The 224,220-nt window shown below is 38.2% G+C and overlaps 2 protein-coding genes and 1 long non-coding RNA gene across 8 annotated transcripts; 1 reads left to right on the forward strand and 2 right to left on the reverse strand.

Annotated features, from left to right (window-relative positions):
* Positions 1-8,557: 8,557 nt before the first annotated feature.
* On the reverse strand, positions 8,558-13,297 carry LOC141958727 (uncharacterized). Its single transcript, XR_012633319.1, has 3 exons — positions 12,438-13,297; positions 11,790-11,886; positions 8,558-10,034 (listed from the first exon to the last, which is right to left on the reverse strand). It is a non-coding gene; the product is annotated as an uncharacterized LOC141958727 (long non-coding RNA).
* A 97-nt stretch (positions 13,298-13,394) lies between these two features.
* Positions 13,395-160,430, forward strand: SRPK2 (SRSF protein kinase 2). 4 transcript variants are annotated; one of them, XM_074903355.1, is made up of 18 exons: positions 13,501-13,516; positions 13,618-13,702; positions 59,776-59,839; positions 107,750-107,901; positions 115,952-116,060; positions 116,600-116,687; positions 116,933-117,020; positions 123,124-123,230; positions 130,144-130,309; positions 132,276-132,301; positions 133,724-133,970; positions 134,881-135,369; positions 140,180-140,280; positions 140,380-140,487; positions 151,199-151,268; positions 151,976-152,068; positions 152,503-152,595; positions 158,773-160,430. In XM_074903355.1, exons 3-18 carry the CDS (start codon positions 59,802-59,804, stop codon positions 158,955-158,957), a joined length of 2,160 nt encoding a protein of 719 aa, XP_074759456.1. In that variant the 5' UTR covers positions 13,501-13,516; positions 13,618-13,702; positions 59,776-59,801; the 3' UTR covers positions 158,958-160,430. The 4 variants fall into 4 exon arrangements, with proteins under 4 accessions (XP_074759455.1, XP_074759457.1, XP_074759458.1 ...); XM_074903354.1 differs by lacking the exon at positions 59,776-59,839 and having other exon boundaries at positions 13,395-13,516; XM_074903356.1 differs by lacking the exons at positions 59,776-59,839; positions 152,503-152,595 and having other exon boundaries at positions 13,395-13,516.
* A 1,785-nt stretch (positions 160,431-162,215) lies between these two features.
* Positions 162,216-223,673, reverse strand: KMT2E (lysine methyltransferase 2E (inactive)). 3 transcript variants are annotated; one of them, XM_074903359.1, is made up of 27 exons: positions 223,367-223,673; positions 216,161-216,220; positions 205,989-206,173; positions 197,280-197,391; positions 196,700-196,929; positions 194,861-194,941; positions 193,771-193,829; positions 189,610-189,782; positions 188,571-188,609; positions 186,761-186,973; positions 185,238-185,368; positions 184,037-184,154; positions 183,763-183,872; positions 181,935-182,196; positions 179,762-179,860; positions 177,736-177,900; positions 176,485-176,793; positions 174,393-174,647; positions 174,074-174,218; positions 173,100-173,353; positions 172,899-172,955; positions 170,814-171,377; positions 167,721-168,022; positions 165,721-165,809; positions 165,503-165,619; positions 165,252-165,343; positions 162,216-164,498 (listed from the first exon to the last, which is right to left on the reverse strand). In XM_074903359.1, the coding sequence occupies exons 3-27, from the start codon at positions 206,057-206,059 to the stop codon at positions 162,984-162,986; spliced, it is 5,562 nt and encodes a 1,853-aa protein (XP_074759460.1). In that variant the 5' UTR covers positions 206,060-206,173; positions 216,161-216,220; positions 223,367-223,673; the 3' UTR covers positions 162,216-162,983. The 3 variants fall into 3 exon arrangements, with proteins under 3 accessions (XP_074759460.1, XP_074759461.1, XP_074759462.1); XM_074903360.1 differs by lacking the exon at positions 216,161-216,220; XM_074903361.1 differs by lacking the exon at positions 165,503-165,619.
* Between the last annotated feature and the right edge of the window lie 547 nt (positions 223,674-224,220).

Here is a 224,220-nt window from a genome sequence, read left to right on the forward strand (position 1 = left end):
AAGAAGCTCATTTCCACATCTTGAAACATCCCTCTACACAGCTGTTGAATCATATACTCATTTAGGATACACTCAGAAGAGATCCCTTCAAAACAAGTCCATAGTAAGTGTGTATTTCTACAAAATGAATTTATGTAGCGTGTGGGCAGCAGCTGCATCCTCTAGCAGTGTACAGTATTTGCCATTGGTATGATACTTGAGAAAAAATGCCCTACAACACACTGCAGACAGATTTTTAGAAGTGTTCTGCTCCCGGTATGTTGAGGAAAACTGAATCTGCTCCAGATAGTTCAAGGTAACCAGCTCACGGTGCTGTACCCAAGTTAAAAGAATATAGGTTCAGGATTTTTCATAACTTTTACAAAAACTGCAGACATGACAAAGGCAAGTCACATGAATACCACCATGCTCAATAACTGCTTATTGATAAGGGCATGTTCAGTTTTTCTCAGCAAGACCTGCCATATAAACACACACTCAACATGCAGGCAGCCTGACAGACCGCATGGCTGCAACTGAAAACAGTGTGCCTTGAAGTTGCAGCTCAGACTAACAAACCCATGATTTGCTTTAAAGAGCTAGATGACAAACTCTGATTTTTTATTGTAAGAATAGAGAGTTCATATAACTGACACAGAGACAGCTGTGCTTTCTGAGCTAAGAATACCCACAAAAGATCTGTATTTATTTGACTTCAAATATATTTGAGACATACTGTTAAAAATGTGAACAGAATATAGACATTGGGAAGAATGCAGTTCAACTGTCCACAAAAGAATAAATGCAAAGATCTGAACTTTGTGCAAATGAGAAAGTATTATCTTAGAATCATAATTCTGCAATTTCTCTTGCATCCCTCAATCAGAATCAAGGTGTAAGATTCAATGCCAATTTAAAAACTTCTGTTACTTATAAATCACAATAGGTTCATTAACTGAGAATAAATGTGATGACAATTGAACCAATTTCTGATTACTCAACGTATCAAATTTGTGAAGCCAGAACTCTCTGATTTGCAAATCATGTTTTCTCAACCTTGAAAAAGATATGGAAATCCCAAAACAGTGTCAAAATTACACAATCATTTATACCAATCTCTTCTAATTTTAAATATTGATTCAAGTTCAAACTGGAAAAGGTTCTTCAATGAGAGGGTGGTCAGTCACTGGAGCAGGTTCCCCAGGGAAGTGGTCACTGCACCAACCCTGTCAGAGTTCAAGCAGCTCTTAGTCACATGGTTTAGTTTTAGGTAGTCCTGCAAGGAGCAGGGAGTTGGACTTGGTAATCCTTATGGGTCCCTTCCAACTTGAGATATTCTATGATTCTAAGTTCTACAGTTACATTTTAAAGAAAAGATGTAGAAACTCCAGCCAGAAGTCCCATTTTCAAACAACTTTGGCAATTAAGATGCAGGTAGGTTCCATTAAAAAGTACTAAGAAGATGCCACCAATGACACCACTACTTTGTTTCATGAGTAGTAAAACCAATGAAGGCTGTTTTTTGATAAATTTGTATTCTGTGTTCCCCACATCTTTCCACCGTGAGGCCATCAAAATATTCCCCCAGTCTTTCTCTTTGTCTCCTGCTCTTCCTTCCAATATCCTCAGCTCCGTTCTAGAACTCAAATGCCTCCCCCGACCCTGTAATATTTCTGGTTCATTTGTACATCATTCTAGATGCTACCTTTGCCCTCTGCTTGCCCTTTTCCAGCTTGTTGTCTGGATTGCAGGAAGATAATAGGTTGAGTCATTGGTGAGGATGCAGCAATTCCTGCTAAATAGAGTAGAAGGCTCCTGAGTTCTCCATCCCTTGCTGTCTATCCTTAGTATACTCATAGTAACTTTGCAACTTCTAACCTTCTGCCACCTTCATTTGAAATTGGACAATGAAAAAAAAATCAGATGGGGACCAACCCTTCATCAAACATTATTTTCATTATTTTCTTAGAAAATATGCTAAGAAAATATTAATAAAAATCCCATAAAAAATTAAATCACGAGTAAAATAGCAATTAAAATAGCTTTAGGGATGATCCACTTAGATATTTTAAATAGAATATTAGATTGCTTGCACTCTGTACAAATAAATAATTTTCCACTTCAGAAGAAAAAAGCTTATCATTTAGAAAGAAGTTAAATAAGTTATGAGATGAAAAAGTTATTTAGAGTTAAAACTAACCTAACTAAAAAATTCTAACATTTGCAAATGTTGTGGTGCTAGAATTTCTCGGCATTTTAAAATGACTGTGTTGCGAGCTGTGTTTTTGTTTATACTCCACACTTTTGGCCCCACAAAAGGATGATTTTCCAATTTAATTAAATACTGCTTGAATAAAAAACTGTCTGTGGTTAACTGAGTGTCTGGTCTTCATGAATAGATGTCTTTGTTTTATTGCTTAGAAAGCAAACAGAAATGCAACATGATAACAAACTCATATGAAACTTTTGAGATAGCTGTTTTGCAAACTTTTCAGACATTGCAAACAGAAATTGAGAGTTGGGGTACCGTGACCTCATTAATTAAATTAAACCTTCATTAAAGGATGCATGTAGTAAAAATAGAGATGTTTTTAAATTCTAAGTGCTTAAATATACAGAGTGAATTGTTGCAACATACAAATAGACATTATTCCTTCAGCCAGAGGTCAAACCTCAAAAGCCCCCACAGAAGTAGATCTTAAGAAACAGGAAATTAATAATATGCTACTTTAAGAAAAACAGGGAAAGAATCTGAAATATCTATGCTCTTTACTTTCTGCTGGGGAGGCATGATTAAGCAGTGATTAAATTAAGAAAAAATGAGTTTTTATTCACACAGTATTCAACAAACTCATTATTAATCTAAAATGGTCTAAACTTTCTCAAGTCCTGTCTGAACTGCAGAAGTGTTGTGCTGTGCAATACACTCTAACCCTGGTCCCTTAGTCCCTCCAGATCGGACACCAGACCAGGGTGCTGTACGGCTGCTTTCTGACCTTGTGCCCAATTCTTATTCCACCCATCAAAACCAGGTGGTGGAGAGGGCTGAGTGTGGCTGGATTTCATGTCAATGTAAGGCTGAGAAATAGCTGGGGATTCTGGGTCCTGAATTTCAGATTGACTCAGTGGTCTACTGGCCTATGAGACAGATCCTGTGTAACTACAGCTTGTGTTAACAAATTTAAGATAACTTTAACTAGTTAGCTTGCCTTTATCCAGCAGTGTAGCCTGCTAATTTTCTAGGTTACTAATTCATTAATTCAATAATTTAGTGTTAAGGGTAACCACAGGTCACCAATAACAGGCTGCTGCTATAATACCCAAGTTGACTCATTTAAAGCTAACACTGACCTTCTTATGCAAGTTACACCTGTATCGGTCTGCAGGGGGTGTTTAAAAAAATTTCAGGAAGGCATGTTTGATCCTGACAGCAAAAAAGTAAAATGACTAGGCTATGATGAAAAGCTGAATCATTTCATCTGAGAGAGGAAAAGTTAAGAGTTACACAAGGCCACTGATGTCCAAAAATAGGACAGTGGAGGAAACATGGCTTATACTTTTATACCTTGTGATCTCTTCCTGAAAAAGTTGTGTTAGGAAATGTTCTTTAAGTCTTCTGAATTTAGGCTTATCTGCATAGCTAAGGGGATAAATTAAAGTCATGTTCTGCTTACTTGGTATCCATCCTACCTATTTTGCTATGTGAATATGCATTATGGCATGTGCACTGTGATATTATTCTGGGGGCCTGCACAGTTCAATATAACTTCTCTTTTTGTCTGTCTACTTATTCGTTTTCCATTTACCTCTGGAGTACAAAGGACCACACAGTAGTTTAAGTCATGGTTTTCACATGACTTTCTTCATTTCTGTACAGCTATTTCATTCAAGCAATGCAAAAAGAGACTCTGGGACAGCTGTGTTCCAGCATGTTGTGAGCTGGCTGGAGACTTGTACAACCTCCAAGTGGTCCCCTGGGGTGACCACAGCAAAGAAAATAATTCCGCATGGCACACTCTTACAGATGATTACTTTTTGTAAGTTTGAGGAGGAAAGGATCAAGCAGGGAGTAATTCAATGCCAGAAAAAGAAAAATCTACTGGCATTTTCACAATGGACAGCTTTTGAGGCAGAACAGTTTCTCAGATTTTAGATTGGGGCAAAAAGGGCTGTACTGTAGGAAATTCCTTCAGAGAGGTAGTGAACTGGTAATCTAGATATGGAGCAGACCTCAAAACCAATCAAATGGACAGAGACCATGGATTTTCAAAGGACTGGCTCACGTAGAAACAGAACTGATGACAGAGCCACCACATAAAAGGTCTGTTCTTTGTTATGGATAGAATTAAAGCATCACCACAGTATAACCTATGCAGGTATTAGGGTGGGGGACAGCATAGTGTGACCCTTCCTGTCATCAGGGACAGAAGCTGCATCACTCCCCTGTCTCCTTTTCCCCCTTGGGCCCCTTATTCTAGTGGGTATGTGCACATATGTTCCAATACAAATTCTAACTGAGGAAAATTTACCTATGCAATTAACAATTTACTCTAGCCATGGTTTAACTGGTAACTATTAAATTTATTCAAAACTGGGATTAGAGGCTTAACAAGAACCAAGTGGCTATCTTTTTAACTATACCTACTGAATTCTGTGAGTGTTATACAGGTACTAGCATTAAAGCACTGTTCCAAAGAGTGCGCATGGTTAAGTCCCACTTGTATTAAGTGAAGAAATAATTTTGTGCTTGCAGTGTTTGGTCTTCTGTCACTTTTAGTTCACAGTTTCCAGCCAAAAAGATAAGAATGAGATTTATTTTTAGCTAGCCTTGGCATCCTAATTCAGTATATTTTTAATGTTCAACTGTATAATTTCCCTGTTCCTGCTTGATGAGTCTTACAAATGATTGAAACATGAGAAAATCACAGTGGTCAGTGCAATTGCTGGAGAGCGCTAACTTCCCGATTCTGCTCTACAGCTATTGGCTCTCTCCATTCAGTCGTTTGCTAATTGGTCACCAGATTATAATAGTCTTCTTCCAAATGCCAGGAAAAATTCCAATCTGGGACCTCCAACTGATTAATGTATTCTCAGGGCACCGCTGTTTGAAACCATAACTGGTAAACATCCCTTTTATCTGAGAGTCCCAGTCCCTCAGCAAGGGCCTCCTAACCATCACAATTTCTGTGTAAGTGCATTAATATGAAATACTATAGGCTCTGTAGACTGGCAGCTTGGGATATAACTGTTTCTAAACAGAAAAGAGAGATGACATGAAAGCACAGTAAGCACATAAAATATTAATTTAAGGCTTCGTATGATACAAAGTGTTACGGGGTGATACTTTTTTTTCCTTTTCTTCTCTCTGTGAGCAAAATCAGATGCATATTTGGTGAAAACAACCCTGATCCAGCAAAAATTTTAAAACCCCAACAAAAACAAAAAGAAAACAACAAAGATTCAAGGATAACCTGCTGCAAGTAAGCCTTAGACACAGACCTAATGTGCATCTTGAGTTCTACCAAAAAAGGAGCTGGGAAGAAGGAAGAAGTGATTGACAATAATTTAGAGAACAACTGGAAAGTTAGAATACACAAGCTACAAAACCAAGTACAGTTTCTTGAGTTGCTCTTTCCCCTCATGTCCAATAAGCTGCAGCCCCCACATCTTTACCAGGATGTAAGTGATATACAGGGAAAACATATTTTACATCATCTGGTTCTTCAGCTGTCTAAACAATTCCAGATTTTAAAGGCTAATAGCAAACTATAAACTCCTGAAATGGAAGATCACCTGGACAGATGTACTTCTTTTACATGAAGTCCAGGCTGGCTCTAGAGAAAAGGAGAACAGTATGCTAGCAATGCAGATTTCCATTACAACTGAGATTATTGTTAATTTCACTGCAAATAAGATTTTTGCATATTTTTCTTATTTGCAGGTACATTCCCAGTACTACTTCATATGGTACTTGGTCTGTAACAGAATACTTGATCTTGAACTATGTATTATTTTGGGGAAAGAAAGAAGAGACTGGGAACCTTATTCAAAGTTTTGAACAGGGCAGACAAAGATCCTATAACCAGAACAATGTTGGATAAATTGGTATGTAGACAAAACCCTCAACAGCATCACATTTCCAATGGTTTTCAACTACAGTTCAAATTAAGAGACAGAAAAAGCACACGCTGTTCTCCTGGATTTTCAGTGCTAAGAGGCATGCTGTGAGTGTATGCGCTGGATCTAGTTGTATATTGAGTTCATGGTATCATTTCTTGCTTCTGTCCCCATAGAAAAGGTATAGTGCATTCAGAAATGGTACAGCATATTGTTCCATTGAATGCAAATAGCGCCAAGCATATTGGCAAACAAATAGATTTGGACGTATCCTACCATCAACTAATTGGATGTGCATTCTATTACCATTTTCAATTGGTTCTTGCCATTCTGCTTTTTCTGCAACTGTGTTCTTACTTAAAGAATAATACATAAATTAGGACAGAGAAGATTTTAGGAAATGGATTTACATGCCTATTGTAACTAGCATTTGAAGGGAATAAAATCCCTTATTTTCAAAACAGGTTAAAGTCAGGTATCTGGACAAAGAAGAAATCATTGTCCTATGTTGGATTTCTTCCTGACTAGGAATTGAAATAGCTGTAAACCTTTAGTTTTGTGCTTAATCCCTCTCTGTATCAGGGCAGCCCAGCTAGTAAAGTACCAAGTGCTCTGGAAGGTGGGTAAAAATCTTGATACTTAGAAGTTACTGTAAATAGATGGACATATTGTGTGAATGAGGTTTTACAGTGTAGCGATTTTAAAGGCCTGGCTTCAGTAAATACTGCAATGAAGACATACTCTTTGGTGACAGTATTTACATTCTTAATATTTATTATATTTTGCAGCTCTGAAGGCAAAAGCATGGAGCACATGTCCTACGAGGAGCTGCTGAGGGAACTGTTTAGTTGGGGTTGTTTAGTCTGGAGAAGAGGAGGCTGAGGGGAGACCTCATCGCCCTCTACAGCTCCCTGAAAGGAGGGTGCAGAGAGATGGGGATGGGTCCCTTCACCAAGTAATAAGCGATAGGACAAGAGGGAATGGCCTCAAGTTGCACCAGGGAAGGTTTAGACTGGATATTAGGAAGTATTTCCTTAGACAACGGGTTGTTAGGTTGGAATGGGCTGCCCAGGGAGGTGGTGGTGTCCTCATCCCTGGAGGTGTTTAAGAGTCGAGTCAACATAGCGCTGAGGGATCTGGTGTAGCTGGGAGCTGTTAATATTAAGTTGATGGTTGGACTGGATCATCTTCAAGGTCCTTTCCAACCTAGTTGATTCTGTGATTCTGTGAATATTTCCTACCACAGCCATTTGTGTTACTACAATGATTAGCAAAGTGGGTGTAAAACATGATTAAATCAAACCCAAGGAATCAAGCCCACTGAATTAATTTCTAAGAAATGATGCACAAGGCCAAACAGCAATGGATTAATTATCTGTGTTTTGAATGAACATAGCTGACTGTTTACAATATTTTCACTGTTATTTGATGTCATGCATGTGATAGTAGGAGCACAGGGAATTTCATGGGCCTAGAGGTGGATAATCAGTCTTTATTCAGTTCTTTGAAAGTAACAAAGTTTATTTATGAGTGTTCTTTGTGAAGGCTGGAAATAATTGCTGGTTGGCTAACAAGTCAAGCCAGTTCTGCTTTTTTTTTAATGATTAGCTGTAATATTTTCTGCTTTTAAAAAATTAATTTTGCTGTTTTACATGGTATTCATATGGTATAGACATATCCAGATAGAACAAAAATGAATGGCTAGTTCACACGTTATGAACCAGGCTGGTAATGCCTATGACTATTGAAGCTGTCTGATATTTCACTTTGTAAGATCCAGTTACTGTTAACTTCGTAAAATTTTAATCGTATGGGATGAAATATCCCATGCTAAGTAATGAAATAATTCATACTTTTTAAAGAATGTTGTTTTGATCATATTAAAAGCATACTGAAATACTTCTTGGAAATGCCCTTTTAGCACAGTAGCTCTCTGGATCAAGCATGTAATCAAGACTAATTAAGCAAAAGTGGCACTGTTCTGTGACTTAATGGTAAACAATAGTGTACTAATAACTGTAGCTGCAAATGCATGTTGTCTGTGTAACTGAGCCATTGTTTACCAACTTGTTACTTCCTACAAAACAGGATGAGCTTACTCTGCTGTGAAGATGAAGTTCTTGAACTGTACCCAGACAGTTTGGCCAGTGCTTTTTTACTGGCCATTCCACCAACAGAAATTTATTTCAGAATGCATTGTAACCAGGAAGTTTGTAAAGGAACACTGGTCCTTGCTGAGATGCTGTAGGGTAATGGCTGTTAATTTCCCAGAAGGTGTTGACGAGGGCGTTGTAGCGATGTCACACTGAAGGATGTGTGAAAAAAGGACATCTGGGGCACTACTGACATAACATGGCATCATCCTACTAGTCAGCTGGTGTCTGATATTTCTGAAGGCTGTGAAAACATCTTGTATCAAGTAAAAGTACAGAGGAGGTTATGGAGAAGAAAGAGGCTTTATTCTTCAAGAGAAAATTCATCAATATCTTCCTCTTACATTAAGCTTGAGTTTACAGTTTGTCCCTTGTTGTTTTCATTGTGACTATTGTTTGTGCGGTCCAAGACAAGAGAAAAGGAAACAGGGTAAGCCCTGCATCCGATTTCTAATGGATTTTCATCCCATTGGTTGGCAATCCCTACTTTCAAGTAGGAAGCTGAGGTTTCATAGAAAGAGGCATTAATATTAAAGATGTGCTTTTGCAATCCCTGGGAAAATCTTCTCAAATTTGGCCAAATTACGAGACTTTGTAAAACAGTATTTAGCACATGTTGGATAGAGACATGTGTGAGTTTAATACTTATATCTCAAAATATTCCACTCTCACTTAGCAGATAAATCTCTCACACACATGACCAGACTGCATAGCTGCCATTCAGAGAGAAATAGTAGGCATGAGTCCAAACCACTGCTGCATCACTGCTGAAGAACTTTCCCTATAATTGCTTGTGTTGTGTTTGATGAGGAAACAGAGCAGTCACTAATTGTTCAGTGATCCTCTCTTCCCTTGCTGACCTTTAATCAGCATGAAGGAAGAAACCATCCAATTTAAATAGAGAAAAAAAAAGGCAATAGATTGGAACAAGGAGATGAGGGAGGTTGAGATGAGAAGGGCAAGCTGGGTAAAGAGCTGGAAACCACAAAAAAGGGGGCTAATGAAGAAATTTAAGACAAGAACCCAAGAAACTGGAGAAAGTTTAACTGAAGGGGTGTTTGGGAACCTGCTGGAAGTAATGGGAGAAGATAGAATGACTCATTCTGGAAATGTAGGTACTTCAACACTGGAAGAAATATTATCATAGAAATATTGCCACAGTCTGTTTTAATCCTATTTCAGATCTAAGGCATGCCACTTCATGCCCTATTTTAGACTATCTACAATACGTATCTGGGTTGATGCAGCTATTTCTAGGCATAGGCAACTCTCTAATCTCACATCAAATTAGCGTTAACGTGGTCTGCTTTGTCCTTTATATCTTTCTTCTTTTATTAGTAATCCCAATTAACTTGATAAACAAGAATTCTCTACCAATATTAAGTGTGTGCAACTGGCATACACTGTACCATTTTACAGATGAAGAAAATGAGTCAGGTGAGTCACGTAATTTGCTTTAGGAAGAGCACAGTGAATCAGTGAATGAGCCAGCCATCTAAATTCAGGAATTTCTGACCCCCTGTTTTTCTGGAAATCCCAACTCATGCTTCCTGCTATTTTTTCTCATTACACTTCTGAGATAACAAGCCTACTTGTTTAACATGTGCATTGCTCCTATTAATGTTAACTGGTTATACTCAAGCAGTGATGAGCCAACAGTCCTCCTGACTTTAAAAGCAAGCCCATCTTATTAGTTACTGTTGCTTAATACTTCCTATGTGTAAGTTTGTTGTCTGTGTTGCTCAAAACCAAGCTGAGAATTGTCCTCTTCTCTTTGTTTACATACTAGAAGGGGGAAAAAAAGCACATTATTAGTCAGAAAATTCTTTAAGTGAACAAGAGACGGACAGACTCATTGTTTGTATGCCTACACAAGTGTATCATGCTTAAAGACAGGCGGAATGGGGGTGGGAATTGAAGGAACAAGAGACAACCATGAAAGGCGAGAGGATGAGAAGGCTGGACTTGCATATTAATGAGAACTCTCCTTTAATTGGGAATTTCCTTTCACTACTTTGTTCTTTTTCCTTTTTCCACCACCTTTTTTTTTTTTTCCTTCCTCTGCCTTATGTGTTATTTCTCATTTGTTCCATTCTGTGCAAGAGCAGCATGAAGTTGGCTCATATCCTGATTTCTGAGAAACTGCAGTTCAGAAAGCATTCTACCACACACTGGGAAAAGCAGTTCTGAAAGGAACTGGTACAGAAATCAGGGCAAAAGCTTCTAACATCCTTCTGCTGAAGGAAGAATTTTGTATTATTCTCAGAAAGATGACAATATCATGTTTACAGGGTTGCTGTTAGGTAACTTCTTATTCTGTACAAATGTATTCTATTAATGTCTGAAAAGTTAATGTCTTCTTGTGTAATTGGAATGTTTCAAAGCTAGGTGAAAAGGAAACAAACCGATATGTGGGGTGTCAGGGGACTGATCCAAAGCATATTATAAACAGATAAAAATATAATTCCATAATTTGATATTTTCTCCTTCTTCTGCCCTGCTGTTGTCCCTCCTTTCTGGGTAAGTCACATCACCTAAATCTCATCGTGCTCTTCCCTAGAGAAAATGAGCTCTATCCTTGTAATCCTTGTAATAAAACAGACACCTGTTCCTAGATTGGGTTCAAAGAGACACAGCCAGAAACAGATACATTCTGACCCAGACCCCAGTTCTTTGTTGTATGCTGATTTTACAAATGCCTTCTTTTGCTATTTAGTCTGTCTTCTCTCGTCTTATAATTAATTTTGAAAAAGCGAAGTTGCACACAATAAGACATGTATTGAAATAAGAATGGAGAATTTCACTGAAATGAATGGATTTAAATAAACATAATCCAGGGTAGATCCATTCTTAACAGCAATACGCCTTGAATTATTTATGTAATTTAAAAAATTGTCATTTACTGTTATGTTCTCAGGAAGGGAATTACACTCTCAAGAGTCTGAGAAATAAGGTGTTGGGGTTTTTTTTAATTTTCTGAAATACATCTATCCCCTACTGACCTTAATTTACTCTCCAGTTAGTTAACTGTACATGGTAATCCTCTATACACACATATAGAGTCTCTGATTTTTTTTTGCATGAATATCCTCTGAATGGCTCTTCAGTGGGGGTGGGATGGGGAGGAAACAACAAAACCCGGGAAGAATTCAGTCCCAAAATATGTGCCCATTAGAACAGAAAGAAATTGTGTAGCATACACCCACCTGGTCCTAACATAATTCCTTCTCTGTACTCTTAACAGATTGTTCCCTTGCCCTGATTATGTTGCTGACATTATGCTCGTGAGAGAAATTCCTTTCTGACTCCAGATGTGACAAATTTATAATCCTCTTGATGTAAGCAAAGCTCACTGTACTTATCTAAGATCCAATTGTCCAATCAGTTCTACATATAGACCTCCTACTGAAGTAAAAAGAATTTCATGTAAGTAGCTGAAAAGATGACCAGGATCCTGATATGGTTTCTGCTCTATAGCCATAGCTACAAGGTTGACTTTAAGCCAGCAGTGTCCCGGACAAACAAAAAAACCAGTCTCACCATTTTCACCATCATCAGCAGCTTGTTTCAACAATTCTCGGTATAGGCACAAGTATTCATACAGGAGCACAACTGAACCAGTGAAGTTAAAATTAGCCTGGAAACAAAGGGTAAATATATGATCTGCTTTTAAACATTTAAATATTATTTTCATGCCTCTAAACTTTCTCAGCAGAAAACCTTCAAAATTGAGTACAGCATTCTGTTGCCTGACCTGTCACAATGAACTATCCCTAAAAGACTAACCACAACAAGGGAGACATGTAACATATCAACATTGCACGTTACCCCAGTAGTAGTTTACACTGGAAATGTTTTTTTCTGTGTTCTTTTATGATGGAGGATGGGACACAGAAAATGCTGTGATTTAGAAGCACAGCTGCAGTGCCTCATGAGAGCTGTAGTTCAGGAACTTCATGGTCCTATTGTTTTCTGTTCACCAGGCTCTCTAGTCAGACAAAAAAGTATTATACACTGTGGTACCTCCTCTTTGAGTAGTCTAGCTCTCTGTTTCTGTTCCTGTTCCTGTCCAGCTCCTAAGCTGAACTAACCATAACTGGGGATTCAATTTTCTGTCTAGTTGAAATCTCAGTAACCCAATTGCTTAAGATCTGTGATTACTGCTAGCTCCCTTCACTCTCACAGTACCTTGATCACAACTGCTTTTCGATCTTCATCCTTATGGATTCTTTGTCATTTAGGGAGGCAGTTCTGCCTCACAGTTTAATGAATGTCCCCCGTTACCTTTCAGTTACTATGCCTTTGAACTCCAGTCCCATGTGAAGATAAGGCAGACAAGCCCCACAATCACACTAGAGTTTTTTACATGACCCAGATGATCTTCTGCACCAGGCATAAGTTACAGATGACACAAAATTTCAGTCATAATGCTGTCAAAAATTGAACCACGCTATGCACAGCACAAGCAAGAAGTAACAGTTTTCAACTGGTCTAGTAATGGCCAAATCGCCATAGTGCCTGGTATCACAGACGACAAGATGTCATCGTCAGGATACAAACAATTGCCAAGGGTTGTCCATCCTGACAATCAAATAACTTAGTGAGAAACAGAATTAAGGAAATCCGATCTCCCTGGATTTGTGTCGTGAGGTTAATTGGTTCTGGCACGTAACCCCACGCAGGTCTTGGGGCAAGCTAAAGCTGATCTCGCCCCGGCTGCTGCCGGGGAGGCAGATCGCCACCTCCACCCCAGCCGCTCCTCCTTCTACTCTTCTCACAGGTCCCAGCGCTTCGCGGCCGCAGGGTGGATCACCTCGCTCCTGTGACACGAACCCAGGCGCCCGGGGAGCGAAGCGCTGTTTACCAAAATCAGTTCCCGATCCGTTCGGCGACCCGACGAAGCCCACCTCGGCGGCAGCCCCCGACAGATTCGGGCCTGTGAAAAGGGCAGCGGCCGCTCAGCGGGCAAAGCCGCCCCTCCGCCAGCGGTACAGCCTGGCGCCGGGCGGCCCCGCGCTCAGGTGCGCTCCCGCCGCGCCCGCGCCGCCACCTGCCGCCGCCCCGCCCCCGCCTTTCCGGCCGCGGCCCCGCCGGCAGGGCCGCGCCTGCGCGGTTGGCGGCGGCGGCGCGGGGCGGGCGGGGGGAGCCGCTGCTGCCGGCCGGTGCCCGGTCGCGACTGGCGGCGGCGGGGCCGGGGCAGCCGGGGAGTCGCGGAGCTGCGGGCCCGCCGAGGAGCGTGCGGCGCGGGGCGATGAACTCGCGCAAAGGTACGGTGCGGTGCGGTGCGGTGCCGGGCGGCGGGGCGGGAGCGGGAGCGGGGGTGCTGCGCGGCCGCCGCTCACGCCGGCTGTTCTCTTCTCCCCGGCAGTGCTGGCCCTGCAGGCCCGCAGGCGGCGGCCCAAGCAGTCCACGGCGGCCGGCAGGAGGGATAAGCACCCGCCGCCCCACAAAAAGTGAGTACGGGGACCTGCCGGGACGGAGCCTCTTCCCCCGCGACAGCTTCGTTGTCCGTCTTTCCCTCGCGCTTTCCCCGCTCGCTGCCTCGGTAGCGTCTGTCAGGGCAGTCCCGCGGCCCGGCCCCTCTGCCCCCGCGCAGTCCCGAGGGAGCTCCCGCCGCCGCCGGGGCAGACGGCAGCTCCCCCGCCGCCCCCCGTTCGCCCCGCGCCAGGGCCGGGCCCTCCCATGGGGGGCTGCCCCCACGACCCCCCGGACCGTCCCTAGCCCTGGCCCCGGGCTCGGCCCCGTGCCGCACGGGCCGACCTTCCTCCGCCCCCCCCCGGGAAGCCCGCGCCGGGCTCTCCGGCCTCGCCCGGGGGTCGCTGCGGCCCTCGTCTCTGAGAAACAAACCCCCGATTGTCGGGGATCGGCGCAGACTTGGTTTTCGCAGCCCTCGTGTCCTTTTTGAATCGCCCTCCAATTCTCTCATCTGCACGGTCTCCTTTCTCTCCTTGTGCTCGCCGTGCTGAGGTTTCTCTCTGGTAGCATCGTCCCCTCTATAGGCAGTCCTTTGCCCGTCCTGCTGACAGCTCGGTAGATCCGTCCCGCCGCCTCTTGCTCGGTACCGTCATAGTATTTCCCGTTCCCAGATATGTCTGATTGCCAGCATTGCCAATACCAGTATTTTGTTGTTGTTGTTTAAATCTCTCTTGGTCTTGCAGAAATGGCCAAAAGTCATAGTCTGTTCCCCACCCCACTCCCTTCTGATAACCCTTCATGTTCTTGTCACTGTCCAGTTCATCTTTTCTTATTCTTACAATACGTGTTTTCACTGAACCTTGTAGGAACATTCTTCCATCCCTATAGTGTTCCCACTTTACTCTCTCCTAGGATAATGTGGCTTTGGACTCCTCCCTGTTTTGTTTTTTTTCCCTCATAGGATTATGTGTATTTTGTTCAGTGAGACTTTTACTGTGTTTTGTTCAGTGAGACTGTATTGGTGACTCATTAAGTCACCAATAGACTGGTGTCTTTGGTTTTTTTGCTTGGGGTTCCAGTCTACCTGCTTTGTTCTGACAGAGAAACATATGTCCTGATGTTCCTCATCCCCCTTTCCTTCTAGCTGGCCAGTCTTTAGAACTGGGAAGCAGGGTATGGTGGATGGTTGGATATATATGTGATGGGGTAAAGATGTTGCTGTGTGCTATGGCAAATGATTCAAGGGGCAAGGTCTTTTTCTTTATGATTTTTATAGAAAGAAATGATAATACATCCCTGGCCCTGGAAGTTGGTGGTTTTTGGTGGTTTTTTTAGCTATGATGAATGGGCTGCTTTTTTTCCCCATTGAGATGGGTAAAAATAATGTAGGAAGAAATGCTGGTGTAGTGGTTGTCAGGCTTTGACAGCTAACTTGTTCACATCCTGTTCTGCTACTGTTGTTTCCTCCAGCATTGTATGAAATCTGCATTATGCTTTCAGTTGTGTGAATTTGGAGTTATTGCAATGGGAACAAATTTTATGTGCAAGATACACAGTCTGATTGGATTGGTCCTCTTGTTTCCAAAAACCTCTTGGAAAGTCGGTTTGTAATATTACATGGATTTGTTTTGTCACTTTTAAAACAGAAATAGGTTAAATTTTATTGTAACTCTAGCTTCAGAATTGTTTTTGTAGCTTTCAGTTAAGTCTTAACCACAAGGTTATTAATAAACTTGTGTTCTACTTAAAGGATACAGTGTTTAATACACTTCTTAGTGGGGATGCCTTGAGATGCCTTGCTGAATGACTTTGTCAAAAGTTTGCTTTTCTCAGATACTTAGTAAGTGCAGAACTGGTACTTTTGTTTCATGTTTGCTGAAGAAACTGGCTACTGTTAAGTCAGGGTGCACAGTCAGTAGCTGGCCATTTGCCATACTGAGTCGGCATTTCCAGATGCAATGGCCCAATCCGTTCAGTTGCCTCGGGAAACAGTGGTTTTGCTGCGGTTGACAACAGAGCCATCATTTCTTTTCTGCTACGTATGTTTTCTTTTCAAACCACTTCTATGCTATGGAGACCTCCTACTCTGTTATATGCTTCTTTATGAAAGGGCAACTCCTTTCAAGTTTTTAAGTCCCTTTGCATATGGCTAAATAGTTTAGGCCCCCAAAGTAAAGCCCACATTGGACATTATTTCAGAAGACAATCTCAACAGAAGTACCTCTTCTGTCCTGTTCCTAGCCTTGCTTTTAAATTCAATTTAAATTTTAAATAACTGCTACAGTGTGTACAGCATACAGTGTGTTAGAGCTGTACAGTATCTGTGATACACATCAAATGCACAGTAGCTGCAAATGAAAATGTTGATTTGAGGGGTGGAAATTTTATACTATAAGTTCCCTCTGGTGAACTTGTTCACTACGTGAAAGTTGTGACTTGGTTTTGAATCCAAAGCTGTTTTTTTTTTTTTTTTTTTCAACTGTGGTTCTTAGGAAGAGTATTCTCTGCTGGGTCATAGCTTTGTGGAGCAACTTCCATTGTTGCTGGTAACAATGTGCTTTAAAGGAACTGCAGGATTCCTCTTCTAGAATTGGCTAGGAGAGTTATATCACATTGTAGCTTACTTGTAGGCTTTTGTTTGAAGAGTATTAAGATGATGACACAAGAAGAAGAAAAAATTACTGTGCTCTTTAACGCTGAATAGTTTTTTGTCTGTTGGGACCTTAATTGCCATAGAAGGCTGTCAGTGCAGTCCTGTAACTGCTCAGTGTTGACCCCTTAAGTAAATGATGAAAACTGGTGGAGATAAATCCCTATTTTTTTATGTAATAGAGTGGATAAATAAGAAAGTAGAAGTTAAGTTTCTCTGAAGAGAAAGCACTTTGTCTTGAATCAAGATTGTATCTAAAATTGCATGTGATAATAAAATCTACTTGGTATGGGCTTACTTTGAATTCAGTCATCCAGGCTATGGAAAAAGAATAATATTCCACTATTTTAAGATAACAGCTAGAATTTGGTTTTGGTTGTAATAGATGAATGATGCGCTGTGTACAAACTGCTTATATATTTTTTTGAGTAGGACAAAAGATTAATCCAAGTGGTTAACTGAGGTCCTCTGTGAATTATTTCTCCTTGAAATGGAGATCTGCATTGAGAGAGGTCTGTGAAATAGCATTTTCAACAGATGCCCAAGTCTGTTCAGAGATAAACTTGCATAAAGATAGACAAGCCTGTTTACTGTTCTTTACTTAGCAATAACAGAACCCAGTTATGTAAGATGGCCTCAGGTATGTCTGCCTTTCACATTCAGCAGAATGGTAGGATCTCCTTATATTTGGACTAGTACTGGCTTCAACTGGAAGAAACTTGTCTTGCATATTTTATTTTGCTTGACTTTATTTCTAAATTAATATGACAAAACCCAAGTGAATACCCAATCAGAGATCTGTCATCTTTAACACATTCACTATGAATTTTTATCTAAAGGATAGAGTTTTGTATGTAAAAAACCCCAGATGATGTGTGGATGTACAGAGAGAGGATTTAAGTGTGTTGAATACTTCAATACAAATGCATAAATCCAGATATCAAGAGTGACTTTTCAAAATTCAGTTTTCTTGCAGAGTAGGTTTTTTGGTTTTGTCTTTAAGCAATAATTTAGAACAGGTGATAGAGACCATGTGATAACTGCTTTATAGTGATGAAGAATATGCATGCTGGATAACATGGGAAGTGCCAAAATTCTGTACTGTGCACTTCCAGATGACTAATTTCTTGGACCTACAGGTATCGTACGGGAATCAAAGTTTTGGACATATGACAATACTGTGGAATCTTAAATTTCTGAAAATCATTCACTGCTTTTGTTTCTCCATCACAGTGTTTTTCAGTGTCTTTCAGTAACTCTTTGAGGAGAATAAAAATACCCATCTTGCACAGTGTTACAGTTGCTTTCATTAGCTTTTTTTTTTTTTGGTTGCAGAAGTTTTGCAAACCCTCCCCAAGTGTTTTCACTACCTTTTTTGCAAGAGTGAGAGGGTGAGGATTGAAGTGTATATATGTGAAATGTGTAAAATGCTCTTTTTTTTTGACCACCAGTGGTCTGAGGCCACAATATGTGGATATCCTAGAGTGAATGTATATCCTAGAGTGGATCGGCTTAGGAAGTCAACTCAGTGTTATTTTGTATTTACTCAAAATGGGATGTTGTTGGGAATTGCTATTCTTGCCTTTTTTCTTAATAGCCTTTCATCTTTTTGATAAGTATATTTTAATTGGAGCGTTACCTTCCTGTTCCTGTCAGATTTTAAGATTTCATTAAGTATTTCAGGGCTGTAACTTTCTATCTTGGTTATTTGCTCACTTAGTGTATTTAGGCTTCAGGTGCTTAACACTGTGCCTTCTTTAAGAGTGTAATATACAGAAAGATTTAGCTAAAAGAAACAAAGTTGATTTTGGTCGTCTAGGTATAATACTAATAATTCTTTTGTGAAGAAGTAAATGCACTGGAATTACAGAAATTTAATATAAAAAGGTATTGTGACATATTTGATCTGGAATGCCTGAGTCAGTTCAGTGTTCACCTTTGTAATGTGGTAATAAAACACATATCAAAGACTTTTTGTGGGATCCAGTGGAATCTAGAGTAAATTTGAAAGTAGGACTTGTATCACAAAGTGTGTTCATCTTTCTGTTTTGTACTCTGTCATGTAGTAAGAAAACATCCTGCAGCTGTAATAAACTTAATTTCTAAAATGGAAATGGCTCCAGAATTTCTAATAGTCTGTAGAGGTCTACCTGCAGATTTGTATAATGAGACTAGTTATTGTCATTTTAAGTGTCAGGACATCTGTTATCAAAGAATTATCTCATCATATAATTTTTCCTAGATTCATGCCTTTTTCACAGAATGGCCTAGATTGGAAGTGGGTGCAAAGGATCATCTGATCCAGTCTTCTGTGGGAAAGGGAGCCTAGATGAGATTGTCCAGCAACTTGTCCAGCCATGCCTTGAAAACCTCCAGTGTGTGGACTACACCATGTTCCTGGGGATGTTGCTGCAGTGAATGATTGATCTCACTACAAAAAAACTCTTTCTTATATCAAGATGAAACCTATCGCGGTGCAATTTGTGCCTGTTGCCCCTCGTCCTTTCTGTGTGTCTCCTTGTGAAAAGAGAAACTCATCCTCTTTGTAGCCACCCTTTAAGTACTGGAATATTGTGATTAAGTCCCCCCCAGCCTCGTTTTCTCCAGGGAGAAGAGGCCTAATTCCTTCAGTCTTCCCTCAGAGGGTTCTCCAGCCATGAGATCATCTTCATGGCTCTCCTTTGAACCCTCTCCAGTCTATCCATGTATTGTGGGGACCAGAACTGGACACAGTATTCCAGGTGTGACCTGGGAAGTGCTGAGTAGAGTGGGATGATTGCATCTCTACCTCTGCTAGTAATGCCCCTGCAGATGCAGCCCAGGATTGGATTTGCCTTCATTGCAACAGTGTAGTGCTGACTTGTGTTCAGCTTTGTTGTCTACCAGGACCACCAGGTCCCTGTCAGCAAGGCGGGTCCCCAGCCATGCACATCCTAGCCTGTACTGGACTGCTTGGTTATGTCTGGTTTTGAGCAGGCAATGAATAGAGATGCCATCTTGGGACTGTAATTTCATTTGTAATAGTTTTATTTGAGGCAATGACATTGTTTTTACTATAATGGTGGTTTTATTAAGGAAAATACCCTGGTTTGGCACAGTTACGTTAAGAGTGCCTTAGTGAGGGAGGGAAAATGCAGTCACACTTCATGTTTCAGATCATAGTGAGATGAGCTTTTGGGTTGTAATGTTTGTGATGTTCTGCAGTGCATTTTTATATTTTTTTAACTGTTATTTACTGTAACTACAAAGTAGGATGATAATAAATTTTGTGGATAAGGCCTGGACATGGATTTTTGAAATATAAAAATCTCTCTTTTGTTCTCAAGGTGATGACAGACTGTAGAAACTATTGACTTTTCTTTATTTTTTAAACTACAATTTGAAGATGTATATGACAATCTTTACTAAGAATGTCAGGTTGTATAAAAAATGTAATCTGGTTTGATAAAAACTTTGGTTTGATAGAGACAAGGCTTTTGTATTTAAAACCCGATTTTTGCTTTCAATTTTGTTCATGTTTTTCAAGATTGCAATCTTTAAGTGTTGTCTTCCTTTCACCAAGATGGCTAGTGGCAAAGGTGAACTACTTCTGCATTAACTAGTGAACTGTAGGGCATTAGTGGAAACTGCATGTGCTTCTTGTAAGCATACTTGTACTTCAAGTGAATTCACTGATCGCTGATCTGTTTGTCTTTCTAGTGTCTGTAGGAAAAGAGTAAATCTATACTGCTACTGAAAATCCATTTTCATTTGATCTCTGACTGTGATTGCATAAGACAATAAGGTTTAGATATTATAGTAAGCCTTATCTAGCTTCCTTTTCCTGTCGTCTTGTGTGAAAATGCTGCTGATTTGCTACAATGCACAAAAACATGTACACACACACATACTTATACATGATAATGTATATAGAATTTAACAATTATTTTAATTCTTATTTAAAGGAAGCCTGGATCTATGTGTGGAAGTATAAGGAAAACGAGAAAATTAGTTCCAGGAAATTACAAAAGTGCTTCAGTGCTTCCTCAAATGTCTGTGTTATGCTTAGTCAAAATAATTTTGTATTGTGATAGCTAAGTTGTTCCTAAAAGCAGTGTCTATTAGGTAGTTGCTGTGCCCATGGGTATTTGCTGAATGGATTCTGTGCACTGATCAAGTATACCTCTTGGGCTTCCTATATGAGAATGACCATGAACTCTTACAGTCTGAAGTGGTCTGTATCTGCCCCTCAAGTGTAACCTGTGCAAGGCTGTTGGTTGGGTTTTTTTGTTTAGTTTTGTTCTTGGGATGAATTACTGAAGAATGTCAGAGAAGCCAATATTTATTTTTTAAAAGCTTTTGAAGAGGAAGACTAGGAAAGATTCAGGAGGGTTAATACCCAAAGTTATGCCTGTATCTAATGAAAGCAAATGAGGTGACCTCAGTTCTCTACAGAAGAAAGATAGGACTGTTAAAAATGTAAACATAACTATATAGCAATTCTATTCATAATTGTTCCCTTTTCTTACTGATCGCTCCTGTTGTAATTCTCTATAATGGATTTTAATAATCAGTACCTAATTGTGTTCTAATTGCCTTTGGGGACTTTGGGAATGGGCACCATTTTTTTGCTAGGCTGTTTTAAAAAATAAAAAAATTTTAATATTTGAAGGAACGAAAAAAAGTCTGTCTACCTGTCTTTACAATTCCCAGTGTTCATATCTTTAAAATACTCTTGGTCTCAGCCTTTGTATATTTGAAGTGATAACCCTTGCTTCCTGGTTTGGCTGTCGACACTTTTCTTTCCTTTAAGACCCTTACTCTCGTGTTTTCATTTTTCACTTTTATTCTGTTAACAAGTTACAGCACATTGTAAGAGGGATGGTTCTATTTAAAGCTGGCAGAGCTTTTGTAGTAATCTTCCTCCTGTGCCCCCCTTTCTACCCCAGTAATACACCTTTTAGGATGAGCTCTGCTTCTGGGAACTATTGTGTCTGAATGGATCTCTGACAATGTGCAGAATGTGTATGGAGAAATGACTGGAAAAATGAGCATAGTGTAATAAAGCACATGTTACAGAGCAGAATTGCAGCGGTCTGTATCTGAGCCTAAGAACCATAGAAAATGTGTTTCTATTTAACAGAAGACATTATGAACAGGCTTTTTGGCTGACAAAGGTGGTCTACTAAGTTTCTAAGTGAACCTCTGTAAAGGTGTTAACTTTTTTGCATTATATGTGTACTGTTTTTAATTTAGCCTATGCATTTGGAAATCCCATGATTAAAACAATGCATATGTTTAAATACAACATATTCTGGTTTTGTCCAGTAAAGCAACTGGTAGACTTTTGATTTCCATATCAGGGTCCTCCATAATGAAGTAATTTTATGCTAAGGAGTCTCTTTGAGTAGTATTGCTAAAGGTATCTTGTCTTGAACTTGTTGGTAAAAGGCAAACGACAGAATAGGCTGATGAAAGAATGCTTCTTGACAGTATTGGTGCCTTACTTTTTTTTCTTCATCTGAAGTTAGTCAATGAAAAGTCAATAATTTGAATGCAGGAGGCTAAAAGAACCAAGGGCTTCAGTTGCCTTGAGCTATGGTCAATGCTTAGTTTGCAGTTTTCTAAAACAGGAGTATTCCATAGTTAGAGGTCAATTATATTTTCCTATCCTTGAGGAAAAAAATTAATATCTCTGTTGTTCTTCTTGCAGTGATAAAGGTCGTTGCTGTCTAGGTACAATATCTGTACCTTAAATTCTGATATTAAACCCAATTGTTTACTAATTTTCAAACTATTAAAATTATACTGTTCTGTTCTAAAGAAACCTCTTTCTTGAGACATTGTTTTCTTCTTCGCATTGATTTGCTTCTTTCAGTCTCTCCTCTCACCCCAGGAATTTCACTGTTTAATAGTTGGGCTTGTCTCCCTCTCACTACTCAACTATATGTGACATTATTCTTTCTTCATAGACTGAGACATATATGTTTGTATAAAATCATTATAGAAGAGGTTCTTAGGTAGTTGCATGGAGCCTGGAGATGGGTATGATGGACGTGCTGCTTCTGTGACCAAAAGGTTGCTGTAAGGGGAGCAAATGCATGACTGAGCTGTATCTTCAAGAGAGAGGGTGCAGTCAGTAGAGCAGGGTGACTCCTCCCTCTTCCAGAGTGCTTAGGAAAGAAACAGCTCCGGATACCTTTCCAGGACCTTCAGAAGGTTGGGGTTTGGTTGGGGTTGGTCCTGCTGAGCGGTGGGCAGTTACGCTGGCCAGGCCTGCTCTGTGGGGCTGTGCGGGACTGCGGAAGTGCCTTAAGGCATCCGGTTTTATTCCTTTCTCCTGACGGAGTCTGAGCAGGTGGTCATTTAGCACCTTTGGCAAGGGACTGGTGTTACATGGTTCACATCTTAACCATCTTAAAAAAAAATGATGTAGAACTAGATATTTGTCAAAGGAGGAGGTAGTAAAGGTAATTGAGGATATTGGACAGCTTCATTTATGACTAGTGCTTTTCAGATATGTAAAAGGTGGTTAAGGAACATTTTGACATGCCTGAAAAATCATTACTGTTATAGAAAGGGAAGAAGGAAAAACTTGCCTTACAAAACAATGGTATCCAAAGAGTGACTTTAATGCAAAAAAGAGTTACTTTTTATATGGTACAAATAGCAGAATGTAGCTTTGCAATATGTTGTAGAGGCCAAATTAGAGATGGGTTTAAGAAGGATAAGACTGGACACTAGAGCCATCAGTAGTTTTTAAGTATACTACTGTCAGTGCAGTTTGACTTTCCAAGCCACTCTTTGCTTAAGCCCTGCTATGTAAGTTTGCTCTCATATAGTGATCCACTTGTATACTCATCTATAAATATGTTTCTGGCACCTAGTGGTATAATAAAGGCCTAGGTATGTATTTGATCTAAATTAGTGTGGCAGCTCTTAGATTTTTAAGGCCATCTCAGTAGATCCCTTGCAACACCTGATAGTTTGTTTAAGCCTGACAGCATGTCTGAGCCTAGATCCAAATGGGGCTTGAGTGATCTAATGTGTGGCACTCCTGTACCTGGCTCAGGAAGGAGCTGTGAAACTCGAGTTAGGTACTAAACCCGAGTCTACAGTGAATCAGTAGATATGTGTGCTTGAGCTTTCATAAACACAAGAACACTGAGGTAATGATGAAGGGGTGGAGAGGCATGCCAAGGAGTGCAAAATACTGAAGGGTGTGTCTGAAATGCTACTTTTCCTGTAGGCTTTGATGCCATCTGCAGGTCTGAGTTTGATGCCAAAATGAGCCCAGCTGGGATGTAAAGTCTGGAATCTAAGAATGTGTTGCTGTGAACAACTAGTTTTGTTTTAAAGTTTCAGTTCTTGTGCTTACGTAGTAGCTCAATAATTCACTTGCTTGTGAAATAGGAGTTAGATGCCTGAGGAATTTCAGCTTTATTATTTCAACCTGCCATGTGCAAGTGCAATCACAGGATTATAGCCTGTGGTAGGTTTTGGTGTGTAAGGGACAGCCAGTAACTTTACATCTCTTCTGCAAAATGATCAAGAGCAACAGAATGATGGAGTTGGAAGACAAGTGATTAGAAGGAAAGTGTTGCTGTCAAGTTTCACTAATACACAGGTGTCAGCATGCCAGTTAACTGTGGCCAAGTAACTCTGGGTTACAAAACATATGTGGTGATTTGGTCAGAATGAGACTGTTTGGGTTAACTGATTTTTCTTTTTAGCATAGCAGTCACAATTCAGCATTTTTGTGAAAGAGGGAGCCCTGAGGAGATCAAAGGCTTAAACTTTCTTTCAAGTTCCCTTTACTGGTGTCACAAGGCACAGTATGACAGATCCATGTTGCCAGAATCTGTTCCCAGGTGAATGTTCTAAAATTTTAGCAGTGTCAGGGAAATGTGGAAAAGACCAGGAACTTCATTTATATTTCATATTATGAGTTCTAGCTCAAAAGAATAGGAATAATCTTTAAAGATAATAGTATCTAAAAAAAATGTTACTTTTTTTTTTTAAGGTAGTCTTGCTTGGGGTGACCTGTTTTGTATATTAGTAACAGTGTTCCAGCACATGTTGGTGTCCAAGTCCATGATACTGGTCCTAGAGACTTAATCAAATTCTACTCAAATGCTATTAGAGCATTGCCTCTATTTTTTATGTCAGTTAGAGATTTTTTTTTTTGTGTATTTCCCAGAAATGTTTGTTATACAGCAATTTTTAAGTCTTGGATTGTGTCAACAGTGTTGAGGTGACGACACAGCAATTGTGTAGTTGCTTCCAGCACTGTGCGTTTTATCCCTCTTTAATCAGGGATGAGCAGTCCTGGGAACTGGGAGTTTTGTGATGAATTCTGTATGCTGTTGTGGGCAGACATAATCTGGGCACACCTGCCTATCAAGGCTTTTGGAGAAACTGGATGTAAAAACACAATGTGTGAATCTCAAATTGACTTAAAATGTGAGACAGAGCTATAAAGAACTAGGCTGAGGCTGCTGCTGTATTTTATATCACCAGATAGCTGTTGGATAACTACTTTGGTCTTTAGTATGGATCAGTTTCTTTTAAATATTACATTCTCAATGCTAATCCACGTTGTGTAGTAAATCCAACATCTAGAAACTAGGTTAAAGCTATTTATTCAATAGATAATATCTATTTTTCCCCAGTTGTCTAAAACAAGTATTGCTGAGAATTGATTAGTTTATCTGAAAATGTTGCAACAAAGCTGGCAAACTTTCTGCATATTCTATAGGAAACATGGTGCAGAAAATCAAATTCTCCTGTTACTATTGAGAAATAGAATAACTGTATTCTCTAATGTTTATTTCTGAAGCCAGAAAAATCATTTTGTGTAATGAGAATATTTGGCTTGGGAATAAAAATGTTATTCTTTTAAAGTGATCATTTTGATCTATTTTTCTGTTTCCAAAATAGCTCTCACTAGCTTGTCTCTCATAGGGTGCCATATCTTATCCTAATTGTAGCATTACAAAAACTTTTGTAAGTAGACCAGACTCCCTTCTTGTCTGCTTGTACCTTGTCTGTCATAGCTACTAGTCTTAACCCTTGCCCTGCTCTTTGCCAGGCTGGTGAAAACAGTATTTTTAATAGCTGCAACAAAAAGGAACATTAAATCTGAAATTGTTTTTGCTTCAATATACATATTCAGCTGTGGTTTATTTTATTCTGAGACTTTTGCTGTTTTCATTATAGTTTTTTTCATATATCAGTGCCTGGTGTGCAGAATTCACAGTGATTATAGATCACTGGTGATTGACTGAGCATGTAATTTGGACAGTAGGATTGGGAAAGATCTATGGTTTTAATTTATTTTGGGGATAATATTTCATTCAACCAAATGCTTTGTTTTAATTTTCATTTGTTGTGTTTGAAATAAACACCCTTTTATGGAAAGCTTCATCTGTCTCAGGAGGATGCATAGGAGAGAATATGGCAATCTAAGACTAATCAGATGCAATGGTAAATCTATTTTTAAAACACACATTGCTGACCACTATGGCCACAAGTGATAAGTTGTAAACTCAGTATGGTTTGAAACCAGCAGGTGGATTTGATAGAGAAATTTTGGTGGGTAATTTGATCCATCCTTCTTTCTGGTAAATTAGATGTTCTCTATAGTCCATGGGCAGGCTTGACCAGCAGTCGCACATCTGGCTTGTGGGTTTTGCCACTTCTGGTTTGCTACTATTTCAATGTCACAGTCCTCGGATGTTGCTGACTTGTTTTTGAGAAAATGTATATGCTATACTTAATATTTTGTTAGTTGAGCGGTATAGGTAATAAATAATGATTATGTATGTAGATAAAATACTGCCTTTACATAAAGAGACTTAATTTGAGAGTCTTTAAATACCGTTTAAACTCAGTACATAAAGTTTCTTAATATTCTACAAAGGTCATAGTCTAATAGCAGGGATGAAGTGTGTAATCTCTTTGTATTTTGGGAGAGTTTTAAAACACCAAAGTAGAAAAATTGGTCCCCTCTCACTTTTTTGCCTGGTAGTATCACCTTTATTCATGCATTTGCTGCTTGTGGTGTTCTCACCAAAGCATGACAATGTTATAAGCAAGTGAATTAAAGAGTAGCAAGCTGCCTTATTTCTGCTTAAGATGATATGGTTTCCTTCAAACTGAATTACCACAGATAATGTAGAATTAAAACTTAATCAAGAATCAAAAGCATCTTCACCCCATTTCCCAGAATAGAGTTTAATTTCTGCTTTTATCAGGAGCAGTGGAAATTAACAAAGCCCAAATTTGTTACCAATAAATGTATACTTAGAATATCAGAATGAGAACTGAGTTAGCGTATAATGACGTTTCCTTATCTAAGCAGATATACATTAATATAGTGGGTTGTATTTGGTGGAAGGAAATACAAGACAGGGCAGAGGTGCTCACTAAGGGGACCACTACTTCAGCAGAAAAAGGGAAAGTCTGATTTACAATGGAGGGTTTCACTGATGGGGAGAAAAAAAATGTGTGCGCACTCCAGTTGGTGTGAGCATCCACCCCAAATGCTAAAATAAGTCTGAGAAAACTGGAAACTTGAGACTTAGTGAGGTGAAGAAAGGATATCTCTGTGTGTGTGTGTGTATGTGTGCATATATATATATATATAAATAAAATTGCTTGCTACTTCCCTTCCTTGTGACGCTTTGTCTTATTTAGGGGATGATAAATTAACTTCATTCTGAACTCACTGTTTTCTTTATGGAGCCTGGGAGGGAGGGAATACAGTGAAAGCTGTATGCTTTCTCAGACTGAAGTTCTTCACTGCTAATCTCCCATGTTAGCAGCATGATCCTCACCCACTAGCTGCTGCGCTATTGTACTGATGCAGCTTGGACCTGTGTGTTTCTCCTCAAGCTGAATAGCTACCTAATGGATCCATCTGTACCCACTCTCCTTCCAAATCTTAGAGGCTCTTCTCACTGCTTTGTTGCATCCACATTTCAGATAAGTTGTTGGAATTTGTTACACTCAAAATCTTGATATAAGCAAAAGAAATGATTGCTGTTTGCAGAGTTAAGAATTTGGAGTTAGTCTAGTGAAAGTCTTAATGATCCAATCAAAGAATTACTGATAGTTGAGTTACAGTGATACTAGTATTTGTTTCAAATTGTGTACGGTTAAAATGATACTGCAGACTTTGTAGGATCTGCTCTTTCTCTGGTACTATGCCCATCCTTCTAAGGTGTATGGTTTCATTTGGGAGGAGGGAGGAATATGGCCAGCCATCAGCCTCCTGATCCCCCACTGGGAGGTCTATGAGGTTGATGTTTTTATCTTCTTTCACCTCATTCTGAAATCCACTTGGGTAATTTTTATATGTTTCTACAAGTTGTTCTTTCTGTGCTGCCATGTAAATCCATGTTACAAGCCGTGTCAATCCATCCAGATTTACTATATAACGGTGCATTTTACAAACATTTGATACCTGTTCTTTGTTTCCCCTGTGAGTGTCTTTGACCAGCTCCCACGTTGTAGTCCTGCAGTCAGCAACTGACCATTGGTGGGGTGTTTGTAACCCTGGGCCTCTATCATCCTGTGACTTTTTAGTCCTCTATACTTGTTCCATGTCTTTACCTCCCTATGCTACTTTTTATTATAGCATATTAAGGAGTTTACACAGAATAAATATTATTGCTATGTTAGTTCCAGATACATGTATAACATTAGGTCCTACACTGCACCTCTATACAAAGCTAAGTAATAGCTAAAACAAAGTAGGTAGTAGTAATTTGATCAGTAGACTGTTTCTGTTCAATGCTAAAACAATTCTCCAGGCAGGCCAAGACATGTCCAGATAGAGCCTGGTAAGTCCCAAGGCTTGTGTTATGAACTTAACACAAAGCCTGTGGCCCATTACAAACAATGGCAACACCATATTTATGGGCTACGTGGTCTTGCTTTGCGTGGTCTGTGGTGAGGAGCAATCACTGCTCTTCGTTCAATGTAACTGGATGCAAATATGCTGAATTGGTAAAATTGCTGTCATGCTCTGAGCCTTGCAAGAGGCAACTAGGAAGTGACAAGACATAAATTTAGTCCTGATCTGGTGATGCCTAAGTAAAGTGGCATTTTGGACCGTTTTTCAGGAAAATGGATGACCTTGGAATACAAAAGATGGTAATTAGATCAGCACATCTGAGGGAATATTTGCAAGGAGCTCACCTACTGTAAGCAGAAATTGTATCAAAGAAAGGGGCTCTTTCTGTACAGTTGAAAAATTTTTACAGGGATTAGCTTCAAGTTATAATTCAGATACAGTCTGCATTGTTTTTTACAGAAAGTCTACAAGGTCTTTAACTATGTTATTAAGATTTTAAAATTATTTCTTTGCTGGGAACTGCAGTAGTAGATAGTGGGGAAAATCCTGGCTGGTGGGAAAGTTCTCATTTGCAAATTGGCTTTGTAAAGACCTCTGAAGGTTGAATCTTGTTAAAATAGTATCTTAAGATATTGGTGGTTTGGTTTTGGTTTTATTTACATTTGACATGTAGTTCCTCAACATTTCATAAGAAAACTTAATTCTTCTCTCAAAAGAATCTTGATACCTGCCATTATGGAGGAAGCTCTCGGGGCTTTTATGTATAAGTGGACAAAGCTATGTAGCATTGTGTTGAATAGACATTTTAGCTAAAATAGTTGAAAGGGCTTGAATGCATTTTCAAGGTATGATCTTCCTTCATTATAGAAATACTCTTTGTATCCTAAAGTAGATCAAAAATGTGTCGGGAAATAATGGAGAGATCTTTTGAGTATTTTAGAGAAAGATGTTATAAGCAAAAGACCTTCTGGTCCATATATCTCTTAAAGGTTGAGAAAAATAATTATTTTTTCCTTCCCTGACTATGACATCAGTAGCATTTTTATATGAAATGTACTTTAAAAAAAGCAGTGATAATACCCAATCACTATATTATATATGTGTGTGTAAATTTAGCTATGTATATGAGATGTGCTATAATAATACCAGTTAGGTAAAGTTTAAAGCAAATAATACAGACAAAGAAAAGTGAATGTAAAGCAGATAATTCAGCCTGTTACATATTTCAGAGTGCTGTGTAAGTCAGAGAAACTGTATTAAAAACTTTGGTTCCATGTGCATTTATAGCCAACACCACCTGTATCTCACCACCACAATAGCCTTGGCTCTTCTGCATGTGTTGTGGCTACTCTACTCTCCACAAGTCCCGAAGGTGTTTTGCTTCTCACGCCCACTAAATGCTGTTTCAGTACATTTGCTCTCTCCCATTCTTTAGTGAGCCCCCTTCAATAAACATAGCTGTTTCTTGTCTCTAAAGCCTGCCTAGTGCTGTACTGAACCTCCCTTGCTGAAATCTGTGGCCACCTGCGTGAGGATCTGAGCTTCCCTTGTAGCCACTACCCATCTTTGTGTGATGTGCTAGCTGGGCAAGAAGTGTAGTGCTTGTGGTGACTGATGTGGAGTTTGGTATGGGCTGGTTGATCAGCTAGCAGCAAACCCTCAGCAGCTAGACAAGCCAGATGGAAAATGAGAGCTGGGAAACCCTGACTTTCCCTCTGTGAGGTACTGATAGGGTTGTGTTTTGGTTTTTCGGGTTTGTTTTGTTTGGTTGGTTGTTTTTTTTTTTTTTTCCCAGCTGCCACAAAACTTGTAGAAACTTAATAAGTTCAGAGGTCTCCATCCACTTTTTCAAATGTTAGAACTGGCAAATATGTTTTAAAAAAAAATAGTTGGGTAGACACAGGAAAATCACATAAGCTCTGTTTTTTAAGCAGCAAGGTAAAAAGAAAGATGGGAGTTATATTTGTTTGCTAGAAGAAAATCAGATTTAAAAGCAAATTACTGGTTGAAAATAACGGTGTTTGTACAAATATGATCAGTTTAGTTTCCTGCATGCATGTTTTATTTCCGAGAATACTGAAATCACTACTGCTGAACTGTTTGGACACAGTGTTGCTAACTGTTTGAAAGTTTTAATTTTTCATTGAACTTCATTGCTTTTTTTCGTCTATTAGAAATAGATACATAGAAGCAGAAGGATGAGAGTGACATACATTCTTGTCAAGGAGCTGTTCCTAATGCTGCATAAGTGTCTGGGTTTCCACAAGATAATAAAGATAGCTGTAATCTGAACAAAGAACAGGGCTCTCTAACTGTAGGACTGTTATGTGTGTATGCTAGTTTGGAACAGAATGAAATAGCAATGGAAAAGCTGCATAAATACTAAGAACTTACCGTCTAGTTTCTTTTCTTTTACAACTAAGCTGAACTTGCTAGCAGAAGTGTTTTTAAAGTTGTTTTCTCTTAAGTAAACCAGAACTTGTTCTGTACTTTATTTCCTGTATTTAGGGTGCTTAGATTGTCTTGCTGTTAAACATACATAAAAACCCCTACAGTAAACCAAAGATCAGACAGATGGGAAATATGTTCCTTTTCTCTTTTGTATTAAAAAAAATGAAAGAAATAAGCTTTAAAAATAGATTTTTAGTAATGGTACTTTTCCTCTGAAATTATATGTTTGGAAAATTATTCAATATTGGGTTATTACATAACATAAAGCAATTATTTGATGATACTGTTTTATTCTGCCCATAGAAGTAATTTTATTTTAAGAGCATGTACTACCTTAGGCTTAATTCTGTAAGTAGTCCTTGGCCACTTCCTTTGTTTTGGGTGGAGAGCAGTATTAGATTTTTCTATATTGGTGAAAAAAATATCTGATGGGTTTTCTCAAATTTACTGTGGATGTTCTCATGCTGGCTTTTATGCTTATTTAATATTGTTGAAACAAACCACTAGGTGGCAATATCAATTAAAAAAAATTCAAAAAAGTGCTATTAAAGTTGTCATTTAAAATGGGACACTAAACGGTAGGTTTGATTAAAGTGAAAACATTAAGCTTTCTTGTATGTAAAATTGTCCTGATCTAGAGAGGAGGTGTTCTGCAGAAGCACTTGGCTTGTGTGATTGGTGACTGAAGACAGCTGGTGTATCTGCTTGGATACAGAGGAAGTGTTTTCACTTTCATGTGTTTGCAGTATATATTACACATTTGAAAAGGTGAATTATTATCATACTACTTCTTAATGAAACTTGTTATCTTGCCAGTTAGAAAGAATTAATTGGGGTTATATCAGTGCTACTTGAGAAACAAATCCTCACTGGCATGAATGTAATACATTTTAAACTAGTTAATGTAAAATCAGTATGAATTTACTTATGTCTGTGGATGAACTTACGAAATATTGAATGTGTCTGCTACAGATAGACACTTGTTAATGGATGTGCTGATTTTATCTTTGGTGTAGGTGCCACTGCACAGCACACAGACTGGGTTTGTAGGTGAGATAATGACAAGTGTCTTCAGTCTTCTAAATAGCTTGTGAATACAGTCTGCTTCCTCCACAGCTTAGCACATACAGAAACCATGTCCTTACCTCACAGGACTTGTCTTGGCAGAGATATCTTATCCTTTTATCTAGATATGTATATTATTTTTCTTATTGAAGATGCTGTTGCTAATGTTCCTGCTTAGGAACTGTTTAAGTTTGTATCACATTCCTCTTTGGGTTATTACTTTGGGAATACATGTAATGAAGTTGCTGGCATGCAGCAACAGTGGCATTTCTACTTGAGTGTGGTTTTTCTGGAGCACTGGCCTGCCTGCTCCTCCATCCTGCCTGTACTGCTCCATATGCATTTTTAAAATGTCTGTGTAGTATGCTGTTCTCTTGTTAGATTTAATTGGAGTGTGATAGCCTGTCCTCCTTCCTGAGAACTGTAGCTCTTGGGCTTTATTCCCAATGCTTTGTGCTCTCACTAATGGGTAAGTCACTAACCCTGCTGTGGTTCCTGGGTATTTTTGAGAAGGTCTTGCTTTAACTTTATTTTGCAAGGTTTTATAGTCATTTTATCAGGTAGTGGCTAGAGGACCTAATTTATCTTGGAGTGATTTGTATTTTGCCTCTGTCTGCTGTGTGTTAGGGTGTTGCAGTGACTCTGCTTCTCAGTCCTTATGTCATGCAATTTCTCATAAGCTATTTCTGGTGTGGATGATACAGCAGAAGCATTCCCTTGAAGTATTACTTTTCAAGTGGAATTGAAAATGTTTAATTTGATGGTCTTCATGCCCAGTCGACTCTGTCATAGGCCAGACTGGACTGCTTGTTAGAGAGGTTTTGAGTGGTGCTTCTTAAAATAAGTGGTAATTTTCCCATAAATTGCTATGTCGAGGTATGTGAGGTCTAGGCAAATAAGGATCATACCTGTTTAGGGTGGGGAGTTTCTGTTTGTTTTTTTACAGGTTTGATTTAACTTCAGGTCCTTCTCCATGTTTTTTAAAGATAAGTAATTACATCATACATAGTGGTTTTGTCACTGTCACTCCATTCTGTGCATGCACTACCTCTGTAAGTGTAGATAGTTTAATCTTGCTGTATTACAGTACACATTTAAGCACTACTGGGACAAAAGGAAAAGATTTTCAGAACTTTCTGCGGCAAAACCTATGTCTGTGGAGTCTGCTGCTATTAAGATTTTTAAGTTCAATAATTTATAGTTTATGTACTTATACTCTCAGAGAATGTGTAGAAAGTGTTTCACTGGTATGGGCTATTTTAGGCATAAGGAGCAATAAAGCTACATTAATACTGGATCTGGGATAATTGAGCAGGCAATGTAAACACTAGAGTTCACTTAGGAGGGCGGCGTGAGGTAAAATGAGTTGGGAAATGCTGTTAAAGGTTTTTAGACCCTGACCCAGAGTACAGCGCTGACTTTCTTGCTATGTTTTTCCTCTTAGTGGTATTCACTGTTGCATGTTCCTGTAGGTGAAGTACCCTGCTCATGTTTGAGGTGGTCTATGTTAGTGTAAGGCAGAAACTTGCCTATGTTATATATTAGGATGTATTTTCAGTGATCATTTTTGAAGCAATTTTGAATCCTGGTGGTATTTCTTCTTCTGTTATACAGAGACACCTGTAGTTGTCTTAGCTATCCTTTTTCTCAGGGTGTATTGTAGCCAAAAATAATGCTGTGTCATTTCTGCTTATGAGCTTTTCTTCCAGGTGCAGCATGTACTTTGCACAGTGGGTGTCCGAGACCTTGTGTCATTCTTGTTCTGAATGTTTTGCTTTCTATGATAACATGGTGTCTGTGTTACCACAGGCTTACTGTATCTGAGCATTTCCAGACGATTCTTCTTTAAGGCTTTTCTAACCCTTTTCTGTAATTTCCACTTTGCTGTTGCTCCCTTGCCTCTTTAGGCAGCTCCTGGTTCTGCAGGGAGCAGGATAGACATGACACAAGCTGAACCATTCCTTCAGTGTCCATTGTGCTTTGGTTGTTCTCAGTTTTTCCTGATGTTTGAATGGTCCTTCATTAGAATTTTTTTTTTCTAAGGGATCCCATTAAGAATGAGTTCTGAATGCCACTTTTCCCATAAAAGCTGAGTCTTCTGTTACTGACTTCAGCTGGATTAGTCACTAAGCAGGTCCCTGATATCACATTCATGTCTGGGAGAGCTTTTTTTTTCCTTTGGAAACAAGAATCCTTGGATAGGTTAAAGAAATCCCACAATAACAAACCAACAGATGGACTGCTTGAACTACCTGCCTCATCAAGTATCCTATCAGGATTGATTCTCTGTAGATAGCCCTGCATTTTTGTTCAGGGCACATCAGAAAGTAGGAGGTTTTGTGTGTTGTCTTTTTTTTGTCTGCCTTGCATGCTGCAAGTTGTTAGCTCTGTTTATGCCTTTCATTCAATCTGATTTTAATTTTGTGCTTTCCAGTTTAAAGCTTATAGATTGCACATACTTTGTATTTTATTTCCCACGCAAATAACAATTTTGTTGTTTTCCCTTCTGCTTCTTGAAGATAGAGTAAATTCTTTTGGTATGCACTTTGTTTATGCCTCCTAGTGATCCAGCAAAACAGTACCTGGTTTCATGTCTGTAGGGAGCAGGGATTGCAGGCTGCTTCTGTTTTAAGGGAGATGGGAGCTTCTGAAGAGAGACCTTAAGGATAAGATCCTCTAAAGCAGTAGAGATTGAGATTGTATATTCAGTACCCGAGCTAATCGATCCATTGTTTCTTTAAAATCACCAGAATTGCTTAAAATTGTTTGCTTCTCCTCAGGAGATGCTACCAGTATGTGTGTGTTTGTAGACCCTGGTAAATAAATAGTATGGTTCATCTGTGTTCCAGTGGCTCCTTAAGTGTGACCTGACAGGCAGAGAAAAACAATTTGCAGTGACTTTGCAGAACTATAAGAAACACAAGTGTTAGTGGTCTGAGAAATTTTGAGGGATAGCAGTGGTCTTGGCTTCAAAATCTCCTGAGTCCATCTGCTGCCTGTGTGGATTTTCATTCTTCTTTGGTACTGCATGCTTTTGAGAAATGGGATCAGCAAAGCCCAGATCTATTTTTGGTAGCTGCAGTACAAAAACATTCCTTTGTGTGTAGTAGAGCTATTTTCCTTACTTCTTTTTTCTTTGAAAAAGAAGAGCAAATGCAATGTAGTTTGGCTGCAGGGAATTATATGACTCATTTAGTAAATACTGAATACAAAGAAAAATAGTGTTTCTATTGTATTGCAGTTTCTGCTGTATGTTTCTGTTGTTTCAGATTTTAACAGGGAAAATATCCAAGTAGCCTAGGTCCAAGATATTGTTCTGAAAAGTAACTAAGTTATACACTACAAAATCTAGATGTTCCCATTAAATTAAAAGTTCTTTCCATTTGTGTTAAAGTATAGGTTTGTTTACAGGATATGGGTTGAATTTTACTTTTCTACTGCAATAAAAGGTGACTACTCTGTAAAAATGAAGTTTGAAATAGGAAAAGCTGTGTAAATGATGGGCAGTGTCTACAGGGTTAAAATTTATCTGGCAAAACAGCCAATTATCTGTATGCTATGAATAATTTGATCATAAAGACAAACTCAAGCAGTAAAGGGGAGTTGGTTCCAACAAGAACAACAAAAAAATCTGCTTCTTTTAGTACTCTTCAGAACATTTTTTAAAGTTGCAGGGTTTTTTTTCCTGTTTAATCTTTCCACAAAGGTTTTGGGAGTCCTCTGCGAACAAGTGGGACGCTGCCCATCAGTTAGTATTACAACTCAGCTGCATGCTTGGGTTGACTTTTTTTCCTACTTCTGTTTGTATTGCATCATCAATAAAATCAGTCAAAAATGCATGATTTAAAATGCTTCACAGAAGTAGATATTTAGTAGTTTGTTATTAGGATTATGGGGAGAATATATATAAAAAAAAGCAGCTGTCCTTGTAACTGTTGCGATATATCCAGCATGATGTTCTCACTTGAAGAGTGAGAAACTCCTGAGATGAGTGAAGGGTCCCAACTGTTGTCCTATTCAGGTTTTCTGTGAGCACTGTCATCTTCTACAGTGTTGTTTTATTTGAACAAAACTTTTTATTGCTTAGTATAGGAATTAAATTCTGTTTTGGTGGATATAAGAGCTGAGAGCACACTGACATGTTTTTGTCTAAAATAGTCTATTATGTAGAAGAGATCTCATTTCTTCATGCTGTGATATGTTTAAAATTCTAATTTGCTTTAAATTGTATTGGCTAATGAAACAGATGTCCATGTTAGCATGTTGAAGAGCTAAGATGAACTTTACGTATTAATAAATCCCTTGACGTACATATGAATCAGGCATAGACTGAAAATAGTAGTGAGCGCTAAAATATATCTTTTTGTAACTAGTAAATACAGGTAGTGTTCTAGAGAAGTCAAGAGAGCTTCAAGATATTCCAGGGACCTAATAGGGTTTGCAAGCAGCTACGTTTTTTAGACTAGTCCTTAAACTGAATCAGAAAGATGTGGGTCTCAAACCTTCATTAAAATGTGTCATAATTGCCTGCTGGACTGCACACTCCTGGTTTTGGGCAGATGAATGAGTTTTGCTCTCCAGTGTCAGAAGAGAGCTGGAGAAGCTTGTAATAACAGGACTAAGAAAGCAGTGGGGGAAAAAAGGTTCAAATCGTAGGAAGTCAGGATCTGTTAATTATGCAATTCATTTATGACAACTTTCTTGTGATTACTTTTGCAAGTACTCATTTCAATTTATTTTGTGAACATACTTGAATTCTTCATAATAATTAAAGAACTTAATTGACAATGATTACATTATCTTAATAAATGCTACTAACTGTGAAGAGTAGCATGGGAAGGAAAGGGAAAAGGGGTACTTCTGTCTCCTTATTTAAATTCTGGGCATGGTTAAATAAAATTTTTTCCTAAAATCAGCATAAATACTAACCAGAATTGTCATTAAGGAAAAAAGCGCTCCTGGATGACCATGTCATCTGTTTTCCTGATGAAAGTGTGCTTTCTGCGTAACACTTTGTGCTTCCTTGTACTTCTGAAGAAATGAGGAAAATTGTGGAATTATCTTTTACAGCAAGAGTAAGTTCACTGTATTACAATGCTCCTTATAGATCCGGTGTTGAATTTTTACATTTTGGTGAGGAAGTGTGGAAGCTATTGCATAGCTTAAATATATAGCTTGAGTATTTGACTTTTCTTGCAATATGAGATTTTTATGGTTTTCATGTTCCTCTAAGTTGTGCCTGCTTTTTATGTTTGCTTTGTGCTTAGCTTATGTGACTTCAGTTAATATTGTCTGGAGAAATTCTCAGCCTTTTTTCCTTCAGTTTTCAATTGGAAGGGATTTTAGGTGGTGGCTCCATTGGGCTGCAAGACTTTTTGCTAAAATTAGTGCCGACTCGTCAGACTTGAGATGCTGACATTTGGTTTGTATTTGTATTTTCATAAATGGAAGCATTTTTTAGTAATACACCTATACTAATATGCATTTTTTTGAATGGAGAATTTGAATTTAACTTCTACACAACCCTGGAAAAGAGCTGATTTCGATCAATAGCAGTGGATCTGTTTGTCACAGTGCCCATTTGGTGAGTTTTGCTGACTGGTTGCAGTACAGCTTTGATCCAACTGTGCTGTAGATTTGCCTCGTGCTTGAGAGGGAGCTGTGCTCCTGTGAAGATTATTCTTATGCTGTTCTTGAGATGTGCTGCTTTGGAAAATGTTGGTTTGTGTTCTGCAAACTTGGAACTTCTGTCTAACAGGGATTTGTGACTTGTGACTATTCGTGACTTACTGCCAGGCTGTGGTGGGATGGCTGTAGAAAACAAAGCTTATGGAAGCTCTCATCACTGTGGTTTTAAAACTAAAACTTAAACCAAGTATTCGTTATTCATTTACTGCTTTATTTTTGGCTTTGGACTGTGGGTCTATCTGAATATTATAACTGCAATGATCAGCAGTGTGGATTTGGCTTTATAGACATGGTGTTTCAGGACTGCAATACATAACAGTTTTTGTCCGCTGACATTATAATCTCAAAGAGAGAATTATAGGTATCAATTCTATTCTGTTCTTTAGCTTCTGTGGTATTATTTAACAATGCATAGAGAAATGAGTAGTGTGAGTGAAGCTAATATTGTTATTTAAATTTTTGAATACTATTATGATAATGTCATTGCCTTAGATGTGGCATTTTGCACTTGCACTGAGGTATAAAGTACGGAGTGGGCAGAAGTGGTTGAAAGGCTCATATTCAGTTGTGTGTGAAGAGCAATCAAAGTGTTAGTTTTTACTATATCAAATTAAAACACCAAAAAATACAATGGGATACAGCTTAATTTTAATACCAGAAGAACAAGGAGAGAAAACTAATTTTACTTTAAATAAATTAGATCACTGAGGAGGCTGCTTGGGAATTATTTAAAAAAAGTAATCATAGAAATCAGCATATTACGTTTTTCTGGGTCAGATTTGGAAATGAAGTTTTAAACCAGGCATTAGGGCACTTATTCATATTATTTGTGAAGACTTCCATGCAGATATAAACCTAAAGCAACTAGGAATACTTAGCTACTTATTTAGGCAATGATGGGGGGGAAAAATAATCTGACTTGTAAGGTTTTACTTTTCAGTGACTTATAGCGGGCTGAAACATGCATAATTAAAATATTAAGTCATGGTGGATTATTCTAGCATGAGCCTACTTCTGAAATTGCTTCATTACTTGGTTGTGATGCTGCTGGTGATGAACTGAAATCAAGACCTCTGGTAATTTAATAAATCCAGTATAAGGAGAGGAATATGATTAGATTTATAATCTGAATGTTGTTGTACTGATTTTTAGGTACTTGCAGCATTGCATGTATTTGAATCAAGTGGTCTCAAATCACTATTATAAAGACATCAGTAAGAAAGACACTTATTTTGCATGGGACTTACATTTAATTTGGTTTTGGACACTTCATGTTGCACGTTTTTGATGTTGATTGATGTTCTAAATTGAACAAACTTTTTTTTGTAATAACTTATTCTGGGTGAATTCAAAGCCTTTAGTGAAGGTCATGTAGGAATACAACCTCAGATTCATGTAAGCTTTAGCCTCCTGCTTTCAATTTAAGTGACATGTCAGAAGTCACTTAGAAAAACATCTTTTGCATAGGCAAAGGAGACTTTTCATTCCCATCTTGGACATCAGGTGGTGGGCCTCTTCAAACAAATTCTTTGTTTATGTGCATCTCATTTACAGTTACTAAATTACCAAATGAAAGTTAAATGCTGTCTTAAACACTCAGAATATTTTTACAGTCAGATTCTCTGTCAGAGCAGGAATTACTTGTCAGATCTAAAGCAGATCAAATTTAAGAGGGTGGGTTTAACACTTGCGATGTTTTAAACAGGACATACATATTTTTATCCCTTCAAGTGATGTGTCTGTATACTACATAGTTGTGTACCACAGAATTTTGATGTGTAATTGTTTGTCAGACTCATTGTGGACTGAAATATTTTACATATCTTTTACTATATGTGTTTTCAAAATTACTTGCTCATTTTACCAACTCTCGATACTTGTGTTAGAGATGACTGAAGATGTTAGAAGTTTTTCTATATAGCAGTTTCTTTATCTTAACTGTGTAGTTACAAACCTAGAGCCCTAACACATTGTAAGTGAAAGCAAGCTTTTCCAGTGCTTCGGTAAAAAAATAATTAGCAAACTTAATAGCCTATAAGTAAAGGGAGAAGATAAATTCCTATAAATACTCTCAAGATGTATAGCTTTGGAGGAGTATTTGATGTTTAGACTGCCTTCTCAGAGGAAAAAAAATGTTTTGAGCCTCATTACTTTCAGGTTTTTGTCTGAAAGATTGCCCTGTTGGCATTGATTCCAGCTTTCAGAAGACAAGCCACTAGTATAAGAAAGACTCAGTTGTGCAAGGATTGAATAGTATTACACATGCATCCAAAATTGCTTTGGCAAATGGTTGTGATATGTTTTAGAGCAGCTGCACTTTTATCTGCCCGTAGCTTCCTCCTGCCTCTTAATATTACTCTGCAAAGGCAAAAAAATCTGAAAACCAAACCCAAAACAAACTCTTAACTGAATCAGCAGTTAGCAGTGCAGTCATGCGCAGTCTTAGAAATTCTTCATCCTGTTTGTAAATTGTTCACACTGTGACATTACTGAACGGCATCCGCAGATCAGTATTGACTCGTCACTTCCTAAACACTGTTGTGATTTGAGACTCAGTGTCTTATCTAGGGACATTTCTTTCTGCTTCAATCCTGACGTTTCCAGCTTTGTCAAAATCTGTATTGTCGTCTTAATTTATTTATTTTTTTTTTTTTTTAAGCTCGTTGCCAGTTAAGAGACGCTTTAAGCTATTGTATGTGCGTTGTATATATGTTCTTTGTTTTAGCTTTGAGGGTGATGGGGTTTTTGTTTCATTTTTTGTCCTATACATGTATTGCATTTTGCAGGAGTTCAAACCTGATGCAGTGACTTACTGTTTAGATCTTGATAAGCTCTGTAATTGTTTTCTGTAAATAATACTGAACATTGTGGTAGCTCACCATCTGCCAGCTCTCCAACAGAAAAAAATGCTTTGCGTGCTCTTAAATTAACCTCTTAGTAGATTTGATATTCTTTCATTTGCCACCTCCTAGAAAGTAACTTTGAGCTGAGGGCTCTGGAGGCCCTGTTGAAGATTCCTCACTCAGGCTAACTCATGAACTCCCTTATCATAACTGCGGCTCTGAATTTTGAGGTGTCTCTCCCATGTGGAAAAAATACCTCAAGCACAAACCTAAGTCTGGGGATTGCCTGTGATGTCTGTCTTCAGAGAATTATAATTGTTCTACATTACTGCATTCTTTGATAGTAATGATTAAATGTACAATAGTTTACTTATTTTAAGTAATTGCAATAGGTGTTACTTTAAAAATGAATGCCCTTAAGTGTGGCCCTGAATGTTTTGATTAGTGATCTACAAATATTAAAGCATTGTCCTCCAAAACCCTGGCCCATTAGGTTTCAGAAGTTGTATTTCTGCCTTTTTAGTTACCTTCTTTATTTTTAATGGGTTCTAGATTAAATATACTGTTCAGTTAGAGCTCATTGAAGGGGTAAGACATTCTAAGACTGTAATATTGCAGATGTCCCTAAAACTTGGATATCTCTGACAGCCACCCTTAAAACTCAGTGGTCTGAGTAATTTCATTCTACATCATTTTTATCACTTCTAGATTTAGTTTCATGGAACTTGCTTTAATTGATTGCTGTGATGCTAGAAAAGCAAGGAATTTGAACTGTATCATCCTGATGATGAGGAGAGTTGGAGCAGTCTCATCCTTGTGTTGATGACTTTTGAAGTCTTTGGAGACACTTCTCAGTGAGCAGGTAGTGGCTATGACAGTGATAATGCTAGAAGATCATTACACTTAATTAACATAATTTAATTTTATTTAAAAGGCCTTTCTGCCCAAAAATGAGAAGAGAAATTAATAGACAAAAAAAGTTTTGGTCTTTGTTGTTTATTAGCTGGTGTTTGTTTATAGAAAATCATTAGGTGTATGCCCTTTGATTTTTATACATATATACATAAAGCTGTTGTTAAACCTTTCTCTCACATGAATTGGCAAGCCACATGCCGTTAGAAATTCTGCATGCTGAGTTTGTACTTGAAGTGGTGCTTAGAGGCCTCATCTCTTAGGTAGAGGAGTTTCTTGTAACATTGTATGTTGAGAGTAGATACAGAGTGAAAGCTCTAGTGGGCAAAGGCAACTTTGATTTCTCTAGTGTCATCAAAGAATTTAGAGAAAAGACCCGTGACCATCTTTTGGAGAGCTAGTTGAGTAATGTAGTATCTTTTGTGGTTTGGGGTCAACTGTAGAAAGGAAATGTTGACTGGTTGTGTGACGTTGATAATTAGTATCAGTCAGTGACACTGTGCAGTTACCCATTTCATGAAATAAATGCATGATTCGAGAAAGACAGTAGAATATAAACATGCTGTAGCAGTCTCTCAGTATTGCTGCATACTTAGAGGCATAAAGCAGATACAGATAGCGTTAAAGGTATGCACCAGCGTTTTAAAGGTTAAAAGATGTTACTGAGATATAGCTAGTACCTACTATTCAGGCATATAACTCAGTAAATAGAGAATTCGCGTGAGAGTCAGAAGAAATATACATTTATTTAAGAGACTGATGTAGTTTTGTCATCCTAACAATGTCCTACAACAGCTAAGAGGAAGGTATTTTAAACTATATGGTTCTGGAAGACACAATCATTTAATTAGTGATACTTTCATATTCCCGCTCTTTGAGGCAAGGAGATGACCTATCCCTTCTCTTTCAAGATTCTGTATTTTGCATAATAATCCCATATGTTAAAGAATACTATGCTGCTAGAGATACAATTTCATCTGCAAGATGGTGTTAGACTACCATTTTGCTTTATGTGAAGTTGGTATGGAACCATGAATGCTGCTTTTTAAAAAAAGAAAAAACACTAGAGTGCTGATGTTGTGCTATCAAGATACAAAATGCAGAAGAGCATCTTAATTGAGGCTGGGAGCAATAAAATATATTTATATGCTAAAAGTCAGGTTCTTAAATAGGTAGAACCAATAATTTATGTGAGAAAGGAAATGTGTATGCCTTATCCATCAACTTGGTTACTGCGGGATCATCCCTTTGAGTCCTTCCAAGAAGCATGTGGAATGTATTCTATTTCTTTGACCAAAGTACCCTTTTAAAATTTCTTCATCAACATTCATTGTTAAGCTGATCCAGCAATTTTTTTTCCTTATTATCTGCACTTGCCCACTGTATTCCTCCCTCGTGTGCAAATCTGATTACATCGTCTGTCTTTTCATATCTGTCAACATTGTAAACCTTGCCCACTCATTCCCTATCTCCTGTAAATACTCCATTCTTCCTACCGTGGTATGCCTTTTCCTATAAATATCCTTCATCACCAACATTTGTAGCTGCTGCACTCTTCTTTTTCAATGTCCTTAACCATTTCTGCCATCATACCCATAAGGAGTTGAGGGGATGATGGATGTGGTTGGCAATTGCATTACTCTAGTTACAAATACTGTGTAGATACATTTATAAATGCTTTTATCTCCCCATGCCTGCCGCCTTTTCCTCCATGGTATACTCCTTGTATTCTTGTTATGTAAACTTAATTCAGGAAGCAGTCTTGTCTCTGTGTTTTTATAGGCAACAGTATGTTCTAACCCTAACCGAGGCTAATGTAATGTAAACACTGTATAGGAATCCTTTGTTATTATGTAAGATGTTCTGACTGGTGTAATAGGAGCCTCAGCATTTGCTGTGAACTCTGTGTCTGATGACAGTGTTGGAGCTAGAATATGGAAAACTTGGAGTCTTAGGAGGCCTTAAGGTCTGTCACAAATGCTCCATGGCTATTATGCTGAAGGACATGAAGATAAGGACTTAGCATGAAAGTACCTTGAACAGCTTTAATAAATATGGATATGTGTATGGAGCACACTTATCCTAGCGTTTTGTTATAAATGTACAAAAAATAGTTACAAATGTGTAAAGGAAAAAAAACCTACATGATTTTAATTGGAAGGCAGTGTAACAGTCCTCAAAAGGGAGACTTGTCTGGGGAGATCCCTGACAGTTGGCACTCTCTGCAGTCACTGGAAAAATACATTTTGTATTTTGAATGAACCTTTGCTACAATGCTATGTCAATAAAACACAAAGGTATTTTCATACTTACTGGGCATGGTTGTAGTTTTTTTAGGAAGTGCATACAGTACAGCCATCTCTTGAGATGAGAGAAGAGCAGTGCTTCAACAGCATCCTCACTGCCAAGTGTCCTCTACAGCATTTTGCTTACAAAGAGAGAGAAGGCAGTATTATAATCAGTCTGCCTTGAGGAATGCTGAATGAAAATGATGATTAATGATTTTTATTTAAACAATAAAGCTAACTGTTAAGTAACAGGGATTAGTAGAAGGATTTAGTGTTAAACATGGACTGCAATAAAATATTGATTGCAACCCTTTTTCTGCTCAACCATACTGCTGAAAGTTTTCATTAAGGGTTAATATGTACTTTGTCAAAATGAGTATTACAGAGCAGAACTTAGGTCAGCGATAAATATAACCTTGTCTTTCAGAGAGATGGTCTATCTCTATTGGTATAGCAAGGCTTAAATGGTTCTTATCTCAGCATAGGAGACCTGTGATGAAACCTGCTGTGAGATCTTCAAAGCTGCCAAACACTGAACTCACCGAGAGGGTCGGATGAATTGAAGTGAATAATAATCAGTAGCAATCTTGTCAGTGGGTATCTAGCTTTGTGTTTAAAAACAGAAAACGCAACTATTCACCATGTTTGTTTTCCTAGTTACTACATAACCATTTATTTATATATATTTTCAAATATATATATTTATATTATAAATATAATTTATATATTATATAATATTTATATATTATATAATATTTATATATTATTTTCAAATTCAGTAGAAGATTGCAGGGTTTTGAGCCAGTTACAGCAATGCCACAGCGTATGAATGAACTCAGCCTGATAGAAGTTGCCATCTGGGGGGGGAAAAAAAAAAAAAAAAAATTGGTTTATTTTTAATCCATATTTATGATTTTTCTCCAGACTTTACTAAAGGGTTGATCTTCATCTCCAGTGTTCATATTCAGATTTTGGCAGAAGTGTCTCTAACTTTATACTGCTGTTGCTACGTAATCTGTACTGTCTTTGAGAAAAGAAAACATCCTTTAAAAATTCTCTTATTAATGTTCCCACACAATATAAAGGAGACTAGTAGTCTAAAACATGTTTTCTATGACCATGTTCTCTATGAGTGGATCTCAAGAGGTTAACATGCAGCTTAATGTATAGATAGTCTATTTGGTGCACAAAAATAGTCTAAGGACAAAGAAAAAAAAAGGAATCCTTGAAATTATTTAAGAACATGTCCTCATGGTTGAGTAAGAAAAGATGAGAAAAGGCCTGCTGGAGAGCTTAAACTGGGATTCTGTCTAACAATACCACATGTGAGTAATACACGCAGATCACAGGTTTGCTTTTGGCATGTATTAGCAGCTAATGATGCGCAGGGTTTTATCTGTCCTCGTACAGCCTACGTGCAGTTACATTTTATAGTCTCTTGCTTGTGTCAGTTTTAGCCTCCTGACAAAGCATTTAACTGGCAAAGAGGGCCAAATCTTGGTTGTAAACTTTCAAACCTTTAAGGCAAAATTTGTTAAATTAACAGTAATCTGCAATTTTTGATTGTGATGGGTGTTCGAAGGACAAGATGGAGGAGGAAGGTCCTCTTCAAAGCACACCAACGAAAGCAGGAGCTTTGCTTGTCAAGCAGTATTGAAAAAACAGTTTAAGCCAAAAGCTCTTGCTTGAGGAAGCCTTAAGAACAAAGAAATATAACTCTAAGCAGTTACAGAAAACATGCCAATATTGCCCTGCCTTTCAAACAAAGTAATCAATAAAGGAAACCTTCTTGACAGAGGCAAAAATAGGCTCTGCCCCAGTTGCTTGTACATGGAGACTGTGCAAGTAGGATGAAATGGGCAAGGCTAATACCTAAGTTAGGCACTTCTGGTGTTTTGTAACCTTGTAATCACTAACAATCCCACACCCCTGTGAGCCTTCTGCCATTTCAGGCTGTTTTGCGGAACACTGATGTCCCCATCTCAGAAGAGAAGTTAAAAGAAAGGAAAAAAAGGTGGAGGGAAACAAATCATTCTCCATTTGACTGTTTTTTGTGTGTGCTGTGCCAGAAGTGCACAGAATGTAGTTGGAGTATGGTTGTATTTCATGTGTTTATTTAAAAAAAATCTGATTAACATTACCTCATACAATTATACTTGCTTGGACACTCAGTATGCATATACTGTTGTCAGGAGGGTAATGTCTGCTGTGTAGCCATCTACATCTGATGTGGTTACCCAGACTTCTTTATTATTGGTGGAGAGACGCCTGGCACTTAGGGTGATTCATTTTGTTTGGGATTAGATTAACCACTTAATGAGATGAGCTCTGTCCTGAACTTCCGATTTCCCCATCTATGGCAAAAGGAGCCTATGGTTAACTCGGAGGTAAACACTAACCGGTAGAATTCTTCTAAGCTGTCTGAAAGTTAGTGGTCAAAAATTGTCATTGTGCCTTTTCAGTCAGTGGAACAAGTTATTGTAGGAAAGCAGTTTCTTCTCTGTTTAAAAATAATGCTGATATCCTCAGTGGTCTTCATAGTACACTAGGGATTTATACACTACAAATGCTGGGTTTGGTAGCTTTTGAAACCATCTCAGCTAGATTTTTAAAAGAACCCGTGGACATAGCTAAGTGTAATGTACAATAATTTATTTTACACTTTCTTATATACTCCTACTGGATCTGGCCTTTTCTTTATCTTGTCACCTTATGTGCTTTCTTAAGCAGATTAACAAAGGAACAAAATAATTGTAATAATTATCCTTGGGGGTTAAAGCAAGTCTGAATCTTTTATCACTTTCAGTCACTTTTCCTGTTGATATTTCTAAGTGAAAATAAATCAGGGCAATGTTAAGTCTTGCTGTCTTTTTATTCTTGTTGGAGGAGTGGTTTTATGACTCATGTTGATTGGGAGTTTTTCCAATTTTAACAGAGCAATTGGAGGTGTTGTGTATTTAAAAAAAAATAAAAATAAAAAAGCAGACTCTTCTCCCCAGTCTTCTAGTAAAATAAGCATGAAAAATAATAGCACAAATAGAAGTCTGGAAAAGATCCTATTTTTAAATGCACATTTTACGTTTTGTGTCTGATGTCATTCTACTGCCTCGTTCACAAGTTTTTCAATGACAAAAGCTGAATTTCTACTATAATAAAGCAGATGCTACAGGTTCTCTGAATATACTTTGGACTCTCTTAAAATAGGTATAAATTGTACTCAACATATCATATTTCCCAGTTTATAGGAATCTCCGAAACATACTTTTAAATTAAGGTGATGGGTATAACTTGCAAACCTGCCACTTCCTCAGCTTCTCTTGTCATTGCTTAGCTGCTTGTTGGAGTAGAAGGAGGCAGGGCAGGGGCAGGAGTAACCTGCTTAGTGTCATGTCCCTTTTTTTGGGGGGAAAGGGAGCATGTGTTATTTTCCAGTACATATTCTGGTGTATTGTGTAGATGGTGCATAGAAGAGCACGCAATCTTCCTCAAAATATTCAAAATGCTCTTGCTTTCCTTCTCCTAAACAGCCACAGATTGGCTCACTTAAGTTGAACACATTTGCTACATTCAGTGTTTTCCCTTACAAGATTGTCCTTGTCTTTTTTTAGTCTGCTTTTCTTCCTACACTCTCCTGAGCTTTCTCATCCTTCTTTGTCTCCTGTCTTCAGCTATCTATTTTTGCCTTGGCAACATACCTTTTCTCCCTCAACGTTCTTCCTTTCTCCTAGAATTTTTGCTTTATTCTTTTTCTCCTTGATTCTTCTCTGCTCTCAGTGATTTCTGCTGATTTTATTTTGCTCCCTTTGTCTCCCAACAGTCTCTACTCTTTCTCATCTGTTTTCCTTCATCTAGTTCTTAATTAACATTTGAAGGTAAACTGTTGATTCTTACAAATTAACAAAATTACATTACTTAGAATCAACTTGCAAGGTTGGTTCTTCTGTTGCTTATTACTTTTTTTTTTTTTTTTTTACTTTTATATATGTATAAGAAGGAACCTCATTATGGGTGTTAAATACCAGAAGCAAATGAAGTATAAATCTATTTATATTCTAGGTTTCCTACAAGTAGCATGAAGTAGTAGTGGCATTTAAAAATACATACAATCTTTGAAGTGTGCTTCCTTCACTGTCAGGGAGCCAGGATGATCACTGGTAGGCTTTGTCTGGGCTAGACTTACCAGTCCTGTTGAAACTTGAATGATCTGATTTTCAAGCATGTATCTTCTATGACTGTAAACTTAGATACTTTAGGGAATGGTGAACAGGATAATGAAACTGGAAACGAATTCAGATAATTTAACTTCCAGTGCTCTTTCATGAGGCTTTTTATTTAACACAGTTTTCAATTTTTTCCTGTGTTTATAAAAAAGGGAAATGTTCTATGGATGGACCCTTTCTCTGAGCCCTCAGCGAAACCTAAAGTAGTAGGTAGGGTATTACCTGCCAATCTGGTTTATTCTTCGTATTTTCTTTTTCCTTTTGCTGTCTTTATCTGCATTGGTCTATTTTTTAAACAAAGTTTCTTTTAGTTCCAGTAGGGCTTCGTTTTTATGAAAGACATAACTGACACTTGGCAATCTGTTCAACATTGTATATTGTTTAAGTGTTGCTCTAACAGCTGCCAAAATTAGGACTGTGTTGTTGAAAACCTAAATTTGTAGATGCTTCTTGCCAACAGTGAAGTCAGGGTGTTTTGCTCTGCTCATGTATGCAGGAAAAGACTGAAATGTATAGGAGCTCTAACTTTATGGTTCGAAGAAGAAACTGGCTGAGTATGGACATGTGTAAATGACATCATTTGCTGACTCATTAGATGCTAGCCACCAGGGCTGAGACCTGGAGAGGAACTGTTATGGTTGCAGGGGAGGAGAAGGCTGAGTGACGTATTTGTACACTTTTAGCAGCATTGCTCTACAAAATCTGCTTCATACAATGTAGGAGAAGATTGGAGATAATGAAGGACCATGCCTAGCTACTGAATGATGTCACCACACATTTGCAGAGTGGATGGTGGTGACTTGCCACTGACATCACTGTGTCTTCACTGCAGAAGAAACTATTTGTAGCCAGCTCTTTGACAAGGCAATACCAGGTTTCTTATGTGATTGCTGAATAAGTGATGGGGAAGTCAGATGGAGAAGGGGAGAGGGTGTGAAAAGAAAAAAGGTAGAACTAAAAAAAAAATATCTTTAAAGTCTTAATGTTCAAGAGGTGGGTTTGCAGACCAGCAAACCACACTCTGAATTTTTCATGAGCAATAGCTGATTATGATATAATTTAGGTGAGACATTAATTAAAAAAAAAAAAAAGCAACGGAGATGTAAATAGCTTTACTGATAGGAAGATCAGATCTCATGTCTGGACAGACCTCTGCTTTGTATAAGTACCTCCGTTATTGTGGTTACTTTTAACTCTCTTCTTTCCTATGGAAATATTTTGTCTCTTAGCAGCCGGAATTTTTTCTGACAAGACTTTTAAAAGTTCTTATATTTATTCCTTTTTTTCAAATCTTGTAGTAAAAGTATGTAGATATTTCTCCAGATTGTTTTTTAATCATTTATTGTTGTTGCATATGTATAATGTTGCTTTAAAAAAAAAAATCTGCATCTTATTTCTTTGAAGAACAGAGCAAAAGCAAAGGAAGGGGATATTCTGACATGTATTTGCATGTGTGTGTTTGTATGTTTTATCTATAAAATTAAAAATAGTCCTGATGAAAGTCCTCGGAATTAGAAGGCGTTCATAGCACTCCCTTAACTAGAAGCACCTCATATTTTTCTTTCCATTTTTGTGAGTATAGTATCTTCTTTTCCTACATATTCAATGATATATATTCAACACATGTCTGTATTATACTGTAATTGCATTCAGACTATACAAAGACAGGCATCTGAAGAATTAAAGGTATTTCTGTTCTTCAGAAAAAAGAATGTGCAAACAGAAGGCCCTTTACTTGAAGATTTCGGCTGAGTGCCAAGTTATCAGTGTTCAGGTGTTTAACATTTGTATGAGTTTAAATAAATAATTTCCTGTGTTACTTCTATGTCCATTCTCAGCTAGGGATAAGCCCAACAGAGAAATCCCCAGTGTCCTTTCATGTTGCTATGTAAATCCAAGGCATTGGCAATTAAAGAGTGAAAATGGTATATGAGAAACACACTTGAAATATAATTAGAATGTTCCTCCTTTCGTGGGCATTGCATGCATGTTTAAAATTTGTCATCAGTACAATTTTATCTCCAGTAATAATTTTCAATTTTAATTTTTCTGTATTACAGCTTTACTAAAAATACTGTTTTTAAAGGTTTAAACTTGATCAAGATGTAATTTAAGAATAGGTGGATCTATTTAGTTAATTAAAATAGTATTTTAAAATAATAAAAAGATGCTGTATTAATGGAGAATTGTACATGGTCTTAGGTATGATTGTTACAGATTTATTGTTGCTGCTAGTTGTCCATTACAATAATTTCCTTCAGTGCAACGTATCAAGTTTTCTTGGCTTCATTGGCAGTGGTTATGGTAGCAGAAAGGCAGATCAACACGAGAGAAGCAAGCATGATTACAGTTAGCGCATGTGCATTTTGGATGACTGGAAAGTGGTGATGGTTTCATGTTAAGTTTCTTCTGCCAGCTGTGTGCTTCGCCTCAGAGATAGCAAAGGCGTTGTGTGCAGGTGCTACAGTCCAAAGCCTTTTCCTTGCAGTAAGTGATGTTGATCTGACAGGCTTTAACAAAGAGAGCTGAGAATTCAAGGATTATAAGATCCTCATGATCTGCTGGATAGAGGAAATACTGAAAACCTTTCAAGAATATTTGGGAAAGCCAGTTACGTAGATACTGTGGTGATGATTACAAAATAAAAACTTTGACAGAATATACTGAAAAACATCCTGTGAATAGCCTGTCAAAATACCTCAGTTGAAAATATTTTTACTACAAGTATTTCTAACTGTACAATATGTAATAAAAAGTAAAAACACAAGGCTTTTTAGAACAGTGAATGATAATAAGAAGTAAGGCTAAAGAGAAATTCTAACGTGGAGTTTAAGTTTATAACATGTATTCAATAATTGTGACCCAGTTTAATCCTTTTGGGTAAATCATGTAGCTTCATCTCCTAGGAGAGGCAGGAGTCAGAATGTGTGCAGGATTTTATGAGTCATTGCTTTAGACTTTAGAAGGTAACATACGCTTGACTCAGTTTGGGTGAATAGAAACCTGTTTTTTCTTTAGACTGGAATTTAATTTGTCATTCTGTAACATTAGAGCAATTTTTTTCCTGAATTTTGAAAAAAGGAACATAGCAAATGAGTGGAAAAATAATAGTATTTGAATAGCACTTAAGGCATTTAGGCAAGTTGTAGACCTGAAAGAAAACGCTTTTATTGAAAGAATCCTAACACAGCAACAATTGTACACTAGATTGTAAAAGGAATAAATTAGAAATATTTCAGACTAGAAATCAGTAATTATCCATACTGTCTAGTGTGTTAAGACAGTAAAGATGCTAGAAGTGATATATTTTGAGGGTGTGAAAAAAATTAATATATCCATTATAATCTGGAGACTGAATTTCTTTCAGCTTGGCAGAATAGCTGACCATAACACACTCAGCAAACCATTTGCCTTGTTGTAGACAAGGTTTGCAAAGAACAGCTAATCATTTATTGTGTTTTAACTAACAGAGTAATAACTTCTTACATCACTCTGTCTCTAGCTACTTATATACAACTGTTCCCATATGAAGATGTTTTTTTGCCTAATAATAGGAAACAATTGGCAGCTGATATTAAAGGACAAGAGGATACATTTTAACATACTTAATGAATATTTCAGATTTCTTTTTCCTAGAATGGATGAACTTGTAAGAATAAGCTTTTTGTTTTCCAGCAGCTCTTAAGAAATGTTCTCAACAGTGTTCTAGTCCCCTCCAAACAAAACCTTTCTCATGGAGGTTAAATACATATAAATAATAGTTAATACAGTATAAATAATATAACATTATAATGTTTATTACATATAAATACTACAGTTGAAGACAAGTAATTAGAAAATAATCAGCGCAGTCATATTTGGCGTTAACATTTTCTTTGGTGTGCTTTACTGGTGTTTAGTCTGACAAATAGTAATGCAAAAAGAAGTTTAGATTTTGTATTTTTTTTCTTTGAAGAATGACTTTTTGTACAACCACAGATTTTCAGATGCACATTGGGCAGAGTTGGTTATTGGACTGACATGGGAGGAGGGAGGGAAAAGCAACTTGGTGCTGGGTGTGCATCTGGTACAGCAAATGCTGCCAGACCCAGGAGAACTACCAGAATGAAGAACTCTTAATGTCACTTTTGTGTTTCAGTAAGTACTTTATTATTGAATACTACAGCCTGGCAAAAGATAAAGTGACAAATTATGTCAACAAGCCTTAGTTAAAGTTACAGAGGTGACTTAAAAAAACCTCAAATGCATAGTTACGTTTAACTGTAATTCTGTTTCCCTGGTTTTATAACGGGCCATTTTTAGAGTAATCATAGTGTATCTTAATGCTTTTCTTCTTAAACACCTAATGCTTCCTCAAGTTTATCTACAAACTTCCTTCAAAAATTTCCATATATAAACATAAAGAAGAAACTCAAGAATTTGACTGTATTAAAAATTCTTCAGAGATATTAAGTATGTGACTTAGGCTGTATATTTGTGTATTTGGAAATTAAATATTTAAACAAGTAAAAGGCAAATTAATCTGTGTATTTTGAATGCTTTTTTCTCTTTTGTAGAAGCAGAAACAAACTTGACTGTATGGTGGATATTCTCAAGCTTCTTGTTTCCTCTCTGAGGTCTCTGGCAGTGCATGTTTCCTTTCTGTATCCCATGCTTTTCTGCATCCTCCTTCTTATGAAGATTCTATGAAATTAAGTTTTAAAATGATAATACTAGTGTCGCTATTTTTTCTTTAATAAAATACCATTGTTCAGTAAGTTCTTAATGAATGGTCTTCTATTTTCCTCTGCAAAAACAAGGCAGCAGCTACCACTAAAGGTGTGTACTGTCTTTCAGTTTGGCTTTGGCCTTCATTTGTGTTAATGAGAACAGCGCTAAACAGCTAGCAGTGTTATCTGAATGAAAGATGTCAATCTTTAAGAATTAGGCTAGGCTTCTCTCTCGAGTACTAACAGGGGGTGGTAGCCATTTTGAAGGAAGACAGATTTTCCTCAGAATATTTTGTAAAACTATTATTTTTCAACCTCAGCTCAGGTATGGAAAGCTCAGTTTGGAAGAATAATGGTGATATTACTGTGAACATATTCTTTAAAAGTACCTGAGCAGATTATTCCAGTAGAGTTTTAAGTATATCAGCAATGTGAAAAATCAGTGTTTCTGTATCTCTGAGATCACTAGAAGATCAGATGCAACCTATAGTTTCTTAACAAGTATTGTTACAGTATTGTTAACATTAATGTACCTGTAAATATTGAGTAAACTTATCTTCCTCTGTATGCAAGTGAAAATGAAATACTTGTAATCAGATTTTTTTTTCTCTTGATTTCTTTTTTCTTTTTTCTTTTTTTCCTGGGCAGATATCAACTCCTATTATGTATACCTGCTGAGCTGAGCATGAGTGGGACCCAGCTTTAGCTGGTGCTTGTGTCTGGACTTGTGCAGTGTATACAAATAAAGGATCTGTGCTTCCCTTTGTATCTTTTATCCAGTCCCTAAATGTTTAAAATACTGTCCATTTTGATACTACTGACTTTTTTTATATGCCCCTTTAGGAAAGGAGAGGGTTAGCTTTATCAATTTGAAGTGTTTTTTAAAATGGTAACTTTAATATTTCAAGTATGGCATAACCTTAAAAGTTCTATTGTAATTTCCTCATACCCTGAGCAGAAATATTTAGGATACTGAAGAGGAATGATACTAAAAATATTAATGTAATCTCCCCAACAGGAGATTGCAAACAGCTGTTTTTCTGTCACTCTTCAGTGAGGCAGTCACTGGCTTCTGTATCAGCATTGCTGTGAGTGCTTTGTGTGAGACACCTGAAGAAGTTCATAAAACTTCTATTTTTTTTCTTACTTCAAAGCTTAGTGACATCTGGAAAAATGATTTATTTTAGGGTAATTTTACCATTTGTGCTTCAGTGCTACCCCATTTAGCATTCATATGTTGATCAAATTTAGGCTTGCCCTGTGTTTGTGCCATTTTGAAATCCCTGGTGCCAGAGCATGTGATTCCAGCAGTTTACTGTGTGGAACTATTTCTTCTTTTAAAAGTACATTATCTAAAAGAGATGAAGGAGTTAACCCCTCAAATTGTGTGTAAATCTGCCTGGTTTTGTCCTGACCTGGTGCCTCATCAAGAGAACTTTAACTTATTGCCTTCTTTTTTTACTGTTTATTATGCCACTTGTACAACAACTACCCACAGCTCAAAACATAGAGTTGTCTGCCTGAAAAAACATAGTTTTGTCCACATGAAATCATGTTAGTAATACTGAAGTCCACAATTCATTCCATGGTTTTAAGGCTGAAAATTTACTTGGCATGGGTTTTTTGGTTAAATTACTTAGCGTGATATTTTCAGGTCTGTATAGGTTTTGGGTAGTAGAATTATTTATTTTAACAGTAATACTGGAAGTACAGCCAACTTACAGCAAGATGAGAGTTTTAATAGGCAAAATGTAAGATACAAGCACCTGTAACAGTAATGGGATGTAAAGAAGGAAAAGACAATGGGGAATAGACTAGGATGGATATTGATGGGGAAGGGTGTTCAAAGATACTGTAGAAGAAAGGCTAAAAGCATCTTGGGCTTCTGTCCTAACATATACGCTGCACAGAAAATGGAAGAAAAGCACTGAACCTTTATTTTAAAAGGGATGTGTGGAATTTTGTATGGCAGAGATTTACACTGCAACAAATTGAAGATAGCGTGTTGAGCCGGGGGAAAGCACGCTCCGTTAGAGTTCTACAACAGTGGTTCTCTGCCCCGGATAAACTTAATAGGTGCAGTCAGTAAGATATTTTTGTCTTGACTGATGAATGTGTTGTAGACTATCAAGATAATCTGTTTGCAATAGACAATTAAGTTTTTAGTGAAACAGTGATTTCTGTCAGTTGGCTTTGAAATAGTGGTGACCCTGATATCTACCCATATGTCATGGGGAACGGTTTATGCAGTGTCGTATACCTTGTCCGCACTTTTCCATCTGTACGTAAGCAGCAGCTAGGGTTGGTTTTTTCTTTTGTTGTGGAGAATTCTTGGGTTTTTTTCTTGCTGGTAAAAACAAATAAAACTCCAGGCTAGACCTGTTCCCCTGTTCTTTTTTCCTGATTATATATATATTACTCAGAGGTTTCCAATTCCTGTATCATTTTTTTTTCTTCTTTCACATTACAGAAATAAAAGAGCTTCTCTTTGTCTTGTCTGGAGACTTTCTTCCCTTATCCTTTCTGAGGTGGTTTGTTCTAGTTTTGCTGTGAAAACTTCAGGCTTCTTGGAGCCACCGGCATGATGGTCTCCTACGAATCTCCTTTGAGTTTAGAAACTGCCAACATCTTTTTGTAGGGTTCTGCTCTCCATTTTTCCAAGCTTCTGGTCTCCTGTTTTTTGGCAGAGCAAATTATCTCTCTAAAAGGACATCCCTTCCCATTTTAACTTTATCTGATGCCTTTTTCTCTGATCTAATCTGCAACCTACACCTAAACATCTCAGAGGAAGCAAACAACTGGGCTAAAAAAAAAAGTCTGAGCACAGATTCCTCTAAATGGTTAGTCTCTGCTTTGCTTTGTTTTAAAAAAATAAAAATCATGATGATTATGAAGCCATTTTGGCAGTGCAGAGCCTTTCCGAACTTGCTTTTTTGTTTTCATTCAATCATAGCTTGAATAGTAAGGCTTTAGAGGCTTAGTGTATCTGCTTTGCTCAGGTCTTGGATGAGAGCCAGTTGTCTGCCACTCGACCTGTACACAACGTAAAATTACTCAAAAATGGGCTGATAAAGTGCATGGAATGACTGAGAAGTTGGTGACAATGATATCACTGCCCATATACCTAAATTTATTGTTACATTGTAGTTTGAGAAATTCATTTGCTGCTGCTTTGGGATCTGCAGGCACTAATTTTCCTTCATTTTCATCTTTTTTCAGCCACAATGTTATGATCTATTCCTCTGGATATGGTTCTACTTACAGTGCCGTCTTTTTGTTACCTCTGAAATTAGGACACTCCAAAAATCTTCAGTGAGAACATGTGCATGCTCTCTAAGCAGAGATTCACTGTACATCTGTGCACTGATCAATACAGTTATCTAATTAACTCATAAAAGCTGTTAAAGATACTGTCCTTTGAATCTGTAAATGAGTGTTGGTCCTGAATAGCCTAGTGTTTACCTCTGTGCCACAGCACTTGAAGTTAACCAGAAGTTGAAGTGTTACTTCTCTGCGTCAAGTTGGAGGGGCTTGAACCAAGAGGCCTTCAGGAAGAGCTGCTCAGTTGTAAATTTTTTTTTTTTTTACTTGGAGTTTAACAAATATTACTGTAACTTGCATTCTTCTGGGCTGCGAAGGCTGGTTGAGTGGGTGGTAGAGTAACCACAATTTGGAGGGTTTTTTCTTTTTTTATTTGAACTTGGGATGCAGTTTATATGTTCTAAAGAATTCTGTAAATGAGCCCAGATTTCTGGATGTGTAATTTATAAATAATCAAAATAAACAAGTGATATCATTGCTGTTTCTGCAGCCGTTTTTCTCTTATGCCCTAAAAGGCACTTAGTGTAAAATTAATCTGCTTTTATTTTGGTGATATTATTTCCATGATCAGTTTTGTATCAGGAGGGATAATGGTGGTATCAGCCTGACCTTGGGAGTGCAGTATAGATGTGTAAAGGTACAGATTTGCTTTTAAAAATGAATGAAATGGGTCCAGTTGCAAAATTCTCAGATAGAGACAAAAGATAGGTAAATCCCAAATAAGAAAATGCTTCAAATTGACAGGAGAGAAGCAGAGAGGGGAAAGGAAGAAAACTTCCCCCTAAACCTCATCATGGAGGTTTTACCAACTTGTGGAATGGAATGTTCATTAATGATGCTAGAATTTTATATTTTTTTCCCCGTGAATTGTCATTTTATTTCAATTCTTACTGCGATAAAGTCTTTGTTGCCAAAAGTAAAACTAAATTATGTGCTGGAATACCATCAGAGATAAATGTGCTTGTACGTCTCTTGGAGCGTCCAGGGGCTTTAAGTTTGCAGTGACGTAACTAACATGTTGGATTTGATTTTTAACATCTTGTAGTGTGTTGCTAGCCATAAAGGTAAGTGTGATAATCTCTAGGCATCCATTGAAAAGCTTATCTGGAGGCTTGCTTATGGAATGGATTGGTTGATCACTTTATTCCAAGCTCTGTGAATTTTGTTTTGCCATAAAATCCTGCCTGGTTTGTATCTGTTTATATAATTCATTTTAAATTTTAACAGGGTTAAGCGTGTTCAGAAGGAATTTTAAAAATTGTTGGATTATGATATTGAGGACATATTTAGGCACTCAGTGTCAAAGATCTGTGGTAGGGGAAATGAACTTTAGTTTGTACTTCCAAATTGTCTGTCCAAAAGTGAGGATAAGCAGCTAAGAGAGCTGTGTCCTAACATTGCTTTGTACAGAACGGGGTGGGGAAGTAGAGTACTAGAAGGATAAGCTTTCTCAACAAATCTGTCCATACCTTTAGTCTCCTCCATCCCACAAAAATTTCTGTGATGTAGCATTTAGTACTGACCACACAAATGTGTTATCACAATGTGTAACAAAGTAACCTGCTCTTGTTGAACCATATTGGGTTAGAGTATGAAGAGATAATCCCTCGTAAGGAATTGTAGGTGTGCTGGTCTTTAAGAAGTACACATACTTTCTTTTAACCTGTGTAATATGAAGTAGTCTGTATTCAGAGAAAGTAATTTTTTTTCCTGAATTTTCTTAAAGGTAGTCTCAGAGAAATATTTTTGCAGTGTTCTGAATACCTCAACCAGTCCTGCAGTAGATGTTTCTGATCACACTGTGCCACTGTTCTTTGGTCTGTTTGATCTTTTGCACTGCTTTTATACAGTTTAAACATAAATGTGTTAGGGTTATCATAACACAGTATTTTCTATTATTACAAAGTTAGCCTTCCTCCACTTAATTAAAACAATCTTTAAAATAAGTAACAATATATCCAGTGCATTGCATAATTTGTATGATCAACACCAATGTCCTGTGTTGCACTAAAAATCTTAAAATTTTAAATAACGGTGTATAGTTGAAAATGAAGAGGTATTAAAGCTGTTCATGGGGCCTTTGTGCAGTACAGCATAGTTCTTAATGTCATGTCAGAATTTTTTTTACTGTAACGTGAGTGGGTCTTTCAGTGATTGGGTGGACATTTAGTGTTTTCAGTTCTTAGCCACTGTGCAGTTCTAAGCTGTACTGAATAGCCATTTTTCTATGTCTTAATAGCCATTTTTGAGCCTGCACTGAGCACAAAATTAGATAATTTGGTACTTGGGGGTGCTCACTGGTGTTTTGTCATAGGTTTTTAGGTTGGTTTTTAACTGGAAAAAAACCCAAAACAACAGTATCCCAGGGAGTTGATGCTGTCATCCTCTCTTGATAGCTGGAAAACTGAGGCACAGAGGGAAAGATGGACATGGCCTAAACAAGAACTGCTATGGACTTTCAGTAATGGGGTCCAAGAGACTAGATCAGCAAGCTTATTCTCCAGCCCGCTGCAGCTCTGGAGCTGCCCAGAACCTGGGAGGTTTCCCAGCCACCAGCCTGGACTTTCCTGTAGTAGTTGAACTTCTGCCTGAGTTGGGACATGAGTCTGGGTGGGCAGAGAAGTCTGTGACCAGAGGAGTAGTTGCTGCCTGGGATGGGCAATGGTAAAGGAAGTTTTGCATGGTCCTTTCAGTCACGCAGTGGAGCCAGTTGTGGACATACAGACATTTCAAAGGCATGTCTTGAAAGCTCTGGGAAACATCTACTTTGGATGCGAGAACTGAGATTCTTCTTGGAGGTTTCTCCAGTCATCATGTTTTGGGAAGAGCAAGTGGCATACGCTTACCCAGGTGACAATTGCTGCTAACTTGCAACCCATCCACCATAGCACAAGGGTGATAAACTCATTCAAGTAGTAATAACAGTATTTAAACATTGATTAAAAAAATACCCAACACCAAACCCCCCTAGTTTCTCTTCATTCTTCTGTTTTCTGACATTCTGAGGCTTTGTGTCTGAAATATGAGTAAAGAAAGAAGAATATCAGGTTGAAGCTCTGTGGTCATAGAATGGTTAATCCCTAATAGTTTGAAGTTTACTCTGGTTGTAAACAAGTGGACATAATCTTAATGTTGCACAGGTTTTACCAGTATTTCCATAGGTGGCACTACGGTCTCCTGCAAGGATAGCATCTTAAAATGATGCTCACGTCCTTGGCATTATTCTTTGGGTTTTTTGCGTGACAAACCTCTTGACTCCCAAGCTCCTGGTGACTTCATTTTTCAGTAATCTCTCTGTTCTGCTTTGACAGGACCTTGTGAGACAAGTGACAGACGGCACAAGGGTGCATCTCCCCCGTAGTAACAGTTGGTCGGGGTGTCTGTGCTGGGGTGCGCTGCCAGGCGGTTTCTGTGACGACAGTGATGAGGTATCAGCCCAGTTTAGCCTGGTGGGTGTTTCCGCTTAGTCGTTACAAGTGCTAGATTGGTAATTAATAGATACTAAAAAAAAATGGAGGAAAATGAAATATTACTTTTCGAAGTACATTTGGAGGAAATTAGAGGCAGGGCACTAAAAAAATAAAATGCAGGTATGCGTAGCGTTTTCGCTGTCTTGATTTCTAGCCCCTGTATGAAAGTAGTGATTTAATACTTCATTCTTTGTGACAGAAATGATTCAAAGAGCCATATTTTTCAGGGCTTTTGATCTGAACGTTTTCGAGGGTGTCCGGTGGAGCTTAGAGAAGCGACCGGGAAGACGATCCGTGCCACAAACACTTTGTTTCGGTTTCTCCCCCCTCAGACCCTGGCCCCGCGCACCCGCGGGCAGCGGCGCGGGTCGGGGCGGCGCGGCGGCCCCGCGGGCTGGTGCGGAGCAGAGGCGCCCCCCCGCCCGCGGAATGGTTCCGCCCGCCGCCGTGCCCAGTCATGTGCGCGGGCCGCCCGGCCCGCCGCCTCCCGCCTCGTCCCTCAGAGCGCGGCTGGGCCGGCCCTCGCACAGGCACCGTGGCTCCTGCGGCCTCCTTCCGAACAAAAGGGCTTAGCCAAATACAATCCTTTGGTTGATAAGACTTTGGAAAGCGAGGGCAGGCGGTCTCGGTGGTGAATATTTTCTGATTTTTCCAGAAATCAAGCAGAAGATTGAGCTGCTGATGTCAGTTAACTCTGAGAAGTCGTCCTCTTCAGAAAGGTACAGCTGCATCTTTTGCATGAACGATTCATGGTGTAGCATTGCCAAGCAGCGGCGCAGGGCTTTTTTCCTTTTCCTTGTCAAGTTCGCTAGCATTGTGTACGTATTGCATGCCGGTTATTGTACCGTATCCATCGAACCTCTCTTTTTGGTTGCGCTTTGTGCATTTTTTTCAGAGATTTATTTATTTCTTTATTTTATTTATTTTTTTTTTTTAATGAAGCCTACTGGGCTGCAGCATGCAAATCGTACTACAGCAGGCTGCTGGTTTGTGTGTGCTGGTGTTGCAGACCTTGCTCCTTTTCACTGTCATGCGAACAGCATCTCGATTTCTAAATTCTTTTTTAAAGACCTCGCGTTTTTGTTGTGTTGCAGGAAACCGTTCCACGGTTGCAAAGGGTTCCTTTCGATTTAGGTGCATAGGAAATATAACTTGGTGAAGCGTTTCTTTCGTGTCCTGTTATGTGGAAAGGGAGTGTCCTTTGCAAAGTAGCTCAGGAATCGCAAATCCTCCAATTAGTCACATTCTGTAAGATAGATGTGATCCTTGTTCAAGTCTGTGCTAGGAAATGGAGCAGTCGCTGCATGCAGTAATGGTTCATGCCTGCAGGTAAGGACAAAATGACTCAGAAGTGTTTTTAAAGCAATTATTTTATCTGTCAATCAGATTATTACAATTTCAAGTAGCTGTTTTCATTTTAAAGAAATAGTTCGAGATACTAAATGCACATTAAGTTTTCTGATGTGAAATAACCTCCTGGTGATCATTTTCTTGATTTTTAAATGATCCAACCCTGCTTACTTCTGTTTTGCTTGCAACTGAATTTTAGGAGATATTTTTATTTTCAAAATTGCTTAAATACAGAGCAACATAATATATTTTTTTCACAAATTATTTACAGTAATCATTTCAGCTGTATGCAGAAGACCATCTGAACGTTTTCTATTTTGCCATTGTAATATTGGACGTTGGCAACAAAATACGATTATTAATTTTAAGCACTCAAACTGCATGCTGAAATTATTATCTAAAGTACATTTTATTAAATGGCTCAGCATAGAAAGATATAATGCATTGAAAGCTATCTTAAGGAGACAGGCTAAAAGACATCTTTGAAAATGAACAACTGCTCAACTGCTGTGTGGCATGCATGGTTTTAAAAAACAAAATGAGTGGTTTAGTTTGATTTATAAGTATATTTGTGTAAGATATGTAGAAGCAAACTGCATTGCCTTTCACCAGCTGTAGTATAGCAAAATATCAGCAATGAGAGATATAGAAAATGGTGGGGGGGAATGAGTTGTTAAGTCACCTTTCCAAAATGGAGAAATATAAGAATAGCTTTGAGAGATATTTTATTTATTTATTTATTAGAAATTAAGAATTATGAAAGAAAATGTTAATGTTTGTTTGTTTGTCTCTATCCCACCCTGATGCCTAAAATTTTTAAATACAAGGCTAATAAAATGGTGGTGATAACAGAGGATGATGGGGTGAATATAGTATAGGAAACAGGTGTTAACTTGATTTTTAGAAAGGCTTTTGTTGGCACTGCTGTGGGGGAATTCAGTATATACTATAGATGTTTATTTTATTAATATGAATGTTATGCAGTACCCTAATACTGAGCAGTCTGTTTTTGAGCGAAACATGCTCATAGTTGAACTAATGGTAGTCTTAGATGAATAGGTCTCTGTGAAGGTTTATAACACATAATTAGAAAAAGATGCACTTGTCTGGGATCCATTTAAATGCCATTCATTAAAAAGTAAGCTTTTATAAGCATGATGCATTATCTTGCAATAAAGATTAAAATGTGAATGTTGTATATGCACATAGATTTCTTTTGAGGATTTAAATATGTGGTACTGTTCACCTGGAGCTTGATTTGACACATCAGCTGCACAATTTATGTGGTCAGTTATAAATGAAAACAATTTTATATATTATCTGAGATTTTTTTTAAATAACCACATTCTTTTCACCTATCTAAAAATAGACTGATTTTTTTTTTTCCCCCAAGCTGTTATGAAACAGTGCTGTCTATCCTATTAGCTGCCAGTTCCTTTCCAGGCCCTTTCAAAATTACCGTATAAGATGTTTTAAGAAAAACAAAATTATAGCAATGAGAATTTGAGCTGCTGAACTGTCCTCAATCTGCTGTATAGCAAAATTGCAGTGTGTGTTCATACTGTACAGACATGAAAATATATATGTTTTTGACAAACACGGGAAGGGAATTCATACTTGCATTTTTTCAATTATTATTATTAGTTTTTACCCTTCCTCCTAGTGGTTGGACTTCAAGAAGCTTGAGTTCTCTGGGTGGAAATGCCAGGTGGAAGATCTGAAAGAGTCCATGGCTTGTTTTTTGTTTTCCACATTAGCAGAGGCTGCTAGACAGTGCTTGCATAGCAGGAGGGGAGGGGAGAGGAGAGGAGGTGCTCTGTGCATTTACAGAAACTGATGAAATGAGAATAGAGAAGGAATGAGAGAGAAGCCCATTACTTGCCTCTTTCTTTTGTTGGTCTTTGCTTTTACAAGACAGTTTAGCGTTCGTAGGTTTTCCTGCTCACTTGGCAAGTTCAACATGTAATCCTATCATAGAGGGAAAAAATGATGAGAAGGAAGCCAGAATATAATAGATGGTTTGTCTGTTATGGAAGCTCAGCATGTTAAAAATCCTGCAGCATTCTCTTAGAATAGTTGGTTGTTATGTTTTTAAGAGGCTTTTAGGAGATAATTAGCAAGAAAGTGAAATGAACCCTTTTGTTGAGGATCCTCTGAGATGTTACAGACATTGCAGCCTTGAAATGTAAATTAATACAAACCTGAGACGTTTTTCCTAGTGAGATTCATCCTTCCTTTCCTTTAACACCCCCACCCCCCCAGTAAAACTCTAATTGCAGGTAGGGGGGATAAGATTGTGTTTTGGTGTGTTACAGGATATTTCATTAAGCAGACATAACCAGACAGCATCTCTAAGTCCTAAATTTCTGAGTAGTGTATGCTGCCTGTGTACGTGTTTAGCAGCCTGTGTCAAAGTCCTCGTTCCTTGTTGATAAGGTAACCCGGGTAACTACGGATGCGAGTGTGCACATGGACGGTTACAGCGGATCAGGTAACCTGCTGTAGCTTGTTACCCTGAATTGATTTGTTTGGATGTCTGAGCTTTAAGTATACTATGGAAATGTCTTCCTACATGCTTACAATGTGACACACACCTGTTTTCTTTATCTAATAAGTAGTAATTCAACTACCGTGTACCCCCGTGTTCTTTATGTTTCAGTGGAGGCTGTGTGAGGTTACTTGTCCAAGCCCTGCAAATGTCATTAGAAAGCAAGTAGCAGCAGCCAGATGGAGGAGGATGGTCTTTCAAGAACCCTCCAAGAAAGCAAAAATAATTTCATCTATGTTGTATGAGTTAAGCAAGTTGTCTCACGTACAGTATAGTTAACCCTTTCAGCTGAACAGATTTTTTTTTCTGGCTTTGTGGAACTCCTTGCAAGTTTCTGTTTTGTTTTTAGATAAGTCAATTTTTCCACCTGCATCACTTTCTACTCTTTAGACTGCAAACCTAATGGATATAGTATTCTTCTTTTTTGTGCTTTAGGACGAAGAACTCAGTGTATTTTTTTTTTTTTTTTTTTTTTTAGCTCTGATTTTGGATTCTAAATTTATGTCATTTTAGCAATGCAGTTTGACCACAGGGTATTTACTGGTAAAGGTTATTAGCAAGGGTGATAAGTCTGAAGTATTTGACCTGCTCTTTTCCAGTCTTTCTGCAAAGGCTGCATATACATGTTTCTTGAAAATGAATTTCTGCTTCAGTGTTTTTCCAAAATATTAATAGCAGCCACTCATGAGCAGTTTTAAAGCCGATAACTGGTGTGTGCATAATTTGATTTTCATTATTTTGAGGGGCTTTATAAATAGCAGTAAAAGGAAAACACTTTCAAATGACAGTAGGACAGCAAAGTTTGTGTTATTTGATGTGTAGAAGTATTTGGGTGGGGTGGTGCAGGCAAGGTTTAAGGTCAACTGTTGGTTTTGGTTTTGTTTTTTAGTCTTGGGCTATGTATACCCCTATCCCTTTGTAATTTATCTTTGCAGAGCAAATTAATGTATTTCTCACTGCTTTTACATGGTTTCTTCATCAGGTCATACCAAAAATGCAGTCAGGGATAAAGTAAAGGGAGGAAGAAATCTGAAATAATGAGGAGGAAGAAAAAAGATGAAGCCTGAGTACTGTCTGCTTCCTTTCCTAAGAGACCTAATGTTAGTTGAAGTAAAAGGCATTGTGAAACAAGTTATGATGCTGAAAGATTCCTTCAGGTTTAGGAACATGTGGGAATGTCTTTGTTCTGCGGTGGGGTTTTTTGGGGGTGTGTGTGTGGGTTTTTTTAGTTTAATTGCGGATACATTACTTTTCCAAAGGCAGAATGTCACTTGTAATGAAGTACAGAAATAAAACACGTCTAAAAGTAGAACCATCAGCTCACAACATTAAGAATGAGCTGACATTGCCGTGTGTCAGATAAATGTTTTGGAATAATTATTAGATAATAGAGCATTATAGTGTAATAATTATTAGATAATAGAGCATTATAGTGTAATAATCAGTGTAATTCTATTGTTATTTATGTAACTAACATTAAAACAAAAAAATTTAGCAGAATAATGCAACTTTTTCTTCAGTTTTACTAACTTCAAACACGTTTCTTTAGCTGTCTTCCTGCTTTACTTTTTTTTTAAAGTGTAGAAGAAATATTGCCTAACTTTCATTTCAGGCCAGTTCAAATTTATTTTAGCAGTCATACAACTTCAGTTTTTCAGTTTTGTTTAAAATAATACATGATAATAAATAGTGTATATTTTCCCTTTTTTTTTTTTTCAAAATTTACAAGCAAATACTGCTATTCGTTGTATTTTATCTCAGAAGTAGGGAGGAAATCGTCCTGTCTTAATGTGGGCCCTAAGCTGTTTGTCCAGAGAGGCACTTCGTTCCACTATCATACTGTAGGTACTTAATTTTAGATTGCTAAAATGGTACCAAAAAAATTCCTATGTTTTGTGTATTTTTCATATTAAAGGTTTCACAAGCTCATTGTTTTAGTGTGCAAGGCTTTTTTGTGAAGTATGAAAGGGATGTACAGACAAGGAATGCTGCAGTGTGCTGTTGTGCTTGTGTAGGGAAAAAAAGGAAATAGCCGATGTAGAAGCAGCTGTGGAGCAGCTTTTTCACTTGAGGTGGTATTTGTAGGGGTTGTTGCACTCTTTAGAGCTGATAGTGCCTGTATCAGTTCATCAGTAGTCTTTGGAAAGAACTAGAATTTGAAGTGTATTTTATTTTTCAGTGATAGATTTTGTTTCTGTGTCTGGAATTTCTGCTTTAGAAAATCATGTACTTTGATATATAATCACAAGTGGAATGTGTCATTTGTATCACTACTATTCAGATGGTCTTTTGTGCACTACTTGATATTTTTTGTTTTCTGTCTTTTTTTCTTTGTTATTTTTAAGTGTTTTTCATCATGCAGTTATTTACAAGATACTTATTGCAGGAAGGTTTCTAATATGCATTCTGAAAACAAAAATCTCAGTTTTGGCACTTGTAACTAGGTGTAACTTGTTGTAACTAAAATGAGAGGACTTTGGGAAAGGGAGATATTGAGGGTGCTACGGTGTTACATGAGATTTTTCCTGTACGAGAACTGTTCATTGGGAACTAATGCAAGCAGTCCAGTGATGATTAGAACACAGTTAGTTAATGGCTAAAAAAAATTTATGTGAAAAATTTGAAAACTATGACTTGAACAATATGCTTTTGAAGGTAAACGTATGTATTACAATTCCACTCCAGGGTTAAGTGTAAATGGAAAAGTAACAGGTCATTTAAAGTAAAACCTTTTCTATTACAAATTCAATCTGTTTCATGACTTTTTTTCCTAATCACTGTCTTAATCATGACTTCACTACTATGTCCACTTCAGGCCCCTAGCCAGATGGTAAGAGAATGTTACCTGATAAATTGCATAAAACAGTGTGTACCTATCCCAGATGACTTGTTGCTGTGCTGTCTTACAGGATAAATTAATTTGTGGTTTTCTGCATCTTCATATTGATTACTTACAAATTAATAATAAAATATTTAGATGTTCATGTAATTCAGTAAATTTACTGGGATGTGATATGTGTATTTTCATTGAGCCACAATTAATGTAGTTATCAAGAGATGCTAAGTGACATGTTAAGCAAAAGTATGCCTATTTAAGCATTCAATTTTATTGCATATTTTGTGTATTATAAGCATATTATCAGGCAATCGTGGCATCTCTTGGTTTGTGAGTTGCTGTGAATTCTGCCATACAGTTCAGAGGATATCCATCAGTCTTTCCATTTGATTGAAGAATACCTTTCCTATCCAAAAGATGTTGTGACCAGAAGGTCTTTCACTAGTTCTGTCTATAGGCATTTTAACACTCTTGAGCCTCTGCCCAGGTTCTTCTGTATTTTCTTCCAAGACTCACCCTCAGGCTTGGGTAAACTCTCTGACATAATCCAGTCACTGTTACCTTACAAACAAATATGGAAGTTATCTCATCTAGGGTGCGTACCAAACTCATTCTGCTGAGTGTGACTAGATGGATATCGAATTGTATTTCCCCTTCTTTTGCTTCACTCTTTTTTTTTTTTTTTCCTCTAAAGTTCCGACTATGAAACAAATGTGTGCAGCTCCAAGGTCTGCCTGTTACATATGCTACAAATGATGTGGTGCCAATTCTTTACCAAGTTTGTCTACGCGGTTTCTTGTCTGATTATAGCTTTAGGTCAGTCAGACTGGTTGACTGCTTCTCGGCCATGGCTGGACACTGTTCAAGGCCAGAACCACATCCCATGTAGATGTTCTGTTTGTATGAAATTTTGGCCACTGTGTTTAGTAGGATGTTCAGAAGGCACTTTAAATAACCTCTCTGTACTGATAAATATGTCCTAATTCTAACTTTATCTTGTCTGCTAAGACAAATGACTGTAAATTGGTGATTTCTGTTTACTAAGAGATCGTATTTTCTTCTCTTGAAAGCTTGTGAAAACATCTATATTTAAATGTGCTGATTAATTTTGAAGACATTTTTTCCAAAACCTGTAGCAGTGTTAATTCTGTGGAAGGGAGGAGAATTTCTGAAAGCTACTTCTTATTTGGCAAAATGTCACTGGAATAACATGAAACGTTTTTAGAATTCAGTGCTTTGCTTTCATGAAGCAATTTCCTATGCCCCACATCTACTGGGATGTTCACAGCCTTCCTAAGAAGGCAGGGACTTGTCCTCACTTCTGTTGCTCACTATTACTGTGTGTGGAGAAGAGCAGTGTATATATTTTTGGAGGGGCAAAGCAGGCCCTATGAATGTGGAAACTCTTCTTAAGCTACGTGTTTGTTCCATGTTGTCAAAGCTTAAATATTAGCAGTAGTTCTGGCAGAAACTGGGAGAATTGTTTTTGTCATTAATGCTACTATAGAGACAGTATTGTTTTCTTTTGTAACCACTGATTTGGAATATTCAGCGGTGATTTTTTAAATTTTTTTATTTTTTGTGGAGGTGGAGAAGGGGTCTGAAATGCCTATGGGTTTCAGCGGACAGCTGTTTTGTTATACTGTATCCAGCATCAGGACCTGCAGATTCTCATTGTGTGTCATCTTCAGCTGCTACGGCCACTGTCCACAGAAGCATTCAGTTCCTGCCATGCCCACATACCAGACAGACGTATCAATCTCTGTTTATTCCATGCCATGGACTAGAATGGAAGATGTTTGGAATTAGCTCTGCTCTTTATGAATCCTTCTATAAAAGGATTACCTTAGCTATAGGAGACCACGTGTGGTGGTTTCCTCAGAGTGGTGCTTTGTCATCCCCAGTATGACAGTGTAAAGCCTTTTTGACAGCTCCTGTTGCGTATGTGATAAGAATCAGGAATTTCCACTGCTGCTTGGTGTTTTAGCTATGAGAAGTGTCTCCTTCCAAGAAGACTAATACAGCTTTGGATCAAGACTTCCCTAAGAGATAATGAAAAAGATGATCAGCCACAGTGATTCTGAAGTACATTTTTATCAATTAAAATGTTTCATTCTAATTTAATATCAGTAAGAGTAAAAATGGTCTTTATATGCTTAGTTTGAAGTCTCACTTGGCTCCTTCCCAAGGAATTAATGTTTCAGAGTATTAGTCTAGAAAGCCAAATAAAAAAAAGATACAGCCTTTCTCAAAATGTTTGTTTCACAACATGAAATAAATGAAAAAATGCAGAACTCACAAAAACGTTATCAGTGATCAAGGAAAAAAGTCTTCCTCTTTCTCACAAGTACTCTTGATATCTGTGGGTGGATTACTGAGACAGTGCGTTAGTGTAGACCCTATTCCTTGGCCACCATGGCTGTAGTGTGCTGCCAGAGAATGCATGATTTTTTGTGTAGATCAATAGTATGTAAAGGTGCTGTTGTTCTTTATGGAAATGTGTTTACAAGTTTCTCCAAGGCAAACTTATTAAATACGATCCTGTAATTTAATTTACATCTACTTTGTTTCATCTGTATTTTTGATTTACTTGTGCTACTCCTCCATATAATGGTGTACAGTTGAGTCCTGACTTGAAAAGAAAACACGTAGGAAAGATCCAGTCAAGATTCCTTTCAAATATGTTTAGCGCATAGGAATTTCAAGGGCTATTAAAAGAATCAGAGGACATCCAGTTGAAGTAGAATGGTGCCTGAGAATGCTAATACATTTTTTTACTATCATTTAAATACTCAGTGGTTTAGAAAATGCCTTAGCAAAACTTCATGGAGTGTGTTCCAGTAGATGCCAGGACAGCTTAAACAGTATGGACCCCTGAACTTGAATCTAAGGCAGATTTATAGACATAGGCTTCAAAGTGTTACTGATAGCTTTCCTAAGAAACTTGATAAAGGTGTGTGTCCTTTCAGCCATGCCAGTTGTCAGAGGTAGCCAAATGTGGAGGGCTTTGAGTTCCAGGGTCGTACCTTCTGTCCCAGCTAAATAGGTGAGTGCAAGACTGCTGCAGTTCTGTGTCCCCAGGGCTAGACAGAAATGAGGCTGAGTGCTTATTCCCAGTAGGTGTGTGTGCATGCACACACGCTCGCATTCAGAAAATGCATACACAGCTGGCCACACTGAGACTCAAACCAGTGCTTTTATTGGCACCCACATAAACATACCCAGAGCATCGAGCAAGAACTGCACAGACAGCCCAGTCCTGTTCCTTCTTTCCAGCTCCTCAGGGTAGAAGTCAATTTGTGGAATTTTCACAGAAGCTCACGCATATGCTGTATGGGTCCCCCGGGTAGCTGGACTTAAATGGTCCATGTAGTTGCTGAAGCCTTGTCCCATTGGTGTCCCCCAGTTGCTGGCTCCTAGACCCATGAGCGCCCACAGTTTGTGTTCTTACTCTAGTTGCTGATACTTAAACCTCTTACCTACTTGCTGGCCAGTCTGGCTTGAAGTTGGCTCGAATTCACACGTATATACTCAGAACAGAAAGTGTATACACAAAGAAGACAGAAGTAGGGTTTAATGACAATATAGACAAAATATGAGCATCATGATGAAGGGTGGAGCTCAGTCAGACAAGTGCACTGATCAGCCACCCATTTGCACTGGACCCACGCCATATATCCTTTTTCCTGCTGTGTTTCCATACTTGTTTTTATCTTATCCACCTTTAAACCTGTCTCTTCTGCCTCTAGGGCCTTCCCCTAAATATTTTATAGCATCTTGCATATTTTCACAATCCCACTGTAAGTTTTATGTAATCCCAAAATGTTCTTCCTCCCTGCACCCCATAAGAAGTCTGGTACCCATTAAGGTAGTAAGCTTTAGTTTGTAAGGTGTTTCTGGGGAGAAAGTTTCCTACTTGACTCATCTTGGTGGGTTTCACACTGGGTGAATATGGTTGAATTGATGGTCTTGGGAGTAGATGATTCAGGTGATCCATTTTCACTGATTAGGCTGTTAAGGTTTCTCTACCTATTGTTTTTCTGCTGATCTTTGCTGGATTGGTTTCTATTATGATTAGCCTTTAATCAGCTAGCCTTAACACTGGTCTCCCAGGGGTCTAGTAACACCTGTCAAAGCTGGATCTTGCTCTGTTTGGATTTTTGGCCATCTGACAGGGGCATCTGAAAGATTGAGATCAGCTGAGGATACAAAATGTGCAATACCTTTGCTCCATTCTCAAGTCTCATGGAAATTTAGTATTGCAGAGTTTTGTCTACTACTTAACTCCTATTCAGTTCCTAGACCTATATTTCTGGAAAGGAAAAGTGAGGTACCTTCTTGCAGCGTGTTAAATATATACTCTATACTTTGGGCTTACACCTGCTGGAGATGTTACTCATGCATCTAATGAAGGCAAAGCTCAGCAATGACCGCAAGCAAGTAGTGCTACTTGCTCTGCTGAACTTGTCCTCTGTGCTTGTTGCAAGGCCCATGTGAGGTAAGCACAGGGATGCATCATAACAATAATGAGTTCTGGGGCATAAACCAACTCAGACTAGCCATCCCACCTCTGTGTTCTGGTCCGGAAAAGAGCTGTCTGATAATAGCAATCAAAAAGTATTTATTGGGCCAGCTTAAAAAAGGAAAAAAGCAATCATATGTTCTTGTTTAGAAGAGGAGTAATGTCTCCAAGGTGGACAGGAAGACCAGTCATTAATTTGACGTGCAAGCATCAAGAGATTGCTCAATTCCTTTGCAGGGTAGCTGAGCAGGCAAAACCACAGACCCACAATGTGTATTAGCCAATATTTGGCTATCTGACATCTGTATTCAGAAAACCTGGCATGTATTATTTCTACTATAAGAGCCTAAGAGCTATCTAATACTTGGGGCTTTGCCAAGTTGCTTCTCTGAGGAAGAGAAATAGATTGTGTGATTTGAGGGTTGTGAGATTTTTGTGTATGTGCAGTTCTATTTATTTACAAAGTGTGTAAACAGAGCTGTTTGCTTGAGCAGAGTAGAAACAAAGTGCAACAAGCAGCTATTTTGCTGATGTTTTCAAGTCTGCCTGTCTAGCAAGTACTATACTAAAAAAACCCTCTAAAACTCAAAAAAACCACCCCAAAAACCCCACACAACACTCTCTCCTGAGATCACAGGCACAGCAGTTTTTGCTGTTTTTTTTTTCCTGCTTAAAACAGGCATATATAACTGCAGCAGTTTCCCCCACCTTCTTTAATGGCATAATTGTTATTTATAATTTATAAAATTCTTAATTCTTCACACACTTTACAGTCTGACTAGATTTGATGTGTGTGTGCTTCGGACAGTTTTTCTTTTTTTTTTTTTTTCCCAGCTGTTGTGTAAAAGACCTAATGTTCCTTTTTCACTTAGACTAAAAGGAGGGTATTCTGCCCAACCATCAGCCTTTTGGTTGCAGCCAAATACAGAATTCTTTAGAGAGCAACTTGATCACAGACTTTATTTTTTTTAGGATAACAATGCTCTACCTAAAACATAACTTTCAGAAAAAGTGTTTATGCATGTTACAGTACCTTTATTCACTTTCTGGACTCTACAGTTTGTTCTCAGGTCACATTGCGTGGCATCTGAAGACTCCTGCCCTTTACTGCAAATAGCTCTAGTCGGGCCTTTCCCGCGGACAGGTGCGAGCTGCTTTAGGATCTGTCTTCCCAGGCTTCTGCCAGGTCTTCACTGGACTTCTCTAGGGAAAGAGTGTTTAGATTTAGTCCATCCTGCTCTGTTTTTATTTTTTTCTCTTTCTAAATGATGGCTTTTCTTCTCTAGAAGGCCTGATCTAGATTATCACATGATGCTTCATCACCCTGCTCTGTTGGTCTAAGCCTGTATGAGTCAGCTGGAGCTCCTGAAAGCCTGAGATTCATGACTTCCTGCCTCTCTAAACTACTTCTAAGATCTCGTTGTTTTGTCCACAACTAGCAGTTCATGTGTGTGCTGTTGACTGCAAAAAGTAATTTGAGATTCAACTGCAGTGGAGTTTTATATGCAAGTAATACGACAGGAGGTTTATCCCAGAGCTTTCCCTTTACCCCCCACCCCAGTCTTCATTCTTGTTGTCCCTCTTTGTGTTTACATACCATCTGCTCACAGTTTTCTGTCATCTGTTTGCTTTGTTATCCCCTGCCTTTGATTTTGTGCTGGTTATTTGAAAATTTATTTTAAAGTACCAGTACATTGAAAGAGATACGGATTATGTGAAGTGAAAGTTAAAGATGTGAAAATACAGTAGTACTTCATTTGCTTCTGCATGTATATATATGCCTGACGAAGGTTTTATAATCAGTTATCAGCTTGTAATGGCTAGAGTTAACAAGTGAAAATAGGATTTATTGTGATGTAGCCAAAAAATGGTCCAAGGATATACCAAAGGATAAAAATATTGGAGGCTTAAGATGTATTTAACACTGATTAAACAACAGCAGTGTTTGTTGTTTATCTTGACTTTAGCATGACTTCTGTCACCATCTGCCATGACACCTTGATTGACAAACTGAGGAAGCCTGGGCTAGATAAACAGAGAGTGAAGTGGATTGAAATCTGGCTGAACTGTTGGGCTTAAAGAGCTGTGGTCAGTGGCACAAACTCCAGCTGGAGTCCAGTCACTTGTGGTGTACTCCAGCTGTCATCCTTTACTGGGGCCAATACTGTTTAGTATCTTAATTAATAACCTGGCTGGGACAGAGTGCAAGCACCCTCAGCAAGTTTGCACAGGATACAAAACCAGGAGGAATGATTAGTGCACCAAAGGGTTGTGCTGCTTTTCAGGGGGACCTCTACAGGCTGGAGAAATGGGCTGACACAAACTTCCTGAAGCTGAAAATGGAAACACGAGATCCTGCGCCTGGGCAAGAGTAGCCCTGTGCACCAGGGCAGTCTGGGCGCCAACCAGCTGGAAAGCAGCTTTGCAGAAAAGGACCTAGTAGACAGCACATTGAATGTGAGCCAGCAAACCATGAGGCAGAGAGTTGCTGACAAGTCAAAGGAGATGATCCTTCCCCTCTACTCAGCCCTGGTGAGACACGCTGGAGTGCTGCATCCAGTGCTGGGCTCCCCAGTACAGGAAAGCTCTGGAGGGACGTACTGAAGCAGTTCCACTGAAGGGCCATGAGGACGCCGTCATACAAGGAAAGGCTGAGAGAGTTGGGGTTGTTCAGTATGGAGAAGAGAAGGTTCAGGGGGATCTTACTAGTGTGCATAAATAAATACGTGATGAGTGGGTGTAAAGAAGACAGACTTCTCAGTGGTGGCACCAATTCTTAATACAGTAAACTCCATTTAGACGTAAGAAAAACTTACTGTGAGGGTAGTTGAACACTGGTACAGGTTGCCCAGAGGGGTTGTGGAATCTCTGTCTCTGGAGATATTCAAAACCAAACTGGACGTGACCCTGAGCAACCTGCTCAAGGTGACCCTGCTCTGAGCAGTCGGGTGGGACCAGGTGACCTCCAGAGGTACCTTCAGACTCAACTGTTCTGTGACTGTGTGGAAACAGTATTTGGACAAAGCTTGCTTTTGGAAATTCAGCTAAAACTGTAACAGGAAAGACACATACTAGAGTTCTTAAAAGGTATTATTTTGTTTTTGAAAATAAAACCTTATATCAGGATTTCTTTTTTCTGATTTCTGTACGTAAACTGTAATCCTAAGACTAGTTGCTTTTTTAGTTGGTGTCATGGTTTGAGCCTAGAGGGCAACTGAGAGTGCTAAGCAACTGTTCACTCACCTCTTCCCCCCCCCCCCCCCCTCCCCCTGCTGGGAAGGAGAAAATGAAGTAAAAGGTTAAGGAATTGAGATAAGGACAGGGAGGGGTGACTTACCTGTTTGGGTCATGGGCAAAAGGCAGGTTCCTTAGGGAAAGCAAAAGAACATCACTTTAATTCAAAACACTAACAACAACACTTAACAGACAGAATAGGACAATGAAAAGTGTTACCACATCTTAAAAACATCTCCCCTGACCCCTCCCTTCTTCACTTGACACACTTTTGTTCCTAATATCTCTACCTCCTTTCCCAGTGGTGCAGGGGATGGGGGGGGGTACAGTCAGTCCTCTGCTTATTCCTCAAAGGACAGGAGGAACATTTTTCTGCATTCTTCCCCCTGCCACATGGCATCCCTCTCATGAAAGACAGTCCTCCACAAGCTCTTCCATGTCAGTCCTCCTGACAGGATGCATTCTTCTTAAGATGCTCCAGCATTGGTCACCCTCACATGTTGCACTTCTCCCAGTGCCGAACTACAACAAGAAGCGGGAGCTTCTTCCCACAGAGTCCCGGCCTTCTTTGGGCACAGCCGCCTGCTCCCGTGTGGGGTCCTCCATGGGCTGCAGGCAAGTCTCTGCTCCACCAGTGACCTCCATGGTGGCAGGTGGGTCGGCCCTGCCATCTCACCGTGGGATACAGGGGGGGCTCTGCTCCAGTACGCCTCTCCCCCTTCTCCTCCTTCCTTCCACTGATCTCCGTGTTCACATAAGTGTCCTTCTCTTACGGTCTCCTCACAAATCCCACCCCCCTCCCAGATTCCCCTTCTTAAATACATTATCACAGAGGCGCAGCCGCCATCACTACTCAGCTCAGCCTTGGCCAGAGGTGGGTCTGACTTGGAGCCGGGGGAGCTTCGAGAAGCTTCTCACAGGGGCCACTGCTGCAGCTTCCTCCCCCACTACTAAAAAACCCGCCACACACACACAAACCCAGCACAGGCGGTCATCTGTTTTTGTTGAAAGCACCTTTTCCAGTAATCAGGTAATTCATATGAGAGCCCATAGCTTTTCTTTGAAACTGTTCTATATATTCTTATTTATTGGCCATAAAGGCAAATTCTGTTTAAAAAAAAAAAAAAAAAAAAAAAGCTTGTCTAAAAGACACCTGCCTGGTTCGATTCTATCTCTTTGGCTATTTGTTTCTCCTTCTACAGTGGGGGTTCATAGCTTTACAATACTGATTCTTTATCTTTTTCCTCAATGTATCCTAGATTTACTTCAGTGTTTGGTGTTCAGCTGTTTTGCATGTAGGCAAGGGATTGGGTCTCAGATGTGTAGGCAGACATTTTACAGTAGACTTCAGACAAAGGTGATTAGTAAGAGAGGTGTTTGACTGTTGTTCATCATCTGTTCTGGATATTTCAGAAGCATATAATATTTCTGCATCTTAAACTCTGATGCTCTGGTTGTTCATAGTTAACTATGCTTTTCACCTATTAAACATTCAGCAGATTCTAAAATAAGATTGAGAGGGGGGTGTTTACTTATTTATTTATGATAAATTAATAGCCCTAATTGTGACAGAGGAAGCTTTTTACTGAATTATATTGATGTTGTGATAATTTAACTCCTTCAACACATGTGCGTAATATACTTGTATGCCAAGTAATACAGAAACTCCCTTTTCTTGGGCAATCTCATCTTTATTCACAGGTAACAAAACCATGATTCTGGTTTCTGTGGAAGCTGCTGTGAGGTAATAACTGGGCAAACTGTAACAATTTCTTCATAGTTACACACCTAGAAAGTGATTTTTACCTGTGACTTGTATCTTTTAAGTTAGTACCAACTCATTCTGAAGTAGTGGTATGCGAACTGCAGATTCTCAAAATTACAGAAAGAACTGAACCCTCAGTTTGTTGAGTAGCTCACTGATAGGAGTTTGGCAGTGGAACTTTTTTATAAAACCAAAGGAGGATATGGAATAAATGTTTAAAGTGTTCCATCTTTAAATGAAACAAGAACTTTTATTGTAAATAGAGATGGGGAAAAACTAATTCTGAGTGTAATGCAGTTGTCAGCATGGATATTGGTGCACAAAGATTTACTTGTAAAATACATGGCACTGCATTTTTCTTAGGAAAGGCACATAATTAGTGGACTACAGCTATTTTTATACAAATGTAAACCTTGGTGATTTATATTGTGTATACTGCAAGTTTTCGGTACTATCAGCCAGAACAGTCTCCTTCCTTTTTAGCCCCACCTGCATGTATTTTGTGTCCCCTGTTGGTTCATTTCTTGCCTTGATTGAATGGGAGGATTACAGGCTACAGTACATCAATTTATGTTACAGCTTTTCAAGTAGTACTGATAGTCTGCTGTATGACCTAGATGTTGAAGAATCATAGGCAACCAAAGAAAAACATTCTTGCTTAAATAAAAGTGATTTTTTTGTAAGTGGGATTATGTGGAATTCTTAGCCAAAGAATCAGCAAGATTTTCATATTCAGTCTGCAGAGTTCAGCCACAGACTGTTTTGGGGATTATGAAAATTATTTCTTATTTCGACTAATAAAATTTATATTGTTTAAAAATAATGTTGAGATGATAAACTAAAAATTATGTTCTGTAGCATGCCTTTGTGCTAAGGTTTTTTTCAGAGCCATATGTAAATGATTCACAGTGAGTAGTTTAATTGATTAGAGGAGGGAAGGTATTGATATATGTACTTTTAGAATTGGGTGTTTTTTCAAGCAGTCAAATCCTTTTTTTAATCAAGTTTTCCCGAGTTTGAAATCAGAGTTTTGTAATTTAAAATGTAAGTGAAGATTGAAAGTCTTAAAGTTTCTTTCTGGTTGTTTTTTTGGCATATTTGTTACGGTTGTTAGCATTCAATCCTATAATTTTACAGCAATTCAGAATTCTGCTTTCAATTACAATGTTATTTCACTGCATGTGATAGAAATTGGTAGAACTTCAGTGAAATACAGGCTGGTTTCCTTGTGCCACATTGGAGGATTTAAAGTGCTGTTGTGTAGAGGTGTGGGTGATGTCAACAAAGTGTCAGTGGAGGTGATTCGTTTGGAGTGAATCACTAACTGGATGGGAAGGTGAAAACTTGAGAGTTTGTAAGTCAGCTTTTATTTTGTATGTTCCTTTGACTTTAAAATGCAAATCTTAAGAGGCAGTTACCAGATACCATGAAATGCACTGTTTATGTTAAATTTAAAGGACAAAAAATGTCATGAAATACAGGGAAGAAAGAATAATATTTATACTATTGTAATAAATCCTTTGTCAGTATCTTTTTTCTTGGTTTTATGGTTAACTTATGCTACTTAAGTTTGGGAAATATGTCTAACTGTTGCTAATTGCTACTCCAGTGTGCTGACACAACTAGTTTATTTTTTCTCTTGAATATGCTCTGTTTTGCGAAGTCATATTGTGCATTGCTTAGGGTTTCTCTGTTATCCTGTAGTTTGTTTTTTTTAAACAGTTTCAGTCAATTGCATGGTGTTGTATTGGTATACTTCAGAACAGTCTCAAGTCCATGATATCAACACAAAAGGGAAATGTTTTATTCACGGGAGATACTGACATCTCTGATTTTATGATTGTGATTTGTCTATTTAAAGTTTTCTTTCAAATGATTTGATTTTGTAAAAGACTGGGATTTTTAGTGTGAAAGATGCATATATGTGTTTCTTCCAAACAAAGATGACTAGTGGAAAGATATGATATTTATACACTCTGAAGAGAAAGATTTTTTTTTTTCCCAGTTTTTGCTTTTTAGAAGGAATGAGACTTCAGTCTTGAGAAATTATGTTTAATGGTTTCCTGTAAAGCATAAGTATAAAGGCACATGTAAATGCAATATATCTTTAAAAATTTGTTATATATTTGACTTTGTTGGGTATTTCTTGCTTTTTTATAACAAAAGGTACTGAATTTAAAAATTCATCTGGGCTTCTATTACACTTGTTTTAAGTCAGTCTTGATACCTCAGCGTTGGTTTGTTGACTTTTTTTATTGTTGTCCCCACTGTTAGACCTGCAGTTTGCAAACATTAAAGCATTAGCAGAAAGAAGCAGATACTGATTGAGGCTGGTAAAACTCTAATTTCAATGAGCTGTATTAGTTTGTACCCACATTGACTGTAAGTACCTGTGTCCATCTTGTACTCCTGTTTCTGGCTGACTTTTACCTAAGTTGATGATTATAACATCCTTGCCCAAGGAAAGCTTCATGTATCTTTCTCCAGGACTCATCAGTAACTGTATTTGAATTGTCCTTAGGGTTTTAGGTAGAGCATCAGGAGTCATTATTCTCCCTGAGGATCTGATTGTGCTGTGTCTGAAATGATGCCAGCCTATGACAATCAAAGCAGAAGCTGTTGTATTCATACTGTTTTAGCTTCTAGGCCATTTTGTTAATTCTTACAACCAGTGTCATTTTTATTTCTCCATGTTGTGTATGAGGTTGTGGATCAGACGGGAGCTAAGGCATGGTTGTGATGATTCTTTAACATACTTTGATATAACTTTTGATGAAGCTTGTGCTCTCTTGGAATTTTTTTATATTACAATGGGAAATAGCAGTTGTTCTCAAGCTTTTAGCAGGTGCTCACTGTGTGTCACTGGATGCCTGTAACAAACTGAGCAGGGGAGTGTGAGGACTGCTCAGTTAATGCGGCAGTGCTGCTGCCCTGCTTGGGTCCACATAGGCTTATTAGGGAATCAGTCTCTGGTAGTACCTGGATTAAAGATGGATTAAGTTTGGGTATAGTATTAGTTGAACATGTTCCTTTTCTGTTCAATTTCGTACAGGAGGGCTGATTTCTGGCACAGAAACAAGTATCTAGAGGGCTAGTGATACCTTACACTGTCCCAGCTGCCTAGGTGGATATTTCCTGGATTTCTGGTTGACAAAGTCTGCAACAGGATTTTGGTACTGGTGATGTGACAAGCTTACCCAGTTTCCTTGTGCTTCTCACAGAACTACAGGTGATAAAAACCTCTTGTGTATATCATTCCGTGAGAAGGGCTGACCTCACCCTAACAGTTTTGCAGCTGAGTGGTCCTACCAAACCTTTTTCACTTGCACCAGTCTTCCTCTTCCCTCTGCCCACCCAAGTTTTCCACCTCAGTGATCTGAGTTAGTTCACTGGGGCATCAGGTAAGTGCCAGAGTCTGCATGCTGGATGGGAGCAGAGAACGTGTGAGCAGGACAGTAACTGCCTATACCATGAGCTATCGAGGTGGGTTTTTTCTTTTTTTCTAGCATAGCATTAAAGTTTAGGTATTAAAAATTCATTTATGATTCTCCTGTGCTTGTTCTAAGTCAGCCTTAACACTTCAGCATTGTTTTGTGGACTTTTTTGTTGTAGTCCCCACTGTTGTAGCTGCAGTTTGCAAACATTCCAAGCATTAGCTAAAAGAAAATGTTGCAATTCAAATTTTAGGATTTAACGCAACTTCTGACAAAAAAGAATATTTTGACCTAGATGGATGCTTATTTGTTTTATACCGTAAGAATGTGGCGTGTATTTCAGTGTATTTAGTAATCAAAGTTTGTGCATAATTCCACATAACTGAGTTCAGTAGTCCTAATGTCTACCTGCTATATAGGGAGACATTTTTTTCATCTTAACGATTAGATAGTGAGATTTTCAGACTAGCATATTGCTTGGGTATTTTGGGTTTAATGTACATTAAAATGAAACAATAGTAAGAAAAATCATCAAGTATTCTTGGCTATATGGTTTCCACTCAGAAATCACAAAGTCAGCCACTACTTCAAGGTCAGTGTGGAAGAAGAGCTCACCTACAAAGCACGGGCTCATTTGTAGAGCCTTATTACCCAACTTCTTCCAGTTTGGGGGGAATGAAAGTTGAAACTTTGGAGGATTTTTTTCTGGATCCTAGATGTCTGTGAGGAACATCATGAGCATGACATTTTATCACCTCTTTCCAAAGTGGCTGGGATAGTTGGCTATCCTTGCATGTTGACGGTTTCTATTTTTACAGTCTCTCTTCAGTGTTACTTAATCCAGCATTTTTCTTATCGTCTGTTTCACAGATCAACAGCAACATCTTTGTGGTATAAGGCATTTAATTTCTTGTCTCAGGAGTTCTTATAAACAGGAGTGGAACTGTTAGGCTTTTAAAGCAATCTAGTTCTGTTTGACAAAGTTTTTAGAATATAGGCATTGATATTTTAAAAAAACCCTGTAATGTGCAGCAGTGCCATCACTGTTTGGGGACATATATTTTGGGTACGCATCGCATATTTGGGGAACAATAATTATAATCCTCCAACAGGAACTTCATTCTTGAAAAGAGAAGGGGAGAAGGCAGCTGATGTTAACATCTATGGTCCCATGTTGGCTGTGGAATTCAAGTGAGATTTCCATTGATAGTTTAGTTTAGCTGTAGGTTATTTACTAGTGTAGCATTTTCACCTGTGAAGGTTGCATGTACAGCACACCTGTGATGCATTGCCTCTGCATTTCTAAACATGAAAACATTGCTAAGACAAGGCATTGGCCATCCTGGTAGAATTCATATCAAGTAACAATGCGTTCACAAAGTAACATCCTCCTTAGTGCATCATGCATGGCAACAACTAGTTATTTGTGGAATGAGAAAAATTGTTCTCATCTGTAATCAATACTATGGTTTTTTTTAGACCAGTCTTGGAGGAGAAAATTCTTCTAAATACTAACCCTGGTTCAACAGTTACATTTTAAGGGAAGTTTTCTGAATTGAAAAGGGAAAAAAACCCACCAAAAAAACGTAGAAAATTCTCTTACCATGTGTGTTTGCCCATTTCAGTGATCTGGGTATATCAGCTAGGAGCTGGACATCTCAATGCCATCAAAGACTCATATGAAACATGAAAGCACCCATTATAGACCTTAACAACTGTTTAAAGTTCACTCTGCCCAAAACCTCTTATGTTTTTGTTTCATTGGATCTAAGTTTTAGTAATCCCAGAAGACAGGGTTGCTCATAGTCCTGTTTGGAGGTAGGAAAAGAATATTTACAATTCACCGAGCCCTTCACAAGGTGACTTAGGGAGGGTGATGGCATTTGCTCTCTCTGGAACAGTTTAAATGAAGGAGGGACCTGAGAAATTACACTTCAAGAATCAGTGACTAAAAATACTGTGCAATTCTGTTTCACTCTGAGTTGTAAGGCAACATCTGGCAAAGGAACCCTGTTAATACAGAAAAACGTAAGAGCTTTCTACCTCTGGCAAACCATCGCAGCTCAAAATAGAGATAAGACCCATCTTTCTAAAATTTTCACTCATTTATAGATTCACTACATTATTAAAGTCAGTATCTGTTAAAAAATGCTTTGTTTCTTCTTTATCATAGTTCACAATACAGAATGTAAAATTAATCAGGTCAATAAGGCTTAGTTAAGATGCTGCTGAAACCTACATAGAATGACAGTGGTTTTTCATTACAAGGCCATCTGCACTGCACAGACTGAGTATAAGAAAATTCGTGTGTGTATATACGTTTCAGTATTGATACAGGAGAAATATTGGGGTGAATCACCCAGACTTCAGAGTAACTTCAGAGTGAGAGTAACCTCAGAGTTTTGTTCTTTGTGAGAAGTCTGTAATGAACCGTGTGTATTTACCCTTTAAGCCATTTGTGCTGTATGCGTTACTGAGTAGTTTTTAAGGTTCTGTGTAAAATTTCGTGGAGGAGATACTTCATATTGAAAATACACATCAAGAGCAGTTTTGCAGTTGACATAAGCCTATGTTCAGTCTTACCTTATCCCCAGCACTTGCTGCTTCTGTTCTTTAGTGCTGACGCTGGTGCTTTTGATGCAGTCAGTTGGATCTGGGTTTGATCAGCCTGAAAATTACCACAGAGGATGGGAGGAGGTTTTCATCTGGATTAGGGAGCTACATAGCATAGTGGTGTGAGCACAAATGCAGGCAGAAGAAATGCCTGGAAATAAGCAGAAGGCAGGACAGTCCCTCTCACTGGAAGCATCAACTTGGATCAGCCTATGTCATTTGAGAAGCTTCACTCTGACAGTTTCTAAAGAGATAATTCTAATAAATATAACTCAGAAGATACACTGAATAACAGCAAATCCAAGATCTTATTACCATTGAAATAACCAATCCACCTTGTGTGCAGTCTTGTCCACATCATCTTATCCCTGTATTTGCACTCACTTTACAACTTGCCTGTTATGCTTCAGCTTGTTAGAACAACCTCCAAAAGAACTGAATAAATGAGTGCCAGAGATGGTGGAAAGGAGAGGGCAGGACTGCATGCCCAGGACTATGAGAGAGGGGAGCAAGAGTAACTCTCTCACAGCAACAGCAAGCGGTTGGGTTGATGATGTATGACTGAACCACAGATCCACTTGCAGCCCCAGGAAAGGAAAAAGTGGGGAGATTAGCTCCCTTGCCACCAAAAATAAGGAAGGGAAGGTGATGATTTATTCCCTTTTCTGCTGTGCTTATTCTTCTGCTGTTGTTTATTCCGTGCCCTGTCTTGCATCAGCTGTACCACTCATGGCTCTTCTGTGCATTAGTTTTAACTTGTGAGACAGAAATGTTAACCAGTTTGATTTACTTTGGGGATTTGTTCCCAGATTGAGCAGGAAAGGAGTGTACATCTGGAGGCAGGTGAAACAAATTGGACCACCTGCTGTTGTCATGTTATACTGATTGTATCGATTTGTTCTGGATAGTAAAATGGGGGCATTGCTGAAAAAATTCAGAAAAAATGTTTCAAGAGGGAGATAATCTACATAAAAGTGTAATAAATGTAAAATGCAGCTCATGGGGGAAAAACATTTACATCTAGTGATGGGATCTAGTGCAGTTGTTATCAATATTGGAGGAGTACTGGCTCCATGGAAGTCACAGCTCAGTACTGTGATAGGACCGTAAATTGGATGTTAGAGACTATTGGGAAAGGAATCGTGATCGGTGGATAAACAAGCAGTGTCACGTTCCTTAAATGTGGCACTTAGTGCCTGCTTGCCATCTCAGAAAGAGAAAAGTGGCATGGAATTAGTAAAATTGTGAGTGACATGAAAAGAGTAAATAAATACTTTTTCACTGTTTCTTCCAATACAGGAAGCTTGCAGGCGGTTTGTGAACAAATAAAAGACAATTATTCTTCAAATATGGGCAGTTAAGCACATGGAAGTCCTTGCCACAGGATGTTAATGTTAAATTTTCATCAGTTTAAGAGGTCACCAAACAAGTTCATAGAAAAATACTTCACTGTTGATTGTTAAATACAAAGATCGCATTTGTGGCCCAAGAAGTCCTTGTGGCAAATTGTTGCAGACTGGGCCAGTGTTTGGCTGTTGTCACATGTTTGATCATTCCTGTACTCCTCCCTGTCAGGAATAGGATAATGCACTAGATTCATCTTTGATCTGACTCACTGTGGTGTTTCTTCTGCTAGCAGAACTCAAAGTAGCGATGTGTATTGTCAAGATAAGTTTTTATTTTTGAGATGATTCAGTTGTAATTGGAAAAAGGCCTAAGTAAATCTAGACTTTTTTTTACTAAGTGCTAGTGGACTATAATTGGCATTGATAATTCTTGAACTGTTCAGGTAAGAAAAACATTTTCTTGAAGACAGCAACATGCAACTGTTCATTATTGTTTCTCTGCAAGTAAAGTAACAGTTGTGCAGTTTTATATTAAATTTGCAGAACTTAGGTTAAATCGCGTATACGTTGAGTGTTGCAATTTCAGGGGAAATTTTTTAAGATCACTGAATAAAGTCTCAGGTCTGTAGATAAGAAAAAATGAATGCGTGTGGGTTTGGAGGCAATCAGTAGTATATAGTAAAAATCACAAACTCTGTGTTCTTTCTCTAGAAAGTAATTCTGTAATAGTCCTTTATTGTGAAGACTGTTTTGAAGTGGTGAATAGTAAGTTGTTGAAGCCATTTCAGGTGCTAAGTAAAATGCCATAACTATTTTCTCCCTAATTATTATTAAATTGAATCTGCCATGTACAGAATAAAGAAGAAATAAATTTGTACCTTATTTTTGAAATGTATACAGAAGTTATGAAGGTGTTCTGGACTGTTCCCCTCCTACTCTCTAAAATGTTTTTGATACTCTCATCCAGCTTTTTACATCTTTTAAATAGAATTTCTAGTCTGGTATCTTCTCTGTTTTGCTGGAGGGTTTTTTGCATGAGTCAGATGTGCATTAGTAGTTCTCGCTGTTTTAATTAAGGTGGCAGAGTTGTTGAATCCTTATCGAAGCAGACTGGTGTGGAGGGGACAAAACAGAATAAAACTTCATACCTCAATTCTTAAATTAATCATCCAGAGTATCTCTAAAGTCAGAATCACATAATTCTTTTAACCACCTACAAAATCTTCTAACATAGATGGTAGTTTAATGTCTAAAAGAACAAATAAGAAAAATATTTAAATCCCAAAATGAAAATTTACAGGTTTTCAGACTTTACTGTAAAGAACTTGTAAAAGGAGGGTATGCAATCTTACATCTCCCTGTTTTTAACAGGGAGTTTGGGGGGTTCTGGTTTGTTGGGGTTTTTTTGGGGTTTTTGGCTTTGTTATTTTAGGCAATAAACTAGTAAGCAGGTACAAGACAATTTTTTGATGGCAGTAGCAAGGTAAGGCAGTATACATGAGATAGATGCAAGGTCATGGGGTTCACACAAAATTGGACAAACATTTTCAGTACTTACCTGGTTTTGTGGTTGGTTTATGTATGCTTGGTATACATTTTATATGTATGTTTATACAAATAGAAGTGAAAGTACATACAGAAACAGTGAAGTCATTACAGTGTTTTGGAGTCCTCCTTTAATGTGTAGAGAACTAGAGCCAGAACTTTTTATTGTGAGGAGAATATTAGTTCTTGGAAAATTTCAGTTCTGTTGTCTTCCTAATTCCAACAGTTACTGAATTAACTTTATGTTAATAAGGCTTAATATTGATGGCTTTAGGTTGCAATCTTGATTTTTAATTGTATTAAAAACTTTAAAAATTTATTAGTCTCTTCTACTCTTTATTCAGTGTTTTGCTTCTGTTACAACTGAGAAGTTTCAAGCTACCATATAACCTGTTCCTACAGATAAATGGGGTCCATTTTTAATTTAAATAAATTCAATATTTACTTTCCTGTTTTCTTAACTGGTGCATAAATACCATTCTTTGGTGCTTACATATGGTAGCTGGTATCACATTCACTTTGTATTTGTGTGTGCTTCAGATCGCTGTGATGATTTCCGAGCTTAGTTTCCATCTCTCTCACAGCAATTTGACTAGAGTCTTGCAAGTTAACTTAAGTCTTCCTTTGCCATAGTACTGCCATAAAATTTTTGGTTGCACCCCCACATTAATTTATTTACTGAAATCAGTGACACTGTGTTTATCCAGAGCTTTAGCAGTATTTTAAAATGCTGAAAATCACCTGTGTATAAAAATAAATTACACCTCTCCCTTTTTTGTAGGAAAACAAGAAGGCACTTCTGAAGGTCAGTGATGAAATTTTGACACTGTTCAGATTAGTGACAATCTAATTATATTTTTCATGGAAAATGCCAGTTTATTCTCATCACCTTTTTTGGAACTACTCAAAAAGTTTATTTAAAAGAAACCAAACACGTGATTGCTGTAAGCTTAAGCAAATAAAAGATTCCTTAAAAATCTTCTTCACAAGTTTTTAATATGCTTGATACTTCCTTTCTTAAAAAAATACAGTATTAATGCAACCCATTTTAGGATCTGTAAAGGCAAAACCAGTATCTCAAAAAATGATGAAGTTGCAACTCCATTAATGCTTTCTCAAACCCAGGGTTGTTTGGGAATCTGGGTTTAAGAGATTTATAAATGAGAAGTAGCATAGCTAACTAAAAGAAGGTCTCTGTGAGGTTGTGTAGAAACCACCATGGGAAGCTTTGCTATTTGGCATGTCCCTGACTTAGGGAATTGTGTGAATGCCAGCTGTGCCTCTTGCACTCTCTCTCCATGCTTAATAGACACATAGATTATGTCCTTCCTTTTTTTCCTTCTCTTTTAGAAAGGGAAGTCAAAGTATAGTAAAAGTGCAAAAATTGGTCATAATTAGAAAATAGAAATAAATATCAAGCAAATCTTTGCCTTGCATGTTACTTCTATTTTTCTCATCTGGATTTATATAGATGTTAATAGTTTCTTATAGTCTGCTAAGAATTAGAATTCCCTTTCACCACTATGTACGTGCAGCACATGCCGCTTGCATATTACACCCACTCGTCAGTCTATTTTTTTTATTTTTTAAAATCTGAATGACAGTTCATGAGCAGTGCTCAAGAGTAAGATTATACTCAGCCAGACCAATTTGTAATTTTGAAGGCAGGTGGTGTAACTTCGGTTTTAGGGTACTGTATAAGTTGTGTAATTCTAGACTGCAGTTTCTTCCTTCTGCCAGAAGGCAGAAAAAAAATCCTCATAAAAATATGGTTTGATTCATTGTGTTTCATTAGACTTTTCCTCACAAAATATTTTTAGCTTGTTTTTTTTTTCACAGGCTTTTCTACAGTGTTGTTACAAAGAGTATCCTCTCTAAGTCAGCCCATGGACTATCAAGCACTGAAAGTGATGCCCTGTTTTAACAAGAACTCTTTGATTTTGGAGAGAGTACAATGTATTGGCAAGTGACTTAAGTACCAGGCTTTGTTGGATATTAGTGTACAGACATTCAGTAACTCTTATTCATGTCCAGAAAATGCAATGATCCTGTTTCTTATGAGAACATTATTTTTATCTAAGTACAAAATGAGAGTCTGAATTGGATGCCTTCACGTTATATTTGAGTCATCATCTTTGCTACAGTAGTTTCTCTCCCCGTGTTTCTTAATTTAAGAAGGGAGAGAATCCATAATGCAAGCAGTAGGTCCTTCAAAAGCCAGTAACTGTAATGCTTTGATCTTACTTCATGGGTGGAGGTATAATGCCAAGACTTTTAAGGGGGCTTTGAGTGTGGTGAGGTGAGCACCCTTTGCTCCGCTTTTGGTGTACGCACCCAGGCAGGCTGTACTGTCACACCTGGGGGTAGCTGTGCCTAGAGCTGGCTGTACTCATCAGCATGTACCTGCTCAGACACTTCCACACATACCACGCTCTTCCAGAGTTCTGGGGACCCAGTGCTGGGGACGAGTGTGGAGATCTCACCTGTGGAAAGCTGGTGGATGTTCTGGTGAGCAGGGTGTGGAGATGAGCCTGAGGGCAGCAACAGAAGCTGGCAGCCAGCCTGCTGGAGTGGTCTGCCAGTAGTGAACATGATGGCATTGTTTTGGGGCAGTTGTCACTGAGGAAGTGCTGAAGGGCACTTAACAGTGAACGGAGATTAAGTCAAATCTGTGAGCCTTTATCTTAAAATTTCTGTGTAGTGTGTGTGCAGAAGGATCGTTGTTAAAACCACACCTAACTGCTCAATCCATAATCTGGGTGGATACAGGGTTATCAAGAGGGTAATTTTTCTGAAATAACTTTGCTATGCAAACGACTAACATTACTGAATACCTTATGTTTTTGTTAGACCAAATTAGTTAAGAGAAAGTGAACATGTCTTTGGACTTAGAGCTTTGGTTCTCTTTAGAGCTGAGGGAAATCTTGATTAAAAACTCTGAGCCTGAAGACTGGTCTCCCTTCCCAATATTAAGAACCGTTTATTAAAAGATTGTTTCTGTTCTTGGTATGTTTTGTTTTCTTCTATCTTTAGATCTTTACAGCTTTGACACCACCATGGTGCACTTGGCAGTGAAGGCTGAGTCCTATAACAAATGCTGGGTGACTTTGTTTTGTGTTTTGAGGTTTGACTATCCATTTAAAGTTTTCAAAAATTGGTTCCTCATCCTACCATTCTGGAAAATTTGTCCTGTTTTAATTAAGTATTTGCATTTCTATATATTAGATGCATATTTGCATCTAAGCTATTCTATTGTAGATTAGGTGGAAAAAGTAAAGGAGATAAAAAGTTAAGAGCTGTTTGTGTTAAGATTTAGATTTAAGTCTTTCTGAAGCATGGCCTACCATGGCCTTTGAAGTTAAATTTGTGGAAGAGTATGCCCACACTTGTAAACTTTAGTGTGGATTAGACCCTGCATTCAGACATGTTTTGGTTTAACTACAATCCTACAAGGATTGGGGTCACATTCTGCTGGGTTGAAAGCAGACTTGCAAAACTGTCACTTGCTGTTCTATTCATACACTCTTGCAGCAGTAGTTTTTAAAATTTACTGTCCTTTTTGCATGCTTATTTTAGGAGGCTAGTTCTGCAAAACATTGCCTCCTTTGGTTTGGACTGGTTATTGAGCTGTACAAATGGGATCTGCAGAGTGTATTTTTAAGAAAATACTTCTTTAAAGTTACTTGCTATTTTCAATTTTAATTTTTTTATATTCCTCCAAAGACCTATGTTCCAGATCTATTTTCAGTATTTTGATTTAGAGGGAATATATGGAAGAACACTTTGTTCGTAGCCACATTCTCTCTTTTTGACCTTAAACATTTGACTTCTTGCCGGGGAGTTTGTCCAATCTTTATAGTCACTTACGCAGCAGTAAACTTAATGACACAATTATTGTATCCTTTTCATTTCCATTATGGTGATTTTTAATTTATAGAACATGAAATTACTAGTTTTACTTAAGCTCATACAAGTGTACAGTACAGGAAAAATGCAATAAAAATTATGTGGAGTTTTAAATTTAACAAATTTATGTGGGTCATTTGGGCATAGTTCCTGATCATTATTTGATCCTAGGTAGAAGAAAGAAGCAGGCAGAAGAACTGTTATTTTACTTTCAGCCATAAGCTGAAGGAAAGTACTGTGTTTCTAGTACCTGCACTTTTTAGATAGGTTGCTTGGTAAATCTGGGATTTTTAGCAAGGGTTTTAACAGTTCAGGCAGTCTGTTCATTTTTAGAATTGATCCTTCCCATGAGTGAATTGCTTCCCATGAGTGAATTGCTTCCAGTCTCTTTCAAAGAGCAGAGTAATTTAATTTAACAAAACCAAAAACAAAACATCAGAGCAGGCGTTGTAGGGATTTCTCTAAGTATATATCCATAAACCTTTTTTAGGCATGGAATCATATGCTCAGTTATTTAGCCTTACAGAACTGTCACAAGCTGAGAAAAAAAGTATTCCAGAAACTCACTTCACGTATGTTGCTACAGCAATATTCTCTTCTGCATTTAGAAAAAAATGCAGCTTTGCAGGCCTTACCCCTTCCCTCTTTTTTTTGTCCTGACTCCTCCATCACGGGTAACGGAGAGATGCACTCTGCACCTGCCTTTCAGGTGGTAACAGTTTACAATGTGTATATGAGTAGGAGAACGCTATAGTTTGAGCCCACTCTGGGGTGTAGTCACATGTAGCACTAAGAGTTCACGCTTCCAAGTTCTTTTTTTCTCTAAAGAATTAAGAAAAAAACCCAACAAACAACTGAAAGAATTAATAAAACTACAGTAAGTGGAGAGCATGGGAAGCAACACAGTACAACACGCAAGTTATGTTTTCCAGTACTTCCAGTTTTTCCAAAAGAACCATTCCTGTACAAATATGCAGCCTGACTGCTGCATTTGAGTTCTAAATTTAAAAGAAAATCTTTCCTAAGCCAGGTATGTATCTACAAATAACAAGTAAGCTGAAGAAAATGGAAAGCTTTGCATTTGCCTTAGACTGTTTTCAGATAATTTTCTGTGGTTTTTAGTGGACATCTGGAATAATGTCTCACACTATGATTCTTAAAGCCCTCTTCCTCAACATTTTTTGGGACCCCAAAAACCTAGATTTGTTTTTTAAGAGCAAATAATACTTTTTTTTCTTCAATGTGGTCTGTCCACATCTGTTTTGCATTGCACATGTAGTTGCAATGCACATTACTGCTGTATTTATTTCTTTAAAATTGTAGCAGCAGTTTTGCTCATGTGGTTTCTGGTTCCTGAGAATTCCCTTGACCTGAATAAAATTCTGTTGAAAAATTTAAGGATGCTCATGTGTCCTGGGTTTGTGTGGAGGGGTTTTTGGTATCGGGGGGGGGGGGGGGGGGGGGGGGCGGGCGGGCTACAGTGGTGGCCCCTGTAAGAAGCTTCTAGAAGCTCCCTTGGCTCCAAGTTGGACCCGCCTCTGGCCAAGGCCGAGCCAGTTAGCAATGACGGCTGTGCCTCTGTGATAGCATATTTAAGAAGGGGAACCTGGGATCAGGAGTTGGAGTTGTGAGGAGTTGCGAGAACACCACTGCGAATGCCAAAGTCAGTGCAAGGAGGAGGAAGGGGGGAAGGTGCACCGGTGCAGAGACTATGTAGGGGTTTTTGCCTCTCAACTGAGGCAAAATCTTTGGACTACTTATTCACTCCTTTTGCTGTGATCTCCACTCATGAACCAAATGCCTTTCTTTGGGCGGAGGCTGTGGTAGCTGCAGTTCTCAGTCACAATTCAAAACCTGGCAAGAAAACATGAGCTAAGTCACATTTCTGACATCTCTGTTTTCCTTTAATTGATCTAAATACTTTCCTCAGCAGAGTCAGAAAATATACAGGAAATAAATGAATGTATCTTCCTGTTTATATCTTATGACTGTTTTCTGCTCTCACTAGGGTAGGTCAGGAAGGTTGTCTGCAGAGGAGCTGGAGTTGTCAGTGAGCAAAGCCTTGAACATGAACAGGGAAGTTTTTCCCTCAGCCATCTTTCTCCTAGCTTAGATTTGTATTTTTCTCTGCAGATTGAAAAAGAAAAAAACCCAAACCTCAAAAAACTACAGAGCTTAAACCCCACTTTACTATAATAATTTTGCTTCTGGTCACTGGTGATCTGATTATTAGGCAGTATCTTTAGAAACCACTTCAAGTACATGCAGTTGAGTGTATGTTACCATATAAGATAGTGAAATGCTATTTCCAGTGGGACCTGACAGTAAGAAAAATCACTTTAAAGCACAGTCAGAGCAAACTGCCTGAGGTTTACCATGAAATTTTAAGTACAAATTAGTATTTTATATTTGAAAAGCAGTTTTCACCTAAGGATTAATTTCTCTTCATTTTGTCCTATTTATGTATTTATTACAGTGATGGTAGTCTTTTGCTCAGTTGATCTTAAAATTCCTAATGTGTGCATTTTCCATGTGCAGTGGAGAATACACCTTTTGTGGAATAGTTGAGAACCCTGCTGAATGTCAGACTACCTGTACAAAGATCACTCTGGTACTGGAGTTGTCATTTGCTCAAAAGAGCAGCTGCTTTCAAACTAGAATTGTTTCATTATTCTTTTTTATAGATCTTAATGATTCATAAAGATATTTTACTTACTTTTTATTTAATGATAGACATAGGTAAATAGCACCCATCTCAGAGTAACAATTTGTCTGTACAGAAATAGCTGAAGGGAAAATTACTTTTTTAATGTTACTGGATTAAGTTGCATCCTGCTACTAGTTTGTAGGGTCTTTATTTGAATGTATTCTTATCAATTGATAAATAATAAATAATATTATAAAGGCCAGGTCTCCTGTACAATCATAATAATGAAATGAAAGTGCAACATACTACACTATAAAATTTAATAGACACTTCAATATATTGTCCTGCTGCAAACATATGGAAGATTTCTACCGATTTATAAATTGCCTGAAGCAACTAGTATCTTCTCTAGATTGCTTAGCCAAAATCTGCTTTAAGCATGGAGCTCTCTGGCCTGCACTCTAAGATGATTCTAGGCTTTTGCAAATAGATAACAATGAAGCCCATGTGACTGATTTTAAAATTATTCTCATTTACTTATTGTCACTACGATATTTTTAGTGCAGCTCTTTCCAGAGAAGTATTTCTCTGATCAAAACTTAATTTTGTAACATATTCAGTTAATTTTATTCGTGTTCTGGCAGTGTAAACATTAGTTATCACTGAAATTTAAATAGCCCCATCTCTCAACTGTAATATTTTCCTCTACTGATAAAAAGCACCTTTATTTTAATAAAGTTTGTTCATTTATTAATACAATAATCATAATTATTTTGAAATTAAATACCTGGTTTTACTACTTACCTAATGTGCGAATTACCCCTTTTTTTCTGCTGCTGTTGTAGAGGGAGTTGAAGTCAACTAGGTTTCTAATAGTCTCCTCACCTTTCTAAATTACGGTTTCAGAATTGTAATGATGAACACCATTCTCCTCTTTTAGTTTAATCTGTAGTATCTAGTATTTTCATGTTGATCTTTCTTCCCATCAATGACAATTATTTCTTCTTTAAACTTGAATTTCTATGCATGTGATCACTGTTTTGAAGTCACGGGTTGTATTAATAAATTACATATGTTCTTTTCAAGAGAAATGACACCTGGGTAGTATCCTTGAGCCAAAGATAAAATTTATCTTAAAAAATATGTCTTTTCTGCATTAGTTTGCAAAATATATGTTTTTATGAGGCTCTCTGATGTTAACTAAAGCAGAGGAAACATCTTTGTGTATGACTTTGGTAAATATTTTTAATTTCAGATCTCTTTACAATTCCAAAATCTCATTTACTAATTTCATGAGATACATAATTATTTTTATGTAAAATGATATTTTAAAAGGAAATGTCATTTCCTTTTAGAGCTACTGATTAATCTACTTCTATTCAAAGATGCAATAACTCATACCATAATCACACTCTCATTAGAAAATAATTAGGCGGTTCTGGGGAGTCACAGTTACAGGAACTAGGCATAGACCTAGGATGTTAAGAAAAAAACTGCAAACAAAACTAGTTCTTTGTTTTCCAGACGATACAAATAAGCCTATTTTGTTATATTATCTGGTGGAAGCATATGCATGTCTTGTTTTCCTTTTTATCTTAGTGGCTCTTGGTCAAAAAACTACATCAAGCCTAGTTCGTTATATTACCAGCATTTTGGATGTCAGAATGGCAAATGAGATTCAGCCTAGATAAATGTTAAAGTGATAAACATTGAAAAATAGTAATAACTACCATTGAAATAGGTGCTTCATAAAAGAATCAGCTTTGTGTTCAATAGTGATTAAAAAAGGCAAGTACATGATTAGGACCGAAGGAGGAGATAGAACAGTAGAAAATACCATTATGCCAGAACATAAGCCCATCATGCATCACCTATGGAATACTGGGTACAAATCATGACAGGCTTTGAGGAGGGTCTTGAATTATGGAGCAGCTTTCCTTTGAGGAAAGACAAAATTGAGTAGGACTCTTAAAGGCTGAAAAACAGATGGCAGAGAGGGATACAGTAGATGCGTATTAAATTGTGTGCCAGGGAGAGGGTGACTGCAGAATGACTGTTCGCAGTCACTTTCAGTACAAGAATCAAAGGATGTCAGTTGAAGTTATGAGATGGCAGATGCAGAACAAACACAAGAAGATGATCCTTTGGAAAAGGTGCCAGTATGCTCTGGAATTTCATGCCATAGTATGTGGATGTTAGAAGTTTCCATATGCTCAAGGGGGAGCTGGATAGATTTGTGGAATAAATACCAGGTGGGAGCTACTAAATACATAGGAATCCCATATGGTGGCCTCTGAGCTGCCATTTGTTGGAGACCAAGGGACTGCTTGGGGGAGGAAGGATCCCTGTGTGCTTAGCTTGCTCTTACGCTTTTCCTTGGACATCTGCACATAGCTGTTTTTCTAAATATAGGATGCTGGCCTGTGTGGATCTTTGATCTGTCCTAGAAGAGCCCTTTTGATACCACTGCACTCAGGTTCTTGGGTCTGCTCCTTTTCCATGGAACTTCTGTCTCAAGAAGGATAATTTGTTCTAGTTCGTTTGTAAATTAAAACATTTTATTTGGAAGAAAGGCTGTATAGGTGAGAAAGAGGGTAAGACTTGCCTCTAGTAATAGGCTTTGGATATTGGTTTATGGCATAGGAAAGAACTACAGATACTTGAAGTAAAAACAATGTCTTAGATCATGCAGATCAGGGATTTGAGAGTCCTTCCCAGACTGTCTACATGTAGAGAGTGTGTGTGTGTCTGTCTTCCATTCTCGTATCTCTAGTCAGAAACGTTACCTTTGAAAAAATATTCTGAGAAAGTCTTAACAGAGGTGAGAGAAATTAGACTTTTTTTTTTTTCTTCTATGTGTAAGAGTCTCTGCAGCATTTATCACCCCTTTAAATAGACTTGAAAGGTACTTTCCATTCTGTCATTTTACAGTAAGCTGTTAAAGTTGTTTAGGTATTGAAAACATTTTTGGGGCATTAACCTGTGGATTGTTTGCCCTTCAGAAGTTTGAATGTATCTCCTGATCCTCATGTGTGGTGGTTAAAGCTGAGCACTGGCATGGTTTGGTTACCCAGAAAGGTGGTGGAGTCTCCATCCCATCAGATAGTCAAAATAAGCCATCTGGACATGTTCCTGGGCAACTGGCTGTAGGTGGCCCTACTGCGCCAGCAAGGGGATTGCACCAGACAACCTTCAGAGGTCCCTTCCAGCCTCAACCCTTCTGTGATTCAGAGAAGGCTGGCTGTGTGGGCATGCACAGCTTGTATTCAGGAAAAAAAAACAACAAACCAAAAAACCACACCAAAACCCGCCAGAATTGTGGGGCAGTATTTTTAGTGCAGTATTTTTACAGGAAATTTGTTTGAAGGGGATGGGGAAAAGAGAAGACGAGACATGCTGTCCTATTAAAAAAGAGAGAAATACTGATGGTTAGGTTGGCTTTCCTTTGTTACAAAAAAGCCTTTACAGTCTTCTGTCATGGCTTTTTGAGAATAAAGCAAAAAGGTGTTGTCTCTCTTAAAGGAATAAATTAAATTCTATTTTTTCACAGTACAATTCAAGAACACGTGATTTTATTTCCTTATCTGTCTTTTTGATTGAAAACAAAAGGGTGAAAAGAATTTAGTGAATTCTACATATGTATGTATTTCCTATGCTATGATTTTTGAGGCTAGCAATATAAATGTACTTTGGATGTCTGATAGAAACAGTCTGAAAATTCTTTAGGCCACTTCAGCCAGTCTGCAGGCCTCCAATGAAATAATAAATGTTGTATATATGTTATCTGTTGCATATTATATAAATATTACTTAAGCTCTTTTCCTGCTTACATGGAACCTATATTGGCAGTGGAAATCAGGGCCAGTTTCCATGGCAACTCAGTGGCACTGGGAAGAAAGGCTGATGCTGTGCTCTGGTTGGTATTTTTATGCAAGGGGAGAGATGCAGACCTACATTTTTAGATAGGAAATGTATTTCAAGGCACAAAAACATTAAAATTTTTTGTGAATCTGTTGAAAAAATAGATGTGTGTAACAATGGAAATTGAAACCTATTGTTTGCTGTTTGCAATAGAATTTTTTTATTTTTATCTAATGTTAGAGAACAGCACTGTTAAATATATACAATTACTGTTGCTATATTTGCATGGAAATAGCAAGGAGTCTTCTGTACTGAGGACAAAGAAAGTTTTGTATTGGGGCAAAACAGGGACAAAACAGACTGAGTTTTGGCTTAGTCTGCTAGCCTTTTCAGTCTTGTTTTCACCTTCTGAACTCTTTTAAAATCATTTTTGTGAAGGTCTTTGAGGACTTCCAGAAAAATCTTGTTCTTTTTTTATGGCAATCCTATCTCTCTGGTTTTCTCTGGGTTTTCTAAAGATATTTCTCACTTGTTTGTTCTTTCAACCCTCTTTTATCTTTCAGTGGTACTTAGTATACCTTTTTCTGTATTTTGTATGATTATAGGACGGGGGAGAGCTCTGACACTGCCTCCTCTATTTTTATTTTTTCCTCCTCTGTCACTGAGAATGGTGAGGAAGCCAAGGCTCCTCATGCCCTTTATTTCTTGAAGACCATCCAGTAGTTCTGCACAACTGCTCCTCCCTGTATATTTTTACTCACCATTTGTGTATTAGGTGCCATCGTTATTTGTTCAAGAAATGGTTGTAGCTGATACACAGATACATAAGGGGAATTCAGATGAAATTGGAAGAATTGTGGGCATTATTTTACAAACTGTCTTCCATGTACTTGTGAAGATAGCTGATAGGGATAGATTGAGACATCGGGTTATGCATGGAGAGGTTGTGCTTAAGATAAGCAAAACCAGACTGCATCCTATGTACTTCCGCAGAAGTTAGATTCCTAGAGAATTAAATCTGCATTGATGAGATCTTCATGTAGTTATTTTATTTTGTTATTAATGAAAAAGCTAGGACTGAGCAAGACGTGATTTACAGGTATTGGGGAGCTTTCTAGAAATGCTGCATTTTCTTTTGGGTACCAGGAGTCATTAAGGGAAAGGATTTCTAAAGCCTGCAGTTTCTCTTTTATCTTTGATGGGAGTAGGGTGAAGCTTTGCATTTCTCTGTGCCTCCTACACTGCGAAGTACTTGGTTCACCTCGATGAAGTGGGATGTTCTGAGAAGTCAAAACCTTGTGAGAAGATGAACCTAGCTGGTAGCAGTATTCTTCAGAAGTGTGAAGGGCTCCGTTCGTCTCAATGAATCATCATCTTTCTTTCCCAACCCTAGCACTATACAGTTAGTCTGTATCTGGTGTTGCCTAGCAGGTATTCATCAAATATCTGAAGGGAACTGATTTATCCCAACTGGGACTCTTGTGGAAATCCAAGTAGATAAAATGTTCACAGAGGAATATTAGCCTCTTCCCTACGTCTGTCACCCACACTATCAATCGGGATTAAGCTCGAAGGCATTTTACAGCTGTCCAAGGCTTGGCTGCCTTGTCATACTGATGATTTAAAGACATCTCACTTAGAGTGGAGTATCTCTATTCCATCCTGCAATCAGCATATGTTTCAGCTATCATCTTTTCAGAGGTTTAGCAAATCAAAGCTTGAAGTGATAGCCCGTGTGCACAGTAGCACTGACTGAATATACACCTCTTTATTCGGGAGTAGAAAACCAACTTTGTTTCTGCAGTAACTGTAGGTACATAAGGTGAGATGAGCCTGGTGCACTTTCAGTTCTCTCAGCTTCATCTCTTGAAACACATTGGTTCAGCTGATTTCCCTTCAGCTCTCTTCCATCCATTATTGTTGATAGTCTACATAGCTTCTCGAAGACTTACTCTGAGACTTGTCAGATAACTGAGCCAATGCCAGAGTAGACTTTAGCTGGCTTTGGCACTGACTCATCTTAGTGAAAGTCAAGGCAATACATTGCAAACATATGTAGTGTGTCTTAGTTTTAGCACCAGTCAGATCAGAAGCTTTGCCACCACCGTAACACCTTAATGTTTCCATTTTCAGCAACAGTAAACTTATAACATTCCTTGGACTTCAGTTCCTGCTTGTAGTACGTCATGGGTTTGAAGTCATGATGTCACTGTCCTTTACTGTCATTCGGACCACAACACCCCTCCTTTACTTGACCTTTACTGTGCCATGCCAATTATCCTGGAGATTTGACTTTCTAAACCTGGAATCCGAAAGTTCTTCAATTTTGCAAACAGCTCTGTGTAGTGGTCAGGTATAAATACCATTGTCCTTCCTTGAGAAACCCTGAGATGGGGTTACTCACTAAAAAGAAGTGAAGTGGAGGTGATAGCCTCCTGGTAGTAATAGTCACTGTTTACTTCCTGTTGTAAACTGGGCTCAGAATTTACCTTTAACAGATGAGCTTCCTCTTCTGAGGTGTACAGTTTACTGAATTGGTAGGGGAAGCTTCAGTCACAGTGTTCTGGTATTAGGGCATAGGATATGGAAAGATCTCATTGTAGGAGGCAAGTGCATCTTTGCAGCTATGTCTTTGCTACAGGGGAGAATGTTCATCTGGGATACCACAACAGCAGGGATTCCTTGAGTGCTTTTCCACCAAGGATGAGACTGTCTCTTGCTGTTAGAAATGGGAATATTCCAATAAGTGAGTCATCCAGCTTCCATGCTGTGAGGTAAAGCATGCCAAGGCTAGGATGAGTCAGATGGTCTGATAACCCTTATTTTCAGACTTGCTGACACAAAGGAGATTCTGAAAACCTCATTAGGAATTGTCACAGTACTTGGTATCCAAAACTGCTTCATCCAAGCCAGCAGAACTAGCTGGACAGGGCTCTAAAATACTCAAGTGACTTCCCTAACTCTCCTGAAATGGCTGCTGCTTATTGAAGATCCAGTCAAATGAAAGGACCCTCACTTGCAAGCTTCAAAAAAACCTGGAGAGCTCCAGAATGGGCTCTACAGCTCATGAGACAAAGAATTGATGGGAATAAGGGATTGAAAGGCATTTCCCTGGGAATGTTGAATAGGCAACACAGCACATGGAGGAATCTTATGAACTGAGGAATAATGACCTCTGCATTGAGGGAACACCTGACAGGAGAGGACACTGAGTGCAGCAGCTTTTGGAAACATGTTGTGAAATGTGTATAAAATAAAAGATGCCATGTTCTATAAGGTGGCTGGGCAAGAGATCAGCTGTAAATTTTGCATTAAAAAGTATGCAAGTGAAGAAAATATTCAGAGATCTAGACACTTAAAGAAAAAAAAAAGGACACTTTTTTCCCTCGGGAATTTAAGTTAACTGTTTTCTTCTGGATCCATTTATCAAACAAGTATCCAAACAAAAAGTGTTTCCATGTGTCTGAATAGTAATAATTGGCTAGTGCCTCTATGAAGACAAGACAAAAAGATCAAAGGGTCATGAATTACATGGTGTATTACCTGAGAAGAAGGCGAGCGAGAAAGGCCTCATTGAGTCAGTCAGTGAAAGTCCTCATACTGCAGATGAAAAGCCAGCCTATTCTGGACTGTAATTCTGAGCTAAAGAGCAACCATGTTCTTGATACCTTTTCATCTCTGTGAAACTACTGCTCCAAAAACTCTCCCAGATGCAGAAAAGCTCGGCAAAGCCAGTGTGCAGATCTAAGCAGACCAGCAAAAATATGCCAGGTTTGTGCTTAATGGCAGCTCATTTTTTGGCCCTGGCTTAGCCATGGTCATTGTCCAGGTTTCAAAATTATGTTCTTGCTTGTGATAATACTAGATATAGAAGAATGGATGCTAAAATTTTGTTTGCTTCCAGGTATAGGTGCAGCCCTCAAAGTATTTGAGGCCGTATTTTAAAATACGCATATTTAAAACTAGCTGCTTGCTATTTATCTGCATTTGGGTGAAAATGAGTTTTGGTGAAAAACACCTGTCTGTAATTTTGCCTTTTTCTCACTTTGGACTGCTGCTGGACTTTGCAATCTCTCTGTGGCTTTTATGTATTTCTGATATGAAAATGGGTGCTTAAATTAACATGAATGAGCAATATATAGGAACTCAAAGCAGATACTTCGTTTATTGTACTTACGGCCACATATACCTAAAATGGAAGAATGTTAGTAAGTTTTGAACACTGGCAAAATGTTTTGGAATGATAGGCATATTTGCAACTTATGTCTAATATTTAATGTAGAAAGTTCTAAGTTGCTCTTGTTTAGCTTGTTTTTATTATTTAGTGATAAGTGCAGTGCAAGCATAAGTACTTTTGTAAAATGCTAATAGGAATTATGAAGAGATTTCTTAAAATTCCTGTAAAGATATATTGAGGAAACATTACTAACATTTGGAAGTTTGGGAGAGGTGTTGTGTGTTTTCAGGATTGAGATCAGTCCTTCAATTAGAAAGAGTCTCTTAGTGAAAAGGAGTTATGATTTACTGTAAAGAGTTCATGAAAAATGCTTATTCCAGCTTGTCAAAAGCAAGGTTAACAAGGTGAAGTTTATTATTATTATAATTTATCGCTGCAGTGGTGCTTTGTATTTGCTGCAGACAGAGAGGTTCCTCTAATTGCTGACTTAGTCATGCAGCCTTGTTCCTCTGGGTTCTTTTTTTTTTCCCTGCCAGTTATGTCCCTCAGAGTTTGTCCTATCCAACATGCTTGTCTGCTTACCCTTTTCTAATTGCCCATAGAATTCAGTTCCCAGACATAATCCAGAGCATGATGCATCTGCACTAACAGGATTAATAGGTCTTCCAAACATTAACTAAGCAAGGACATGAAAACTGCTTTTTTGCATTGAGATGATCTCATGAAGTCAGAATAACATTACACTGGGGTGTTTTTGGGGGAAGAAAAAAGCAAGAGGTACTCTGCTGCTGTCTGCGTTTGATATAAGTGAAGGGTTACAATTTCTGTTAAACAGGTAAAATAGGCTGTTACATAGGTAAAAAGGGGCACAAAACACTGCATTTGTTGATTTACTCCTGCTCATTTTGCTTAAGATTATCACAGTTGTCTTTGTATAGTTTTGAACACATATAAATGGAATATATATTTCCTTGTAGTGTATGTATGTTTATATTAACTCTAAGGGAGTCATTGGCTTGTACTAATAAACAAAGACTAAATCCCTTGTCTCATAATTTAGTTATGAATTCATATTTGAGTCCATTTTTTACTTCAGAGGGTCGTTGACTTAAGGGGGTTTTATGCCAAATTAAGTTAAATGTGGTAACTTTTCCAGGGGCAGATAGGGCTGTTGGGAGAGCAGAGGGTGCTTCTTCCCACTCCCCTTCAAAGCTTGCAAATTTGTCGCTAGTGGCAACTGTAAGATACTGAAGCAACAACAGCATGTTTTCTGATTATATCTTTATTAATAGACTAGAAACGCTGTAATTTAACATGCCAAAGAGAAAGTCAGAAATTAAATACTACAATGTAACACCCCAAAAAGAAAGTAAAAAATTAATTTCCATTTATACCCTTGTGAGTCATTCTGTTAAAAGTAATCCATCACACAGCTTAACCACAGTAAGAGGAAAGAGAAGTCAAAGCCAATCGTGGCGCTTCCATTACTGCGTGCCAGTGTTTCCTGTCAGGTCTTCTGATCGGTCGGAAGTGGAAGCGCGTACACAGGGAGACGGAGGAAGGAGCCCTGCAGCATGGGAAAGGACTCCTGTTGCAAGAGGATTTGGAAAAGGTGAAACTTCATATGTGGCTTATGAGACTGGATTGATTTTTAGCTTAGTTTTTATCACTGCATTGGAACAGTATTCCTTATCTGACTTCAGGTGGAGGTTTCATTTTGGCGTCTTACGATGCATGTATAAGAAACTCTGTATTCTCCATTGATGAGTACACATTCCATGGAATTATGGTAGCTGTGTTTCTCCTCTTTGGCTTTTAGGAATTTGTGCTTTCCCCCCCATAACTTGCTCAGCCTTTACAACACTTTGCTGGTGACTAGAAATATGGGTAAAGTGCAAGCTGCTGAGTGTACATATAGGTATTTCTTTTTGTGTCACCAGCTGGGTCTGCTTTTTGTTTTTTAACTGTTGACTTTTTTTCCCTCTGTAATGGCTGACTGGTCTGGAAAGTAGAACTCTGCAAGAAGAACAGTATTTGAGGAGGAACCTTGGCAAGTTCACTTAAGACTGGGGCTTCATGGATAGATTTGGCTTCTGGTTTGCTGTCTTCAGAGCATTTTAACAGAATTGTATGTGTTTGAGAACAAAATTTCATTTGAGATTGAATTTCAGGGCTTGAAACCAAGTACTTCTGGGAACATGGTGTAACTCCATAAGAGAGAAAGCTCTCTCAGAGCTACCCCCTTTAATATCTACAAAACTGGCAGACCTTACTGCTTCATGTTACATGTGACTTGATATAATGGTAGGCTGCTACTGGTTTCTCCTTAGCTCTGTCCTTGGCAGTGTGCTCCTCCTTGCTCGCCTTGCCTCCGACATGGCTGTAGGCTGAGGGAGCCCAGTTCATGGATTTGTTACCCATCGTGGCTGTGCAATTGCTAGATCCAGCACTGAGGCAAGGGAGAAACTTCATGGTGAGGAGTAGAAAATGAGAAGGATCTCTCTTTGCATCAACACTCTGCTGCTGGGCTGGAGTGGTGGCATGGTAAGACTGCAGTACTAGCTGCCTGAAATGGTATTTATTTATAGTACCTGTTGTTTTGAACAGAAGAAGACATAATTTCTTGGCGTTTGACTTTGGGTATGCATTGGAACCCAAGGTTGCCTTCAAAAGGCTAGTAAGCAAGATGGGAATGAAAAATTAATTCTCTGTCTTGTTTGTTTGAGGTTACAGAAGCTACCATGACTCAGCCTGCTCCATTCCAGGAGGGTTTCCATTGGTCCTTTGATTGATGTTTGACAGTATGATGGTATCTTTCGAAGGAATGATAACAGTTCTAGGAGGAATGATCATTTTGTTTGATAATGACCAGATGTAGAAACTGTTACATGCTTGTGACATGCCAGCAGTGTCTCTTTTTATGCATGGATTTTCTACACTACACTTGATCTTAGCCAAAAGGCTGAGAAGCGATTGGAAATTGTAGTATAGTTTTGCACCAGTGTAAGAACACAGATAATGCTTCTCATGTAAAGCAAAGCTGCCTCTGGAGGTTCATATTAAGAATTTCTTGGTGTTAGTTAAAAGTATGTCTCCTTATGCTCTGTTTCCTTCTGGATTTGTAGACTTTGTTTCTAAAAACAGTTAGATGACCTCTGGCATAATTAAAAATTATTATAATAAATTACAAATAATTTATCATCACTATTAAAATTTAAAATTATTCAGAATTATAACCAATTTTAAGTCTTACTCTAAATATGCAACATAATGTTGTTCCTAAAGCAAAAACTTTGGGGTTGTTTTGATCTTTCTTGTATTTTTGTGGCTTGTGAGAAAGAAATCCAAATAACTGAGTCCTTAAGCAATTAATAACAGCTGGAAGAAACTTATGTATAGAGATTTCAGACTTTAAGCTCTATAGCACCTGAGAGCCTTTGCTGGGAGCATGAAAGATTTTGCTTTCTGGAGCTGGAGGGAAGCATAACTGGTGCTCCTTCCAGATGGACCCACACCCACTCATAGATTTCTTAAAGCTCACATCTCAGCGTTAGGAGGTTTACAGCACATTTCTTCTGATGTTTACCCTCCCCTTGCCTTCTTTTTTTCTTTTTCTTCAATTTGAAATTCCCCGAAGAGCCTCTGTGATCATGCCAGGAGGTTTGTAACATTGTTAGAATACAGTTTATTCTAAATTTTATTTTATTAAACATATGAAGGAGTCGTTTAACTTCCTTTTAATTGCATTGTCTATTAGCAAAAAAATTCTCTGGATGTGTTCATATGAAAATCTTAAGGAGAGTGTTGTTTTCCCCTCAGATTGAGGTAGTTTTTAAGTTAACCCCACCAATTTCTACCTCCCTCCCATTTTTTTTTTCATTTGGTTTATGTCCGTTTTCCTTCTGAGGCAGTGCTCTCTTAAAAGTGGGAGAGTCAGGTGCAGGCTTTAGCTACTTTCAAGGTAAAGTTCTGTTTACCTAAAAGTAGTCTTTAAGTTAATTAATTCAATAGTACAGTTTTCACAGAGAAAGATCATTGCATTGTATGCCTGTTCACCATGGAGAACAATCTGAGGATTCTGCAAGTAATCTTCTTGTATAGCGATCTTGCTGCAATACATTATTATCCATTACCTCCTAATAATAAAAACATATTTTTTGTCTATGAGGGTTTTGAATAAAGAGGCCTGAGGTCTGTTTTGGTTTTTAGTAATGGAAGTAATTAATTTGCTGAAGAAAAGAAAGGAATGTCTGAAGATGAAATGACTGCATGAGGTCAGAGCCAAGGTGCATCTGTGTTCCCTCTGGCCAGGAGCAGTTGCCTGGGGAAGAGTGCAGGGTTGGGTCCCGATGAGCTGAATACTTACCCAAATCCAGCGATCTCAGGCTGATGGGCTTTGTGAGTCAAAGGCAGTTTTATATTGGCTATCAGTCAATTTTTCTTTCATTAATTTTTCTGAGCCATGTTTGCACTTAGCTAACTTCCCTTATCCATGATATCTGAGGAAGAAAGGTGGCTTTAGTTTTTAATATCATGTTGCATGAGTAATTTTTTTCTTTTTTAGTTTTTTTGTCAACTTGTCTCAATTGTGTGGGGAGAGGCAGTGAACAGTCATTTCCTATTCACTTTCTCTGTGCCTCTCAAGATTTTACAGATATCTGCTGTCTGTTTTCCTGGCTGAAGAGTTCTGGTATGTTCAGATGCTTCCCATATGGAAGGCATTTTGTGTTTTTAATCGCTCTTGCTGCTCTTGTTTTACCTTTTTCCAGAACAGAAGAATAGCAAACAACCCTGCAACATCAACAACAAAAAACCCCGAACAGTTCTTCCTGAATTTTTCATGGTATAATTTTCCCAGCATTTTCAGGTCTTAATGTTATGGAGACTGCTTTTATCATTGGCTGTTCCCCAGTTGGAGCATGGAGCAACATGTCCATGATGGAGAACAGTAAAATTAAGTTGTCAGTAATTTTACATTTCTTAAAGTGGGCAATGGATTTTCTCTGAGACTCCATGCAGTGTTTCAGCATGGACTTTTTTGCTTCAAGTTCACTGTAGAGAAGAAATGCTTCCACTTTTCTTGTATATTTTACTAGGCATTCCCTCTAAGAGCTGGTTAAAAATAGAATTTTGTTGTGTTTTTATTGGATTTGGCTGTAAATTTATTTTTGTCCATTTAAAAGTGAGTAATTAAAAGATGAGACATCCCAGCTAGTGTTTGTTAATTGTTTGTAATGCTTGTTTCAGTACAATTACAAGGTTTGTCACTGTAGCCTGCAGAGATGGTCAGTTCTCTGCATACCTACTGACAGAATACTGTGAGTCTGGAAATGGTGTGTCATCGTCTTCTATTAATTAAGAGTTTATGCTTGGATGGTGATGTCCACTACCACCTAGTAGCAGTAGACCACAAAGTACCAAGTGGTTACTTCAGAAAAAAGAAAAACAGATTTAGTATATGTCTCTGCATGTATGCATTACCTAATGCATATCACTACATACAACGTTTTAGGAAATAAGAAAGAGTAATAAAATAATGCAGCTGTTGAATATCTTGTTATGTTATGATAGCTTTTGACAATTATGTTTCTGAAAAGAAAATGGAGGTTAGCATACATGTTTATTACTCACAGCTTTCTTAATGACTAGATTTTTGATGTCAAAGATGTTTTAAAGTCCACTTTGAAGAAAAAATAATTTACATTTTAACAAACTCTGCACTGGAAAAATGAAATCTAAGCTGAATCAAGTATATATTCATGCCATACATTGCAAAGGAGGATACTGTTGAAACATTCATCATAGCTTATCTTTCCAATTCAGTAAAAGGGCTGCTAAGAAATAGCAATACCGGAGTTCTCTCATCAATTGATGTCCTACCTAACACTGTGAAAATGTGTATTGGCAGAAGAGCAAGCATTGGTGATGCCAGGATGAGTTACTCAACTTGTGGGCAGAATTTAAGCAGCCAAGTCAAGTGTTGAAGACTTGATCTTTACATATACCCCAGAAAAGTAAAAGTGAATAAAACAAAAGAACAATGCTAAGAATCCGTTGCTGAAAATTCTAAGCTGAAGCAAAAATAGTCAGACTGATGTAACTTGGCAGCATTTCTTTCCTTCATCCTTCATCATGTACTAATCTTTGATTGCTTCAAAAGGTGCAAGCAAAGCTAAAAGGACAAATCGCAGATCTTCCTCTGTTTAAATCAGTGTTTTGTTATTCTCAGATAAAATCATATATAACTCCAGAAGGAAATAAAGTAGTATCTTATCTTCCTTCCTGATGTCCACAAAGGACAGTAAGAAAGCACTCCTGAATACGAAATACAACTAGGATTGGAGACAGGAAAAAACTAACCCTTTTCAAAACAATATCAAATATAGTAGCTTGAGAGAGACTCAGAAGCAGCTCTATTTTCTTAATCTATTTCCCTAGCAAGAAATTAAAATATTGGCTTTTTTTTTAAATCTTGGGATGTGCACTTCCTCTCATGGAAGGAGATTCTTGGTATTCCTTGACGTTTATTTCAAAATGAGCATCAAAGTGCGTGAATCTCAATTCCAGAAATGCTTCTAATTCTTTTTAAAGTATTATATTTATCATGTGAAGAAATGGAGCAAGTAGTTGTTATCTTAAAAGACAAAATTGGCACATCTTCAGTGGATTCTTGAACTTATGACCCCTGTAGCGCATTGCCCTAACCTACTCTAGGTTCTGCTGTATTTGTACCATCTTAGGTGACCAAAATAATAACATTGAAACTTGTGGTCAGAGTGAGGTAAAGTGATGGTACTGTCCAAAATAAGGACTGCAAGCACTGATGGATGTGCCAGTGTTACCTGGCACACTGCTTTCAGATATATTGATAAAGTGCAGGCTATTTTACTACACTTTATTTTTCTTGCTCATCATTAGCATTATTAATTTTTAAGTGTTCATAGTCTTGATATGTGTATCCAAAATAGTCTTGTGCCCAGTAGGTGAGATTTCAAGGTTTGTAATGTAGATCCGTATACTATGATTTGTTTGATTAAAGCTTCTGCCAAGATCAGACTGGGTATAGGGGCGATCAGCTCGCTGACACCATGAAACCAGGCTATTGGAGGGCCATTAATCTAACGTGTAGTAAGATGAAGTGGTCAGAGAATGTGCTGTACCTTCCATTTGCTGTATCAGTTCACTTTCCTCGCAATGTACAATATAAAGACATCTGTTGGGAACAAAATAGGAAAGATAAAGGAAAAAAAAGGCATAATTTATTTAAGTAGGAGCACAGGCAAGCATATTTATTGTTCACCCTACAAATGGATCCCTTGTCTCTCTTCTATTCTGTCCCAAGCTTTATGTGGTTAAAAAATACATACATTTATTTATTTGGGTAGATTTCTCTTCGTAACTTAAGCCTTTAATATATTAGTTCCAAATATTCCTTTTTAAATTTGACTATTTACTGAACGAACAGAAGAATGTTATATCTGAAAGGGGTAGCAGGCAGATAAATTTGGTATGCATGCAACTTCCAGTAATGTCCTTTAAAGCAAAGGCATAATAGCAGCTGCTGTGCAGGCGGTGCATGTTGCCAGTGGAATTTATTTCTGACCAACTGTGTACTCTTCAACTCCAAATGCTCTGTCTGTCTTGAACAATCGCGGTGTGTAAAAAGAAAAAGTGGTGGTGAGAATTGTAAGGAGGAGGACTATAGGAGTGGAATAAAGATAAATGCAGTTTTTACTCATGTTCAGGGAAGTGTTGAATCTGAATTTTAGGAGCTGAAAAATTAGCAAATTACATATTTCTATTTTTTTATTGTATGAATGATAAAATACTGTTAATATGATGTTTTTCACACAGCTTAGTTTTGAAGTAGATAAAAATGCAAATTATAGCAGCTTTTGATGGCACAAATGCTTTAAGTTGCTTTGCAAATGCATTTTCCAAGTATATTATTTGGCAAGTATATATCCTTTTATTTGTATGAAGTGTGAATACAAAAAATAACATCATCAACTTGTTTGGAGAAGGCTTTCTTAGTTATTTGACAAACAAGTATGCTTCAACCCTGAATTGAATTTATATGTATTGAAAATACTCAGAATTTCAAAATGTGAGTAATTTGTAGGTGTTTAGAAATATCAAGTACAGCCTTTCTTAGAATAGGATATAAAACATATTTCACTTTTTTTTCTTAACTGGAGATGCAAGACAGACAGAAAAACACTTCTTTGTTGGCAGTGTTGGGTTTTGGTGGTTTAGTTTTGTTTTCATTTAGTGCATATTAAAGCATGCTGTGTGTGGCTACCTAGGATGATTAATTTTGTTCTGTTCCAAATAGCTGTTTTTAGTATTTGTTATACTGATACAGCTTTCCATAGTCTTGGCAGCAGCTACAGATGAGTAGTGCATTAAGTCATCTGGTTTGGGTCAGTGTTGCTAGAAGACTGTTTCTTGCTGTATATTTATGAAATCTCTCTTCCTTAAGCTATCAGGCAGGAGCTTTCAAATAACTTGATATTATCTGAAAAATAATTCTTCTCAGTCATGCTCGAGAAGATAGGTCTAACTTCTCATTTGCTCATCAGGAATTCTGAAAGCTTGTCCATATCTGATTATATATTTTATATATATCTTTTGCAGTTCCCATGAGTAAGTCCAGATTCACTTGAAAACTACTTTTGGTCTGGTTGGGTGCATCTCTCTCTGTGCCTCCCTAGGGTCCCATGGGTGATACAAAAGATGACAGTGAGAATATAAGTGAGACACGCTTCACTGGTATTTCCCAAGGTGTTTTTTCCTCCCCTGTGAGGAAACTCTTTACTAACTGTGCACTCTCTTTCGTTTTCAGGCCAGAGCCTCAACAGAAAGCTCCCTCTGCACCTCCACCTCCACCCCCACCCCCACCTCCACCCTTGCCCGAGCCCACCCCGCCAGAGCCAGAGGAGGAGATTTTAGGGTCTGACGATGAGGAGCAAGAGGATCCTGCGGATTACTGTAAAGGTGTGTGCAGTTCTGTGTGCAGTTCAGCAGCGTTGATGAGGGTAAACATTGTCGTGCAAATCCCAGCTCTGGTTCTTGTGAAGTTTTTTAAGACCTGATCTTTAATAATGGAATTTATTTATACAAGATTTATGAACAACTGCTCATTTGGGGTCCAGATGCACAACTGTCTTCAGCTTTACTTTTTCACTTAGCCATACCTTATTTATACATTTTACAGTAAATATACAAATATTGCATTCCTGTTGTCTTCCTGATGTCCTAGTAATAAGAATAGAGAGGAAATTTCTGTTTCTTAGTTCTAAGAGAAACAAAACCACCCAGACCAAAACAAACAACCCCTCCCACACTCCAAAAGGTTCTAAAATGCCTTGATGCCTTTCACGACATCAACTACAGTTATTTTTTAATCTATATCTTTTTTCCCTTTCTCTCACCTGCACCAGCCGAACATTTTATATGCTTCTGTTTCACATGTTGTCCTTCACAGCCCTCAGCATTGTCTGAGGCTCTCCTTATCTTTGTCTTAGCTCTTGATTTCCTTAATTTTTGTAGTTGCTTATATTAATTTTAAAAATATTGCTAAATGCATAAAAACATGTGACTGCAGTACCACAGTTTCAGTACTTTTGTTTTAATGTTACCGCTAAAGTTGCAAGTCTGTTCCCACTAGGGTAAAATGTATACTGTGCTTACATGAAAAATGATGAATAACAGGTCTAACAACTTTGGGTTATCTATTGCAATAGATTTCAAGGATGTGAATTTACTGTAGGAAACATCAAAGTTTTATCACTTCAGATGGATGTTTTTGAACAGCCAAAAAGCACTGTATGCACATTGACTATAGCTGGTATTTGGTATTCCTCATATCAAGAAACACTTTCTGTCAAATATGATGATGTCTTAATGAGAAGTTTCTGTGTAAGCCTGGAGATGTGCTATTTTAAGAATCCCCTCTCCCAGCCTGGAACAAGTTGGTTTGTAATTTCAGATTTAACAATTGAAAGTGACTATTTCATTTTGGTCTAAGAAGTTTTATTACTATTTCAATTTTTAAGGGCTTACAGATACCAATAGTGAAAACCAAACAGTAAACTCAAAATAAATTTTGAAGTCTGTAAAAGGGAAAAGAAAAACATGTCTCTCAAGCTTTTTTTAAAAAAAATTATTTCTGTTACATTTGTTCCTTAGGATAACTCTTTTGGTATCTGTAACATCTTCCATCAGTGAGTAAGGATTTGTTGTTTAAACAACTGTTTATTTGTAAACGTACATAGTTCCTTGAGATTAAGCGTTTCAAGGCCCCCACTTTATTCTTCCTTGAAGCAAGGCATGCATTTGATTTCAAACAATTCATTGTTGTCTGTGTTCCAGTATCTCTTGCTAATTGTCACCATCTGGAGAAGCTGGATCACAAAAACAAAAAATAGTCTAAGTTTATAACCTGCTTATAAGTCACCCATTTAACCCGATAATATTTTATAAGTCTCTGTGACTACAGCAGGTAAGTAGTGAGATCTACATACTTTTAAAATGAACTACATGTTACACTAAGAATACTTTTAAGTTTCCTGAAGAAATAAAGAGAACTTATGTATGCTTAAAGGTTCTTCTGGTCTTGAAGCTCTGAACTGATGGCAGTATGCTAAAGAGGGTTAAGGCTTTGGTTCATTTGAATGTTGTACTGTTTGTCTCTGCAAGAACAGTGCTTTTGATGCTCCAGTAGATGATTTACCTATTTTCTGACCATAATTTCCTGTAAGACTGATCAGTACATTTCCTTCCTTATCTTCTTCATCTACCTGGACTTGTGTGAAGCATTTGACGCTGTCCTGCATGATGTCCTTATTTCTAAATTGGAGAGACTTGGATTTGATGGATGGGCCAGTCGGTGGATAAGGAATTGGCTGGATGGTCACACTAAGAGTTGTGTTCAACAGCTTGATGTCTGTGTGGAGGGTGGTGATGAGCTATGCTCCCCAGGGGTCGGTGTTGAGACCAGTGCTATTCAACATCTTTGCTGGTGACATGGACAGTGGGATTGAGTTCACCCTCAGCATGTTTGCCAATGACACCAAGCTGTGCTGACCAAGTGTGGTCAACACACTGGAGGGAAGGGATGTGCCATCCAGAGGGACCTGGACAGGCTGGAGAGGTGGGCCTGTGCAAACCTCATGAAGTCCAACAAGACCAAGTGCAAGGTCCTGCACATGGGTCAGGGCAATCCCAACGCACAGATACAGGCTGGGCAATGGGTGGATTGAGAGCAGCCCTGTGGAGAAGGACTTGGGGGTCCTTAGTGGATGGAAAACTGATTATGAGCCAGCAAAGTACGCTTGCAGCCCAGAAAGCCAACCATATCCTGGGCTGCATCAAGAGGAGTGTGGCCAGCAGGTCACAGGAGGTGATTCTCCCCCTCTACTCCACTCTCACAAGACTCTACCTGCAGTGCTGTGTCCAGCTCTGGGGCCCCCAACATAAGAAGGGCTCAAGCGGGTCCAGAGGAGGGACACAAAGATGATCAGGGGGCTGGAGCACCTCCCCTGTGAGGACAGGCTGAGAGAGTTGGGGTTGTTCAGCCTGGAGAAGAGAAGGCTCTGGGGAGACCTTAGAGTGGCCTTCCAGTACTTAAAGGGGGCTACAGGAAAGATGGGGAGGGACCCTTTATCAGGGAGTGTAGTGGTAGGGTGATGGTTTTAAACTGAAAGAGGGCAAATTTAGATTAGATATAAGGAAGTTCTTCACTGTGACGGTGGTGAGGCCCTGGCACAGGTTGCCCAGAGAAGCTATGGCTGCCCCCTCCCTGGCAGTGTTCAAGGCCAGGCTGAACGGGGTTTTGAGGAACCTGGGCTAGTGGAAGGGTCCCTGCCCATGGCAGGGGGGTTGGAACTAGATGATCTTTAAGGTCCCTTCCCACCCAAACCATTTTATGATTCTTTTAGTCTACTGGGTTTGAACTTGAAGGGAAGGTTACCATAAGAATCTGAATCAAATGGCCAGATTGGGATGATCTGGGGCCATACAGACTTCCTGTTCGTTTATTTTATATTCAGTAGGGGAATCAGTTATTTGGTAACTTACACCAAGGGATGGCTTTTAGATGCATTATTTCCATTTTTTAAAGAGGTGTTTTATTAGTTTGAATATGTTTTTCTGGTTTTGGTATTTACAGAGTGGAAGATAAATATTTGGAAATTAGCAATTATTATTGGACTGTCTCTTTTCCTCTTAATTTTATCTTCAAAATGGCAATCTCCCAGGATTTTTGAGTGTGGCACAGAGCATACTTCATCCGTTCTCAACCCCAATCTGAAATTTCATAGGAGGGCAATTCTGATGAGGGAGTATCTAGTTAAGTTTTTTAATTAATTCAACATTTTACCTGTTGACTGTACTTCCCATTGCCATGGTATTTTTGTTACTAATTTTATTTTTATTTTTTATTTTAAAGGATATGTTACTATGTGCTGGCCTCACATCTTCAGCACATTACATGGTGGTTAGTAAATAGTCATAACAGTACTTTTAATCAGGAAATTGGATTAGTTTGAATTAGCAAACTCACTCTTAGTAAAGAGACTGGTGACAGCCATGGGTGTAAAGCAGACTAACCTGTTTCCTGGGTGCTTCCTTCAGGCCCTGTTCAGATCTATGAAATTACTTCTGTTGGTGTTGCTGAATTTACATTAAATGCTTTTCAAATCTTTATTTGTTTAAGGAAGGAAAATACCAAAGTCCAGCTACATGATTTTTCAAGGGGTACTTAGACAGTGAACCAGTTTTTCTTCTTTTCTGAAAAGCCTTGAAACACTTTGAGATTTTTTTTTTTCAAGAGCCTGTTGTGTCATGGATGTAACTGGAATTCTTTCCTTCTCTGATCATCATCTTTGCCCCCTGGAGATGTCTCCCATTCATCCAGTTCACAAAGGGAATAATTCCCTATACAAACATAGAACTAGCCGGCTACAATTACCAATACATTCAGGAGACATGTAGGAATAATGATCGCCTTTTTCTGACCCTCTTTCTTGAGTGCATGTAGCTAGCTAGTGAGAGACTTTTTCTGTGTGCTGCAGTAAATAGCACAACAGGGGGTTTTGTTACATTATCAGCAGTGCCACTTATACATTGTATATTTTTCAAATACCAATATTGTTTTTCCAAAAACACATAATTCTTCTCAGCCCATTAATTTTGCATAGATGCTTTCTTGTTACTATTTAAAAATACTTTCTGTATCGAAGAACTTAAATAATTATATTTGTCATTGGATGACACAAGCTTTTAAAATGCATTTATCTAAACGTGTTATTACCTGGCTGTCCACAACCTGTACATGAACATGTTGCTGACATGAATAATCAAGGAGTAATGTGTACAGACGGTAATCTATTTTCAAAACTGTTTCTGTTGTGGCTCTTGGACAGTAGAAAGCATCTTGTGATATGCTGGTGTATTGTTATAATTAATTATGACAGTGCTGTAGGGACCAAAATAACATGACTTTTACATATATAGTATTGTTACTCTTGCAATACGTAGATTTTACTAAAATAATTTACAAACCCCCAGTTTATTAACTTGACTTTGGTGTGTTTGACTGATTTCCTCTGCAGGGTGTTCTCTCTCCTGTCTGTGATGAATATCCCAAGTTTTTGATTATTTTTCAACCTTTGAAGCACAAGTATGCCAAAAGCTATCTGCAGAGAGGCAGTTAACTTAAACTGTTCTTTGAAACATACTTTCACCTGTATTTAAATTATTCATCATTGAGTGTTATGCTGTTAACATGTTAAAAAAGCAAATATTTTGTTTAGTGCAAAAAAATTACTTCTGGACATTGTTTTATATACTTGAAGGCCCACTTACACCTTTCTTGGCAGTGCAAAGAGCTGCATGAATTGTGTTTTCATATACATCTGAAGCCATGTAACTGTTAAGGAATTATTTAATGGGACTAGATACTTAGGAAGATTGTAAAATGTTCCAGAAATATTTATATTTTTGAATTTCAAAATCTGTTTGCAAACCATGGAGAGGTGTTAAAACTAGGTGTTAAATACTTTTCAGTTTTTCTAATTTTATCTGTTTCCAGAGGAATAGTGATTATACAGAGAATAATATTTCATACTTCTCACTGTTTTAATGCAATGATACATTCAGGACAAAACTCAGATTGGAAGAAATGTTACAGTGATAGAGAATTATGTGGAAATGTTTTATGTAATTCTTGCTGCCAGGTCAGCAGACTTGATTAATTTCACAAATGCAAACCTTTTCAGTAATGGAAAGGTAGAATTGCTGTATATTCTCTTAACCTTCCACTCACATGTCACTTCATCATACTGGACAGAGTTTTATGGAAAGAATTTACCAAATTCTGTCCATATTTTAATATGGAAAAAAAGTAATTTTTTTTTTTTGTTTTAAATCAGTCAATAGCTGTCTTAAAATATAATTATATTTATTCAGATTTTAAAATATTTTAATCAGCTGCTACTGCAAGGATGATTAAATAGACAAATCAAAATTTAGTTTTGTTTTAATGTTTCTAGCAGTGTGGATTTGTATATGTGAGTTTATTTCAGCTTCCTTATTATAGAAAATTTGCTGAATAGACTTGGATTTTGTATGTGGCTGATACTGTTGCTTTTTGCAAATGAAGTGGACAGCCTAATAGTCAACACTTAGTAAATCCATGTCCCTCTTCCTTTCTTGGACTCTAAATCCAGTCGGGTATTCCAAATGTGATCTGTTTTTTGTTTGGAAAGTAAGGAATTCCCACTTGGCAGTGTTGCACATTCTTACTGAGGTTGACACAATTCAGCAGTGGAAATGAAAGTATCTTTTTAGGTTGCTAGGTGAGTTGTCCTGGCAGCTTTTCATGAACATTTCCTTCCCAGTGATGGAGGGGAGGCAGTTGGTCTTTCCCCCAAGGGGGACTCCTGGTACTTAGTCCTAGGTTGGGTCTGCATGTCTTGGTCTTCCTGTAATGTCCTGTGCTGCTCCTGAACTAGAGCCTTCTTTTTCCTTTGCTCTTTTTTAACTGAAAATACTGGTGTCTGTATACATAGTGTTTTGTGAAATGCAATATTGTGTGTAAGTATACAGGTCTCATGGGTTAAAAGTTTAAAGGTTGTTCTCAAATCTGGGTCTTCATAGATTTGTGCTAATTTTCATGGAAAAGATGGAACTTCAACACTTTACTGCTAGGTTAGGAGATCTGAGAGTGTGCTCTGTGTGTTTGTCCATCCTTCCTGTACATACCAGACTAATTTGTGTGCCTGGTGAACACACTTGACCCTCTGTGGAGGTATAAAGTGGGAGGCAGGTGGACAGGGAGGTGTGTGAAGTCAGCACTGTATGTAGCTGAGACTTGTGTGGCCCATCTGAAATTGTTTGTTGCTGTCAGTTGGCTGAGACCGGCTCCTGCCGAGACAAATGCTTGTGATTGCTGCTTCCCTGATGCTCTGGCCCGAGCTGTTTGAGTCTCTGCCAGCAGTATTCTGTGCAGGAGTCTGGGCAGCTGCAGCCGTCAGATGGGTCAGCTTTTGGTTGAGGCTGAGCAAACCAACAAGTGTCTGCTGAGCCTGAAGTTACACCTTAACATACAAATATCGAAGCTGTGTGTGCTTTAGAGTTTCAGTTTAGACATACCAACATATGAAGTAATACATTATTTAAGCTTTATTGTTCTGCTGAATATGTAATCTTTGTAGTTCTGTCATACAGTTGTGTTAAATTTATTAATCTGCTCTGGAAGCATTTGAGAAATGTTCAAAAATAGACTCTTGAACTTCTGTTATGGCAAAAGATGTTATTAGCAAAGAAAGGACATGAATATATCCAGATTTGATGTTGCTGTTCCACAGATAAAAAGTTAATAAGAGAGAAGTCCCTGTTCTCAATCCAAGGAATTAAGTGATAAATTCACATTGTTGTCTTCACTGGGCACCGGTTCTAACAAGATTTTCAGGGGTTTTCAAACCAAATATAGTAGTTTAGAGAAAGTAGTCTGAAGTTTTCCTAATTGTAAGTGCAGTAGTCAGTAACTGAGGATCCTGCCGAAGGACAGTTGGGTGTGACATTGTGAAGGATGGTAAGTAGCTGTGGAAGTGATTCCTTGACAACTGCTCACAGTCTGCTGCTGCTGAGGTTCTGGAGGGTTGCATGGTGCAGCTTTATTATTTGTTTGCAATTTAAGCAAAGTTGTGGATGTTATTATTAGTGTGTTAAGGTCTGAATAATAATCTTGTGTGATCACTGTCTTCCCTGTGCTTGACTGGGAGGAAGAATGCCTCTTAAAATACGAAGGAAATAAAAAGCTTCGTTACACCTCCTCACACTGCCTAGAAACCTGAGCTCCGGCCTGCTCTCTACTGTTGGCCTTTCTGCCTAATGGGGCTTCTGGGGACCTGTGTAGTGGTGTAAGTTAGGACTGCAGACTTTGATAATTAAAGAGCAGTTCAGACAAAGCCTGTATCTGCCTTCTCTGTCTTCTTCCTCACTGCAAAAACCTCAGACATAAGAAAAATGCATTGGTGCTATGGGTTCGGAGCCAGGCAGAAGAGCATCAATAAAGTCTGCATTGTTCTTAACATTTTCTCAGGAAGTATTTTATTGCTGCCTTTATTAGTAGAAAGCAAATGGGAATTAAAACAATCTCTATTGAAATTCTGCAATCATTCAAAATATGTTGACTGAGAAGCTTCAAATATGGTAAAGAAATAATGTAGATCTTTCCTGTACTCTCTGTGAAGTGGAAGATAAGCCTGAGGAAACAGAGAACAGATGGTAATATTACCACAAATAAAAGCCATAAGAGAGAAGGATGAATAAACTCTACAGCAGTTACAGGACACGAGTTTTTTCCCTCCAGGCCAAGTAGGGCAAAATTTTTAATATGGGTGAAATTTTCTTAAGATTTCCTATATATAGTACAGGACAATATGAAGAGGAAAATTTATACAGCAAGAATTGATTGAAAACCTGGGAGTTATTGTTGGTTTTCTGAATATTCTTTTTCTACTCATTTTTTTCATGAAAGGAGGCTATCATCCAGTGAAAATCGGTGATCTTTTCAATGGCCGATACCACGTTATTAGAAAGTTAGGATGGGGACACTTCTCTACAGTCTGGCTATGCTGGGATATGCAGTAAGAAAACTATTTCCATTTACTTTTTTCTTAATATGTTACTTTATTTTGTTTGCAGTAATTTTTGTTTTACATGCATGATAAAGTTATGTAAATATTTGCTATCTTTTTATACAGAGAAATATCTGCAGTCTTATTTTGCTCTTGGTTAAGGGTGTAGTTTATAAAAACTCAGAAATAAGTGTAATTATTTTCTTTGACAGATTAGCTTTACTTATTGAATTTGCACGTTGTCTTGGATGTGCAAGAATAAGCTAATGTTTTTATTTCTTTTGTATCCTTATTGAAAAAATATAATTGTACCTTGTTTGAATGATAAAACATGTAACCAAATTCCTCTTTTGAAGACATAGTCATCAAGGAGACAAAATATTCAATAAACCAGACTGTTAACAGAGCTTTGTTAAGTTAGTGTAATTTCAGTGTTTTCTCTCAGAATACATTAGGCTATGAAATATTCTATTTAAAATTTCCCAGCCTTTGAAGTGGTTTTGTTTTACCTCAGAGCACATGTTGAGAATGTTTTTGTTTTTTCCAAGGGGGAAAAGGTTTGTTGCAATGAAAGTTGTAAAAAGTGCCCAGCATTATACAGAGACAGCCTTGGATGAAATAAAGTTGCTCAAATGTGTAAGTATCACTCATGCAATACAGTGCTCAATAACAATAATAGTAGTAATAATGAATTTAAAAAATGTAGTAGAATATTGGTTTTAAACTTTTTAAATTTATTTTTTCTCAATAGCTGGCTTATTATGTGTTTCCGTGATTTCTGAAGCTCCAAAATACTGTTTAACTTCATGTCGAAAGCTAACTAATTAGTGTTTTAAAGTGAATATTTTCCTAAAATGTCAGTGTTTACGTTCTTGGTTTAGGTTCGTGAAAGTGACCCTAACGATCCCAACAAGGATATGGTTGTACAGCTAATTGATGACTTCAAAATTTCTGGAATGAATGGAATTCGTATCCTTTTGAAAACATGGCATCTTCATTTAAAATGATCTACTGAGATAAGTAAGCATTTAGTTCTGGCTTTTTTCTAGTTAGTCTGACTTTAAATATGTAATGTAGAAACACCAAAATATACGTAGATGCAAAGAGTATCCAGTGTGTAATGCACTCACGGGAGTGAAAGTAACTTAGCTTTTCTAACAATGCAAAATAGAAAAAAAAAAAGAATCCCATGAATCCTGTCATGGTCTGCTAGAACTAGTTAGTTTACTTAAAAGCTAGAGTTTTACTGAAAGACTTGTAATTGAGGCTTACAGGAAGTATGTTTTGCTCTAATCAAGTAAAGAGAAAGAAAGTATCAGTGTTGGGAAGAAGCTGATTTCTGTTTTTCTGTAGGAAGTGTGAGGGCATGGAGGTTCTTACCTTGTTTAGGAGATCTTCTTTTGGCCAGGTGTTAACCTCTTTTTCGGCAAAGGTTTTATAGCTTTACCTTCAAATGCTTAGTTTTTAAAAAAAGAAGGAAAAAAAAAGGGAGAGAGACAAAGTAAAATATGACTGCATATTGTTCTCAAGGAAAATTTTGGGGCTATGAATAGATTTGATTTTAGAGTTGAGCTCAAGTGAGTTATCCTTGCTAATTATATTAGAAATTTTAGCAGCTTATTATATTATTGAGCTTTCATTTACTGTTACAGATGGTATTTATGTGTATGTTTGTTGTGTCTTGGAGTCCTTGTAACAGACCTCATTGTTCATGGTGTCGTACTACCAGACAAAGAGATGTTTCCTGCTCTAGAGAGCTTAACACTAAATTCATTTTGGTGATGTGCCATCAGTAGATCAGGTTAAGATGCTCTTCACCAACTCTTGTCCTTTAGGAGAGGAATCTAGGAGGTGACTATCAGTAAATCTGAATACCCACTATAAAGCATCCTTTCAGGGAGAAGTGTGCAAGCAGTTTTCACCCCATCCATCTCTATCTTGACATCAGTTATGAAGCCTTTGGATTTGTGATAAGTGAGAATGAGACTGTAGGGACAAGTATTCTCAGTTACAGAATGGCATCTTAACTGCTTTTGCTTTATCCCATTTTGATTTGTTTCCTGATTGCTTCAATAGTCAGCTACCATGGTAGAAACCTGCTTAAATGTAGGTGAAGTTAGTATAGTCTGCTTTTTTCCCTAGGTTTTATCATCAAATTGAAATTAATCAGAGTAAACCATGCAGTTACCAGTAGTAATTTCAACCTGAATATAAATGGTTTGTGATCAAGGAAACTGCTTAACACATTGAAGCAAAGAACCCTGTCTTGGTGCTGCAGTTGTGCTACAAAAAAAGAGGTTTAATTTATGAGCTGAGATGCTTATTAAGAAGTATTTTATAAATATCTCTATTGCCTGTCTGTGTTCACAAAAATATAATGCGACCAAAGCACTTCAGGTCTTTGGCTGACAGCTGCATCATGGAAGAATAATTAAAGTTATTTTTAGAAATCAGAAATTTTGACTTACTGTTTTCATTGTAAAACACTAGTATGAAATAGGGAATAAGAAAACACATTCATAACTTTACATAGAAATAACTCCTCTCTTTAAAAAAGCAGTTTTCCAATAACGTTCTTAAATTATTGCTAAGATTTGCATGTACCTATACATCAGTATTAAAGGTGAGAGCAATTTCTAAGTGTGAAGAGTGAATTTTGTTGGCAATAATACTTTGAAAGCATATCCAAACTTCTATCTTTTTGAAATGTAGCACTTAAATTAACAAAGCCAAGAGAGACCACGTACTAGTGAAAAATAGGGCTTCAGATAGCTTTGTGATAGCAAACTAAAACTGGACGGCTGATTTTGATCTATTTCAGTTTTACATTCATGTTGAAAACTCTGGCAGGACAGAAGTTATTTTATGTCGAAGGCAAATGTTCCTGCCTTACTGGGAAGTACATTTTTCAGGAAGGCACAGTAGACAAGATGGGGTGATACGGGACTCAAATTCAAATTACAGCTGGAAGTCTGTCAAAGTCCTAATCACCAGTGGAAATGTGATACCAAGTATCTTATGCTTTGAGTTTTCTTTTGAACAGCTTGTGCATTGTGAGTTGCATTGGTTATTTGAACAGTGGTTGGTTCCGTATATTATTTGATAAACTCTTTTTTATCTTCTAGGGAAAATAATCTTTGGTGCAGGTTCTTTTGGGAGGGAGCAGGTAACTGATTTTTACTGCTATTTGTTTCTAAGATGCCATATTAGCTCTATGTTAGTGTTACTGAGTTGAACAGGTTGAGAGAAATGAGAGTTTTTCCATGCTCTGCTGTTTCCAGCTTCCTTTGGGCAAGTCACTAAATATCTCTTCCTTGACTGTAAATTAAAACAACATATGCTTCATAGAGGCTTGATTATTGGTTATGGAATACATTTAAAAGTAAGACAGAAGAGAGGTGGGTGAATTCTTTGGATGGCTAATATCACAAAATGTCATGGAGCTTCCAAACAGGGAAACTTGTCAGGAACCATGTAGCACAGAGCTGGGAATGTGCAGAGCCATTGGCCTGCACTGTATGTCTGAAAACAGTCATCTTTCTCCTAGGAGCTGTAGTGTTTATATGCAGAGGGATTTTACCAATGTGTGTTATAATACACTAGACTGATAAATTTTTAACTACTTGTACATTTAAAAAAGATTGCAATTATGATTTTTTCAGGAAATAACAGAATTCCCAAACTTGGGCACTTTGGTGTTCTCAGTAAGTGTAGATTATGTTTGTCTGCACTGGCTGTTTATTAGAACCTTAATCGATGTTTGACTGTAACATTTTTTTAATAAAAGTTTTAGATAATTATGTAATGAAACAAGTGTTTGGAGAGTGTTTTGCCAATTATCAGGCCTAGCATAAAGGACACAGCCAGCATAAAGATAAAGCAATAACCAAATTGTATTTGATACAAAAGAGTCAGTACATGGGTGAGCACTGGGGGTACGAACAAGTCAGTCAGATTATAGATAAACAACATCAATCCCACTGACCCCAACAACGACACCACATGACCAACAATGGGTGGAATAAACGGTGAAATGCAGTCTCCCATAGAAGGGACAGGAGACAACCGAGTCAACAAGCCAAACACATCAGACCAAGGAAGCCACACACTGAATCTCTACACAGCCCACGTTTACAAAAGCCAGACCTGACTGGAGCCCAGTGCCAGGGAGGCGGGAGGTCCTTCCCCAACAGGGAACTCTGCACAGTGCCTCCACCTCACAGACAGACACTGCCCCTTCTGCCAGGGGTCCCAGCTTTTATCCCTCAGTGGGACACCTGACCTTTGCTTACTGAATGCAGACACCTGGGGCTCCTTTACCTCATGGCTCTCCCTGCCAGGCCGGCCGCTCCCTGGAGGGAAGCCTAAAGGCAAACTCACCCCCCTTTGGGAAGGGCTGTGGGAATCACCCATATGTCAACCTTAATTTGGGGCTTGGGGTTGAAACCCCAGAATTTCAGAGAGACAAGTGAAAAAATAAGGAAACTTTCTCAAAACAATCAGACATTATAATAATTGTAATAAATTCATCTCCAAAGAACACACAGCATGAATTAAATGCCGTAGAGCCTAAATGCTACCAATCCAGAAGTAACTGAGATACGCCCAGAAGTGTTCTGTGTTGGTACCAGAGCTTTATTTCATTTAGCTTAACTAGTCTTTAACCCTCATCAGAGTTCTAAATGCTCCTATAATATGTGTTTGTAGACAGATAGATAGTTACAGGTAGGATTTTAGTCAGGAAAGGACAGATTTAAGTATTTAAGCCTGTCAGCTGATAAATGTTACGTGTGCTCTCACTTTTGCTGCTCTGCTCAGTTCCCCCCTTTCAGACATTCCCCAAACTGCTTCAAAGAGTGTTTCATAAGAGGCATGTCTGCTGTGTGGGCTTCAGGTTTATTTTTGCTGGAGGACTTTTTGGACATACTCACCTGTCAGGTGTTGGTGCTGTGGGAAGATCCTGGGGCTTGCAGGGCTGGTTTTCTAATAGTTAATGCACAGCTTTTCTCAAACTCTTTGTTGGGAGCAGTCTGGCTTACAGTTAATGTTTTTCAGGTCAGGATAGCAAATCAGACAACAGTAACATTTTTGCATTCCTACTCCAAACACTGAGCCTCATGTATGTCTTCTTCCCATCCCAGTTGCCTCCCCAGTATTGACCATGCCTTGCGTTTGTCTGAGTTCTCCCAGGAAAACATTACAATCTTTTTTTCATATAGATATAATTTCTCTTTCTTGTGGCCCTCCCTCTCTTTGTCTGGTTCTGCTGTTCCTCCTTGCATCTTCCTTTGCAGTGCTCTCCCCTTGCCTCTCAGCTATTCACTTCCCTGCACTCCTTTTTCTTCTGGTTACTAGCACTTCTGTAGGTAAAAGGAATGGCAGGAATGTACATTGAAGAGTCTGCAGCAGCAGTGGTCTGAAGGACTGTGGGCGGGTGTCCTAAATTTCATTTCTGAATGCTGCAGTGTCTTGCCTTTCTGAAATCTGTGTTGCTGTAACATTGCAACTTCACTGTGTGGGCTAAGTTAATAAACCCCGCAGAGCTAATGTGCTCTGCTTATCCTTTTTGGTGGCCGTGTCCTTTACTAGTGACTTAAGTCCATTGGATGCTTGTGTGGTAGAGTAACCAAGACTGTTTTCTTTTCTGAATGGAACAGAGTTTTATAATATTCTGAGTAAACTTGATTGATACGATTGGGAAATGACTGTCTAATATAGGTATTAAGGAATATGAAGTGAGATGAACAATCCAAATACTACAGTTCATCCCAAGTGCTTTGACCAGTCATGAGATCTTTTAACTTTGGTCTAACTCAAGCATAGAGGTTGTAGACTTTAAAACTTCAGTTGGCTTTATGCATATAGGTAGGTACTTGAGAAGAATGTAAATGATAGACAAGGTAAGTCTCATTTTGAGACGTTAAGACAGTCACTCTAAGATCATTGCCAAGACTAGTTAATAAAACTTAGAGAAGTTGGGTAGGATTTCTTCCCAAACAGTGTAGTTCTCTATGAATGGTCTCTGAGATACAATCTAATTTTATCCATTGAGATTTTCCTGCAGTATTTGTCAGTTTGTTCATTTTCTGTTATTTTTATTATGTTATTCTTTGCAAGTATCATGTAGTTAAGATTTTAACAGTCTTTCTGATTTCTGAGAACATTAAGGTCATTTCCAGCACATGTCTGAGGATTTACTCAGTATAGCCAAATCGTATAATTTCTTGCCAGAATGTTGTGGATGATAAAACCTAGAATTAGCTTGAATATCTGAATATTTTCTCAATAGAAATATAACTTATCCAGGTATATTAAGTGTAGGATCTCTAACTTAGCCCTTGTACCACAAATCGCTGCAAGTTCCTACATCTTGCTTTTTCCTAATACTCTTCTGTGATCATCTACTATTGGGCTCTGTTGGTGGCCAATAGTAGATGCTGGGTGAAATTAAATGTTTTGGCATTGTGTTTTTTGTACGTTGCTTCTGAGTTACACATTTTCTTTGTTCCTGAGTTCTTTAGTGTTTGCCATTATTCTCTTCAGTTAAAACTGTAGGTGGTAAGAGATCCATTCTCTTACTATTTCAGTTTTTGTTGTCGTGACTTAATTAAGCCTAATCAAAAAGATGTTTAGTATGGTTCATTTTCTAAAACACTGTTGTTGCAGACTTTTGTTGTTAAAACCTTCTATTTATATAATTTAAAATTTATTAGAAATAGAGGTAATAGGCCAAATCAGTACTTCTAACTGTTTCAAAGAAAACAAAAATGAATGAGTTATTTTTTACAATTGCCTATTTCATTGTTCGCCCTAATGCTATTGTTAACATGTAGAAATAACTGACAAGATTTGCATAATTAAAATGTTTTATTTTAAAATGTTTAATTTGTTTTACATTTGGGCACTTTAGTACAAAATGCAGTACCAAAGCATATACCATGTTCTGCTCATTTTAGGGGGAGCTGGTTTTCCTCTAAACAAGATGGTGATTGCTTTAGCCAATATGCAAACAAACATTTGTGTCGATCTCATCAACAACTTTATTTGGAAATTATCCTTAATTAAATCCCAGATGTTTGTATGGTCTTTGAAGTACTTGGACATCATCTCCTAAAATGGATAATCAAGTCCAATTATCAAGGCCTTCCCATCCGTTGTGTAAAAAGTATAATTCGACAGGTAAGATTTGTTAATGTTTCAATTAGGTTTTTCCACCATTGTTAACAGTTTGAACGTTAGAAAGATGGTATTTCAACTGAACTCTTACAATGAATATCTAAGATAAAATAATTTTATTGGTAATCATAGGGGGATTTGCAAGAGCATTTTTCTAGATAGCCTGCATTTCTGCATGCTGGGGTTGGTTGTTTTTTGGTTTTTTTTTGTTTTTTTTTGGTTTTGTTTGTTTGTTTGTTTGGGTGGTTTTTTTTGTTTTTTTTTTTGTTTGTTTGGTTGGGGGTTTTTTTGTTTGTTTTGTTTTTTTAAATCCATATTTTCTACTGATAAAGTTGAGTTTCCTGAGCTGCTCTGGAAAAGAAAAAGTTGAAGCAATAAGTCTTTTTTCATAGATGTAAGGATATTCATAATTTCAGTTTTGGTTGACACATCATGCTTCTTAATAAGATCTTATGGCAAAATAAAACATTGGATCAGTGAGAAATAATATATTATTGTTATAAAACTGAATGAAAATGGTATCTCTGAAATAGGAAAACACTGTTCTTGAGAAATTATTGTCTGTATCTAAGTTGTTGTAGAGTCAGAGGGTTAAAAAAAAGAAACAGTTCAGAATATTTCACTGAGACACATTTTTTCAAAATATGTTCTTTTGCTATACTATGAAAATCAAATTGCTGTGAGGTGATCTTAAGGAGAAATAGTGTCTCAGCAAGGAAAAATGATGTATGTATCTCTGTGATTTTTGTATATACTATTGATCTATGTGCAGTTAATACCTACAAACGACATATGAAATATTTTGGCACTTAGGTAACTTGTGTTGCCTTTCATCAACATCATGTTGATTTTATAAGCCAGCTGTTGAAGTAGTTACATTCTTTGTAATTATAATTGTATGTCAACTGGTGAATATCAACCTATCAGCTCTATAATCAGAATTAGCTAAATAACCTGATTGATGCAGTTGCTAGTATACAGATGAAATTTTAGGTCCATGAATTTCTGTACAACTGTGTGGCTCAGATAGTAGAAATAAGGAGCTGTAGTAATGTAGTGTTCAGTCAGGGTGAGCTGCCTGCTAAGAAATGGGAGTGTGTATATTTGTATTATACATGCATGTAAATACCCACTGTTTTCAGTAAATGTTGTCAATTTTTTGTTTGGAATGTTTTCATTTTCATTACACTGTTGTCCTGGAGTTTGGCCAAAACATGAAAAATTACAGTGTAATTTCTTGATACACCGGGTTTAGCAGTAAAACCAGGTGTAGGAGCCCCTTGCTGCAGTTTACTCTCAGCTCAATTCCACTGCCTATTTGTAGAAACAGGCTGTAAGCCAGACCACTGAAAACAACCCTTTTTTGGAAGGAAGGTGAGAACTTCTGAACCCAGCTTCACAGCCAGCAGGCTCCTGTAACCTAGCAGACGAGGACTTTCAGGTGGGATCTTCAGGGATGGTGACCACAGTCCAGTGACAAGTGGGGTCAGCAAGGACTGGGGCCTGAAGGACAGAATTGTGGGGGAGACTCTCAGTGCTTTCTCTGATTGTCATGACTGGGGGACCTGACTCGAGTGGCATATACAGATGTGTATAGCATGGGGAGCAAAGGGCAGGAATTAGAGCACAGAGGTGTGGTGGGATGGCTCAGATACCTGGAAAGCAGCAGTAGCCTGATAAAAGTGCTTTAGAAAGGATGGCCAGGGAAGAGGAGTTGGGCTTAAATCACAGAATGATTTGCTGTATGAAAGAATCATAGGATCTTTGCTGTAGAATGGGTCAGGGGCAGAGGGGAGACCAACAAGGGTGACATCATGATATGTATCTGCTGCAGGGTGCCAGTTTCAGAAGTAGATGAGAAGCACCTCCTTTAGACAACTGTAATATACTGGTTCTTATGGGGGACTTTTAACCACATTGATATCTGCTATGGTGGGGCATATGCAGTCAAGGAAACTTCTGGAGCGTGTTGATTACAGTTTCTCAGCGTGGGGTGAGCTGTGTCTCAGCAAGGAGACAAGTTGGAGATGCACCTTGCTGTACTGGTTACAAGTAAGGAAGAACTAGTTGAAAATGTGGAGACTGATGGCAGGCTTGGCATGAGGGGTTCTGGTAGGCAAGCTGAACGTGAGTCAGCGGTGGGCTCCTGTGATGACGAAAGCTCACCGTGTTGTAGGCCCCATGAGTGAGAGTGTAGGCAGCAGAATGAGGTCTCTGGTTTAGTACTTTGGGACTCTGTACAGTTTTGAGCTCCAAATATGAGACATTGGCTTACTCAAGTGAGTCCAGTGAAATGTCACGAAGAGAGGGAGCTGCAGCATACGATGTATGAGAGGTCTTGGGAGAACTGATTTGTTTGATTTTCGGAAGAAAATGCTAATAAAGGGGGAAACTTCTGATCTCTTCAGCACAGATAGAGAAAATGGAGCCAGACTTCTCTTGTTGATATGCGGAGATAGGACAAGAAGCAATGTACGCGAGTTACAAAAAGAAATTCTGGTTGCATATTAGGAAGAAGTTTTTTGTAGTGAAGGTGGTCAGGCACTGGAACAGGTTGTCTACAGTGTGTTACATGGTGTTAGTCAGTCTGCATTTTAGGAGATAGTCAGAAATTAACTGGATAAAGACTCTGAGCAGGCTGGTCTGATTTTGTAGTAAAGATACAACTTTGAAGCTGGTATGACTTACTGTCATGGTTTGAGCTCAGAGGGCAACTGAGCACCACACAGCTGCTCATTCCCCCCTTACCCCTCATGTCTGGGAAGGAGAAAATAAAGCAAAAGGCTCTGGAATCAAGATAGGGACAGGGAGGGATGATTCATTCATTAAGGTCATGGGCAAAAGACAGACTCTTTACGGGAAGAATAAAGAGCATCAATTTAATTCAGACACTAACAACAACACTCAACAGACAGAGCAGGACAGTGAGAAGTGTTACCACATCTTAAAAACACCTCCCCCCACCCCTTCCTTCTTCCCTGGCTCAGCTCTGCTCCAGATTTCTCTACCTCCTCCCCACCAGCAACACAGAGGAAATGGGTGGGTATGGTCAGTCCTGCCGCTTCTTTCTCCTCAGAAAGGGGACTCCTTGCATGCTTCCCCTGCTCCACTGTCATTTCCTTCTCACGGGAGACAGCTCTCCATGAACTTTCTATGACACGAGACCTTCCCATGGGCTGCAGCTCTTCCTGAGCTGCTCCAGCGTGGGTCTCTCCCATGTGTTGCAGTCCTCCCAGTGCCAAGCTACAACAGTGGGGACTGCTTCTTCCCACAGAGTCCCGGCCTTCTTCAGGAACAGTCACCTGCTCCAGTGTGCATCCTCCATGGGCTGCAGGTCAGCATCTGCTCCACCGTGGACCAGATGTGTATAAGTACACATCTGTATATGCTCCACCGTGTATATGTACAGCGAGGGGGTGGCCCTGCCCTCTCACCACAGGCTGCAGGGTGGGTGCACCAGCACAACACTACCAGCACCACCACCCCCCACTTTCTTTCACTGACCTTGGTGTTCACAGTTGTGTCCTTGCAACTCCTCCTCACAAGTCCCAACCCCCTCCCAGGTTCCCCTTCTTGAATACATTATCACAGAGGCGCAGCCACCATCACTACTCAGCTCGGCCTTGGCCAGAGGTGGGTCCGACTTGGAGCTGGGGGAGCTTCGAGAAGCTTCTCACAGGGGCCATCAGTACAGTCCCATCTGCCGCTACCAGAAAACCCCACCACACACACACATGCCCAGCACACTTAGAGATGGGGAGGGTTTGAATCACACAGTCTTCCAATCTAAATTACTTTTTGAATGTAAGCAAAGGTGAAAGTTCCAAGTAATTCAAACGCTTGATGTCTCGAAAAACAGGAATGGGTTAGTTCTGAAAGATTAAAATGGTTTAATTTTTGTGAGGTTGGAGTGAACAGACTAGTGAGAGTGGCATCGACTGGTAAGACTTCCAGGTTGTTCGTCTCATTAGAGATGATACAGATCCTTATTATTCCTTGTACTCAGACAAAACTTGTGTTACTCATGTTCTAAAAACTTATGTATGAAACTGGAATATGAAACAATTCAATTATTGCACTGGTTTTACTGTACAACAAACCATCTTGTTTCAGAAAGTACTATAATTCTGTGCTACAATTAAAAAGGAATTTTTTATGCTGTGACTTGGAAAATATTTTTTCTATTTTTGAGTACTTTTGAGCATTGGGACAAAATTAGGTTTATTTTAAAATGCAGCTGAGAGTTGATTTTCTTAATAAGAAATTTCATTTCAGTTTCAAGCACGGTTTTTCCCCTGGGGTAGTTACATGAACTGTTTGTGCAAGAGAAGACCTTGCAGCATTGAAAAAAGGGTTAGTTGCTGCAGTTCTTCTTTGCAGTAGAGATGATTAGAGGTGTGCATTTATTTAATTCTGGAATCCGTACTTTGGGTTGTAAAATGTATAGCATCAGTCTGTTCTGAGAGGATCATGTTGTGAAACTGATGCTGAAAATGAGCATGGTGTATTTGATTAATGGAAATTTTCACTTTTGCTTTGATCTACAATATAGTAAATAATCTTTTTAATGGGTCAATATGATGTGATTCCTTGAATGAAGAAGAAAGTAAAATAAGTGAATATTAATTAGAAACTCAAATTGTTTCTTTATGTGAAGGGAAAAAATAGAGCCTCTTAATTTACATTTTTGATAGTAGTAACAGAATCTGTCGTAATTTTTCAGAGTCACAATACATTACCTATTTCATTTTTTTTCCTTTTTCAGTAGACAAAAACTAGGTGTGTTTTCCCTGTTCTCTATCATTTCAGAGCATGGTGCAAAACATGTCTGTGTAGTATACATTTCTTTACTGGTTTAGTGGTATAATGTATTTCCAGTGTTTAGGATGAAGCAATCCGATCCATATTTTAAGACAGCTAAGAACATTCTTTCTACTTATAAAATTCTAGCAGAATGGTCCTTATGGTAAGTCATGGAACTGATTTAGATTCTAAATACTCAGTTTTCTTTTATTTTCTTTTTTTTTTTCTCAAAAAAAAGATTCTTTAGCAAAATTAAAGACAAAGCTGTCACCCTAACACTGTTACTTAAAAGGGGTAAAGGATATCTTTTCAAAGTCAGAGATACCAGATCTAGTTTCATGTAAATTCCATGTCTACTTATTGTAGCGGAACAGTTATTTATTCTTCTGAATGTTTATAGCTTTCAGTGTACTCTGGAATATTTTTTTTCTTGGCCTCAGAATTACAGACATGCAATGGTAATTTGTAAAATGGTCTGTAGTGTAGTGGAGGAGGAGAAAGGCTATTATAATCCACCTTTATGTTGCTGTTAATACCTCTTCTAAAATGTTAAGTGACTTAACCACTAACTACCTTCCCACTATAAACCAATCTTTCTTTAACATTACTTTGAGACATACTGTATGTCCTTTCAGTTACTTTGGCAATTAGTCAAGCATATTTTGGATCTGCAGGGAAAAAAAAAAAACAAAAAACAAACAGATTATCAAGAACACAGCAGTTTTTAGGTGTACCGTTGGCACTGGTGCTGAGTCCTGCTCAATAGAACATATAGTTTTTATACAGCCATATAGAGAAAGCTGTTCAGAATGGTTGCTGTTCTAGTCTGGCTCCAGAACTGGAGAAAGCAGAGCCAGCAGAGCACTTGAGGTGTTTCTAGGATACATTAGCCTGAGTGTAAAAATCATATGCATGCTGCTGTTCTTCTCTAGAGCTATCTTGTGTGCTGGATGCATGTACCAGTTCTACTAGCTTAGACTGCATGGTAGACTAATGTCTTTGTATTCTGTTACTGGTACTTTGAACCAACATGTTTTGCTTTTAAAGTTCACACTAGCTAGTTATGTCTAGCTAGCAAGCACAGAAGCAAGGAGCTTTCTAATTTATTTATATCATACCTAGAGTGGCAAGGATGTTCTTGTAGCTGGAGCTCATGAGTCTGGAGGTCTGTTTCCTGCGGTAGAACATTCTCTAAAAATTGAAATAAGTCTTTTAAGTGGGGTCAGCTAGGTTTCTGCTGTTTTTTTTCTTGCTTGCTGATATTTTTCTACAATATTTGTATAGATTATCATAGCAATAGCCTGGTTTACACTGTTAGGTTATTCTGTACTGAATAATTGTATTAATTGAGTTCCACAGTTTATCATACCTAGGTCTTACCTAAAATATTTGTAAAATCACACAAGCAATTGTATTTCTGTTCCAATCAGAATTTGAGAAATTTTTTCATTGTGTAAAAATTATGTTTTAATTTTTGTCCCAGAATGCATTTTTAAAATTTTGGATATGCATGTTTGATATAAGCTAGCAAAAGTTAGCCTGCAGAAAGTATGAAAGACTAGTGGAAAAATAGATATGACAAATACAGGTAGACAAATCTTTATATGACTTCCTGCTCACATTAAAAGCTGCATTACTATTGGCGTTCTAAGGAAAACTATAGTTAGCATTTGATCCCAACAACACATTTCCCTTATTTCTTTTTTTTTTATAATCAGTTGTAAGATGGTTAGTCAGTTATAGTATGTTGTAGTTGCAGTGGTTTTTATTTGAATAACTGTCTTTTAAACAATGAACCAATGAGGATCAGCCTTTCTGACAGAGCAGTGAAAATCCTTTTTTAAAGGAAGAAGTATCAACTTTTTTTACACATGTGCAGATCAACTAAAGAGCACTGGGAAATGTAAGTCTGAGAACAGGTTACTGTCATCAAGATAATTCAGCCAGCCAACGTCTTACTCATGAAAGTCTCAATTACTGGGTTTATGAGCTAAATAAATTATGTTGTCAGACCTGCAGGCAATCAGTTGAATATTTCTGTACTGCTAGTAAGTACATTTTGCTTGGTCTGGGTAATTAAAATAAATTTTTAAAAAATCCTTTTTGTAATTAGGTACTTCAAGGTCTAGATTATCTACACAGCAAGTGCAAGATCATTCATACAGATATAAAGCCAGAAAACATTTTGATGTGCGTGGATGATGCCTATGTTCGTAGAATGGCTGCAGAAGCTACTGAGTGGCAGAAAGCTGGTGCTCCTCCCCCCTCTGGCTCAGCAGGTATGATAGTATATTTAAATGCAGTGTAGTAAAGTTCCATCAGTATATCAGTGCTAACGATATTTTGTTTAGTGAAAATTAACATTTTAATACTTGTGTGTGAAAAATGCGTGTCAGGCAAATGCTTTCTTTTCAGTTTTGCACATTCAAGTTTTTGGGGTCCCCAGATACGGAAAAAGATTTATTAGTATAAATGTACTCTCCTCCCACCCTACCAGCTTTAATGGCTGGGTTTTAGCTGCACTGGCACCTTGCATCCCTAATATTGACAGTAATTAATAATCTTATCTAAATTATGTGTCTAGTTCCATTATGAGTTCATCAGTGTCCTTGTGAAATTAGCTGCCTTCTCGTCGGTTATAACTTGTTCTCAGAATGCAGTGAAAATTCTTAGAGTCCATAGTTTTTCACTCTTGAAAATGGAGTTTATTGTACCTAACTGAATTCATGATAAGCCCTTCTCCCTAGCACTGTACATGAAATGTTTCCTGTTAAACTTGGTAGGGGTTTAGATAGGAACTGTACGTTATGATTAGCTAGGAGAAACCAAGGTAAAGAAGTTCACAGCAGTCAGTAAAGACAAGGAGGAAGTGTGGCTTTTCTAGTGATCTTTAGTACCATAGTTACTATTTATTTGCCAGTTGAGCACATCAGCTACAGGCAGTGGAGAAATACTAAGATTTAAGTACCTTGTAATATTGTCAGAAAACGTATCACAGATCAAAATCTCTAAGGTATAATTAAAATACCTGATATATCAGGAACAAATACTGTGATCAAAATCCATAAATATTTCACAGTAAGATGCAAAATCTTATAAATCATGAATATATTGTATTGAATTTTCCATAACGTATAATCATATAGCTAAAGACTGTGTGTTACTTGTGTGGGAAGTAACTCTGTTTTGTTCATGTAGCCTTCATTGCTTCCTGACATTAAAAGAAATATTATTTTAAGGAATATATTGACGGAGTTCTTATCACACTTTGTTCCCTTTTTGGAGCAGTGATGTTATTCAAGTTTAAGAATCTTTTTTGAAAACCTTGCCCTTTCAGGGGCAAACATGCATTTTTTTTCCCCTAAACTTAGCAGTAGGAGCTGAACATACAAAAGAACTCTGAAGTCTCAACTGTCCCTGTTTTTTATCTTGCATTTGTTAATTGCCATATGCCTGTATATCTGAAGATGTTCATGAGAGGTTCTCTTCCTCTGTTCAGTTCCTCTTTTTGACTTCTACTTTGCTTCTGTCCTCCCATATTTGGTTATTTCTATTGGTTTTGTTTATTTAGGGGGGGGTAAGGGAGGTGGGGGTGTGGCTTGTATTGCTGTTCTGTACATTTTCACAGTTAGTTTTGTAATCTCATCAGACCTAGTCACTGATGGTATCCTTCTGAGAGATGCTTAGGAAGAGGGCCATGCTGGAGATGCTTTTTTGTGGTGGTGTACTTTTCGCCATCGGCGCTTCTTCATGCCTGCACTCCTATCAGTCAAACTACCTTGTTTCAGAACAAAGGAAACATGAATATTTGACTTCTCTGTTGAGTGCAACACAGTAGATGTCTTCGTTGATATTCCCTGAACTATTTAAAATCCACCTATACCTGCTCAGTCAGCTGACTACAGATATTTAATCTCTGACAACTCTGCAGTCGTTTAATGTTTTGTGTCCACTCTTTACTGATTCAGACTTCCCTTTCTGACTTCCATTAACTCTCCACCAACCACAACACAGTGAACAGAAATTGATGCTAATTCCTTCCAATTCCAGATGGTCTAATGGAGACATCAAATGATTTCAGGCAGCAGGTACCTGTAAAGAGTAAAAAAGCTGGCTAAAAAAAAAAATTTAAATCACTGCCTTATAGTTAGTTAAGAATATTTTTACATGATTTCTACTACTTTCTGCTTTTATAGAGCTGTTTTTGTAAAAATACGTCTTTAAAATTTTTTTTTTTCTTTTCAGTGAGTACAGCCCCACAACAAAAGCCTGTAAGTATTGTCATATAATTCAAATTAACCATCTTATTTTCTGTGTTTCTGTAGTTATTAGTAGCTATTAGACTGTTGGTAGTCTCTAGCCTTTTTAAAAACATTTTTTTGAATAAAACTTGTTATCTTTCAGAGAACACTTTTCTTTTAATGTCTTTGGCCTTACCAGGTTTAAGCATAGTAATTTCTCTGATGGAAGCTGTCATAGACTTATAGTTCTGTAGCTATGTCAAGGAGAGTTAAGCATTGACATTTTCATATCTCAAGGAATAATCCATTCTGTTCAAATCCTGACAAAAATGAGTGCATGCACTAAATATCATGCATTGCAGATAGCTTAAGGACTTAAAGGTCTTTAATCATTAATGCCTTAGAGGAGAGCATTTCTAATGAGGTTTGAAATATCTTTTTGCCATATACATATATCAAATAACCACTGGCAATACAGCTGTTTAGAAATATCTAAGGTCAAACCTGCTTTCTATGCATGTGTGTACAGACTGTAACTTCAGTGGGCATGCAACATGGATGAAAATTAATAGTATTGCCAAATTAGTTGTTGTGTTTTGACTGTCCCATAGCTTATTTTGAAGGTAACAAGATTTACAGATAAACCTTTTGAACTATATGAACATTTCTTTCTGTGATATCTAAACCATGAATGAAAGTTGGATAGATATCATTTGTCAAACAGTAAAAATAGAAGTCAGAATTCAGTTAAAATACAAGGAAGCATATCAATCCTAGCTCAGATGTGTTAATTTTTCTTTTCTTTGTTATTGTACCTGAGTTTTTCAATCCTTCTGTTATATAAAATGTGAAAGTTTTTGTAATGACCATCTGTTGTTTGTGATTCATGTTTTGGGCTAAAAGTGAATAATAAAAATGCTTCCCTTTCACAGGGAAATAGCTGAACAACACAGGATTTATTTAAAATTCTTTACTGTTTTCAATCTCTTTGGCTTTCTTGTATCATTTTTCTCAGCGTACTTTTGCTGGTTATTACCTCCATTATACAGAAAGAGAAATAATGTATAAAATTTGTATGTAAATAACTAGATATGATAACAGACTATCTTCCACATATTATTTGTTAATCGAGATTGCAGTTTGAGGTTATTGTTCCCAGTCAGGTTTATAGGCTCAGGAATTTTACTTCGGCATCTTAGATGTATTTTGCTCTTGTATCTAATAAGCAGTCATGTAAAAACATGTATAATTATTAAATTTTGATAGCTTTTTTGCCTAATATAACCCTACATTATTCTTGATTTGAAGTAAAGTGGAAAAAGCAATATATTTACTATATTAACTGTATTTTCAAATAGAAAATAATCATACTTCAGGTGAATTTGGTGTGAGATGCCTTGAGAATAATCTTTCAGCGCCTTTTTTTGGTTTGCTTTTGTATTAATATTTCAGGTTGGAAAAATATCAAAAAACAAAAAGAAAAAACTGAAGAAAAAACAGAAGAGACAAGCTGAGCTGTTAGAAAAACGCCTGCAGGAAATAGAAGAACTAGAGCGAGAAGCTGAAAGGAAAAAAATAGAAGAAAATGTAACCTCAACTGTACCATCAAATGAACAAGAAGATGAGTACCACCCAGAGGTGAAACTAAAAACAGCTGACATAGAAGAGGTAGTAGATGAAGAACCTGGAAATGATGATGGTTAGTATTACCTGCTTTTATTGATTCTGAATTTACTGTTTCAGAGGGGAGAGTAATTGCAGCATGGCATCTGGTGCAATGAGCAAAATCTCCAAACTGTCCTAGATCATTAAGTTTCATTTTCTTCTGCAGGTGAAATCATAACCACAAAGTCTAAAGAGGAAAAGTCAAACCTACTGCAGAAGTGAAGAAAAACATCAATAGCAATCTAGCTAGCAAGTCCCACAAAAGAGCACATAGAAAATTTAACAGAAGTCAGTTGTCATACCACATTAAGTGGCGTAACTGAATATCTTGGAGAGATAGAAGAAAAATAAGACAAATTTGTATTCTTTAACATCAGTGTAGTTAGACTCATCATTGCTTTCCTCTTGTTACAATGTTTGTTGTAATGATCTGTCAGGTAACGATAATTGCAGCTTCTTCACTGAAATTTTTAGGATACCTTGTTAAAAGTTCATGCTGAGTCCCAGTGATTTGGAGTATAACTGTTTTGGTCCAGCTGAATTCTGACTTCCCTGTTTTTTTTGTCAACTCTCTCCAATTCTGGTAAAAACATAACTACTGAGACGGTCGTTTAATTTGGTTTAGTTTTGTTCTGCTTTTACTGCAGATTTTCCTACTCCTATGATTACTCCCTGTTTGACGCAAATTGAGTTATCGATTTGTAAAGCTCACTTTCAAGACTCATATACTTCATAACATTCTTCTCTTCTGAATTTTTCCCTTCCAAACCACTGCTTATTGTTTATTTTTTCCAATAACCTTATTCTTATTTCACCTTTAATTGAGATTTTAAGGTCTTTGCATATTGTAGTCATGTTTTTGAAGAGTTAAAAATTACGAATGCCTAATTTCAAAATGGTATATTTATCTATGATCTAATGTGCAACTCATTAAAATTTTTCAGGTGAAGCAGAAGATCAGGATGAAAAAGATGACACAGAGAAAGAAAACACTGAAAAAGATGATGATGTTGAGCAGGAACTTGTCAACAGTGACCCTACAGACCCTAAGTGGATAGAATCCCCCAAAACAAACGGCCATATTGTGAATGGCCCATTTCTATTGGAACAACAGATTGAAGATGAAGATGATGAGGAGGAAGAATGTCCAAATCCAGAGGAGTATAATCTTGATGAGCCAAATGCAAAAAGTGATTACTCTTATAGCAGCTCCTATGAACAGTTTAATGGTGAATTGCCAAATGGACGTCATAAAATTCCTGAGTCACAATTCTCTGAATTTTCAGCTTCAGTGTTCTCTGGGGCTCTAGAGTCTGTAGCTTGTGGTTCTGCTGTTTCTGAAGGATCAACTGTAACCGAAAGAGAAGAGAGCAGCCCATCTCATGACAGGAGCAGAACAGTTTCAGCTTCAAGCACTGGGGATTTGCCAAAAAGTAAGTACTCTACTTAGTGATATATACCATGCTTGAAGTTTCTTGAAGCTATAGGAGATGTCTTATGTAGAACGAGTAGTGAATTTAAACTTTCTGTGTATGTTTTTATCTGTGTTCAGTGACATGCAGATTTTACTTTTTGGGGTTTTTTTTTTGGTGAAAATACAGTGCCAAGCCTTATGGTTGGGTTGTTCCACACTTTCAGTAACGCAAAAGGACCTTTCAATAACAGACAAGAACTCTATCACACCGCTTCCCTGACTTTGAACACTAGGTCTAGCGCTTCTCATGGATGTTGACTTTACCTGCAGGGGAAGGATTTTAAATATTTTTCGTTTCTGGGTTGGTGCCAAACCTAGTAATGTCCTGGCCTGCTTTGTGCTTGAGTCTGAAGAGTGTGCAATGAAAAAATGGTGTCTGTGTCCTAGCCTCTGCAGTCAGAGAAATCTGATCAGACTGCTGCCAAATGCTCTTTCCTAGGCACTCCCTAGGCCTGGGGAGGGAGGTGGGATATAGGGTCAGATTAACCATAGCTAGGGTTGGGTTACAGCTGCAGCCCACTGCTGGGAACCCTTTTTCATTGCTCACTGTTTTTACCTTCTTGATTTTATCTACACTGAACATTCCCCTCATTGGATCACACATTGTGTGAATGCAGAATCTCAGTTCTGATTATTTTAAACTTAGTACTTCTTCTTAAAAGACTTTTGGCAAAAAAGCAGAGCAGGTATCTAGAAATGAAGAGGAGGCTTTTAAGTTAGTTTGGTCCCAAAGCATTCTGGTGAATTTTGACCTTCTAGGACCAGGTTTCAACGAAAAGCAAATGTACTAGTTTTGAATGGCTTTTAGAAATAAGGAGGAAGGGGGAATACTTTTTATTTGAATTGATGGAAAAATTTGTCTAGTAACATGGGTGTGTATTGCATTTAAATAAAGGGACAAGTGGAATAGGAAGTCAGTGGTTAGGTTAAGAAAAAAAATGTAATGGTCTCATTAAAAGACAATAGCTAAGCTTACTTTAAGTAAATTGGATGATTTTTCTTGCATTCAAACCTGGGAGTTTGATAGATGCACCTTGGAACACAGTGCAAAAGCATTCTTGTTAAATTTAAACAAATCTACCATCTGAAATCTTAAAAGGGAAGCAGGACTGTGGTGGGGTTTTTTTTTTTGTTTCTGCTGTAGAGCTTGTTTTTAAGGATATTAGATAAACTACTGTCGATTAAATATTCCATCAACAGGTCAGTGTACACAGGAAAGAGAAAAGGGCACTTACAGTTGCAAATAATCATTATTCCCATAGTTTAAGGGCAGAGGTCACACTGAGATCATGTAACCTGACTTCCTTTTATAACAGTACAGTAATACACTATATATTAAGCCCAGTAAGCTTTATGTTTGGCTTAAAACACATTTTTCCAAAGAGATTTGGACAAAAGAAATGATAAAAAATCTGTTCTGGTTGAAGTGTGTTCCATTGGTCATTACTCAGAATTGTTTCAGAATTGTAGCAAGTTGAGATTTGTCTGTCTGCAGCTTCTAGCTATTACATCTTGTTATATCGTTTCTCAGCCATATTAAAAAAATCTGTAATATGCTGTGTTTTCATTCATTAATGATTCTTTTCTGTTTCAAAAGTTCATCTCAACCTTTTTATTAAAACTCAACAAGACGAAGTCTTCGTCTCTGTAAGGCGTGTGGCCAACCCTCAACTCATTATGGCTTTTCTGTATTCAGTGTGGTTTTGAACATTTAAATTCTGTTCACCAGAACTGCTCAGATCCAAAACTGCTGCCTGTAAATCCTGTTTATTGACTACATGGAAGGTGAAATCTTGGTGTCATTGCCAAGAGAGCTGGATTTTTGGTGTTGAATTAAATAGCTCCAGGGTATTACACATAGGTTTTATTTATAGTGCCAGTGGCTAAATTATAAATATATGGGTTTCAACTTTAATAAAGAAAATACTGAGAGACTGAATCTGTAAGTGAATAGAAGAAAATTAGATAGGTTAGGGAGAAGACCAACCTGCAACAACGTTGTCCCAGATGAAGTTACTAAATTTAAATAGAGATCTATTGAAAAATAGTTGAGTGTATTTCTTGGTTTAAGACTGCAGAAGAGCAGTTCACACAGTTTACTACGGAGTCTTGACAGGTTAGGTAATCTTCAGGTAGGCAAGAAATGTGACGTAAAATACAACTGAGTAGAGCTCTGTTTCTTGAAAATGTGAAGGTCTGGGCAAATAAGTCTTCCAGTCCATCTCCTTACACTCTGTATCCCTGAAACAATGTACAGGAAGTTTCTAGATGCGTGGTAGCCTCTTCCTTTGTGCTGCTGGCAATAAGTAGAGGTAGAAAGCCTCTGCTACTGTTTTCCTGGAGTGATGTATAAAATCCTCGTACCTACAGAGAGTAAAGACAGTTTTTGCCATCATGGGAGCAGCTTGGCTCCATAGCTGGAGAAACAAACCTACTTTATTCCTCCTTGATGTTATCTCACCAGCACCTTTTCTGCAAAGAAAGAAGAAAGAGTAAATTCAGCCATAGCTCACTTCTTTCTCAGAAAGAGGAAAAGCTAAACATTATTAATATTAATTATATCAATAGTAATGTTGGGTTAAACAGTAGTAAAACAGATTAAAGTATTTAGAAAGAAGAAAGATACAAGAGCTGGAGGCTATTCAGTATTTTTAAATGGTGCTACTTTTTCCCTATAACTTTAGTGCCCTTTTCTTGTATAGCAGCAGACTTTATTTGTTCCTCTCTGTCTAGGCATTGCTATACATTGTTAAGCAACATGGTCTCATTTTCTTGGAATACTTGCCCCATTCAGTGCACAGACCAGTTTGTGTTCAGTGGGTGAGCACCTATTAAGTTTTCATCTTTTTCAAGTTTTCACTGCGTGACCAAATGCCCTTAAAATAGATCTGTTAATTTCCTCATGACTCTCCTCCTCATTCCAGTGTTTGAATGTTTACTAAGTATGCTATCATGCTAAGACTGTGGGCAGAGGAGGTGATATTTCTCAGTTTTACAGAACGAGGACACACAAAAGTGAAAATCAGAAATGCTCACTAGTTTTGTGCTCAGGTTGAGCTCCTTTGGATGATTTGTTAGAGCACTTACTAAAAAGTATGCTCCTTTTGAATTTACTTTCAGTTGTGAACGATCCATGTTTGTCAAATTCAGAATCCAGGGTCTTGTTCATCTCTCCGAAAATATGGGACATAAACTTAATGAGTTCCTGAGAAAATACAAAAGTGTAGGCACTTCCCTATTACCTTGTCAGGTCCCTCTGTTAGAAGAAAGTTGAAGCAAGCTGTTTTCTAATGCCATATTCTGATGTCTTATTTTTGAGGCTTTTTTTCTCCCTTCATTCCACTTTATTTACTGCAGTCCTTCAACAAGACGTGTGGGAAGGATTTATCTAGCACTATTTTTTTTTTGCCATTTTTTCTTGAATAATGCATGTGATTGTGTTTGAGAAAAAATTAGACTGTATTACGAAGCATGCTTGTGAGGGAAGGCTTGAATATTAAGCTTACTGGTTCCTGCTGGATTGCAACTTGACTCTCTCAGTATATTTTACTTTTATGCCCTATATTGGTGCTTTTAAAAAAATTGAGTCTTTGACTTCGTTCCAGCTTTTTTAGAGGACTGTTTTGTTGAGGTCACTGCCACCTCTGTCTTCTGCTGTTTAGTCCTGTCTTTACTTCTCTCCCCTGGTGGATCCTGCCTCTTTCTTTTCTGGTTGGCCAGTATTTCAGTGCCCTGATGGCCTGTTCAGGCTTGCTGTCCCAGGAGTTGAAGATCCTCATCTGATTTTAATCGCTCTTTAACTCACCATTAGACATGCTGTATTTTTTCTCCTTGCCCCATGACTGGTGTATTTTCCTCTTTCAATTGTTAGGCCAGTTTCATTATATCCCCATTGGAGTCCCAGGTGCCTTTTGTATCTAGTACCTCTTTCTTGCCTTACCACCAGTTTCCAGTTTAGTTTCCTTAGCTTTGGGACAAGGAAATTAAGATCAGTCCTCTGCTGCTATGTGATTTGTTGTGTCTGGTTCTATGTTCAAGTCAATGTGCTTTCTTTCCAACGTGGTTTAGGAGCTAGCAGCTGGTATGTCAAAACAAAGAAAAGCAGCAGTCCTCCACTGCTGTGTGTTAGGGTTATCAATGTCCCAAGAACCTCTAAAGACTGCAGGATTAATTAGAATAAAGTTCTGCCTTTTTGGTCTGGATCATACTCAATGCAGATAGGACCTTAAGAGAACTTTGATTGAATGAATCAGTGTCTGTGAAATGGGTGGCAGTGCCCTAGGCTTTCAAATTAGCCAGGTTTTGGTGACTTTCTCCCCTTGGGACAGATTTAAACAGAAAAAAATCCAGCCACATTTTATTTACTTTAGCCAAGAATGGAAGTGCAGAATTTTATTTTCTCAACCAAACTGTTCCAAGAACATGTCTTTCATGTGGAGTTCTTGGAGTTTGAGTTTTAACATTTTCTGTCTGAATTTGTTCTTGGAAACATATGCACTTGTTTTGCTTAGAAGCTCCTCTGGATAGTCTAATAATAGTCATTTGGCAGTTAAAGAATGCAAAAAATTTGCCCTTGAAATGTGTAAGGATATTTAGAAATCAAGGTAAGAAATCCTTTTTATGTTCCTTTAATTTGTTGTAACATGCAGCAAATGATTTTGATGTCTTCAATGTATTATAAAACTGGATAAAGTGTCAAGGCAAAACTGCTTGGAAATAATGGATAGTACGCTCAAAATACTCACTATTCTACATTTTGCTTGTGTTAGCAAAAACTCGTGCTGCTGACTTACTGGTGAATCCACTGGACCCAAGAAATGCAGATAAAATTAGAGTTAAAATTGCTGACCTGGGGAATGCCTGCTGGGTGGTAAGTATAACTACATCATTTTAGCTATTTAGCCTTCACTATTTAGAACAGGCCTTTTTATTGTTCGTTTTTCCATTAATGTGGTTCTTTCTGTTTTAGCATAAGCACTTCACAGAAGACATCCAGACAAGACAATATAGATCCATAGAGGTTTTAATAGGAGCAGGTTACAGTACACCTGCTGATATCTGGAGTACAGCATGTATGGTAAGAACGATACAATGCGTGTTTTACAAAAATAAACCTTCTAAAAACAGTTGTTTATTTAGTGAGGAAACCCGATGAAGATGATTCTGATTTTATAGACAGTCTTGTAGCTAAAGCCACATAAAAAAGGCTGAAGTGTATCTAGGATTGTCTTTAAAGTGAAATACTTAATAGCAATATCACACCTAGGTAGTATAATAGTCTTACAATACTTGGGGCCATCCAGCCCTTTATGCTTGAATTTAATTTGACACAAATATGTTACCATAAATTATGTAATATCAGATAGCTACTGATGATTTCCCCCCTTTATTTCTTGAGCATTATTAATCAAAAGGAAGCATTGTGGAGAACATTTCTAATTTTTATTTAAACATGCAAATTTGGAGGGAAATATATGTATATTTTAAATGAGAAAGTCTCACTGAAATAGTACAACTGTATGTTTCCTTCCCATTTTACAATCTATGCAACTGTTTGCTGTGCTTCCTTTCCGTTTTCTTCCATAAAGTAGCAAAACAGTGAAATATTTCAAATTCTTGCCAAGTGCAGGGAAAACATTCATCAGATTAGTCTTGCAAATCACAGCTTTAGGTTTTAAACTTTGAAGAGAAGGAATTTAATTTATTAGTAAAATATGTGGTAACATTCTGTAGAATTAGTTTTAACACCATAAAACTGAGATTATAGATTTTTAAAAATCTTTAGAGAATAGAAAAAGTAAAAACTTAATCATGAAACTTTCTGAAACACTCTGTTTGTAATACCTCTTTGAGGATAAATAAGTTACGTGCATCTTCTCATTAAAGATAGTTTAGGAAATACAGTTAGATATATCTTTGTCTATTTTAAAAGTGAAAACTTATTCAAATCTTTGTATTTTACAAATACATGTCTGAAAAGAGTAAGTGTATGAGGAGGAGGAGAAGACTCAAATACTAGACACAGTTTGCAGGCGTGGGTGATGAGAAGAATTGCAGAGCTCAGAGAGAGAGGAGGAGGAGGATTGAAAGGAACATAAAATCCTACAGATATTATAAGCTCAGCAAGCCATGTGTTAGAAGTAACTAAACCATAAGTAAAATTGCAAGTATGTTTTCTCTGGAGTTTAATACGTTTAATACTAGCTTTTGCTTTAGTACACAGAAAAGAACATCCATTTCCAAATTTACTCTTCCATTTGGGGGCAAAATGTAGACTTTTTCTATTACATTGAAAACAATGCATAGAAATCATGTTTTGATCCTTAATTCTGTGAATGATTCTTCTCTTAACTATAGAGACTTTTTGTTCCTTTTACCTGATATTTTGTAAACCTCAGTTGAACTTGATACCTTTTTATGGTATTGAATACCCTGTATTCATCTTCTTTAAGGTTGTAGCTCCCCCCTGCTAATGTTACATGTAGTCCTGTAGCTAAAGCCAAATGAAAAAGGCTGAAGTCTATCTAGGATTGTCTTTAAAGTGGGGTACTTTATAACAATATCACACCTAGGGAATATAATATTCTTACAATACTTGGGGTCGTTCAACTCCTTACACTTTCTTTTCCATGTTATATAAGTGTTACTGCTTTCTTCATGTGAGTTCATTCTCAAACTCAAAAAAAACCCCAAACCAAAGCATCTCTGCCCCTAGGGGTATCTTGATTCAGATTCACAATTATTTATGAAATTTTGGTATTTTAATGAGAAAATTATACTTCTGCTCTTTTTGTTATGTAAGCTTTAAAGATAGTAAAGCATTTGAGGCAGAAACACTGGAATTCTGTTTTCTGCCACAGACTTTGGGGTTTTGCCCTTAAAAAATGCTGTAGAAATTTTATAATCTTACAGCACTGACATACAGTTGTTGAGTTTGGTTGTTATCATTATATAGTCATGTGAAAAATAGATCAGTCTCTGAAGGTCACCCCCAAAATTCATTGTTTCAGTACCCCTCAGGATCTGCTTTCATTCCCGTGTAGTTGAGAAAATGAGTCAGAAAATGATCAGCACTGTGAATGCTGGTCCCATATCAGATGGGAAATGGCTCTGAGGTGGGGATGAACTTGAAGACCTTAACAGCTCTCTCTGCAGAGGACCTGTAGTAGAGACTAATGGCTAGGGAAACATTCTTGATGTGGAACTGCAAACTCCCCATTAACTTACTTAGGCTGTCTTTGGAAATTGTGATTTGATTCTCTCCAGTCCCTAAAGCGGCCGAGAACTGCGAAGTATCTAGGTGTTGTAATGCCACTGTAGTCCCACTTGCTTTCTCAACTTTGGATTCCTTGTACCTAAATATGGTTCAGAAAATGCCCTTCTAGATTACCTTACTCTTGTTTCATACTTAATTCACTTTATTCCATAATGTTTACTGTTACGTGTCTTTTCAAAAGTATTGTCTGCTGAAGCAAGAGATGGAGGTGGTGTTTATTTTCAGCCCAAATACAGCTCAGATACCCTGTTAGCCATGTTGTCCAAGGCTTTCAAAGGAGAGCAAGGAGACTTCTTTGTCATGTTGCTTTGCTTGTACAAGTCCAGTGTCATTAAGGACATTTTTGGAAGCAGCACTATGTGAAATGAGGGGTCCAGCAGCATTGCCTTGACTTTTGCCTTGGTGAGCTTCCATCCTTCCATACTGTGCCCAGTGTGACAGTACCAAGCACACATGAAGTGGTGTGCTACCAGCTGACTCTGTATTGATTGCATGGGGTATTTCCCATTTCCTCCTCTTTTTAAAATTAAAAAAAAAATGTTTGTCAAGTAAGGGGTAGCTGTATGTTATGAAGTGACCTAAGTTTGAGATTGTGTTCAGGTTAGGTAAGTAATTGCTCTGACTGTATCCACCTGTCAGAAATACTACATTTGTGAACTGGTAGGCAAGGTGCCTTGTGGCTTTGCAGTGGGAGCCACATTATGTAATTATAGATCCCGTTCTTCATTCTGATCACGGTTTTGACTTTGGATGAACTTTCTTGTCTCAATTCCTCCTCTACTGAATGATAATGAACATGTTGAAAAAGTGTGTGCCTAATATGAATGATGTGAATGCAAAGTATAGGAAGGTAGTATCAAAGTAAAGATGAGACGTTATGCTTTTGAAACCCTTGCTCACAATGGAATCACTGAGCCATTTCTCTGAACCTGCACTGCAAGAGGGTTCAAAATATTTTGACCTCATTTGGATGTAATTGTGAGCTTGTTAGATCTGTGTGTACGCGTGACCTTCAAATCAGAGGTTTCTGACCAGTATTCTCAGAGAGACTGATCTAGCTGTGCTCTTTGCTCCTCCCATCTGTGTAGCTCTTGGTGACAGAAGACCTGCTGCTTCAAAATTGTGGTCAGGTTCTCCATCTCAGTAAGCATTATTTATGTTTCACAATGTGGCTGCAAAACTGTCCTTAGAAAGGCTTTTTCACAAGTAGTCCAGAACACACTGCTTAGTAGTAAACAGCACACATGAAGACCACTTAGCTTGCAAAATAAAAGAGATTCTCCATGTGTTATATATCCACTGCTGTGCCAGATATTCTAGATCATGTCTTCATTAATAAAAATTACAATAAAACCAGGCCTTTCTTTGAACTAATTTAGGGTCCATAGCGCTTCTATGTCAGAGGTTTATGTGTGCATAAAATGCCTCAGTCTTTTCATGTCTCCTGGATTTTATGAAGGGTCACTTGGAATGCTTGGGACCAGGATTCACCTGAGATCTTATCTTGGTCTTGTGCTTTATGGATCTCCATTTGAGCCAAAGGTTTTTCACTGCCTTTGCTAATGAAATAATCTTGCTCACTGAGAATAGCACTGTCTATAAGAGTAACAGAGCTACTGATTCTTGTATTGGCTTGAATTTATGGCATAAAATATTAAGCACAGGGGTGGTGTTTTATCACAACAGCAGCAGACTGTCTTTTTTCATCGTACCATTAGCTCATCAGTTTTACTTGGTCTTTAGGAATGAGGGTGGAGATGAGATGATTTTTTAAACAAAAGCCTCTGATAACAGTGTCCTGAGCATACAAAGCATCTGTGGTCACGTGTGCACAGCAACTTTCAGAACACCCCCTTTATGAATCTGGCTTTTAGGACGTGGCATGTTGTGTCTACACGGAGTTGCTCTCCTCAGCTGGACTCTGCTAATAACTAGGTTCCTCTAGAGATCAACTCCATGATTTTGAGGAACAGCTTCCAGGAAAAAATAGTCCTGTTTTATGTGTATTGTCTTTAGTATGGGAGTAGCCAGAGATTCTGATCAGGATTACTTGTGCTGGAAGTGTACATAAACCACTACCCAAATAGCAAAAGAGGGAGAAGTAACTCAGTGTTAATAACCTTACAGTTCTGTTTCTTCTGGTGTTATGTCAGTGAGAAAGTAGCATTGTAAGGCAGCAGCCCTGTGAGCTGAGTCTTCTAATTTTAGATCATTTGGCGTGGCCCAGTTCTTGTGCCCCAAACCTCTTTGAATCACATTTAAAGGGTGAGAGCAAGTATCCTCAGGCCAATACCAGTTCTCTGCTCAGGTGATCTGAATCTGAATCTTTAGGAAAAAGGAGAGGGTGCGGGGGAAAAGATAGGGGGGGAAAAAGAGGACGATGCATAGCTTTGGAGGCTTATAATCAGTGCATGCATGACATGCTGTGAAGCTAATAAAAGAAGTTAGATGCCATTGGGCTTTTCTAGACCATGACAGAGTTGTTTGATCGTTCTATGCTCAGCAAAGAGTTCAACAAAGTGTAGTAATTTTTTTTTCTGAGTGTTTGCTTATCATTTGCTGGACATTTACAAGTTTTGCTAGGGAAATTGCACAGTGCCCTTTCTTTTTCTTTTAACAATGTGGCCTGTTTAAGTGGTATACTCAGCTGGTCTCATGGAAAGCTAGACACTGGGAATCTCTCTCCACATTTACTAAATTCTAGAAAATTCTATGTTCCCATACTGTACTAAACCCTATTTTAATTCTGCCAACAGGGAGGTGCATCTTTCATTTTCACCTAAAAAAGGAACAGATTTGGAGCCAGCAGTGCCTTTGACAGGATTGAAACCATCCTTGATCATTTAATTTTATCAGGATGAATTTCCACATTTGCAATATTGAGAGGGTTGTTTTCTGTGGAGCAGAAACTGAACAGGCACTGCATGATTTAGCATTTCCTAAATCTCAAAAACCATGGAACACAGTACTCCACTGCTGCTGCCAAGAAATCCTGGCAAGATAAGGGGTTAGTACTGGCAGAGGGCATCCCTTTCTATTGCTTCTGGAAATGACTGCAAGCACCATGATTCCACTGCTTTTCCTTGTTTATGCTCTTTGAATTGGAGTCAGGAAAAGCACCTGAAATGATGAGTCTCAGCATCTGACTTTGGTTGTTCATTATGTACAGTCTTGCTTGAGCTGTGGGGAGGAGATATCACAAGCTAGGACATTAACAAGACTGTGTTTTTAACACTTAGCTGAGGTGGCTTTTGTGGTGAGTTGTGATTCCTGAAATACCTTCTTTTTATAATAAGAACTAGAAAATAGATCATAGCTGTAGATTGGTAGAAAGTCAAAGAACGAGAAAATTGTACTTGGTGTTCTATCTACCCAAAGAGAATGCAAATGATGAAAGAAAATACTACTGGGGTGAGAGGGAAAGGGGGCAGGCAACCAGCTTTCAAAATGAGGGAGATGATACTACAAGGCAAGCAAGCTTACAGGGGTGTTTTTTACTACAAGTATTTCTATTCATGTGAGAGAACTTGGAGGGACAGAATGAAGAATGAGCAGAAAATAGTAACTTACGATATTAAAACTAAACCTACATGTAAGTGCTTGTAGTTCAGCCCCCAGTTTACTGCTTTGCATGATGTCCTCTAATGTGGGGTGGAGAGATAACTGTCCTTAACTACTCTTCCTGTGTTGTAAGTGGCAAAAAACCGATCATGCCTCCATGGGATCATGAGTATCATCATGCTAGTATGTGTGAGTGGCACATACTAAAGGTGTGATGACAAGCCTCAGTCTGCACAGAAGCTTTTTTTTTTGAGGAAAAATGGAAAATCAGAAATCTGGTTGAGAGACAAGAAAAACTTCAAGTCACTATGCACATATTTTGCGGTAGGCAGATACAGTACAAAATACTGTTATTAATCACTATACACCCTTTTTGAAGGTGGTGGGTGGACAACCTGAAACATTCAAAAGAAAATTATTTTCCAAAGAAACTGACTTTCCAAAGCAACCACTCAGCATGTGGATGATTCTGAGATCAGAGTCCAGCACAGAAGAGACCTGTTTCCTTTTCAAGCATCCCATGCCATGTCTGTGTTTTGTATATCTGGCCTTTCTCACCAAGCACTAACCATGCAAAATGCCTTTCATGTTCTTTCTGTTGCCTGGCTCTTCAGAGGGAGATATCCATGGGAGAACAAATTGTCAGCTGGTGTGCATACCTCAAAAAGCTCTTTTGCGCTTCTTTTCATGCTCCCACTTACCTGTGGAACTGCATTCTTAAAACTAAGCCTATTTTTAAAGCAGTGACAATCTTCTTGTTCACAGCTCTTCTTTTCAGCTGGGGCAGAGAAACTGGCCAAAAGCCGGATCTCATCTGTCAAAATGATAATTCTGGCCTATAGCTTGTTGTCCTTTTTCAGCTGGGGCTTCATAAGAGGAATTCAGGGAGGCTGATGCAGTCCAAATGAATTATTCTTCCAGTCCTCTCCCAGACAGCTTTCCCTAGGCATGCATCCATTTTCAATCACCAGATTGAGTACACAGCTGTCACACAGTGAAACTGTAGCTATTTCCAATTGTGTGATTAGACATGGATCCACAATATACGATAGTGATGCCAACAGTTTAGTATTGTGGTAGGTTCATATACTGTCACGTGGCAGGAAGGAATCATAGCCTCTCCAGAGCCTACAAAAGGAGCAGCGTGACCGTTTGCATGAAAGGTTCTCCATCTGCAGATGGAGAAAAGCAGTCTAGACTGTTTTTCTGCGATAACCTTAGGAAAGTGGTAAGTAGCAATTTCCAGTACAGTCAGTAAGGATGGATGATTGCCTTGGGCTTTTGTGCCATATGTTGAGTGTGCTGTATCTCATTTGTTATCTCCATGTAATAATTGAAATGCTGATTTCTGTTGAGGTAAATGTCAACATTAAGTAAAAGATGATGATATTTCAAAGTCGGAGTTTCTGTCAAGATACTAGTTTTTATAAATGAATACTTTCAATTAGAAACTAAGTAAGTAAATACGGTTAGTCTGTATTTGTAGCATCATAGGAATAATAACCAAATTTAGGATGAAAGAGATCTCAAGTAGTCTACCTCCTCATTGAACCACAGTTAACATCAGGGTTAGATGAGGTTGCTCAGAGCCTCATCCATCTGTCAGGATGGTATTTCCACAGCTTTTCTGAGCAGCCTGTCCCAGCGCTCAGCCGTCTTGCTGAAGATTTTTCTTCCCTCCTATCTGGTTGGAATTTCCCATCTTGCTGCTCGTGTCTGCACTCTGTTGTCCTTTCACTGAGAAGAGTGTATCTTGGTCTTCTCTGTTACTGACTTTCAGGCAGTGGAGGGCGGCAACCTTCTTCAACCTGAACAAACATCCTCTGCTCAGCCCCCTAACGTCTTAGAGGTCCTCCCTGGCCTTTCTCCAGTTTGACAGGGTCTCTCTCATACTGCTGGCCCCAAACTGGTCACAGGTCTGCAGATATGAGTGCTGAAGAGAGGGGACGTCACTTCCCACCAAGGGCTGGGAACACTCTTGTTACATACAGCCCAGTACGTGGTTAGCCTGCATTGCCACGAGAGTGCACTGCTGACCTGTGTTCAACCTGCTGTCTGTCAGGGTCTCCACCTCCCGATTTTATCACAGAGTGTTGGTGACTCACAAACTGTAGACTGGGTGATTTTATATCCCTACAGTTGGGTGCAAAGTGTTGAGAAGTGCTGAGAGAAGTGCTCAGGACGTCCAAAGCAGCAGTGCATCGCCAAAACTGCAGTTCTGAGCACCAGCAGCAGAGAGCTCTTCTTTCCATGGCACTGCTTCAGTAACAGGACTGCAAGGCTTTCTGACGCACCACACCTTTGGCCATCAGCTTAAAGAGCAGAACTCCTCTGACTGATACAATCCAGAGGTGTCATTGTCCTTCTTATGTCTATTTACATGCTTATTAATGCTGATTCTTCTACTTTATGGTAAAAACCGAGGTCAAGGATTTATTCTTTTTTTTTAAAAGGCCCAATTAATTTCATTTATCTTGCACTATGTAGCCAGTCCGTCCTACAGATATCTAAGAACCTGTTACCAGATTACTACAGATGAACTTGTGAGACATTGTCCTGCATAAATGCTAAGTACTATTACAGGTATTTATTGCAGCATCCAAAAGGCAAGGCTGTCCCTGGGCTGTCCCTGTGTATATCTGAGTCAGAAGTTTCTTCGTTCCCAGTGCAGAGTCCTTTAAGGAGAATCAGGAAATCAAATGTCTGGGATGCCACAGCTCCAGCCCATGCTGGGCATGGAGTCAAAGCTATACAAAAAGGAAAAAAGAATCATCAGCAGCACTTTGAAAAGCTTTAGTTTCTCTTCAGCAAAATGGTGGTATAAATATCCCATATCTACGAGAGCTTGCAGCTCTTATTATATACAAATTGATCTAAAATTCAGTGTATCACAGCGGTATGCTTACTTCTTGTGCTTTCCTATGAACCATTTTTACAGTTTCTCCAATTTAATCTTTTTAGTCCCACGCAGACGTATCAAGCTATTAATACTTCATTTTTTGGGACAGAAGCTATATTCCTTTGGAGTCTACCTTTGTGGCTAAATTCAACTACATTTCCATTGTTCTCCAGGAATCTGTTAAATAGCAATGAGTTTCTTAATGTCCTCTGAAATCAGCCCCATCAGCATGTGTTCTCCTAGGAAAGGTGATACGGCTCTTCCAGTGAATATATTCCCACGAGATACAGGGGGGGCGCTTGGGGCTGCTCAGTCTCATCTCAAGAGAATAACAGTATTATCCATGTTGTGTTTAGAGATCTCTACCAGTGATCTCTTCTGGCTACTCTAAAAATTTCTTCAGTTTAAATACCTGGTAATTTATGAAGCCCTTCAGATTTTTTTAAGCCATAAAATGAAAATGCTCAATCTTGAGCCAAGAGTGGACTAAGAAGAAAATTGAATGACTGTTTATTAGTGATAGTGACTTCAGAAATTAAAGACCTGTTCATAGGATCAACAGAAAATGTCAACAAGGGGCGTTCTTGCTTTCTTGGCTGCTGTGTGTAATGGCAATGAATTATTTTGGCTATAGCCCACTTGGATGACACTGCAGTTCACAGCTTGAAAAAGCCAAGTGCCCATAAATAGGCTGAATTTGCAGGTGATTTAACAACTCTAGATTACGAATTGGAACAGAAAAGTGTATATTTTCAGGAGACAAATATTTTGTAGTAAATGTACTAACAGAGTGAAATCCCATCCTAGAACTGTGCCAGGAAGTTCTGCCTGATACTTGGAATGATTTTCTGGATCAGATGTTTTCTCTGGTCTTGGAGATGGAAAACAGTCTGATGTTTAAACCACCTGGAAAGAATTAGATTCCTGTGGCTGCTTGGGTAATTGACAGTCCAGAGCAGAAAGAGAATAGTTTAACAAATTAGGCTAGGTGAAGCCATGTTTGTACACAAGTATGGGCTCCCGACTTACTTCAGTGCTTTGCAGCTTTTAATGTTCATGACACCCATAAAGTGAAACTCAGTTTTGTCCTGACCTAACATATGGTTGACATCCCATTGAAGCATTGCATGGCCCGAAGGGATCAGTCATCCTGATGTCTGCTCTGGATTCCTTCATCAAAGTCAGTCTCAGTATTTTACCCTGTGATTGCAGTGTTTACTTTGACTTCTGATTCAACAAAAACACTTTTTAAAAAACTGTTGTAGATTTAGAGTCATCAAGGAAGCTTGCCCCATTTGCTAATTTCAAGTGATTAATTATAGTTATAAATGGATTTTATTTATGATTTGTTCATACTTTTTTTATTTCAGTCCCCAACATGCGATGACCGATAATTAGCCTTCAGATACAAGTGTAGCTCTTTATTATATAGTTAGTTAATGATGCTGAGAGGGGTATTTCTTACACATATGTAACATGATCAACAGCCAACGCATTAGTATGTAAAAACATGTTTTAACATCAGCTTACACTGATGCCCCCTTCACACCCCCGTGCAGCCGATCTGTTCAGAATCGCTTCCTCTGCAGCTGGATGCTGTTTGCTGCCTCCTGCCACTTGGGACGGCGCTGACGACCAAAATATGACCCAAATACTCCCTGGTAAGCCGGTGGAGCCCCAGGGGCTGCTGGGGAGGGACCACAGCTCCACACTCCTTGTCCATCTCCTTCCTTCATCCTGGCTGAGTAGGCAGAAACGCCGGGGGTCTGGGCGTGCTGCCTGTTGCCAAACCTCCAGCCTCTCATAGTGACGGGGTGTGCTCGGGGCTGAGCGCGGGGCTCGCTCCAGAGCCTGGCTTCGTGCTGTCCTTGCACTGCGGGAACGGGGCTCGCCAGGTAAGTGGCCTCTCCTCCGTCTCAAATCCAGTTGTTGGCCTTGAGCTTTGAATGTTAATTCCCTCTTGGTTCTGAGATAGTTGTGATGTTTTGCTGACATCTTAAGATTAAAACCATTATTTCTGAAATACCCATAAGTATGTCTGTTATGTTATAGGCTTTTGAGCTAGCGACTGGAGATTATTTGTTTGAACCACACTCTGGTGAAGACTATTCCAGGGATGAAGGTACGAATCTTTTGAGATGTTATATGAGTTTCTATATATTTTCACACTTCTCTTAAATTTCCAGTGAGCTTACAGTGGGGTTGAATTTTGTATTTGAGTGAACTGTTCATACACACTGTTTTCAGAATATAAATATGATTTTTTTCTTTTTAGTTTTAAGTTCCATCAGTAGCAATGTGTGGGCAAAAACTCCCTTCTGCAGATACTCATCTACTTAACAACTGCCTGAAGGAATTAAACTGCCCTTCTTGTAAGATTGCATATGTGTGGAAACCTGATTGAGAATAACAACATTTTAGTTTAGAAAAGAAACGACAGATTTGAACTTTATAGTATTTTCTCATTATAAGAGTGACACTGGAATAATGTTTACATTGTGTATTTTTATTTGAATTAGGCAATTACTAATTTTTTAAAAAATCAGAATTAACTCCTGCTTCCATCTGTATACCTGTCCATTTTCATGCTTGTTTGCTTGTAAATGCTCTTTGCAGTGGTAATGTGGGCATCATTTATTGTTCCTAAATGCTACTAATGATGCCAGAGCTCTGCTGATCCTGGAAACCTCTGCATGGATTTGCTGCAAACATTGTTGATTTGAAACTATTTCTGATTTTTTACTAATTCCAGTTTCTTTCCTCTTCTTTTTTATCCCATCCTTTCCCTGCCCCTTCCACTCCCGTATCCTTTTTTTCTCTCCCTCATAGACCACATAGCACACATCATAGAGCTGCTAGGCAATATCCCAAGGCACTTTGCTCTATCTGGAAAATATTCTCGGGAATTCTTCAATCGCAGAGGTAGTACCTCTTCTTTTTGAAAGGTGCCGTGATGCAGACAGAAGTGGAATTGCTGTTGCTGGTTGTAGCATGTCCCACTGAGGAGCATTTCCTGAAACCACATAACAAAAATTTCTTTTTAAAAACCAAAATACACAGGAATCTGTGATAAAAAAAAAAAAATTTTTTTTTTAGCTAAGCATTCTGAAAAATAACTATTGGTAGATTTTAAATTACATAGCAAAACTTGTTTGTAGTAGCTGATACATGTTGTTTTGAGAAGAAAGTTTTGCTGAAAGCATCCTTCCAAATCAGCCACTGAGCAGTGTGCACGTGTCTTTTTTACCAGGATCAATCTATTTCTGTCTGTACCGGGCCAGTGTTAGTGTGTGCATGCAACGTACTGATTAAACTGTTGTATGTTTCTGTTTTGCTGGCAATGTTCTCCAATGCAGACCACATAGCATTGATCATTGAACTGCTGGGAAAAATCCCTCGAAAATACGCTATGTTGGGGAAATATTCCAAGGAGTTTTTCACCAAAAAAGGTAACGGTATTTATGCAACACTAATTTAAAGCATAATACTATCCAGAAGGAGAATTATGTTCATTTATGGGTACTGAAGAAATATATCCATTTAAATGGAGAGCTCTTATTAAAGAAGAATTTTGGTGTAAACTTGGCTTTCTGAGAAAAGCCACAATTTGCAGTATTCATTTCAATATTTCATTTAAAATTCATTTTGGGATGCACTCAACAAAGTGTGGATGTTAACAAATGTCTGTGTGAATCTGTTGTCTAATGTTCACGTAAACGTAAGGAATCAGGTGATGTGTAGCTTGTAATGTGATGGGAAATCATCTGCCAGCTACTTTTGATCATATACAGTGGTCCAGCAGCTGTTACTGATAAGGAGTAACCAAGGTGGGAAGGGAATACCTGGGCAGTAGACACACAGCTGCGTGCAGTCAGTCCTCATGCTCTCGTAACCTCACTGAAGAGGGAGCATGCAGAAAAGACAGCTCTGGGGCAGAGCAATGGAGAAAGCTGCTCTGCTCTGCGCCGTGCTGTCTCACTTCAGATGCTCCCAATTACCATGATACCCGAGTGCCACAGCCATACCATGGGTGATGACTTAGCTGTGTTTGGCGTTGTACAGAAGTGTAACACCTCTAAAATTAAAACCTTTGTCAATCGCTGCAAGAAAGTAATTAATCTGAGCAAATGCACGGGGCCTTACGCTTCCGTTACATTTTTGTACTTTGCCCAGACTGCTCTTTAAGACAGGTTTTTGACACGTGAAGGAATGTGGTGATGCTTCAAGTGTCTTTTGTGCCCTCAGTGCATGAGACAGCACAGTGTTATATTGAGAGGCTGGGTATGTCAGGGCCTCCTGCAGCGTGGTGGGGGAACATCTGGGGCCGCTGACCACAGCAGGTACGATCTCCTGCTGCACAGTGCTGCAGCTTCCTCCTGCCGTGCCTCCAGGTGCCCGAGCACACAAGCTGGTGGCAGGGCCAGCACCGACCAGCTGCATCGGGCACCTGGGGTGCCGGCGGGGCTGAGGCGGCGGCGCTGTGCTGCGAGAGGGTGGGGTTGTGAGGCAGGAGACAGTCCAGTGATTCATCCCCTCCTGTGGGAGAGTCGCCGTTCTGTGCGCGGTGTTTCTGGTACTGCAGGGACCTCTGCATGCCTTCGTTGCCTTAAGGAAAATGTAATGGTGTTAAACACAGTGTGAAGAAGGGCAACAGTGATGATCAACAAGATAGAGCAACTGCCATTTGGGGGAGTCGAAAATGCCTGGGGCGTTTTATTGTGGAGGGGAGAGGTTGCTGGAGGAATAACTAAGGTTTACAAAATCAGGAAGTTGGTGGATAAGCTGAAAACAGCTGTTGTTTGCCAGCACCCACCATATGCAAGCTGGGGGACACCCAGTGAAACTTGCAGGGGGTGGCTGCAGAACAAGCGCTTCTCTGCGCAGCAGGCAGGGAGCTTCAGGAGCCTGCTGCCATGGGGGCTGTAGAGAGAGGCTCTATCTGCAGGCTCAAAAACAATCTCCTGTTAACTGAGACAAATGAACTCGGGACTGACAGGTCCGTAAATGTTTAAAGCAGTAAAAGGGCTGGGGAGGAGGTACCCTCTGGCACCCCCCGGCAGGGATTGCAGCTGCAGGAGCGAGGGCAGGGCCTGCAGAAAGGATCCTCTGCTGCCCTCCCTGCCCCTCCTGTGGCCACTGTCAGAGGCAGGTACTGAATTAGGAAAGCCCCCCCCAGCCTAACCAGCCCTTAAAGCGTATCTCATGTTCCTAATTTTCACTTTGCACCAGATGGACTGGCATTTTCTAATAATGTCAGAGAACCTCAAAATGAGGTTAACAGTTACACAATAACCACAGTGTTTGTGGCACACAGAAGAGGGCAGTTTGTAAAATTCCCATGAAGTGGAGAGTTTCACGTGCTTCCATCAGCATCTCCCACTGCAAGGTGAGCTGTTGTCCTCTAGGGCCTGAACTTCAGTGACGTTCCTCAGAGACATCATCTGCCATGGCTCTGGTTGGGTTTTAAGCACTTCAGAAGACTTTGTTCACCCACCACAGAAAATGTAAGTGCAGGTTTGCTGTGGAAGCTTAAGTAGGCTGCATCCCAGCTGTTCTGCTTGCAACAGAAAATCTCAAATGCAAGATGGAGTAATAGCCCAAGCTGTGGTTTTGGATCATACCAGTTATTCTACTGTTGCAAGTCAGGAAAACTGACATGTTCTATGGAGGAAAAATGAAGGTGGTGAGTTTCCTGCTCACCTATTTGAGACTTTTTTCATTTAATTGGGCACCAGATACCTTTTCCTTTTTCCTGGCCAGCCTCTCTGGTGCCCCCAGGAGGGATTTGAGGTTGATGGGCTGGCAGGGAGTAAGAGGCTTCATAGTTGGCTGCTGCATTTTTTACTCATCTGTTTGTGGCCTGAGCACTTATCAGAGGCCATGTATTACAAGCCTGAGGCTCTTCTGAAAATGTCATGCTATGGTGTAAAGGTGATCTTAGAAATCTAACTGTAGGCTCCTATTTTGAAAACATCAGCCTTGGGTGAACATCAGGAAGTCACAGCTTGGGTGTTGCTCCTGTCCAAAAGCAAGTTCAACCTCAGAGAGAAGCTCTTAACATTTGAATAGTTCCGCTGAAGTCACAGGGACAAAAGGAAAGGTGTTACCAACTAACGAGTTTACAGGATTGAGTCTCTTCTCAGCAATTTCTGAAGGAGTTTGTGACATTCAAATAGGAGGGTGCATTTAAAAAAGGAAAAGCATTTATAGGTTATTTCTTAGTCACTATAATGCAAATGCTCATGTACTTTTTATAGGGTCTCATCTTGATTGAGCCCAGTAATAACTCCAGTCAGTCTTTTTTCCAGTGCCTTCATGGAAGCTAGTTTGTCTGTAAAAATGATTAATACATTTTGTCACTAAACTTAAAAAACCTTTCATATTTTTCTAGACTGTGGTCCCTTTTATTTTAATTCTGGTATTTGCTAGCCCTGTTTCCTTGTGAGCTGAACCTGTTTAAGATGCTGGTTAGATACTGGCTTTGCTCATTGGAAGTTGTAACAAGGAAAAGCAATGCTGCTTACTTACCATCCAGGAAGGGAAGGGGTCTCCTCCCTTTCCCTCACTTCCATCTACTGCACCATGGGGCCTCACTAGCAGTTCTTCCATTAGTTCTTGAGAGCATGTCCTCAAAATACAAGGTAGCAGGTATCCCACTGCTGCTTCCCCAGTCCTTCACATCATCTGTTTCTTACTGTTCAATAATCCATCCTCCTCTTGCCTGGTGACACATCTTAAATTTGTCTTTGACAAATTTCACAGACCTGCTCTGTTTTTTTTGTTACAGTCAGCAGAGAAAGCTTTAAATAGCATCTTCGTCCCCACAGGTCCTTCAGAAATTTCTTTAGTAATTTTCTTCTGACTTAACATTCAATTTTTCAGAAGGTCCATTGCTGCCTCCGCTTTGGCTACCTGGCTTTTACAGTTCTGATAACTCTGTTGTCCTCTCCAGATATTTCCTGTGTGCTTCACTATTAAAAAAAGTAAAGAAAGAGCTTCTGTTAGGAAGTTTTCACTTACTATTACATTTTTAGCATTTCTCTGAAAATTCCTGTTAATGCCCTGAATACTGATAGTGTCAGACCAGTGGGCCTGTTCTTTTCATTTCTCCCTTGAATAAAGGTACAGCCTTGCTGTCCTCCAGTGTCATGGTACAAACTTCGTAGAGATGAAAGTCTAATGTTGTCAGACACCTCCATTTCCTCCAGTGCTTTAGGATGAGTTTTTCGTCCACCTCCATTGTGTTAATTGTCTTTTACTTACCCTATTTTGATTCCATGGTCAGCATCGTGTTCTTTACTGAAAACTGAAGCACAAGTTTAATTCTTGGCCCCCACACAGATAATTTTTACTGTATCCCATCTTAAATACTTTTACAGTCTTAATGGAATTTCTGGTGGAAAACTTCATCCCGTCGCACTAAAATAGTTTGTTCTCAGCAGAAAAACACTACAGAATATTGTGCTGCCCGGAGTGCGCTGGTCTTCGCTTGGGGACTTCAAATTCAGCCTCCACTTTACAAAATAAGGAGTCCTCAAACCAGTATGAAGTTGCCTTCCACAGTGACACCAGGAGCCTCATCTTCCAATCTTACTTTCCTCCCTCAAGTTGTATAAAGATACCTAAACTGCATCGTTTGCATACAAAGGTGGGGGCAGCGCTGCACGGAAGCACACTCACTTCCCCAAAGCTAGTTTAGTTTGGTAAATGATTATGGCAACCCTTGCAATGAATGCTGTCAGCTGGAGAAGCTATGGACACAGCCTGACGGTTTTTTAAGTCGTTTTTTTGAGAATTTTTTTGTCAGTGAGTCAGTAACGACTCACTGTTTTCTGTTGCTTTCTGGCAATATTTGGGTTTATGTGTTCTTATTAGATTGTTTACTACCTGTTCTTGTTAGTAGTCACCGATACATGCTTCTGGAAACCTTCAAAAGGGTAAGATTTTTCAGCAGTTAAATTTCAGAGTTGCACAAAGTTTTTAAAGGGCTGAGAGCCTGAAATGAATACACTTCTCTAAGATGTGCTGTCCTTTTTGTACATTGATACTGTGGGACAGTATGTGCCCAAAGCAGAGCCTTTGCTTGACTTGCAGGTTCTGATGGGACATGCTTGTACTGTAAATGTACAGACATGAACTGGCAGGATACACCCTCTGCTTTAGCTCCTCTCTTTCAGCAGCCCTCCTGCCCTGCAAGATGGAAAGGAAAGAGGACAGTGGGCCAGCACTTCTTGACTTTCTGCTACCAGCAGGTCTCTTCTCTTTCTTTTGCAAGTGTTTGACCATTTGCACACTCGCTCTTTTGGGGTCTTTGACAGCACCTGGAGAGCTGCTTTCTCGAGTGTTGTACCCTGCCTAGAACCTTCTGCTATGGCCTGAGGCAGCAGCAGGTGTGTCCTGCTGGGCTGTGGCAGTTTTCATCCGTTGCATTCAGATGCTGAGACTCTGAGGGGCAGTCTGAAGACAAGCGTTGTTTCTGCCCAGGATGTAGTCAAGAGGGATGTACAGAAACTCAGACCTGCGAGCTGACATCCGATGGTTTTATGAGCAGTGGATTACAGCCAGGGACAACAATCAAGTTGCCAAACCACTTTGCTTAAAAATAGCGTGGCCTGCGTGCCCCCATATGGGACGGTGTAGTGTGCTTGTGAGGCTGTGGGTGAGTCACATTCAGCTTCCACGGGTTGGGGGAGAACCCATCGCTGTCCTCAGCAGTTCAGGGGACATCGCAGCAGCGCCACAGGGGCCCCTGCAGTGCTTTTTCTAGCATCACACGGAGACTCCCTGGCTCAGATACATGCTTGGGAAGAAGGGAGGTGGCAGTGGAGAGGGAAGGAGCAGCCAGAAGTGCCTTGTCTTTCCTGTCATGCCGGATGACCTGTGGATAGACCTGGATAACATTTATGGTTTGAATGGCAGGAGGGTTCTTGCTTCCTTCATTTATTTTGGTCTGAAACACATTGCCAGGCTGGCCGTATGCCCCCTCCTTGATGGAAATCAAATCCTGCAGCTGCTGCCACCGCTTGTGTTAGTGGTTGGCTGAAGGACATGTGGGCAGCAGCAGGTGCTTCCTGCTCAGGAAGGACTTGGGCCCAGCCTCTCGGGGGAGATGGAGCAGAACCTCCAAGTGCCAAACCTCTGTGTTTGGCTTGGTCTGGGAGGAATCGCTGCTCTGCCGCATTGTCGGCAAAAGCCACGTAGCGAGGAGGTGACCTGTGCTGCCCAGACTCCCTCTCGGGATTGGTTTTTGTGAAATTCGGGTTCGTTGGCTGATTGAGAGGCTTGCAGTGTTCTTTGCCCGCGGCGTGAGCGTGCATGTGAATGAGTGCCTTTGCGTGTGGGAGACAGAATGAAGACAGCAGGAAAAATCAGAAATGATGTGTACAGTGGAGTCCAGGTGTAACATACAGTTTGGCGTAGGAATGATTTCTTGGTTTTGACATCGGACATACTCATCTCCTTTGAGGACCTCAAGCAAGCTTGCGATGTGCTGCCCTTCCTAAATAATGATTCTCGGCCTGGTCAAGGTGCTGTGAATGCAGAGTGGGAGAAAAACGGAACAGGGATTAGTCGCCAGCAGGGATAACGAGGTATTTTTCTAATGCCAGTAATATTTCTGTTTGCAGGAGAACTCCGACACATTACCAAGCTGAAACCTTGGAGTCTTTTTGATGTGCTTGTGGAGAAGTATGGGTGGCCTCATGAAGATGCTGCACAGTTTACAGATTTCCTGATCCCCATGCTAGAAATGGTCCCAGAGAAACGTGCTTCAGCTGGAGAATGCCTTAGGCATCCATGGCTGAATTCTTAGCAGAATCTCCCAGCTGTAAAAAAAAGCCAGCAACCACTTTCCAATGCATCGGACCTAAATGGTGACTGTCACAAATTCTTTAGCAGGATCACACGTGAGCTGGCTTCAATCCTCAGACCTTTATTTTGCTTGAGGTACTGTTTGACATTTTGCTTTTTGTGCACTGTGTTCTTGGGGAAGGGTAGTCTTTTTGTCTTCAGCTAGTAGTTTACTCACCCACTTTCTTCAGAAAACACTTAACGTGTCTTTAAGCATTGTTTCTTGTGTTGTGTGGCATTTCAGATGTCAGATTTTTGAACAAAGGAAACTTCCCCCCATGTGTTTTGGCAAGTTTTGTAACTATTTATGAAAAAAAAAAAATATTTTAGCTGATGCATATTATATAATTTACGAGCGTAAGAAATTTATCAAGTCAGAACTGAGTTATGGCGAGGAATTGTACAATTTTCTCTTCTGGCAAAGGGACGTCATTCTTGTATTATAGTGTATGTAAATGCACCCTGTAAATGTTTATTGCCATTTAAATATGGGACTGGGGACTCAATTTCAGAGTAAAGCGACTAAGTTTTAGAGAGCTTTATAGCAAACCAATTGCATGTAGTGGACTTTTAAACTGCTTTAAGGGATTGTGTAAACTTTCTATTCTGTAGCAGTTCCCCGTTCATTGGATTTTAAACAAAGTGGCTCTGGTTTACAGGATTTCATTCCCCAAACGGCACTTTAAAGGAAGGCTAGACTTCTTTCTAATAAAGTATGCATTACCATTTAGCACTCCCTTTTAGGACTTTTGCCTATTTCAAGTGCTTTTAAGAAAAGAAAAATAGCAATTTCCCTTACAATGTGATAGTGAAGACATGGTACCATATGGTGTTGCCTTTTTATAAGCACTGTAAGTTGTACTATACCTTAAGAAAAAAAAAGTTAATTAAAAGTCGAGCATGAGAACCACTCTCTGTGTAGAATTACTGATCTTTTATAATAAAAGTGTGTGCTTGGCATCAGTTAAGGAAGGATATAGCTGCAGATATTTACAGTGCAGTGGGTAAAATAATCCAAGAAGCAAAATCATGCTCATTCCATTCATAGCTTTACATGTTTCTAAAACAAATTGCACTAGCTTTATTCTTTCCCATAACTAGACATACGTTACCTGTTGTAAGTTGCACGCAACAATTACGTGTTTCCTAGGAAAAAAAGCTGCATAGGCTGAAGCTTATAGGCAATACAGATTTTAGAATGTACAGTACGGAGGTGTGTTTTGGCCTCTTTTAGAAGTCAGTGGGATGAATGTAAGCTTACTTCTGATCTTCATGTAACTACGGTGCCACTTTTTTCTTGACTTTGTCCATATGAAATTTATTCACATGCCTTTGCAATAACTAGATTGTGAGAAGATAGCCCCATGCTGTAACAATAACCAGTTGTTTGAGGTGCTTGCAGTTGTCTAATTAAAGTGTTTTGTTTTTTCAGACAGTGTGCTGGTCATTGGAATCTTTGCTAGCCCTGACTCCAACTGTTTGTTTGCTGGAGGTCGTGTCGCGGTGGTGGTGGTGGGGGGGGGGGGGGGCTGTTTTAGCCTGGCCAACCAAAAAGCAGCTTTTGGTGTTCACTGGCAACACATCCCGAAGGGTAAGGTGGCACGAGAGCTGTGTGTAAGTGGTTGCTAGGTGTAACGGAAAGAGGGTGTTATTTCATACAAGGTGTTGAACTACTGTAAACAAGCAAACGATTACCGCCTCACCAGTAGGCCGGTGCAGCCACTCCTCCAAAAAGGAACGGCAAAGCCACCACCGAGTGCGACACATACGCACCGGTCAGGAGAAACTGCTGGCAGGGCCCCAGCACACGGAGCCATGCGTCCAGCCTTCACCCTCCCGCCCCCAGCGCTTCACCCTGGAACCGCCTCCAACGGCCACAAGGACGACCCTGGTGCGAAGGACAGTGCCACAAGGGACGCCAGAGCTAGAGGTAAAAATTACATTCAGCTTCATGCCCCGCGTAGTGCCTACTTGCTGCAACTGATGAGGGGCTTGTTCATGAATACAAAGAAAATCCTCGCATAGGCACAACGTGCAGTTCAGAGGTGAGCGAGGGCACCGTGCTAGCGCTCTTCTGCCCTTGCTTGGCTGGAGCCTTGCGCAGCGCTAGCACCGCTCGGCAGCCCCTGCCTCAGCCCCTTGCACTGCTCTAAGGCCTCGCCACGCCCAGTGTGCGTTTTACACCCTTGTGTTTGAGATGATGCGATGACCTACTTCAGGGAGGAAGGGAAGGGGGTCAGGACAACCAGATCTGAACATGTTGGGCTATGGAGATGCATGCAGATTTTCTTTTCAAAACCCGCATCTGCGCAGTCCAGTAGGGTGGGGTGGGTGTTTCTGCTGTCTCTGATGGCCTGATCCTGTTCTACTTCATGCTAGCACAGAACGCAGCGTATCCCTTACAGTGTGTGTTTTGCACAGCAGTTGTTCAGGAAAGTATTTCTAGTGTGCTATTTTTACCAACAAAATTTTTCAGTAATCGGAGGCAAATGAAAATTTAAAGTAGCTGCAGTTTCTGTCTACATGTTAAAAAGAATTACCGCCAGTGGGTAGGAAGAGTCGCTTCCCATCCTGTCCCACGTCAGGTTTTCTTGCACGCTGGTTTTCCTCTCTGGTTCCGAGGCGTCAGTCATGGAGCAGAGTCCTGTTAGGGGAGCAGAAGCGAGAGCAGTCACTGCCGAGGTGCGAGGGCACCGCCTGAACTCTGCACCCGTAAGTGTGTGCAGCGGCACCATCTCAGCTGCTGCTCTTCACCAGCAATAAACGCCTGCCTGCACAAAACCCAACACTGCTCAAGAGTTGTAACGTTCCCTACCCCATTTTAGCAGCACTGGCTCGGCTCTCCTTTGAGGCAGTGATGAGAACCTGCAGCCACACACTTGAGCTTCTTTTTAACCTTTCTGGCAGGTCTGGCAAGGCCTTGGTACCCTGCTCTGCACTAAGGGGAGGGCCTGTGCCCCACCCTGAGGGAAGAGAGGTCAGGCTGCAGCTGGGTGGACAGTGCACCAGGACCGGGTGTAACCCATCGCTGCCCACCCCGGCACATGCACACGGAGGGATTATTCTTCCTCTCCTCCAGCCTCAGCAGCGGAAAGAGCCCCCTCCAGGGCCAGGGCCACGAGCCCCTGGGTGTCTGCAACCCTCAACCAGGGGGGAGGAGCAGGAGCCCAGCGGGGGTCAGCACTTCCCTAAAGACATACCACCCTTTCAGGACAAGTAGTTAAAACTGACATAATTGTGATTTATTAACATGAATTAAAATGCCCAACCAGTGCTGCAATGTGACAGTATATTAAAAAAAAATTAAAGATCATATACTGTACTACTTTCACAAAGATCACACTTCTTTTTTTGCAAAAGAGACTTATTATATACAATACTATATCAAATGAAAGAAGCTTTAAGCAATTTTACAAGCAAAAGAAATACAGTATTTACAGCACTCGTCAGAGACATTAGAAACAGTCTATACATTAAATTACAATTTCTGCAAATAACTGATGAAACAAAAAGCCATGTCCACACCAAAACTATAAAAATTTGTATTGCATTGTTTCCTATCTCTATGCACACAAAGAACTGTTGACAGAAGAAAATGAAAAAAAAAACTGTTAGTGCCATCACTTAGCCTGTGTACTTATTTAATTACATATGTATAAAAGTAATATAGAAAACATTCACTAAATGAATTTAACTGCAACAATAAAATTTTTAAAGATTATGCAGCATCAAACCTACTGCCAGAAAAAACAGCTGGAATGTTCACTTACAAAATAAAAAGAAATACCTAATACTGGCTTAACAGCACATTTTCAGGAATTTTAAAAAGCAAAAAATGGAAAGAATACAATGAAAGAGCACTGGTGTTTGCTTTTATACAAAGTATCATGTACAAGCTTTAAAAAGTACCTTGAACAGGTACATATGAAATATACACAGTTTATATTACAGAACATTTTAAAAATGTTTAGAAGTAGAGGGATCCATTTTAATGCCACCCTGAACCATGGTAATTGTTCTGAAAAGTGGGTGGCACCTGTGCTCTGTGGATGGGGATCTGTCCAGGCACCGGTGACGCCTGCTGCGGGCCCTGCACTGCGTGGGGGAGGGCAACAGAGCCAGGGTGGGGGCAGAACCCCGAAGCAGGGGGGGTGGCGATGCTGTTTGGTCCTGGAGGTTGGATGTGAGGGCCCTGGCCAGGGAGGGGGCAGTGAGGTCCCGTTCCAGCAGGCTGATGTTGAGGGCCAGGTCCTAACGTTGTGTGATGGGGGGCTTGGGAGGAGTAGGAGGACACGCTCGTGTGCGCATTTGAAGGGAAGTGAGGGGGTCCTTGATGAGAGGGGTGGTGTAACCCTTGTGCTGATGCTGGGTGATGCCCCGAGCCTATAACGTTGGAGGGGGGGGGCGGCGGGGGTGGTGGCGCAGAGTTTACAACATGCTGGTGCTGTGCTTGCAAACCTTGGTGTCCCGCAGAAGGGTGGGGAGGTTGGTGGTGTGGGAGAGGACCCGGCGGCGGAGGCGGCGGTGGCAAATGGTGACCAGCAGCTTGAGAATGGATGTGCGATCCGGGAGCCACGGCCACCGCGTGGACTGGACCGACGACGTGTGCTACAGAGTGCTGCTGATGAGTACTAGGCTGCTGCACGAGGTGAGGTCCTGGAGCAGGAGGTGGTGGAGGAGGAGGAGGAGCAGCAGCCGCCGATGCCTGGTGATGAATACTGGGGTTCTGAGATGGCAAGAAATGCCCCGCAGTTACGTGGTGCCCCGGCACCGCTGGCTGACCCGCGGTGCCAGGAAGTGCTTGGTTTGGTCCAGATGAAAACACAGTTGGCTGGGGTAGGCTGCCCTTCAGCTGGCTGTAGCTCTGAAAGTTTCCAGAGGGCTGCTGGCTCTGATAGTAAGTAGAAGAAGGGGGGGGTGGGGGCGGGGGAGGTGGTGCATTGCTGTTCAAATTTTGTTGGTTAAACTGGCTGTAGGAAGCTGAAGATTGTCCTGAAGTTGTTTGAGTAAAGAGGGGTCCGCTAGCCTGCTGCTGATTACTGGGCTGGAGGGGCGGTGCTGCCGGGTAGAAGCTGCGGTGCGTTTCCCTCTGGGGCGTTCCCACTTGCGGCGACTGGGGATGATGAGGTCTGTATGGAGAGCCCAGCTGCTGAGAGGGAGGCTTTGGTGAAAGGTAACCGTGCTGCACGGGTGCATGAGGGGTGGAGGACTTGGGGGGATTTTCTACATGAGGCGAAGGGGAGCAATGCAGCTTCAAAGGTGCAGAAGGCAACTTCTGTGAATGGCAAAGTTGCTCAGCGGAACTGCGCAGATGTGACTGAGATGGATGATTTTTTGAAAGTGCTTGGACGTTGTTTGTCAGCTGTTTTTGTTGCAGCTCGGGTTTGGGATGATTCGCGCATTCGGCCTCAGGTGCATTAGCTGCAGGTTCCCAGTGCGAATCTGGTTTTGTGGGTGTCTTCCCAAGTGACTGTGTTGAAACTACAGGACTCGGTGAAGAGGGCTAGAATGAAAAAAAAAGTCAGTCAGGGCACAGCACTCAAAGTACTCAACTACACATGTTCTGTTAGAATGAAAAAAACTTCTCAGAATATTGTTCTCTCCCCCTGATGGTGGAAAAGTGTGGAGGAACAGGATATATGTTTGGTATAAGAAAAACAGACAACAGAAAGCTTAAAATTTTATCAAGTCCTTATCAATCATTCTTCAAAGTTGAAGACTAGCAAGCGTGAAGTAGGAACAGAAACATGACCTATCAGGTCAAAGTCAAAATCAAAAAAACTTTATTTGTTAAAGTTTTAGATTTCTGAGTCTGAAAGAAATACTTCCAGACAAGAGCATTTACAAAAACAAAGCCATTTTTAAAGTTATTTAACACTTTAAAACAGGCACAGTGCAAGAAAACAGACTTAACACTTAGAACTTGAATTACTTAATTTAATACTGTACAGGCAAGCATTTTTCTCCATATCAGTGCTCCTCTGACAAACTATGCCAGACTGTGACATGGTTTAGCTCCTGTTAAGAGACACAGTACGTAAACCAACTTGTAGCATGTATGGAGTACCACAAATAATCAAACGCTTACCTATGTTAAATGATTGCACAGATAGGTTACATAAATACACATTCATCTAAGTAGTAAATCAAGAGATTGACATTTTCTAAGATAAATCAGAGATGTATGTACGTATTCATACCCATATTATACAGCCTACACGCTAGCATGTATGCACCTGCACACGCTGTGCCTCACCTTGCTTGCTTTTGACGGACTCTTGCAAGTCTTTTGTGAAGTATCTGGGGACGGACATTCAGAAGTAGGCTCTGGATTTTCAGGATCAGGTTCTACAGACATAAAGCAGAGGTAAATGTAAGAGTGGGAAAAATCAAGTCTTTTGCAAAGATGGCTAAGCACTTTACATTTGACTTTAAAAGAGCTATTAAAGTTGTTGTAAGAGACTATTCAACATGTCAAGTGTCATACAAGGTCATCTGCTTACTGACCTTCCATAAATTCAGTGAAAGGGACCTTAAGCTGCAACTGGGAAATGAGATTTGAATGAGATGAAGGTGGAGACTGAACATGAGACGGTGAGCATGGGCTACAAGGTGGTTCTCCCCCTACAGATGAAGCAGACCCAAACACAGTATTAGAATGACTACGGACTACCACGGGGGAACGGCTTAGATCTATCCACCTTCGACATGATAAATCAACTCACCACTGTCCTTGTCTTTCCTGTGATCACTGAGAAGTAAAGCTCTCTGATAACTTCGTTCTCTCACTTGTTCCACTGAGGTTGATGCAGTCCTGGAAGACAGAAGCACATTTTACATTTAAGAGCATGTAATTCCACCTACCAAATTTAGGACGATGTATACACAAATATGGGGTCAGAGAACAATTACAGTGTTGACTGCATGTAAGAGCCAAGTAACTGGTTGTACATAACAAATCACATGCCTTAAGTATTTTGTATCTATTTTCACCCACTTTGAATATACTGGTTGCCTGCAGCCTTGTTACAAGAACTGATAATTCCTCTTAATATGGAAACGACTTCTGTAGATTTGTGGGGTTTTTTTGTTTTTGTTTTTTTTTTTCCTTTTTCTAAACACTTGAAAAGTCAAAAACTACACTTCAAAAAATAAAAGTTGCAGGTACTGCTGGAAACAGTCTTTTTCCTTTTTTTTTTTTTTTTTATTTTTAAAAAAAGAATTCGCTCTTTAATAGTGGATCCACAGTTGTAAGTACTGCACAACTACAAATACATGTCTGTTTAAGCTACTACATTTAACTTGCCAGATGGTGGATATGAAGTCATATCTTCTCTCTTATAACCAATTACATCTGACAATCACAACCTGATCGAGAAGAAAATAAATGACAGTACTTTACAAAACTCTCAGGCAAGAACACAGGGCATTACTCTACAATACTGTTGTACTAAAATTTTGGTGCTGTCTGCAGGATTACTGCAAAAACTTACTAATAAATTCTGCTCCCATTCTTTACTTACAGTATAGATACACTAGTTTCTGAATAGTTAACTACACAGCCCCTTGTCAGTGAAACTTTGAAGACTGCACTTATGTTCTCCAATTGGCTCTACAAAATCCTTTTACTCTGGAATAGCTGGAGCTATTGTTCAACTCAGCCCCTGTTCATCCCCAACACCACTGGGCCTTTGCTATGGCATAAAGAACATCTGCAAGGTTTATCTGGTGCTAGTAACATTCTGGAGACAGCATCACCAGTTGACCGTCTACCTTAAGGCTACCAAAGGCTGTGCAACATTTACACAGACTGAGGTCATTCTACCTCATCTCCCTTCACGCTGTTTCTCTCCCCAGGATTTCTAGTTGTTGGCAGTAGCTGGCATGGCATCCAACAGAGCATACAGTCTGCACACAGAGGAGCTATTTAACAACCATAAACAATGATACAGCATTGCCACACGCTCCCCACCTGAGCAGAAAGAACTGTTAGGCAGACTGCATGCAGCCCTGCACGCTGCGCTTCAGCAACAGCAAACACCACAACCACATGCCAGCCAGATCACCCCAAAACCAGACTTGTGAAGTCTTCTAGAAGCTCTTCTTAAATCAATACAGATCATTCTCCTGTTCCACCCTTCTTCCCTGTAGTAATTTTGAAAGGTGAGAAATACTCTCTTCAGCACAGATGAAGCAGTGGAGATACATGAGTGCAGAGCCAAGGCCATGCTGAGAACCAGACTCGGATCTCTCCCAGCCATTGGGGCATCCTCTTGTCCTGCCACTGCTCTCTCCTCCACGCACCTTTGCAAGCACACACAGCCCGACCTGTGCAAGGGTGGCAGGAGTACACCTGCTCACTGATGCCATTAGCTAGGGATTTACAACTGTACTTTAGCTATGCCATTTTATAATCTAGAACTAGGCAACTTGTCTTGCTCAAACTGTTACCTATTTTGCTCTTAGAAAACAAAAAAAAGCACAATTAAAATAAGTTAATCAGTATCTTATGGGTAATTTTTCATATATTCTAATCTTTCTGTGGTTATCTGCTATATTTCTGAGGAAAGAGGTAAGACAACTCTTTACTAATCTGAAAGAAGGGCTTCCAATCAGTAATCTCCAACTGCACCCTTACCAATGAAAACTAGACTTCAAATAGAAAAGACTTAGAATTAAGTAAATAATTCCTTGGCATTTTAGTCCTGTATTTTTTGTGTCTTACCACTGAACTTCTGGTTCATTCTTCTCACTGGAAGAAGATTCCTTAATTGCACAGTTGTTGCCAATGTCTTCTGGAGCTGCGTTATAAACAGTAGTTGGCAGTGGTAAAGGTAGGCTTGCAGCGTTATCCGTTTGCTCCCCGTTTTCACCACTGTTGTTATACCCATCGTTAGCACCATTGTTACTACTTGTATTTCCTCCACCAGCAGCATGAGGAGACACAGTAACCAGGGGGAAGTTTTCTGTCTTTGAGCCACTTTTTCTAGCTTCTCGTTGTCTCTTACGGTATTCTAATAAGGATACCTAGGGAGAAGAAAAAAAAAAAAAACACAACAACAAAATAAACATTAGAATGGAAGTTTACATGTTTCCTTTCTCACGGTTTCAATTAAATGTATTCTTTCAATAAGACATGCCATTTACTTGGTTCTAAAAGTAAATGGGGATGATTCATTGAAGATATTTCACCACATCTGCAGTGAATTTACAGAGTACTTAGCTACTGAGGACTCTAAGGACTATGTAAAAAAAACAAAGCTTCTGCCAAGAGAAGGAAATACGCATTATGCCTCAGGGAACAAGCAGAAGATGATGCAGCAACAGGTTTGCTGCTGAAGTCGTACTGTAGGTTGAAGCTACAAGGGACTTTATAGTTTTTCCTGGAACTGCAAAGAGTATAATGATACAGTAAAGCTCATTTTCAGAGAGGTCACATCCTGCACTCAGTCTGACTCCCTCATATGAAAAACCCACCATGCTTCTGCCTCACTCTACTGCATATATCAAAGGATTTTCTTAAACTCTTCATACATTCTTCTTAACACACAGAATTTGCAACTTAAATTATTTTCCCAGTTTATTTTGAATTTCTGTCTTTACTGGACTCTAAAAGAGACGGATTAAGAATGTATTTTAAAGCTAAATTCCAAGTAAAGTTTATTACCAAAAACAACAAATGACAGGGAAAGTGGTTTCTACTTTATATATATGTATTCAAAAATCACTACACAGAAGTTTCCATAGAACAGAAAACAGTTTACTAGTTAATTTCAGGGAGAAAAATAAATTTTCACATGTTTTCACTAAAGACATCAACAACCTACTCTAAACCATGTAGCATCCAAAACAAGAAACTGAAGTGCAATAATGAAAAAAATTTATGTTTAACTGGCTTAGTCCTGAATAAAAGTAGAAAAAAATCAAGGCAGCCTGCTTTGCAGTCCTAGTTTTTTTTGTTTATTTGTTTTCAAACAGATCTATCTATTAAAGGCTCATCTATATAACAGGGTAAGAAAAATATTTGATTTTTCATAAAAGAAAGTTTAGGTTAAGAACTGATCTTGCTTTGAAACAATTTGTATTATTTCCACATCACATGACTGGGATCTCTTGAAGAACACTGCTTTAAAGAAAAGCTTGAATGTTAGATTAAATCCATGCAGTGTGGCCACTATGTACAGGACGATATTGAAATGGAATGAACCTGTACCATAGTGAGAAAAAAATTGAGGAGCAAACGCCTACAGAAATGCTGAAATATGGAAAAAATCTCCCTTAACAACTGCATAAGGGCATTCATGTCTTACTAGGATCATGTAAAAGGCTTCTATTATTCTACAAAATTCCTGAATCCTCATCTTCTTACATGAGATCCCCCCCTCTTTACATTAAAGTTGCTCTTTTTTGTGGCCTTAGAAAGCCTAAAACCCATTCTTTTAGGGGTACAGATACAATTTTCTCTAGTTGTTTCTTCACATTGAGATTTGGACAGGAATCCTGAAGGGAGGTGTCAAGGGGGAGCCACACCTTTGTTCATTTGGGGATTAGCGTAGCGTAAGTCCTCAGCATTAACAACCTGGAACAATCCTTGTCAGCAAGAGAAAGGGAGGGAGGGTTACTGAAGCACTAAGTGTTGATGAGATAAAAGAAATTAATTTAACCTTCAAATAAGAATGTGAAGCTACAGAAATTCTGGTTTATGGGGGGGTTTTTTTGGCTTTGTCAAAGCAGCAGGTCTACAGTTACATGCATGGAATCTAAAATTCTCAGGGTCAGGACCAGGTAAAGAACAGAGCTCCTATCATTTCACTTCAGGTATGTCTCAGTTTGAAGCAAAGTTACCAAAAATCCAGTTCTGACGGAGAACTTCTGAAGGAAGAATCATGAGTGCTCCCTAGCAGGACGCCCCAGGGCACAGGGGAGGAGGCATGTACAGGGGGTGCAATGGGACCAAACAGCCAAAGCCCCACTGTGCCTGCACATATGACCCCAACCCCCTGGTCATTACTTTCATAAAGAAAATAAATCACATCTTTCAAACAAGAAAGATGACTACAATCTGTTGTGAGACAGAACTAGCAAGCTGTTCCATTGGAGACTATTGTGTTCCATGTTTGTCATCCTTTCTGCAAGGAGCAGAGGGGGTTTAACCTGACAGTAAATTGCAGTCAAAGACAGGGATGCGATGTAACTGCCAATTCTGGTTCGAGTTGCCCACAACCACACAGCTTACCTACAAGAATTGTTCCATTAGAGTAGCAAGTTAGATTATGCTTATTTTTCAAACACAGAATTTTATATATATATAAAAAAAGCCAAAAAAAAGCTTTCTTGGAACTAAGGATTTCTCTGTAGTTCTAACAGTGAAACCAAGATACCTTAATTATATAAAAATCAGAATTTTAAAGTCTCAGTTATCATAAATTGCTCAGTGCAATTTCCTGCAGTAATTCATAACGACTGTTCACAGCATATGATCTCTATGATGCTACCACATATTCTGTATAATAGAATGTTGTAATTCTTGGTGGCATAAGCAACCATTTTCAAACCTCAAAAGCAATTATTTATTGAACAATTCATTTAAGACTCATTTAAAGTAAAAGTGAATTTGTACCTATTACTTGGGAAAAAAAGTTTACTAATGGGGCTTACTCTTTGCTCTTAACATTATTTCCCCTCAATAATGTCCTCTACATTGTAGAATCTAAAGATGAGCCATCAGTTGTTTTTTATTATATTACGGTGCTTTCTGTTATAGAAATATCATTACCAGACTATGTAAGACAGACCAAATTATTCTTAAAATTATAACCTTTTTCTTTTGTGGAGGATTCTGGGGTGTGCAATTTCCATCCATCAAGTTGTCGTTATTGACAGTCCTTCCAAAGCCAGATGCAATTCCATCTTCTGAAGTACAAAAAACAGATGCTTCCATGAACATGCCTCTAGCATCGTCTTGAATCAGGCACTTTGACTCGCTTATTCTGAATCCACCTCCTACCTCCAATTGATGTGAAGGGGTCAAGTCCCTCAAATTAGAATTCATTGAGAAATTTACACCTGTCCTGTCGGGACTTTTTACCCAGGAAGAATAAATTGTGCCCCGTCCACAATGAGCAGTTTCTAATTGGCTGTTTGAATCAGTCCTATCATGTGTGGGGGCTTCCAGGTTTTTATGCAGTGCACTTTGCTCAATTACTTCGAGTCCCAGCTGGAGGTCTGACACAGATTCCATTTCTCCAGTGCACTGCCGTGTGACATCAGTCCTATTCCTTGGACTGGAATATCCAATAGTCTTTATTTCTTGCAGGCCCATTTCTGTCAGGTTGGAATTTCTGAAAGAATTCAGTGCTAGAATCGACGCTCTGTCATATCCCTGTGTGAAGAAAAAAACACGTGAACTATTTTTCCACACTCCAACAAAATTGCAACTATTCTGACATTCATTTGTATCTTTAAGTGATATTAAAGGCCTTCCAGTACCATGAATTTATCTATTTTTAAGAAACAGCTCTACAGCCAGACTTAGTTCTACTATTGCCACGTATTACGTAAAAGCATTTTGATAAAACGCTCATTAATCAAAGTAAAAATCAACTTTAAATGCCAGGTTTTAGTTATGACTGGCAGAGGAAGGGGCAGAGCTTCAAAAGCAGCAAGTTCCCGGCCACAAGTTACAAAGCATTTGCTTCAATTCAACATAAACGGGATCCTCGGTATCAAAAGGCATATTTCAAGAAGAAAAAAATAAGAAAACCTCTTCTGACACATTTTCCAATTTTGAGACAATATTAAAACCAGTACTCTGGAGAGGGAAAAATTTCTTAAGTTATAGAAACCTCTTTGGTACTTCTTAAAACTGTATTAACTGTGAAAACCCCAGCACCTATCCATGGCTGGAAGTAGCTTTTCTAAACCAACATGTTTTAAGGTTTTCATGAATCCTTTTTAAATTATTCGTATTACAAAGCGAAAGTTCTAAGTAAAATCCCTCTTTTCAAGTCAGATAAACATTAAAATACTCAGTTACAGTAGTTCAGACATAATTGTTAAATTCAGCTGACAGCTATGATTGTATTTCAGTATTTGTTAAGATTCTGACTTAAAAAAATACATGTATATGCTTAACTCCCAGGAGAGAGTATGTGGATGATTCATTTACACAACTTGCCAGAAGTGAAAGTCTCCATTAGTATAACCTGCCAAATCTTTGTATTACTAATTTTTACCTATTGCTTTTAAGTACCATTAAATTTATACACAAATTGTGTAGTTAGCACACCCAAGTCGAGCTCCACCTTGCTGTGGGACGTGTCCTCACATCCCAGTGCTGGGCAGAAGGTCCCCACGGAAACTCTCGTGCCTCAGAGCCAGGTTGCCCTCCCACAGCCCGGCCACTGGCCTCAGCACCGCAGAGGGACACATCCATCCCCGGGCTGCGACAGTCCAACAGCATCTGCTGCTCCTGAACTAATCCACCTAAACCCATTTATTACCTTTCTGCTCTGCTCTCTCACTCTGAGCGTAATTAAGCTCAACAAAAACAATTGAGAGATGCTGGCAACAAGGAGAGATGTTAATTTAAATGTGCTTTTCAGGCTACAGTTACAAGAGGTGTTTTTCTGTTCGTAACTATAAATTGCAGTAGTTACTCCCTTCCATGAGAGTCATCAGAATTTTAAAGTGATACAGATGATACAGAAACAGAGAAACCGGTTTAAAATAGAAAACTAAACAGGTGAAGTGGAAATATACATTCATAAGCAAATAAATCCTATAGGGAAATCACCCTTTACATTTCAGGAAACAATGGCTGGTGAAAAGCATTTACAAAGAACAGTGCAGCCATACAGGTGAAATCAAGTTACCACTTACAGGTTTTGGCAAACATTCTTACCTCTTGACTGTAAGCTCGCCTTTTTATTTCTGGGGAACTGTCAGGTGAGGAAATATTCTAAGTAAGAAAAAGTTGCAAGTTAGTTTCTTTCTTAGCCTGGAGAAATATAAAACACCCCTCTTGTAACAGCAGCACAAACATGATTTACACCAGCGCCCAAACACATCCTCTGAGCACACCAAAATTCATTATAAATCTCACCTCAAAGTGCATGGTATTTCCATGTATACATGGAGTTACAGGAGTAACTGGTGAATATATGGGTTTGTAACCATTTCGACAAGCTTCATCTTCTGTTTTTACCCTAGGAGGAGTAGCAAACAACGATGGCTCGGAGGCAGTGATGTCAGCATGAGTTGGTGTGGCATACGGAGAAGGAGTAGGTGTGGAGGTTTCTGAGAACGCAGACTCCAACAGCTGATACAGTCTTCGTTTTTTTAGTGGTGTGGTTAGATCTGTGTGTTAAAATTAGAAAAAAAGCTAGAACTAGGGATCTTGATACAGTAAGCACTAATGAAATTATAAACTCCACATTAAAAAAATTAGTATGATTATAAAAATCTCTTAAGGGCAGGCTTCCTGAAAAGATGGAACTCGGCCTACAGATGTATCAGTAACTGAAATTTGTGTGCTAGGATGATGGGAAGAACTGTGTGTGTTTCCAGAAAAGGGTAAAGTCGACTTCTATGCATTTTTTAAGACTGTTTAGCTAAAAAGTGGGAATTCCAAGTTCAGGACTATACACAGGAATCATCTGATATGCTCCATATCCTCACAGAAATGTGTTTAGTTTTAGCATGTTCCCATTTCGTATTATGCCTACAAGGTTACACACCTTGTGCAACTCAGGACCACTGAACTGGAAAAGAATTCTGAATATACAGAACAGCATGGAAAATTAATTTAAAATGTAACTTCTTAACACTCAAAAACATTAGTCTTGTTGACTGTAAACACTATTAGATATGGCAGTTACTTCTCTATTATCAATTGTGCATTAAAGGGGGAAAAAAATCTCAACCACTATGCAACTAAGCATTTCTTTCAAATAACTAAGTATCAGGAAACAATGCAAATAGCCCTGAAATTTTCATTATCACTTTGAAGAACGTAGTTCTCCACATTTAACTACTTTGACATAGCTCTTATATGTACTGTGTTAGTAAAAGCTTCACCTGTTAAGGAACAGCTGTCATTCAGTAATAAAGGACTTTTGTTTTCACCATTGATGGCTGGACTTCTGGATCTCTCTTGTGATGGGGAATTAAATCTATCAAGCACTGTTGAATTTTCTTCTTCCAAAGCCTGTTTCAACCAACGCTGAAACAAAGCAAGCTCAAATCAGTGACTTAACAGTTTAATGAACATTTCAAAACACATTACACATGACAATTGGTTTGCCAACCAGGTTTTTCTGCCTGAATTTGTGCTAGCAAATACAAACTTATGTTTAATTAATATGGGATGGGGAACCATAATAAAGGGAAGCATTACCTTCTTACAAGAGCCAGTAATGTTTTCCACAGGTTCTTTTTTCCTCCTCTTTTCTGAAAGGAATGGTGAAGTAAAACGAATATAGTGCTTTGGAGTTGAATATACATGTGGACTGTACGTGAGACCTGGTAAAGAATTCAGTTGAGTAGCCAGAACTTCAGGGTCAGTAGTTATGCGTAGAGGCCTTTCTGATAAACCATCTGTAGGCTTCCCTGTTTTATCACTCTTTTCACTTAACCATTCACTGACCAAGTGCTAAACAAAGAGAGAGAAAAAAATTAAGTGTTTTTTAGTGGCTTTTAGAAATTATTCACCTAGTCAACTGTTGCACAAACCAGAAAAACAGCTAGTTTTCATGCTGCAAGTTTAAGAATACATAGGGTAAGAATGAGGGCAGTTTTAGTGAAATGATGGGGACAGCAGAAGGATCAGTATAGATTTGGTCTACATACCAAAGTTTGGGGGATCTTACTTTTGGTTGGGTTTTTTTTTTTTTTTGGTGGTTTGTTTTTTTTTGTTTTTTTTTTTTTTTTTGTAAACTAACATTGTATTTAATTCTCACTGAATGTACTACACAAGTACCCAGATCAACTCTACTTATGATGTGAATTTAGCAACAGAATTCCAAGACACATTTTAAACTTGTGCCTAAACACCTAAACTGAGGGGAAATAGCATGAACTCCTCGTCAGATTTCTGTACTGCCAGAACTGTGCTTCAGTCAACATGTAGGGCAGATGCCTTGAACATTCTTCACTACTGGAGTTATATTAAATTACAACACATTTACTAAGGCACACTTGTCAAAAAAGGGTATTCTTTCCTAGCTAGTTCAGTGGTTTTGAAAAATGTGCTAGAGGATTTTAGTTCCTATTAACAGATAGAGTAACCTCCTAAATTTTACAAAGGTTCAATAAAATTAAGGACATGCAAAATAGCACACTAAATACTACTGAGGCTTTAACACAATTATAATACATTTAGGTTGCTTTTCTTTTACAAATGTATTTATATTTATTAATTCATTTTTAAAGCAGGACTTCCTCTCACTTAGGGTACACTGTGTACAATGCAATGACACATTTCACATTTATCCTTAATACTATGGCATTTAGCACTGCAAGAAAGTGCATTTAAATTTCAGACTTCTAAGATTTTTGCGATGCAACACGCAAAAAGGAAGAAAAATTCTAGTCTCCTCTCTGACAAGAATTTAATAGTGATGCACTAAGTAGTGTTACAGAATGACTCTGGTGCTTTTTGAAAACAAAAAAGTATGTTTGAAGGTTTAAAATAAAACCATCTTGAAACTGTTATTATTTGACAAAAAGTTTCAACCTAAGACTTCTTCCCCCTCTCCCTCCACTGAACAAAACTTTCAGGAGAACTTGTAAACGCTGGAAGAAAGTCGCTTTTTAATGCGGTCTGTAGAATTTTAAAGCAGAAAGTTTTACTATTCTATTCACACTTGCAGATTTAAGATTTTTTTTTAGTGTCTTGGGTATTGTGGCACTTCTTCAAGTGTTTTGCATGCAATCCAGTAAAAAAAAGCACTAAAGAATATTCCCTCCAACAATGCACATGTATTTTGAGTGTTTGAATCCATTCGCTTCAGAGCAGACATCTCAGAAGCACTCAAAGTTTATGATTTCCTTTGAGATATTGTTTGCTACCATTAAAATACCTTCTAAAGCATATGATGAACAAAGGAAGGAAAGGCAACTGTTACTTCCCCCTCCCCTTCCCCAATTAACAGCTTTAATTATGTTTTGGTTATGTATATTATTTCAGCCTGTTTAGAAAGTACTTCCTTTAGAAATATTTGTTCCAGAATTGTTCTGAAAGACTATTTTGGAAGAGTTTTAAAATCCAAAGTAAGTTCTACCAATGGACGTTACACACACTTTTTTTTATTCTCTTGATTTATTACCAGTGAGTGGCTGTGTAATGGTGATTTTTAAAGAAGTGAGTCAGCTTTTTTTTTTTTTTTAAAAAAATCTATATATCTAGTTGCATACTCATGCAGCAGTCTGTAATTTTTTAAAACTCTGTTAAAGTCCATCCTCTTCTCCCCACCCCTGAAGAGACATACCTTCTTTGTTTTAGGATACTTAGTAGGACATTTATTAAGTGCTGGAGCTTCTGTTTCAGTAACCATTTCTGTAACAACAGTTTCTGTTTCAGGCTCAGCTACCAATGCAGCATTCTCAGTTTCATTATGTTGTGAAGTTACTTCCACATCAGGAGAAGATGGCTGGATATCTGAACACATGCTGACAGTTCTGTGTCGTCTACGTTGTTGCCCAATGTGAGTTCTACTCCGTGAGAAGCTTTTTCTCTGTTTAGCTCTATTAACTTTGGCTGGGGTAGGTTTGGTGGTAGTTTCTTCTTTTGCTGGTTCCTGGTACAAAATAGAAGTCTAGTAAACAGATCCCACACACATGTAAAGCTATGTATCTTTCTTAAACAAAATGTCAGTTACTCCTTCCTTTACAGGTCCAAAAAGCCTGTATCTCATTTTTGTTGTTAGAACTAAAATATTTCAGCAATAGTACTACATTCTTCAAGGCAAACTACAAGATTTTCTCTGTTTTCCTCCCAAGCACCTGCTGTATCATCTGCAGAGTATTCAAACACACCAGTCACTGGTCAGATCACCATGTCTATGAACTGCCATAGCACATTCATTCATCCATAAGCTAGAAATCAGCTGCTTACATCATGATGATTTTCAGTCCAATATCCTTTTAGTAATTTATAGTTTACTAAATGTTTAGTGTTGTCACAAAAGGTACTTAACAGCATGCTGACAGAAATTATCCAGAAATTAACCTGAACTGCGAAACTATACAACTATTTGCAAGGGAAGCAGCATACTAGCATCCATCAACAAAGCAAAAAACTGTTTATGAATCATTATTTGCAAGAACTCAGAAAAAACACCTCAATTATAATCTGTTCCTGAATAACCCACTGAAGAAGCAAGTTGTTCTCCACCAGTTGTAGAGGATGCCTAAGGAAAGCCACCTCCTGTGGCTGAAGTCAGCATTAGTAAACACTTCCTGTCCTGAACTTCAAAGACAGACTGAATTATACAGCTGGTGCGCATGTGCACATTTACATAAACTAATGTAACTGAAATTCCTCATAAACAAATTTTATACATATTTTCTAGAAAAAAAAAAAGTGTCAAAGAACTCCAGAAATTTTGGTCAAATATATTTGAGTTCAGTGGTGAAAAACAAAAAAGTATTTCACATATCTTAAAGTGCAGCTCAACATCCAAACAGATAAAATATGCCATGATGAAAGATAGCTTTAAAATAAAGTTCCAGATAACTACCTGAATAAATTCAGCATCATTGATAATCTGTGCTTCTTTGCATTCTGATTTAACCTCAGTTTTTGCTGTACTGATTCTTTCCAAAGCCTGTTCTCTTCTTTTTTCTCTTTTTTCTAGTCTGGCAAAAGCTTGCAGGATAGCTTCCATTTTCCGTTCTTCTCTTGTCTGATGGATTTAATAATAATCATGATCAAGTTTCAGTCATCATTTTTTTCTTATGCAAATACATAAAGAACTTTTTTTTTTTAAAGCATTTCAAAACGTGTTCAACGTATGTTGACATAGAGATCAAGTTTAGCAGAAGCTCAGAGGAAAGGGAGATGTTACAGTAACTGCAATTATTAGACTTCTGAAGAAAGGTTTGTATTCATACCAACCCTGACAACAAGAAGAGTCCTGCTTTGGACTTAGGAACTTGCTAAAAATTATTTACTAGTAAATCACTGGCCTCTGAGCAGAAAAAGAACACATAGCTCTGAGACACTTACTTGCATGTATAATTTTTAAAACCAGTGAAACAATAATGACCAGTAAGATATGAAATACTAATACATGTATGAAACAACACAAAGCTCCATTACCCTCTGACCCAGTTTCCAAGTGTCCCAAACTACATGAAAACATACAATCAACATCCAAGAACTACTATTTCAAAGTATGACAACATTAGGCCACACAGGGAAGCTCAATTCTCTTTTTATCCGTAATTCAGGTCCCAGTGCTCTATGGAGGCAGATCCCTTCATCCGTATAGAGGTCTGCTTAAGACAATACAGAGGTGGCAAAACTGGGGGCTTTTATCACAAATTTTTTGTTTTTTCTTTTTTTATAAATGCCTGCAGCTTAACAGTGCACTGACAGCAACAATGAAAGAATACCTGCAAATATATTGGTCATGTAAGTGAATGAGGAACCAAATTTTGTTTTGCCACTAAACCTGCCTCTGTTTGCTTGGTAAAATACAGGCAAACTTGCAGTTGTTTATAATTCTCATAATGGAGCTCGAGTAGTAACTGCATCTTTAACTACCACAGCAATGCTGCTGCAACTAAGTTTCACAGAGAGCTTTACTTTAAGAATACAAATGTAAAGTGCCAAGGAAAAAAAAAAAAAAAAAAAGCAAGCCAGCACAGCCTCTGGAGCAAAAACAATACATCCAAGAGTGTTTGATGAGAATCATTCCTCAACAGTGTTCCAAGACACTGCTGTACGTTAATATCAGAGCCCACGCTGTAATTCTTCAGATTTTGTATTAAAATATATATATATATATTACTTTAGCAGATTTTGCTTTCTGATGTCTAATAAACATAAGTCTCATCAATTTTGCTACTGACAGACCTGTAGGAAATATTAACCAAAACAATGTATATACCACATCCTCCTTTATTTTTTTTTAAGGTCTGGGCAGATGCAGATAGTTTTGGTGTCACCTTGAACCCCACTTATCCGAAGTTCTGTGAGCACAAACAATAACATTAAAGTTCCAAATATTAGTATTTCATTATATAACCTGGCCAAGATTTTGATTTAACTAGTAATTTCAAGTATCTCACATTTTGAGTGCCTAACAAAAAACCCTCACATTTTAAAATGCCAGTTTATAGAACACTGTTCTACCAACTCTGAAAATCATGATTTCTGAGGCTTTGTAAGTTGGAAGCACAAAAATAAGTCAGGCAAAAATCCTGACTCCCAAATACTATCTATAAAAATGACCATTACCACTAACAAGCAGTAATCAAGAGCAAAGAAAATCTAGATGATTTCTACAATGCCTTTTTAAAGGCAATAAAAGCTATACACATCTGAAGATAAAAGCAGGCTTTTGTCAGAAAGCAATGATCAAGCCAGATGAAATGCTCTCATGTAACAAGCCATGCATTTTAAATTGAACTTCATGTAAGAATCTGCCGGCATATATACTCAAATTCTATACGCCTACAAAAAGGCAGCAATTAGCATGGGAAGAACAGGTGTCACAGCCTTACTGATAACTTTAGGCAGCTACTTGCTTCCCAACTTACCATCTTCCTTTTCCTTTCTGCAATCTGCTCCTCTGATTCCATTTCTACTTCATTGCTAATGGGTGTTTTTTCTTCCATATCATCAATAAAATCTGGCTCCTGAAAGATGGAAATGACTGCTTTACAGAAGGTCTATTACTCTTGCAAACTAGGGAAAAACTAAGCTACACAGAACTAAGAAACTTCAGATCACTACATTAGAAGTACCCAAGCCAATAAAGCAAAACAAAAATATAAAAAACCCTAATATCCACTTGTACCTCTGTATAAACCTGTATCGCTTTAACTAATTTTTTCCATTCTGTGCTTTGACACATCTGTATCTTTCTTCTCTAGCATACTGGTCTTATTGAAATTTTGGGGTTCTCTCAAAACTCCCCCACCCCACCAACCAGAAAAAGTATCAGAATTAAACCTCCAAACCAATAAACACTTTTAGGTACTAACACTGGCCACTGATCTAGTCACTTACAAAACAAGAGTTAACTAACTAGTAACAGTTTCCTGTTCTTGGAAAAAAAAACTTTGAAGATCGTTAAGTGTTCACTAGTCCTATTTGCAATTTACTTTTACATAAAGGACTAGACAAAGTTTTTTTAACATTTGTCTTAGAAGTACATTTACATTTTCTCATTTTATTTCTTTACCCTAGCTATTTCACCCCAGGAATAAAGATATTAATTGACTGGCTTCTATGTTTAGATACACATTTTAACAGCTTCATTCCTCTCATAATTCCTACTGTTTTAAGTTCAGTTTTGAAAAACAATATGACTTCTCCTGTGACTATTCTATGTAAGCACAGTATATTATGTTAAAAGCTCAGGAGAAGGTTCCACATACCAGTTATCACTTGTTAAACAAAACATAAAAATAAAAAAATCACTTAAGGTGAGAAAGTTTAAATAATGCCTCTAGAGATCATAATTTGTAAGAGTTACGAGCCATGCCTTCTGGACTTCCAAGCATTTTTAAGGTATTTAGCTACTAAAACCCCAGAACAATTTTATCATCTTATGAAAACTGGGGGTCAATGTGCTCATTTTCACCTCATTTTCTTCCCTCCTAAAGTGATATTAAAAGATTAAGAACTTGGAAATGGCTCCCTCACAGAGTAACTCCTTTCTCTCTGCTCCTGAATTATCATAAGAAAACATCACATAAGGAAAAAAAAAAAAATCACCATTACCACCTCCAAAAAGAAAGGAGAGGTAGTTACTTTAGTAACTATATTCTCATGTTAAGTATTTATCTTTAATAGGTGCCCTGCAAAATTAAGTTGTTAATTAATCTCATGGATCTCTCCCACTAGTTCCTTCAAACTGACATATTAAAAGAAAGACTAATTTAAAATTGACTACCATGGTATATTACCAGGTAGCTTTACCGTAATACCCACCTATTATGCAATATTTAGCTTCAAAACACACCTTCCTACTCCTGACTCCCCAAATTCTATTTAATCTTCTACATAGAGCTGCAGCCAATACTTATTATGAAGCTCCATTTGTTATTGGAGCAGGGATTCTTACTGCTATGGTTAAAATACTATACTCCTGAGTAACATACACAACTAACCAAAAGAGACTTCAGGATGGACTGGGAGCTCCTGAAAGCATGACTTGAGGCTTTCACATCAGAGATCCACAATGAAATTCAGAGGAAAAATGTATAGTTAAAACTGGTATGGGAACCAACACATTTAAATACAATCAAGTATTATCAGGACAAACTTTTTAGTAGGGCCTACTGCCCTACTAAAGGAGGAGTAAGGAAGAGTAAACTAGAACAGGGTAGATTTAGACTAGGTATATGAAAGAAATTTTTTACAGTGAGTGGGATGAAACACTGAAACAGGTTGCCCAGAGAGGTAGTAGATGCCCCCTCCCTGGAATCATTCAAGGTCAGACTGGATGGGGCTCTGTGCAACCAGATCTAACTGAAGATGTCCAAGCTCACTGCAGGGGGGGTTGGACTAAATGGCCTTTAAAGGTCCCTTCCAAACCAAACTATATTGAAAATAGTATAAAAATTCTGAACAGTTTATCCATCATTATGATTTTTAATAAATCTCCACAGCCGTTTTCAGACCTGTTACACTTCCTTTAATAACTACAAAAGGAGAGTATTTGTGTTTAAAAGCTTTTCTTTCTGATCATCTTTGTGTCAATACCTGATTATTAGAAATGGACAGCCTAAGAGGAGAGAGCTTCCTCTGTTTATTATCTGCAATTTTCATTTTGGTGGCTGCTCCTTCACAGTCCAACGTGATGTTCTGATTTTGAGTCTCCTTTTCTCTTGAAACATCTTTTTCTTTCTTTCCCTTTTTCCTTCTGGTTTCATATCCAGTATTGATGTTTTCTGTAGGCTCAGAACGTCTGAGAACTGGACATTCAGGATTTTCTTTGAGGCAAGCACAATCCACTTTGTATTTACTACAAGTAATGAAATACAAGAAGGTGTATTTGATTACACTGTACAGCAGTGAACGACTTCTGAATACTAAATCACAGAAGCTGATACATTTCACACTAAACGTCTGCTATGATGTAAGCCAACCATATTAAAAGCAGTTCACTCAAGTTTTCACCAATAGATAATATTGCTGTAATTCAAAGTCTCATATACTGGTTAACAGAATTTGCTTTAAACAGGGAAGACATCTAAAACCTGAGTATATCCAGGGTAGAAATATAACCACATTAAAGAAATTAACAGATGCACGGAAGGCAAGGAGTTCCTACTTTATGCAAAGACAGTAGACACATTACCAAACAACTCGAAAAAACTCAAGTCACTTTGTAAAATTTTAAGTTCCACTTGGATATGTAGGAACTGTTATTCAAAGACATTCAACTTACACTGGCTGTCAGCCGCATGTGCTAAATAAAACTATTACATACTTTTAAAAGGATAAATAAGATAACAAAAAAAACCAGGCAATTTCTCCGGTTGTCTTCATGTGAGCGATGCAGGAGTATGTCTACAACACTTAAAAGCACAAGGTACTGAGCTAGTCTGAACCCAAGTTGATTAATACAGGTAGTACTCTATGGACATAACTAGTTCAGGTCCAGAAGAAATGAGGGCATGTCTGCACAGCACTACACCCAAGCTGACTGACAAGCAGACCACAGAAAAGTCTTATTACCTTGGTGCAGCAAAACATGAAACAGTTGGACTGCTTCTGGACCCAACCAAGTGCACATACAGAAATAGGCTCTTCAAGGCTTCAGTTTCCAAGGTTAGTGTTAGCCTACGTGTGCCTGCACAAGATACCTATACCCTAGAACATTTCCTACTAGCCAAGAGAAATCTATGCTACATTGTGTGACTCAAATGCCTTATTTTGCCATCAGATTTCAGGTGTTTGAATAACAGTTCCTACATATGTGAATGGAACTTATCTGATTGTTTCCTTTACCATTTTAAAACAATGTTTACAGATAATGGGAAGGGTTTATTAGAGCTTTCTCCAGTTCATCAGTGGAGCGGCAGTTATATTCAGGAAAACGAATAGTAGGTTATAGAACCTTAGGCACTAAGCATTGAGTATATTCCAACATTCTTAATCACATACTAAACAAACATGATTTGTAACTGAATTCCACAGGCACTGTCTTCCTGATGTTACACTAGAGGCACCCCGAAATACACAGGGCATTACCCAATATAGATTTTCTTCCCTCTACTCTCCCCACACTACAGGACAATAAATTTTGATAGTACATCTTTATTTGTATTCATTTAAGTTTGTATCTTTTCCACAACATTTGTAAGTAACTGCAACATTGCTGAAACTAGCAACAAATATGCAGTAGTAAAAATACAGAAGAAACCTTGCCCACACACACCTCCTGTTCATTGTAAATACAGTGCCTAAAGAGCCCTATGTTAAAGCATGCAAGAAAATAAATTATGTAAAAACAAAGCCACTATGAATCGCAACATCACTTAATAAGCATTAGATGTACTTTACAACAGCATGCTCAAATACTTACCAATTCCCATAATCAAAATCAAATGCTATTGTAATCTCTGCTCCCTTTGGAATGTTATGGATAGAGTAAATATAAAGATGAATTGTTCCATCTTCAATTACATGTCTCACCTGTATTCAAGAGAACATTATTATAACTTCTTTTTTTTTTTTACTTTTTTTTTTTTAAAGTACCTGTGTAGAAATTGTAGGGATTGCTCAAATTATCAGTTGGGAAACTGAAGGAAAAGGGGACTGCTAAATAAAAACAAAACCTACTTTATGTACATGCTTACCTCTGCATTTGGCGTACATGAACGCCTGATGAATCGAGCTTCATTTCCAAAAGTCCTTGCATCAACACACATTTCCAGCCCATGGAATTTGGAATAAAACAAAACAAATGGGTATGGCCTGAAAAAGATATAAAACCCCCAGAGTTTTATAATTTTTAAAGATGCTAAGTATCACTTATTCTTCATATTAATTGGCTTTGGAACATGATGTTTGGCACAATATACAAAATTTGTGGGTTAATCTGAGAATAACACCTTTATATTTAGGCTTCATGATTCTTACTGGTACATTCTCCAAATGTATTCTCAGAGTAACAGAAGTCTGAGTTTCGGATCTGAATGTCATTCTTCTGCATAGGATCTGAAGGGAGGAACAGTAACAGGGCAAGCTCCAGACATAGAAGATACAAGGTTAAGATTCTTAAGATTTCTTAAATGTTTCTTATGGCAGGTCCTAAAATGAAACTCAAGTAGAAATTTTGGTGCCTCATAGAATCATCTGAAAAAATAGAATAACACCTCCACATCCCTGCCTAACACCTGCAGTATCACTAGCACCCAACCCTCCTGAAGAAAGTGGGTATCTAAATACTTTGTCAAGAAGTGCTTTAAGTTCTGTCATTGCAAGTGCCAGGGAACCCTTCCATCTTTACTGAGAAAAAGATCTGTGTTTGTCCTCCCAACAGGCCTCTTGCAATTTCACCACTATGTATGTCTGTGCAGTTAACAGCAGCACTGAAAGTGATCTACAGGAAGAAGGAAGGAGTCATGCATTGCTCAGAAACTTAACCGAGTAGAGAACTCTGGCAGTAAAATGGGCCCAAATTGACCTGTGTCCAATCCTGTTCTTGGGCTGATGGACTTAAAATCTATTTCTCTCACAAAACCATTACCTTCTGAATTATTTTAAGATGGGAGAAGCTGAAAATCTCTGGTTTATGGTGCACTACTACTCAGCTCAGAGTGCAGGAATCCTGTAACCATGGAAGAACAAAGAAAGAGGAAACTAACTATGGAACAGATCTGTAAGGACATCCAGAAGAGAAAGGGGAGACCAGATTCCAGCTGCAATTATTTTTAATCAGACAATGGTAAAATGCAAGACACAGCTGGTAACTAAGACCCACTTGTACTTGAGACAAGAGTTTGGCAAAACAGCATTTTAACAGTTACCTTATTAAAACATTTGGAATAAACAAACCTTTTAAAGAAATATCCATTAGCTTCAAATTGTTCTCTCAGCATGAACTTTCCTCTGTATTCAATAATAAGTGCATCAGGAGGCAAGTCTTTGGCAGCTTTTAAAATTTTCTTGTTTTTTTGCACGTAACTCTATAAAGACATAATTTATGAAGTAACAATTTTCTACTGTTTTTTCATTAACAGCAGATTATACTTTCACAACTACTGAACAACTCTGTATGCACTAAAAACCCCTCTGTTTTGTAATTAAACCTCCAGACTGATTTGATCCATCTGTCCCCTACTAATAAAACTAGTTATGAATTTAGATTCAAGGAATGCTTTAGATCTAGTTCTCCAGTACATGGCTGAAGACCAACATATTCATGATCACACAATTCAAGTACTATATCCCTTAGTGCATTTAACTCTCACCACTACTAGGACAAATTGCTGCATTGTTTTGCATAAGACTTTCAAAAGGCTTCAATTCCTTCAAACAAAACAAAACATGCAGACATAAAACAACGTTCATGATTCATTCAAGGAAAACAGAACAGGAAAACAACAAAATAATAAAAAAAGAATCCTGAGAGAGTTTCTAAATTTATTTTCGTATCTTTAGATGGAAGGATGGCTTTTAATTAAAAACCAATACATACCCTGACAATTAGTGAACTCACACCTCTCATAACTGTCATCGCCAATCAAAAAGGAAGTAGCCTCTATGTAGGCAAAAGGCTCTGTAAGCAGGGATATTCCTCTAAGGAGGGTGTCCCATATGCCATGATGGTCTTTGAGGAAAAGAAGCAAAGATGCTTCCATTAATCTGCTACAGTAACTACTCCTTGAGATTTCTGCTACAAAATGCTAAGGTTGCTATATGACTCTGATTTTAAACTGATACATAACTGATGCTAAGGACAGAAAAATACATTGCACAATGTCTTCATAAACTAGAAATCACAAGATCATAAATATGAGTTAAAAAAAAAAAAAAAAATCAGTATCAGAGTATCACCACATCACCTACCATGAGAAACATCTTTCACAAACTAGCAAATGAAATTCTGTTCTGGGTATGTAAGCATCCAGAACACTTACCATACCTTAAGATGTGGACAATTAACATGTTGATATACACAGAAGAAAAAAAAGATTCAAACTTCAATGTTTTAATCTACTCTAACTATTCCTGATATTCCTCACAGAGCAGAGAAGCAGCAGCAAAGTTTACTATATTATGTTCAACACAAAAGACAGTCAATGTTCAGGCTCAGACTAACACCTTAGCTATTTTTAAGAGAACTAATATGCAAGTGTAAATGTAACCAGGGGTGATACAGGATGTATCAGAATTCCATTACAGATTCTGGAAAAGCTATTAAAATTCTGATGCTTAGATCTGGTGAGAGTAGATAAAGAAAATGGATGTGAAGTCCCTCTTTTTAACAACAACAAAAAAAAGGCAGCATCTAAATGGATATCCTTCTCACAGCCAAAAAGCAGCATGCAATAACACAACATGGCACAGCTCATTACCTCTACTGGAGGTTTGAAAATCAGATTGCTGGTGCTGACTTCTTTTTTGTCATTTCCATTGCCTAATCTCAGAGCTATTTTTTGTGCCTCCCTCTGGACACCCTCACTGTACTGGTTATTATTTGCTTCTTCATAACGATCCATCCACGCCTTGATTTTAGTTTCCCATCCAAAGTTCGAACTGTCAGTAGGATCAATCTCTGGAGCTGAGCCCTGAAAATTAAAGTAAGTGACCACATATTACAAGGTAAGAGAAAGGTATTAAAATTAAAAAAATAAGTCTACAACAGGACACAAAATGAAAGGCAAGCGTATGCAATTGATTTAAGATTTGGATTCTTCTAGGAAGTCCAGTATAAAATTCTGCATTACCTAAAAGTATTGAGTTGAATTCAGCAGCATTACATTTGTCCTTTTAGGAATTTTATAATTTCATAAATAACATCCAAGTTCAGGAATACATTCCCCCTTCAATAGGGATTCTAGCTTAGTGAAATGAGAATGGAGACTGACATAATTTCCTCCCCAAACTGCACTGCATCATCAATTTAAGAGTGCAGGAGTTGGGAGGGTCAGATGCTGCCTACTCAGCTTTTGTGAACATACCCAAATAAATATAAAGAACTCCAGCTTCCAGCCTATAATACACAGATTTGATTTTCCCCTTTCAAGGGTCACGCGGTATCTTTTTTCCGCTTCACATTACTCAACTTTCACTAATCCTACACCTACTACATTAAAGTTGTGACTCATGTTACAGGCTTTGCACAGATCATTTTCCTCCCCTTATCTGCTCCTCACTGAACAATTTTCTTCTGCCACGCTTCAGATCCTTTCACTTTTAAAGAAAGTGCCATTGTACCTCCAGACCTCACAAGAGCAGCCAGGCTGCAGCCAACCAATGCTCCTTATGGACAGCAGCAGCCAACCAACGCTCCCTTTTCTATCCACCTGAGCAGAGACACTATTAAACATCAATAAAACAGCAAGTAGTTCAGCAATTCAATTACCTGTTTACATTTCTTTTGTGCATCAAGAGAACCATACACACAAACAGCATTAAAATCGTGTGATGCTAAGAAAACCATCAAAGAACACAGTGGAACCTTACAAGCACCATATTCAAAAACACAAAATCGGTATTTTCTTCCCCAATTCTGTCTTCGCTATTTGAAAGTCACATCTTATACATCTGAGGTGTAAACTGTGTCCCACTTGTTCTTATATATCCCAAAGATGAATATTCTATGGAAAACACCTAGTTTTCACACCACAGCTATTTTTACCTCACAGAAAGTTTAAAGACTGCTGTAACACTTAAGTCTCACAAAGCAGACATCCCAACACAACTCCTTAAGCTATGCCAGCACTAGAGTCCCACCACAGGAATACATGGAGGTATGACAGAACCGAACAGCTAGTTTAGCTTTCAAACACAATACAACCATTTCATTCTTTTGCTGTTCAGAGCCACTAAAAGCTGGAGCTACTAAGTTCAAATGAGGTGAGTACTCAACTTTACTCCCTTAAAGGGCACAAAAACCCCCTAATTCCTCCACTGGCTCTTGAAAACCAAGTATTCTCAGAACAAAAATTCACGCTACACTAGTTCAGTTAACTTCACAGGACAAACAGATGTAGTGGTCATACCTTAATTTAAGATTACTATTGTGCAAATATAGTCCATTAGTTATCAAGAGTATTTTTAGTGCTGAATGTATAGCCCCAATTCTACTCTTGATGCTTCTTCATATTATTTAATTAATGTATAATTAAGGTTTAAAACAAAATTCAAACAAAATCACATTACCTTTACTCGTGAAGATTTCCTGGATCCTTCTCGAAACGCCTGAAACAAAATTAAAGTATTTATATTCTTTGGAGGAAATACAAAATCTCTTCAGGAATTCAGAATCTGGTAACAAATTCACAGCTTTTCAATGTGGACCATTCTCAATAAAACATGCAAGACAAGGACAACACTACGCTATTTGCGTAAAGAGGGAAGGAGGAAGCAGGTGTCAGAGATGTCCTGTAATGTTAACTTTTGAAAGAAGTTTGTCATTCTACAACAAAATCTCATTCTTTAAATTATCTCACACAATGCTGGGAGGTAACAGAAGAATACGTGGTAGTAAATTTATATTCAGAACTGTTCATTCAAAAGGAAAAATTTTACTCTGGATTTCCAAATAGATATCAAGAACTAATTCGGACTTCAGCTTTTAAAGGACAAAATTCTCATCCAAAAGGACAAAATACTCATCCAAGCCAGTGAAACTGAAATGCAGAAAGGAACACCTTAGTTTAGGAAATGCCATGTACTTTACTTCTTCACATATATCTGTCTTCAAATATATTGTTTACACCTGTAAGTAAACCGTTTCATGTCAATATCCTGTTTACCAAAGTAGTTTAGTATCTAAACTTTCTGACAGCACACTTCCACAGAATTTCAACTCAAACAAACATCAGGACAACCTACAGCAAACGTTTCTGAATGTAAAACAACCACAACTGAAGACTTTCAGACACAGAATTCTTCTTTGGGTATCCAAAGCTTGTTCTGCCCCAGTGGTCCAGTAAATGCAATTTCTCCTTATAAATTCTGCCTCAATTATTAACATTGAGCTTTCAGAGCTAGTACATATTAACTTGGGGTGGGGATGGGGGGGTGGAGGTAAAGAAGCAGGGAAGACTGTATCATTTACTGCAGAGCATTACATTTCAAGCTAAACCCAGGTAGTAAAATATTATTAGTAACACAATAGTCTGATTTTTAAAACCAGTGTCTCTTGGTAAGAGATATCACATAGCTTCATAAATTAAAAGAAATTACATTTACTTACTTTTTTACATTTTGCTATGTTCTGTTCTTTTTCTCCACTTTTTTTCCTTTTCTTGTCATTGACTTTTGTAACTCTTGTAGCAGTTAAAGTAATTGTAGTTGGTGTATGTTGAAAAGCAGTATACAGTTCCACAGGAACCTCATCACCACTCTCTGTTGCACTGGTATCCCCATCTTTAAAACACAAGAATATTCTGTAAACAATCAAATACTGTAGAAAGAACATTCACTAGTTACTCTACACCTGCTTTTAAAAATGCATACTGACAAATACTTCAAGCACTCACATGCAAAATCCAACAGTTGCAACAACATGAAAATGAATGACCAACCAGAAGCTGGTAATTAACAGATGTTTGTAATGCCAGGTAAGAAAAAGATACCAGGTTAATTCCATTGTTTGAATAGAATTCTATTACCATATTTCATTATAAGCAAAATCAGAATCACAACAAAAAAAGATTAAAAAAAATGTTTAACTCATTCACTTCTATGTAATTTTTATATATAATATGGTTTAGGATTCTCTCAGATGACTGTATTCTAGAGAAGATTAAAATTAATGACTGCCCAGCATTTCTTGTGAAGCCCTATTAATCAGTCATGTGTAAGTCATAATCGACTATTTCAGCTGCAATTTGCAGTGTCAAGGGCCTTTTTCAGAGTAAATATGCCAATTTAGCCAGAAGTCTTGTCGCCTCAAAATCACCTAACAATAACGTTCTGCTACTCAGGGAAAAGTGAAGTCTATTTTACTCATTAAAAACATAATCATACACAAACTGACAGGTATTTTTTCTTTGTGCTGTGCACCCACAGACCTGAAAGCCAAAGCCTGATGTTTAGCATACATCAGCATTTATGTCAGACAAATAGATTTCCTGACCTGAAACAGGATTACCCTAGTTCTGTCAAGATGAAAGGCTGTGAAATACGGGGAGGACTGAAAGAGAGATGGTGCACACAGATAGGAGGCTGCTGTTCACATGTGCTCAGTACAGACTTCTTGGATTTTAGCAGCTTCTCCAAATACTCTGCCTTCAGTAAAGATACTTCACACTAAGCAACACTTCTTCTGAAACTGCATAGAAGCAAGCAGGCTTTACAAATATTTAATGTAAGCAGAGAAAACATTCCTTCTGAGCTCAAAGGATGTTGCCTTAATCAGAGCACTCAACAGTCCTAATTCTTGAAACCTTCTTTACTAAATAAAGAACTGTGGCTACTGGTTACTCTGGATTTTTCTTGCTCACAACATTCCTTAACAGGATTCTTCTGTGCATAGTAAGCATCCAATTTTACCATCTTGGTTGTTCTTTTTAACAATTTATTAGGCACATAATTATACTTTATGTATAAGGAACTCATGATGTTTTCTGAATTTGTTTACATCTCTGCTGAGAGTATTTTCTGAACTAGCATAAAAAAACATAGAAAGAAGAAATGTCTAATCAAAGAAGAATGAATAGCAGAATAAGCAAAGATTGAGAAATGAAAACCCAAGGCCCTCTTGACATTGTAGTCCATACACTAGTGCCTACAGAATCATTTCACGGCCAAACACCTTCCTCCGCCCCCCAACATAGTCTTAAGGAAGCAACATTTTAATATTGTTGTCTACACTGTGCCCTAACTTACTGTAAAGAGTAATTACCACAACCAAACATGTAATTACACAGAGTTGTTTTGAGACACTCCTCCTTAACCTACATAACCTGCTTTCACTTTGAAGAGCCTTAGTATAGCATTTTTGCATTTTGGAAGGCAAAAACAGATTCTACAAATTTCACAAGAAGTTATGGGCCCAGACTCATTTCCCTGTAAGCAGCAACTAATTTCATCAGCATCAATTTTAAGACCAGACAGTCTGAAGCAACATTCTTGAGCGAGTTACACATCTGGATACTGCATCTTTTAAAAAAAACCTCAAAACTAAACACCACCCCCACTCCACCCCCCAACAACAAAAAACAAAACCCAAAACTCAGGATGAGTAGAGGCTTAACAAAGGTGCTCACTCCACTGAACAACAGCAAGCAATCCAATGCACAGTAAGCTGCATCAGAATTACACTTTCATACCAGAACAACAAAACCAACACCACCACATAGAGCCACAGGCCCCAGTACAGTAGGCTATAAATGTTGCCAGGAAAAAGGTGGGTTATCCATAGAAGTTTAAGACTCTGACCAAATTTCCTATCATGTGAAATGGTCACTTAAAAGCTCTTTTCTTGAGGCAAACCAACTGATCTACTACTTGCTCCTTACTATTTAGCTTTGGATGCAACATGGCTAAAACAGCAGCTCTTTAGAAGTCTACATGATAAAAACTGTTATACTATATTCTCATATATAAATGAAAAGCCCTATTACAGATAAGCCTAAAGAAAAAAAGCCCCATATATATATATTTACTCAAAGAACATCCAAATAATTTAATCTTACATTTAATCAAACACCTGTAACTTACTACTAAGTTACAAGTAACATTCTGCTGCTGTTGAACACTTAAATCATTGAATACATATATTCAAATTGATGCCACTTCTGCTTTTCCTACTTGGAATCATCTAGGAAAATTGGCCATTTTTACTAAAGTCTCATAGCAGGAGGTAGTTAACTTTAAGTCTGAATGAACCATGTAATATCAGTCAACATACAAAAAGTGCACTTAGCTAAGCAAACATATTGGCTAAATGAAAATTAACTAGAGATGTAAGCATACATTCATTTCAAGTTATGTATTATAAATCACAGTAATTAACGTTACACTTCAACTGAGTCTTAGTCTGAAACAGGATTAGAATTTATCCTTGTCTTTACTCTGTTTTTATACTTAAGATTTACCATTAATATCTCTTTTCCTATTGAATGTATAGAGCAGACTTAAAAGACATCATCAGGATTAAGGAGGGCTGAACACTAATTTCAAAAGTAAAAACCTTCAGCTCCTATTAAGATTTTAACTATCTCTCAAGTTTATAGTAAATGATCAGATAGTGCGGCTACGAATCTTAAGTGATTACTTAAATAGCTGAGACTATCAATTTCCCCTATCCTGTATGTAAAATCACGTTCATCCTCAAGTATCACCATACTACTTAATGATCTCATTAACTCCAAATGAATTAAACATATTTGTTCTTTTAATAACATTTTTGGTGATTCTAAATTCTAAAAACAAAACAAAAAAATTCTATCTAGCAGGTCCACTAAAACTTTACAAAGTAAGCTTGGTTTTGTTAAAATGAAAGCAGACAAAACAAAGAATGAAAGCGGTTTTCTAAATAAGTCATTAATGACTTTAAGGGACTTACAGCATCTTAGCACTGGGCACCAGAACATGTCAACCACACCAAGCAGCACTATTAAGCCACACAGGCTTCCAGGCCACATCACACACTTCAGAATTTTCTGAAGGTGTATAAAGTAGGCAGCAGAACCTTATCTATATGGTATTTTTAAAAGAAATCTTCACACACACACACTTGCACGTACCCCAGTACTTCAGAGACATGATTTGAAAGTAAAACATGTTAAGTTTAAGAGGATGACTTTCTCCCAAACAGAACTCCTGACAAGTTATGCTGGTTGAGTTTACAAATTCTGTAAGCAATAGGAGAGCTGGTTTCACAAAATAGATTGTTTTAAATCTCAATTATGTAATTCTTAGAGACAGCAGTATCACCTGCGATGGAATAGTTTTAAGAGATCAGTATGAGGACATGAGTACTCTTTAATATAATGGAAAAAAATGACAGAGCTGTGAAATATTTTTTTTTCCAAAACTAGACTTAGTAATCCTCTCATCACATAAGAAGAAACCTGAAGCTTTTCTATCTTATCTTCAGTAGCTTACTCAAAGTAGTTTAGTTATTACAAAAGCTACGTTCATTATTATGAGACTTCAACAATGTTCAGACTGAATTATTCCACAACGATAATAAAAAAAGGCACTGGTGGCAACCTTTAATAAAACACATGGCACTGCAACAATTCTGATACGTTACCTTAGTAACAATAAAGTAAAAGGCACTGATTTACCAAACCTTATACAATGAAGCCTCTCAAAATTGCAGAAACTGTGTATACACTCTCAAGTCCGTACAATTGATACATACTTATCTTACAAGGAAAAAAAACCTTTAAGCTTTACTCACCTGACATATTTTCCCTTTTCCTTCGTTGCAACAGCACTGCCCTTTCTTTATCTAAACTCCTGAAATTAAAAAATACATTTTATTCCATTCTTCAGACTTAAGCATCAATATATTTAAGTATTAAAACAGAGCTTTTCACAGTTAGCACCTTCCACCTACTACTACAGAACGAACAGCAGACTAACTGAATGTTTAGATACTTAGAAAAGCATCAGTTGTGCACTGTTCCATTTCATTGTAATGCAAAGCACTTGTAAGTATCCAAATCACTTGAAAACATAAAATGATAGCTCAGAAGAAAGACTGACAGTTGGGCCATAGATTACAGATAAGCAGGCATTAAACCATTTTCCTGTATATTCTTCAAAACAATTATCACAACACAGTACAAAACAAATCCTCTAGGACAACAAGGTCCAAACTATTTATCAGAAATAAAAGAATCGTAATTAAAATGTTCTGAACACGTTTGTCTTTTATTCAGTTTGATTAACAATCTGCAACTTTAGTAACAGGTAGCATTTTACTCTACATCCCAGGACAACTATGATAAGAGTCAGGTATAATCTACCTACTACACAGTCAGAACATAATGCCCTCCTTGTCACGTCATACGACTTCAAGTTCGAGGGGGGCACAAAAAGTACTCATTCCAGAGCAAGACATCCTCCAAATGAGCACTGCAACATACTGGGATAGGGCCGTAAAAAATAGAGACACTGAGAAATACTGGTGGGGCAGCTGACCCAAAACCACTGCTGTTAAGGGTTCTCAGTGTACAACAGTGATGAAAGGAAATACAGAATGGACTGTCTATGTATTGGTCAGCCTAAGAAAGGATCCAGGAATCATTATTGTTTTGGTGTTTCAAGGGTTTATCCCTGCTGCCTAGTGAAGTGAAACAATGACTACTGTGAATAAGGGAATGGAGACTGGTAAGATCATCTACATCAGAAATGTAGCTCCTTTAACTAGAATTGTCAGGATTATGCTACATGGTCTGTGTTTTATCTGTTAGTTGTTCCACTACCACATCTTTTTATGTTCTCTAATCACTCTAGTTATTCTGAGTTCAGACCAAACTACCCACCTTGGTTGACAACGTTCACACAGATATATGTCAGGAATATGCTGCCTGTCAATCCCCATGCAGTCAATGTGCTGCCAGACACTTCAAAAGGAAAAAAAGAACAAAAAACATCTTTTAAGTACCATTTTTAAAATTGTGTGCATAACATATACAGGGAGAGCAAGCCATTCTTTTTTTCATCATGATCTTTACTCAGATTGAATACTGTCTAAAACTACATCTCAATCACTGTCTTCACCACCACTCTGCTAGCTGATTCTCTATTCCACTGATCACTGTAATTCCAATCTTGTGGCTGTCTCCTGGTGTCTCTCTGCTTCTGTAGACTCATTTTTCCTCTTGGAAATTTTCCTAACACTGGAAATACAAAATGGTAAATTATCACAATAGAGAACAAGATAGAGTATTTGTCTCGGCAACAAGGCTTACGGCTTTACATAGTAAAAGGAATTTTATTTTTAAACAAAATTATTCCATTTGCTTTTATAAATATATATTAAAATATTGTTATCTATAAAAATATATGTACAACTATATGGGTTTATTTACTTATGTATTTTAATATAATTTATTTACTTATGTATTTTTAAATTATTTTAGAAGAAAATACTTATGTATTTTAGTAATTTTATACACACCCCCCACATGACTGGTAGCACTCTTGGGCAGCACAGGAAGAACTTCAACTGCTTCCCACAGTCAGGGAAGAGAGGCTGCTTGCTAGACTGAAGGCTAACCTAGGACAGCAGTTTAGGCTCATCCCCACACTGCTAGAAGGAACTGGGACACAAAAACTGTTGTTATCTTCCCACTTTTGAATTTATTACAACTCTCTCCAACTCCTCCCAGACAATCTCTTCTTCAAAAGAAGCAGACTCTACCTAACTGGTGACTGCCTACAGCTCCACTGCTCAAAGAGTATAAATAACTTCAAAATAAGGGAAAAGGTTATCAGGAACAGGGACCATCAAAAATTAGTAACAAGCTTGTTATGTAAGCAGAGCTCAATTCGTGTTTTAATTACCAGTAATAATAATTTTAGAAATACACAACAATCTAAAATTCAGCAGTGTTTGTTGAGCATATTGGATGTACACAGGCTAGTACTGAGGAAATGCACAAACATGAGATTTGCCTTCTCCTGTTAAGTACATCAGTTCTAAAAATTTCTAAGCTCATTTTTCCAAGTCCAAGTGTTTAACAGTAACCACTTATTTTTCTATTATCAAGTAGGTGCTTACGCATGAACAGAGAAGTTCAAATATTTTAACTTCAGCTTCTCCAGTAAGAATCTAGGTTAGTCTTTTCATAGTTATTAAAATTCATAAAACTATGGCCTTTGAAAATTAGAGTTGTTATCAGAAAGATCATGCACAGAGAAGCCAGTATTCGAGAGGTTTCTTTCAGATTATTTTGCATCCTGCAGGTTACTTAACATACATATACACAATTTATTAAGATGCTTTACTACTCAGTACATGCAGCTTAAGAACCAATCCTTAGTTTTTTATTTCACCATTCTAATAAATAACTTGGGCAAAATACCAAAGAGATATCCTTTTCAGAGGATAATATTCCCTTATTAAGCAGCAATGTACACGTAAAGGTACAAACAAATTAGTATGAATAGTCAAGACAAAACTGGAATGAAGCATAAAATACTCACTGGCCTTAACCAACAACCTTGACTATTAGAAAGTCATACAACCTTCAAACACTGTTTTGATGGAAGGAAATTTCCTATGACTCAACATAATTAAAACAACATCTAGTTACACTTATTTTCTGTGCAATCTGAAGTTTTAAGTAATTTTTACCTTTTAAATTAATATTCATTACCTGCATTTGTCACAACAGATCATATATCCATCATCATGTGTAAAGCCACAAATGCATCTGGTAATATCAGTTCCATAGCTTCCATCCTCTGACGTACTGATGGTAGTAGCACTGGAGGTTTCATCAAAGTTGGGAGTGGTAAATATGCCTACTTCATTCTTGCTTATAAGCACTGATGGAGGAGGAGAAGCTGGAGGCGTTGGAGGAGGCCGAGCACCATAGTTATGGTCCTAGATTTTTGTTGAAAGAGAAGTTACAGCTCTTAAGTGTTCATTCATACACTGTTAGTTACTTAAGCCAAAGTGTAAGAATTCACTTCATAAAGAACTTCAGAGACTTTTTATATTTTAGTAATAGTTTACAATTGTGTTTCTGTCATTGCTCGTTCTTGTTTTCTACCTTCTCAACTATGTTTTACAAGTGCACTATGTTCTGTATTCTGCTTCCAACCAACCATCTTTAGTCAACTTACCCAACTCCAAATAAGATCTAAAAATATAAGCATGAATCAGTTTTTCCAGTTAAGAACAGCAGACTTTACATAATCTCTTTTATACAGAATACTTAGCGTGAAACTTACTGCATAGGGCAAACCAATGTAACTGTGTGAATGCGAGCTGCTGGTATACAACTGGTGCGGATAACTGTTCGATTTTTCAACTACCACGGGGCTAGCTTCTACAGATTCTGGTCTGCAAGGCAAAAGACAGACAGAAGAAGAATAAATACGATTAATGCGTAATTTAATTAAGGGTCTGGAGCACATGTCTTATGAGGAGCAGCTGAGGGAACTGGAGGGACTGGAGTTGTTTAGTCTGGAGTAGAGGAGGCTGAGGGGAGACCTCATTTGCCCTGAAAGGAGGTTGCAGAGAGCTGGGGATGAGTCTCTTTAACCAAGTAAAAAGTGATAGGATAAGAGGGAATGGCCTCAAGTTGCACCAGGGAAGGTTTAGCCTGGATATTAGGAAGTATTTCTTCACAGAACAGGTTGTTAGGCATTGGAATGGGCTGCCCAGGGAGGTGGTAGAGTCCCCATCCCTGGAGGTGTTTGAGAGTTGGGTTGACTTAGTGCTGAGGGATCTGGTGTAGTTGGGAACTGTCAGTGTTAAGTTAATGGTTGGACTAGGTGATCTTCAAGGACTTTTCCAACCTTGATGATTCTGTGATTTATATTAATAAATTACAGGTACTTGTTGCACAACTTCTAATTAATTGTTTGCTGATCCTGTTTAAAGGAGCACACCCCCAATGGCCCCCTTTCTCCCCCCACCCCCCCAAAAAAAAGAAGAAAAAAGAAACCCAACCCTCCTCTTTCATTTAAAATGAAGCTTCCAGAGTGGCAGAAAACGTGCCTCTGTAGAGTTACAACATTTCTCTGTAAAACTGCATGCTGAATCATGTGACACAAACTGCAACTCTCAGACAGAAAAGAGTGTTACACACTTTGTCAGGGAGTCATCAGTTTGTGTGCCCATGTCTGTAGAGTTGTATGAGAAGCTGCAGAAAGGACTTCAGCTTAATTATGAGAAAAGAATTCAGGGAGCTGCAAACTGATACAGCCCTGCACTACCACCAATCCTACTCAATTCTGCAAAGACATCTAGTGGCAGCATTAGTGCACCACCTGCAATCACGCATACAAACCAGTATTCAAGGCAGCAAGGCAGTTTGTCAATTTCTCTTTAAATAGAAAGAAAAAAATGATAAAAATTTGCAAGAGAAGGTTTTGTAGTGAAAGGCACTGACTTCTTTAATATACAATCTACGGTTTACATGCACTACACAACATGCAAGACAAGAAAGATAAAGGAATACTAAAACAAGATCTTTTTGACTAGAAGAAATTATAATTCCATTATCTTTCCTCCACAGTTAATCATGTGTGCATACACACACTGATTTTTAGCCAGTAACCTGCAGCTTTTTCATTGCACCATATGATTCAATCACACCAGAACAAACTTCAAATGAACCCAGTTAAACTAGTTTTGTTTTTTTGTCTTTGTTTTGCTTTTTTTGTTTTTTTTTGTGGGTTGGTGTTTGTTGTTTTTTTTTTACACTGAAAGGCAAGGCAAAAATATCAGTGTCTAAAAGTGAAGTGGCTTTTGACTCCCATCACAAACCAAGCCTGGTTTACTTTTCTAACTTTCGTTTTACTATGCATGAAGTCTATTTCCTATCACAAATATCTTAATTCCTTGAATGGGTATTTTAAATAAAGTTGGTATTTCTGAATATTAAGATAGGTATCAGTGTTTTTTCCTAGACATTAAGACATTACATATACCCTTTTCTGTTACGCCATTAAGTGATACTAGCTTGCTTCAAAAGGACACCAGCAAAATGCTGGAAATATTTTTTGTAAGAATATAGTTAATCATTAGCTTTCTGAAAACAATATACAGTATTTTCATGTCTACTTGAAAGTGTCCTACTAACATTTTTGGTGGTTCATTTCTTCCTACTAACTTTTCCCAATGTGAGGTGATAAAACTGTGTAAAAACACTAGTTAAAAACACTGCTTAGTGAAGACTTTAGTTTCTAGAGTCCAAAGAATAAACATCTTTTTTAAAACACTGATGTCTCTAACAATCACAAGATCCATACTGGTAGACAGCGAGCAAACATGAGAGCACAAATCACTTTAACTACTACCGTTAGAAATACAACTTCTGACTAGCATGAGACAAAATCCAACTCTGACAACACTTGCCCTTCCTTATCTCATAAACCCAGAAAAATCCTCATTGATTCTTTCACACTACTTCTCAACTTGAAAATAATTTTATTCAGTTTGTTAGAATTATCTTCTAGAAGCAGTTCAGAATTTACCAGGTTCAAACCCATGACTAAAAAAACGAACAGACAGAAGTTGGAAAAGCTGTGCCTTTCCAACAGGTTTGCCTTTACCTATTTACTGATATAAAGCATTTGGGCAGTAATCATACACCATTAATGTCATCCAGTTAACCCTTCTCACTATCTAGCCTATGAAAATACCAATGAATGAGGCATTGACTATCCATCCATCACGGCCCGGACAGAAATTAACTTACTTTTCCCCAGTTCAAGAGGGTCTTGACCTCTGTATTGCTTCTACTGCAAATGGGACAAGCAGTAGCATAATGACTCTTACTCACTACGCATTCAATGTTTAACCCAAGTCATCTTGTTTGCTTCAGTATATGGAAAATACTCAGTTTTCAGAGCAGGAAGACTTACTGCTACAGGACAGGGGGGAATTCAGGTACAATCCATCCTTCAACAATGCCACAATTAATTTAGGAAAGTTTCCTTCATTAAAAATAAATATTACCATGACCTAAATAGCAGCTACTTCAACATGGGAGCACTTAGTGAAAGACACCAGAGTGGAAATGTCCTAAAAAGAGAGGTCATGCATATTTCATCAACTGACTACAAGAATTAAAAAGTTAGTCTAAATCTCTTGCAAAATATGAGGCAAGACAATACACCCTACTCCCTAAATTCATTTCTACCTATTCTAACAATTTATAAACCACTTAAGAAAACCAAGTTTAATATTTAGAGGCATAACAGTTGTGGGAAGCAGAAGCATTAAGCTTCCAAAACCAAAATACAAAAACCAAATGCATTTATCCCCAACTACTTTAATACTCACAAAACAGATTCAAAGTACTGGGTTAAAAAGGAAAAAAACACAGGTTTACCTGAATGAGGAAAGTCAGGAAAAGGGTGAGAGAAAATTAGGTGAGACACAAAGGCAATTACATCTTTGTATTCAAAAAGTTTTAATGTAAGTACAACATTAGACCAGAATCAGCTTTCAGCAAAGCTTTTTTCAAATCCTTATCCAGGGTTGCCACAAATACATCTTTAAATTATAGAAGATGCTCACCAGAGCTTTGAATGTAACTGTTCTGTTCCATTTATCCACTCAAATGCTAAAATGGGGTGGGAAACAGTGTGGAGAAGACTGAAAAATATGGGAAGGAGATGGTGGAGCACTCACTGAAACTAGAAACCAATCGTTGTAGGTTTCCTTTACAATCAATAGAAGAGTGATACTCATCCCATAAGCAGTACAGATTGAGTATCATTTCTCCACGGAACTACAGACAACCTTCTATCTTTGGCAGAGGTCTGTCAACGCTTTAATATGCCCTTCACCAAATTCCTTGTTACCTCTCTTCTGTCCACCATGTGTATGACCCTGACCTTAAAGAGAAAATACGCCCTCTATATTAATTTGTCCCAAGGTCAAGGCCTTCTTCTCAAATCAGAGAGTTTTGTTACGGAATATCTCTAGGTAAAATATTTAACTGTACAGCTGATTAAAGTGTGAGATACCATTTAATTTAAAAACCAATTTTTAAAAATTCTTTACACAAGTAACAAGGCAATAACTACTGTATTATGGACATTCACCCTAATCTCACCACTGGCATTCTTGTTGGCATCCCAAAATACAAGCTTTCAGGAAGATAAAGTGTAAGCATTAAGATCAGAAAGAACATGATGAAGTTTTCCTTGCTTGTAGTTTTGAACATAAGCCAGTTCTGAAACTGACTTGAGTTACTAAGCTTGTCAGTCTTCTGAGCATACCACATTTTTCAGCTGCACCTCAAGCAACTGCACCCTTAGTGTCTAAGGGAGATATTTATGGTATTTTTAGTTTTCATAAAAACTGAAATGTTTGTATTACAATGTGGTATATTTGACGTTAGACAAACTCCTAATATCACACCCTAAAATAAACAAATATTACCATGATAAAATTACCATGATGTTTTGCTAAAATATCATATATATTTGTTAAGTCTTGTGGTTACCAATTCAGAACAGCGCAAAATATTCATAAGGAACAAAATAAAAATCACCACAAAATAAGTTTCTCTCAGGCTGCAATGATTTAAGACATTGCTGTAACTTGAAAACAAGAACATAGTATTTTCTCAAATTAATATAAAAAACAAAAAGGTACTGTATTTTTTTAAAAACCCTCAGTTTTCATTCTGCAAGTGAAACAACTCTCATGATCTGTGTCATTTCCTAACTGTTCATATTCTAAAATACAATGCCAACTGAAAATATTCTGCATGCCACCAGCAGATGGCATTAGTGAAAAATTAAATAAGCAACACATGAGACCAGACAGTTTACAAAAACTCAGCCTCTACAAGCTTACAGTTAACCTGTACTAAGGGAATCAACTATCAACCATTGTCAGCAACAGTCAATTCTTCTTTACAATTCCTGTCCCCTCCACCCCATTCATTTTAAGTACTGTTTAGTCTCTGGACATGTAATTAAAAAGAAAAAAAAGAGCTGTTTTTGTCAAACACCCAAAATACAATCAGGCCCTCGAATTTGGTGCCATCAACCACTTCTATAAAAATGTAGGTATTCAAATGGGAAAAAAAATCTCACTAAAACTTTCAAAGGCAGGTGGGTATCCAAGCTTCAGGCTACAAAAACTAGGCTAACAGTACTTCCTGAAAACATTTATCGAAACTCAAAATGAAACCTCTTGCTTCCAAGCATATTTCAGCAGCAATCTGCCATACGCCAGTCTGACAGATCTAATTTTCAAGGAATTCAGGTTTGCTTTCCCTTTGCACCAGCATACCTGAGCAGTAACCGGCTAAAGGTCAGCTCAGACAAAGGAACACAATATATTCTGTATGAAAAACAGTATTTTCTATTTCAGGACACCTCATCTAACGAAACACAACTGATGGGCTTCACTACCTAGACAACAAAGAACTGAGTACTACTTCTGTCCCAGAGTGGATTCTGCTACCTTACCATCTCATAGTAGGCCCTGCATGTACACGCTGGCCCAATACCATCTGTAGAAATTGGCAAGCTTCCCACTGTCCTAAAATACTTACAAAAAAAAAAAATCTGTTTCAACAGCCATAGGAGAGTAAGTTTTCATTTATTTAAGACTACAACAATGTTCATGATCTTTTCTCCTGGACACTGAACTCAATACAGTGATCCATATAATGGGGTGGTTAGGTTCATTATACAGGCCTTCTCTCTAAACAAAAAAACCCCATATACAGCTATTAAAAAGAGGAGAGCAGTACCATCAATTGCATTTCCTAACATGTAATTTATACTCATGCCCTAAGCTAGACTAACGCTCTCTTAAATCAGGAAGCACATTTTGAACCTTCCAAAATGGCTGGCTCTGCTTACTCTTACAAGCTCTTTAGGAAGTCAGGCATATTCATCTTCAGTAAGCCTTTTAATAAAGGCAAAACAGTTAGTGTTCCAACTACTACTGCGCTACAAAGATCACCACTAGAGAGCTCACTTAGGTACAAGTAACATAGAAAACAGACTATTTCATTCTATTTTTAAGACATTCAAACCTTTTACTAAGAGCTACTCTCCACACAGCCGTTTGTCACAATTAAAATAATATGTGAAATTATAATCACATCAACTATCTCCCTTTTCAATAGCCTTATCCCTTAGTTTGAAGCATAAGGAAAAAAATCTCTCAGCCCTAACAGACTGCACTAACTGAGTCTTTTCCTGGGCTGCTTTTCCTACAAAACCGGGTTTGCCATTCCCCTCTTCTTGGGTTTGCTCATGCTTCAGCAACCGATGAAGCAATATCAGATCTGAAAGTCACAGTGAAGAAATTCCAACTCCTCCCTCTTGGGAAAACCCCAGAACTTGCTCAAAGACAATCTATGATCACTATCAATATAACCTATATTCAACATGCTACTCTCCAGAAGAAAACATACAAAAGCCATGTAAATCACGTTAAGTGACAGAAAAGGTCTACAACTACATATGCTGGTAAATTAGGGACACACCTTCCTATCACACCACGTTAGAGAGTGACATGGCTTTTAAATCAGTGTAAGCAAATCTTGCAACTACACACTTTTTCACTATCAGTAGAGTGAGATCATAGACTCATAGCATGGTTTGGATTAAAAGGGACCTTAAAGATCATCTAGTTCCAACCCCCCCTGCCATGGGCAGAAACACCTTCCACTAGATCAGGTTGCTCAAAGCCCCGTCCAACCTGGCCTTGAACACTGCCAGGGAGGGGGCAGCCACAGCTTCTCTGGGCAACCTGTGCCAGTGCCTCACCACCCCTCACAGTGAAGAATTTCTTTATACCTTCTACCCTCTTTCAGTTTAAAACCATTTCCCCTTACCCGATCTCTACACTGCCTGACAGAGCCCCTCCCCATCTTTCCTGTAGGCCCCCTTTAAGTACTGAAAGGCTGCTCTAAGGTCAATACAAGAATTCATCTAGTTGGTAACAGTCACTTAACATCTGAAGAAAAGCAGTTCCTAACTGGATCACCATGCCACAGTATCAAGCAAAGAACACACTGTGAACTCTATCTTGTTTATACTGTCAACCATATTTATTTATTTTAAATTCAGCATGGCATGCTGTGTCTGCAAGGAATGTTGGCAACCTGGAGAATCAGTATCTTCTCTAAACAGAAGAGTAATCCACAAGAAAAGATAATAAAAAAGCTGTGAACGGGGTCACTCAAGTTTTCTGCACCAAGGAAACTTGTGTTTATGATATGAAAGATAAACAAAACAACTTCAAAAATTTAATGTGACAAAAGCTTCAAACTGCAATTTTTGGGTTACCTCAGATAAATGGTGCAAAGTTAGAATAGCCTCATACTTAACTGAAAGCACAGGAGAGAAAGATTTCTGCTCACAGTGCATCTTTCAAAGTTTGGAAGGAAAGCCATTTGCTTCTTAAATGGAGTAATAATACTTAGCACACGCACTCAAGCAAAGACTGCATGTAAACTATTTAAATTCATGTTAGTTATTCAATGCACCTGTTAAATGAAGGACCACTTTATGAAGTTTATTTTTGATTTACACAAGATTTCAAGCATGTATGTAAAATAAGTCTAAGCCATTGCTTCAGTATCTAAAACAAGCAAATGTACTTTTGTGGTAATCAAAAGATAGGGAAAATCTTTAATGTTTCTATAGAAAGGCTCAGAGGAAGGCAAAGAGTAACAGCATCTCAACTGGTGAAAACAAACAAACCAAAATCCAATTTAATACAAATGATGAATGTAACAGTTTTTGTTAGATCTAAGGAATTAACTGGATTTTTTTCCCTATATGTATATGCAAAAATAGACAAGATTCACAGTGGCTCATACAAACTCTCTTGATATTTAAGCTTTAGCATCTTTTGACACCCACCTCGTCTCAAAAAGCTCACCTGTCATATGCTACTAATGCAAAAGAGACAAACAGACCAGGGGGGAAAAAAAAAAAATCCAGATACTATTCTGAAACACAGAGAGCTCAGCAGGGTGATGTACCCAAGTACACTGGTGGAAGTACTTCTAACACCACGTTGGTCTTTTACCTCTCAAAGAACCAAGTTGTCCAAAATGCTACTTCTCCTCTCATAACATCTGACAGCCAGGTTGATACTACACACATGGGAAGACGTTTGTTTGACAGAAAAAAAATCACCAGAGATCAACAACACGTAAACTCTAGCCTATAGATACTCTACAGATTCCAACACCACTAAAGGAAAAAGAACCAGACACACACCCCCCACAAAAAAACCCCAAACAACTCCTTCCCAAAACAAACAAAAACCCCACGAACCACCCCTCCCCCCCCAAAACCCAAAGAACAAACCCTGTCCCCCAAAACCCAGAAATTCATTGTTTTATTTTATGCAAAGGAAGAGTTTATTGAATTCAGGATTTCATTCGCTCTTTGTAAACATTTATACACAGTTACTAACTGGAATGAATCATTAACAAGTGAATTTCTACTGGCTTTACAATAGAAAATAACTTTCTAAAGACATGGTATTAGACAATTAAGCTATGCCTTCAAACATTCTGAAATAAAGAAGCCCTTGTCTAATTACTATCACTTTCATGCAATCTAAGACACTAAATTAATTTACCTTTCTAACATGGGAAACTGAAAATATTTTTTTACATATTGTTAAAAGGAAACTGAAACGGCAAAATACTTTAAAAGCATGAAAAACAAACCAGGCAGCATCTGTATTTCTCAGTCTGATAAGCAAGAAAAATATGTATCTGTAGAACAGTTTAACTTCTCTCCTTTACTCTCCCTGAAGAGGAAGAAACTGACTTCAGAATAATGTGAGTTATTACTTTAAGTAATTAAAAATTCAACAAAACTAAGGAGACACCGAAGTCCTATCCAACTGTATTTAAAAAACACACTAAGGAGAAACAAGGAAAAAAAAAAAAAGGTAAGAAAACTTACAAATTATGTTCATATACTTACTCCGAGCCTGCAGCCATTTCCAAATAAGAAGTATCTGCTGTATCAACCCCCAATGGGATCACTATGCTCATGACGTTCGTTTCTGATAAATTCGATTACTACGGAGTCCTATGCATTGGTATCCAAAACACTGGGGCATGCCAGCCACAGTGCTCATTGCAAACATCTAAGTGCATCCACAAACCCTGTTTAAAAAAAAAAAGCAACAACAAAAAAGCAGAAGACTGAGTCAGTTTGTTTTAAAACCAGGCAATTTTACATTACTTTTTTTACACCACTTTTTTACAGCACTTATCTGTCACAATGATTTCATCGGTTCTTCTTTAAAAATTAACTTGAAATACACTTATTTTAAGAATGTGACAATCTTAAGGCCCGAACGTCAAAAAATTAAAAATGGACAAAATTACTATCATTTAAATAGGCAATAAAAAAATATCACATTCAGTGAGGTAACAAGATTCACTTTATGGCAGACTTACTAAACATGAACTACATTTGTGTACTGCTCTATGTTGTCAGAGCCCAGCTGCTCTACCTTCCAACAGAAACCTGGTTACAGAATTTTTCAAGTATTTTTTAGAGAGCATTGTTCACTTTTGTTTTCCACTTTTAAAAAAAAACAACTCTCAACATCCACAGTACAAACTAAGGACGTCAAAAGAAACAGTGTCATAACTTCCACTCAGTATTTTTTAAACCAAAATCATGCTAATGATTCACAATAATGATAGGAAACAATTTCCATCTCAACAGATCACCATCAGAAGATACCACACCCATGAAGTGTCACTTTTAGAAGTGATTCTTTTTTTTTAAGTAGTAAACTAAAAAGAATCAGTAGTAGTTTTTAATTGTAGAGCAAAGCTACAATCTGCTTGATTTGCATAAGTGAATACAACAATCCCACCTGTAAGCTAGTTACTTCTAGTCTCCCACTCCTCTTCTGGAGAAGGGTACAACTCTCAACCAAGTATACGACAAGATGTGCATAGCATTTCAACTGACTCTATCCACATATTAGCAAACTAATGCATTTTTATAGCCTAATATAGACATGGTTTTTCAGAAGCGACTAGGCAATTGAAGCAAAATACCCCTATCTTCAATATCTGCATTTCGAATAATTGCAAATTCCTTCTAAAATGTTGACTGTAAGAACACAGACCACTTTGCAATGAAGCACATACAGAGCCTAATAAATACATTCCTCCCATCTGACAAAACATAGTATCAGCTGTACTACAAAAGCCCAACAGTTTTGAGATCAACGTATTTCAACACACTCATCCTTGCCAAACACTGGATTGCCAAGAAAAAACAAAACAAGTCTCCTGTAAAAAAAGGGGATACTTAAAAAAAGGACTTCAGAAAAGCAATGTGGACTTAAATGTGAATTTATCCTTTTATCAATCAAGTTGATATCTTCAGGATGATGAAGTGGCATCTACAGGGCATCTCAAAGGTATGAACTAGCACCAAGACTTCATCTAACTTCTTAATTTTATCTCACTACTGAAGTCTGGCAATTAACATCAAACATCTTGGCATGATCGTAAATGTCTAAACTTTCTGCAGTTCATTCTTCCTTTAGACAGCAGAAATTATGTTTTGGTCCATTACATGTGTCACCAAATACAACAAACTGGAAAGCAATCAGGCCAACTAGCTGTTGGGATATCTTGCTTTCTTCATTTAAACATTAAGTATTTTCTTATCAAATACCACGAACGTCAAACTGTATCACTAGCTGTGTATAAAATTATGGAAAAAACATAGTATTTTCCAAGAATAAGCAGCAAGAAAAACTTGTTAAACCAAAAGCAGGTACAGAGTATTTTTAGTAACAGGCATAAAAGAAACCCCTGATCTTGCCCCTGTACTCAGCACTGGTGAGGCCACACCTCAATTACTGTGTTCAGTTTTGGGCCCCTCACTACAAAAAGGACATTGGATGACTCGAGCGTGTCCAGAGAAGGGCAACGGAGCTGGTGCAGGGTCTGGAGCACAGGTCGTACGAGGAGCGGCTGAGGGAACTGGGGGGGTTTAGTCTGGAGAAGAGGAGGCTGAGGGGAGACCTCATCGCCCTCTACAGCTCCCTGAAAGGAGGGTGCAGAGAGCTGGGGATGAGCCTCTTTAACCAAGTAACAAGCGATAGGACAAGAGGGAATGGCCCCAAGTTGTGCCAAGGAAGGTTTAGACTGGATATTAGGAAGCATTTCTTTCCAGAAGGGGTTGTTAGGGGTTGGAATGGGCTGCCCAGGGAGGTGGTGGAGTCCCCATCCCTGGAGGTGTTTAAGAGTCGGGTTACCTTAGCATTTAGGGATTTGGTGTAGTTGGGACCTGTCAGTGCTAGGTTAATGGTTGGACTGGATGATGTCCAAGGTCCTTTCCAACCTAGTTGATTCTGTGAAACCACAAACCCCTCTTAAAGTTTAAGTGAGCACTTAAGGAAACCATCAAATTTTTTAGTCCAGGTAAACTGGCTATCACAGGTTAAGGGTTATTCCACTACCAACTGCAGTTTCACCTATGCTAAGAAATCATTAGTGTAATAAGGACTTTATGCTTGTTATTAGAAAATTCTAAAAAACCGTTTTAGTGTGTTTCAAAGCAGGTCTGAAAGACGTAACTGGACACCAGTGCCTGGGATCAAGATCCTCACTTACATTGACATTTCTCACGCTTGAAGTTGCTTTTGGTGGTGGTGTGGTTTTTCTTAATGCCATTTTCTGTAAACGCTTCTGACCAGGTAGAGTAACAACTGGAAATTAATGTAGGAAAAAATGCCCAGGAGACTGATGAAGAACCAGCTTTAGACAGCTGCCTCATGGGCTATGACATCTGCACACTTAGAGAAAACAACTGAGATTACCCAGTCATCATATATATTCAAGTGACCTTCACTGCCAACACAGAATGAAGAGATGTGGTTACCAAATCTGAGAATAATGTGAAATCTAAGGCTTTTTTTCAAGTAATGCAGAAAAAGACAAGAGAGCTATGTATATCTTTTTAGAGCTATGTATAGCTAGAAAATTAATTGCTAATGCATGGCCCAATTAATGCCATCATCTCTGACCAAGCAAATACATCACCACTCTTGAAAGGAAAAAAAGGGGGGGGGGGGGAGGAACAGAGCCAAGATAAACTTCTTACCCTACTGCAAGCTATTGAAATACATCTTTAAGCCTTAATGAGAATTCTCTCAAAAATTCTAAGAGACTAATCTACACTGAATGAGAATTGAAGAACTCAAATTTATTCTGCCACACAGCATTGAACAGAAGTTGTTTCATCTGAAAGGATGCAGAACATTATTGTAATACTACCTAATTTTTTACCACCTTAAGATTTCAGGTTTTCACCACACACACACATGCACAAAACCTTCCAATGCTTTTTCTCTGCTCATAATTAAGTATAGAAGAATGGACGTAGTCACCAGCTCGCAACACCTACACAGACAAGTTAAACTAAACGTAGTTCATTATTTATGAGTAGCCATCTCAACAAACTCCCATGATGGGAGTGGGGGGAGACCCAGGATAAACTGATTATACTATGCCCATTGATTAACATAACTGTGACCTTATAGGCCATCCAGTGATGAACACAGTGATTTCTGATTTAGAATGAAGAGAAATACTATCTTCTCTCATGATAGTACTTCCACTTCTGACATTACACACTAAAATAATCCCAATATTTTTACAGGACTATACTACAAAATTCGGTAAATTCAGAACAGAAAATTGTGTAACCATGGGGGAGCTTTCTCCCCAATCCATCTTAAAAGTGATTGTTTATCCTTTGAAGCTTGGTATTTTAGATTGAGTCAGAAAATGCTTTATGCTACCATATGATACAGTACTTTCAATTTTGGCAAGTACCCATCTATTTCAAGTCATTATTCTTTCAGAACTCAATCTGACACCCATGGCCTTCTAAGAAACTGTTTTCATAGGTGCCTTTCATTTAAATAACTGTCCAGGAAAACTGGAAAGAAGGGTGTTAGGGAGTAAGTCTTTCTATAATACAAGCCTATTATACAAAACTTATTGTGGAAGAAAATCTTTCTTCAAGCTGTAAATGAATTTGAAAGTTGGAAAGGCCACACTGGTTGTTCAGTTAATTTCAGGGTCATATAATTAAAAGGCACTATACAAAAACTGCTGGTCCACAGTTCAATGATCAGCTCTTCAATGGGCCAAGCAGCTCATCTACTATACATTAAACTCAAAGTAGAGAACCTCCAATTTCGTTAGGGCCCACTCTATTCTTTTAGTGATAATACATGGTAAGCTTTGGAAGAATTCTGGCAATTTCCTAGATACCTAAGATTTTCTTCGTTATCACCCTACCAGAAATTTTGTTATATGAAAACCCATTCCTTATTTGGGGAAGGAGAAAAAAAAAAAAAAGAAAAAAAAAAAAGGTTTTATTTGACTGCAGCTAAAAAGTTTATCTTGCCCTAATAACCTGATTTTCATCTTAGAAAACAAAAACCTTTTTGTTCCGTCTGGTTAAAGCATTTATCTTGTGCAAGATCAACCTCCTTCAAGAAACTTCACACTTTACCATTCAAACACACTGGTTTACATTTTCTATGGCAGTTCTTTTTCTCTCTAGAGAATACACAGGAGCTTTCTGACTTAGTAGCCATATCAACTCTAAAATATTTGAAGCCTCACCATACTTATTACCCATTTTGTTTATGATACCAGAACCGTTTTTTTAAATTATTTGAGCTCTAACAACAGAAGTATAAGAGCACAATACAATCCAAATTATTCATCTGTGTGTCTTTTTACAAAGAACATCATTTATGCATTAAACAACAGAAAATAACTTACATATTATCCCTGAGGTATTTCACTTACACAACATTATTCTGTGGTCTAACGAAGACCACATGTTTCCCTTCTGCCATGTGCTTTAAGATCAATTGTGTGACAGCAGAGGAAAAAACTTTTTCACTGGTACACAAAGAAGGAAAAAAAAAACCAAATACAGAGGGCTCACCTCTTGAATCAGAAGTTAAATGGGTATTCTCCTGTAATTACATCAGTATTTTTTAACCTAATCCTATGGAGTCCAAACATTCAAAACAAAATCTAGTTGCTACATTCAGATGTTGGCAGAAAGGATCTCCAGACCTACATTATGAGCATGTCTTTTTTACCTCCTTCCTCTTGCTTCTTGTAGGACCATCAAGAGCTATACAGAACAGTTTCAGGAAACAACCAGATGATAGATCACCTAGACAGAAAGTACACTTGAAAAATAAGAACTTTAAGTCTAGCCAAACTGTCCCGATGACTCCAACAAGGTTTCATAATCCCAGCTATCAATCATCCTCTAAGTGTCAAGAATCCAGACAAGTTCTTCCATGGCATTTTCCATGTAAGATTCTTTTTGTTCCTTTTGTTGTTTGTTGTTTTTTTCCTAAGGTAGGAAAAATATTTTTCAAAGGCATTTAACTACTTCTACTTGCATTTTTTTTTAATAGATTCAGAAACTGAGTTCCCAGTACTTATATCCAAATAGAAAGTAACAATATAAATATGATCAGAGAGCTCTACTTACCTTTATATTTATTAATTATTGAGCATACTTTCCAAGCCAGAAGAAACCAGACAGTACTTGCTAAACCAGGAAAGGTACAACTCACTGGTTATATGCTATATTGGTAGCTCACCTCTGCAAGACATTTAACCCTTTTTAAGAAGGGAGAGGGAAGACAAAATAGGACTAAGAAGCCTGCTAGAACATATGCTGTATGTTTAAGAATACTAAAGCTCTCATCTGGGTGCACAAATGGAAAAAATCTAAGATAAGAGGTGGTGGCAGCACCAGTAACAACTTTTTTGCCCTAATGATAAAAAAATCCTAAAGAGAAATTGATACAGCAAGATAGTAGGTTGTTTGGTTTTTTTTTCGTTTGGGGTTTTTCTTAATCCACACTTAACCCCTAACACTACAGGAAACAAAGAAAGAAAAAAAAAAATTGGTTTTACTGTTCTTAGTACATCTGACAGCTTTTTACACAGGCAATGTCACTGTTCCTTGTGTTTTCTTCCCCATAAATCAATTTCCAAATTCTGTTTTCATGTGATAGATACTGAAGACAAAAAGCACTTAAAAGGAAAAAAATCCACTATAAAAGTTAGGAATAGAATTGAAAACAAGGGGCAATACAACATTTATTTTCTAATTTACAAAGGGACATCAGTGAAATAATGAATTAAGCTTACAAGTACATTATTTCTTAGCTCAAATCTAAGAATTTTTCACATACTAAAATTAGTGTAGCGTTTTGTGTAAGTTGATCACTAAATCAGTTCAAGTTTCTCACATCACTAAGCATTACAAAATTATCGTCTTTTTGTTCCTGTTTTTATGACTTCAATGTACACCTGAAGTTCTCCAATAATTTTTTCTAGCAATTGCCTCTATCAGTCACCACCCGTCAACAATTACAAGATGAAAACAACCCACAGTTGCATAGTTTAGATGTTTTAAGACTTGGGGATTTCATCAATGCTTCTACAGAGAGACTTACCAGGGCCTCCCTAAACACAGAGCAGAAGTTTAAGGGAGAAGAATCTAAATATAATGAGATTATTAGCCTATAATTAGGCTATTTCATGAGAGGAAACAGTGCTTTCAGATAAATAATTATGTAGATCTTATACCGATGCATGCAACTTTACAAAGTCCTTAACTAATGTCACTGCAGAAAGATTAATATACTAACCAAATTACCATCTCTATACTGTACCTGCTCTGCATCTTCACAAGGCCTATATACAAAATATATGTAACTACAGGGAAAAAAATTAATCAAAACCTTCTAACCTATCTATATATGCCAACTCTCTTTCCTTAAGAGCAAAATGATACAACTTTAAATATATATTACAAAATATTTAGAAGGTGAAAGTGGTAATTTACCCATACTTAGTAAATTGAGTAACTTTAATGTCTGAGAATAATTATCATTCTGGAATACCTGAAAAGTTACAGCCAATGATTCCCAACATAGGGAAAGGCACGCAGTTCAGCCCATGTTTAAGCAGAGCTTATTTCTCCTGAGCACAAGTACAGGAGAGGTTCTCTTTTGCTAAACTAAGAGCACTGGTAAACCCACTGCCTCACACCCTTTAAATACAGGCAAAAAAATTGTAGCAGTATTTTAGTATCAGAATACACACAGTATACACAAAGATTCATTTTTAAGGGATGTGTTCAAATCTAACAGAATTAATTTGAAGCTTACTGGAACAGATGAAATTGCTGAAACAAAGAGATCTGTACAGTCAACTTTCCACTTGAATGGACCAAGGAAGAGGGAGGGTAGAGAAGAGTTCTCAGTTTTACAGATAAAAATGATTCAACCAGCACACAATGCTAATCTTTGAGTCTGTCTGAATGTAAAAGCAATCTATCTATACTCATACAGCACTAAGCCCAAACTTAAACTCGAAATTTCATTTCCTCCCAGTAGAAAATTCATGCTACTGTGGGTCCAGTTTGGCTCCAGAGTCACACAGGATGACCCTGAAACTAACTACAGCTTCCCACCTTAACAAGGTCTTTTGGGCAAGATGCAAAGATTTCCAAGATCGTACTACTGCTTTCAGACCTCTGCTGACTCCTGCTGATCTTGGTGTTATTTGTTTATACAAGCCCTCTCAGCTAATAAAGATAGATGCCCAAAAAGTAGTGTTGTTTGATTTTCTTACTACACCAGAAAGAATAGTCTACAAGGTGTGTTGGTGCCCTCCTTAAAAATGCCTCCTATCAGGGGAGGTAGATAACAACATATTTGAAGTGCTGGTACTCAATACAGCACACAGGAACACAGTTACGTACCTTAAAATTGAGAGACACCAAATCAAGCCTACTACATACACTGGAAAAAGGGAGAAAACGGATTCTGAGAGCAAACATTTAAAAACATCTTCTATGCATAAACTGCCTTTTATTGAGCACGAAATCTAAACATTCTACTCTTCCCTTCCCCCAATTACATCATATGTGTATACATGTTTTGCAATCATTAGCAAAAGCAATTCTTGTCATGCCTTCCTTCAGATTTACAGGCCAACAATTTTAATCTGTGGTCATGGGAACCACCCTTCCCACAAAGAAATCCACAAGAACAGACCTAAGAAAAGCTGATACGCCTATGTCCGAGCACTGCCTATAAAGGAGAAATTTCTAAGTAAAAATGCATCTATCAATACTGTGCATCGTCATCCACAAATCCTGTGTGAAAACCACTGTCCTGAACTGTCACAGAGCCAACAAACTGAGCTTTCCTACTTAGCTTCCCTGGCTATAATCTTTTTTTCCCCCTTTATTTTTAACTTTTTTTTTTTTTTAAATTGAAGGAGGGGGTTTACAGGGGGAAGAAAGGAGAAATCATCAGGAAGATTTTACTAAAAAAAATTGTACATTTTGTTAAATTTCTGCTTTCTACTACTGCTCTGAGCGCTCACGTCTTCTCTATATATTTAGGTTATTTGGAAAACTACTGATGGAAACTAATATTTTAACGGTATACTCTAGATGTCCTTCAAATAGAGAACTCCTCTGTGTGTGCGTGTGTGTATATATACACGTATCTACACACAAATCTGGAAAAATATATGCAGTTTATATATACACAGCATAAATACATGTATCAAAGTAATCTGAATATTTAGTTATTGCTGGCTGTTTCTAAGGAGATAACACATCTTCAACCAGACCTAGAAGCAGAATACATGAATAAATGACTAATCTTACCCACAAGGAAGTTCCTTCTGTTTCCCCCAACATGCTCCACCATGGTACAGATTTTGCTAAGAGATTAGGAGGGATATCCAACTTCCAAATGTTATAACACTGCAGCTGCAGTAAGAAGTATGCAGGCTTAGAAACCACTATGAATCCAAAATGAGACCTTTGCTACTGTCTGCTGCTCTCTCTGTTAACCTAACAGATAAGTTAGCAGTCTACTTCAAATCTGTGCTGAAACAAAGAAGGGTAGCAGGTAAAAATAAGACACAGTAGGCACACTCAATTACAATACACAAATCAGGATCCATTAATAACCAACTCCTGCAAACTGCATAGAACAACTTGTGCTAAAAGAAATCTGGTTTCCTATGTATTTGTAGTTTATGCCCAAGCATTCCCATTGACCTAATGTTCTCTCTATCCCTCTCACAGCAGCATCTCCCTCATCACAGTATTAACTGGTCCTGGCCTCACTCACAAGCCCCTCAATTACTTCCTATGCCATCCACACTGACCTACACATTGTCAGTAGCCAGGTCTATCTCACCTTCTTCTGAAGTGCCTTGTCAGTCCGGAAAAAAAAAAAAAAAAAGTACTAGTTTGGAGTTAAACACATTACAGATAATAGCTAAAACTGCTATGCTTCCTCTCCCAGAACACTGCTCACAGCTGCCCCTTTCCATCCACTTCTGGATTTTCATTAAGCTTCAGAGATCTCAAGGGTACTAAGGTCCCAACTACCAAATTTTTGGTTTTTAAGTTATTGGTTGTACTGACAAGAGATCCAGAGATCATTTGATCAACTTACTTAAGAAACACAGTTATTACAGCCAAACTACTACAAGGTAAGGCTCCCCATCCTCCTTTGCTTTTAATCCAGTGCCAACATAGAGGAAGAACAAGCATGGTAAAGAGTTCATTAGTATACAGCATGAACATCCTGATACAATAAATACAGGACTTTACATTCAAGAAAGACCTCAGTTATGTTTGGAATGACAACTAAACTTCACGAATTGGTCTTGAGTTTGGGATCTAGAAACAAGAAAAAAACCCTGCCTCCTCCATGGTTCATACATGATGGAAACTCGAGGTTTTTTATGTAAGTATCAATTCCTCAGTATACATGTCATTACATGCATTTCACCAACTCCATTCACTGGAAAGAAAGCTGTCCTTTTAAGTATAAACCTAGAATCAGTCTGTCAGCAAAGTTTCTGCCATACAGAAGAGTTAGCTTCCACTGGCCATAAGCTATCCTCCCTTTACTATCTGGTCCAAGACTGCTGGCTCTTGTGTATTCCTGAAGAAGTGATGGAAAGATATCTCTCTTCCTCAAATATTTATGCCAGTCTGTTGAAACATGGAAGACTAACCCTTACCTCTTCTCTCTCTTCACTCCTTCTTTTCTTCTCTCAGTGGAAGTTAGACAAAATATGGGACTAGGAAGAGAAAAAGAATGAGTGGTAGAAGGGAAATAAAGGTAAATGCAGTTACAGAAAGAGTAAGGATTACTGAACAGGTATCTATCACAAGCAGCAATAAGCAGAGGTATACAGAGAAATACCACACTTACAGATTTTAGGTTTTATATTTAAAACAATCAACCCTCAAAACTGGAAATTAATTGCCAATCATTTGATGCCTCTTAACTTTACTAAACACTTGCCATACTTCTTAAAATAAACCACACACAAAAAGGCCTGTCCATTCAAAAATTATAAATTGAGCTGGAGAGTCAAGGAATTGTAAATTTCAGCTACAGAACATGAAGAGGAGTAAGAGGAAAAAATTACTTTTTGATAGCAATATTGCTTATTGCTTGGAGAAGTATATACTAGCTACCTAACATTACTGTGGTATACTGTATCACTGCAAGATGTAAAATTCATTTAAACAGAAATTCCAAGGTTAAGAAAACAAAGTAGTTTCCAAGTAAAAGGATCTTGGCTTTAAGTCATTCTTTGTATCAGCTGTTTTACTGCAAACATTTTTACTCCATCTACCACAAGGTGGTAAATAACGAAATTTACACAAATTGCCTGTATGTGACTTACCAATGATTCTCCAAGAAAACATTATTTACACCTGTTTAAGTTATCACTGACAAACATATCAAAATACAGTGTTTCTGCAAGTACATACAATCCACATTCTGTAAGAATAGTTTGTAAATCGTGACTACAACTGTAAGGGCTAGGTATATTTATTTTTTATTAAAGGTTACCATACACCTTATGTCGTTGGAAGGTCTATAATCCTAAGGCTCAATATTCCTCTCAAGCAGAAGTAAAGCTATTCGAGGCGGGGGCAAGAACATGTGGCTACAAATACATACTGGTACTGCCTTCAACAACCTAAATATTTTGCTGGCTTCATGACATCAAATAATTTTTTTTCCCTATGCTGCTTAAGTAAGACCTGGGACTCTACCTACTACACAAAAAGTAATTTCTTTTGACTTATTTGAAGTCTGACATTTCAGAATTCGAATTTCCATTTTCACATGTTTTCACTTAGGCAGATTTCAAAAACTAGCTCCTCTGTTTTATCAGTGGCATTTGACTTAAGTGAGTAGCACAACGCTTCTACTTTCACTTGTGGAAGGAGTTTGTCGACATTCACCTAAAAGTTACACTTACGCCTAAGAATCTAGCAAGTCAGAATCTCTTTCGAACAGAAACTTTAATTCTTTTTAGCAGTTAGAAGAACTTTTATGTAATTTTAACCACAGTTCAACCTGGACTATATTTCTTGGTAACAACCTGGCAATACTTCAATGCTCTTTAAGATTTTGAGAGGAAGAGGGCAAGAGACAGTGAAGGAACAGATGAAGGGGACTATGTCATGTTCAAGGACAGCCAAAAAAATCTTAAAAATCAAAAGATCTTTCCTGCTTTCAATAAAACAAAAACCACGGTGTTTTCAATTGAAATTATCTTGCAAGACTATACCGATTCATTTGTAACTTCATACTTTTGTGTTTTCAAATAAGATCTCTATATATATTTATAACTGTAGTAACAAAGATATGAAATACATCACCTTAGAATAAACACAGCAAAGAAATTCTGCCCAGCAATGGAACCCTACCCTTATAACCATTAACTACTGTATTGTTTATCAGTTTTACATAAAAGTATTCACGTTTCTTTCACAGTTCCAGAATGATAGGTTTGGAAACCAAAAGAGTGGTATGACCTCTCTACCCCTTCCCCAAAAGCTCCGAGTTGCTGTAATTCTCAGGTCTTCACCTTCAGCTTAAGTAGAACCTACTAAAACCATTCATCATTGGAAAAGTTTCTTTAAACCAACAGTTAAGACAGGATTAACTGTCTAGACTTGGAATATCATCTGTCTTGTGATACGGTTTTAAACACAGCCCCATTATAACCATACTAATTAGGAGTTAACTCCTTTTGTCTACTCAAGACAAGTTAAGAACATCACCCTCTGTTAAAGAAAAAAAGTATCTTTAGACCTGGTCAAGTTAGAAGAGTTAAAGCATAATGAACATTGAATCAATTTAAATATTCAGAGCTCCTCAGGATAAAAGAGCAAAATCTACCATCCTGTATATATTTTAAATTCTCACTTTGTAAATACAGGATATTAATTTCATCGCTTTCTATGACTGATGAAATAACCAACAATGGAAAATAGATTATAGGTCCTTCTTCTTGAGTTGCGATATGAAGTACAATAATGTCATTAAAATCTACTCTTATCATCTTGCCTTTGAACTTGACGATAATTTTAGATATGAAAGTGAATGATTACCTAGACTATGATGGCATAAAACAATACACAAAACACAACTATAAATGAGAATAAAATCTTTAAGAGCTTCTCTAAACCTGGGCCTGACTATGACATTTTAGTATCTGCACCTACTGAAAACGTTAGCTTTAAATGCTAAAACTAGGATCAATACTATTTTGGCATGCATCCCCATACTTAGCCTGATTTGCAAGCCTCACCTAAGTTTTACAATACCATATCTCCATCTAAACAGCATATGAACTAATCAAATGAAAGGAAAGATAGCACTCTTTCTATAAAATATGCAAAACTAACAAACACATTGTACTTGCAGGATGCAGTATGTGTACTACTTCAATGTATTCATTTGTACTTTTGAAACACATTACTGAGTGGACACTGATTTACTATAGTTCTTAACAAATACTTTAATTTAAAAAAATGAAGATAAAACACTTAAGCCAGGCCTGTTAAAAAGACACTTTGTACAACTGTCTTCAAAGGTTTACAGATAACCTTAATTATTAAAATTTTCTAACAACCAGCAGAGCTTAAAATCTTGCCTGTTTCATTAATACCACATTAAGATTTGTAAAAGGAAGTAAAAATCATCTCAGTATCTCCTAGCAAGTATATGAAACGCTGACAAGGTTTCTTTTAAATAACTTGTTTGTTATGCCTTAAAGGTAAAACAGTTTTGTCTTTGAACACAACTATAGCAGGTTTTTTGTAGTATCAAGGTTATGAGCAGAATTTTGGATCTTCAAAGAGATTAGGTTAACTTTTGTGGGTACTATTCTTTGGTTAGCAAGAAAATGTGAACACTGCTGTAGTTAAAAATATTCATACTGCATCATTCAAAAGCCCACTACAATTAGTATTTTAAATAATCCAGAATTTGGAAGAATTAAAAGTGTTTTTTCTTAATCCACATTATACATATGGTGAAACTTTTTTCCTCCCGGAGACGCCTTAAGTTTCATTCTTAGCAATAAATCAAAACTACTATTTACTCAGTGGAAATATTTAAACACTGTACCTGTTCCAAAAACACTGTCCAACAAAATTTGCTTTTGAGATATTCACAAATGCTCATTTGTATGGAAGTCACAAGACCAATAACACAGATGGACTTCTACAGGATCTCTCCAGAAGTCTGAATTGGGTTTTATTGTATATCTTCACCAATCTACACCCCCTCAATTCAGTTTTGTTAGAATGTTAAACAAAAACTGCAAAATACTTTCATTAAACCTTCATTTACATTAATCTATTTAGAACAATGCCACAATTCTGCAATTATGTACACCACTCCTTAACTACGTCCCACAAATAGTCCTTACTAAAAATAGTATTAGCATGCACACAAAATTAAGACTGTCCTTAAATCAAACCAAGATCAGGACTAGAGAGACACTACAGCCTTCAGTGTGACATAGATTTCTGTATTTCTATTGCTTTCCAATGGAGTATTAACAGTTTTGTGTGCTGAAACTGTACCAAAAGCATGAGGTAATGCAAGTCCTAGAAGTAATCTGAATTTCAGTGCTATGAGAAAGTTTCCCTATAGTCTAAAAAGCCAGTATTATTTCCCCCCTGAAATTTCCCAGATGGCAAAAAAAGCTCACACAAAAAGCTAAGTGACAGTTAAACAGATTTTTCCTTCAGAAATTAAAAACCTCAAAGATACATAAATGGTTTTAGAACTACAGTCCGTATTTACGATGTTTGTAAAACAGAAATATCTCTTGAAAAAAATAAATTTATATTTCCTATTTCAGGAAGTTCTTATTGGGGGGGGTTATTTAATTTGTTATGAATATACTTTAACATATCATTATCCATGGAGTTAAAAAATAAAGGTAGAATTTCCTTTGTAATACTGTCTCCTTAAAACAAACTACAGATCTGGTTTTACAAATGGAGAAACTGAGTCAAAGGCAAACTGACTCACTAAAACATACAGGAAAACTCTGGAACATCTCAAAATTCCCAAGAGGTTCTTAGTGCATAAAATTTGCAATCTATAAAAATAAGCTGTACAATTTAGGTATTTCAATTTTTATTCTTTATAATCTTATTTCATTCCACCCCCCAAGAACACTTTTTGTGAAGTGTACAAAATTATTTTCATTTTAATCTTGAATCAGACATCTGCTTGAGAACATGACTGAGGCCATGAAGTTGGCCTACACAGCTCTGCAGTCTCTCTAAATCATAATACTAAAAAAATGGTTCACAAGAAGAGGAGCTTTAAGCTTAGGGAAGGAAAAACGCAAAAGGTTTCCAAAAAGGCCCATACATACTCTTTAGAATCTTATTCGTGTACTTTTTCATAAACAGAGTAAGACATGGTTTATTTAAAAAATCATATCTATATAAATAAGGAAGGTATGATGGGAGCATGCATTACTGGACTATTAACGCACTACTTGGTGGTTGAAATCACTCAGCCTTTGGCCTCAAAACATGTGAAAGGCATGCATTAACAACGCGTTAAAACTCTTACTGTCTTATTGTTGAACTTCAGGTATACCTTAAACCACACTAGTGCTTCTAAATGGCATCTAAATCACAATTCTTCAGAGACTGAAAACAGTTTTGCCATTTCAATACCTCACTTTTGATTGTTTAAATCCAGAAGGTTCCAAAGCTATACTAGAATTCATACCTCATTAAACCAAGGACAAGGTTAAAGACAGTATCATATTAAAAAAAAAAAAAAGGGTGAACAATTAATTTTTTTGTTGTTGATTAAAATACACCGTTTGCAAGCTCCATAGTTTGTGTCAGAGTACACTACACCAACTACCAAATAATAAATCCTTGTGACCTCCCTTCCCCCCACCCAAACGTATTTATAGTGGTGATACTAAAAGGTTCATATTTCATTTAGGAAAAAAATTAGAGGTTAGAAACTGCACTCTCCCTCAGCATTTGTATGTGTATTACCACATAGACAATTTATAAAACAATATACAAAATAAATTGAAGAAAAATATGTAATACCACGATTAATGGTGGCAGAAAAAATTCCATGTCTTAATAAAGTAACAGGTTATAATCTTGCGTGCACTATTTCCGTAAGTATTAAGTTCTTTTAGTATTCTCGAACTATGAATACATGGAATTACTGCCCTGATGTCCAGCAAAGGTATTTCCTGGAAGGTGAACATGACGTTCACAACTGTGATTCCACAAAGAATTTAGCGATCTTAATCCACTACTTATTTTGATAAATATTACTGCTTTTATGTCATTAACACGATAGACAGATGTACAGTATCGATCGCAAACGCAGGAGCTTTTCCAGATTATTAAACAGACATACATATTACCTTACAGCAACCTATACACACCCCTCAAAGAAGCTGCTTGAGTCTGTTGCCTCTTTCCACCCCCCTTTTCCCCGACAAGAGTGGTCTCGTTCACTTGCCTTTCACACACATAACCAATAAAATTAATCAGCTGGAACACAGCATTTTTAAATCGCAGTAAAGTCAAGAGATGTTTTGTACGTTATTTGAAGGGAACAGTCTTTTCATTTAAACATAATAAGACTGTAATATGCTGCAGACAAACGCACTGCATGGGGTGTGGAGGACCCGAGCTGATTAGATTACCACAACATCAGCCTGAGGCCGCCATTTTTAGAATCTCTAAAGGACAAAAGAGGGAAATTAAAAAATTTGCTCCACATTTTTTGAGAAGTAACTTTAAAAGTATAGTGATTATAAACAATTATTCGTGCATTAATCGTACAACCGTGGATATCTCTTTCTTTTCTCTGACCTGAGCCCTAAATATCAAAAACGTTATTATTCCTTTAAGGTACTGTAAATAAACAGACTAAAACATTCCTAGATCTAGATGCAGCACTAAACTTCTTCTTTCAACGATACGTAGTATGTACCATTTTAGGGACCTCAGGGCTATGACCCACCGCACATTCCCCAATGGCTGAGTATGGGGGAATACAGGACCTTTACAATCGGGCTATATTATGTTTCTCTACCCTATTTAGTACTACACAGTGAACCGTTTGTTTCTTGTCCCCTATGTCTGCAGCAATAGGGTCTACCCCACTAATATTTATTTCTTTAAGAAAGAGATTGAAATATGCCACCCGAGGAACACGAACACTAGCTGCAGAAACTAAAGCAAGAAAGGGATGCACCAATATAACTACTTACACCCTCAAGAAAGGGGGTGGAGAGAATGATCCCCTTTTAAATTGGCACAGAAACTCTTGAAGACTGCTTTCCGTTTGTCCAGGTTACACCACGAAGCGGAGATATTAGCAGAGAAGGAGGAAAGGAGGCGGGGGTGTCGAAGGCAGAGAGATTAGGCCTATAACGAGCCATTTTAGTACCACAAAGCAAAAATATACAGGATGGAGGAAGAGAATAGGCTTCCTCAAGCTTCATAAAACTCAATACGCAGTCCCAGTAACACACAAACCCGTTCTTAAAATCACCAGTCTAAGGAAGTGTGTGCTGTCACATAATAGCCTCTTTTGGCTCTTTTTCCAAGCATAATGCATAAATCTGGCATAACTGCCAAAAAATTCTCCTCAGCTCCTTCAGTTACAGTAACCCGCCATATTCACAAGATATAGCGACAGCCTGCCATTTTTAACCAAACCCCACAAAAGGAAAAACAAATTAAAGGCAACTTAAGCAGTATTTAAACACATTTCAGAGTGGAAGGGAGCTATACTCGCACCGGGGGTAACGAGACGTTCCCGTGGCATTTCACTCCCTTTCTGCCACCCCCCTCCCCAAAGTACCCATAGCAGAATACGTTCGTAATAATCAAAGACTCACCTGTAATGGTCACAGGCCAGGCAGCAGGACCCTTCAGCTGAGCCCCTTCTCTATCCCAACCAAAACAATGCAACAGCCCCACTGCGGATATCCCTACCCTAGACAGGACTCAAGCCTCAGCAGGCTCTGGTAAAAGAAAGAAAAGGGAAAGAAAGGAAAGAGGAGACCCCCCCTCCCCCCAAACCTAGCTCAGTGCGCAGAACCCTACAGGGACCAGCTCGGAAGCGCCTTTGCCTTGGGACCTGTGTACAAACCCCGCTGCCGCTGCTGCTCCCGTGTCTCCCTCCTTTCAGCCTCCTACGCTCCCTTCTATGTCACTGCCTCTCTCTGGGAAAATGGCGTCCACTCTCCCCTCCCTCCCACTGCACGGGGCTCACCCGCCCCGCCTGGCAGGGGCAGGGTTACCAATGCGAAGCCAAAAAGCCGCCATTTTGCTTATGGGCTGGGAGCGCAGTCTGCGCCCGCCGAGCCCTCAGTGTCCATTTTGCAAGAGCGCTTTGCACGTTACGCTGAACGGCCCGGCCTGGGCGCGGCCGAGACACCAGACTGCGGCAGGGGCTGGGCAGGGGGGCCGTGAGGAGATGTGGAGGGAAGTAGGGCAGCGGAGGAGGGGTGGCTGCAGCTGGGGCTGGTGCCGGGGGCGATCCGCAGCCCCGGAGGCGCAGACGGCGGGGGAGGGGCAGGGGCTCGGTCCCGGGCTGATGTGGGAACCGAACCTGGGCGGGAGGATGTGTCTGACTCAGAACTGCATCCTCCGAGGCAGAAGCGCCAAAACTCCCTCCTCAGCCGCTCTCCCCACCACCACCTCCGGCTTCCTCCTCAGGGCCGTCGTGACTCTCAGCATACCTATTCTT

The sequence above is a fragment of the Athene noctua genome, chromosome 3, assembly GCF_965140245.1.
Source record: "Athene noctua chromosome 3, bAthNoc1.hap1.1, whole genome shotgun sequence".
NCBI lineage: Eukaryota > Metazoa > Chordata > Aves > Strigiformes > Strigidae > Athene > Athene noctua.

Excerpts from the sequence above, each read along its gene's own strand:
- SRPK2 (XM_074903354.1), top strand. Across the intron at positions 130,310-132,275 it reads TCCCCCCTCTGGCTCAGCAG|TGAGTACAGCCCCACAACAA; the intron begins GTATGATAGTAT and ends TTTTCTTTTCAG. Across the intron at positions 132,302-133,723 it reads CAGCCCCACAACAAAAGCCT|GTTGGAAAAATATCAAAAAA; the intron begins GTAAGTATTGTC and ends TTAATATTTCAG.
- KMT2E (XM_074903360.1), bottom strand. The coding sequence starts at position 206,059 with ATGAGCATAGTGATCCCATTGGGGGTTGATACAGCAGATACTTCTTAT. Across the intron at positions 193,830-194,860 it reads TGTGAACGTTGTCAACCAAG|GAGTTTAGATAAAGAAAGGG; the intron begins GTGGGTAGTTTG and ends TTTTAATTTCAG. Across the intron at positions 188,610-189,609 it reads ACATAGCAAAATGTAAAAAA|GCGTTTCGAGAAGGATCCAG; the intron begins GTAAGTAAATGT and ends ATTTTGTTTCAG.